The 288358-nt window shown below is 42.0% G+C and overlaps 1 protein-coding gene across 1 annotated transcript; it reads left to right on the top strand.

The window, feature by feature from the left end:
- Nucleotides 1–51911: 51911 nt before the first annotated feature.
- Nucleotides 51912–186436, top strand: Nr5a2 (nuclear receptor subfamily 5 group A member 2). Its single transcript, XM_004659534.2, has 7 exons — nucleotides 51912–52135; nucleotides 55754–55872; nucleotides 57382–57523; nucleotides 59972–60618; nucleotides 123920–124039; nucleotides 133851–133998; nucleotides 184721–186436. The coding sequence occupies exons 1-7, from the start codon at nucleotides 52054–52056 to the stop codon at nucleotides 184966–184968; spliced, it is 1506 nt and encodes a 501-aa protein (XP_004659591.2). The 5' UTR covers nucleotides 51912–52053; the 3' UTR covers nucleotides 184969–186436.
- The last annotated feature ends 101922 nt before the right edge of the window (nucleotides 186437–288358 follow it).

The following is a 288358-nucleotide window of genomic DNA, read 5'->3' as shown; positions in this document are numbered from 1 at the left end:
GGGAGGGGGGGGGAGGGGAGGGGAGGGGAAGGGGGAGGGGAGGGGAGGGGAGGGGAGGGGAGGGGAGGGGAGGGGAGGGGAGGGGAGGGGAGGGGAAGGGGGGAGAGGAGGGGAGGGGAAGGGGGGAGGGGAGGGGAGGGGAAGGGGGGAGGGGAGGGGAGGGAAGGGAGGGAGGGAGGGAGGGAGGGAGAGAGGTGGGGGAAGGAAGGAAGGAAGGAAGCAAGGAAGAAAGAAAAAGAAAGGAAAGGAAAAAGAGTAAGAAAACAGAAAGCCAAATGCATCTTAGAAGATTGGTAACAGCCTCTTCAGACATGTCATAATATAAGAAAGTATTAGGACTGAAGAGATGGCTCAACAACTAAAGGTGCTTTCTTGCAAAGCCTGATGGATCAGGTTCAATTCCCAACACCTAGGTAAAGCCAGATGCACAAAGTGGTACATACATATGGAATTCATTCACAGTAGCAAGAGGCCCTGATGCACCCATTCTCTCTCTCTCTCTCTCTCTCTCTCTCTCTCTCTCTCTCTCTCTTTCTCTCTCTCTCTCCCTGCTTGTTAATAAACAAATAAAAATGTTTTTAAGAAAATATGAAAGAACAAATAACTATACCAAAAAACCTAAAATATACTACTGTATAATAAAAAATCCAGAGTAGAGGAAAATGAGTATAGATGTCAAACAAAGAATGGTAATAGTATCTCATTAACAATAGCTCATAATAAGATTTAAAAACAAAGCTGGCATGATGGCGCATGCTTGTAATCCTAGCACTCAGAGACCAGAGGCAGGAGGCTCACTTCAAATTCAAAACCAGCCTAGTTTGCATGATGTGATGAAACACTCACTGCACTGGAAAGGGTGAGGCAAGAGCATGGTGAGTTTCAGGCCAGTCTAAACTACATAGTGTGACACATGTGTATACATAAATATACACATAGATAATGACTAGTATAATAATTAGTGGCTGCCACATTTTACCACACCCATGCAGAGAATACTAATCCTTTTAAGCCGGGCATGGTGGTGCACTCCTTTAATCTCAGCACTCAGGAGGCAGAGGTAAGAGGATCGCCATGAGTTTGAGGCCACCCTGAGACTAAATAGTGAATTCCAAGTCAGCCTGGGCTAGAGTGAGACCCTACCTTAAAAAAAAAAAAAAAAAAAAAAAAAACTAATCCTTTTGCTACACTGATTGTCTTCTCACACTTGAGCTGCTCATCCTCAAGATGTGAAAGTCATCTTCAATGTAAAACAAATATACGCTCAAAGAACTTTAGCTCCCATTTCAAAAACACCATGACAGCTATTTACCACAGTCTTAGGATCAAATCAACACTACTCCACATACCTACCTGTGTCATTTTTATCAAACTCCAGTTGCTTTGATCATTCCAGTAGAAACCTGAAATTATAGAGGGTAGCATCAAATTTAAAAACTAAAATGCTTTGGAGTTTGGTGTGGTTGTGCATACCTATGATCCCAGCATTTAGGAGGTAGAAACATGTGTAGACCTATAATCCCAACATTTCAGAGGTAGAGACAGGTTGATTAGGAGTTCAAAGCCAGTCTCAGTTATATAGCAAGTTCAAGGCCGGCCTGGCTACATGAGACCCTGTCTCAAAATACACAAGCAAGTAGAAAGAAATGCTTTGGAATAGTTAATATGTGGAGCCAATGTAAGTCTTAAGTTAATATTACTAATTCACTAATTAATCTCTGCTTCACTATCAAAAGCTACCAACCACTTATCACCATATACTTCAAACAGTACACTGGCTTATATGAGACTGGCTTAGATCTGATGAAACCTAGTGCGCTGTTAAATGACAATTGAGTCTCCACAGCATAGCTATATTTTGTTACAATTGTAGGGAGGATCTTTGCAATTGGTCCAGTATGTCAGAAACTGCCAGATGCCCCCAAACATCCTTTCTATCTTCCCACTGTAAGTGAAACCACCACCTTTAATTGCATACATCTTCATTGTAACGATAGCCATGTTTCCTATCTACTTTTGCCATCAGGTGAGCACATTTCAAATCTGACCCAGTGGGCCATGAGCAGAAGTATGTAACTCCAAGATGAAGCCATACTGGCAACCCTGACTTGTCTACTGAGTGGAATGTGATCATGCTGGTCAAAACTGACATGGTATCTTGGACCCTGGAGTCAAAGCTCTTCCTGAGAGAAACAAGAACTCTGTGGCTTTCATATCAGACCTGTATTACCCACATTGGTGTGAGAGAAACGCAGCTTTCTGTCTGCTTGAAGCCACTGTTATTCTGGGTCATCATTATTCATAGTTGAGCCAAATTTGACATAGTACACTAACATTTTACTCAGGAAAGACTGTTGTGCTTCTCGAGAGCTCTAGGACAATCTTCAATGTATAAGCCATCCTCAGAAGAACTACATTAACATTTTGGTCTAGGTCATGAAATGTGCATTAATAAAATTGAAAAGGGTTGCTTCTTACTGCCTGAAGTTCCTCAGGCAGGCAGCAGGATGGAAACCTAAAGGAGTGGGTATAAAGAAAAGAAAACCATTTCTGATTTATATCATGTCAGTTCTCTGGGGATTCCAAAACTAGCTGCACTCATTAGACTTCAGTACTGTGGACAAAATCAATGAGATAGTAAGGGCCTCAACGGCTATCTGTCTCTCAAGTTTGTACTTCCCACAAATACTCCTCTAACTTTCTCTCCTATATATCTATTCTGGTCCCTTCCTCCTTCCTGATCAGAAGAATCAATGACTCTTAGAGGTCCAGGATAGCTTTGGATCAGTGGGATAAAAGGGGAGAGTGGGGCTGGAGAGATGGCTTAGCGGTTAAGCGCTTGCCTGTGAAGCCTAAGGACCCCGGTTCGAGGCTCAGTTCCCCAGGTCCCACGTTAAGCCAGATGCACAAGGGGGCGCACGCGTCTGGAGTTCGTTTGCAGAGGCTGGAAGCCCTAGCGCACCCATTCTCTCTCTCTCCCTCTCTCTGACCTTCTCTCTGTGTCTGTCGCTCTCAAATAAATAAATAAAAATTAAAAAAAAAAAAAAGGGGGAGAGTGAATGCAACCATCATTTCAAAATGTATTGGTTCACTGTCTCCTTGGGTTCTGGGCTTCACTGGGGAAGAGACTGCGCATGGAGTCTACAGGAAGACCCTCATGCTTAACCCAGTGTTGCATCAATACTGTCACAGCGAATCTGATTGTCAACTTGATGGGATTTAAAATCACCATGGAAACAAAACATCCGGGTATATCTGTGAGGGAGTTTCTAGCTTGGATTAGTTGAAGAGGGAAGACCCATCCGAACTGTAGGCAGCACTCCATTCCATTCCCTGGGGATCCCTGACTATATGATACTGAGCTAAGTGCTATCATTCATCCCTCTCTACCTTCTGAAGGATTGATTGAATGTGACTAGCTATTTTCATGCTCACGTCACCATGCTTTTACCCTCCATAATGGACTATATCCCCTTGAACTATAAGCCAAAATAAACCCTTCCACCCTTCCACTCTCAAGTTGCTTCTTGTCAGGAATTTTGTCACAACTGTGGTGGTTTGAATTAGGTGTTCTCCACAAACTTGTGTAATTTGAATATTTGGTTCCCAGCTGATGGCATTTTAGGAGGTAGAACCTTGCTGGAAGAGTGTTGTTTAGGGAGGGCTGAGGGTTGTGATAGCCAGCTGCCCTTTACTAGAAATTGGCTCACTCTCCTGCTGCTATTTGCCTAAACTGAGAATGCCACTGAAAAGGTTCTCTGCTTAAAAAATTAATACATAAACTGCTTATGAAAGTGATTTTCTGAGAGCAACCTAGGAGACACAGAGACACCGAAGCAACTGTGATCCAAGGAATTCAGACTATACCTCAAGCTGGCAGCAGAACTTTACAGGATTGTGCATGTGATAATTAATGATTTTGTAGGCATGGAGGATGTAAGACTGAGGGGGTTGAGAAGTCTTGAACAATGGTCCCAGTGAACTAGGCAGTGTGTGGCAGGACTGGAATCCCTTCAAGGAGGCCCTAAGAAGCAACTGTAAAGTTGTGAAAGTGAGGACTAAGTTGTAATGAAGAACCAAGGATTTTGGAGATTCTAGAATCATGGGATGTCTACTGAGGAAAGTTGCAGAGATGGACTAGAGTTGGCCCAAGAAAGAGGTAATATGTGTTGCAGACAGCTTAGCTGGAGAGGTGAAGTACCCAAGCTCTTCAAAATCCAGGTGATCCCATCATTGATCCCCAGGTGCCAAACAGGGAGCTTCAAGATTTGATGTTCACCTGCTGGGTTACATCCATGATTTGGTCAGATCTTTCCTTGCTATGCCCTCGTCCCTCCCTTTTGGCATGGGAATGTTTACTCTGTCAGTGTATATTGGAAGTATGTAACTTGTTTGCTAATTTTATAGAGGCTCTCAGTTAAGCAACTACTTTGAGTCTCAGAAGAGACTTTGGACTTTGGATGTTGGGACAATGTTGGAACTATTAAAGACTATGGGGACTTTTGAAGTTTAACTGAATGCATTTTGTATTTTGAAATGGCATGAGCCTATGGTGAAAATGGGTAGACAGTTATGGCTTCAAAGTGATATGTTTACATGTCCAGTTCACAAGGGGTGGAGTTGTGATGGTTGATCTTGATTATTCACTTGATGGATTTAGAATCACCATGTATGACTATGAGGGATTTTCTAGAATAAGTTAATTGAGGTAAGAAGACCCATACTAACTATGGATGGAACATTCTTCAGGCTGGGGTGAATAAAAAAGAGAAAGCAAATTGAGCATCAGCATTCACTGCTCTCTGCCTCTTGACTGCAGATTGAATGTGACCAGCTGCTTCATGTTCCTGCCATCTCGCTTTCACTTGAACTGTAAGCAACAATGACTTTTTCCTCTCTTAAGTTGCTTCTTGTAAGGTATTTTGTCACAATAACAAAGAAACTAATACAAATACTTTTTAAAATTCTATCCATTAACTGATGAATATTAACTCATTAATGAATGAATGACTTATACTGGTGGGGTTATGTGTGCTACATTCTTTTCTCTTATGATATTGTAATAGGAATCTGGGATTCAATTTTGTAATACTATTTTTTTTTTTTTTTTTTTTTTTGGTTTTTCAAGATAGGGTCTTACTCCAGCCCAGGCTGACCTGGAATTCACTATGGAGTCTCAGGGTGGCCTCAAACTCACGGCAATCCTCCTACCTCTGCCTCCCGAGTGCTGGGATTAAAGGCGTGTGCCACCACGCCTGGCTGTAATACTATTATCACCTAATTTCCCTGAGACATAGGATCCAGAAGCCCTCACAGAGACCAAAGCCCACAGAGATTCAAGTCCTATATATAAAATGGCATACTGTCTGCATATGGCCTCTGTATCCTCTAATATACTACTGTAGATTACTTTTAATACCTAATACTACAAGTGTTGTGTAAATGACTATTATGTTGTTTTGATTATTGAGAAATGAGACAGAAAGATTGTACATATTTAGTATAAGGATATATTTTTTTAATATGTTGTATATATTTATTTGAGAAAGAGAGAGAATGGGCACTCTAGAGCTTCATGGCACTGCAAATGAGCTCCAGATGAATGTGCCACTTTGTTCATCTGGCTTTATGTGGGTACTGGGGAATTGATCCTTGGCCAGCAGGCTTCATAAGTGAGTGCTTTTAACTGCTGACCCATCTCCCCAGTCCCAATATTTGTTTTTAAATATTTTAAGTCTGAGTTTGGTTGAATCCATGGATGCAAAGTCCAAAGATCAGAAGGCTGACCATGTTTTGGTGGGATGAAGCAAACATCAATGAGTGAGTGACTACAGTTTTGTTCTCAGCATCTATCAAGTGGTTGTCATTCAGGAGTAACTAAATTGGTGGCAATGGAGAACACAGGGATAGAAAAAAAATCCTTTCCCTTTCTTTCAAAGACCTGTTATTATGTCACAGAAGATAAGACATACGGCTGGGCATGGTGGCTCATACCTGCAATCCCAATACTGGGGAGGCTGACGCAGGAGAATTACCGTGACTTTAAGGCCATCTTAGACTAAAGTGTGAGACCATGCTTCAAAGTTGGGGAAAAAAAAGACACATACACATAACTTCTACAGATCAGAAGGTGAAAAGTGCTATGAAGAAGGGGAGGAGACTTCTAGCTGGGAGATCTTGGTGTGTCTGCATTCCACTCCCTGTGACTGCTCTTGCTGCTGATTAACTGCCTGTTAGCTTACTTGAGTCCCATGCTGACTTAAAAATACCTGAGAGAGGACTGGAGAGATGGCCTTCCTTCTTTCATGTATGGTCCTAGTTAGTCTCCAAAGATGGGTCCATTCAAACCAGTTTAAATGGGAAAACTCAGGTGAGGGAGATGGCTCAGCAGTTAAAAGCACTTGCTTAAAAAATCTGACAGCCTGAGTTTGATCCCCCAGTAGGCAGATAAAGCCAGATGCACAAAGTGGTACATGTGTCTGGAAGCCCCAGTGTACCCATTCTTTAACTCTTGTTCTTTCTCTCTCATTCTTTCTGAAAATAAATAAATAAAATTGTTTTTAAAAGTAAATTGGAAAACACTGAAATGAACACAAACTCCAAACTGAGAAGAACAGGGATGTTTTTGAAAGCATATTTCAGAAAGAGGCAAGCAGCAAGAGAAAATCCAGCTGAATGGTTCATCTGGTGGCTAGCCAGCACAAAAAAAAAAAAACAAGCCCGTGGACAGGTGTAGTAGTGCACGCCTTTTTTGTTGTTGTTGTTGTTTGTTTGTTTATTTTTATTTATTAGAGAGTGGTAGAGAGAAGGAGGGAGAAAGAGAGAGAGAGAATGGGCACGCCAGGGCTTCCAGCCACTGCAAACAAACTCCAGACGCATGTGCCCCCTTGTGCATCTGGCTAACGTGGGTCCTGGGGAATTGAGCCTTGAACCAGAGTCCTTAGGCTTCACAGGCAAGTGCTTAACCACTAAGCCATCTCTCCAGCCTGGTGCACGCCTTTAATCCCAGCACTTGGGAGGCAGAGGTGGGAGGATCACCAAGAGTTCGAGGCCACCCTGAGACTACATAGTCAATCCCAGCTCAGCTTGGACCAGAGTGAGACCCTACCTCAAGGAAAAAAAAAAATAAATTCATCAATAAGCCGATTTGCTCTAATCTATGGGTAGAAATGACCTAGGACTTAACAACCAAAACTGTAAAAAAAAAAAACAAAACATCTCCATGATAACAAGATCATCAAAGTTCTCTCCCACAGGTGCCAATTTGGCTGTCTCTGGGGCGATAGCTCAGTGTGTAGACTGCTTACCTCACAAGCATGAAGACCCAAGTTTGATCACCATTACCCATGTAAAATGTCAGACATGATGGTGTGCATCTGAAATCCCAGTGTTAGGAAGACAAAAACAGGTGCTCCCTTGGAGCTCACTTGTCAGCCAGTCTAGCCTCATAAAACCCAGGCCAATGCCAAAAAAAAAAAAAAAAAAAACAGTTTCCCAAGGATTCACACTTGAGAGATTGTACTCTGGCCTCCATGTGTACCAACACACACACACACACACACACACACACACACACACACACACACACACACACACACAGATTGTTGTTTTTTAGATTTATTTAGGTTTTTTTTTTTTTTTTTTTTTTCAGGTAGGGTCTCACTGTAGCTCAGGCTGACCTGGAATTCACTATGTAGTCTCAGGGTAGCCTCAAACTCATGATGATCCTCTTACCTCTGCCTCCCAAATTCTGGGATTAAAGGCATGTGCCACCACACCCAGCTCATACATGGATTTTTAGAAGTGAGAAATTTTGCTAGGGAGATAGTTCAGTAAATAAAGTGCATGCTGCACAAGTGTGGGTACCAGAGTTCATCTCCCTAGTGCCTGTTCCCATGTCCAGAGCAATGCCAGCACCTAAGCCAAGCTGGATAACTAGACGAGACCAATCAGCAAGCTCTGAGATCAGCTGAGCCCCTGCCTCAGTAAGTAAAGTGAGGAGCATTAAAGAAAGACATCCAAGGGGCTGAAAAGATGGCTTAGAGGTTAAGTAAGCACTTACCTGTGAAGCCTAAGGACCCCGGTTCAAGGCTCAATTCCCCAGGACCCACATTAGCCAGATGCACAAAGGGGCACATGTGTCTGGAGTTCATTTACAGTGGCTGGAGGCCCTGGTGTGCCCATTCTCTCTCGCTCTCTCTCTCTCTCTCTCTCTCTCTCTCTCTCTCTCTCTCTCTCTCTTTCTCTCGGTGTCTATTGCTCTCAAATAAATAAATAAATGAACAACAAAAAGTTTTAAAAAAAGAAAGAAAGACATCCAATACTAACCTCTGGCCTCCACATGCATGTTCACATGTACATGCACACCTGCACACACATGCACCCACATCCATACACATTCAAAACAGGATAATAATTGTATATGGATACATAGACTCTTCTGGACTGAGGAGATGGTTCATTCCATAGAGCCCTTGCCATCCAGGCACAAACACCTGAGTTTGTAACCACAAGAGCTATTTAGGAGAGTAGACACTGTTAGCACTAGCATCTGGCAGCCAGCAGATCTACGACGAGAAAGGGAAATGGAGACAGGAGAGTCTCACAGACCTATTTAAGAAAGTAGACACTGTTAGCACTAGCATCTGGCAGCCAGCAGATCTACAACGAGAAAGGGAAATGGAGACAGGAGAGTCTCACAGACCTATTTAGGAGAGTAGACACTGTTAGCACTAGCATCTAGCAGCCAGCAGATCTACAACGAGAGAGGGAAATGGAGACAGGAGAGTCTCACCCACCAGCTACCTGGTGAACACAGCAATGAACAATGAAAATGAGATCTTGCTTCAAAGAAGGTGGAAGAAAAAGGCTATTGTAGTTTGAATCAGATGTCCCCCATAAACTCCTGTGTTTCCTATACTTGATCCTCAGCTGGTAGCTACTTAGGAAGTGGAGCCTTGTTGGGCGCTGGCTTTGGGGTGTTACAGGCAGCTCCTCCTTGCAAAAGCTTGCCTCACTCTCACTGCAGTTTTCCACCTATGGTTGCAAAGAGCAATGCCTAGCCTCTGCTCATGCCATGCTTTCCCCTGCCATCACGAAGTGCAAGACTGTAAGGCAAAATAAATCCTTTCCTCCCATCAGCTGCTTTTGGTTGGGGGTTTTGTCCCAACAATGAGAAAGGACAACACCTAAAATTGTCCACTGACCAGAGGTGCATAGTAGCATGCATGCTCCCATATTTATACACATAAACACATACATGAATGCATACACACACACACACACACACACACGAGAGAGAGAGAATAAAAAAAGATGAAAATAGTAATTAAATTATTTATCTTCAATGAATGTTTATTTTCAATGAATTTAAGCATCAGGAAAATAGCCAGCTTAAAGAACTAGTTATGCTCAGAAGCCATAGATTATTACAAGAAAATTTTTAGTGCCAAAGATGGGATGCCTTCCAGTGAGTTTCTGGCCAAGGAGGTCACTGATACCACCAAGACATTGCCAAGGCTCTTCCTGGTTTCCCACCAGCAATAGATGGTTAGACCCTATTGCTGAAGACTCCACATACTTGGGCTGCAAGGTCACTGAGAAATCCTGCTGGAGCTGAGATGAAAACCTCCTCCCTGTAGGCCACCTGACAGAAACCTGAAAAAAAAAGCTATGTTGTATGCAGTTCAATGGGAAAGAGAAATCACCAGTGGAGATACTCAACAGTGGATACTGTAAGCTTTCAATTTGGCCAGCCAGGCCAAGTGAGCCAACGGGCATGATAGTGGCACGTCTGTTATGGGAGAAAACAACCACACTCTAACTGGCTGGAGGCCCACTCCATAGGAGGGAACACATGCCTGATACTGAAAACCTCCAACAGGAGTAGTCATGAATTCTAGGGGTGTAACATCTGCTGGTGTCTGGCTAATATATATACTGTGCTCACCAAACTACTCAGAAAGCATTTCTCTTAATGTTCATACCCATATATTAATGCTACTCTTTCTTTTTTTGGTTAAAGAAGCTTCTCTTTTCAGATGGCAGTGACCTTGGGATGACTCAGAAGCACCATGACAATAAAGTGATTTATTGATTGATAGATAGATAGAGTGATTGATTTTTGGAGCACATTTTCACCCAGCCTCTCAAATGCTGCATAAAGCTACTTTTTTGTAGCTCTAATACTAACCTAGTAAATAGAAGGCTCTGCTTGGGTCATGTATGGATTAACACTAGCAAAGAAATATTTCAAATTCTCAAATTTATGGTTTTAAAATTATAAACAAGGGCTGGAGAGATAGCTTAGCGGTTAAGACACTTGCCTGCAAAGCCAAAGGATCCAGGCTCAATTCCCCAGGACTCACATAAGCCAGATGCACAAGGTGGCACATGCATCTGGAGTTTGTTCACAGTGGCTACAGGCCCTGTCATGCCCATATTCTCTCTCTCAAATAAATAATTAAAAATAAAAACATTTAAAGATAAAATAAAATTACAAATGAAATCAACTCAAATTTTGGTGCTACTCTGTGTCAGACCCTTTGTATTACAGAGGCTGCAAGGAATTACTGGTCATCGACTCTGTCTTGAGATATGTATAAATAACAATACAAAATAACATGGGTGAGACTCAGTAAACTTCTCAAAACATAGTCAAACCAGATTCAATGACTGAATCAAATGCATCTCATAATTTTGGGCCTCAGAGATGTGGATCTCCAAGCAATTCCCAGGAACTGCCTCATGACTGAGAGTCAAGTCAGGATTGGAACCCTGGAGTGTGGCTTTTGGTGACTTCTGTCTCCTGGATCATGCTAAATCTCAGTGTTTCAATTTCCTGACCTCAAAATTGGGGCCAACAGATAAAACCAGTCCATGGACAGATTCTGAAAAATAATTACTCTACCAGAAAGATAGAAAAAAAGCCTCTCCAAACATAAAAGAAAAAAAAAATACCAATATAACTTGAGTTCCAGTGGTTCATAGCAGCATCTGGAAATCCACAAGAAAGTATAAAATAGGAAACTGTGGAAGGTCCCAAATGGACCCACTAGCTACTTACTGGTAGGATCTCATGAGCACTCCTTGTGAGGTCACAGTAACCCCTCCAACAGGGTAGCCTTGCTGTTTTGTTTTTGTTTGAATAAACTATTCAAAAATTAGCCCCCAGACATTACCTAAATTGAACAGCTTCTCAGAAAGCCACCTTTTCCCCACAGCCCTATTTGTTGCTCAATTAAAACTAGAAGAGAGATGCTGTTGTGATTTTTAAGTATTTGATTTGAAGCAGATTGATTGCCTGGGATGGCAGGCTGCACAATGTACAAGGAAAGTGAGAGTTTTGTTTGTCTGTTTGTTTTGCTAAGATGATCTCCTTCTGTAGCCCAGACTAGTCTGAAACTCACTATGTAATCCAGGTTAGTCTCAAATATGCCGCAATCCTCCTGCTGTAGCCTTCCAAATGCTAGGATTACAGGTGTGAACTGCCAGGTCAGGTAAATAATTATCTTTGAATGTGTTGGTATTGTGTTGTATTGTACTGTTTTGTTTTCTTCTGCTTTGTTTTGCTTTGTTTTGTTTTGAGATAAGAGCTATGCTATGTAGCCCTGGAATTCGCCATACAGACCTGGCTAGCCTGGAACATGCTATGTTGATTATGCTGGCCTCAAACTGGCACCCATCTCTGCCTGGAATTACATACATGAGCCACCACATCTAGGTAAGAAAAATTGAAGTATATTATATTCAGGCTTCTCATTTTACACCAAAAATAAAACACTGACACAAGAGGAAAAAGATGAGCATTAGAAGAGTCTAGCTAGGTATGTTGATCAGTGCTATAGAATACTTGTACACAGTATACACCAGGCTCTAGATTCACTCAACACCAAAACATATATATAATAGGCACAGAGCCGAGCAGGGAGGTACACATCTGTAATTGGAGAATTACAAATATAAGGACAACCTAAGCTACAAATCAAGACACTTTCAAAACTAACTAGGGGCTGGGAAGATGACTCATTTGGCAACGTGCTTACTACCAAGCATGAGGATCTGAATTTACACCCCCAGGACTCACACAGAAACCAGGTGTGACAAAGCTAGATGGTTTCTGCACTGGTGAAGCAGAAACAGGAAGACTCCGGGCGCTTGCTGGCTAGCTAGTCTAATCCATAGAATGCTAGCTCTAGGTTCAGGGACAGACCTTGCCTCAAGAAAGAAGGTGGACAGTGATTGAAGGAGATACCTGATATTGACCTTTGGCCTCCACACCATGTGTACACATGTGCACACAGGCCCACACACGCACCTAAATAAATACAAAACCCTAAATAAGTAAATAATAAAATTAGAAAGTTCTACAAAGTAATTAATTCAAGGAGCAAGGTCTCAGTTCTCCTGCTTAGTCCTTTGTTTTCTTTGAGAAAATAATGTATCGTCTGTAGCTTGCAGCTTTCTCAAGGCCTGGAAAATAGATACCTAATGTTAAATAAAGACAGCATATGTGAAGTGTCCAGATAACCCATTGGATTTTATTCAATGAATACAAGATATTGCCACAATGTGAATCTTTTCTCAGTGACTCCCACATCAGAAAGCAAGATGGTTTTCAGGGACACTGGCATGTCAGCTAAGCAGTGCTATCTCACTGGGTCAGTTCAAGGCACTTTATCTACTGGTCTAAGGGCAGCCTAACCATCAATTCCTGGTTCCTTAGAAATCTCCTCTAACCTGAGTCTTTCTCATTTCTTCTAAGCAACCAGTGGAAGTCTATATAATTCTCATCCTATAAAAGTTTGAAAGTTAATGGTTAACTTCATTGTTTGTGGTTCCATGAATATAGGTCATACCAGTAACAAGCCTTTAGACAGAAGGTCCATAAAGAGTAGTGAAGAGTTCAGGACCTTATTACAACATGTCCATCAAACCCAAAGGGACAAACAATGAGTCTTATTGATTTTAAAAAGGAAAAAAAGACAGTGGGGCAGCCAGCTCTCATTATGTCACTAGCCTCCAAATCTCAGCTCAAACTAACACTAGATAATTAAAGTTTTCATGACTCAACTCACAACAAGATTCCCTGAAGATGAAACTGAAGATTCCAATCTTTCCTCCCACAGGTTCAGCTGTGACTCAAAAATATCTCTATGCAAACAATTGCCCCAACGATGGACAAAACAAAATAAAATAAGACCCACCCACCACCCTATCCCCAACACCATGCATTGTGGCCTCCTCTTTCTTCTCTCTTCTCCTCCTTCTTCCTCCTACTTTATCTTCTCCCCCTCCCCCACCCCAATTACTGGGGAATAACCCAGAGCCTTGCATATTCCAGACCATAGCCCATAATTTCTAACACTTAAATTCCACCAATCTCATCTTGGTATAGTGAAAGCCAAGTACCACCATAGTAAAGAGTAAATGTGTGTGCTAAGAATGACCCACAGCTACACTGGCTTAGACACAGCTAATTGAGGTCTCAGAGAACAGATACCAGTCATGCATCAAATTATGAAACAAGGGCTAAAGAGATCACCCAATGGTGAAGGTGCTTGCCTGCAAAGCCTAAGGACCTGAGTTCCATTCCCCAGTACCCACATAAAGCCAAATGCACAAGGTGGTTGCATGCATCTGTAGTTCATTTGCAGTAGCTAAAAGCCCTGGCATGCCCATTCTCTCCCTCTCTCTCTCTCTCTCTCTCTCTCTCTTTCTCTCTATCTATCTATCTCTATCTGCCTCTTTCTCTCTCTCTCATGCTCACTCGAATAGATATTTTTTTTTTAATTATGAAATAAGATTTTGTGAGGTTCTGTGGGTGAACCCAGGGTCTTCCACATGCTAGGCAAGTGATAACCCCCCAGTCCTAAGAAAATTCCCTGGTTTAGATTTAAACAGGTTAAAAGAAATACAACCAGAAACTGTGAGTTATTTTGAAAAACTATCAGGGGGCAATTCTAACAACCACAATCAGATGAATAAAGCTCATATAACAGAAATAAAATTGAATGCAAGAGATGCACAAATTTTATAAGTATTTTCAGATATATGTTGTATGAAAGAGGTCTGCAGGTATGCCTTATTTATATGAAGAATTATTTTACTATTCATCAAAAGATTTATAGACTAAAACTCTAAAAGTAAGCAAATTATATACTTGAATATATTTAGAGTTTATTTTTCACACTGATCAACTCCTGAAAAGAAATGGAAAAATAAACCAGAGTTTAGCAAAATACCAAACCAAAAGAAAAAAGCCAAAACCAGCTTCCCTTCCAGCGTGTCCAGTCTCTTGAGAATAAGGATGGTATCTTGGGCTAGAAACTAACAGTATAACTACAAAGTGCTAAATAAGGATTCTAACATGATAGTTAATAAGTCTACTATACTTAAAATGCCATACCTTACCCATCTGTGGTGACATTTGCCTGTCATCCCTAAACTAGTTAGGCTAAGGCGGGATGTCAGGGGTTTGAGGCCAGCCTGGGTTACAGAGTGAGACCCTGTCTCCCTCCCTCTCTCTCTATCTTTATCTCTCTCTCTCTCTCTCTCTCACACACACACACACACACACACACACACACACACACACACACAAAGAAAAAAGTCATATCTAGTTCTGTAAACATACTCCTCTTATCTAACTATGTATTAGCGTATTTATTTTTTTCCAGAGACAGGGTCACCTATAGCTTAGGTGGCCATGAACTCATGCTTCAGCCTCCTGAATGCTGAGATTGTCTCCTGATAAAATGATTTGGTACCTTGCAGACTATGAAGATGCCTTTAATACATCAGAGAGGTCTTCCCTCATATGCAGTAATATCATGATTGAGGTTGATACTTCAAAGCAGAAGTAAAAACTGTGTTTCCACAGAGAGAAGTTAGTCATACTGTCAGAGCAGAGAACTGAGTTCCAGTGTGGCAGCTCTGCCTAACAGTTTGTTAGAAGTTGTTTTTTCCTTGAAAAGATGTTAAGGAAGGGCCTACTTCTGCTGTTTTTCAGGTGTGAGACAAGAAAAGAGAACAACCAAGTTAATATTCAGCCAGTGAAAAATGCAGCTAAATTCATGGCAGAGCAGGAACAGACATGCCTGTAACCCTAGACTTGGGGGGTGGAGGCAGAAGGATCAGAACTTCAAGTTCATCCTCAGATATGTAGAAGTTCAAGGCCAACCTACGCTATATGACACCCTGTCTCAAAAGAAGAAAAGGAGGAAAAAAAAATTACTCTGCCAGGCTGTGAACATTCTGATTTGTAAGGGAGTATTCTCTGGAAGGCCCTAAATTTAGGGAGGCCAGCACAGGGTTAAGCTTACTATGGGGCTAACCCAATTCTGGCACTGGATTTACTAGCAACAGCCTATGGTTTTAGAGTAAAGCTTCCTCCACTGCTCAGGGGGTATTCTCAGGTATATGTTGTATGAAAGAGGTCTGCAGGTATGCCTTATTTATATGAAAAATAATTTACTATACATCAAGACTTATAAACTAAAACTCTAAAAGTAAGCAAATGATATACTTGAATATGGAGTTTCTTTTTAACATTGGTCAATTAACATGCAATTCTCTCTCTCTCTCAGAATGATATCTTTAATTAGTTAACCAAAAGGTAGGGTTCTATGGCACTATTTCATACAATCACTATTTTTGTGTAGCTCCCCTTCTTGATCCAGCCTTTCCACCCTGGTATTCTGTCCTTCCACCTCCTGTCTACTATCCCTCCTCCTTCTAAGCTTTATTCCCGCTTCCTTACCAGGATTACTCATGCTTACCATGACAAACAAATCTAACTGCTCCATGTTACAATCCACATGTGAGAAAGAACATGAAGTGTTTGTCCTCTGAGCCTAGGTTACCTCAGTATAATTTTGCCGTCCATTTTCCTGCAAATTTCACTATTTCATTTTTTTTCCTTACTGCTGAATAGATTTCCATTATGTATATGCACCACATCTTTATTATCTGTTCATTAGTTGATGGGCATCTCGGCTGATTCCATTTCCCAACTACTGTGAACAGAGCAGCAACAAACATGGCTCAGCAACTATCTCCACAGTGATGAGTACAGTCTTTAGGGTATGTGTCCAGGAAGAATCTAGATGGGTCAAATGATATATCTATCTTAAGGTGTTTTTAAATGAGAAAAACATTTTTTGTTTATTTTTATTTATTTATTTGAGACTGACAGACAGAGAGAGAAAAAGAGGCAGAGAGAGAGAAAGAATGGCCCCGCCAGGGCTTCTAGCCACTGCAAATTAACTCCAGACACATGTGCCCCCTTGGGCATCTGGCTAATGTGGGTCCTGGGGCATCGAGCCTCAAACAGGGGTCCTTAGGCTTCACTGGCAAACGCTTAACTGCTAAGCCACCTCTCGAACCCTATCTTTAGATTTTTAAGGAAGCTCCAAACTGATTTTTTTATGTAAACTTTACAAGTTTACACTCCCATCAACAGAGAATGGAGGTTCCCTTTTCCTTCACACTTGCCAGCATTCATTTCCATTTGATTTTTTGATGACATTCTGACCAGAGTAAGATAATATCTCAAAGTAGTTTTAATGTGTACTTTACTGATGACTAGAGGTGCTGAACATTTTTTAGATGGTTATTGGATGTTTGCATTTCTTCATTTGAGAACTCTCTGTTCAGTTCCCTACCCCATTTTATGACTGGTTTGATTTTTTTATTGCTCTGTTTTTTAAGTTCTCTGCATATTCTAGATATTAAACCTCTATTAGATATATAGTTGGTAAATAAGTTATCTGTTGATTCTATTGATGATTTACTTAGCTATACAATAGCTTTGGAGTTTCATGAGATTCTTGATTCAGTGCTTATCTTATTCCCGATGCTAGTGAAATCTTATTCAGAAAGTCTTTTCCTATATGCCTACATGTTGGAATGTTCTCCCTAATTTTCTTTCTAATTATTTCATAGATTCAAATCATATATTGAGGGTTTTGATCCATTTGGAGTTGATTTTTGTGCAGGGTGAGAGAAAAGGGTCTATATTTTTCCACATGTAATTAACCCTTTTCTTCAGCACCATTAGTTGAAAATGCTGTGTTTTCTCCAGTGTGCATTTTTGGACTCTTTGTCAAAAATCAGGTGGCTACAGTTACTACAACTTAGATCCAGATCTTATATTATGTTCTATTGATCTATGTGTCTGTTTTGTGATAGTACCATGCTGTTTGTATTTCTATGGCTTTGCAGTACATCTTGAAATCAGGTATTGTTGATACCACCAGCAGTATTCTGTGTGCTGACGACACCTTTGGTTCTGTGAGACCTTTTGTTCTTCTATATGAATCTTGAGATTTGTTCTTCTACATGAATTTTGAGACCATTTTTCCTATTTCTTAGAAGAATGATACTACATTGAATCTATATATTGCTTTTGGAAGATAGCCATTTTGATGATATTACCTCTTCTAATCTATGAGCAGGGGAGATATTTCCATCTTCTCATGTCTTCCTCAATTTCTTTTTAAAAATGATTTATTCATTTGACAGACAGAGGGACACAGAGATAGAGAGAGAGAGAGGGAGGGAGGGAGGGAGGGAGGGAGGGAAGGAGGGAGGGAGGGAGGGAGGGAGGGAGGGAGGGAGGGAGGGAGGGAGGGAGGGAGGGAGGGAGGGAGGGAGAGTATGGGTGTGCCAGGGCCTCCTGCCTCTGCAAACAAATTCCAGACACATGTGGTATTTTGTGCATGTGGCTTTATGTGGGTACTGAGAAATCAAACCCTGGTTGTGAGGCTTTGTACACAAGTACCTTTAGATGTTGAGCCATCTCTCCAGCCCCTAAACTTCTTTCTTAAATGTTTTAATGTTTTCATTGTAGAAGTCTTTCACTTCTGTTGTTAGGGATATTTCAAGATAATTTAACTTTTTTGTGTCTATTGTAAATGGGACTGTTTCCATAATTTTTTTCTCAGTGTGTTGGTTATTGGTATATACAAAGGCTGCTTACATTTTATGTGCTGATTTTATGTCCTGCCACCTTGCTATAAGTGGTAATAAGCTCTAGTACTATTTTGGTGGTCTTTCAAATCACTTACATATAGAATCATATCATCTGAAAACAAGCTTAGTTTTACTTCTTTCCAATTTTTATCCCTTTTATTTTTTCTCTGGTCTGGTTGCTCAAGCTAAGTCTTCAAGTGGTATGCTAAATAGCATTAGGGAAAGTAGAAATCCCTGTCTTATCCCAGACTTTAGTGGGTGTGGCAGTCAGGTTCACATTGCTGGAAGAAATCACCTGGCCAAGAGCAGCTTGTGGGAAGATTTATTTTGGTTTACAGACTCAAGGATAAGCTCCATGACAGCAGGCGAAAATGATGGCACGAGCAGAAGGTGGGCATCACCTCCTGGTCAACATCAGATGGACAATAGCAACAGGAGAGTGTGCCAAACACTAGCAAAGGGAAACTGGCTATAATATCCATAAGCCCGCTCCTAACAATACACAGCCTTCAGGAGGCATTAATTTCCAAATCTCCATCAGCTGGGAACCTAGCATTTAGAACAGCTAAGTTTATGAGGTACACCTGAATCCAACTGCCACAGTGGAAATGCTTCATGTTGCATGACATGTATTTTAGGTCTGTTGTATATTGCCTTTATTATGTTGCAATATGATCCCTCCAACCCTAATCTATCCAGTGTTTAAATTATGAAAGAAGGTTGATTTGGTTGAAAGCCTTTTCGGAACTATTTATGTGATGTATTATGTTTATTGATTGCCATATGTTGAATCATCCATGCATACCTGGAATAAAACCTATCTGGTCATGGTGCATGATACTTTTGATGTGTCTCTGGATTTGACTTGACTTTTTTTTGAGGGGGGGTAGTTGAGGTAGAGTCTCTCTCTAGCCCAAGCGGACCTAGAGTTCACTATGTAATCTCAGGCTGTCCTTGAACTCATGGCAATCCTCTTACCTCTGCCTCCCAAGTTCTGGGATTAAAGGTGTGTGCCACCATGCCTGGCTTTATTGAGAAGTTTTGTATTGAAGTTCATCATGGATATTAGTCTGTGATTTTATTTTTTTATGTCTCTGCCTAGTTTTGGTATTAGGAATCAGGAAGCATTCCTTCCTTTTTAATTTTGTAAAATAATTTGAGAATAACAATTTCAGTCCTTCTATTAAAAAAAATGGTGGAATTCAGTTGTGAATAAATCTGGTTCTAGACTTTTTCCTTAGTTGGGAAGCTTTTGATTATTCCTTTCTCTCATGAAATGTTGTTCCTCCATTCAGATACTTTATCTCTTCTGAAGTTAACTTTGGTGGATCATATGGGTCAAGAAATTTATCCATTTCTTCCTGATTTTCCAATTTTGTGTAATATAGGTTTCTAAAATATGTCTTTATAATTGATTCTTCCAATTTCATTGGTATCTGTTTTTATATCTCCTTTTTTATCTCTAGTCTTGTTGGTTGAAGTCTTTTTTTCTTTTGACCAATTTGGCCAGAGGTTTATCAATCTTGTTTTTTTTTTTTTTTTTTTTGTTAACAGAGTTTGATGGACCATTCCAGTCAGTGTTGAAAATACTTGATTGTAGTAAAACTATGGACTGTGAGGTTTAGTTCATAGGAAAAAAAGGACTTTGTCAGAACTGGTCTAGAAGCAGTTTGTGTGAGAGACTTGCTGCATTCTTCCTGTCTGTATCCTGAGACCTTATGCAAGGGTGCATTGCATAAAAATGGACTGGTGTGAGCAGATAGATATGGCACAGGGGGAAAAAAATGAAAGCCTCTGGCTAGACAACAGGTTGATCAGCTGCAATTGTTTAAGAGATTATTACTATTGATATTGAGCCACCTGTTCTGCATTGGGACAGCAGGAAGAAGTCTGATTATTGAAAGTGAGGACCTAAATGCTGAAAGAGTGTCCTGCTTTTCAAAGTTGGCTTAATTTTTCCCTGGATTAATGAGTTGGTGGCCCACCAGCACCATGGAATATAACAAATGCAGGTAAAAAAGGGTCACTGGATTTGCAACCCAGTTTTGTGTTCTGGAAATGGCCATGGACAATGTGAAGCAGGGTTTTGGAAGCCCCTACATGGAGACCCAGTGGAGGTATGAGGATGAGTCATGTATTGCAGTAGAGAGCCCAAGACTTTTTGAAATGCCAGGACTATGAGACAGCCACAAAGGAGAGCTTCCAGGTTGGGATATATTTTGTTGCCCAGACCGTAAGCAGCCCAGCTGGAGGGGCAGAACTGGAAACTGCAGAGACTCAGCTCTGATTAGAATAATCAGGATTGGAGCTATAGAGTTTGATGTTTGACCTGTTTGTTTTAAATCTTGCACTGGTTCCATCTTCCTTGTTATGCCCAATGTCATCTTTTGCAGTGTGACATTATTAATATTATTATTTTATAGCTAACCATTAAAAGACCTTGGACTATGGGGATGTTTGATCAGTACTGAGGTTGAAAGAACTATGGAGACTCTTACAATTGAACTGATGCATTACATTTTACATCATGGTTGGTCATCAGGTTACAGGAGCGAGGGTCAGAATGTGGTGGTGTGAATAGGTGTCTCCCATAAACTCATTAACTCATGTTAGTTGCAACTTGGCAATTGGAGCTTCTTGGAGGTGCGTTGTTGGGGTAGGTGTATTGGTGTTATAGTCAGCTTCCCCTTGCCAGTGGTTGGCACACTCTCCTGTTGCCATTGTCCACCTGGTGTTGGCCAGGAGATGACAGACCAGACAGCCCCAGCAATCCTGCTATTTCCATCCCCTCTCACTAAGTGCTAGGGTTGCAGGTGTCTGCAACCATACTCAGCTTTTTATGTGGGTGCTAGGGTTTAAACTCCTCATGTTTGCACTGAGATACCTCCTTAGCCCTAAAGAATTCTTATAAATTAAATTTAGAAAGAAAATCAAGATAAAAGAAATATTTGGCTACTCACACTTTGGGCTAGAGAAGCTCCTCTTTTCAGATGGTGGTGACCACTGGGGAGACTCAAAACTCAAAGTACTGAGAAGATACAATGAAACATTTAGCACCAAGTGAGACATCTCTATCACACCTTCCAAGGCTCAGGGACCACTAATGAAGCGGTGGCAGAAAGAATGTAAGAGCCAAAAGAAGAGAAAGCGTGCTTTGAAATGCTTTCTTCCAGACAAAAAGTAGCAATGGTATTGTGGAAGAGGTGGCAGAAAGAATGTAAGAGCCAAAGGAAGGGTAGGACTCCATACAATGTGCTCCTCCAGACAGAAAATGGCCTGGATATACATGACCTCACAGTGCCTGATACTACCTACACAGGACCATCATAATAGGAGGAAAAGATGATGACATCAAAATAAAAGAGAGACTGAGAGGGGGAAGGGATATGATAGAGAATGGACTTTCAAAGGGGAAAGTGGGGGGGGGGGAGGAAATTACCATGGGATATTATTTACAACTATGGAAGTTGTCAATAATTTTTTTAAAAGTAGCAATGGTATTCATGACCTCAGAGTGCTGATATTACCTACAAAATCCCCACCTTTTCCCTTGCCAACATCTTCACCTCTGCTGTATAATAGGATGGAAAATGATGAAATCAAAATAGAAGGACTATTTGGAAAAAAGAACGGATTTAAAATATTTTATTTATTTATTTATTATTTGAGACAGAGAGAAAAAGGCAAAAAGAGAAATCAAGAGTAAGTGTGGGTGCACCAGGGCCTTTTGCCATTACAAATAAGCTCCAGATGCATGCACCAATTTGTAAATCTGGTTTTATGTGGGTACTGGGGAATCAAACCTCATGGCCCAGTATTTGAGTCCCCATTACCCATGTGAAACTAGATACACAAAGTGGCACATGCATCTAGAGTCACTTGCAATAGCAGGTAGCCCTGTCACTCCCATACTCACTCTCTCTGTCTCTCTTTGTCTCTCTCTCTCTCTCTCTCTTTCTCTCTCTCTCTCTCTCTCAAATAATAAAACACACACACACACACACACACACACACACACACACACACATATATATATGTAAGGTGCTTAAAAGCTCAAACAAATAGAATCAACTAATGAAACAAATAAACTCCCTATAAAAACATTTTGTAACCAGGTATGGCGGTACATGCCTTAATCTCAACATTTGGAAGGCAAAGATAGGAGGGTTGTTGTGAGTTCAAGGCTACCCTGAGAGTACATAGTGAATTACAGGTAAGCCTGGGCTAGAGTAATACTCTACCTCAAAAAAAAAAAAAAAAAAAAAAAAGTACTTATGGTCCTTATACAAAAATGGCATAGACCAAAAGCAGCTTAACATTTTTGTTAAATGGCTCAAGTTCATCAGATAGCCAAATCAGAAGTCAAATCCAGAATTCTTCCTCATCACACAGTATGAACCTTATGTTAGGTGTTGTTATTATGAAAGTAAAACGAATATTAAGTGTCCACATCATAAGCTCCCAGCGACACCCAGAGTTATCACTGACATGGTGATAACTGACCATAGGAACTCCCTGCCAAGGCTGGATCTAGGAGAGCACATGTAAGTTTTCACTGTTAAATAATTAAGTAAAGAGAAAGGAAAATTCCTTGGGCCTCTTTTCCCAGATTTGGACATTCTCTTTGTAAGAATTTCAATTCCTATTATATCAAAACACACAAAATCAGAGCCCCAGAGACTGTGCAGTTACTTTGTCAAGGAACCATGATTTTCCTATCAGAAAAGACTATCCTTAGACCTTTCCTGAAGTGCAGACATCCTCACACAAAAAGCTAGCTTTTTGGTTTTCTCCCATTGGGGGCAGTGTGACCTGAACCCAGGACCTTTCACTTGCTATGCACCTGCTCTAGTCGTGAGCCACACCCAGCCCCTCCCATCTCTGCTTTAAAGTAGTCTGTTCTGGCTTTGAACTACAGCTGACTGGAAGCTCCTAAATTCAAGATTTTAAGAAATCTATCCTCCAGTGTGTAGCTTCTTGGTGACTGCAGGTATCAGGAAGCCCTCCCGTGTCCTGTTTAGAAACAGAGGTTTTAGTTTTACCACTTACATTACTGACACCCCCACCTCTGACCTTACCGACACCCCCACCACACCCCCACCTCTGCCCTTGCCGACACCCCACCTCTGACCTTACCGACACCCCCACCACACCCCTACCTCTACCCTTGCCAACACCCCCACCTCTGCCCTTGCCAACAGCCCTACACTCCACCTGTGACCTGACTAACACCTCTTTAGTGGAGATTGTGTTGCACATCCATCATCCACTGGAAGAAACAGCCCACCTCTCGCCCCTATATTTATTCATGGTCCTCAACTTTCTACTCACTGATGAATCAGAAGATGACAGATGTGACTGTGCAGATGGGAGGAAAGGGGACGTGATCACTGCGTACCTGCAGCTGGGTACGCAGAAACCAGGCTCTTTGTGCCATCTCTCTAAGGACACTCTGACCTTCTTACTGTGGTCTCCTACTCCAGGACTTCGTCCCTTTAGAGATCACTGGATGGCTCTAGAAGAATGTCAGTAACCATCTGCCCTACTATTAAGAAGAAAAACTACCAAGAGCCAAGTTGGCTATGCAATTTGCCACAGTGCCTGACAAGGTCACGCTTGACCTTATTTCACAAACCCTCAAGTCAGGTATGGCCCAGGCTCCAGTGAAGGACTGAAGAGCAGTCAAGAATTCCCTGTCTCTCAAATCGGACAGACCCATGAATTACAGCTCTAGCCCTAAAGAGCAAGTTCACCTTGAGCAAAATTGAACTTCACAAACCTACAGTTTTCTCACCCTTAAGGTAAGTGTGAGGGCCTAGTCTCCCTGTAAGGGAATTTGTATTATTTACCTGTATTAGAATTTAGCCTGGTACTTGCCTCATAAAATCGACTTGAAACGCAGTTGAGGAGGAAGGCATGATGGTGCTTATCTGCAGGCCCCGCATTCTCGAGGCTGAGGCATGAGAATCAAGGCTTGGTCAGCTTGGGATACACAGTGCAACCCTGTTTCCAAAATAAATGAATGAATGGATGAATTGGGGCTGGCGAGATAGCTCCATGGATAAAGCACTTGCCACTCTGGCCTTAGTTTCTGAGTTTAATATCCAGACCCCACATAAAAAGCAGGAGCAAGCTGGGCGTAGTGAAACATGCCTTTAATCCCAGCACTGAGAACACAAAAGTAGGAGGATCACTATGAGTTCAAGTCTACCCTGAGACTAGTGAATTCGAGGTCAGTGTGGGCTAGAGTGAGACCCTACTTCCAAAAACAAACAAACAAACAAACAAAAAAGCCAGGAGCTATGGTGGGCTTCTGTAAACCCAGAACACTGAGGGGGGCTCTCAGAAAATGCAACAATGAATGACAACATGAACAACAGAAAGAAAGAGAGAGACCTTGTTTCAAATGAGTTGGAAGGTGAGGAGTGATGCCCAAAATTTGCCCTCTGACCACACCTGTCTTGGCATATGCACTCCCACACAAACACAACCACACACAATTAAAAACTAAATAAATTCAGCAAATAGTATAGAGAACCAAATGAAATTTTAAAACAGCATTACTAAAGTTTGAATTTTTTATTTTCATTTCTTTTTGTGGTACTGGGAATTAATCCCCGGGTCTCCCATAAACTAAGCACGCAATCGGTCTGTAGCCACAGTCCCTGGTTATGTCTTGTTGCTTTTGTTTTCAAGCAGGGATGTGGAAGATAGCCCAAAAGAAGCCAGAGTAAAGGCCAAGAGCCATTTGGAAACAACAGAAGTGATCACAGTGAGATGTGACAAGGACCATCAATGTGCCAGCTGTTGGGCTAGTGTATTGGTTACTTTCTCACTGCTGACCAGCAGCAGCTTAAGGAAGAAAGGGTCCAATTGTAGCTTATGGTTTCAAGGGCAAGTCCATCTTGGCAGGGAAAGTATGGAAGGAGCAGGAAGAGAATCACACTGTCAGATCCCCGGGAAGTAGACAGAGCGATAAGTGCTGGTGCTCAGTTTTCTTTCTCCCTTTTATACAGTCCAGGATCCCCAGCCCATGGAATGGTGGCTCAGCAGTTAAAGGTGCTTTCTTACAAAAACTGCTCGCCTGAGTTGATTTCCCAGTGCCCACATAAAGCCAGATGCACAAAGTGGCACATGTGTCTTGATTTTGTATGCTGTAGTAGAAGGACTTGCTGTACCCATTCTCTCTCTGTCTCTTTCCCTCTTTCTGTCAAATAAATGTTTTTAAAAAAATTTTAAAAATAAGAGATGGGTCATTCCACAGCCACAGCTAGGAAATAATGTTAAGTGAAACAGAGAATCACCAAGTGTCTTAATATTACTCAATGGCATGACCTGACCAGGTCTCATATTCTCTGGCTCAGAGCCAGTGAGCTCACTGAGGGAGATGCTCCTGGGCAGGGGTTAGGTGGCAATGGGAACAGAGAGACAGGGTTGCCACTGAAAGGCACAAACCACAGAGTGGCATCAGCTTGTCAACTGAATAAACAAGCATCGACACCAGAGGGAAATATTGAGGATGACAATCAGCACTTTATTGGTATCATTAATTAAAACAATCTGGGGCTGGAGAGATGGTTTAGCGGTTAAGGCCTGTGAAACCTGAGAACGCAGGCGCAATTCACCCAGGTTTAACTCCCCAGGACCCATGTAAGCCACATGCACAAGGCAGGGCATGCATCTGGCATTCATTTGCAGTGGCTAGAGGCCCTAGTGTGCTCATTCTCTCTCTATTTGCCTCTCTCTTAAGTAAATAAATAAATAATGTGTTTGTGACATTCCAAATGAAAAATAAGGGTTCACTTTGGAAGTATGTATACTAAATGAAAATTAAGGAGTTCCATTTGGAACCAGATAAATTGGGTTTGTATATTTCTGTTCTACACACACACACACACACACACACACACACACACGGGTCTCACTCGCCCTAACCTGCTACTCACTACTGATCCTGAGCCCATGGCAGCGTCTTGAGTGCTGGAATTATAAATATATACCACCATACCCAGCTATATATTTATATCCCTTAAGGATACAATGTGTTACCAATTTCTTTCTTTACTTTGTATTTCTTCCATCCTCCCTTCTTTCTTCTCTCAATCCTCTTCCTCCTCCTCCTCTCTTTCTTTTTCTCCCTTGTGCTTGAAACTGAACCCAGAGCCTCAGCATGCAAGTCAAACACTCTGCCACTGAGCTACACTACCTGCCCTTTCATATCAATTCTGCTTAAAGTTCTTTGAGTTTACACCAGGCATAGTGACTCATGCCATAATCCCAGCACTTAGAAGTTGGAGGCAGAAGGATCCATTCAAGGTCATTCTCAGCTACAGCTAGCTACATAGCAAGACTAAGACCAGCCTATGATACCCGAGACCCTGGCTCCATAAAAAAAATCCTTCTTGACATGAACCAATTGGTGCATTGGTTACCCCACAGTGGTTACTGATATTCTCACAAGACCAGCACAGTTCTGAGCCCAACATTTTTTGTTTGTTTGTTTTTTCAAGGTGGGAACTTGCTCTAGCCCAGGCTAACCTAGAAGTCACTATGTAGTCTCAGGGTGGCCTCACAAACTCACAGTATTTCCTCCTACCTCTGCATCCTGAGTGCTGGGGTTAAAGGTGTGCATCATCACTCCCAGCTTCCATCCACATTTTAACATGGAGTAGTCAAAAGTAACAAGACAACAGAATAGAGAAAGGGCTACCTTAAAAGGGGGGAGAGATGGGGAAAAGACAAAAGGAATGAAAGGTGGTCAAATTATTGCATATTCATATATTAAAGTTCTCAATTAAAAAAACAAATTTGAGCTGAAGAGATGGCTCAGCAGTTAAAGGAGCTTGCCTGTGAAGCCTAAGGAACTGAGTTTGATTTCTCTAGTACCCACGTAAACCAGATGCACAAGGTGGAACATGTATCTGGAGTTTGGTTGCAGGGGTTTGAGTCCCTGGCACACCCATTGTCTATCTGCCTTTTTCTCCTCTCCCCTCTCTCTGAAATAAACAAATAAACTTGAAAAGAAAAAACTCTTTGAGCATCCCAGTGTAGGTCTTCTCATCCACCAATACCAGTGCTGACAACTGGTACTTACTGACGCCCATGTGTCATGCACATACGTCATTTATATTTCATTTATTTGCAAGGAGAGGGAGGGCACGTGAGACAGAGATAGTATTTGTGCACCACTGCAAATGAGCTAATACATGCACCACATCGTGCATCTGGTTTATGTGGGTGGTGAGGAATTGAACTGGGACCAACAGGCTTGGAAGCAAGCAACTTTAACTGCTGAGCCATCTCCCCAGCCATATGTCATTTAGTTCACAAGATAATTCTTCAAGGTGGAATCTTGCAAAGACTTTGAAGTGAGGCACGGATTTGAATCTATGCTATCATGTACAATCTGTGCTGTGCTGTGTCAAGCATGTAAAAGTGCTAAGCATTATTTTTTCATATGTGAAGTACAAGTAAATAAAATATTAATTTTGGGACTTAATGACGGACCATATGCAAATATACTTAGCAGAGTGCCTGTCATATAGTATGTGCTCAATAATTGTAGGAAAGATACATGAAGCTGGGCATGGTGGTGCACGCCTTTAATCCCAGCTCTTGGGAGGCAGATGTAGGAGGATTGCTGTGAGTTCAAGGCTACCCTGAGACTATGTAGTGAATTCCAGGTCAGCCTGAGCCACAGTGAGACCCTACCTTGAAAAAAAAGAAAAAAAAAACATGTGAAATTATAAATCCAACAAGAAATTGAAAAACATGCATCTCTTATCAGAGCTGATCTCACTCTAACATCTCCTACAAGTGATGTAAGCAAAGCTTTAAGATAAGTACAAAAAGGTAGTAAATTTAAGTACTTCAGTATTGACAAACCTTTTGTTGTTGTTGTTGTTTGTTTGCTGAAACAATTGGGCCCACAGCCTTCAGCGAGGTAAGCCTGTGCTCTGCCTCTCCCAGCATTCTCAGCAGCCAGAGCTGTTTCCTGACAATGGAAAATAATGCCAGAGAGTGGGTAACTGAAACCTTACAGCTATAAGCTTTTTATTTACCCATAGCTTTAATGTCCTCTTCTCTTAACTATTATATAACTATTGGAAAATATGATAGGTTGTGGCCTTTAGAGCAACGCAAAAGAACTGGCACAATCTAAGATGCTAAATATTTAGGATTTAAACATATAGAGCTTCTGGGTATAACTTGTGAGAACCACGGAAATAAAAATACCAGGTAGTGGGGTCGGGGTGTGACTCAGTGGTAAGGCACTTGCCTTATATGCACAAAGCCACAAGTTTTTAAAAAATATTTTCATTTATAGGTTCTAGAAATGGCTCCACCATTAAGGGGCTTGCCTGCAAAACCCTAACAATCTGAGTTTGATTCTCCAGTGCTCACATTAAGCCAGATGCACAAAGTGGCACATATGTCTGGAGTCTGCAGCAGGTAGAGGCCCTGGCACGCCCATCCTCTCTCCGTCTGTCTCTTTGTTTCTCTCTGCTTGCAAACAAATAAAAATATTTTTTTTAAATTTTTATTAACATTTTCCATGATTACAAAATATATCCCATGGTAATTCCCTCCCTCCCCACCCCCACACTTTCCCATTTGAAATTCCATTCTCCATCATATTACCTCCCCATTACAATCATTGTAATTACATATATACAATATCAACCTATTAAGTATCCTCCTCCCTTCCTTTCTCTTCCCTTTCTGTCTCCTTTTCAACTTACTGGCCTCTGCTACTAAGTATTTTCATTCTCACGCAGAAGCCCAATCATCTGTAGCTAGGATCCACATAAAAATATTTTTTATAAAATAAAGTTTTCTTTATTTATTTGAGAGAGAAACAAAGAGTGAATATGAGTGTGCCAGCCCCCCTGCCACTACAAACCAACTCTATACATACGCAGCACTTTGTACATCTAGCTTTATGTGAGTACTGGGGAATTGAACGGAGATTCAAACTTTGCAAGAAAGCACTTTTAGCCACTAAGACATCTCTCCAAAGCAAGCCACAGATTTGATCCCCAATACAGCAAATAAATGAGTAAAAAGTAGACCTATCACTTCTTTTTTTGGAGGGGAGGAGTGTCTGTGTGTGTGTGTGTGTGTGTGTGTGTGTGTGTGTGTGTGTAAAACATGTGCATCAGGCTGGAGAGGTGGCCCAGTGATTAAGATGCTTGCCTGCAAAGCATAATGACCTGAGTTCATTTCCTCAGTATTCACATAAAATAATGGTGCATGCATCTGGAATTCATTTGTAGTGGCTGGAGGTCCTAACACGTCCATCCTCTCTGTCTCTCTTCTCTCTATCTCTGCTTGTAAATAAATAAATAGTGTGTCACAGGGTCTTTCTATGTAGCCTAGACTGGTCTTTAACTCCAGATCCTCCAGCCTCAGCCTTATGAACACTGGGATATAGCCATGTACCACCATACCTAACTTTGAAAGCTTTTGTTTTTATAATTTCATATAGTTGAAAGCAAGCTTTCTAAGCACATTCTAGTCTTTTAAAATATTTTTTTTTCCTTCTTGCAATGCTGGGAACTGCCAGAGCCTCACACATGCTGGGCAAGGGCTCTACCACTAAATTATACCTGGAGCCCAGTATTACCCTTTTGGGGACTGAAAAAAGATGGCTCATCAGTTAAGGTGCTTGCTTACAAAGGCTAATGGCCTGGGCTCTATTCCCCAGTGTCCATGTAAAGCCAGATGCATATAGTGGCACATGCTTCTGAAGTTTGTTTGCAATAGCAATAGGTATTGGCATTCTCTCCCCCCACTCTAGGCTTACACATGAATAAAATGAAATATGTCCCCTTTGGTTTTATTCTTTCTCAAGTATATTGGAAAATATAATATATATGAATATATAGCCTTATTCTGTTAAAGTAAGCAGATTGAGTTTTGACTAATCTCAGATTTCTATATTGAGAAACTGTATAAACAACAAACATTTTAGACTACCTTATTACCTTCTATTGAGCATTATCTTATTTCACAAAGTAGTGAGAGGGTCAAAGATGTTTATTAAAATAAATGAAAGAAAGTCAAAATTGAGCAATGTGGCTTCATATAAAATGTAGTCACATGCAGTATTTCAGTCTAGAGAAACTTTTAGTACTTAACTGACTGTTTAATTCATGCCATCTGTGAGATAATGTTAAGCAATATATAACATTCAGCTTCACGAATTAAGAATATCTGAAATCTATTCTGTGACTCTGTATTTTTAGTAATAATGATGCGATTCCAACAGAAATCATTTTGATTTGACAGTTTTTTTAAAACTGTTTTTTAAACAGTTTTAAAAAATAACAGCTGGGCATGGTGGCACACCCCTTTAATGCCAGCACATGGGAGGCAAAGGTAAGAGGATCACTGTGAGTTTGAGGCCAGCCTCAAACTAAATTCCAGGTCAGCCTGGGCTAGGGTGAGACCCTATTTCAAAAAAAAAAAAAAAATCCAAAACTACTAACAAAACAGTTTAGATCCTTAGATAATTTATTAAATGCTTTAAAAGCTTTAAACAGAAACAAAATGTCACTGAGTTCATTTCATATACTCTGAAGAAAGTTATGAACGAAAAGCCATCAGACATTGATCCTGGGTGTGGTAATGGTGGGGCCCTCAGCATAAGCCTGCGGAAGAGAAAAGTCTCAAACATTTCAATTTCCAAAAGATTGACTGGGGTTCTGTTTAATGATTAGTGCTGTAAGAAGTGAGTAATATTTACCTGGCCAGAACAGTCCCAAGTAAAGCCACTATCTTTCCTGCCAGATGCCACTGTTCTCACAGCTACTACAAAGAATGGGAAGAAATCTTTGTCACTCCTTTCCAACATCCACCAATCCATTTTACATAATTTGGCAGGACAGAGAATTATTAAAGTAACCAGTGTTTTTTAAAATACCAATCCTAGCCCAGGTTCTGCATAAAATTCTTGAAGGGCACAAAAATGCACAATTAAGCAATGATTTGGCAGGAAATGACCAGTGTAGGATTTCTAAACTGTCTGTGAAATTCCCTGATACCTAGAACAAGCAATCTGTCCATTTGAATGATGAGTAACTTAGGATGCTTGCTCGTAATAAGCACAGGTAGTAAACATATTTAAAGGGATTTCCTGGCATATTCACATAAGGTGTTCATTAGAAGCTTAATTTCATAAGAATAGTCTTATAAATATGTGACACAGCCTTGGAAGCTTGTATTCAGGAAGTTTAGAGTGACTGTAACTCATTAACTGATTCTTAACATCATCATGCAATGTGGGTTCAGATGACATTGTTGAATACCTTTTGGAGTTTGGCAAAGATGCCTTGGAGTCATTAGTTATCTGTCAATCATTTATAAATCCTTCCTGAAATCAGTTAGCAAATAGTGCATTATCATTATAAACTTGTATTCTTATAAATGTGAGTCATTATAAGTATCCCACATGTGGAAACTGATGAGTTCAGTGGGGTAGGGAAGGTGTGCACAACAGAATGGTATCCCACATGTGGAAACTGATGAGTTCAGTGGGACAGGGAAGGTGTGCACAACAGGATGCTGTCACAGAAAATGCCCACACTTGCCAAAAGGAAATAGTGAGTCCATTATCTTTATTGAGAAAAAGAATTCCTAAGGGAGGAGGTTATGAATTGTTTTGTGCTCCCCCTCCCCACAGTCAGAAGGTAACTTAGTTACTTGTTGACTGCGGTTGGGGCTGAGTGCTGAGCACCTGTTATTTGAACCACGTGTGAACAATATTCCAGGCTCTCTTTCAGGAAAATACGTTCCTTTCTCACAAGGCACTCAGTTCCCATTTCTACTAAAGTAGTCTGAAAGATAAGCTTCAAAAGAGCAAAGTAACTCATTAATATGTTTCCTCGGCATGCCAGTACGTTTCATAGGTAAGGGAATCAAAGAGTGACAAATAGCAAGCAGTGTTCTGAAAGGTTCTGGCAAAAGTTCTTAGGCAACCTATCAATGCTATCGTTCTTCCACCTTTTTCCTACACCTTCATAATCATTGTGGTTAGTGACAGGAAGGCAACCTAGCGTGAAATCCAGTGCATGATTTCAGCCACACACAAGACAGAAGGGAAGCTGAGCAAATCACAGGGTGGTGCTATTCAGCTCTATGAACCTATCTGTGGTGACAGAGACTCCACATCAGACAAAACAGGAGCTGGTGTATGTCTCCAACAATTCCTTAGGAAGCTATTTCTGCCTCTCCTGTATGATCCTGTCACTCAGAGACATTTTGTTTTTTAACTATGCATGCCAGGCTGGCTTCAAACTTGCTCTGACCTCTGTCACAGACTCCAGAGTAGTGGGATTACAAGCGTGATTCACTACACACCTGGCAGAAATATTCATTTTTTGATGACTGTGCATGTGTGGTGCTGGGGATGAGTTGCACATATTAGGCAAGTATGCTGCCACTGAGCTACATCTCCATCTTGTTATGATGGCATCTAAATGTGTATTGGTCATGTTTTCTTTCTAACATAACACCATGTACATTGCACACACACACTCCTCACTACAAAAACAATTGGATCCCATCAGTTTTATCACTTTTCTTTAGGAAGAATTCTAAGTTTAAAACGGCCAAGCATTATCAAACTGCCCAGTAAGCACTTCTCTTAATGTTCATACCCTTACATTAATGCTACTCTTACTTTTGGTAGAGAATCTTCTCTTTTCAGATGGCAGTGACCTTGGGATGACTCAGAAGGCATCATGGTACTGGAAAGAAGTGACCGAAGTGTTCAGTATTGTAACATCTCTATCACACCTTCCAAGGCTCAGGGTCTAATGTAGAAGAGGTGGTGGAAAGAATGTAAGAGCCAAAGGAGGGGTAGGACTCCTTACAACATGGTCCCCCCAGACACAAAATGGCCTGGATATCCATGACCTCACAGTGCCTGACACTACCTATGCAAGACCATCATAAGAGGAGGAGAAGATCATGACATCAAAATAAAAGAGAGACTGATTGAGATGGGGAGGAGATATGATGAAGAATGGAGTTTCAAAGGAAAAAGTGGGGGGAGAGGAGGTATTGCCATGGGATATTTTTTATAATCATGGAAGTTGTTAATAAAAATTTGAAAAACAACAACAAAAGGCCAAGCATTATTTTGCCCTCCCCTGCATGGAGCAGGAAAGGGAGTTGACAGCTTTCTGAGCTCAAATCCCAGGCTGCTAACCACCATGTGGCAAACTCTCCTGTCTGGGGAGAGGGACCTCTCATATGTTCTCACATACCCACCCAAACTGCATGGCTTCTCAAGAAAGCCATTAGAACTACAACCAGAACTGTGACAGGATCTAATAAATGATGCTATCCTCTGACCAGCATTAATACATGTGTATCCAAAACTTGAGTATGTATAAACGAAGACATACACTTTCCAAAGTAGTCACGTACACACACAAATGTGTGCAGGAATACATGTCCCTTATGAATTTTCACCTCAGATAAGAGAGTAAATATCTGTTTTTGATAATAATCTTATTTTGCCGCCAGAAGTGGTGACACCCACTTGTAATCCCAGCTGGGGACAGAGAATCACTAGTGCAAGGCCTGGGCTACAAGTGAGTTCAAGGCCAGTCTGTCCTAAAATAAAAATTAAAAGCTGGGTGGTGTCTACAAGGGTGAATGAAAACTCACCAAAGTGCTAAGAAGTGACCGTGGAGTGTTCAGTACTAAGGGAGACATCTCTATCACACCCTCCAAGGCTCAGGGACCATTGTGTGGAAGTGTTCCCTTTGGAAATCTCCTCCACATGAATTAAAACTTGGACCTTAGCCTCATTGCCATTCTCACTTACACAACTGCACTTACTGGATTACAATGAGTTCATCTGCCTCTTCCTCCTAGGCCCCAGCAAGTTGCGTCTTTGCTTCAGCACTGCCCCTCAGAAACCCCGAGTCCTCCTATCGAAAGAGTTGTGAAGGCCACGAGAAAATTCTTAGCTTTTCTATCTTGACTTCCCAAAAGAAAAATAAATAAAAACTTTATGCAGAAATCAGTCTCCTGACAAGGTACCACCAAATTTAGGAAGAGTTTCAAGACAGGCTTGCTGTCTAGCCCTGACAGACCTGGCACTCATACTGTGTTGCCCCATCCAGCCTTAACCTCATGGGAATTCTCCTGCCTTGGCCTTCCAAGTGCTGAAGTTACAAGATGCACTTTTTTATTGTTTATTTTTATTTATTTGACAGAGAGAAAGAGGGAAAATGGGCATGCCAGAGCTTCTAGCCGTGCATGCACCACCTTGTGCATCTGGATTACGTGGGTTCTAAGGAATTGAACCTGGGCCCTTTGGCTTTGCACACAAGTGCCTTAACTGCTAAGCCATCTCTCCAGCCTGCATCCTGTATTTTTAAATAATAGTGATAAGAGGTACAAAGCTGTAACTGCCAAAACCATGGGTCCCACTACCCCCATTCACATACTCCTGCAGAATGCATGTGGACTTCTAAGAATGAATCAAGTTTCCAGTCAAAGAGAGCCTCAACATGCCTCCTTGAGCACTCTAGGAAGAAAAAGGCTCAAATGGTTAACAAAGAAGGTATATTCCATTTAATTCAACTCTCATTTCTTCCCTCAATTTCACAAAATACAAATACAAAAATTACTTTTAAATAGATCAAATAAAAGGTGCTACATGAGCAACTGGAGGGAAATGGCCAACATCTGTCCAAGCTATTCAGCAGCAAACAACCTGACATGATGCTCACCCACATGCAATAGTGTCACACAGCCATGGTGGGTAACCAACTGCTCTTGAATCGGCTAAGTGATCCACTCAGTGGAACGGAACCCATAGCTGGTGCTAAGAAACAAGTCAGAACCATATCCAAAAACTGAGCCTGCTCTCCATTATCAAGCTCACACCAATCATGGGCTACAAGAGGGCCTATACCTATTAAATTCTCTCTAAAATAATAATGGTTATCCCATTATCTGGTACTGAGTTCATGATCCATTGGATAATTTGCTTCTCTTTGTCAGATGGATGCAGAACCTGAGGAGAGAATCAGCCTATCACACCTCACCAGGGCCCCAGCTGAAACCATACAGTAATTGGGGAAATGAGCAAGAGGGCTGCTTTCTTGGTGAACCTGGTACCAGCACAAGGGTGAAGGAGACAGACACAGAGAACACTCAACTTCTACCAAACCAGAGATCCAGAGACACAGAGACTCCCGAGACCACATCAGTGAAGTAGACCCAAAACAAACTCAACATGGTTCAGGGAAATTCATGGAAGAGGGGGCAGAAGTATTGTTAGAGCCACAAGTTGGGACATTATGCACAGAGACATTGCCTCTTCCTTATAACTGATGGCTACCCCCACAATGCACAACCCACATTTCCCAACAAGGAGGGTCCCTGTGGAGGGAGGGACAGGGAAGAGGCTTACCATGGTACCAACATGGATGTTTTCATACTGAGTATGTACATAACTAATAAAGAAAAAATAGATCAAATTAATAGACCATTATGATTGATGAAGAATTCTAAACATTATATTTTGCCCAGAACATCAGCTAGGACATTCAATATATGATGTGGGTTACAAAACTTAATATGCTATTCTTCAAGAACACAGCTACTTCATAATCAAGACCTACCTCTAATCAAGCAGAACAGACAGAATTAAATTTTCCTCTCATTAGATTGCTTAAAGTTCTTCAAGGTTCTTTAAGTATTATTTAATGATGAGACTGAAGTATGATGCTCGACTCTAAGAAACACTGACACAGTTGTTTGAGCTGTGAGCTGACTTGGCAGCAGTTTCATGAAAATGTATTCATGCATTTTTAATTGATTACTACATGAACATATTGCAAATTGGTTATATTTCCATTGGGTTAAATTCTTATATCTCCTTCTCTGACCCCACTCCACTGAGGACCCCTCTTTACGGGGTTATCAGTAATCACTGTTGGGTCATAAATGCAACAATCTATCTTTTTTTGGGGGGGGGAGTATGCTTCAGAATACATGTTCCCACCTTGTAGCTCTTACTGCTTGCCTAAGAACCTCCTCCAGGGAGATGGTATAGACACTGAGGTGACTCAAAATTCACCAAAGCAGAAAATCAGAGGCTGCTGAGAGCTCAATAGTAAAAGTCCATTCTGTGCCTCAAGTGCATCTTCGCATGTACATGATCTTGCAATATCTCCTTAGTAACTTAGAAATAAAAGCCATTGGGTTTTGCCAATCTTCTGGATCTGTTAGCTCAATCTAAATAAATAGGAAAACAAACAAATTGTTCCATAGTGTGGGAAAAGTCATGTAATGCTGTAAGATTCAAGAGTTCATTACTTTGAAGGACACTAAAAATAGCCTAAAGGAGCCTAAAATTACCCCCACTCATTCACATAACAGTTCTCTCAGAGTAAAGAGTAGCTCAGACTTTCTTCATGGATCTAAACCAAGAATAATGACTTAAAAATCACGGAAAACACATTATACATTGATCAACACTTTGCCCACATTATTCTCATAGTGTAAATTTGACTTCATTGGGGCAAAGGAACAGATTACTCTTTTAACCAAATGACCAATACACAAACAAGCTAAAGGTAGCTCCTCATCTGATGAACAGACATCATGAAAGCAAGTCAGTTGACCAAATCATGAGTAAATAAATGGCATGAGCTACCTGAAGTGTTTCAAAAAGTGTTGATCATATCTACAGTCATCTCTTAAAGGCCTCATGCTCTCCAGTGTTACCATCTAAAATGCATCCTCGCGGGTCAAAAGAGCTATGTCTGTCCTCCCCCAGGCATGCAAATGAGTGATGACATCAAGAGAGTATGTCACCACTGCCAGTGTGGCTAGTGGATTGAAGCTCCTCTAGAGTGTGATCCTCTGACCCCTGGGGTTTACAACTTTCCACTCCGCCACAGCACCTCTCCTTTTCTGAGTTAATCATTGCTTTGCCATTATCTGCCTGGAGTTCTTATCTCTTTTGCTGTCACTTTATAACAGGGTCCTCTTATCAACCTGCAGAGAGTCATGTGATCAGTCAAAGCCTATTGAAAGTTCCCTTTCTTTTGATTAGAACCCATCATGAAACTGGATACACGGTTTACAGCGGGTCACTAATGCTGGAAAAAGTACAGAGTCCAGGGAAGACTGCCTCCAAACTTTCTGAATTCTACAATTTTTTTTCTTTTTCTTAACTTTCACTAAGAGAATAAGGATTATTGTCATCTGAGGTGTCCTTCCCAAGGTCACAAATATGACATGCTGCACTTTTTCTTAGGCTAAATGATTTCTGCTGTAGGCCAGTGGACTACCTATCATGTCACTAAGAATGTCGGCTACCTCGGATACTGGGGATTTACAAGAATTTCTAAAGCATGGCCTTGCACCGATTGGTAAGTAGGAAGTTGTTCTGTCTATCATCAAGCTAGGATTCTGTTAGTACAATACCACATGGAATTTAATTTCATTGATGGATTTTGTGTCTGAACTCACTTCTTGTTCGGTGGTGATGACTAAAAGCACATAATAAGTCCACACATACGTCACACATTTGCTTCTTGCAGCTCAAACAAGTAAACAGATATTTTGCCACATGAATATTAATTGGTTTACCCCGTGTTTGGGGATGTCATTGTGAGCCAAGACAGCCTGAACATTTTCGATCATGTTTAATCAACCATAAGTGAATATTTGAACAACGCTGGGCTACAGCAAGACCCTACCTTGAAAAATCAAAAAAAAATTAACAACTTGAAAAAAGTTACATTGTGTCACCACTGATCAAGCTACCTCCACAGCTAGCGCCCATTACTCTTGAAGTTTCAAGGAACCGTGGTGGTGTGATGTCTCATTCACTGTGATAGTAGCGACATTTATTTTACACCTGGCAAATGAAAGTTATGTAAGAAAAACAAAAGTTAGACCATCAATTAAAGGATTAGGGGTTAAGAGTTAACTGTTTTCAAAATGGTGTGTCCTGCTTTTATAGACAGCATTATAAAACTTTCCCTGGCCCCGGTCTAAGGATGGAACCCAAGGCCTGGCACGTGCTGGGCAAGCGCTCTGTGGCTGAGATATGACTCCCCCCCCTCCCCCCGCCACCACCACCTGAAGCTTTGCTTGTTTGCTTGCTTGTTGATTGTCTGGGGTTTTGTTTTGTTTTGGGTTTTTTTGTTTGTTTGGTTCGGTTTGGGTTTTAAGATAGGGTCTTCTGGATAGTCCTGGCTGGCCTGCAACTTGCAGCGATCCTCCTGTCTCTGACTCCCCAGTGTGAGGGTGGCAAGTGTGTACTACCACTCCTGGCCGGTGTTTTTAAGAGTACACACACACACACACGCAAATGGAAAGTCACAAACTTTCCCACGCAGGACCTTGCGCGGGCAGTTATTCCTAACAGACAACGGCCGGCGATTCCCGTGGGCTGTGGCAGGCTGCCGGAGGTGGCGCCCTCCTTTCTGTGCCGCCTTCGGCGCGCCGCCGGACCTCACGGGGCTCGCCAGGGCTTGGGCTTTGCAGCCTCCCCCGGGGGGAGCAAGCTGACTCCGCACAAGGTCGTGATTGCTTTTTTTTTTTTTTTTATGATCCAACTACACCCTGAAGTATATCAATTGAGGAAATGTTGACCAAAAAAACTTTCTGTACTTACGAAAAAGAAAACACCGGCAAGGCGTGCAGAGTGCGCGGTCTCTGCGGAGCGCGCGGGCCGGGAGAGGCGCGCCCAGGGAGCCCGCCCCCCGCGCGGGTCCCGGGACCGTCCTCGCCGGGCCCTCGCCCACAGGGATGGACTCCAGGCGGCAATGCTGCCTGCGGAGCGCTGTGGGCCGGCGCCAGCAGTGATGGGCTGCGTGGGGGCCGAGGCCCGCCCAGCTCACAGGGGGCGAGCCAGGACCCGCAGCCTCACGCGGCGGCGCTGCGGAGCGCTCAGCTCCACCTGGCCTGGACCCGCTCACCCCCCAAACCCCAAGCACGTCCCAGGAGCGCCACATCCTGAGATGACAAAAAAAAAAAAATCGTTCAAAACAAAACTCCGGAAAAAGAAAGGACCTGGGCGTAGTGGCGCACGCTTTTAATCCCAGCACTCAGGAGACTGAGGTAGGAGGATCGCCGTGAGCTCAAGGCCACCCTGAGACTACATAGTGAATTCCAGCTCAGCTTGGGCTAGGGTGAAACCTTACCTCAAAAAGCCAAAACATAAATAAATAAAGGAGAGAGACAGAAAGAAGATCAAGAACAAGAAGGAAGGAGAGGAAGAAAGGGAGGGAAGGAAGATGGAAGAAAGAAAAAAAAGATGAAAGCAAGCCTATCTCTGCATCTTATAGAACTGTCCTAGGCACAACCCTACCCTTTCTCCTGGTGTTGCAGCCCTCCAGGTGGGCTGGTGGAGGGGTTCTCATGGCCACAACTTAGTGACTGGGAAGTGGCTCTTGACACCCAGACTCCACCTGTTGACTGAACAGAATCCGAGGCATGTTGTGGGACACTGGCTGGAGCCTAGACTGGACACAGCTGTCTGGAGGGCTACAGAAGAGGAAGCCATATGGAATCATCAGGCTGGTAGCTGGAAGGGGCTGAGCCAAATTCTGAAAGACAGCTGCCCCTCGGACTTTCTGACTGCTAGAACAGGCCCCCTGAGCTGAACCCCCAACCCCTCTCCTGGGCAGCTTCGAGAGGGCAAGCTGATCCCAATCGATGTAGAAAGTAGTTGGGGTTTCCAATGCTACATATAATTCAGCCGTGCTGTTGGGAACTGTGCCTCTTATTTAAAAAGCCGTTCTGTGGGTCTTAACTGTGTGTCTTCCCTGAGCTGACAGTCACATGAAAGCTGTGTGAAGCTCTCTGTGCTGGTATAGAACCACAGAACTCAGGGGGAAAAAATATCGTTTCTACTGTCGATCTACAAGACAATTGTTCTGAGAGATACACAGAAACAGAGAGCACTATAGAAAGAATGAGTATGAGCATCACATGCCACTGCAAATAAACTCTAGACTCATGTGCCACTGTGTGCATCTGGCTTTTCATGGGTCCTGGGAAATTGAACAGAAGCTGTCAGGCTTTGCAAGCAAGACTTAACTGCTGAGCCATCTCTCCAGCCTCTTAATAAACCTTTAAAAAACCACTTTCATTGACAACTTCCCTAAGTATACATAATAAACCATGTTAATCCTCTTCCACCACCCTCCCAAATCTGTCCTTTACACTTAATAGACTTTTAATACTTACTTTTATCTACAAAAGAGCTAAATCTGTGTGATAGTAAGCATTTTTGACACCCTAAGTAGGCCCAATGTCATGCTTTGATTTTATTAAGCTTGTATAATTTTTTAAAATTTATTTCTTTTTAAACTATGTGCAAGAGATAGAGAGAAAGAGGCATATATAGAGAGAGAATAGGTGCACAGGGCTTAAGCCACTGCAAACGAACTTCAGATGCATGTGCCACCTTGTACAGCTGGCTTGTGTGGGTCCTGGGGATTTGAACCTGGGTCCTTTGGCTTTGCAGGCAAGCACCTTAACTGCTAAGCCATATCTCCAACCCAAAGCTTGCATAAATTTTTGAGTTAAGTACATTTATAGAATTGTGCACAATCACTATATTCTTGCACATTGTGTTTAGGAAGTTGTCTGCATAGTTGAGGGAGCATAATTCACAATGCAAACACTGCTAGTCCTTGCTATTAGCTGAAACTCTAAAATCCACTATCACTTTTTAAAAATATATTTTATTTATTTATTTATTTGAGAGAGAAAGATGCAGACAGTGAGAGAGAGAGAGAGAGAGAGAGAGAGGGAATGCCAGGGCCCCCTTTGACTTTGCAGGCAGGTGCCTTAACGGCTAAGCCATCTCTACAGCCCTTTGCTATCACTTTTTTATTCCTTTGCTATCACTTTTAAGTCTGCTTTTACTCCAGTGATAACACCTAGAAAGCTCTGTGCTGATAAGGATCTCTGAAAGTAGATGCATTCAGCCGACTCTGATAGCCCACTGTGTCACACTAACTTCTAGTCAACTTTATTTGTCATGAATTTAGACTACCAGTAACCCAGGGACATTGATTTTTTTATTTTATTTATTTTTATTTTCTGAGGTAGCGATTTACTCTAGCCTAGGTTGACCTGGAACTCACTCTGTAATCCCAGGCTGACAATGGATTTACAGCAATCTGCCCACCTCTGTCTGTTCAGTGCTAGGATTATAGGCATGTGACACAAGGCCTGGCTATTTTATTTTGTTTTATTTTATTTATTTTTGTGTGGGACAGAGAAAGGGAGAGAAGGAGGGAGAGAGTATATGGACATATTAGGGCTTCCTGCCATTGCAAATTAACTCCAGATCCATGTGTCACATTGTGCATCTGGCTTTACATGATGTTGCAGTCAGGTTTACATTGCTGGCAGAAATCACCCAACCACCTGGCATGGTAGCACACTCCTTTAATCCTAGTACTCAGAAGGCAGAGGTAGAAGAATCACCATGAGTTCGAGGCCACCCTGAGAATACATAGTGAGTTCCAGGTCAGCCTGGGCTAGAGTGAAACCCTGCCTCGAAAAAAAAGAAAGAAACCACCCAATCCAAGACCAAGAGCAGCTTTTGGGGAAAGAGTTTAGTTTAGCTAAAGGGAAAGCTCCGTCATGGCAGGGGATAATGATGGCATGAGCAGAGGGTGGACATAACCCCCTGGCCAACATAAGGTAGACAATAGTAACAGGGGAGTGTGCCAAATACTGGCACAAGGAAACTGGCTATAGCATCCATAAGCCCACCCCTAATAATACACTGCCTCCAGGAGGCTTTAACTTCCAAATCTCCATCAGCTGGGAACCTAGCATTTAGAACATCTAAGTTTATGGGGGATACCTAAATCAAACCACCATATTCTGCGCCTGGCCCCCATAAACTGATAACCGTCCATGATGTAAAATGCGATGTATTCACTCCATTTTTAAAACTCCCCATAGTTTTTGTTAATCCTAATGATGTTTGTACATTCCCATAGTTCAAGATATTTTAACTGAGCCATAATACCAAAAAATGCATAATGACACAGAAAAAATACTCCCACTGCAAAAGATGGCATTGGGCATAACAAAGAAATATTCAACCAATACAATATTTAAAACAACCAGGGCAAACATCAAACTCTGTAGCTCCAAGTCCAACAACTCTAGTCAGTAACAAATCTCTAAGTTTGATAATTCTAACCAGCAACAAGTCTCTGGTGTTCCAATTCTGCCCCTCCAACTAGGCTACTCACAGTCCTGGAAAACTTCATCTGGAGTGGCAGCTGTTCTTAGTAGCCATCTAGTGGTCCTGGCGTCTTCACTGGGTCTGCACTACGACCCACAGTTCATCCTCATCGCTCCATAGGGTCTCCACGCAGGCATCCAGCAGACCTGCTTCACACTGCCCATGGCCATTTCCAAAATACAAGGCTGTTTTGCCAATTCAATGACCCTCTTCTGAATTTCGTATACACCATAATACCAGGTAGGGTGCCAGTTTGTTAATCCATGGGGGAATAAAGTAGACTTTAAAGAACAGGACACTCCTTCAGCATTCAGGCACCTTCCAAAGAGTCTATATTCTCCCTGTTGTCCCAATGCAGGTCAGATAGCCCAAACTCAATGGTTGTAATCTCTCAATTGCAACTAAACAGGCAGCAGTTTCAGGCTAAAGATTTCTTTCTGTGCCACCTCCCTCTGCTCACACCAGTCCATTTCTATGCAAAGCAACCCTGCAAAAATTCTCAGGGCATGGGCATAATGGCAAGCCTCTCACACAAACTCTTCTAGCCCAATCCAGGCAAAGCTCTTTCTCACCCTCACAAACCAAACCTCACAATCCATAGTCTTACTGCATTCAGGTCTTTCAATTCTGACCAGAATAGTCCATCAAGCTGTACTTACAGCACTGCAAGGAGTCTCTTAGGCCAAGGTTTCAAATCCTTCCACTTTCCTCTTAAAAATTAGCTCCAAAAGGCCAAAGCCGCACAGTCAGGTGTCTAGCAGCCAATGACACAACTCCTCAGTACTAACATTACTGTTGCAGTCAGGTTCACATTGCTGGCAGAAATCACCCGACCAAAAGCAACTTTTGGGGGAAAAGGGGTTTATTTTGTCTTATAGGCTTAATGAGAAGCTCCATGATGGCAGGGGAAAACGATGGCATGAGCAGAGGGTGGACTGGCCAACACAAGGTAGACAATAGCAACAGGGGAGTGTGCCAAACACTGGCACAGGGAAATTGGCTATAACACCCATAAACCTGCCCCCAACAATACACTGCCTCCAGGAGGCTTTAATTTCCAAATATCCATCAGCTAGGAACCTAGCAGTCAGAACACCTAAGTTCATGAAGGACACCTAAATCAAACCACCACACATGAGAACTGGGGGACTGAATCCAAACTGCCAGCTTTTTGCAAGCAACTGCCTTTAACCACTGAGCCATCACCTCTCCCCGGTGCACTGATTCTTGCAGCTTGGGTTTGGATCACCAGTTGCTTCTAGAAAACCAAAACCTAGAGCTTCCCTTTCTACCCTACCTCAACCCCTCTCCTAGAGTGAGTGCTTCCCAGGTGACTGGACACAGTCTGGCCCACAGTGGTATCCAGAGTTAAAGGACTTCCTTGAGACTTAAAAATAAGTCAACAGAGACTCATGGAGGAAGAGCAGAGGGTTGGTCATGTTGTCCTCCTTTATTTGTCCCTGCTAACAGACTCAAGGTCTAGGCTTATCTTGAATTCAGTCTTGAACTTAAACTGAGCTAGAAAAAGGCTCAGGAGCAGATTTCTTGAGCAGGGCAGCATCAGATACCTCTACTCCCCAGATTCACAACCCACTCTGTCAAAGAGCTGTCTTTGAGTTCTCTTTCACTATGTTTCATCTTCTAGAACAAAAACTTACTTCTCTGAGATATTCAACTGGTTTCAAGGAAGTTCAGAAGCTGGAGAGGCCTCTGGGAAGGCAATATGACCAGCATGAACTTGAGCTTGGGCAAACCAGGTGGACTGAAACTGACCATCCAAACAGATCAAATCCATCTCTTTGGGATATGTGTGCATACTTATGTGAGACTGGTAAGCAAAAATATCTTTAAGGTTGAGATTGATAAGGAAAAACATCTTTGAGTGTTTTAAGATTCATCTTTATTCATTTATGAGAGAGAGAAAGAATTGGGAGTGCCAGGGCCTCTAGCCACTGAAAACGAACTCCAGATGCATATGCCACCATGTGCATCTGGCTTGTGTGGGACCTGGAGAACTGAACATGGGACTTTAGCCTTCACAGGCATGCACCTTAACCACTAAGCCATCTCTCCAGCCCACATCTTTAAGTTTTAAACCAGGTGTGGTAACTGACACAAGAGGATTGCTATGAATTGGAGGCTGGCCTGGAGTTACAGAGTGAGTTCCTGATCAGCCTGGGCTAGAGTGACATTTAAATAGATATTTAAAAAAGAACAAGAAATTTTAAAGCTCAAATTACCTGAAAATCATTAACCACAGGTAGCTTGGTGGGCAATTTTATCAAGGCATGATGCTATTATGCATAAGGACTGTGTCAAGTCCTACAAGATGAACAAATTAGCTGACATTTTTTACTGGAAGGACCTATTTTTAATGGTCACAGAATATCAGAGATTCTTTTCTTAGGCACCTTTCTGTAAGATAATTCCGAATGAGGCTGGGGTGGGGTTGGAGAAAGAAAGACAAAAGAGAACTGGACTTTACAACAGCAAGGCACTCAGCTTTCTGCACGGCCTCATTGAGCTGTAAACTTCTTCCAAGGCATTGGTCAATGACTCTTTATATTGTTTTTCATTCCATGGTGGAGATCAGATGAAGGGCTGGAACTCAGAAGGGAGACCATATGCAGGAAGGTGTGGGTGGAAGAAGGAAGGCAGGAAGGAACTGCTGCTCTTTTTACCAGGGGCTTCTGTATGTTGCTCTGTGGTGATTCCCAAGGCTGCCCACGTGCTGAGGAGGAGTTAAGAAAATTCAGAGCATGTACCTACACCAGTTACAGAGTCCATAGGTATGAGGAGGACAGGGCTAGCATTCAAGTTGAGTGACTGGGTTTGGATAGAACAGACTGTCGCCCCATTCATGCGGTGGGGAGGAGGGCATGGGGAAACAGACCATTCGGGCACTTTTGTTTGAATCGCTTTTGACAAATCCAGCTGAGTTTTCTGCAGTGAGAAATGCTGGTCAGGGACCGCCTTTGTTAGGTACAGGGCTCCAGGCTTAGGATCTGGACCTTCGACGTCTCAGCCCCGCCTACACCAAGCTTCTTACTTTCCACACACCGCTAAGGCGTCACCCGAACTCTGCTGGACTCAACTTCCCAGTTTCTCCACAAGAAATTCTGGACAAGAAATGACTAAATTTCTCCCTTTTCCGAAGCCTTTTTCTGGATCTCTCTCTGTCTCTCTCTCTCTCCTGTTATTTTTTTGAGATAAAGCCTCACTCTGTAGTCCATGCTGGTCTGGAACTGAGGACAATCCTCCTTCAACTTCCTAAGCGCTGGGGTTACAGTCTGAGCCACCCCTCTCCTTCTCCGCTGGCCCTTACACACACTAGGCAGACAGTTCTGCCAAGTGACCTGCATCCCCAGCTCCGTCCAATCTCTTGGTAGCAAAAGTTGTCTTCTGGTTGGAGAACTGGACAGTTTCTAAGCCGCCGAGCCTCTATAACCAGCCCAGCTCCAAAGCTGCCCCACGTTGGGTGCCCCATGCTGGGGGCGGGCGCAGTCCGGCTGTCCAGTCCACTCCCTTGTCTTTGTGGTTGAGACTCAAGCTGCTCGACGTGGGGCGCACTTTCTGCTCTCGGGTGTCCGTTTGATCTGAATTCTCCAGAGCCACCGAGTAGGGTCTTTCCGGGAGGAAGGGCGGGTCCGTTCCCCGCTGTCGGTGCGGCGGCTGTGGAAACCCACGTGCGAAGTAGCTTTCTCCCTCAGGCACCTTCCAGTGGCGTTGGATATAGGGTTAGTGACTTGTCCACGCTGAGGCGGAGATGTGCGGGGAAGAAAGAGATGGTAGGTGCACAGCTGGTGTCCCTGGGTGCTTCGTGGCCTGGGGGTGCCAGAGCTGTGTTAGCTAGTGGCCACTCGTTCACTCCTGGATGGCCCCCAGGAATGGGGTGTGTGTGTGTGGAGATGGGGGCTCAGTGAATGGAGTCTCAGCTTTGAGCTAGGGTCAGCTCGCGGTCAGTTACAGTCAGCGGGGAGCCCCTAGCCAGGAAGGTGTCCCCAGACCCACTGTGTTTTCGAAGACCGCCCAAGACAAGGGACAACACGCCGCTAAGGGTGCCAAGAGTTCCCGGTGACATCCCTGCTAATAACAGAGCCTGCGACCCCCCAGGCCCAAATCTCCAAAAGCCCCAGGTTTCCTTCGGGGTTGAAAGGGGAGGGTGTCTGAGGGTGGAGGCAGGGGGTTGAAAGGGAAGGGTGTCTGAGGGTGGAGGCAGGGTTTAAAGGGGAGGGTGTCTGAGGGTGGAGGCAGGGTTTAAAGGGGAGGGTGTCTGAGGGTGGAGGCAGGGGGTTGAAAGGGAAGGGTGTCTGAGGGTGGAGGCAGGGGGTTGAAAGGGAAGGGTGTCTGAGGGTGGAGGCAGGGTTGAAAGGGGAGGGTGTCTGAGGGTGGAGGCAGGGGGTTGAAAGGGAAGGGTGTCTGAGGGTGGAGGCAGGGGGTTGAAAGGGGAGGGTGTCTGAGGGTGGAGACAGGGGGTTGAAAGGGGAGGGTGTCTGAGGGTGGAGGCAGGGGGTTGAAAGGGGAGGGTGTCTGAGGGTGGAGGCAGGGTTTAAAGGGGAGGGTGTCTGAGGGTGGAGGCAGGGGGTTGAAAGGGGAGGGTGTCTGAGGGTGGAGGCAGGGGGTTGAAAGGGGAGGGTGTCTGAGGGTGGAGGCAGGGGGTTGAAAGGGGAGGGTGTCTGAGGGTGGAGGCAGGGGGTTGAAAGGGGAGGGTGTCTGAGGGTGGAGGCAGGGGGTTGAAAGGGAAGGGTGTCTGAGGGTGGAGGCAGGGTTTGAAAGGGGAGGGTGTCTGAGGGTGGAGGCAGGGGGTTGAAAGGGGAGGGTGTCTGAGGGTGGTGGCCGGGGAAACCGGGCTTACGCAGTGCAGCGGGGCCGCGGTGCGCCCAGACACTCCTACCAGGACTGCGAATGCGTCGGGGCGGGATGCCACACCCGCGGGGAGCCCCTCGGGGGCTCGGGACTCCTGACGCTGGAAGAAGTTAATTAAAACAGGCCACAGAAAGGGTTTTTGTTGTTGTTGTTGTTTTTAAACCTTTCACCTCTTGTCTCTTGAAAGTTTGTTTTGTTTCAAAGCTTGGGCCACTAAGACACGCCTTGATAATGCCTTGGGCTGCAGTGAAACTTGACCAATTTCTTTTGAAAAACAGAGCCTGGAGGCTCGGGCAGGTAGCCTATATGCTAAACTATCCTTTTTGCTTATCCGACTTTGCAGAAAAAGACAAAAGCGGTTCTGGTGGGCTTTTCAAGTGGGAGGGGCGGGAAAAAAAAAAAAGAAAAAGAAAAATCCGGGCAGAGCCGGAGTATCGCGAGCTGAGAAAAACTGTCTTCTCATTCCCCTGGTCCAGTCGCGACCCTGTGCAGGAGAGCACCTTTGAAAAACCATCTAGGTTTCTTCCGGGGTCTGAAAAGTAGATAAGTAGGACAAGAAAGGTAAATTTCCTGGTCTCTTTGAACGACATCGACAATAGTACTAGAGGAGGAAGTGCTTGCTACAAATTGTTTGCTGGGATAAAGGTTTGCAAGTTTCTTGAGAAGTTGGGTGGGTCGGGCGAGGTTCCACCTTCCCCCAGCGCGGGGGGGAAAGAGGGAGAGAAAGTTGTGTCTGCCGCTGTTGTGCGTGGCTCCGGGGAAGCGGGAGCGCTCGGAAGAGCTCCACTCCGCGCGCGGGCCGGACGGGCGGGCCGACCCCTCCCCGGCCAGGTCAAGGGCGGGCCGCTCTCGGCGCGCGCTCGGCTAAGCGGCGCAGAACTGCGGCGAGGAGAGCTCGCGTGCCTGGCATCCTCGAGGGCGGGGAGCCCGAGACCGCTCCAGCTCCAGCCAGCTGGGTGAACGGGGTGCGCACGGCCCCGTAACGCCGAGGCTGGATAAAATATGCCAGGACTGCGCTTCTCGGGCTCATCAAGGCTGCGGGAGCCTCCCCGAGCTATCATCCTTTGTAATTGCAACCGTCAATCAACACTTGAAGACAAAGTCAGAACCGGGAAGGGCGAGCCCAGGAGACCGTCCACGTCGGAAAGGCGGAGGCGCGGGGGAGGCCGGGGGAAGGAGAGAACTTTGTCAGAAGTTGGCAGAGGGAGTGGGAAGGGGAGAGAGCGCGCTGTAGCGAGAGTCCGAGCAGTCTTACCCAGCTCCCCCACACTTCACCCCTGTCCTTTGCTCTCGGTCACCAATTCAGTTACCCGTAAGGAGTGGAGTCGGGGTGTATTCCTAAGTCTGGTTTTACAGAGAGTAAATAAGAGTGGCATTGGGAAAAGATGTCACTGGCGGAGGATGGGGTGCGGACCTACTGGCATTAATTAGCGTTTACACCACCAAGGTCCTGCGTCACCCATACTTCCATCCTTACTGATTCCCATTCCGGAGGCCACTAGTCTCTCTGGCCTCACTCGGCGGCCTGGGGAGCCTAGAACCGTCCCCGGTAACCCGTGGTGGACACCCCGAGCTCCGGGCTGAGTCCCAGCACATCTCTCCGGTGGAGAGGACATTCTAGGAGACTCCTGGGATGGTCACAGCGCCGGCTAGTCCCAGCTTCTGCGAGGTCCCCCGCTCAAGGGCCCAAAGGGAGTGGAAGTGCAGAGGGCACTGAAAGAGTGCACCTTGGAGGGTGATAATGAGCCCGACGCAGAAGCCAGGCTGAGCAGCCCCTCCCTCCCGTCTGCCCAGGGGTCGGAGACTCTTCTGCTCCGCCAAAATTGAGGAGCGACTCTGGGGAAAAGGTGAGTGTGTCCTTAGGTTTCTGACAAAATTCAGCTTTAGAATTCTGGCCAGTGCCTGTGCACTGGTGAATGTGGGTGGTTTTACTCCTTAGGGAAGATCTAGACCTGGCCCTAGGGAATTCGTCCCACCCTGGAGGCGGAGGTCACTGTTTTCTTGGAAAAAGGAAGTTTTCTGTCTGCTTGAGACCACCACCTTCTTGTGGCCCATTTAGTTGGTTAGCAATTATGCAAAAAAGTCTGCGCCGACTAGAGCCTCAAAGCAGAGAAAGCCTTGGACTTTTAACCTTAACAGCACTTAAATGTTAAAAGTCGGATTCTTTTAAACCCGTCTTTCGTCGCTCCCTCTCGTTTTGGGAGGCTTTTTCTTTCTTGGAGAGTGTTCCTGTGGAAAAATAAATGGAGGCCATCCGACCTTTGGCCACAGTCACTGTTTGGGAGATGTTCTGGGAGGGCAGACTGGACAGGACAGAAGAGTCACTAGCATGACCTCAGCAAGTCCCTTCCAGCCCTGAAGCTGGTGCCGTGGGCATGATCACTAAGCTCGTCTCACTGGGTCATCCTTAGCCTCAAGTCATGCCGAGTTTCTTACCACCCTAAGATGACAAGGTCTTGCTAGATACTCTTTCAACTTCCTTTAACTCTGGGGAATCTCCTCTTTTCCTATCAAGCCCATGACTTCCTAGCACACACTAAGGGCTGGGAACTCCCTCTTAGCACCAGTACATTGCAGTCCTTCCTTCCCAGGCTAGAGTTTGGGAGATGCTGAACAAGGGCCCCCAGAAGCTCCTGGAATTGCAGTGGGTGGAGATTGTCCTGGAGGCTTTGAAATAAGCTGATTTTTGCAAGTGTACCTGAACTCACAAGCAAAGCAGGACAAGAAATGATTTGAGCCTCGAAGTTCACCCTCTTTCTGAACTATGTAAGAGTATATACACTTAATTCACAGTGATGTCTTAAGTAACTGGCAATACTGAAAATGCATTGACACTGCTACTTGATACTAGAGCAAAAACTTGAGCTTAATGGTCACTAATGTATACAAACTCTGCCCACTCACCCAGGCAAACGAATCGGTAGGCCTCACCAATTTTGTGTTTCCATGAAAACTAACTATGCTTAAAAGCAGAAATTGAGCTAACTTAAATTCTGAATATACATAAAGAGCAAACAGACAGATAGGATCAATCATATTTGAATTGCCAGGAGTGTGTGGGTAATGGACAACCTACTTCATATAAAAGTATGAACCATGCCTGCAATAATTAGAATAATTTTAAATTCATCAAATGCTAGGCTGGCTAGTTTGTGTGATCTCTGTCATTTAAGTAGAATAAATTCAAATCTTTTGAGATTCAAATTCAGCCCCTCGTGAGTGGACTCTGATAATTACACCATTGCACAGCAGACCCTGACTGTGGGGCTTTTTGCTGTCAGGAGGCTAGGAAGAAATGTTTTTCATCTTGTTGGGATGAGATCTGAGAACTTTGAAGAGGTGGCCGGGCTGGTGGCCGCAGAACCTGCATAACAGATGGCTCTTCAAAACTTTTTTTTTCCCCTAATGCTGAGTCTGTGGGCCTCGTGTGGATGTGACCCTCCACCAAAGAGAGCCAGAATGTAAATAAAGTCTGCAGAAAGCAGGACTGATCTTTCCATTCTGTACAGAAACACAGCTCACCAAAAACTAGGAAGTCTGTCACCAAGATAATCTCGGGTTCAAGTAGAGAGTTCTCTGTAAGCAGGGAAGGGACTGCAGAGCAAAGGGGAAAGCGGGAGTGGCTGCCCCCTCTTCTATCTCCTCTAAAATCCGGGAAATCTCTGGGATCTGGCGATCCTTTCACCTTGGCTCCTCCTGGGAGCGGGAACTCGCCCAGAGGCCCCTCCAGTGTCTGAAAGCTGGGAGGACTTGACTGCCGACCAACTCTACATTTGAAAAGAAGTCCCTTTCTCCTTTAGATATTTTAAGAGGGCATTTAACTCCTCTGCACGTTCTCTCCCCACTCGCTGGGGAGGACCACCTACACTCACACATTCCATCCCAGTGCCCGCGGTCAGCTCAGCTGGTGGAAATCGCCTCCCTGCCTTCAGCTCCTTCGCGCGGGCGCTCAGACTCAAGTCGCTTCCCACTAAGCTGTGAGACCCCACCGCATTTGCATCTCATATTCCCCCCCACACCGCCTCCACTCCCCGCCCTAGGCCAGGTTGGGGTGGGAGTGGGTTAAGGCGGGGTGAAGAGGTTGGGGCAGGCGTGAGGACTCGAGCTTCCTCATTGGTTGGAGGCTAGTGTCCGACCTGTGTCCGGAACCCGCGTCCCCATTCACTGTCTTCACCCCTCAACTCAGCCCCCCCTCACCCCCGTCCGTCCCTACTTACCTCCCTTCTCCTCCGCTTCCCTTTTCTTCCCAGCTCCAACACCCTCAGGGCTGCAAAGGGCTGTTCTCGAACACGCGAGAGGAGTAAAGGAGGAAGGACATCTTAGAAGGCTGGAACTTCATAACTGGGCACTTGGGGTAGAGAGCGCGAGGGAGCTGGAGATCGGGCCAGGGGCGGAGAGCCCAGGAGAGGAGAGGAGAAAAGAGCAGTGAGGCGAGGGAGAGAGAGAGAGGGAGAAAGAGAGAGAGAGAGACCCCTGCTGATCCTGAGCCAGGGGGCGGGTGCAGAGAGGGAAAGGAGTCGCCCGGGCCGTCCGGGAGCGGCGGCGGCGGCGGAGGCAGAAGCAGCCCGCGACCGGCTCGGCTGCCCTCCGAGAGCGCGGCTGCTCACCGATCCGTGCCCCGAGCAGCTGAGCCCTGGCCGCCGCCTTCGCGGAACCCGACCCGGGCGCCGAGACGTCGTCTTCTTCGTCTGCCTGGGTTAGCCCCGATCTCCTCCTCGCAGCCCGGAGGTGGTGGGCGGCTCCGGAGCCGCTGGACAGGACGGGTGGCTCCGAGGTCCTGCGGGGGCAGCTCCAGAGGAGGCGGCGGCACGCTCCGGCGAGTGGGTGGGTGAGCGGGCACCCTGATCGCCCCTTCCCTCTGGCCGCCGGAGTTGAATCTGTGCTGCCCGTGTTCAGGTGCTGGGCTTCTGGACCGACACCGAACTCCCATTCCTGCCCGCAGCCGCCTTGTCATGCTGCCCAAAGTGGAGACCGAAGCCCTCGGACTGGCCCGATCGCATGGGGAACAGGGACAGATGCCGGAAAACATGCAAGGTAAGGCGGCGCGGCGCGGCGCCGGGGCTCCGCGGCTGCCCTCCGGCCGGCTATCCCCGAGGGCGCCGACCTCCGCCGGCGCGCGCTGCAGCCCCCGGCGTGCGCCGCCAGCCCCAGGCTGCCGGGCGGCGCGCGCGCTTCGGCCTCCTCCCCAGGTGCGGACATAAAAGTTAATGGCTCTTGAACTGTGCAGACAAAGCTTTTCCTACCGATACCTAATTGGCCGCTTCTCATTAAGAAAAGAGTGGCTTCAAGCTCAGAGGCAACTGAGGTCCTGGCAGCTTAAGGGTAAGGGTACTTTAGAGTAAGAGTTTTTGTTTTTGTTTTCTGAGAAATGGAGTGCCCATTGGATACTCGAGTCGGTTCTGTCATTGGAAGTGCTGTGCACTTTTATGATCCCGTGGGAAGGGAGAAGGTTGACCGGGAAGAGAGTAGAGAGGAGACCACCGACAGGTTGCGTTAGCGGTGTTAATAGTGCAATTACGTGAGCACCCCCCTCCCCAAAGCCCCAAAGCGAGGATTTGGGCAACTTCAAAACTGCTGGCAGAACTTAAAGTAACCAAAGTTATCCCCACTCCATCCTCGGAGAGGGTATTGCCAATTGAGGCGAAAGTTAACTCACTCATACCCCTTCTCCTGTCCCAGAGCTGGAAATACGGACATTCCATTTGTTTTCCCAGTCATGGTTGTTAACAGAAAAAGGGGGAAAATCAAACAACAACAACAACAAAAATCACACCTCACTTGCTGCATTTTAAAATGGCAACTGCATTTAAACCAACTATCATGCTTTTCAAAAGTTTATCGCATTTGCTACGGGCCAAGGCGGGAACAATGCTAGGAAAGGTCCCGGGTGCTCTTCCATCCTCTCCCCTCGTAGCGCGCAGGATATGGGGGCCCGCGGGTCAGTAATCCGCGATCGCTTCCTGCCATCCCCTCGCGCGGACTTGAAAGGGCCGGGAAGGTGTTGAGAGCAGCGGTCGGGCTTGGCGCGCTCTGCCCAGCGGGGTAGGCGCGGTGCCCGCGGCGTGTTGGCTGAGAGACTTTGAGGTCGCCCCACGCTAGTCATCCCCGCTGTGACCCTGGGGTGTGTTGGAGTCTTAACCCCGCCGGTGCTGTGGGAGTCTTCTGGGAACCAAGTCCCCGAGACGAACTCTGTGTCCGCTGCGCATGGAGCCCCGCGGGCCCCACGAGGCTTTTCTTGCCGCACGCGTGGCGTGGGGAAGCAGCCTGGGGCGCCGCTGCCGCCAGAGCGCGTGCACCCTTTTGGCAGCCCAGGGAGGCGGATTGGGTTCTTGGGTCCCAAAGGAAAGTTGCTGCTTCCCATTGGGGCGCAGACCTTCAAGAGGGACCCGGAGGAGCGGTCCTGGGAGGCTGGGAGCTCAGCTCCAGGAAGCGAAAGTGGGTTTATCAGAGGGTAGGGGGAGAGAAGTGCCCAAGTAGCGTTTTCTTTGTAAAGTTCCAGAGGGCCCTGAACAACACCTACTGCCCCTGTGCCAGAGAATTACCCTTATGCCCGGAACCCGCCTGCCGCTCGCTCGGCCCCGGGTTCGAAGGCACCCTAGGAAACTCCTTGTCACATCTTCCTCTGGGGTTCCCAAGAGGGGACCCCATTCCCACGTGCGCTCTGGCTGCTGCCGGGACGTGTCTGCTCTCGGGCGGGCGCTGCTGGAGCCCTGGAAGAGGATCCCTAGCGGACTCCTTGAGGCAGGGTGCCCAACTTTGCAGAAGCTTAGCCACGTTCCTGGAGACCGAGCTTTCTCCTGCGCGTGACTCGGGAGAACGCGGGGACTTTCTTGGCTACGACGGATCCACTTCTCCTAACTCCCGTCTCAGATGTCCCTGCCTCCCACCGGCAGCGCCTGGCTACCCAGCCTCTATTCACATTTTGCAAAAAGGATCCCCACACCTTGGTCCTTCGTTTCGCATCTCCGAGGTGGCCGTGATGATTCTAGAGGCGGTTTGCTTATCTGTGATGTTTTGGGTGTGAAGTTGGTTGACTTTGCTGGGAGAGGGGAGACAGAAAAGAACACACACACTAGAAGGCACTTTCCCCGGGTCACCTGCAGGAAGCTGAAGTCACGAGTGTGCTGGGCATTAGATAGGAACCCCCTCAACCTTCGGCCTTTCCCACTCTCGGGTCCCCAATTCCTAGCTGGGCTCCGCAGCATCCCTTCTAAGTCACAGGTCTCGGGCGACAGCCTTTGCTGACTTGTGGCTCCCTGGGTCCCGTTTAGGCAGCAGCTCTCTGGTCCTGGGAAAAGATACTTCCACACCTCAAGTGGCAAAGGACTGTGGTGACACCCCACCACGTCCCAGGAAAATCTTCGCAGTAAAGAGTAAGCCATCGGTCTTGAGGCCACCGAGTGATAAAAGTGCCCGGAGAGTTTAGCATTGGGGGTGAGGGATAGTTCTCGGTTTCCTTTTTGGTAAACAAATCAGAGGAAACTTCTGCCAGACGGTGGGTACCCCTCCCCCGCCCCGCCCCCTGCACCGCCACTGATTAACTTAAAACAAACTCGCTTTGGAGTTGGTGCGCCATTAGGTAGCAGAAGGTTGAGCAAGGGGCGAGACCCGGTGCCTCCTAGACTTAAAGAGGGTGTGGGGGAGCTCTGGCGGTGGCCTGGCTGTGCAGACCCGCTCCCCCACCCATGCTCAACCACCCCCAGTGGTGCGGGTGCGAGTCTCCAGGGGCGGCCCGTCAGGTGCTGCTTTGGGGTCTGCTGTCCACTGCCCTTCACGTGCACAACGCACTCCTTGGCTGCCAGACCCAGACCAAGGGTTAGTGTCCCCAGCCAGGTAGCCGATAGTGAGCCAACAGCCTGATTTCTATTTAACATGGCTATATCCACGTGTTTGTACTTTGCAAAGATGATGGGAAATGTGAAGTTATGACAAAGCTGCCATATTCTGCTAATCCCTTTTCTTCTGCCTTCCCCCTATTCCTGGGACCCACTCTTTTTCCTTGTTTTTATTTTTACAGAACATTTTTAAACTTGAGGAGAGAAAAGTGTCCAGAACAGAACTACTGTCAATACGGAACTGAGTGTTTGGGTTACTCTGACAGATCTGCAGGCTGGGAGCAGCAGGCTGAGGTTAAAGTGGAGCTGCCTTTAAGAAGCAGGCTTCTTGGGCTTCAGTTGCTCTTAGTGTTTCTAAGCCAGCCTTGCTGTCCTCACAATGCAAGGTGTTTCTGCCGCCAAGTTCATCCAGGCTTGCTCTCCTTTTTAGGCAATGATGGCATTTTGGAACTTAACTTTAGAAATTGAAAAGAAATTCTAGGTAGTGACATTATACAACTCATGTTTCTAATTCTTCTGACTTGTTGCTTTGTTGTTTTGAGACCTAGGATCCCCAGTAGTCAGTTTAAAATGTTAACAAAAGAAGTTGGAATTATGTTTAAATTTAAAATATATGAAGTGCATACCCACTGGTGCCCAAAGATGTTTTACTGTCAGTGTGTAAAAGTGCTTCTCTTCAGTACGATTTGGGTAAAAATTATGTTGTAGTTTACTTGGCGATGTTTGTCCAGCCATCACCAAAACTCTTTTCCTTGCAGCATTAAAGCCTGCATAGTAAGTTAATTGGATGTTGTGTACGTGTCTCTTCTTGTTTCAGTATCTCAATTTAAAATGGTGAATTACTCCTATGATGAAGATCTTGAGGAACTATGTCCTGTGTGTGGTGATAAAGTATCTGGGTACCATTATGGTCTCCTCACCTGTGAAAGCTGCAAGGTTTGCTCATATGTTGCTACCTAAAATGTATACATAAAATGTTCAGACTCAAAAGAAACCATTGAGTTACCTTTTCAAGCTAAATTTAAACTGTTTTGTAAGACTCAAAAATAAGAAAGTGTCATAGGTAGATAATTCTTACAAATAAGTGTCTGATTTACTTTAAATGGCAAAGAAATTTATGCTATTTAGAAAATATTGCCAGTCTCATGGCCTTAAAACATGTTATTGTAGTAAAGTGATGTAGTTGTAGAAAGGTTTCCATTTCTAACAGTCCTAACTATTGATTTTGCTTGACTTATATATATTTAAAGCACTGTTGTTCCTGAAAAGGGAGCATGATGAAGTAGATCCCAAACACACTTGAACTTGAGGGTACCCTGCTACAAGTCTACACTTTATTTCCATAGGCATTGAAGTCTAAATTCCCAACCACATGATTTCATCCTGATTGATTCCAAAAATAAGTTTTAAGAGTTTTGTTTTTTAAATTCATATCAAAAATACCAAGAAACCAAATTTCTGTTTCTAATTGAGTAATTGTCATAAGTGTATCATGTGACTTATTTAAACCCAAGGAATTTGAGTGTGAGTGTACTCCTACAAATATCAGTGACACCTTCAGGGTTTATGTCAGACTTTTTAAAAGGTCTGAGTAAATTCAATTTTCTGTCTTTTTTCCAACATTTTCTTTAAAGTAGAAAATTCAGTACCACTGCTTAAACTATTACCAGGAAAATCCCTTTATTCTTTACCACAAAGTAAGATTTTTCTTCTTTGTGACTCTTCAGTGAAACAAGAATAGCATCTTAGCAAGTCCAGTATTCTATTATAAAGCTATACATTTTATTTCGATTAATGTTTTTGTGTGAAATACCAGGAAAGCACAAACTGTTGCAATTCTGCTCAGTGGCCCACGCTTTTCTTTTCTATTAGTTATGTCTTTTTTAAAAATACAATCCCTATACTTGAATGTATTCCAGTGGAATCACGAGCATTTCCTCATTTTACTCTTTAAATCTTTTGCTTTTAACTGTCAAGTGTTGACATTTGTAAAAGATCTGAGGTGTTTTGCAGTTCGTTCTTCCACTGGCATTTTGCAAAGGTTCCTGAGTAAAATTGTATCAGACTAGTTAAAAACAATGCAGATCTCCACGTCCCACCTCAATTTGGAACATGAAAGTCAATGGGAAACCAGATTGAAATAAAAATCACTGGATATAGCAAGCATTTTTTCCCTGACTATTGGGATGAAATGGTATGTAGCCAAATCTCCCCCAAGATTGGATGTAATTCTTCAGGAATATAAATCTGGGGCCAGAAAACTCTTGGCTAAGGCCTAGCAGTATTGTGGAGGGTTGATCTTGCTGAAATGTAAAATCAACCGCAGAACCACATCAAGGCTCAGTGGTACAGTACGAGGATTTACTGGCGATTTCCTTAAAGAGAAACAATGAAAGAAAATGGGTTAAGTTTATGATATGTCTTACTATTTTCTCTGTTTTCTAGGGATTTTTTAAGCGAACAGTCCAAAATAATAAAAGGTACACATGTATAGAAAACCAGAACTGTCAGATTGACAAAACACAGAGAAAACGTTGTCCTTACTGCCGATTTCAAAAATGTCTAAGTGTCGGAATGAAGCTAGAAGGTAAGATTCACCTAGAGACTACTGCCCATTGCAGATCTCCAAGGACAGGGACTTTAAGACAACATTGTATTTCTCATGTGGGAATAATACTTTTCTAGTCCTTCACAACTTCAGACAAGAACGGAATGCCTGCAGGATTAGTCTTAAGTCCCATTTAAACATGGTGACATAAACTAGAAAAATTTAAACATCCAAACAGACATCCTACTCCTTTTTAGCTTAGACAGAGATGTCTTTGATATTAACAAAACCAGCAAGACTAAAGTGATTCAACTAAGAAAAAAATAAAATTTCATTTGTAAAAATGTGAAAAATAAAAACACCCTTTAAGTTTTCAAATCAGGATTCCTTAGTAAACATTATTTAGAAAAAAGTGCTTTGCTCACAGTTTTTAATTGCCCATTTTATGGTTCTTAGGCAAAAGTTAAAGATTTTAATTGTGAAGAGGGATTTCATTTTTTTTTTTACTACTGTGGGAGTATACATTTCTTTTTGAAAAAGAGAATGGCTGGATCTATAAGATTAAATAATTGGGAAGCAGGAAAAATGAAAAGTAATCAACTACTAAGTCAGTAGCAAGGGTTTGATGAGCTCAAGAGAATGGTTCCTCAAAAGCCACCCTGAACTGTGTTGAAGGAACGCAACTTACAAGGCAGCACTCACACTTGGCAGGCAGTGAAGTTAATACGTGACCACTGTGAGTAACTTGTACTTCGTGGATTGTTAGGGTGTGCTGCTGTTTTCTAGCCTTTGACCCACTGGCCTTCCACAGATTAAATATACTGCAAATAAAGTAATATCAAGGGGTACATATCACTGATGGTGCTAAATACAACAGTGCACTTTATTTGATCAATGAAACACAAGCTGTTTTTACTTGGAGCTCTTTTGTTATACGGAACTCACGCTTGAGCAAAATACTTAAAAATTTTTATATAAATCTACCAAATTGCTAAGATTCTTTCAAGTAGAGAAGTAGCCACTTTAGTTAGCATAAGGACTGCTTTTAAGAAGAGCCTGAAAAAGAAAGCAATTGATGCTCACTAATTTTCTTATCATCAATCACTTTATTTGCCAAATAGTGGAATATTATGGTGGATGTTTACTGTGAGACCCAGAAGATAAAATGTTAAAGATTAAATGATGTGATTTCATGCATTATACATCTGATTGTTTTCAACAAAAGAAAAGGAATTACATTTTTTTTATCTTGAATATTATGTCTTATTAATTTTAAGCCACTCCACTCTATACAATGAATGAAACAATTGATAATTCAATAAATTATCTAGATGAAAACCTCTTAATCCTTGTGCACTATTCTGGATATCTATAATTGTCAATAAATTTTTAATGGGATACTAATCCTAAGATAAAAAGCTCAAAACCTTAACCTCCAGCAATTTCAGTGTGTCACAAGCTGTCAGAGGTCGCTGGTTTCTGTCTAATTGCCATTGGTCACTGTGGTCTTGGCAAGCATTGCTGATTGACTGATTAAGCATGGCCCCTGACTCCACACACACTGTGGCAGAAGAGACCCTCTGGACAGCTTCTGAAAGGGTTTTGCTTTAATTATGTCCAATTCTGGTTAAATGAGAGGCAATGACTGGAGGTTTTCTCATGCACTGATCAAGTCCAGGTGAAAATGTTTTTCCAAGAAGAGTCTGTACCTAACCCTTTTATAACAAAGTAGCCAAAATGGCTAAGAGGAAGACGTTCTAAGAAAAAACATTTAATCCAGAAATAGGTTGATTTTTTTTTTTTTTTACTTGAAAAAATAAATTACACATAGACAACTAGACACCGTTTGGGTTTCTATAAGAAATCATGACAAAACTGATGTAATAGAAATGGACACACCCAGTAAAACAATTGAAATCTCTTTTTTACCAGTATAAATGTACGCTATGTGCAGCTGTCATTATCTGCGCAGACTTGCACAATATTGAGTCTGTCAATATTCCATCACGGATGGTGGAAGCAACACCCACCCCCCCACACACACAAAAAGGGAAGGAATAAAAAGACATCAAAGTGGAAGAGAGACTAGTTGGGAAAGAAAGGGGAGGTTCATTGAAAGGGGATAGAGGAAGGGGTTAAAAGAAGGTAATGGGAGGATACTATAATCAAAATACATTATGTGCATATATGAAAATTGTCAACAAAAAGCTTTAAAATATCTGTTTTGTGTAGCAAAACTGCAACATATCTTGTCTACAAAAGGGGTCGATATGTTCTTAGGTACTCAAACTATATTTTTGATGATGAAGTATGCTTAAAGAATGCATAAGAAAGATATCATTTTATTCTTTTCTTGTTTTATGAACTATGGTAATGAAAAACACACAAAAAGTTCTCATTCTTAAGATTTTGAAATAGCTGAAGAGGATGGGGAATGCTAATAATTTCTGTCTTATACTCTTCCCATTTTTCTTTTCTCCCCAACAGCTGTAAGGGCTGACCGAATGCGTGGAGGAAGGAATAAGTTTGGGCCAATGTACAAGAGAGACAGAGCCCTGAAGCAACAGAAGAAAGCCCTCATCCGAGCCAATGGACTTAAGCTGGAAGCCATGTCTCAGGTGATCCAAGCAATGCCCTCTGATCTGACCATCTCCTCTGCCATTCAGAACATTCATTCTGCCTCCAAAGGCCTACCTCTGAACCATACTGCCTTGCCTCCTACAGACTATGACAGAAGTCCCTTTGTCACATCCCCCATTAGCATGACAATGCCACCTCATGGCAGCCTGCAAGGTTACCAAACGTATGGTCACTTTCCAAGCCGGGCCATCAAGTCTGAGTACCCAGATCCCTATACCAGCTCGCCAGAGTCCATCATGGGATACTCCTACATGGATGGTTACCAGACAAGCTCCCCAGCAAGCATCCCACACCTGATACTGGAACTTCTGAAATGCGAGCCAGATGAGCCTCAAGTTCAAGCCAAAATCATGGCCTACTTGCAGCAAGAGCAGGCAAACCGGAGCAGGCACGAGAAGTTGAGCACATTTGGACTCATGTGTAAAATGGCGGACCAGACCCTCTTCTCCATTGTCGAGTGGGCCAGGAGTAGCATCTTCTTTAGAGAGCTTAAGGTATGCCACCAGCTATCGCCACTCACTGGTCCCCTCACAGGAGACCTGACTAAGCTCCTAATTGATATGGTTTTGGTGCTGAAAATATGTTTTTCTTTTTCCTTGAATGATTTAAAGAGAGAGGTATTTGGGGACTGTAAATATAGGACTGTTGTAAATTGATTTTATAGGGCTTTCTTCTGTGTGGCTCTTAATTTGGGGGATGGCATTTAACACAAAATATAGATGATATGGTGTCTTGTTTTCTATATAGCAAAATGCATGTGTTCATTTTTAACACTATTTGCTTGAGGGTTTGTTTTTTTTTTTCTTTCCGAGGTAAGGTCTCAGTCTAGCCTCGGCTGACCTGGAACCCATTGTGTAGTCTCAGGATGGCCTTAAACTCAGTGATCCTCCTCCCTCTGCCTTCCAAGGGCTGGGATTAATGATGTGCACCACCAGACCCAGTGGATTGCTTGTTTTTTATATAATATTTAATACCAAATAGCTACTTAGCTATTTTTGTTTGTTTGTTTGTTTTGTTTTTCAAGGTAGGGTCTCACTGTAGCCCAGGCTAACCTGGAATTCACTATGGAGTCCCAGGGTGGCCTTGATCTCACAGCAATCCTCCTACCTCTATTTCCCAAGTACTGGGATTAAAGGCGTGCACTACCACACCCAGTTTATGTAGCTATTGGTGTCATCTTGAAGGTTTTTTCAAAGGAAAAATAAAAGAGCCACCATTTAATTGTGTTGAGACCTTAAAGAATGCAAGTTAGTAGTATCACTACTGCTTACATAGACATTAAGCTGGTAAATCCTTTGGTTTTGGAGCATTTTCCAGTAAGATGTTTACTGACATTGATGGGCAATGGGCTGGTACTGAGCACAAGTTTACTTGGCTCATTCATAATGCATGCCTGTGTGTGAATTTAATGGGTTGGTATGCTGTAAACACAGTGCTTGTTTGTATAAGGATCCATGTTTAACTACATAATTATTTTATTTCCTGAAACTTAAGAGTGAATTAATACGGGAAAGTTATTTAGAAGTTGGAAATCTGAGTTACTACCAAGCTGAAGTTGGTAGCCAGTGCTTTCATTGACAATTAAGTGATTTCTAATTACATTTCACTATAAAATCTACTTAATGCTTTTGCTATCCTGAGAGAAGATGTGGCTGCTGATTGACTAGTAAAACAGGATTTTAAGTTCCAGTGAAGGACATACAAAGCGGACTTTTAAAAGATTTTATTCTTATTTATTTATTTGAGAGAGAAAGAGAAAAAATGGTCATGCCAGGGCCTCCTGCCACTGTAAACGAATTCCAGACACATGCACCACCATGTGCATCTGGCTTACATAGGTCCTTAGGCAAGAGTCTTAACCACTAAGCCATCTCTCCAGCCTCGAAGCAGAATTTTTGTTGTTGGTTTTTCAAGGTAGGCTTTCAAGGTAGCCCAGGCTGACCTGGAATTTATTATGTAATCTCAGGGGAGCCTCAGACTCACAGCGATCCTTCTACCTCTGCCTTTGGGGGTGCTGGGATTAAAGGTGTGCGCCACCACACCCAGCAGACCTTTAATGTAAGGGGTTACTGTAAAAAAAAAAAAAAAGTTCTATGTAGACAGAGGGCCTAGGGAATAAATATGCTGTATGTAAATGGAAAATAATGTTTTTCATGGAAGCCGCCTTAGACCACCATTATGTGTACATTGAAACAAGGCTATATGAATGGATTCAAATAACTTAATAAAATGCCACTAGCATACAGTTAGGAGTGTAGCTGTATCAGCTCTTTATTCTTCCGTTCTTTATTGCTACCCTGAAAGATGGTTAAAGGTGGGGAGACCAGGCTGCAGAGGGCATGCAGAATGCATCAAGTTATAAGGAGCAGACCAGATGCTGAACTTGTGGTGGTGGGAACCACTCTATGCTAATGAGAGCATTCTTCATTTAAAAGCAAAACAAAGTATTCAATTTTTCTAATGTTCTTGCTTTCATAGTCATGTCCTTAAGACAATAGGAAGACATTGAAAAGTGAAAAGTGAAAATGTTTTTTTGTTTTTGTTTTTTTTTTGGTGTTTCGAGGTAGGGTCTCACTCTGGTCCAGGCTGACCTGGAATTCACTATGGAGTCTCAGGGTGGCCTTGAACTCACGGCAATCCTACCTCTGCCTCCGAGTGCTGGGATTAAAGGCGTGCGCCACCACGCCCGGCAAAAAGTGAAAATGTTTTTAGATAGAGATGTGTAAATGAGAACAGGTCCTTGCAATCAGGGATTTGGTTCAAATGATCTCTTCCAGATTCCCAGAGGGTGTGTCTTCACTGGCAGGTTGTCAGTGCTTCTGAGCTTTACTGTTCTCATCCATCACACTGTGCAAGCAGTGTGTGGGGAAGAGTGGGAGAAATAATGATATTTCGTGGAGGAGGCTTTGTAAGGAAAACATCAGAATATGTGCATAAAGCCGAGGTACTGGGAAACTGCCATATATTCCAGGCACAATAAAGTGACACTTTCTTTAAATTGTTAGAATTGTTTTATGAAAAACTCAGTCTTTACATAATGCAATCTTATACTCAAGGGAAAAACATACAAGGGTACTCTCAATAGAACAAGACTGGGAAACTATGACCAACTATTATAGGATAGTGGAATTGTATTGTAATAACCAATCATTAATACAAATTTAAGGACTAAAATTGTCAAGCAGGAAGTTAGTATGTAAGACAAGTGAAATGAGACAAAACTATTTCTTAAAGCTTGTAATAAGACAGCTTCATAAATAATTATTTAAAAAAATAAACAGACATGGTGATGTATGATTGTAATCCTAGAACTCGGGAGGCTAAGGCAGGAATCTCGCTATAACTTCAAGGCCAACCAGATTACATAGTGAATGCCAGGCTAGCCTGGGCTATAGAATGAGACTGTGTCTCAAAACAAAACAAAACAAAAGGAACAAAGAAATATTAAGTTAATTTTTTGAAGACAACTGAATAGAATATATGTCTTGGGAAAAATCAACAAGGAAATATGATTATGCTATAAAGTAAATATAGCTGTCCACAAGCTAAACCTCTAGAGGGCTTAGAAAATATTCATTCTCCAAATTTTCTGCTCTTGCAATTAAGCCCTATAGTGAGATTCTTTTATATGTCACAGGGTTAAATATTTGGCTGAAATATAAATGTTTGGGCATAGAGCATTGTCCATCTGCATTCTGATGCTCAGTGCATGCATCAGTCATTGGCAGGGCATGATGGGAAAAGAGTGGGAAAAGTACAAGGACTGGAGCGCCTACAAGGGGGGTGGACTGCGTTCCCAGGGGACAGCAAACCTGAACCAGTTCTACCACTTGCCTTGGACTTACATTGGACATGAGTGTTTCAATTGAAGTATTTATCAGAGAACCAAAAGTAGAATTCAGAGTAACTTTGGCATGGTTTAAACAGAGCTGTGAGATGAATGTATTCTCATTTGGAATAATATCTTTTCATGTATCAGTTTACTCTGTCAAAAAAAAATAAAGAAGGAAGGAAGGAACGAACAAAAATAAGCAAGTCATTTGAAGTCAGCACTAAGATATCATATCTATCTCCAGGACTATAGATTCCAATTTTTTTTTTTTTTTTTTTTTTGAGGTAGGGTCTCTCACTCTTGTCCAGACTGACCTGGAATTCACTATGTAGTCTCAGGCTGGCCTCAAACTCATGGCAATCCTCCTACCTATACTTCCTAAGTACTGGGATTAAAGGCGTGCACCACAACACCCTGCCAAAATTTTTAACTCTGACCCGCAGTAGGAATTTTGTTAATGTTTTATATTGTGTATACAGTATTGTATTGTATTGTGTATACAATATACCTCTTTTATATGTTGTGTATACAACATATCTCTTTTATACACGCATACACATGCCAGAGTTTCAAATGACAGTATGTGACCTATATTTCTTACATTATTCTATTCTTCACTGTTTTAGTCTCATTTCTTTATTTCTTTTTTTTTGGTTTGTTTTAAATTCTGGTCATGACCCACTAAATTGATTTCATGAATGACCTGCAATTCAAGAAATGTTGCTTCAGGGAAGGTTTTGTGGCCATTCACTGGACATCACTTACCTGTCACCACTAAGGGCAACTCCTCAAAAAGGCCTCTTCCTCCTGGTATGGCCTATAAGACATCCCAAGTCCTTGCCCTTTTTGGAACAGTTGTGTTTTTTTGTTTTTTGGTTTTTGTTTTTTTTTTTTTTGAGGTAGGGTCTCACTCTAGCCCAGGCTGACCTGGAATTCACTATGGAGTCTCAGGGTGGCCTCGAACTCACGGTGATCCTCCTACCTCCCGATTGCTGGGATTAAAGGCGTGAGCCACCACACCCGGCCAGTTGTGTTTTTTAAAGTCTTATTTGAGAAGATGAATGCTCACCTTATACATTTCTCTTTTTCTTGTTAACGTCACAGCAAATTGCCCATCAAGTGATATATTAGGGGACAGCTTTCTTGTACACCTCATGACAGAAAGTTACATATTTGTTCCTGGAAAATAACTGGTAATTTTGCAAATGACATTGATCACTCTCACAGGACAGTTACAAGAATGTAGATTTCATTGGTTTACTAATTAGGGGAACAGACCAGGGAACAGGCCAGTGGGTAGTTTTGTTTATACTAAATATCTGCAAGTTGTAAATGAGGCATACTGGTTACCATTCAAAGTATTGGAATGAGAACGAGGAAATTATAGCCCTAAGCCATCAGTTTGAGAAGTAGCACAGAGATAAAAAGACTAACAGATAATGTACTCAGAAGCCATGGCATGTCACAACTGGAAGACAAAATAGGGAAGACTATAAAAGAGCATATATAAGTGTTCTTTTTATTCTCATGTAAGAGGCAGTTTGGGTCTCCATCCTAAATGATGGCATGAGAATAGTGAAAATAATACCCAGCCACTTGTCACTTTCGAAAAAGCACATATGTGTCAGAAGATACACATTGCATAGAGACCAAAGGTTTTGTAAATTAACACTAGTAGGAATCATGTAACCCCACTTCCTCTTTCTCCCATGAAGAAACTAAGGCAGGAAAGGAGTGGGGTTTGACCAAGAGCATAACTGGAACTCAGATTCACAGAAGCACAGAAGTAGCCTATCTACATCTTTGCTCCAGTACATACACAGAGACCTCTCTCTCTCTCTGACCTTTGACTCCAGAACCACAAGCCTTTGTCAGTAACACTAAAGTGAATCTCTGGGTTATCAGAAGTCCATCATGACCACCATTAAATCACTAATAATTAGCAAGACAGGTTTTCCCTGAGCCCAGACGACCCCAGGGAGTGAATGAGTCACTTTAGAAAGCCTCAATAATTCTTTCAGGCCACGGGGGGATCATTTCATGTAGATTTACCAGCTAGCGGTTCTGAGCCTTGAAAGAGTTAGCTAAGCACTCAGTGCCCTGCACTCTCGCCCTCTCCTCTGTACCAGCTTCCTCTCAGGACCTGTGGGCACATGTGTGCCATGCTCAGCAGCCAGGTGCCAAAGCATGACTCTAGCCTGTGCTTTCTGCTTGGTGCCTGCAATGTTTAGCATGTCTGTGGAGCTAGACAGAAAGAGAAAGCAGGACTGTAACTCCCGGTCACATGTGAACCACAAATATGGAACAGTGAACCTTAGAAACTTTCAGGCAAACCTGTATCCACCTGAGCTATGCTCTCGACTTTCCTTGCATCGTGAGAAACTCAGACCTCCCCCTGTGCAGAAGGAGTTGTCCTTGCTTTGCCTGTTATTTGCTCTCACCTGTGACTTGAATATCTCATGAATACGAGAGTTGGTGAGAAAGTAATTCCCACTTTGTAAAACAACTAACGAATCAGGAGGATCTATTTGATCTACTAATGAGACGAGATGTCTTCCGAGAATTCTGGGAATGGATGTGTAAGAACTTCCCCTCCATGAATGATTCTGATACATGTAGGAATTAAAAAAAGTCTAAATTAACCCTGACTGAAACTCATAACTAGCATTTCTGTGGAAAATAGGTCTCAGAGACTCAGGGAATTTGTGTCAAAGGAATTCAGCCCCGCCGAAGCCAGTTTTTAAGTGTGGTTTTCTCTAAAGCAAGCTGCAAGGGGTGGGGCAAGCTCTCTCTCTGGTCCATTTCAGAACTTCTAAGCAGAGTTCCATTTATTTTTATCATTCTTGATCCCTTTTCCCCAAGCTATTGTTCACCTTTTCAGATGTATTGGGTCTGCCCCAATTTTAAACTATATTCTTTATTCAAGATAGTCTTTCTTTTCTGCAGAGAGAAAAAGAGGGAGGGACAGGTAAAATGAGAGAGGAAGAATGACTAAATATGAGCTCGCAGCGTTCATATGTATTTTCCCTCATTTCATTTGCCACTTGGCTCTACGACAGTTGGGGGGGGTCAGAAATCACAAGTCCATTCTAAGCATTACTGCTCACTCCTGTGGCTTCCAGAATGACAGGCAGCCACTTGACTTACTCTCTTCACCTCTCTGGGTACAATATGGCTCATCTGGGAATATTAGTAAGTTGATTACAAAGGAATTCTGTTTTTCAGTATTTATTTATTTATTTGTGTGTGTGTGTGTCCTTTATGTATGAGTGTGCCAGGGCCTCTTGCCACTATAAATGAACACCAGATGCTTACATCACTTTTTGCATCTGGCTTACATGGACTGCTTGGGAATTGAACCCAAGCAGGCTGGCAGCCATTTTCCAGCCTTAACAACAATAAAAATCTTAATTTTATTTTCCTATAAAAATTTCTCAAGGCAGATTAATCCTTCATTGCCAGTTCTCCTACTAATCAGAAAGATGCCACAATAAAATATCTGTATCTTAGACAGATTTACAAGAAAATAAGACTTTTTTTTTGTCCATGAGAGATGAACATGGGGGTTTTCTTGATTCTTTGGTGGGCAGCTGAATGTGAACAATCTGACAGTGGGGAGGCATCCCTTGTGTTCTTCAGGGATGTCTTACAAGTGTACCAAGTAGCCAGGCATGATGGTTCAGACCTGTAATAATCAGCACTTGGAAGGCTGAGACAGCTTGGCCTACATAGCAAACAAAATACAAGGCATCATGAAACTTCCATGTGCTAACTTTTTGTTAAAATATAATTTGTCAATGATTGAGATGGGTAGGTAATATGATGGAGAATGGAATTTCAAAGGGGAAAGTGTGGGGGGGGGAGGGAGGGTATTACCATGGGATTTTTTTTTCTTTTCACAATTTTTATTAACATTTTCCATGATTATAAAATTATTCCATGGTTATTTTAGCTGGGCATGGTGGTGCATGCCTTTAATCTCAGCACTCAGGAGGCAGAGGTAGGATCACCAGGAGTTCAAGGCCACCCTGAGAATACATAGTGAATTCCAGGTCAGCCTGGACCCCTACCTTGAAAAACCAAATAATAATAATAGTTACACACACACACACACACACACACACACACACACACGCCTAGAGAGATGGCTTAGTGGTTAAGGTGTTTGCTGGCAAAGACTAAAGGATCCAAGTTAGATTTCCCCAGTACCTATGTACACATGTGCACAATGTCACAATGTGGCACATACATCTGGAGTTTGTTTGCAGTGCCTGGAGCGCTGTGGTCTCTACCTATCTGTCTACCTATCTATGCCTCTTTTTATCTCTCAAATAAATAAAAGCTTTAAAAATTGTTAAAAAAAATATAATATAATTTGTATTCCCTTTCCTAGAATTTATTATTTTTAGGGTAAAGCGCAAGATAATTTCATTACCTCACAAAACTCTCCCACCCCAACCCCTGCCAGTCCTGATCTTTTCTTTTTATGTTTCTTACCTTTAGAAAGAATCATACTGCTTTATTCAGTAAGTAGACTTGCAAACTACAGGCAGGCACCGTTTAACTTCTTTAACTCCCTGAAGTTGGTTTATACTTGGGATGTACCAGGATGATGGTGAGAACATCACAATGGCCCTCACTGGCAGTCGGGGGCCTGCCATGGACAATGGGAATAGGAGGCAGGTCCGAATGTCCCTGGTCTGCTCAAGGCCAGGTGAGGAAGAGCAAAGGTGACATTCCTGGGTGACGACAAAGGGCCTGCTGCAGTGCCGCAGCTTTCAGGTGGCTTCCTGCTTTGATTCTTTAGCACAGGTGTGGGAGATGAGTACAGCATGTGGTCTCCTTGTTAAAGGGAGCGAGGGTGGAAGACTTGGACTACAGGTCTTGCAGGTGCTTTGCTGCCTGTCCTCATGCTTCTTAGGGTTGTGCTGAGTTAACAGGTTAGTTTGCAAGGCAGGTTGTGATGGCACATGCCAGTAATCCCAGTTCTTGGGAGGCTAGGGCAGACCAGTTCAGGACTATCCTCAGCTGCATAGCAACTGGGAGATCAGCCTGGCTACCTGAGGCCATGTCTCAACTTCACCTTCCAATTGCTAACTCAGTTTTAAAAACTTATTATTTATTTTATTATTTTATTTACTGATTTACGAGAGAGAGAGAGAGCACTCTGAACACTGCAAATGAACTCCAGACACATGCACCACCATGTGTGTTTGGCTTATGTGGGTCCTGGGGAATTGAACCTGGGTCCTTAGACTTTGTAGCCATATCTCCAGCCCCCAACACTTATTATTTACTTATTTAAGAGTGTGTGTGTGTGTGTGTGTGTATGTGTGTGTGTGTGTATTAGTGTGTAAGTGCAGGTACTTGTGTGCCACAGTGTGCTTGTGGAGGTCAGAGAAAAAGTTTGGGGTTGCTCCTTACCTTCAACTTTATTGGAGGCAGGGTCTCTCATTCACTGCTGTGTTTGCCAGGCCAGCTAGTCCATGAGCATCCAGAAGTTCTCCTATCTTCAACTCCCTTCTTTATTTTTTTTTAATTTTTAAATTTTTATTTATTTATTCGAGAGCAACAGACACAGAGAGAAAGAGGCAGAGAGAGAGAGAGAGAATGAGCGTACCAGGGCATCCAGCCACTGCAAACGAACTCCAGACGCGTGCACCCCCTTGTGCATCTGGCTAACGTGAGTGCTGGGGAATAGAGCCTTGAACTGGGGTCCTTATTATGCTTCACAGGCAAGCGCTTATCCACTAAGCCATCTCTCCAGCCCTCAACTCCCTTCTTTAAAAAAATATTTACTTGTGGATATAGGCATGCCAGGGCCTCTTGCAACAAAAAATGTATCTCCAAGTGCATGTACTACTTTGTGCAGCTATCTTTCTGTGGGCATGGGAAACCAAACTTGAGACAACAGGCTTTGCAAGCAAGGACCTTTAGCCACTGAGCCATCTCCCCAGTATTCTCCACCTCTGTGGTGGTTTGGTTCAGGTGTCCCCCATAAACTTAGGTGTTCTGAATGCTAGGTTCCCAGCTGATGGAGATTTGGGAATTAATGCCTCTTGGAGGGAGTGTATTGTTGGGGGTGGGCTTCTGGGTATTATAGCCAGTGTCCCCTTGCCAGTGTTTGGCACACTTTCCTGTTGCTACTGTCCACCTGATGTTGGCCAGGGGCTGATGTCCGCCCTCAGCTCATGCCATCATTTTCCCTGCCATCATGGAGTTTCCCCCTTGAGCCTGCAAGCCAAAATAAACCTCTCCCCCCCCACCCCCACCCCCCCACCCCCCGTCAAGCTGCTCTTGGTCAGGTGATTTCTACCAGCAATGCGAACCTGACTACAATAACCTCCCGTTTTGGTGTAGGCACACTGGAATTATAGAAACTTGCTACAACTGTTATATGGGATCTGAGATCTGAATCCAGGTACTTAGAGTTAGGGAGCAAACTTTATCCAGTAAGTCATCTCTGCAAACCTCTAGCTCATTCAGTAATTATTTTATGCAAATAATTGGTTTAGCTTTCATAAAAATCAACATAATGCAATTGAATCAGTTTGGGCATGGAATAGGATGACTGCGATGGGGCAGGGAAAGATGAATGGGGAAAAAAGATGAATAGGAGGCCTTCTAGCTCCTAGGCTTAGAGTAAAACTCACAGGTGAGGTTTAGGGGAGATTCAAGGCCAGCAGAAAAATACTTGCCTTTCTCCTAAAGAGTGTGAATAATAGATATTATTATAGCTAGCAAGTGTTACATTTTTCTGTGTGTTCTCCCATAAATTCTTGGCCCCTATGCACTAGGCATTATTTTTTCCATTGTGCAAATGATGAGCTAAAGACGTTTACTGACTTGACCTGTGTCACATAGCTACAACACCCTAATGCCATCATTAAAACAAACAAACAAAACATGCCTTTGAAAGACCTCCATCAGCTATGAAGTGCTTCATAATCGTCCTCCCTGTCTCTGTGCTCACACCTGTATCCACAGGTCTACACAGCCTGTTATTTTTCATTACACAGTACAGTTTTTCCTAAGTTGACTCAAAGATGTTTAAATTCATTATTGATTTAAAAAAAATTAGAGGAACACATCAGAGGTAACCAAGCAGAAAATGATTCACTAAATCCATCAGAACTGTACAGGTGTTTGCCTGGGTAGCAGGGGCCCCTCTGGAGCCTCCAGCCCTGGTTGTAAACTGGCCCACACCTGGTGGCTCAGAGCAGGGCACCAGGTGTGCAGCAGTCGTGAGGTGGTCCTCCTGGGCTTGTGAATACCTGGGTGGCCTCTCCCCATGCCCTCCAGACTCCTGGTGCCCAGCACCACTTCCTTACAAAATAATCAGCAGAAGCAGTTTTGTCAGCCTGTCTGCTTAGAAGTAGTTTCATGCCTGTTTGTTGAGAATAATTAGTGTCCTAGCTTATTCTAATGCTTGTGCCTGCCCAGCGGGGCACGCAAATTGCTTGCAGATCTGCCGAAAGCCTGCCAGTGTTGGTTCCTCAGTGCTGGGGAGCTGACGCTCCTTATATCTGAAACCCAGGTCCCTCTGTGCACGCAGCAGCTTCTGCCAGAGCAAGGCAGACAGCGGGCTAGCAAAATGAGAGAACATGACTCATGTGTGACACCCCTTCGCACTGTTGAAGGACTTTGCCCTCTAACCTATGAAAGAAAATAGACCTTTTTATTTTCCAGGATGGGTAAAGAATGACTTTACTCTGACTTATTCCTCAGCAGCTTAGGAAGTAGGTCGTACAAATCTTTGCAAACTCAACATCCATTTGCAGAATGGCTGCATGGAAATTGGGCATTTAAACTATTCTTCACATTAAAGACATTAATCTCTAACCCGAGGGTACCACCCACAGTCAGAAACAAGGACAGCCAGTCCATCACCAACTCCAGCATTCCGCTATTTGTTCGTGGTCTGAGGCAGAGGCCTCATTCTCCTCTGCTGGCCATAGCAGGTTGAGATGAACTCCACAGCCAGTGGGTTGGGAGCCCTGCTGACTGCTTTGGGGATACTCTAACCTTGTGTATCTTTGGCTTTATTATCTCTGCTCTCACCCTCTTCTTTTCTGTCTAGACTCTCTTTCTCTTTACTTGCTCAGCTTCCCTTTTCTTTCTCTTTTTTATGCCTTAGGATCCCAGTAGGCACTTCCTTACCCAGCAGCATATTCCCAAGGATCCAGTGTTTCTAACACCTGTCCTTGGCTGTGTGGACACTTGCCTTTCAGATGGAGTGTGGTGCTAGGGCAGCCCTGGGCTCTGCAGGGATGACAATGAGTAGAGAGGGTAAGAGACACAGACCTAGGGAGGGGCCACACCTAGTAACAGTAGAGGGAACTTCCATCCAACTCTTCGGCTATGCCTGTCGACCCCTCACTCTGGTCCATTTCTCATTGACATGACAGTAGATCCATTGCTTGGATCCATTTCCATCCATAGGCAAGGGCCAGAGAGAAAACTGATAGCCAGGCATAGTTTATAGATAGGTCCTGTGTCATTCTTATATGAAGGCAACTCTAAAATTTTCCTCTTTTGGATGGTGGATGATGAATAACAACAATCTATGACTATGTACAAAAATACCATTATGAAACCCACAACATAGATTGATCGATTGATCTATTCACCTACCTACCTACTTCCCTTAGAAAGTAGGTGAGCTAGAGAGATGACTTTAGTGGTTAAAGCACTTTGCCTGTAAAGCCTAGCAACCTGAGTTTGATTCCCCAGTGCCCACATAAAGCCAGATAGTGGTGCATGCAACTGGAGTTCATTTGCAATGGCTAGAAGCCCTGGTACACCCATTCTCTCTGTCTCTCTACTTGCAAATAAATAATTTTTTTTTTTTTAAGAAAGCACATAAAGTAAAATTCTCCTCTGTTTTCAAGTGGTTTCAGGGTTTCTGTTCATGGCAAGGTGTTTTTATGTTGGTCTTTTGTCCACTTCTCTACCCAGTCCAACAGACTCTCCATATCTTCCTCTCTTTTAACTTCCTCTATGGAAATCATTTTCAAATGCCATTTTTATTTTTGTTTTTTTATTTTTGTTTTTCGAGGTAGGGTCTCACTCTGGTCCAGGCTGACCTGGAATTAACTCTGTAGTCTCAGGGTGGCCTTGAACTCACGGCGATCCTCCTACCTCTGCCTCCTGAGTGCTGGGATTAAAGGTGTGTGCCACCACGCCCGGCTCAAATGCCATATTTTTGACCCACCAAGACCAACTTGATGAATTCTTCACATATGGTGTGCTGTAAATCAGGAGCCAAAAATTAGAAGTCTAAAGTGCACAGGGCCAGTGAATAGAATTGCTGCTCATTGTTTTCATTATCTTGGATATTTAGAAGCACCCCTCAGATTGCACAACATTGAAGATTAACTTTACAGCCAAAATTGATCCAACTTCTCATTCTATAAGAATGCTTTTTGTCTACATGATGGAATAATTGGCCAACAGGTCAAAAATTTGTCTTTGATTGTGCTAAAAGAGCATTGCAAGGGTGATGTGCAAGTCATACAGACACTTAGAATCCCAGTAGTAGGCCTTAATGCTGAGATCCTGGAAGTAACTGGCCTTGCATCAGTGGCTCAGTGGTGCTGCTTTTTAAAGTCTATAGCGAGACCCCCTCCCAGGAATTGGTGATCACATTTCTCAATGCCCTATTTACAGAAAGTTTTACCCAAGGGAGCAGTATTTCATTTAAACTCAAGATACCTTATGGAAATGAAGTACCTTAGACACTGGGTACCTGTCGACTACATGCACTGAAGACATAAGAGCAAAGTCAGGCATGATGGTTCACATCTTAATCCCAAAACGAGGGAGGCAGAAGCAGGAGGGTCATTATGAGTTCAAGGCCAGCCTGGTTTATACAGTAATGTCAAGTAAGAATTAAAGGAGGATTTCTCTCTCTTTCATGCTAGGTATCAAACTCAAGGCTACACAAATACTGCTCAAGTGCCCTATCATGTGGTTATACTCACTGTCTTTATACTATTAAGCAACATTAAATAAATATCCTCAGTAATCTAGACATTCTCAGTGTATTTTAAATAACCTTTTTAGCTAGTGTTGCTGTTTTGTTTTTTTTTAAATACAGTTACTCTCATCTTTATTTGCTAGTGAATAATGACATACCCACATAGGTTTAGAATCTCAAATAATTGTCCTGATAGATCCGATACCTATATCACCAAGTTTTGAGCATGTATCCTGTTTTCCGGATTGTTCTCTGAAGTGCTGTCCCAATCTAAGGCCTCTTGTCTTATTTTGACCACTGTATCCTGTTGACTCTGAAATCACTACATTTGCTTCTTTAACACACACATCTTGTAACAGTCATGTTTTTCTGATCTACACTTGTAATGAGTAAGAGGCTTACTTATTGCCTAATTAAAAAAACTTACTAAATATTACATTTCCCTTGTAAAATAATGATATAGATTAGTGTTTGTGCCGAAGTGTTGGCAACAGAATTCTTCAAAAGTTTTCCTCTGGGTGATGAAAAGCTGTTACGTTATTTTTACTAGCTAATCAAATGTAATTGGGTAGCTTGAAGTGCCTTGGATTTTCCTTGTACAGTTATCAAAGCAGGAAATGTAACTTGTGGAGCTGATGAAAGCATCTCTCACGGTGTTCTTTCAATTATAGATCTTACAGAGCAAATGAAAGAACTGCTCCACAGCTAAAAACGCCAAGGCTTGCAATGCCCCTTCATGTTAACTGCTGTATTAGGTAGTTAACACATTATTATATACTTTAATTGATTTTTGCTCCAGCTTTAGAGAAAAAAAAAGTCTGGATCTGTTTGGCATGGATATTAAGAATGGGAAAATGCTTGGGCACAATGATATTGCAGTTTATAGTCGGTTCTGATCACATATGATATATGCAGTGAAAACAATAGTCCTGGTTCACTTTTATGAGAAATAGCATTCTTTTACAAGCATTAATAGTTAGCTGTATCTGAGGGCTTACTAGAAATGGAAAACTCCACGTCTTTGCTCCAGCTCACCCATAGCATGATAGCCAAGTCTGGCATGAGTGACTGTATAAAAATTGATGCCGTTAAAAAATTAGTTAAACACTGACACACATGTCTGACAAATTCTTGTTTTTCTTAAAATAAGGAAAATACTGATTTGTTCTAAGATTTAAGTGTCCATAATAGATAGTCGTATGCATTGCATACAGCTTCCCCCCAAACATGCTTATACATTAGAATTTTTGGTTTGGAAAGAGTCTTATTTCACTTTTGAAAATTATGTTTATGTTGTAACAATGAAACATTGCAATTCTACAAGTATAACTTCACTCCAGCTATCTGAAAGAAGTCAGCTGAGATTTTAGTTTTTGCAAAAGATAGACACATCATGCCTACATCTCACCAGGAGAGAGCATTTTGCTTTAGAGTTGAGTCCTGTTTGCAAAGCTGTCCCTGAAATGCTTGTACTGATGAGCAGTTGTGGCCTAGGCTTCACCCATGTATAAATTCATTATTCACTCACTCATCATACATGATTGAACTGCTTTGTGTTGATCCTTATGCTTAGCTTTTGGAGACAGAGATAAGAATGTTCTTTACTGGACACCTACTAAGTCCTCTGGAGCCCATTTGTCAATGAAGCCCTTCCCATGTTAATGTGGCATTTAAGTACAGTGACACAAACTGACTAAGGCCTTGTCCATATTCTCACTTATGATGGCAGGCAAATGTGACCTGGCACTCACAGCAGATTCCAGATTACATGTGGACTGAAAAGTGCAATGTACTTCTCAAAGTCAGCAACTAACTCCAGAGCAACCTGCCTTGGTTCAATAATGATTAAAACATAGAGATTAAAGTTTGTTTAGAGTTAACTTCATGCTCTTTGAAGAGCATCTGACCCAGCACAGAGATGGAGAAAAGGAGGTTGGATCTGGGAAGGAGAAGGGTTGAGAAGATGCAAAGGGAGTGGTGCAGAGGCATCAATAGCAGAAGTAATTGGTGCAAAAAATACAATGACCTTGGCATTGGGCTTGGTGGGAGCTTGGTTTCACTCTGTGCTGGAGGGGATCCTATGGGGAAAGGCCAAGGGATAAAGCTGAGTGGATGATCTGGCCACTTACAAAGAACTATATGCAAACCTTGTCCATGGTGAAGGGAAGCCATCAGAGGCATTTAAGCAGGGGACTCTTAGGACTGAAAAATGTACCAAGCAACTACTGGACATGCAACCTTGCTACAATTTCATTTTGGCTTATTAAGGGTATTTTTAGTTTTATCTTTCTTCATTTTGTTTCTAGACAGAGTTTCACTATATTGCTAAGCAGTCCAAACTGGTCTCAAACTCACTCTCTTGCTGCCTCAGCCTCTAAAGTTCTGGAATGAGCTACAGGTATGTGCCACCACTTCTGGCTACTTTTGATTTCCCTGGCTTGCCAGCATTTAATTGAAAGTGCGTATGATGCTTGCACTTACTTTCTTTCTTTCTTTCTTTCTCTCTCTCTCTCTCTCTCTCTCTCTCTCTCTTTCTCTTTCCTTCCTTTTTTCTTCTTTGTTTTTCAAGGTAATATCTCCCTCTAGCCCAGGCTGACCTGGAATTCACTATATAGTCTCAGGGTGACCTTGAACTCACAGTGATCCTCCCACCTGTACCTCCAGAGTGCTGGGATTAAAAGACGTGTGCCACCACACCCTGTTCCATTTATTTCCCTTCCCTCTCTTCCTTCCTCCATCCCTTCCTTTCTTCCTTCTTTCCTTCCTTTCTTCCTTCCAGTCTTTGCTACTACCTATGCACCAGTTTAGTTGGGTGGTGCTTTCAGATTTTTCTGGGTCCTCCTCCCATTGCCATGGGCTCACTGGGATCACATACATGCACCACTTTGAGTGGCTTTATATAGATGGCCTAGGAATTGAAATTGAGCCAGCAGGCTTGTAAGTAAGTGCCTTTAATCACTGAACCATCTCCTCAGCTCCCTGCATTTCCTGAAGTGCTTAAACCTTGGTGTTGTACAGAAGGAATATTGTTGCCATGTTTTGTTATTTAGTTATTGTTTTTTTCCAATGGGCCTTTTCCTTCCAGGCAGTTTGGTTATTGGTGGCATGTATATATTTGAAGTTTTAGTCATTGTTTCAAACTTAAACAAATGCAATGTGTTAACATTTCTTTAATATGACCTTATTTTTTGACCACAAAGATTTAAGCCTCATCTGATTAATTGCTGTTTATTTTACAGTCAATTATTTAATAGCACCAAGTTGGTCTTCTACTATGCATGCATATACCAAAGGGGCTGTCTATCCTAGCAGATGTAAAGTGACCACATCAGCTTTTCTTTTTTTAAAATTTTTATTTATTTACTTGAGAGCAACAGAGAGAAAGAGGCATAGAAAGAGAGAGAGAGAATGGGCATGCCAGGGCCTCTAGCCATTGCCAGTGAATTCCAGATGCATACACCCCCTTGTGCATCTGGCTAATGTGGGAATTGAGTCTCAATCTGGGGTCCTTGAGCTTCACAGGCAAGTGCTTAACTGCTAAGCCACCTCTCCAGCCCCACATCAGCTTTTTAAATTGCTCATGATTATGTCCCACCCAGGCCTGATGAATTACTCATTCATTCAACATATGATGATGAAATGCCCTTGAGATGTCCATGTCCTGTTCTAGACCAGGAGACCCTATAGTGAACAAGATCAACAAGGGGAAGCAGAGACAGATTGCCTACAAAGGTAATGTCTGACAAAGCAAGCAAGTGAGCAGAGCATGAGATGGAGGGCAGGGAGCAGGCAGAGGACTTCCTAGACAGCCACTGGGAAAAGCTAACCCTTGAGCCAAGGTCTGAACAGCAAGGACAAAGTAGGCAGGATGTGCAGAGAGTCTGAGGTGTTTTCAAGAGACTTTAGGAAGGTCAGTTCCTCCAGGATCCACTGAGAGGGGGAGGTTAAAGTGGCTCTTGATAAGGTCAAAGACTTTTTGAAAAGATCCGGCTCATGGAGGGCCTGGATTTTACTCTGTTTGGAACAGGAAATCATGAAGTTTAAGCAATAGAATGGCATTAGCAGGTTATCACTGGAAAAAAATATATATACTGCTTAGGCCACAGGTGAAAAGTAGGTTGAAAGGTTGCAAGAGAGGATGTAGGAAGTGACTATTGTATAGGAGGGATATTATGGTGGCTCAGGCTAACCCCTTCTTATTCACAAAAATTCATCTGAATCAACCTGCCCCCAACACTTCTGAATTCAAGCTCTTCTCTAAGACTTCTTAAGAGCCGGATCTTCTGCAAGCTTCATGGAATTTGTTTCCGAAGTTACAACTTTAAATACTACCTTTGGTGGCATTTAAGATCCCTCAGCACCTGTCAGACTGTGATCCATCGTTTGATCATAGCTTTTTGTGTGACTGCTGGTTGAATTGCAGCTACTTGAGAAGCTAAAAGTGAGGGATTCAAACGTATCTCAGTAATTAAGACACAGAGTCCAGTTAACACTGGGCTCCTATGCAAGACACAAACTAGTCAGGCTGCAAATTGAATCAGAATAGTAAAAAATAAAAGTAAATGGCTGAGAATTGTAAATGCTTGTCCCATGTGATTTTTCTGATTTTCAGACTGGCTCTGGGCTCCAGAAAGCAGGGAACACTGGGTCTCTTGTACGATGGAATGTTATATCTTAAGGTTGTTTTTTAATCTGGTGCTGGGGCTGGAACCCAAGCTTCATATATACTAGCAGGTATACATACCAAGCCACATCACCAGCCTACAAGTATTTTTCTTATTTTCATATGGGTCCTATAAAAATAATCTGGCTCATCATTTGATCAGTGTCACAACATAGACTAGGTTTTAGCCCTCCATACTTCTTTCTGTGAGGATAGACTGCTTAGCTCTACCTTCAATCCTTTAATCATCTGTGTGGCTCTTTGGAAAGTTCTTTCAAATTTCTTTTTTCATTATGTAAAATTTTTATTTACTTGCAATGTGTATCAGCATGTCAAGGCCTCTTGCCACTGCAAACAAATGCCAGATGCATATGCCACTTTTCAAAAATATTTTTATTTATTTATTTATTTTCCAGCAGAGAGAGAGAGAGAGAATGGGGGCAACAGGCCCTCCAGCCTCTGCAAACAAACTCTAGACACTTGCACCACTTTGCACATCTGTCATATGCCGCTTTTTATGCCTGGCTTTAAATGGTACTAGAGAATTGAACCTAGGCCTGCAAGCTTTGCCAGCAAGCACCTTTAACCTCTGAGCCATTTCCTCAGCTCATCATCTTTTTTTCCTATATTAACATGATACCCAAAGCTGTAGTCTTTCCAAAGATTCTCCCCCCCCCGCAAGGTGCTGTTTAGATTATAAAACAAATCCAGAGATTTATCTAGAAAATATAAATAAGCAATGTCATGCACATCAGAATCAATAACCCAGCTCATAGCAATGAGTGTTTTCTCCACTATAATTCTTATGTCTCCCAGTATTCCAATGGGACTTCACTTACTCTTGCTAAGCATTTGGGAGAAAGAAAAGGTCTGGTACATTGTCTGGTGTCTTTGCAGTAGAAGAAGCTTCTTTGCAGTTCACTCTGTGGCACCTGAAGCTTACATAAGTTAGTGAGCTGTCATGGGAAGGAACTCAAGGAATATTTTCCTCCTGCACATTTTATAAGATCATTAGAACATTTGTATACACATTGGTCAGGTCCCTCAAATAGCCTGATAAATGCCTGTGTAAGTGAAGGTTCCTGAAGTTTGGATACATTAATTGTACAAAAAGCTGCTTCCGATTTGCAGGTCCACTAAGGTGTTCCTTGTATGGGAATGAAGATAGAAATCCATACACATGATCACCTTATAATGGGTAATTTAACAGGATTTAATCTAGACTACCCAAACTGACTGATGTAGATATTAAACTCATATGCCTTTAGTGGATTTTTCTTCTTGGTAATAATTTCTTCAGGCCGGGGAGATGGCTCAGTGGGTAAGAGTATTTGCTGCATGAGTTCAATCCCTAGCACCCACATAAAAAGCCAGATATTGCTGTGCATGCCTGTAACCCCAGTGCTGAGGGAGAGAGAAGAGGCTCCCTGGTCAGCCAGTCTAAGTAGGAAAAAAAAGCCATCAAGCTCCAAGTTTAGTGAGAGACTGTCTCAGGGAAGTAAGGAAGAAGAGCATTAGAGAAGGACACCAGAATCCTCCTCTGGCCTCTGCACACTTAGGACGTGGACAGCTGCACACACATGTATACACTCCATGCACAAATACATCAGTAATAATAATAACTTCTTACTGGATATGGTAACAGAAACCTGTAATTGTAGCATTCAGGGGGCTGAAACAGGAGGATTATAAATTCCAGGCCAGCCTGGGCTATCCAGTAAAATCCAGTTTCAAACAAAGCATAGTAAAACAAAACAAAATCCCATTGGCAGCATCATTAAACTCTTCCTGGTTCTTTAGCTTTAATCATCTCATATTCATACTCTCTTTACTTCACCTAAACTGGCTAATGCAGGGCACAGGTCCATTAGTTCTACTTCACTCTTCACACCCAAGGGAATTTCTAATGTATACATAAACAAATTAAAACCTATTTTACTACTAATGAAAGATTCATAAGGACTTTTTACTCTCTGGTAACATAGATGTTTCATAGTGATCTCCTCTATGTTAAAAAATTTTGAAGCAGAGAAGATGGTTTGGCCCTTGTCCTGAAAATGTAAGGGCCTGGGTTCAGATCTTCAGCACCCCAAAGATTTGCTGGGTAAGATGATTCTGGGCTGTAACCCCAATACTAGAGAGGTGGAAATAGGCAGATCCCCAGGGCAAGCTGGCTAGTTAGACTAGATGAATCAGTGAGCTCTGGGCTCAGTGAGAGACTGTCTCATTAAATGAGGTGGAGAGCAATCAAGGAAGACACTCCATCTCAACCTCTGGCCTCCACATGCATATGCACATACCTGAGTATACACACACACACACACACACACACACATACACATACACACACACATACGTACTGCCCAAAAAGGAAGATTATGAAACAGGTTATAAATATTAAAAATATAAGTTGTCAGTATATGCTATGCTTAAGAATCACATGACAAGACAATTGTTTGAGATTCCCTTATCCATAATGCTTTGGAATAGAAGATTTTCAGATTTGAGGTGGTTTTTTTTTCTGATTTTTTAATATCTTTAATATACACTAATGAGGTTTCTCAGGTCTAAACATGAAACTCACTTTGGAGCATTTTAGATTTCAGAGATAAAGATGCTTGGTCTGCATTAAGTAACCTCACACTGCTTGCTTTTATTCACATGGCCTTGCTTTTCACATCTAAGATTAGAATTCTTTTTGGTTTTTTGAAGAAGGGTCTCACTCTAGCTCAGCTGACCTAGAATTCACTCTGGAGTCTCAGGGTGGCCTCGAACTCACGGCAATCCTCCTACCTCTGCCTCCTGAGTGCTTGGATTAAAGGCATGCACCATCACATCCAGCTGGAATTCTTTTTTGTTCATTTTTATTTATTTATTTGAGAGTGACAGAGAGAGAAAGAGGCAGAGAGAGAGAGAGAGAGAGAATGGGCACAACAGGGCTTCCAGCCACTGAAAACCAACTCCAGACGCATGCGCCCCCTTGTGCATCTGGCTAACGTGGGTCCTGGAGAATCAAGCCTCGATCTGGGGTCCTTCAGCTTCACAGGCAAGCGCTTAACCGCTTAGCCATCTCTCCAGCCCTAGAATTCTTTTAAATTAATTAATTAGTGTATATATGATTGTACATGCCACAGCATGGGTGTGAAGGTTCAAGGACAACTTCAAGTTATCTATGCTCCAACTTCTTTGGGACAGGATCTCTTGCCACTCCAAACAGATTGCCAGGCTGCAAGTGAATGTCACCTGAGGTTTGGATTCTCACAGGCAAGGTGGGATCACAGATGCATGTACTGCGTTGCACCAAGCTTTACATGGCTGTGAAATTGAACCCTGGCCTGCAGGTTTTGCAAACAAGGGCTTTTAACCATTGAGCAATCTCCTCAGCTCAAGATTAGAATTTTTTTTTTTTTTTTGAGGTAGAAGTCTCATCACACTGTAGCTCAGGCTGACCTGAAATTTACTATGTAGTCTCAGGCTGGCCTTGAACTCATGGGGATCCTCCTACCTCTGCCTTCCAAGTGCTGGGATTAAAGGCATGTGCCACCATGCCCGGTTTAAGATTAGAATTCTTAAGTAACTAATTGAGAAGAGCATTGGAGAACATCTGTAATGATGTGTATGCACCCGTGAGAAGTTATCCCTGATAAGGATTGTAGGGGACATTAAAATGGGATGTTAGAGAGTATTGTGATCAAGCACTTACTCTTTGGAACTCAAAATTCAACATAAATTAAAAAGACTTTGAGAAAGTTGAAAAAAATGAAGTATCCTAACTGGTAGAGTGTTTGCACCCATGAGATCCTTTGTTCAATCTTCAGCACTACGTAAGCTGGATGTGGTGATACATGCCTGTAATGCCAAGGATCAGGTGTTCATGGCCAGCCTGGGATACATGAGACCCTGTTTCAAAGCAGGAAAAGAAAAAGAAAATCTTTACTCATTTCTAATACTGCTAGAAAAATAAAGTGAGTTTTTCTAATATTTCTCACTTTCTCACTTCTCGTTTGACTATTATAAATTGTAGAGGTGACCAAAGAAATGGTTTTATACACATTTGAAGTAAGTTTTCCTATTCATAGTAAGTTGCCAGTCAATGCTAGTTGAATGGATGCCAGAGCTTTTTATCTTTGTGGTGTTTGTTTGTTTGTTTGAGGAGTTAATTAAGAAGGCAGCATACAAAAATTCTATGAACCAATCATATTTGCAGGCATGTGTCTTTAACTGCTGAGCCATCTCCCTAGCTTGAGCCAGTCATACTTGAAGGGTCAACTGATTTCTATTGCAATTGTTTTGTGTTTGTGTTTGAGGTAGTGTCACACACCAACTCAGGCAGTCCTCGAGCTCACTCTGTAGTTCAGACTGGCCTTGAACTCACAGTGATCTTCCTACCTCTGCCTCCCAAGTGCTGGGATTAAAGACTTGTGCCACCATACCAGGCTTCTGATTTCTATTTCTAAAAAGCTTACAAGTCAAGAATATGTTCTTTATGTTCTTTTTTAAAAGGGAGTCCAGATGATCATCACCTTTAATATTGATGAAAGTCAGGGTGGATATCATAGGTCAAAGCCCCAGAAGTTAGGAAGAATTATCCCTTAGTTTTATATAGCAATTAATCAGGACAGTTTTCTCTACAAGGGGTCAAGTGTCAAACATTTTTATATATTTATTTGTAAAGAGAAAGAGAAGGAGAGATACAGAAAATGGGCAAATGAACATATCAGGGCCTCTTGCCCCTACAAATGAACTCCAGATGCATGCACCACTTTATGCATCTGGTTTTACATGGGTACTGAGGAATCCAACCCAGGCCTTCGGGCTTTGTAAGCAAGCACCTTTAACTGCTGAACCATGTCTCCAGCCCAAGACTATGTTCTTTAAATAGTGATCCTTCAGAAGATTCAACCAGCAATTCCTGCACTATTGCAATGAATCAAAAATCTAGCCAGAAAGAAAGAAAGAAAGAAAGAAAGAAGGAAGGAAGGAAGGAAGGAAGGAAGGAAGGAAGGAAGGAAGGAAGGAAGGAAGGAAGGAAGGAAGGAAAGAAAGAAAGAAAGAAAGAAAGAAAGAAAGAAAGAAAGAAAGAAAGAAAGAAAGAAAGAAAGAAAGAAAAACAAGAATCTAGACAGGCTTAGTGGAGCGTGCCTTTAATCTCTAGCACTTGGAAGGCAGAGGTAGGAGGATTGTTATGGATTTGAGACCAGACTAGGATTACAGAGTGCGTGCCAGTTCAGCCTGGGCAAGCGTGAGAAGAGCCTACTTCAGAAAAAGAATTATAAAGCCAAATAGCTGGGCACGGTGGCGCAAGCCTTTAATCCCAGAACTTGGGAGGCAGAGGTAGAAGGATCACTGTGAGTTCGAGGCCAGCCGGAGACTAGATAGTGAATTCCAGGTCAGCCTAGCCTGCAAGATCTTGCCTCAAAAAACAAAACAACAACAACAACAAAAAACCTACTCAAACACATGGTGAACTACCTTTTACTCTCCGAGAGTATCCACACCTCACTCTAGATGAGCTTTTCCCATGTGTAGAAAGAGTATCAGGTTGTATCATTTGTACATTTGAGCAGGCTCTCAAGTAAAAGGGTCGAATTCTGGAAGAATCTAAACAAGAATAAAAATGTGTTGGCATACTTTGTGAGAGAGTGTCAACAGTTTGTCTTTGAAATAAAAACAAAACTACCACTGGGCATGCCAGCCAAGTCCTACTCCCAGGAAAACAAACAAACTACTTTTCAGACATGCCTGTCTTTCCTCATACATGTCTTTATGTGAAATGATCTTTCCTCTAAGCAATTGACTGCTTTGGTTAGGAATTATTTATCCAGATGGCTGCCTAGTGAGGATTCTCGATTAGTCAGTTTGTTTTTAAACTATTTTGTTTAATGCTCTTTGCTTTGTAAATCAAATATGCCAGATAAAGCCCTTTCAGAGAGAAGAATTATATCCATAAAATATTGTCTCATGCACTTTTGCTGCAGATCTCTCCACAGCTTTGAGACCTAGCCCACTCCTTGATAGGAAACACAGAGAAAGCAATGATCAGTAGTTACCTTCGTGGTGAAAGCCCTTGCTGCCCAGATATGGTGTTTTACAGAAGCTTCAGAGTGGAGAAGCGTTTATTTCACTTTAGCTTTATCAAAATGAAACACTGGGTTAAAACATTGAAATGGCACTGAAACAACAATGCTGAAAATCTTTTGTTCCATTATATGTGAGTGGAGGGCAAATCCAGTGGTGAAATTGGTAATAAGTGCTGACAAAATTGCTCCCACGTTGGCTCGATCTCTCAGTTTGATCAGTTTTAGAGCAGAGAACTAGAAAATATTTTTATTGAAAGAGTGCTTCTGAGGTCGAATGCTCTAATTAACTGCTGATTATTTCTCTAAAGAGAGCGTTTTAGATAAAAGCCTTCAATGTCTGCATTCTAGTGGATTTTGAGGTGATGAAAAGCAGAGCTGAGTTTCAGTTGGGACCCTGGGCAGCAGCACCACCCATGGAATTCAGTTTGCCTGCTCAGCACCAGAGCCCATCCCAGCGGTTAGCAGCAGTTGTTTCCTGAAGTCTTAAAAGTTCACGTTGAAGATAAGTGCATAGAAACTACCCCTGAGTGGCGCATTGTGACAAAGCCGACCCCACTGTGCAGTGGAGGGCTCGATGGCTGCGGAGTGCTGGGTAGGCTGACCGAATATGCATTTTTGTAGGTTTAGATGTGCTGAAGAGACCGGTCTTTGTTTGCTGTGATTGCCCCCTCAAGGAAATGCTTGCAAAGGCAGAGAGTGCTGCTCATGTCCCAATGAAGCAATGGCTTGCAATATTTCCTCCTGCTTTTGGGTGTTTATTACACGAGAAAATCACTTCAGTTTCAGAGTAGTCTGAGGTGGGACTATTTTGAGAAACCTTGTATTTCTGTATTTTAATTTAAAATTTTATTTATTTATTTAAAGATTTTATTTATTTATTTGAGAGAGAGAGAGAATGGGCATGCCAGGGCCTCTAGCCACTGCAAACGCACTTCAGATGCATGTGCCCCCTTGTGCATCTGGCTAACGTGGGACCTAGAGAATCAAACTGGGGTCCTTAGGCTTCGCAGGCATGTGCCTTAAATGCTAAGCCATCTCTCCAGCCCTAAAAAAGAGAGAGCAAGTGAGGGAGAGAGAGAGAGAAAGAGAGAGAGAGAGAGAGAGAGAGAGAGAGAGAGAGAGGAATGGGCACACGAGGGCCTCTAGCCACTGCAATAGAACTCCAGACCTGTGCACCAACTTGTACGCATGTGTGACCTTGTGCATCTGACTAACATAGTTACTGGGGAATTAAACCTGGGTCCTTAGGCTTTGCAGGCAAGCCATCTCTCCAGCCCTATTTTTTTCTTTTTGTGAGCAAAGAAGACATTTAATATTATGCTTTTTAACCATATTATATGACAATCAGACATCTTAAAGTCATAGTCTATTGATTATAAATACAGTTGGTTGTCCATAATGGTAATTTTACTCTAGCGTATAAGACAAAATCTTGGTGATTTGAGAATGTATGATTTATCACCTCAAGTGGGACTCCAAATCAAAATACCAAGTGGTCAAATCATTACACTACATATGAAATTTGGAAAGAGAGAATCAGTAAGCCCCCCACTTCACAAATGAAATCTGTTTTTAGTTAATACAGAAATGGGAGTAAAATATTTTATTGAATCTAATTATAGACTTTCAAATATTAAAAGAAAAGCTATTTACAACCGATTTGTTACTAAATAAAATCTTGGATGAACACTTTTAATTACTAAAAAGGTAAGGGAACAATAAACACAGGAAATATAAATGAATAAAGTGTTCAGAGTCCTGCTGCTTTCAGGGCTATAAATAGTGGCTCCAGCTCTGGCACTATTCTTAGCAAGAATGAACAAAAGAAGGTGTCCCGAAATAGAAAGGGCAAGAGCATCTCCATGAGCCTTGTATTCCATGGCATAGGAAATGCTTCGAACAAGCTCATGAACTCAGGGGGTTAATTGATTTTTAAAAAGGACATTTCCACGCTGTCACTTTGCCAAGGAAATTCTTTTACTGGCATGTTTGTAAAATTGGCGGGCTGATGTTTCCTCTGGGTGACACGAGGTGTGATGAAGAATTTTATCTGTACTTCCTTACTAAAATCAGCCCTGGTGGCTTGCCTTTTTGTTAACTTATTTGGTTATTATCAGGTGACATGTCTAGGGGATTAGTCCATGCAGTTGATGGTGGAAGGAGTGGCGCTGGACAGCCCTGGACAGAGAGCCAAGTCTTACTCATGAACTCTGGAACTTTGGTTAAAATGTGTATTTGTGTGTGTGCGTATGTATGTATGTACATATGCACCAATATGTACACATTTTCCCTCTGAGCTACAATTTCCTAATTAACTAATGTATCAAACAGTTATATCATGATGTATGGTTGCTAGATGATATGCCAGGCACAAAGCTAAGCAGGAAGGATACAAGACACCAAGTCTTCGCTCACAAGTCGCATGGGCCAGGGAAACAGACTGGTGAAGATGTAAATAGGGTATACATAGGATGTACCATAGACATGATTCCTGCTGTAAGTGCAGGGCCGAGCTGCTCTGTCCAGAGAGGGGCACTGAGGGAAACTTTGCAGAGTTGCTGCAATTAGAATTAACTTCATCTTGACTGCTGCATGTAGAAAGGGATGTAAATAGCTATGCTTAACTCACAAGGGCCTTTGAGGAGCAAATGGCATGTTGGAAAACATAGTGACAATCTAAACACAGGTTATTGTTGTCCCATATGACACAGACACCAAATATTAGTTTCATTTTTTATATCAGATTCACAAGCAAGAATATGACAGATCTAATTCTAACTTCTGACTACTTATGTATTATTTTGAATCTAATTATGACCATAATTATTTGAGAGCCAATTATAAGACTGTAATTAAAAGGGAAACACAAATTTCAAATACTTTTATTTTTTTATAAAATCAGTTTGCACCAGAAAAAAAGTTCTCCAGATAAAAATATTTTTCCAAAACAAAATTTTTTCCCCCAAGCTGGGGAAATGGCTCAGCAGTTAAGCGCTAGACTGCAATGCCTAAGTATCTGGGTTTGATTTCCCTGTACCCACATAAAGCCAGATGCACAAAGTGGCACATGCATCTAGAGTTTGTTTGCAATGGCTGGAGGCCTGGCATGCCCATTTTATCTTTCTCTCTCTCTCTCTCTCTCTCTCTCTCCTTACAAATAAATAAATATTTTAAAAATTAAAATGGTGGTGGTTTTTAGCAAGTAAAATTATAAAGTCATGGGATTAAAAATTTTTTTGTTTTTTTTACTTACTTATTCATTTGAAAGTGACAGAGAAAGAGGCAGAGAGAGAGAGAGAGACAGAGAGACAGAGAGACAGAGAATGGGCACGCCAGGGCCTCTCCAGCCCCTGCAAACGAACTCCAGATGCGTGCGCCCCCTTGTGCATCTGGCTAACATGGGTCCTGGGGAATTGAGCCTCGAACCAGAGTCCTTAGGCTTCACAGGCAAGTGCTTCACCGCTAAGCCATCTCTCCAGCCCAAGTCATGGGATTTTTAATAGTTAGATTATTTCCTGGAATCACTACTGCTTATTCACAAACTATGTGTATTGTGACAAGGATAGTTTCTGGGTAAAATAAATAGTAGAATTATTTATCAGCAGTAGAAAATTATTACTGTCCATATGTTTGCAGTCTTACAACCAGGCTATTATCTCATTAGAGATCTATTCAACAAATTTTTGAGTGCTTGCTAGATGTAATACAGAGATAACTAATATTTTATGGAATATATTCTAATATTTCTTTGTAAAATGAAGCATTTAAAAATACATACATAGAATATTTGTTGATCCAGATGTTGATTGTATATCTCATTTAATATTTCCATTAATATGTGATCTGGCTCTTGCAGCAGCAATTTACAAATTCCTTTGGAGTAGGCAAATAGCTTGAGTATATGTTCATTTAGAATTTCTACTGTGAATAACTTGCATTTCCACAGTTGGTTTTGTTAATACTAATGCCACACAGAGAAAAGGTGTAGAACGGTAGAGACCTTTTCTCTGTACGTAAATAAACTATTGCCCTTAGAGCACTGCTTCAGAAGGCAAAAGCCCAAATCTGTGCCTTATCACCACCTGCCTGCTTATGCCATTCATGCCGGCATGACCCCTAGCAGCTCTTGGCCGTGCTCCTGTGAACACTGCGACTGAGGTGAGAATGCTCTAAGCAGGAGCCTTCTCTTGCCAAAGTCTCAGAAAATGTTAGCATGGTAGTATGACTTTGGAAAAAAATAAAAGAGCATTTGAAAGCTCTTGTTGCATTTGACTTTTTTGTTGTTGTTATTAAGAAACAATAGTGTTTATTTATCATCTTGGCTTAGAATTTCTTTGTTATTCCATTCTCTTAATTTTAACCAGAAACTAAATGCAATAACCTTTTTAAACAGCAAAACAATTTTCAGTTGAGGGTGGGTGAGGAAGTTATATGAAGATTGAATGGGAACTGCAACCCAAGAACATAATAGACAAGAAACGTTTTTTTCCCCTCCCTCTTCAGAAGTAGTCTTCCGCATGGTTTAATGTGCTAACATAACCCTAGTTCCAATATTTCAAAAGATCCAGAACTTCCCAGCATGATGATAAAGTTTTCCTGTGTTCCAATAATAAAACTTCAGCGGCCCAGTGATTTCCAGTTCCTCTGTGGCTCAGCGATTTGTGAAGACCATCTAACTCCTAAGTACCCGGCCTGCAGTATCAGTGTGGGAGTCGGAAACAGATGTTCATGGGACAATGCCATTTGTTGTCACTGTCGATACTATGTGGCAACTTTCCCAAATGAAATTGTTTGTGGATGGAAAAGAATGTAAGCGGTGATTCATGTCCAGGACTCTTTCTCTCTCTTTCACTCTCTGTCTCTCTTTAGCTATAGTCTAAGCATGTTTGTTTTAAGTCATAGAACATGGGTGGATTATATATTTTAGGATAATTCACTACTATGATATCTTTCTACTTTTTTTTTGTCCTGTTCTTGCTAAAAGAAGTGACCATTTTAGGTGGTTTACTGAAAATACAAAATATCTTAATATTACTTGAAAATTCTAAAGCCGCCAATATTTCTTCAGATTTAGTGTTTTAGACTTTGACATTAGTATTTTATTTAGTAGGTACAGAATTTCCACACAAAAAGCATAGCATGCCTTGTTCAGCAGTCCTGTTAATAATTTGAAAGTAGCAAGAAATCAAACTAATCAAACATGAAATCAAAACATTTCTTGGTAATAGACCCATTGCATGATCCTAGGTTTGAGATTTCCATCAACATCACAGAGAAGCACCACAAACTCATGGTTCCTTTAATAGACCATGAGTGGGTGTATCTCTGAAAATTACATATTTGTTTACAGAGACACTTAAAATGTGCTTGCCATGAAGTAGATACAGCAAATAGACTTGAAAATTGGTGCAGTGTGCCACGTGACATGTACAGAGACAATTGTTTCCAGGAAAAAACCTTAATAAGAGTTCAAGGCATAATGCTTATCATTCTAATACTGTTTATTATTTTTTTTTGAAAAACAAATTTTAATCTACAAACGAGGTTTTTAACATTTATTCATACCAGATGTCTAGGGGCATAATTATAAAAATGCCTTATGTCTTTTTTTCTCTTAAAGACACATGTATTTCTCATAATTAGGTTTCTACATCACAGAAAAATTATTTTAAAGGACATAAAGCAAAATGTGACATTTAAACAACAGCCAAACCAGATTGGTATCACATGTCACAGAGGAGATTTGGAGGCAGGAACCTGGAGACAGCCAGTTTCCACTCACTATTGTTTTAGTAAGTTGTTGGGGCACCTTTATTTTTATTCATTTATTTGTTTATTGAGTTTTTGGTTTTTCAAGGTAGGGTTTCACTCTAGCCCAAGCTGACTTGGAATTCTCTCTGTAGTCTCAGGGTGGCCCTGAACTCCTGGCGATCCTCGTACCTCTGCCTCCTGAGTGCTGCTGGGTTTAAAGGCATGCATCACCATGCCCAGCTGGGACATCTTTATCAGCCTGTTTTTCTCATCTGTAAGATGCCAGGACAAGCTGACTGGCCTCTAGCATTCTTCCTGGCTCTCACAGTTTTTGATTCTATCTACTTATTATCTATCTATCCATCTACTCACACATCCATCCATCCAACTGTCTATCTATTGGTTTTTCAAAGTAGAGTCTTGCTAGTCCAGCTCAGGCAGACCTGGAATTCATGATGTAATCTCGGGCTGGCCTCCAATTTAGCTATCCTCCTACCTCAGCTTCCCAAGTTCTGGAGTGCACTACCACACCCGGGAGGGGGGGGTGGGGGGAAGGGTACTTTTAAAGAATTCAAATTTTGTTCCATAGCAATCACCATCACAAATATCTTTAAGTATCTGATGGAAGCTATTCTTCATATTCCCAGGAAAGTCCATAAATAGAAATTTTCGTGTGTTACATTAGCACTTCATGATCCCAGGAAACCCAGTGATGGTCCCAGGTAAAAAATTCCATGGCTGGAAAAAGTCGCTTGATATTGTGTTTTTGTAAAGGTTTAAGCTAGCATTTGAGATTTCTCTAAACTTTGACATAAAAATTTTCTTTCCCTCTTAGGGGACAGTGCAGGGGTCCAAACTCAGGGTCTTACACAAGCTTTACAAGTGATCTGCCACTGGGCTACACACTCACCTCAGAACTTCCTAATTATCATTACATGGTAATTGTACATAATTATGGAATGCAGGGAGATAATTCCATGCATGTGTACAGGGTATGATGATCACATCAAGGAGAGTACTCTAATTACTAGAAAACAACATAAACCTGGGCATGAGCACTCAGGTGGCTGAGACAGGTTCACTGAATGTTTGAGGCCAGCCTGGACTACAGATAAGATCCTATCTCAAAAAAAAAAAAAAAAAGAAAGAAATTCAGATAAACCTCCCCCAACATTTTTATTTGCTAATATTTCTCCTCTAGAGATTTTCTTTTGGTATTAGCATGCTTGAAAAGGGAAAAAGCATACTAGAGTGGCTGGGCCACTAAGGACCAGAATAGCTTATGCACAGAGATACTGTTGAGTGTACACTGTGGAGTGGAACAAGGATCCTAGTTATGCCCCAGCTAGAGTATCTCCTTGTGAGTGAGCAAGGGGTGTGTTTGCATTGCCCAATCAGTGAGTCAAGACTGACTGTTGTAATTATTTTTTAATTTAGGAGGAACTGAAAACAATGCTGCCACTAAAAGCACAGCAGGCCTGAGGGCCATTCCAAAGACTTTTTTATTTTCTGGTCCTAACAGAGAATGCTTGAGTACCTAGAAAAAGTCAAGAAAGTCACAGTTTAAGTAATAAATATAAGCCAGAAATTAATATTAACTTAGGTTTAAGATATTTAAAGTAATAATTTCTTCTTAGCACATAGCTGTTAAAAAAAAAAAAACAACTATTCACGGTAATTCTATATTTTCCTAAGTTTTACTGTCATTCTTGGGAACTTAGGAAACTGAGGTAGGAGGATAGCTAAATTGGAGGCCAGCCCATGAATTCCAGGTCTGCCTGGGCTGGACTAGCAAGACTTTACTTTGAAAAACCAATAGATAGATGGATGGATGGATGTGTGGGTGGGTGGATAGTTAGATAATAAGAAGATAGAATCAAAAACTGTGAGAGCCAGGAAGAATGAGAATGCTTTGAAATTTCAGAAGTAACTTCATGCACATTTCATTACTAGCTGTAGATACTATCACTTCTAATAATAGCAAGCATGAGCGATTCTTTCTCCTTTCCCTTTGTTTCAAGACAGTCTTGTTATATAGCCCCGGGTACCTGGAAGTCATGATCCCCCTGCCTCAGCCTCCTGAGTGCTGGCATTACAGGCATGTGCCATCACACCTCACTGCATGATTCATTTTAATGAATAGTATAAAATATTATTAAGCCAGTTCTATAGATATCTACTGTAGATAAGATGTGGAAAGCCTTTCTTTTTATCTTTCTAACTATGGATTTAAGAACTCAAGCTAACAAATTCATTATGGATTCCCTTGTGCGTTTTTCAGATTTTCTTTTTTTGTGTGAGTTTTGAAATATTTTTGTTCATCTATTTGAGATTGAGAGACAGATAGTGTATGGCCCTGACAGGACCTTGTGCCACTGTAAACAAATTCCAGACACATTATGCCACATTATGCATCTGGCTTTATGTGGGTAATGGGGAATTGAACCCAGGCCAACAGGCTTTGCAAGCAAATAGCTTTAACCACTCAGACATCTCCTCAGCTCCATTTTTCAGATCTTCTTAATCTCTGTATTAAGGTGGAGTGGATGATTTGTGGTGTCTATGGCCAGCAACCATAGCAACATGAGGCATGATCAGGAAGGTAGAAAGTCTAATCCTGATGCTGCAGGAAAGGCTCCAGTTCTACTTGACAGAATGATTTCACTTAGGGAATCCCTGGCCTACTGCTCCTCATACACTACAGTAAATGCTGTGGCATAAGTGGAGATCTTAGATACCAAATAACATGCTTGCTCACCATGGGGAGCAGAGTTCCTTAGAGTGCTCCGAATCCCATCTTTGATCCTCAGCGATATTTTTCTCTGTTATGTCACAGAGGTCACCTGGCTCATGTGTGACAAACTGCCTGCATAAGTCACAGTGCCAGTGGCAGAGATTTGTAACCATGCCCCTGGTCCATTGCCTTTGAGTTATTTCACAGGCCCGCTGCTTTACATTTACACTCTGTCGGAAGATGAACAGGGGACGGGAGTAAAATCAAGGGCAGGGGCTCATCCTGAAGGACAAGGGGAAACAGGTGGAAGGTTAATGGCCCTGGAGCGATTCCATGAGCCTCTCAGGCTTGATATATGGGCCTTGGGCCTAAAACGGGCATTGGCTTTCAAAGATATATTATTTCATTTGAGGAGAGACACTCTGGAGTTCCTGCATTTGTCTGCTGATAGATGATCCTCTATCCACAATTGGTTATGGCGTGTGAGTTTTCCTTGGGCCTGCTCCCGTACATAAAAATTTTGCTGAGCCCTCCAACCCTTCACATGCCTTTAAGAATGGGACGTGTACCAGCCCCTTGACAGGCGGCTGGATTTTTGTTGCTGCTATTTTAGTAGTTCCTTTTGAACTGTGAGGCAAGTAGGGGATGAAAGACACTCCTTCTGTTCATTCATACATAACTTGATAAGGGTGGCCTTTCAGAGAGTCAGAGGTGGAGGGAGGGAGAGAAAGAGAGAGGCCAAACATGGGTTAGTCTGGTGAAATGACCTAGGTCCAAATGCAGTGCTTTTTGAGTTTCAAAAAGTTGCTTTCTTAAAAGATACATACTATTTAAAAGGCTTTTGAGGGCTGGAAAGATGGCTTAGCGGTTAAGGCACTTGCCTGCAAAGTCTAAGAATCCAGATTCGATTCTCTAGGTCCCCACATAAGCCAGATGCACAAGGTGGCGCATACATCTGGAGTTGGTTTGCAGTGGCTAGAGAGAGGCCCTGGCATACCCATTCCCCCACCCCACCCCTGCATCTCTAATAAATAAATAAATAAAAATAAATATTTTTAAAAGGCTTTTGACTATGTAACTAGTTTTATATCACCCCTAAACCTTGAACATGTACTTTACTCAGTTTTGTTTTCCTTTATTATTTTCAAAAAGTTCAAGGTGCTTTGGAGGAAGGAGGACAGTTAGGAAAAGATGATAAATTTGCCTAACAAGAACCACCAAGCAGTGTTCCCCCAAAATAGAGCTAATGGCTGAAATGTCACACATGAATTGAGCTGGTCAGTAGCTTAATGGAAACAGCCACGTGAATTAATCTTGTGTGGCCACTCAAAAGTTATACAATAGCATGTGAGGCTACAAAATGTCATAGCCTGGGCTTCCTACTATTTGTAGATTTGATATTCATGAAAATATTTGGAAGTCTAATATGCTTCAATTTATAGTGTTTTGAAATTAACTATTAGCCTTGGTTTCGGGTGTGCATACATGAGGTCTTTGACTTTATAATTCCTGATAACTGTTATACTAGCCTTCTTTGAGAGATAATGCTTATTTTTATAGTGAGCATTAAGGAAAAATGAACTCTATAAACTCACTATCTAAACAAAAGTGATTTTTTCCCCCAGTTCTCTTGTGTTCCTTGTATGAGGTGTCATAATTCTGTTCAGAGACATTTTTATTCTGAACAACTTTGGCAGAAACAAATGCTTTACAGAGAGACTCCATTATCAATATAGACACATTGGTGCTTCTCTATTGGAAGTTACAATTGGACAACAAATCTGATAATGTTTATCACCAGAAATTTAATTCTTGAATGAGCAGAACTACTGTGCAAAATATATATATATGTGTATATATATATATATATATATATATATATATATATATATATGTATATATATACATAAGCACATGTGCAAGAGACCTTTATCTTAGTTCTTACTCATATAAAATGAAGAGCAGGGACAGGGACAGCACAGGGCTAGGCTGCTTGCCACTGGGCATATGCTGTGTCCTGAGTCCATCCCTGGGGAAGAACAATAATCAGGTCTTTTCCTCGATAGAACGATGCAGTATCTGGCCATTCTGATAATAAGGAGGTTATAACGATGCTCTTTTCTTTCTCTCTGGAATATTGCCAACGAGAGGCTAGAGGAGATGCAGGAAGAGTGGACAAATGCCCTTAGTATCTTCAGAAGAAAATGTAATAACTTGTGAAAGGAAAGATTCCAAACCCCTAATTGCAGAGTTGAACGGGGAGAATCTACTCTCCCACTTGTTGCTTGGATAAATGTATAAAATGCTGCTAAGGATTTCAAGGCACCAGCTGAGTGTGATAGGTAACATGCAGCAGAAAACAATGTTCTAAACCCACACATTTTCCAATTACAAAATATCATGTGGTTATTATTTTAATTTTTTTGTTTGTGACCCAAATGCCTCATTTCCATATTTGAAAATTTTACCAGTTTTATTTCTGTCATATTTAATGCCCTATGTGGCATGTTCCGGTCTGCAAACCCTAGTCCTGTGAGATTAGGTCAATGCCTGAGGAAAAGGATAAACCCCCCCCCACACACACACACACACACACACACACACACACACACACACACACAGCTGGTTAAAATTGAAAGCTCACTCAGCATTAGTAAATAATGTCTTCTACATCTGTCAGGGTACCGTAGCTCAGATGGACTCCTATAAGCTGATTCATTGGAAGCAAATAGTTGCAAATAGTCTCTTCATTGCAGTGGAACAAAATGCTGCATAAAGAAGGGCTTCAAAGCCAATGGAATCTGCATTGAAAACAGGATCTTCACGCACATAGCTGCTTATTGTTGCAAAATAACAAATGTTCCCAGCATGAAGCCAACATAAACTTGCCCAAGTCTTATTCAACCTGAGCCCCAGTCCACATTTTGTTTCTAACAGCAACCAAGGAGGCATATTTAGGGCTCTGTTTGTTATTCTATACTGTTCGTTTTAATGATATATTTAGGTCTCCATCACACTTTGTGTTTTTACGTGTAATTACCCATATTAAAAAAACACTCATTAGTGTTCTATTTCACTGACTTAATTATGCCCCCTAATTAAATCCTGACTAACTGGGGGGTCACTGCCATGTCAGTGGATTTATCACTGTTTGCCAGCAGGTGTCTGGTTGGGTCTATTTGAGAGCTTGCTTTTTTCTACATGCCAGAGATACCTCATTGGAGGGAAGGAATAGCATATACTGGGTATGCTCCTGCAAACATTTGTTTGCAAGAGGAAATTTTGGTCTTCATTTGTCTAGAAAAATCCCTGGGTTAGGTGAAAAAGGCTGCCTACTGACTTCGATACAACAGACACACTTTCTAAAAGATGAAGGTGTACATTTGGAAATTATCAAAGGTTATATATGTGTGTATAATTCTAAGACTCTCTTGAAGAACAGAAAAAAATTCTTTTGTGGATGGTATTTTGTACCGGTATACACAGTTGTTATGTTAAATGAATAAAACAGATCTAGGAGTGTAGCTTACTGGGAAAATGCTTGTCTAGCATACATGAGGCCCTAGGTTAAATCCAGTCCCCAACACACCACGAATAAAAGAAAATTAAATCATACAGATTACAAAAGGAGAAATCAAACTAAACCAAAAGATGAACACACAAGTCAATTCATTCTTTGGAATGAATCTTAAATGTAGGACTGCTACATCTTCCTGATTTACATGAGTGTTTTAGACTCATGATTTTAGTGCTTTCCCTAAGGGAGACATAATTCCCATGTTTCTGTGTATAATAGGCACCTAATGTTGATCTGAATAATTGATTAGTCCAGTCAGGCTTTTATAATTAGATGTCAGCTTCTCCACATAAGCCCTCAAAACACTGAATGTACACCTACAAAGCCTTTTCCATTTATTAATTAGTTCTTAATCTAAAAATGTATGTAAGCTACCTGAAAGCATTTATTTATTTATTTATTATTGTGAAATTGGGATGACTCTTCTAACATATGCCCTAAAAGATTACTCAAACCATTCACCTCTGAGATTTTTTTCCATAGAAGATTTTGGCCTCAGATTCTGTTCTTTGAAATAATAACATTTATCTTCACTTAAAGTCAAGAAATCACATTTTTTCCTACCACTTAGTAGGTTTTTACTAGTTACAACTCAGATTTCTAATAGTAGTATAAGTGAGTCAATAGTTTACAGTCAATCAACCAACAACATAAAACAATAGTGTGGCCTTAATGACATGTTATAAGCAATTGCATTTCTGTTGATTTACCTACAAATATAGTAGGGGCAGAGTACGAAAACAGTAAGTTCAACTTACTATATTTCTTTTTTAAAAAAATATCTATTGACAACTTCCATACATATATACAATGTACCTTGATCATCATCCCTTTCCCCCACCCTCCTTTGTCTCTATTGTTCCCCTCCACTGAACCCCTTTTGTCTTTCCAATTAGTCCCTCTTCTATTTTGATGTCATTTTCCCAAATCCAGGTATGGTGTAGATGGCATCAGCCACTGTGATATCATGAATGCTGTTTTGTGTCTGGAAGATAGCATTCCAAAGAACACCTTCCATCCTTTAGCTCAACTTACTCTATTTCTGATATTCAGATCAATTGATTTTTTCCTAAAGAATTGCTTCCAACCATTTCTTAAGTGACAAATGTTCTCATTTTCAATCCAAGTAATTCTCAATACAATGCTTATTTGAGAATTTCTTTGAAGTCTTAACTACTTTTAAATAATCTGCAATTAAATATGGAAATGAACATGGATTTTTAACTAACTCAAATGATGAAACAAGAATTTTAATGCATTCCAAAGATTCCTCTAATTGTCACTGAGTCAGAAAAGATTAGGTTGTGTATTGTATATCACAAGGACCTACAATGCAGTAGCAAGTCCAGATTTCCCTACAATTTTATAGTTTAATCACTCTAGAGACTATATATGTTTGTTTGTTTTGGTTTTTCAAGGCAGGGTCTCACCCTAGCTCAGGTATGTAGTCTCAGGGTGGCCTCGAACTCATGGCAATTCTCCTACCTCTGCCTCCTGAGGGCTAGGATTAAAGGCATGTACCACCATGCCCAGCTCAATATGTAATTTTTTTGTGGGGGAGACAGGGTTTCATGTAGCACATGCTAGTCTCAAAATCACTACACAATTCAGGCTGGTCTTGAACTCCTGAGCTTTTTGCCTTCGTCTCCTAAGTGCTAATATTACATCATGCCTAACCTGGCCAGATATTCAGGTCCCATCTGTCACTCAGTAAATATCAAGTGTCAGTTGTGTGCCAAGTAGTGTTTTTTTGTGTTTAGAAATTCTGCACAGTGGGTGTAGACACTACCCCTCATTTTCAGGAGTATATTTTATCCTATTAGCAGTTACAAGTCTTTATGTTTTAGCTGCTGGGAAGGACTTGGGAGATAGCTTAGCATTAATGTGTCTTCCATGCAAACATGAGGGCCTGAAAGGACCTGAGTTGGTCTGAGTTCAGTTGTCCACTGCCCACCCAAGCTGAGTGTGGCCATGCATGACTATAAGCCTAGTCCTGTGGGGAGCAGAAACCACAGAACCACTGGACCCATGAAAACCATCGCTCAGGGTTCAGAGAGAGACTCCTTATCAAGGAAATATACAGATACCACAGAACCACTGGACCCATGAAAACCATAGCTCAGGGTTCAGAGAGAGATTCCTTATCAAGGAAATATACAGATGAGCAGTAGACAAGTACATCTGATATTCTCCTCTAGCCTCCACATGCATGGGCACAGGATATATGCATCTAGACACACACACCACCACCACATACATTACAGATGCATAGAAAAAAAAAAAGACTTTGCAAATTAACAACAAACTTAATAGAGAATTTTAAGATAATGGGGTATCTTTGCTACCCTCTAAATGACCCTTAGGAGACCTTTGCCATATTCCTACACAATACACATGTTGAGTTTATATATATTTCCTGAATATGCCAGTTATCTTAAGAGTATGTGTTTTGTTCTGTTTGTTTGGTTTTTTTGTTTTGTTTTCTATTCTTTTTCTTTCTTTTTGAATTTTATTTTTATTTATTTACTTTTTTGAGAGAGAGAGAGGGAGGCAGATAGAGAGAATGGATATGCCAGAGCCTCCAGCCACTATGAGTAGAGTTCAGATGCATGTGTCACCTTGTGCATCTGGCTTACGTGGGCACCAGAGAATCAAACCCAGTTCCATAGGCTTCTGAGGCAAGTGCCTTAACTGCCAAGCCATCTCTCCAGCCCAGTTTGCTTTTTTTCTTCTTTCTTCTTTTTATCTTTTTCTTTCTTCCTTTTTTTTGAAATTATGTCTCTCCATATAGACCAGCTAACCTTGACTTGTGATCTCCTGCCTCAACCCTACCAGTGCTAGAAGGAATTACATGTACTACCATTCTTGGCATTACTATTATTTTAAAAAATATTTTTACTTATTTGCAAGAAGAGAGAGACAGAGAGACAATGGATGGGCCTGTGTCTCTTGCCACTGCAAATGAACTCCAGATGCATACTATTTCTCTGTACATCTGGCTTTACCTGGGTACTAGTGAAGTAAACACAAGCCATCAGGCTTTGCAAGCAAGTGTCTTTAACTACTGAGCTATTTCCCTGGGCTCTGATTTTTTTGGTTTTGTTTGAGGTAGGGTCTGACTCTATCGTAGGCTGACCTGTCATTCACTCTGTAGTCTCAGGCTGGTCTTGAACTTACAGTTATCCTCCTACTTTTGCCTCCCAAATGCTGGGATTAAAGGCATGCACCACCACACTCAGCTCAGGCACTCACTTTTAATGATAAATTTATATTTTGTAACTTTATGTAAGTGGACTGATCACAGTAGGTTAAAAACCATAAGGATAAGCAATGGAGGTTTGTTTGTTTATTTGTTTGTTTGTTTGTTTTAAGTCAAGACCTCACTCTAGTCCAGGCTGGCCTGGAACTCATTCTATAGCCCAGGCTGGCCTAAAACTCACAGAGATCCTTCCACCTCAGCCTCCTCAGTGCTCTTCCATGCCTAGCTAACAATGGATTTTAAAGGTTGATAGAAGCTAAGACATTTTCTGTGTTACAGCATCCATTATCTATAAGGCTTTCACATTCACAATGTTCTTTTCAGTGTAAAGCTAATAGACCTGCCATTATTCTTAGTGAATAACAAATTATATCATGCAATTTCATTAACAATACATTAATCCCTTTGTAGTCACCTCTCTCTAACTCACTGATTTGATAATACAAGAGCATTAAACACTTGTGGCCCACAAAAGCACAGTGTCAGAGTGCACTCTATCTGTAACTCTGGGGTGCAAGAGAAAAGTTCTTTTGCCTAGGAAGATCAGGTATTCTAGTCGCAAAATAATGTCATAATTGAACATTACTAAAAACTAATATGATAACAGCTCTGTCCTAGGACTGCACTCTGAGCTATTTGTTCTGTTGAAACTTCAAGATGAGAGGCAGGGAGAGTGTTCAGGCTTAGCCCCCAGGAGGATCCTAGACAGACCATTATGATCCATCATAAAAGCCAGAGAGATGCGCCTGCCTATAAGGGCAGGAGGACTGTCAAACACAGCACGCACCCTCTCCTAAGTCGCAGGTTGTACCTTAGCTCCCTGAAAGCTCAGTCTCTTCAGCTATAAAACATGGTGTTAACCTCTTTCAGGGATCTTATTGGGGATTGCATTACTTACCACAAATCAAGGTCCTGGTAGATAGTATATATTCAAGAACTGTCAATTTTCTCCTTCCTTTATTGATGTTTCCAAGTCCCTGGTGCTGTGTTTGATTCATCCAACAAATGCTTGACGGCTCAAGGCACTGAACATACAGTTAGTTATTTCTCTTTCAACTCAGAAGAGGCCTCCTCATGTGGAAAGGAAATTAGATGGATTTAAAATCAAGATCCCACTTGTGGCCTCAAAACTCAGTTCTGCTTGCTGGTCATACACTTAGGAAAATAACAACTTTCAACTTCAGTGTCCTTGTCTATAATGTAAGAATAATATACAATTGACCTGGTATTTAAAGTTTGGTGTTTATTATGTGCAGGTGTGTATACATGAATGTACATGCATATATGTAGAGGCCAGAGAACAGCTTCAGGTGTTGTTCCTTGGGAACACCATACATATTTTGTTTTGAGACAGGGTCTCCTATTAATGCAGAACTCACCAGTTAGGCTAGACTGTTGGCCAGTGAGCCTTCAAGAATCCTCCTGTCTCCAGTTCCCTGGCTCTGGGATTACAAGTGCAGATCACTACACCTGGCATTTTTATAGGCCAAGCACACTTCCTCAGCACCACTCTGCTTTCCCACCAGGTATTTTTACATGGGTTCTGAGAATTGAACTTGGGTCCTTATGCTAAGGAGGCAAGCACTTTACCCACTCTGCTAGGTCCCCAGTCCTATTACCTGATATTTTTAAATTAGATAATACTTATAGGATGCACTGTATTTAAATCTGCATACAAACTGATGAATTAGAAATGGTCTGTATCTTCAAAGAGAAAGGCATGAGTGTATAAATTGGGAGAACCAATGCCCCTTTTGTGAGGGAATATGCTGGGATGCTGTTTCTGAAATTGTTTCTCAACATTAATAAAGCAAGAAGCATTTCAGGAAGTCCATATAAAGAAACATCTGCTGAAGACCAACACAGTTTATTGCTCAACTTACAAATATATCTGTTCACATGCATTATTACCTCTGCCAAACTTAGAATTATATCAGACCATTTTAAGTCTATAACTCTCCCATTTCTCAACAGGTTGTTTTGTTGGTGGTGGTGGCAGTGTGTGTGTGTGTGTGTGTGTGTGTGTGTGTCACAGTGCATGTGTGGCAGTCAGAGCACCATTTCAAGTGCCCGTTTTTGCCTTCTACCTTTGAAGAAACAGGGTCTCCTGATAGTTCACTGTGTGTATATCAGACTAGTTGGCCCGTGAGCTTCTGTGGATCTTCCTGCTTCCACCTCCCTCCCATGTAGCCATAGGAATGCTGGTATTACAGACACTTGTTACAGTTTTTACATAGGTTCTGGGAATCTTAACTCAGCTCCTCACTCTTGTATAAGAAGTGCCCACTACGTAATCTCCCCAGCCTTAACTATCTCATTTCCCTAGCATTTGATGTAAGGTAAACCTGCTTAGACCCCAGTCACTTCTGAATACCAGCAGTGGGCAGGGAGGATAGAGCTTTTTACTCAGGAGCGGTTTGTGGATCTGTTAGGCTACCCATCTACCTTTTCAGAAGATCCTGAAGTGCTGGTTGGAGCTGGGGGTTGAAAATGAAGAGCACTAGAACACGCTATGATTCATTTATTGTTCAGTGCCTTTTGGGCTTTCTTTTATTAGTATGCCAAACAAGTCTTATTTATGCCAAATAATTAAGTCTATTATTAATGGAAAGGTATGAGGGTGGGGAGAGAATGAGTTCCGGAAACTTTTTTAGAACTAAAATGTTCACCTAATTACATTACAATATGCTAAGTGCAATAATAGCCGTCCCGTAAAGACAGTTGTACCAGCAAGCTGAGTCCTTTTTCTCCGTAACCCTGACCTGCGTAAACTGGGAACACAAAAACAAAGAGGTAGCTATGGGGGCTTTATTTGGGTGATTTCTGCCTTTTGGCTCTGTTGGTAGCATTTTGAATTGTTGGCCGAAACTGTAAACATTCCATACCTCTAAGAAACCTCCATTAGTCCTCCAACATGTTTTGTTTTGTTTTGTTTTGCTTTGCTTTGCTTTGTTTTGTGTTTTTCCATACAACACATTCTTCCTAGTACCTATCCTGGGTTTTGTGGTTTGATCGTATTGGTCACAACATTCTATTATAGATTTAGAAAAAGTTAATACCCAACCAAGTAACCTATCATCACTATCTTCCATTCCCTCCATCCCTCAAGCTTAAAACCATTGATGTGACAGATTGAAATGGAGTCATCATCACTCCCTTTCTCCCAGCCACATACATGTCTATGTCTCCAGCAGAGTCGTCACTTGTCACAGTTTCAGCCCACAACCCAAGCATAGAGTTTTGAATAGTTTTTATGCTCCAAAATTAATTTATGATAACAGGGAAATGATTGGTATTGATTTTAAGCAGTGATTCTCAAAATCTTTTGGTCTCAGGACATTTTGGACTCTTCAAATGATGGAGGACTTCAAAGTTCTAGTTTATGGGAGGATCTAAAAAACATTTATGGGACTGGAGAGATGGATTGGCAGTTAAGGTGCTTGGCTGTGAAGCCTAGGGACCCATGTTCAGTTCCTCAGTATCCACATAAGCCAGATGCATGCGGTGGCACATGAGTATGGGGTTCATTTATAGTGTCTAGAAGCTCTGGCATGGCCATTCTCAATCAATCAATCTCTCTCTCTCCCTCCCTCTCTCATAAACAAATAAATAACCTATTTGTTAAAATACCATTCTGATGGTTCTACCAACGGAACCCAAGCCTTCTACTTGCTGAGTTTTCAGTGTCCCACCAAGCTATACTCCTAGTCCCATGTGTATCCTAATCATCAAAATTAATGTATTAGGAGTTAAAGCAGAGAAATAGTTAAAACACAAGAATTCGCAGCATGCATTCCATTTGCTACCAGAATGATAATGACATTACACCCACAGCCTTTGTGTACCCCCAAGAGGTGGAGGGTCATGAGGGCAGATGACATCTTGGTGTAATTGAGAAAATAGTTTTAACCTCTTGAGCTCCCCAACCATACATATAAAACCACTCATTGAAAGACTACCTCTCTTTGGATATTCTGCACTCTTCCATAGAGATTAAATTTTGCCAACTGAATACAGTTCCCAAAATGGAATAATCCATTTTAAATTTAATTAAACATACTCATTTGTTTGTTTATTTGACCATGTTTGGTACTGGTTATGGAGCCTAAGGGCCTCATGCATGTTCCACTCTTGAGTGATGTCCCCATTTTTCACTTTTTATTTTGAAACAAGGTTTTGCTAAGTTAACCAAAGTGGCCTTGTCTTGTCTTGCTTCACCTACACCAGTAGGTCTGGCTTTAAAATAGATTTTTACTTTAAAACAATTTTTATTTATTTATTTGAGAGAGGGAGGGAGGGAGGGAGAAAATGAGCACATCGGGGCCTCTAGTCACTATAAACAATCTCTAAGATATATGTGCCACCTTGTGCATCTGGCTTTATATGGGTACTGGGGAAGTGAATCCTGATCCTTTGGTTTTGCAGGCAAGCACCTTAACCACTAAGCCATCTCTCCAGCCCAGATTTCTTTCTTTCTTTTTATTTATTTATTTATTTTTGTTCTTATTCTTTTGGTTTTTTGAGGTAGGGTCTCACTCTGGTCCAGGCTGACCTGGAATTCATATGTTTGTGAGATGAGTGCTCACACATGCATGTGAGTAAAGGAGTGTGTGTTTGCTGCAGTTCAAAGTGTGGTGTAGCAACCTTCAGCATTGTTGCTCTGGTCACCCTGTTAGACATCCAGAGTCACAGTCTAGGTCCCACTGTGTGTATTTTTTAACTCTTTAATTTTTTATTTATTAGAGACAGGAGGGAGAAAGAGGCAGATAGAGTGGAAGGGTGTGCCAGGGCTTCTAGCTACTGCAAACGAACTCCAGATGCATGTGCCACCTTGTGAAGCTGGCTTACATGGGTACTGGGGATTCAAACCTAGGTTCTTAGGGTTCATAGGCAAGCACCTTAAGCACTAAGCCATTTCTCCAGCCCTACTGTGTATATTTCTTTATTTTATTTATTTATTATTATTATTATTATTATTATTATTATTATTATTATTTTTTGGTTTTTCGAGGTAGGGTCTCACTCTAGCCCAGGCTCACCTGGAATTCACTAGAAGTCTCAGGGTGGCCTCGAACTCACAGTGATCCTCCTACCTCTGCCTCCCAAGTGCTGGGATTAAAGGCATGCACCACCATGCCTGGCTGTTACTGTATATATTTCAATAAGACCCCAGGATGAGTTAATTGTAGGTGAGCTAGAGTTGGAGAGCATAGAACTTGAGCACAGTTGTAACTCCTGGAACTTTTATGAGGGAAATAAGTAAAGCAGGACTTACTACTTAGAAATATCTAGCACCTTTAGTAACAAAATAACAATAAAATGTACTCTTTAAAATAATATGTTGCATTTTAAAAGCTTGCATTTATGCTATCTTATCATAATTTCAGACATAGTCATTCTCTCTCCACATCTGTAGACAAGGGTGTATTTCCTGGTAGTCATCTTTGAGGTCTGCCTGCAGTGTGCTTTATTAAAAGCAAGCAAACGTTGAGGGTCCCCATACAGGAATGTGGTTTGTGGTGGAGTCTAATTTGTACGAGCGGGCAAAGGTCACATAGCGAGCTCGTTACTGCACTCACTCTGGGATGAGATCAATCTCCATACTTCTCCATATTGATCCAAGTGCTCATTGACGCTCCCCTCCTTGAACAGGTCATCTGGTGTGTCTATGGAGATGGATAGCTTCCAGAGCCTGAGGATTCTGTCAGGGCAGATGCTCACATCCTCATTTAGGCAGCTCTGTGGTTTCTCTTGGTAGGCTTACGTTCTTGTTTATGAAGCGCTTAGAAAAAAGGTTTTAAAAGAAATGGTTTACCTTTCTACTATGAAAAGTGATGATTTTCTAAAAAACATGTCCACAAAACATTGCTTTGAATCAAACATGAAAAATAACCTCTTTAGATGATGGAGTCAGATTCTTTGGAGAAAAAGATGTGTAGTGTTAGAGAACCCTTATTGATAGAAAATGACATAAAGAAGCATATTAAATACAACATGAAGCCGAAGGATACCTTTGTAAGATTCCAAATTTTAGTGTGTTCTCTTTCCACTCCCACCTTAGTGAGGACAAATGGTCACAGTCAAGATGAAGATGTCGTTTGCCCTCAGCCAGCACGTGCTGGTGTTCCTTTTGAGCCGCCTAAGTAGTATTGAGCTGTCCAAGGTCCTCATCCTAGCAGCCGTTTGGTCCACTACTGACAGATGCGCAAACTGGTCAGATGTGACTGAACGAGACTTCACAGAACTTTTGAAAGTGAGAAGAACAAAGGGGTGCGGGTGCAGCTCCTCGGGTGCTTGGCGAGGGCCACACGCTTTCTTCTGAGGTGGCTATGATATTACTGGCCAATCTCTAGGAAAGTTCCTGAGTCATCATAAAGAAAAACCGTAAAGTATATTTTGGCTGAGAAAAGTCCTGATTGGTAACCAAGAGATAACAGCCAAGTTCTGCATGTTAGACATGGAGAATCTGTGCTTTCTGATTTATATGTGCTAGCCAGTGTCATTGAGACATGAACATCCACCAGAAATGTTTTAAGAACTTATATTCATATTGTTGCATGCACGATATTCCAATTATTAAACTTTACCCACATCATAATGCTGCTTAATGCTCAAAAGCAGTAGAGCTGTGTAAAAACTTTGGAGGTCCACTAAAATTCAAACAGTGCTTTGCCCATGCCAGTCAAGTACCCTATCTTTGAGCTATACCTCAGCTCTAACTATATAATAATAGAATTGTGTAATGAATTTCTGTGGACACATATCCATCAATATATAATTCATTGGCTTATTCATTTAAAAAGTAATTAATGGGCTGGAGAGATAGTTCAGTTGTCAAAGGTGCTTGCTTGAAAAGCCTGATGGCCCAGGTTCAGTTATTCAGTATCCATATTAAAGCCAGTTGAACAAAATGGTGCATGCATCTGGAGTTCTTTGGCAGTGGCAAGAGGATTGGCTCCTCTATCTATCTATCTATCTATCTATCTATCTATCTATCTATCTATATTCCAAATAAGTAAATCAATTTTTTTAAAAAAATTCAGAGGGGTAGAGATTGCTTAGTGGTTAAGGCACTTGCCTGTGAAGCCTAAGGACCCAGGTTTGATTTTCCAGGACCCACATAAGCCAGATGCACAAGGTGGCACATGTACCTGGAGTTTGTTTGCAGCAGCTGGAGGCTCTGGCATGTTCATTCATTCTCTCTTTCTCTTTTTAGTTCTCTATCTCAAATAAATACAATAAAGGTAAAAATATTTTTAAAAAATTATTCAGAGATCCAGGTATACCAGTACATGTTTTTAATCCCAGCACTTTGGAGGCTGATATAGGAGGAGCCATGAGTTCAGGCCAACCTAGGGCTACTGAGTGAGTTGCACGTCATCTTGGACTACAGCGAGACCCTACCTCAGGAAAATAAAAAAAAATTTTTAAAAGTTATTCCAAGAGCAGAGAAATAGTTTATGGGTAAAGTACTGACTGTGCTATCATGAGAATCTGAGTTTGGATTCATAGCATCTGCACAAAATCAACCAGCCTCCTCCAACAAAACAGAGTGTGGAACTCAGTATCTTGCTTTCTACCTTCCAGGCACAATGGTTACAACTTTCAGGTTGAATATTGGGATATCTGTGTTACACATAAATGTTTACTGATTTGGGGGGAGCTATTTTTTGTTCTTGGATTCAGATACCAACCTGGTAGTTGTAGTGTTTACTAAGAGTAACTAAAGAAAAGACTACTTTGAAGTATAGAAGATGAAAGATATTGGCTTGCGTCTGAGCTTTGTGGTCCCTGTCTCAATGGAGCAGTGCTGCTGTCCCGTGGGGGCACAGGTTGCACAGTGAATGGTTGGTGGGGAAGGGAACAGTCAGCACGTAGCCTGCAGGTTCTTTTTCAAGCTGGAACTGAGACAGGGTAGAAGTAGAGGTAGTGGGAAATATATATATGGCACACAGGTGTAATGGAGCTAGGAATAGAGTTGCTAAACATCTAGCACATGCAATTTGACTCAGATGTGCAGTGTCCTTCCTTTCTTTAGCTGACGAAGGGACGTAAAAAACAGGTCAAGGCTTCCATTTGATGGCTAGTGTTTCCATATAACAGTGACCTTCGTCACTAGGTCTGGGCCCTGTAGCAGAGGGCAGGGGTTCTGTGCTTCATTCTACCAAGTGACTAGCAGTGGTAAGTAGGGACACTGGCAGCCACGAGTTTGTCTCTGGGGCATCATGGAGCAAGAATGCATGGCAGCCAGGTGGGGAGGCACATGCCTCTAATCCCAGCACTCAGGAGGCAGGATCACCATGAGTTCGAGGCCACCCTGATAGTACATTGTGAATTCCAGATCCGCCTAGGCTACAGCCAGAGCCTACTTTGAAAAAAATAAAACAAACAAAAAATACATGGCAGAAAGCTTGAAGACAGAATGCAAACACTCCAGGGAGGGCATCTGGGAATAGGTGACTTGGACAGACTCCAACAGAATGCTGCTCAGCCTGTGTGACAAAAAGTCCATTCATTTCCCCGTCCCGATAGTGCTCTATGTCAGCTACTGGGGAAAGTGATCCCAGGATCAAATTAAATCATTATTTGCCTAAGCATATTAAAAAAGTCATCATTTCATAATATATAATTAAATTTTGGATTTCAAAACTATAAAGATAATGTCACCTACTGTTTCTCCATCTTGACTCTTTTGTGCCAAGAAGAACCTCATCCCTCTGCCATCCCAGTTGGGACACAAAACCAACCCCTGTGGGATTAAGTGAATTCTACAACTACATTCCCAGCCACACTCATTCACAGTCTCCCAGGATTAAAAAGAGCATTCAAGGGTCAATTATTTGCTATCTAGATTTAAATTCTGTAAAACCTTCCAAAACATTTTATTTTCCATCACAATTTTTTTTTTCTTTTTGGTTTTTGAGGTAGGGTCTCACTCTAGCCCAGGCCGACCTGGAATTCACTATGTAGTCTCAGGGTGGCCTCGAACTCACGGCAATCCTCCTACCTCTGCCTCTTGAGTGCTGGGATTAAAGGCGTGCGCCACCATGCCCGGCTATCACAAATTTCTTTACAGTTGAACTAGAGAGCTTACTGCTAGCTTATTTGCTTGCAGGAAAAAAGTGGTGACGTTTTTGTTACTCAGCTTTATGTCCCTGTGATGAAATATCTGATTTCCTCAACTTAAAGGAAGGGAAAGCTTTATTTGGCTTATGGCTCCAGAGATTTTAGTCCATGGTTGATACATTCACTTTTGGATCCGTGGTGAGGTGGTGGTACCTTATGGCTGTGTAAGCTTGTGGTGCAGGAGGCTGCTCACCTTGTGATGGACAAAAGAAAGAGAGGGGATAGAGAGGGAGGGTAAGAGAGAGAGAGAGAGAGAGAGAGAGAGAGAGAGAGAGAGAGAGAGAGAGAGAGAAAGGGAGCTTGCCCTCAATTACTTCCTTCAGGTCTGTTTTCAAAGGTTTCATTATTACCAAATAGCACCATCATCTAGGGACCATGCCTTTAATGCCAGAGTCTGAGGAAGACATATGACCCCAAACTATAACCATTTTTATTCATTTGCAAGGGGAAAGAGAGAGAGAGAGAATGGGCTCATCAGGGCCCTTACCACTCTGTGCATCTGGTCCCACATGGATACTGGGGAATTGAACCCAGGTGAGCAGGTCTTGCAAGGAAGCCCTTCAACCACTGGACCATCTTCCCAGCCCCCAAAACCTACACATTTTAAAGAGAAAAAAAAACTGTTGCTCTTTATCTCTGTATGCAAAGGTTCAGGAAAAGAACACCAGGGCAGGATTCAGAACACCTGGATTTCCATCCTGGTTCTGGCATCTGAGTCAACTTATATAAATCATTGCCTGCCCACCCTGAATTTCCTCTTCTATAAAATAAAATCATTGGACTACATTTTAACACTGGACCCTTTCAGCCTTAATTAAGCAGATACTAGTTAAGCACCAACTGTGCACTCACTCTGGGTATAAGAGAGGTGCCATTCACAGTGCCAGACACAGGAAGTTTGCTAGAACTCCTTGGTATTAACATGCCATGTTTAGAACATAAATATTTCCCAATATAAACTATTGCAAAACTTCTCACAAAGCAAAATTTGTTTGGATAACCTAAAAATAACCTTTCTGCATTTTGTAGTCAAACTTTTGGTTTTTATAGCTCTTGACCCAATCACTACCCCTCCTCCCTTTCTTTAAATCAACTTCTGGGCATCTCTGAATGCATAGACCAAGCCCCACACTTAGCACTGTGATCTAAAAGGACCTTTAAATTGTGTGAAGGGACAGGTCCTGTTGTGGATCCCTGGGGGAATGTGTAGAATTCTCTAGGAGCCTTTGTACCCAGAGAATTCCCATCACTGAATGTTCCTGAGGGACCTCTGTACTTCTGCCCTAATTTTAGTTGTGTTGTTGGTGAGAGATGTTTAGGCCACTGGGGTTTTTTTTCTCCTTTCTTTGGCCAACTGCCTGATTGAAGCAGCCAGCCAAAAAGGTCCCAAGGACAATTTAGCCTCTGAACATTTTTTTTTTAAATAAAGACTTTGAAATGCACTCTAAACGGAAGAAGTTGTATTACATGACCTTATAGGGTACAGAGCATGCCCTGTAGATTATTTTCCTTTTCTCCTCCACCCGGTGATCCCCAGGACCTCAATTGTATCTCCGCCTCACAAAGTGTTAAGCAGCCAGAGCCTTCCTTGGTCTGAAATATACAAGCCTGCTGCACACCTGGGATTCTCCACTGGCGGGCTGCATCTTAACCATGAAAGCAGTGTCTAGAAGGGAGAATTATAAGCAATTTCACTACCCTATTATGAAAATGGTCACCATATTCACAGATCCTTCCTTGACATTGCAAGAATTGTAAGCAAACAGGAAAAACATCACATCTTAAAAGGAATTTTTCCCTATTGCTTGAATCTTCTGGGTTAGACATGCGGGAACATTGCTTTAATTGCACATAGGAGACTTCTGAACTGGAGAATGGGAAATAGGTAATGGTCATGAATGAAACAATACCCAGCAAGAAAAACCACTGGAAAATATTTCACATTAAACTACTTTAAAATATTTTCTAGCTTGTCACCTGAAAATTTACCCTTTATATTTCATGTAACACCTCTCATAGTTTTCTTTCATTTATTTTTTATATTTAATTTATTTATTTATTTATTTATTTATTTATAATAAATAAACACAGAGAGAAAGACAGATAGAGGGAGAGAGAGAGAATGGGCACGCCAGGGCTTCCAGCCTCTGCAAACGAACTCCAGACACGTGCGCCCCCTTGTGCATCTGGCTAACGTGGGACCTGGGGAACCGAGCCTCGAACCAGGGTCCTTAGGCTTCACAGGCAAGTGCTTAACCGCTAAGCCATCTCTCCAGCCCATTCTTTCATTTATTTTTATGAATGTATACCTGCCCTGAATAAGGTATCTGCTATGAGCTAACCACTGGGCTAGCCAATGACCATTCTTTTTTCAGCATTTTTATTTTTATTTACTTGAGAGAGAAAGACAGAAAGAGTGGGGAGGGAGCAAATGGGTGTACCAGGGCCTCTAGCCACTGCAAATGAGCTCCAGGAGCCTGTGACACCACATGCATCTGGCTTACATAAAAACTGGGGAATCAAACTGCACTGCTAAGCCATCTCTTTATCTCCCATTCCCATTATATTTTTTAAAACTATTTATTTATTTGAGAGAGAGAGGAAGAGAATGGGTGTGCAAGAGCCTGTAGTGACTGCAAACTCCAGATGCATGTGCCACCTTGTGCATCTGGCTTTATGTTGCTACTGGGAAATCAAACCTAGGTCCTTTGGCTTTGCCAGCAAGTACCTTAGCCACTAAGCCATCTCTCCAGCCTACCCAGTGCCCATTCTTTTTTTTTTTTTTTTTTTTGGTTTTTCAAGGTAGGGTCTCACTCTGGCTCAGGCTGACCTGGAATTCACTATGTAGTCTCAGGGTGGCCTCGAACTCACGGCGATCCTCCTACCTCTGCCTCCCGAGTGCTGGGATTAAAGGCGTGCGCCACCACGCCCAGGCTTGCCCATTCTTATTTGATGAAAACAATGGTCATGAGAACAGCTAGAGTTAGCACCATTTTTTCCCAGACTCACCCAGCAAGTGACAATGTCAAGACTGTGAACTCCCCAGCCATGGATTTCCTTAGTGTTTAGCAGTTTCGGATGTTCTCTCTATTTCTTTTTGAAATGAAACAGACCATCAGAAAGTTTTGTTCTAGGACCCACTGAGGTTGGCTTCTCTTGCCACTGGCTTACACAATAGCATAAAAAAGAACACTCTGTGAAAATAAAAATACTGTCTCTACCCTGACAGTACTCGAGTATCTACTACCTGCTTCTGGGAGCCTAGGGTACTATGTCCCAAGACTGTCCTTGGAAAGCCAACAAGGGGTGTCTTGAGAGTCCAGTTCTAGGTGAAACTATTTTGCAATCAACTTATAAATTTGCCTTGTATATTCTATAAGTCGTGTCTCATTTTCCCTTTATTTCTGTTTTTCATGGGTTTTCTTATTCATCTTTCATTATGTGTACATGTAAGTGGTTGTGAATTGCTTTCAAGTATATATATGTGTGTGTGTGTGTGTGTGTGTGTGTATTTATATATACACGCACACACACACATATGCATATGTGCAGAGGGGGACAGAGTAGAGAGAAATATAGAGAGAATGGGTACACCAGAGCCTGTAGCTGCTACATGTGAGCTCCAGATCCATGTGCCATATTGTGCATTCAGCTTTACACGGGTACTATGGAATCAAACTAGGGTCATCTTTGCAGGCAAGTGCCTTAACCATGGAGCCATCTCTTCAACCCTCAAGTGTATTTTCAAGGAAGAATGTAGTCATTTTTTTTTTTCTTTTCTTCTTATGGTGCTTGGGATCCTACCTAGGAGCTCATGAATAAAAGTAAGAGCTCAACCATCATCCCTTATTTTCTAGTTATTGGTTCCATAGAGTTTAACAGTTCAGCCGGGCACAGTGGCACACACCTTTAATCCAAGAAATTGAGAGGCAGTCAGGAGGATCACCATGATTTTGAGGCTGGCCTTGGAGTACATAGTAAATTCAAGCTTAGCCTGGGCTAGAGTAACAGTCTACCTTGAAAAAAAAGCAGTCCAAAAATAATTTAAGAGTTCATATGCTGCTTGGTACACTAATTAGTTTGCAAGGTATGTCTTGTTTGTTCACTTTTAAGTTTCTTGAGGGTAAGTACTACAGCATATATTCATTCAAGTCTTCAAAGCACCCCAGAATTAATATGTATTTTTTGACTTATTGTTGATTAGAGCAGATTTATAATCTGACAAGATAACTGGTCCTAGGTTAACCTATCCAAAACAAATTCATCAGTTAAAATATATATTTGAGAGAAAGACAGAGAATGAGAATGGTCCAGGGCCTCTTGTCATTGCAAAGGAATTCCAGACACATGTGCCACCTTGTACATCTGGTTTTCCTTGGATATTAATTAGGCAATTGAACCTGGGCTGTCAGGCTTTTGGTGAGCAAGCCCTTTTAGCCACTAAGCAGCCATCACACCAGCCCCAAATTCCTCAGGTTTAATGCTAACAATACCTCAGGATCTGGGGTTGAGTTGACAAAATACTAATTCTTATATTCCTTTTTAAACTTTTTATTGATAGGTTCCATGAGTATAGACAATAAAACCATAACAATTTCCTTCCTCCACTCCCATCCCCCTTCCCAAATCTACTCTACATCAAATCCCCTCTCCTTTCCAATTAGTCTCTCTTTTATTTTGATGTCATCACCTTTTCCTCCTATTATTAAGATCTTATGTAAGTAATTTCAGGCACTGTGAGTTCATGAATATCAAAGACATTTTGTGTCTTGGAAGGTTGCATTATAAGCAGTCCTACCGTTCCTTTGGCTCTCACATTTTTTCCGCCACCTCTTCTGCAATGGACCCTGAGCCTTGGAAGGTGTGATAGAGATATTGCAGTGCTGAGCACTCCTGTCACTTCTTCTCAGCACTGGCAAGTTTTGAGCCACCCCAGTGGTTGCCACTATCTGAAAAAGAGAAGCTTCTTTAGTCACAAGTGAAGGTAGTACATGGGTGTAAACATTAAAAAACAATTTTAAGTGCTTACAGGGCAGTTTGGTGAGCATAATATATACATTTAGCCAGACAATAATAGGTGTTATTTCCCTATGGCTCATGACCTCTCCAGCCATAGATTTCTGACTAGGTTTTCAGTACCAGGCGTGCATTCCCTCCTGTGGAGCGGGCCTCCAGTCTTAGAGAGCAGCTGGTTTCCCCCATAACAGACATGTCACTATTGTACCAGTTGGCACATTTGGCCTGACTGGGCAGTCTAAGGGCCTGCAGGGCCCACTGCTGTTTCACATCATTTATGACTTGTCTCTCCCAAAGGGCTGCATTCAGGATAGCTCTTTCCAGCTAATTGACTGAAATGTTTTCTAGTGGCAGTCTATGGTTTCTGAGTGCACCATTATCCAAAGGTATCCATATGGTTTTCTAGCTTCCTGACCTCTATTACTGACTTTTACTCTGACTCACATATAAGTCTAAACATTTGTAACTAGGATCCACATATGAGAGAGAACATGTGGCATCTGACTTTCTGGGTCTGGATTACCTCACTTACTATAATCCTTTCCAGATTCATCTACTCCCCTGCAAATTTCATAACTTCATTTTTCCTTACTGATGAATAGACTCCATTGTATAAATGTGTCACATCTTCATTATCCACTCATCAGTGGGACATCTAGGCTGGTTCCATTTCCTACTATTGTGAATAGAGTGGCAGTAGACATGGATGTGCAGGTATCGCTAATGTAGTGAGACGTGTCCTTAGGATATATGCCAAGGCAAAATAATGAAGCCTCATGAAAGAATCACTTTATCATGCTGAGCCATCATCTTAGTGACACCTCTTAGGGGCAGGATGGATGTAACCAGTATTCAATGAACAGAGAGACCTCTTTCCTTCTGCATTCCTGTGTATGTTCACACTTGGACTCTGAAGCAATGATGTGATTGACTCCCTAAGCCTCTCCCAAGCAAAAATAGTTTCATTAGCTTTTAGTGCCCACTCAGTCTGTTGTATGAGGCTGTGTGTGGTTACTAAAAAACAGAAAATTCTAGCAGGACAGCCAGCTGAGTGAAAGTTCCTAGTTGACATCTCTCAACATGAAGAATTGATTATTAGCTTAGAACTGATATTTCAGTGAGAATCTTTTTGAAATCTGGTTAAAAGGAGGGGTAAAAGCTGCTCAAAATTTGACCTTAAATTTGGCAACTTCAGAGAATGTAGCAACAGTTCTATTTGAAAGTAATTAGCTGAATTATGTGCCCTGGTGACTATGTAGATAAGTATGTTTTTTTGAGACAAGTGACAGGGTCTCACTATGTAGCCCTACCTGGCCTGGAATTCACCATGTAGCCCAGGCTGCTCTTAAACTTGAGGCAATCCTCCTGCCTTTGCTTTCTGAGTACAGGAATTACAGACATGTGACAACCACGTCTAACTTAATGATATATTTATTTTTTATTTTTTGTTGAGGATGGGTCTCACTTTAGCCCAGGCAGATGTGAAACTCACTTTATAGTCCAGTTTGGCCTTGAACTCACAGCAATTCTCCTGCTTCAGACTCCTGAGTATTGATGATATATTTCTTAATAGTAGTATTTAATGTTTATGTACACTGTACAGTTTAAGCCCGAACCCTCAAAAATATCTCTCACTTTTATATGAATTAGAAAATTTGATCTTGATCTATGGCATTGGCACATCTTTATATAAAGCAATGTTGTAGTCACACCCATGGGAAATGAGGCATACCTTGTTTGTGGGTGCTGTGAAAGAAGGAAACTTCTTTGTGGAAGCATTAGACTGAAAGAAATGTAGAGATGACTTCCTGAAGAAGACATCTTTTAAACAGCTTCTCAGGGGATTCATGAGTATTCTAGGAAGGAATGATGCTGAATGCCTGGTGGCCTGATCATGAACTTTTCAAATCATGGTTCTGTTACTTAGAGAGCAATATTAGAAAAATCATGGAACATTTGTAATCCAGGTTCCTCATGAGTAAAACAAATCATAAGAAGTCCAACTTTGGGCTGGGGAGATTGCTTAGTGGTTAAACACTTGCCTGTGAAACCTAAGGACCCCAGTTCGAGGCTCGATTACCCAGGACCCACGTTAGCCAGATGCACAAGGGGGCGCACACATCTGGAGTTCGTTTGCAGGGGCTAGAGGCCCTGGAGCCCCCATTCTCTTTCTCTGTCTCTCTGTCTCTCTCTCCCTCTTTCTCTCTCTGTCTGTCACTCTCAAATAAATTAAAAAAAAAATGAACAAAAAGAAAAAGAAATCCAACTTCATCAGTCATGAAGATTAAACACTGTGAAGCCTTAGCCCTAAAACTCAAAGATCATATGTGAAGCTCTTCCTTATTTCTTTATTTGTTATTTTTTAAAATGTATTAACATAGCTGGGCCTGGGGATCGAGGCCTACCATCCCAGCCTGTTGGGAGGCTAAGGAGGAGAACACAAATTTAGGGCAACACTGAGCTACACAATGAGTTCAAGGCCAGCCTGGGCAACTTAGTGAGACCCTGTCTCAAAATGAAAAATAAAAAGAGGGCTAGGGATATAGCTCAGTTGTGGAGAGCTTACGTAGCATGTATGAGTCCGCAGGTTCAATACCCAGTACTGTTTTGAAAAATATATTAAGAAAATTTATATAAGCCATTACTTCCTCTTTTAATCTTAAGAGCCACCAGAAGGAAAGCTTACAGAACCATGCCTGAGTCATCTGTGGTTTCTCATAGTATCAGTAGCCCCAGCATGTCATGTGAAAAATACCAGCAACAAATAGGAGATTTTACTGGGACATTAGGATGTAATGGGAAAGAAGTTTCAGTAGAAATCTGTCTTCTCATCATGACCTGGCCCACATAGAAGGTAGCAATATTTGTGTGGTACACCAGTATATCAAGGTAGCTGTCCTTATCTGCTAGCTGTCCCCCTGACCTGAGGAGCTGAAACACTGATGACCTCTTCCAAGCATGACCTGGTTAGCTAGCTCTGGTATGCTGGAGATCTCTGAAGGAAAGTCTGAGAAATTTGAAAGAAGCTCAAGTCCAGCGGAGCAGAATGAACAAAACAGATAATTCTAGAAACTATGTATATGGTAGATGAGGCAAAAAGGAGACACAGGCTCACTGTTCCAGTCCTTGGTTCTGGGGCAATATTGATTTTGATCTCGATAGGACATGGGTGAAAGAGGCAGAGTGGTCAGAGGAAATGGAAAGAAGAGAAGGCAGATAACTCTGCTTCCTGCTTGCCTCCTCTGAGAGTTCACTTCCAGGAAGGGGAGGTGGGGATCCTCCAGGGCCAGAATCACTCAGTTCCTGGCAGTATTGCTGGGTAGGTCCTTGCATGCTGAGCAGAAAGGCAGCTAGAAGGCACACTGGGTCCCTCCCCTGCCCCCAATTATCTGGGAGCAGAGAAGAATCCTGGCTGTAAATCTACCAGGCGTTCAACAATTGACTAGGGAGTTTTACTGGCTGTTCGCTCTCGTGTACAGCATTGTTTTTAGTGCTTGTTTAATCATTGTTAATGTGAAATCATTTTTTCTTGGACTTTGTAGCAGTTTATTACAGAGGTTTTAGATAATCATCAGTGTTCTTTATAAAAACAATAAAGCATTGAGGTAGTGGTGTGTCTGCTTTGTCCAAAGCAAATTTTCATTGAGATATTGTTGACTTTGGATGTTTTTTAGTTTTGATATCTCTCTCTTTTCTTCTTCTTGATGTACTTCTATAAATTTCATCATTGTTATAAAAAGAAATGGTGACTCAACTTTGGAGCTTTTCAAGCTTACTTGCATTTTTATTTTATTTTATTTTATTTATTTTTAAAGCAGGCTTTCTTTTTTTAAATTTTATTTATTTATTTATTTATTTATTTTTATTTGGGAGCGACAAATACAGAGAGAAAGACAGATAGAGGGAGAGAGAGAGAATGGGCACGCCAGGGCTTCCAGCCTCTGCAAACAAACTCCAGATGCGTGCGCCCCCTCGTGCATCTGGCTAACGTGGGACCTGGGGAACCGAGCCTTGAACCGGGGTTCTTAGGCTTCACAGGCAAGCGCTTAACCGCTAAGCCATCTCTCCAGCCCTTTATTTTATTTTTTTGGTGGTTGTTTTTGTGGTTTTGTTTTTTCTTTTTGTCATAAAATATAGTAGCTGGACATCATTGATAGTGATTCTGAAAAAATGTTTGTTTGTTTGTTTGTTTGTTTTATCTTTAAACTATACTTGGATTCAGGATCTATTATAACAGGAGTTGCAGAGTGAAAAAGAAGTAAAACCAAAAAGAGATGTTTTGTGACTCTACAAGGTGAAGTCCTGCTTCAAGTCCTCTTCTCTAGCCCCTGGATGTGTCCCCAAGGAATGAAGCAGGGTAAAACACCACTGAGAATATCTTGGTCCTCTCACTGGACCAAAGCACAGGCCATGTCTTAGTCACCTGCCCCTCACCCCACCCACCTTCATTTTTAATGCAAGCCCTGGTATGCCAAGTTGAATAATCAGAAATAAAAAATGAGCTTATGTCCACTTTTTAAACTACCTTCCCATCCCAGTGCAATGTTTTTCTAAAAATTTTTGAAAGCTTGACTACAGTCAATAAAAAGGCATTGTAAGAGGGAAAGTGAGATAACAGCTCAAAGAGAAAGGGAAGGGAGCAACATGAAGGTTTTTTGAAGTTCAGTGTGCAGTTGATAAAAATCTACACTTTTCTTCTGATTGTTTGCCACATCCATTCTTGTACAAGAAAACATGTACTTCTAATGATTAACATCCTGGGCTGTGGGAAATTGGGCTTCATAACAATATGTGACTTGTATTCCTTTAACCCCTCATCTGTAATGCCAATAGACATAGTTTCTCTGATGAGTAACTAGGTTTCTGAGATAAGTGTTCACTTTTATTACAACCGATAACCCAGGATTATATGAGGTGGTATTGGTAAGCACTAGTAAGAGATTTTGATCCATAATGGGGCTCACTGCCAATTAGTCCCCCCTCCTGAGCTTCCCAAATGTCACCCTCAATTGTTCATTAACAGTATCTTAAGAGATTTTTTTTTTCCTTGTTATGTCCAGTGGTCATCCCTTAAAACTCTTTCTTCCAAAGAAATATCTTAAAAATTGCTAGTGCTTATCTAGAGATAAGAGAAGCGGCCAACCATCGCATGTTCCTGCCCTTTCATTCCTAGTGCTCTAAACTGTGTCATCTGAAGCACCGTGAGGCTACATGCTCACCAATTTCAAGATCACATAAAGCATCCCATATTCAATTATGGCAAATAATGAAATGGAATATTGGTGTGGAAAGCCACCTCAGAGAGTATGCAAATCAGGGATCAATTGCTCATAAAGACTGTTAAAATTAGCATTAGTCCAGAATCTTTTCCAAGGGTCAGCTGTGGGTACAGACCTACAAGACACCTGTCAGAAGGGTCATATGCAAGTTGCTTGTAGGTTCACTATGTGCAAAGATAACCAGTCATTTCACTGAAAGAGGTGCTTACTTATAATAACTGATAATTGCAAGAAACTGATAATTGCAGAGAGGGAAATAATTCACTCATCTGTTCCTTCATTTAACAAATGTTACATGTCTCTTTGACCATGAGGCACTATAGAAGGCATTTCTTGAACTGCAGACAAGGCAAACAATTGTGATCTTTGTGAACAAGCAAATTAGAGGAGATCCTCTGTTGGACACAAAGAAGGAATAATGACATGAACATCACAGCAGATCAAACAAAAACAAATGACGCATTAATTGTAGGAAGTAGATATGCCCAATTTCATCTATTCTAGCAATTTCCAAGGAAGCAAAGGAACCGGGCACTTCTTTGGAAGTATGTCCTCAACAATCTAAAAATCTAGGGGAGGTTAAATCCTTAGTACTTTAATATGCTTTCAATGTGGTAAACTCTGACCATAACCATTTCTCTAATATTATATGCAAAAGGTAAGTAAGTGACCAGGTAAGTGGGTAACCGTGTGGTGGAAAGACAGAGAAGGCCCTAGTTCAGAGAGAGCTCCAGAAACTACTCTAATCTTCACTCACCTTTCTCCATTTCTTCATGGCTTCATGGCAGCAGACAGCCCCTAGCTCTTTTCTGCCCTACCTGAAAACTGGGAATTATTAATACGTAGAAATCCCCATCGTGCATCCATAAGTAGACTTTGGAGAGTCTGTTCTGCCCCTCCCTCCTGGAGTTACTGGGCCACATTTTCATATGTGAGCCATTGTTAGATAATCAGGGAGATAATCTTGAAGCGTAGTGTTTTGGGCTTTTCTGAAAAGAGTGCTAAATAAATAACTAAAGCTCATATCATACTTACAAAAATGAATGGAACAAGATTTGACTGATAGTGTATGAAAAAATGATAAACCCAGAGGGCAAAGGACACGTGTTTCTGAATCGCCCTTGGCATCAAAGAGAGGTGATTGTAGGAAGCTGCTTTGGGTGCAATGACATTTGTATTGCCAGGGCATCAGTCCACAGCACCTTGGGCAAGCTGCTTACAAATATGCATCATGCCTGACTTGTCTCTAGAGGGACACGAGCTCCCACTGTCAACTACGGCTCTCAGTGGTGTTTGGGTGAGTGTTCTCTCCCATGGGAATAAGTCACACAAGGGCAAGTGTTGTATTTACCTTGCTTGTCATTTTATCCCAGGTCCTGGCACTTTCACCCACCAAATAATTGGCTCAGAAAATAGCTACTTAGGTTGGGGATGGAGCTTAGTGGTAGAGCACTTGCCTAGGTGTGAGGTCCCGAATTCAATCTCTGGCACTGCCATAAATAAATAAACAAATGCTGTTATGCTATTTCATGACTGAAATTCCTTTGGTCAGAACAGACTTTAAATTACTTATCTACAATTTTTTCCCCAAGGTAAGTTCTCACTCTAGCCATGGCTCACCTGAAATTCACTATGGAGTCTCAGGCTGGCCTTGAACTCACAGCAATCCTCCTACCTCAACCTCCCAAGTGCTGGGATTAAAGGCATGCACCACCACACCCTGCTTATTTACAATTTTACACATATAAATAATGTATTTTGATTAAATTCACCACCATTATCCACTCTTCTCCCCTTCCCACTCCTGCTGGACCCCTTCTTCTTCCCAACTAGCTCCTCTCCTTCTGTCATGTCTTATTTTTTTTATTTATTTTTTCTTTTTTTGGTAACACACTGAATTTAGTTAGGGTAGCTTACTGACCAGTGGCACTGAAGCAAATGACTAGCCCTCCCCAAGCAACCGTTAACTAGTAGTACTTCTTCATGGTGGGGTGGAAGCTTGTGAGTCCCTCTCCCACCCCTGATGGAATACTGAAAGACTTAACCCGGGATGTGGTAAGGGTGGTGGGAGGAGAAGGTGGGGATGGACCAACCAAAACTGAAGATATTTCTGATAAAGAGTTACTGGGCTAACTTTTGCTCATCACAGAGTTTGACGGGAGCATCAATCTGCACACTTGGGATTTGGAAGTAGGGGGACAGGAGAGTCTAGAAATAGAACCCAGAGCCTTGTGTATGCCAGGCAGGTAGATGCTCTCACAGAGCTGAGTCCCAACTCACCTTTCTATGCTTCCAAACAGAACTGGGACAGCCTTCCAGATGGGAGTCTCTGATTCTTCATTTGACTCTCCTACAAATAGTATCAAACGGTGTGACTCAGGCTACTTCAGACCTGCTGTCTAGCCTAGGTTGGCCTCAAAGTTATAATTCTCCTGCCTCAGCCTTATGGGTATGAACCACTGTTTACAAAGAGCTTTCTCACTCGCTGTCTCATCATATCTTCTGAACAAAATCTGCTTCACACACGTTTAACTGAGTGTGTATAGCTCAAGAAGTAAACAGCTTGCCAGGCGTGGTGGCACACACCTCTAAGCCCTGCACTCGGGAGGCCGAGGTAACAGGATCGCCATGAATTCAAGGCCAGCCTGAGACTACATAGTGAATTCCAGGTCAGCCTGGGCCAGAGTGAGACCCTGCCTTGAAACCCCAACCCTCCTCTCCCCCCAAAAAAGAAGTAAATGGCTTGGGTAAGCTCTCACCTTTTTTTGCATCAGGCTTTATGTGGATGGCTAGAGAATTGAGCCCCAGGCCATCAGGGTTTGCAGCAAGCACCTTTAACCACTGAGCTATTGCCTCAGTCCCATCTAAGCTCTCAAAGCTGGAAAGTACACAAACTGTGCTTTAAATCCTTGTTTCCATGCCAAGTACAGTGTTTTGACTGTTTTCACTGTACCCTGGCTTTATGGAAATCAAGTTGGCTGCTAGTGCTTACTTCTGTGTGTCAACTCTCCTGAGTCCCCATTGAATGACCTATTAAAAATGGCTTTGTCGCCAGGTGGGGTGGTGCACACCTTTAATCCCAGCACTTGGGAGGCAGAGGTAGGATCATCACTGTGAGTTTGAGGCCACCCTGAGACTACATAGCAAATTCCAGGTCAGCCTGGCTTAGAGTGAGACCGTACCTCGAATCCCCACCCCCCACAATGGCTTTGTTAAAGTTAGTTAAATTAATTTGTTTTAAAAAATATTCCAGTACCTCTTTGTAATTTGGAAACAGCCTAGATTTTGGAAAGGACAAAGAATCCTTCAGGTATGCTCCTAAGACTTTCTCAGTCTTCCACTCAAATGAGCACAAGTGGCACCAGTTCTGCTAACTTCAAAGGTGTGTTCTCTGAGTCAAAGCCACTGCGGTACTCAAAACTCCCTTCACTTATTGCTCAACACGTGCCAGGTACCATTTCTATAAATGTAGAGCACACAGGCCTTGCATTTGGCGTACACCTAGGCTTGTGGCTGGTACCAATTACAAAAGGAAGAATGACTGTTAATAAACAGTCCTGAAGGGGGATGAGCTGTCCACACTTACACCATGGGGGGTGGAAACTGAGAGGGAGATAGTGGGTCTTTTTGTCACAGAAAAATACAGTTCTCTGGAGGGTAAGGTGCATGAACGTGTGTAAAATGCCCCTAGGAACCTTTGTTTTCATCCTCACAGTTATCCCATACAAGAGAGACTGTGCTTGTTCTGTCTTTCAGAAAAGGAAACTAATGATTAGGAAGTTTGCAGAAATAGTTTCCAAGTCATAAAAGCAAAAGCAGGGGCTTGTTAGATTGGTTTCCATTTCTTGTTGTTGGCAGGGTCTCCTGTAGCCCAAGCTGGCCTCAGATTAGTTGAGGTTGGCCTTAAACTCCGGATTCTACTGCCTTCACCTCCCAAGTGCTGGAAGCACAGGTGTATACCATGACACCTGGCAAAAGTGCAGGCTGACACTGAGAACGTGCTTGTTCGTAGCCTTGAGCAGATCAGACTTTCATTTAATATTCGTGACCCGCAGTAGCCTGTGCTTTGAGCTACCATGCTAGTTTTTCTTTCTTACGGGTTCCTCTCAGTTTGGCAGTTACATACAATTTCAGTTTCAGCTCCATGTATTAACCTTACCACACGCTAGCAGGGATCCGTTGGGGAAAGACCAGGAGCCCATAGCTCCTACCAACTCTAATAGCTCTATTAATGCCAGATAGACCAATCTCATGGAGTGCTTTTTCCTAGAAGCTTGTTGATAATAAATCCTTAGTGTAAGCATTTATTTATGTTTTCTGTAAAATATTTGTCTAAATGTAAAATAATGGCTTTTAGGAGCAGCGATATAAATTCTGAGCATTTGTATTGTGGTTATTGATGGATACCTTCTTGTTTATTGGTCCTCTTGTGTAGAAAATTATGCAAAAATAAAAAGGTAGTGAATAACTCCTATATACTTTTTCTTTTTTGATTATAGGTTGATGACCAAATGAAGCTGCTTCAGAACTGCTGGAGTGAGCTCTTAATCCTCGACCACATTTACCGACAAGTGGTGCACGGGAAGGAAGGATCCATCTTTCTGGTTACTGGGCAACAAGTGAGTCTAGAGACAAGAAAAAAAAAATGATTAAGTATGTTCAGAGTAGCAGGAACTTAACTAGATCAGAAGCACTCTTGTGCTCTGAAATGGAGAGATTGGCCACAAATAATTTAGAAATGATGACTTGGTGCACTCAGTTCCTGCCCTGATAATTACAGATGAAGTTGGAGACTCAAGCCTAATCATGGCATTCTGCCGCTTCCATCTGCTTCCAAGGGTCGGAACAATTGCCAAATCAAACAGTGCTCAGCCCGGGCTTCCGAATTAACACACCACACTCATTTGTTGCTAGCTTTTTACACTGATAAATTGTAGAATCTAGTGTTTTGATGATGATGATAATAATGGTTATCATTCTTGTGCTAGAGATCAAATCCAGTGCCTCATACATAGTAGGGAAGTACTCTCTGCCACTGAGCTGTGTCCCCAGCACCAGAATCCTTGCTATTTTGGGATGATATTGGTGGAAGAGCTCAATTCAAATGTCACATGCAGTCAAAATATGGGTACAAAGGCAAGTACATGAGAAGGGAAAGTTGTCCCAATTTTCAAGAGTTGGTCTTTCAGAAAAGTAGCAAGACAAAATTATTGTTGAGTGTGACACATGTCTAGTTAGGTATTATTTCAATCAATTTACTGCACACCTACTGTCCACCAGTATTGTGAGGCATTGGTATGTTTAGTGAAAAAAAAACAGAACAACAATTCTTACCCTATTTATGGCTCTTAATGTAGTAAGAAGGAGTTGATAATCAATGATAACCTTTATCCACAAATCTGTGATATGTTAGAGATCAAAGTACTATCCAACAAAAGATAAATAAAAATAAATGAATAGGATTCAGGAGGCAGCATGGACATGCGATGAGTGGGCTGTATGGATCACAGTGTTTAATAGGATGGTTGGTTTGACACTACTGAGAAAGTAATATTTTAGGTAAACATAGAGAAGGAGGGACTGGGGAAAGAGAACTATGTAATGGACTAAATGTCAACATTGTAGAATTTGGGTCATTCTTCTGGTTTCTTACCCTCCACTCTACAATTGATGGATTAGTAAAATAAACGTGCGGAACTCTGTTAGTCCTTTAGTCCATTCCATCATAGCTATTCAAGACACCACTGCATCGTTCAGCAGTGGCGACTCCAGCACTCTGGTTCTGTGATCTTTTACGTCTAGCTATAAACGTTTATGTGCTGTGAAACCACAGCAGTGCATATTTGAAAATGAAAGGCTGTCTCTACACCATTTGCTGTGTTATTAATAAATCACATTTTCCCAATCAAATTAAAAGCAAGCACCATTTCAGAGTTCTTGCAGACTGGATCAATTCAACCATCTCCATCACTATCTGGTTCCTGCTCTGTGCAGCTCTTGGGAGAAAGAGCTTTTAGTTAATAAAGTGGGTTTGACTTCTTATGCTTTCAAATTTTTGCTTGTTTTCATCCTGTGGCCCATCTTTGGTAAAAAAAAAAAAAAAATGTACCCATTTTTGAGTCTGATCACAGGGTATACATCCCACCTCTCCCACCCTCACCTAACTGGGGGCTGCATTAGAAGTATAACACTCAGTTTATAAATTAATTTGATTTTATTCCCTTCAGGATTTTAAAGAAATGAAATAGATTTGTGCCATTTCATTCCTGCTCTTTAGAAATTTTCTTATTTCACGTTTCATTTTGCCTTAAGTGCTGTCCTTGAATATAGGTAATTACTGTTTAAAAAGCAGGGCCTGGCTAGTCATGGTGGATCATGCCTTTAATCCCAGCTCTCAGAGGCAGAGGTAGGAAGATTGCTATAAGTTCGAGGCCAGCCAGGGACTACAGAATGAATTCTAGGTCAGCCTGGACAGAGTGAGACCCTACTTTGAAATGGCAACAACAAAAAAGCAGGGTCTATATATTTCTTGTCTCTGATTTTCAAAACCAAGAACAGTCACAGACTGGAAAGTAGTATCATCTTTACCATCAATAACTGACATTTAGTAGTATGTTACATGAGAACAGGAGAGGCTCCCTCATACAAAAATCATCTTTGTCTCATACCTTCCTTGTAGCCCAGATTTTCCCAGCTTCTCATGCACCCAACTTTAAAATGGTTCAGGGTTCTGTCAAGCTTCCTCCCCCAGTGTTCTTTTTCCATCCAATCCAAATGAATAGCCTCATAATGATTCATTGTAACCAGGCATTTTCATTTATGGTAGCTATGGAAGAAATCTTTTATATTCTGTCATTGGAGTAGGCTGGACAAGACATTTTGAGCATATCCTCAGGCTTCCTAAAATTGGAGAGAATGAAAAAAAAAAGTGCTCCAAAGGAAGATTTCCAGAGCATATGAACTTTGTGACAGGATGAGAAGAACTTATTTTTGGAGTGGGGGGGAGAGGAGGGTGTGTGAGAACCAAAACCAGAGTCTCATACATGCTAAGCAAATGTTCAAGTATTGGATTCCAGCCCCAGCTCTGTGAAAGATACCTAAATGCAAGGTGATATGCTACTAATTCTAGCACCTCCTATGAGGTTAAAAGTGATGCATATTAACTGATGTACCTAAATGAGAACTACTGTATCTATAGCCTACATAGTTGTTGTTGCTGTTGTTGTGTGTGTTTCCCAAGTGTTTGAGGGAAGAAAGTTAGCTAAGCCTTGGTCATATTCCTAGTTTCACTGAGGACCTCTCCACCTTCCAACTGGCTCATGTATCTAGGTAGCAATAATGGCTCTCTATTAACAAATCACTTTCCACTCAGGTGAAGCAGGGACACCGGTGGAAATCCCAAGTATATATATTTGTTTTATTTTGTCTTGTTTTGTGAGGTCTTGCTTTAGCTCAGGCTGACCTAGGATTCACTATGTAGTCTCAGGCTGGCCTTGAACTCATGGCAATCCTCCTGCCTCAGCCTCCCAAGTGCTGGCCAAGTATATTTTTCTTAGAATGGTAAATAGTTTCCTTATGACAAAAATAAGAGAACCAGACTTTTAGTAAAACATCAGATTACTATTTGGTCAATGCCAATATTATGAAGATAATTAAAATGATGATGAAAAGGAGAGGCATGTATTTAAGTAGAAGAGCCAAACAGGAAAAAGAAGAAATTATTATGAAAAAAAAATGGAAGTACCTGAAACCAAAACAAGACAAAAAGACCAAGCTGCTTCCTCTTTATTATGTTGAGAGTCCAAAAATGGTTGAATTATAGGAGAAATGATTTTTTTCTGTGGATAGGTTTTTCAAAACATGGCCTCACTGTGTAGCCCAGGTTAACTCTGAACTCATGATTCTCTTGCCTCTGCTCCTGAGGGGTGATTATAAGCATGTGTCATTATACTTAGCTAGAGCCCATTTTTATTGTTAGCACAAATTGCTTGCTTTTGGTTTGAAAATGGTGCATGTTAAGTATGTGTGTGCATGAATATATGTATGTAACTGTACACACACACAGTTTAACTTAGAGTCAAGATAACCTGTGTCCCCTTTCTAAAAATTTATTATGCCATCAAGAGTAAATCTCCTTACCTTTCAAGCTTCCATGTCCTTGCTTCACAGTGGGGACAATATTGATATCCGTATGAGAATATTACAATAGAACTTAAAGGAAATAGCTCTAATGTACTAGAAAAAAAAAAAAAAACTTAGATGTCCTTGAAACCAGGCTGAAATGGCAACATATTGACTTGCTCTCATGGAGTGTCAACTTTCACACAGTGATAGAAGTCTGTTTCCATTATGTGTAATATCAAAGTCATGACGTTGGTATCACGGGAGGCGGGGGGACGGGGAGGGATTTAGACCACATTATGTCAACAAAGTATATGATTCTTAGGCTTCTTCATTGGCGTTCATCTGTAGGTGAGGAAGAGTTGCTTGTTCATTTAAGTAAAACATTGTTTCTGATAGCTTGATAAATGAAGGGAAGTGAAGACATAAGAGGAAAATGGTGAGGAACAGTGATAAGAGAGGCAATTCCTCCATCGGATGAATGATGGCAACCTTTGCGTGTGTTTTGTACTGTGTGCTTTCCAGGTAAGCCCCATGGCATGGCATCAGATGTGGTGCCAGGGAAGTTCAGAGGAGGAGGTTGAAGGCAGTAGATCAGTCATTCAAAACTGGCCAGGTGATCCTACGTCTAGAGGGCAGTGCCTTACCCTCTTGTGGAAACTGAGACCAAAATCTGGGCTTCAAAACCTTCTAGAAAAGGAATGACAAGGAATTGTTGCATACATAGTGTTTTATCTTCCACAACCATTTTTAGCCTCCCCAGAAAGGAAAAAAAAAATCACTGTAATCACAAAGAAATTATTCTAAATTTTCAAGTTTGTTCATACAATTTTCCAGCTGTCCATGACTATTTACTTATGGAACAGATGAAAAACTTTACTCCACGTAGTTTAAGCTTAGCAGATAGTAAATGTTAGATGTGTCCCCAGTCCATAAGACCAGGGCCAAAGTTCTGACACATGGGGAAAGCAGACGGCAACTACCACACCTTGAAGTGGGTGTGCAGTATCCATACATGGCTTTTTGGTGGCCCAGTGTACAAACCAATGGGCACAAGGATCCAGCTGCTCTAGGACCCAGTCTTCTGTGGCTTACTGTAACTAACTGGAGAATGTATCATTGCCAAGGAAGAAAAGGCTAGAACAAATTTTAAAAATGAGGGAAGGTCTGGTGACATGTTTGCTTAATATATACGTGAGGACTTGATCTTGAGTCCCACTCAGCACCAGAAGAAAAGAAAGTGAAAGGAAATGAAGACAGAAGGGAAAATAAGAAACAAAAGAAGAGAAGTGAAGAGCAAAGAAGTAAAGAAGTACCCAGGGAACTAGGACTTGAAGCTTGAAGAAAGAGAAGACAGTTAGAGAAGAGCATGACTTCTCCCTTATGAACAGCCAGGGCTTTGAGTACTGTTGGCAAAATTGAGGCCTCTCATGCTTTGCCTTAGAACCACAGTGATGGAAACAGCACTGCAGAGAGCTCCTAGAACTGCAGGCCAGCACTGGCGTACGGGTCCTGTATTTTGCCCCAAGGCTTACTCAACTCTGTAGCTCGCCATTGTATTTTAATCATGTCTCTTAATAAGGCATCTATATAAGTGTACATTAAATAACTCTGAGGCTATACAGAAACAATGCTTATCATTAATATTCAGCACTATCAGATCAATTCTAGAAAGTTGGCATCTCGTATTTATGACAATTCTTTTCTATTCATGTTTTTTTTCTTTAAAAAACCACATGTGTGTATACCTGAGTATATATCAAGTAACAGAATACTTTGACATGGGTGCCATAATTTTAGTATTTGCATATTGTGGTTAATTAACAGCCACTATAGCATCATCCTAAGGGAAAGGTCTACTGGCAACTTATCTTCTATTATTGAGCACTATAGTAAAATGGCAGGCATCTTATAATACACAAATCATCAAAAATTTGGAAATTAGAACTTAAAGCAATTATACAAAGGGGTTATCAGTTTAGAGTATTTCTTCAATATCCTTCTTGAATTTAATGGCATAAAGATTACATGTAAAAGAGCATCTATTAATTTTACTAAGTACATAAAAGATAAGGCTAGCTGCTCCTGAAATGAGCACAAATTCTACATTCAACAATGAAAATATAATTATGATTGTAATAAAAGGTAAGGAAGTTGTGGATCTGTGTGTTGTTTCAGAAATAAATCACCCATCCTCTTTCAGAGCTGTGCAATTTGATAAATTATCCTTGAAAGAAATGTTATCTGAGCCCCCATTTAATAAGCATATTTGAGCTTTCAAATTGGCATGTAAATAAATATATGGCTATAAAGTTGTTGGTGTGCCAATGATTTCCTGAGGGCCTTCTCACTAAATAATCCTGGGAAACCATTTAGATTCCTTTCAGTTATAGTGTACTGTTTTTGAGTATTAGATTCTAGTATTACTCAAACTTAATTTAATAGAATTATTGAAAGCACACACACATCAAATTTACCTAACACCATCCTTGTGATGAAAACATAATTAATACATATCTGTACATTATTTTGGTATAGACATCTGGATTAGGGCTTAACTAGTGAGTTTTTGTTTTTTTGTTTTTTACCACAATGTACTTGTATGTATTAAGCTAGCTCCAAGATTAAATAGGTAGTATTGCTCCAGCTATGACTATTCCTAAGTGATCAGAGAAGTGAGAGGTACCTTTATCTAACTTAACTCGCTAATTTAAAGATGATAACAGCAAGGGAAAGAGGTATTGTCAGACATTGGCCCAGACCTTCCATCTTTTTTTAAATTATTTATTTATTTATTTGAGAGCGACAGACACAGAGAGAAAGACAGATAGAGGGAGAGAGAGAGAATGGGCGTGCCAGGGCTTCCAGCCTCTGCAAACGAACTCCAGACACATGTGCCCCTTGTGCATGTGGCCAACGTGGGACCTGGGGAACCGAGCCTCAAACCGGGGTCCTTAGGCTTCACGGGCAAGCGATTAACCACTAAGCCATCTCTCCAGCCCCAGACCTTCCATCTTGCCCAGCCCCTTCCACCACCAATTTGACACCTCAAATTGGTCTTCCTGCTATCATTCATTCATTCACTGAGCCCATTATTCTCTGAAAGTGTTTGATTTCAGGTTAAGTATCCTGTGTCTGAAATGCTTGGGACCAGAAATGCTTCAGATTTTAGGTTTCTTCTATTTTGGAAAGTTTACATATATAGAAGACATCTTCAGGATGGGACCCAAGTGTAAACATGCAAATCACTGACATGTTTTTGTTCTAGTTTTAGTTTTAGATATTTTTATATATTTGTGAGCAGAGAGAGAGAATGGGTATACCAGAGTCACTTGCCACTGCAAAGAATCTCCAGACACATGTGCCACTTTCTGCATCTGGCTTTACATGGGTACTGGGGAATGGCTTTGCAAGTAAGGACCTTAATTGCTGAGCCATCTCCCAGGGCCTCATTTACTTTGTATATGCACCTCTCTACATAGCCTGAAGGTGATATTTTTTTGATACTTTTCAGTGACCCGTGGTTAGGCTGCAAATGGTCATTTGTGGTGTCATTTTGGCAGATCTTAAATTAGGCCTTTCATATTTGGGTTTTTGGGTTAGGGATGCTCAACTTGAAGTAGCAAAATTACATAGGCAGAGTTTAAATAACAGGGAACCTGTGCTTTTTTTCTTTTACTTTATCTTAATTAATTAGGTTTCTTGAGACAAGGTCTTGCTATGTCCCCCTAGCTGTCCTGAACTTCACTGTGTAGTCCAGCCTGGTCCTGAACTTCCTGTTTCTGCTTCCCAAGTGCTGAGGTTAAAGGTATATGCTACCATACTCAGCCTTCATGTACTGCTTTTAAGAAAGAGTGTTCTTGAATTAGAAAGTTCCCCTCTCAGCGCTGATGAACTCTTCCTTCTGTGCCCTGCAGAGCACCTTTTCTTCATCTTCCTCCTGTGTTCTTCCTCCTCTGTCACCTGTGTCCTGACCCTTTCTTTCACACATCCTGAACAGCAACCAAAGTTGCTCCTAGAATGCTTGATGTTTAAATTCAGTGGGCGGATGCCAGGGGCAGATACTGAGCATGAGATGGTACAGTTGATTCAGGAGCTTTCCTAGAACGCACATCAGCTCTGGCTTTTTCATGCACAGTTGATTCTCTATAAGCTGACTGACACCTTTGGGGAGTTGTCGTTCCACTGGCTCATAATTTTCCCACTCTTGAAAAAGGTTTCTGTACACCCAGTATTCTCTAGTTAAAGCTGAAAATTCAACTCATCATATTTACACAATAAAAAAAAATCCATTCTGCCTTGTTTTTAATTGCAAATTCTACTCAGGGGACTGGTTCTCCTGCTTAGGAGGCAGCCCCATGCCTTCTCCTAGCGAAGCAAGTGCAGTCAATTATGGTAATGAAATGTCAATAAATATAAAAATTTAATACAGTCTGCTCTGGGTGAGTGGCAGATGAGGACTTGCCTCCCAGACAAATTTGCTGCTCATGCAAATATTAAATGCACCTAAAAGAGTATATGGTTGCTTGAGAGCACTCCAGTAAAACAAGGATGGGGGTGCCAGGTACCAGCTGGGCTTTCCCCATGCTGGAAACACAGCAGCTAAACAGGTCCTACCACCGACATCCACCCCAACGTCTTAATTTATTGGTGAAAATTGGACTTCCTATGTCCCCATGAATAACCTAAGATGGGTGTTTTCCAGGACTGTTTTTAAATAAAAAGATAAATAAGACTGTTTTTTATTTCTAGACCAAGAAATTACTCTGCATACAATTAAGTCCATTACTGCCTTCAGATAGAAAACAAGAGGAGGGGTTATTTATTTGATGGAATCTAATATAATCACCTCAAATTAGCAGTTTTAGTCATAACATTTAAGAAAGGGCAACACTAAAGATACTTTAGCATTAGGCATGGTGGCACTAGTGAGGCTGAGGCAGGAGGATCATGAGTTGGAAGCCAGCTTGGACTACATAGTGAAACAATTTAAAAAAAATGCTTCGGGGAGGGGGGGGGGACCAGAGAGATGGCTTAGCCATTAAGCTGTTTGCAAGCAAAGCCAAAGGATCCCGGCTCAACTCTCCAGGACCCACATAAGCCAGATGCACAAGGGGCGCATGCATCTGGAGTTCGTTTGCAGTGGCTGGAGGGTTTGACGTGCCCATTCTGTCCCTCTCTCTTTCTCTGCCTCTTTCTCTCTCTCCAATAAATAATATATTTTAAAAATACTTTAGGGCATGGGGAAATGTATCAGTGCATGAATGCTCACCATTCAAGCATCAGAACTGTAGTTCAGATCTACAGTACCCATGTAAAACTACTAGGTATGGCAGCGAGTTTCTAAAATCTTAGTGCTGGAGAACTAGAGGCAGAAGGATCTCTAGGGCTTGCTTGCTAGCTAACTAGTCTAGCCAATGTGGTAAGTATAAGTTCAATGAGAGAATATGTCTCAAAAAATAAGGTGAAGAAGGACTGTGGGAGACAGCTCTGTCCTCCACATGCATGAGCACACACATGCCAAAAAAGAATACTTTAGGGTTGGAGAGATGGCTTAGTGATTAAGGCACTTGCCTGCAAAGCCAAAGGAGCCAGGTTTGACTCCTCAGGACCCACATAAGCAAGATGCACAAGGAGGCATGTGCATCTGGAGTTTATTTGCAGTGGCAGGAGGCCCTGGCGAGCCCATTCTCTCTCTCTCTCTCTCTCTCTCTCTCTCTCTCTCTCTCTCTCTCTCTCTCTCTTTACCTGGCTATTTCTGTCTCTGTCTCTGTCTCTGTCTCTGTCTCTCTCTCCCTCAAATAAATAAACAAAAGAAAATGTTTTTTTTTAGAAAGAATATTTTAAATGTAATTCTTTCCTCACAAGCACTCTTGAGTATGTTAAAAATAGAGATGTCACTTGGGGATTATTTTGCTCATATGCTGGCTGATGTCACTGTGTGCATATAAAATGCTGTGTGGGTTCAATTTTTATGGACGGTATATTTTTCTTTTAACTTATTCTTGAGAGTTAAAAATATTTATCTTGCATGGCCATGTAATTTTATAGCAGAAAAGAAGGTATGTGTACTTGTAAAAGTTAGGCAATCAAAGCCTGTTCCCTACAAAGCTCATCAACATGATTAGATTTATGAGAATAATTGTGGTACGTTTCATAGCAGAGTGTGTCTCAAATCACTTTCAAGCGAAAAGTCCTCATGTCGCAAATCTGTATCACAACCTGATTTCATTCCCAATTCTTAGTAATCTCAAGTGAATGTGCATCCCTGATTCTGACCGCTGTCACATCTGTGCTTCTGTGTTGCAGCTGGACTACTCCATCATAGCCTCCCAAGCCGGGGCCACGCTCAACAACCTCATGAGCCATGCGCAGGAGCTCGTGGTGAGACTTCGCTCCCTACAGTTCGATCAACGAGAGTTTGTGTGTTTGAAATTCTTGGTGCTCTTTAGTTTAGGTAAGTTAAGTGGTTTTTGTTTTTGTTTTTGTTTTCTTTCCCCTCATACAAAGTTCAACCAAGTATTATTTAAAGCTGCCAAACATTTAACGTCTTGATGTTAATACCTATTTTCTATGAAGGTAATATCTTTCCTGTCATGAATTCTTTAGATATTAACATCCTTCTGTATGTATTTCTACACGTTCTTAGTCCCTTATCAGATAGGTTGGGTTGTGGAAAGGAGCTATTCAATTGGAGTCCTGAACTTTTCTTAATGGAACGAGGAGCAGCACTCCAATAGCAATGATAGAAAGGCTTACAGGTGATAGTCTAGAAAGGGGAACAGCACGGGATCATGGCCATCTTTGTGCCCCTGGTCATTGGCATGTCCCTCTTGTTTCAGCATGCTGCCTACAGCTGCTTTTATCCTTCTAAAATGTGGACAGTAATTAGAATCCTGTTTTGCTTTTTAATCTCTATCAGGATCAGCTCAGGGGTGTTTATACGCAGACACAACCCACACAATATAAAGGATGACATTTGTCAAGGGGAAAGATGCTTCTTTAGCAAAGCTTTGGAGAAGAAAGATAACTAAGCAAGACAGATGAGCTAAATCAAGGTTCTCAGTGAGCCAGTTGAGAAAAATCACCTCTGCTTGGAATAAAAAAAGGATTAAAGAGATGGATTTTTATTGACTTCAAAGGAGTAGTACTTTCTGTCTGTCTCTTACTTGATTTCTGTATTTTGTTGGCTTAACAAAGCCAACTTAAATAAACTTTTTGCCAAGTGCATTTGTTCCTCCTTGTCAGGCAGCTGAGGGAGGCAACTTCCCTTGAATTAAAAAAATGGCAGAAATCAGATTTACTAACATATGTTTTTCCTTTAGTCTTCAGTTATAAGATAGTTGTGAATTCATATCCTAAGAAATAAAACAATAGAACAAACTGCAAAGTGAAACAGATGTGTCTGCTCTCCAAATTGGGCACTCTAGTTTTCAAATTCTTCTTGACAGTCACGCACAACTGTTGCTAATAAAGGAATAGCTTGAAGTCATAGAACCAAAGTTAATTTTTCTCATGTAGTCAACATTTAAAGTAAAAAGAGCATTTTCATATTTTGAAAAGTGTGATAAATATAGAAAAAAAAAAGAAATATCACCGTAAATATAAAAAGACAACAGAATCTTATAGATGTCATGTTCAAAGGTTTGCAATGCTAGGACTGGGTCCTGTGTGGTTTTTGTGTTAACCACAACAACTAGGAATGTTCCATCCAACTCAGTCTGTGTCTGTTATACAAGAACAGATTCCAGAGAGCCCAAGAATAAGATAACACAGGCCTGCTTGCCTCAGCTGCACAAATTATTCTGGTTTATGGCAAGATCTTAGTCTGTGCAACTAGCCCATCTGGTTAGTAATTCAGTGGTAACTCTGGTGATGGACCTGCAAGATATCTTATAGCATCTTACTGACAATATAGTCATAAAGAGTCATGTCACCTCAATGATAGTTTAATTATTAGAAGAACCATATTACATTTAAAGATGTACATATTAGCTATGAACTGTTTTTAATTTTCAACACTTTTACCTTTCTCACTTTCCAAATTTTTTTTATTTCCTAGAAATTGTAAGTGGAGTGATATTAGATGTTAAACACCTTCAATGTTTGAACCTTGTAAATTCTCTTCCTGAACAACCATATTTACCTAAGCCTTAGCCACACACACTCTCACTTAACGAGAACAGTGACTGTTTCTCAAGTGCAGGGCACCAGTGAGTGGCCAGCCTAAGGGGCGCTTGTTACTAAAGGAAGAAAGAGAACATGGCTTCCTTATCCCAGGCAAATAGACTGTGGATCAAAAGTTTATTTTTTTGTTTTGTTTTGTTTCTATTTATTTATTTGAGAGCAACAGAGAGAGAGAGAGAATGGGCATACCAGAGCCTCTGCAAACCAACTCCAGATGCATGTGCCACCTTGTGTATCTGGCTTACATGGGTACTGGGGATTCAAGCTTCAAATTGGGGTCCTTAGGTTTCACAGGCAAATGCTTAACCATTACGCCATCTATCCAGCCCCAAGATATTATTTTTTAAAAAGCAGTAAAAATGTATTTGGCAGTAAATTCAGGTGGTTTCCAATCTATGGATGGAAAACTTTCCCCATAGTTTCCCCCATAGAAGCAATTAATAATCAATGCCTTTTTTTAATTAATTAATTTATTTATTTGAGAGCAACAGACACAGAGAGAAAGACAGAGGGAGAGAGAATGGGCGTGCCAGGGCTTCCAGCCACTGCAAACAAACTCCAGACGCATGTGCCCCCTTGTGCATCTGGCTAACATGGGACCTGGGGAACTGAGCCTCGAACCAGGGTCCATAGGCTTCACAGGCGAGCACTTAACTGCTAAGCCATCTCTCCAGCCCGATCAATGTCTTAAATTTCAGCCTCATTGAGTTATACAAATAATTACCTTTAGATTCTCAGATTTTCTCTCAAATACCTGTTTTATCTGTGGTTGAGAATGAAATTGTTGGGGGCCACATTTTAAAACCCAGTCCTACCCTAAGCCAAGTACTTGTCCCACAGCATCATGCACCTTGAGCTCCCTGTGTCTGAACTGTTTCGATCTCCGCCTATTCTTGAATTTCTTTCATCCTAGGGGAAACTGAGGATGTATTAGAGTGAGTGAGAGGCCTGGGGCTGTTTTGAGAGAGTGTTACAACAGTGTTCTCCATGAGAGATGTAACAGCCTTTGTTGATAAGTTTGATAAGAGAAGGTAGAGTGTGATCCCAAGCAGGTACAACATACTGATCCAAAAGAATAGACAATGCAAAAATTCAAAGGCAAGAGAGAGCAAGACATGTCGGGGGAACTTGGAGTTGTGATTATGGCCCATGAGAAATAGCAGATGTGGCTGGAGTGGTAGGCAAGAGTCTGACCATGGAAGGGCAGGCCTTGGATACATCATCAAATCTTTACTAAACACTTAACTGTGTTATTGGGGACACAGTAGAGGAAAAGGAGGCACCATTACTTATTCTGAAGTCACCTGGGATGCACAACAAGGGTCACAGCATGTTGGTGAGCTGGGTCGCTTCTGTTGATTTGCCTTCCTGATAGCAATGTGGAAAGACATGGTTTTAACACTGCTTGTGATGTGCATGAGATGCCAGACATGAGCCAGTGAGGGGTTGCAAACCACAGGATGTAACACACTGAAAAGGAGAGACCCAACCTGGTGTCAAGTTTCTGGCTAGAATAGACAAATTTGTAGGAAGAGTAGTTGATTAATTTAGTTAAAGCAACTTCTAGGAGGAGCGATGCCTCTCCTACTCACTTACTAACACTAACTTCCGATTCCACAAAGAGCTAAATGACAGCACTGAAACGAGATGTTCATTTGGCTACAAGTCTTCAGGGCTGCTAGCTGAACCCATGAGCAGACATCAGTTAGTTAAACTAGTCAAGAAAGGAAGTCAGAGTTTAAAATGTCATCTCTCTCTCCATCTCTGTGTATATGATATGCTAGATCCCAAGGCTCAACCCCTGCTAGTTAGGATGCATTCTTTAAATCCTGCTAAATTACCATTTTTGTTGTCTAGCTAGAAGGGTTTTATAATTTTTACCCATTGGTAATTTGACAGAAAAAAGAAATATCCTAAATTGGCCAGTTAAAAATTGATGATCCCAGACTAGGGAGATGGCTTTAGCAGTTAAGGCACTTGTCTGCAAAGCCACAGGACCCAGGTTTGACTCTCCAGGTCCCATGCAAGCCAGATGCACATGGTGGCACATGCATCTGGAGTTCATTTGCAGTGGCTCGAGGCCCTGACATGTCCATTCTCTCTCTATCTATCTACCTACCTCCCTCTCTCTCAAATAAGTTAGTACAAATGCAACATTTTTTTTTAAATTTGGTGATCCAAGAGAGACCAAAATAAAAACCTTAATGTTTCCATATTACATTGTGTTCCCACCTTCTTCCAACAAGTAATCATAGTGACTAATGGGAAGTGCTGCCGCCATCAGTGTAGAGCAGAAATCAAGCCGAGATGGAAGTGCATGTGAGCATGATGCCCTAGATCCTTAAAGATGCAACCTAGGTATGTGTAAGAGTTCCATGAAGTACTATCTCCTGAAAGCAAGGGCAGAACTAGCTAATGTCATTTATGTTTAAGTTCATCAGAAATATTAATGTGGCTTAAATGCTCAAAGTGACAAGTAATCAAAATGGTCCAGCTAAGATGCTACATTGGCTTGGAGAATTCCTTAGCCTGGAGACTTCGTAGCTGAATGCTGTTGGACTTTCTTTATGTCCCAGATGGCAGAAGAAAGAACTAATGAGTGTCCTTGATTTGGTTATGTGATGATAGTATATCTGAAAGCACTCTCATATTGAGCTCACTTATAGAGTGTTTTCCTTGAGAAGATTTCCCAGGTCTAAAACGTGGCTAATAGGTGCTTTGAGTCTCTTAAAATGTAGATAGTCCACAAAAGGGACCATTCTGTCTCGCAGTTACTACTGTGCAGTGAAACTCAGTGTTCTAGGTGGAGTCTCCATTGACATTAAAAATGCTGCTTTCTGTTTTCTCTGTGAGCAGGCTTCAAACACATCTCTCGCAACACAGTATGGGGCTAGAAAATGATTGCAGATAAAATGCATGGATGAATGGAATTAGTTTTAAACTTGAAGCAAGGCCTTTGCCAAAGTAAAATGAGGCTAGTTTAGCCAAAAAGTTGTATTTCAAACAAATATCTGTCCAAATTTTTAGACTATTTCTTCTGTCAATGTGCATTATCCCAGTTTATGAGAGAAGTTTATTTATAAGCTCTTTAGCATAGCTAACTTGCTAAAAGATTAGAAGGAATATTAATGATTAAAGCTAAATGACCTATGGTCTTCTGTTACAAGCAAATGCAAAACTAGACTTTCCACCTGTGTTAAGAAATAGTAGTTGAGGAATGTCATACAATTCCTTTTTGGCACTGATAGAATCTTATATCTAGTAAAATGGCTGGAGACTATCCTATCCTTTATAACTGTTTGCATTACTTCATCATGCTAAATTTCCAAGGCTTTGTTGTGGAATTTGATTGAACCATCACAGAAACCAAGAAATATTCATCCATATGGAGATTAGCACCCCAGACAAGATGGGATTATAGCTTTCTGAGGAAATAACTCCAGAGGTCCATACACAAGCTGCTGCTTATGAAATGTGCTCACCTGTCTGTCCTTGGGGGCTCTCTGTGGAGCATTGCCATAGATTCCAGGGAAACAATGCAAGAACCATGCCTACCATAGAGCTGGTTTCAGCTCCAGGTACTGTTCTGTGGCTTCAGACAACAGCCCCTGTGTCCTGGGGAAGCACTCAGTCTTCCACATCAACAGATGCCAGCAATTATTGTGAGACCCTGGAATAAACTGCATTGGTATGACTTGATCAACAAGTTAGACAGGATTTCAAAATAAACCTTAAGATGCTGAAAGACCTTTAACATCCTAATGTAGAGGGAAAAAATGAAGCATTGTAAAGCTGAGCAGAACATTTTTCAACTTGTCTGTTATGGCTCCTTTAAACTGCCCAAGTCTAGCATGGGACAAAGGGGGCTGTATGGCAAAGCACAAGCCTTTTATCTACCAAGTTAATGAACTGTAAGGTCTGGGAACACAGTACATGTTTTGCTCCTTGTATGCTACCTGACAGATAATGGGTTTTTAATAAATATTTATTGCATTCATGAATGAAAGTATGCTTTTCCTCCCTAATCACTATATTTAAGAAATATATAGTGGGAAATGGAAAAATAGAAAAAAAAAAAAAAGTAGATGTAGATCCTATGGATAAATGTTAGATGATTTGGCATATTTTGTTTTAGAAAATAAAAATACAAGTCTTTGCATTGTAAAGAAGGTTTTTATGAGGAAAATGTGGACTAAAGAGAGTCCTTTTCCCTTACAAAGAAAATCATATGTGGAATTGATGTACACTGAAATTCTACTTGAACTAGCATCACTAGGAGAGTCAGACACCAAGATGAGTCATGGAAAGAAGGACTGCTGACACTTGGCCTTCAGTAGGGTAGGTAATAGAGTCTTTGTGTGAATAGATCCCTGTGTTCTCCTTCCTGTAGAACCCCTGACAGGAAGGGACCACAGCAAACATCTCCCTCCAATTTTACAGTAGAAACAAAGCTAAATGATTTACTCTGCATTTTAGTGTGGGCTTCAGTTTGGAAGTGACAACTTCAAAGCAAGGACTGTTCCTCCAATAAGTGCTCCCCTACCAGTGAGTGCTCCGCTGCTAATAAGTCCTCCTGTTCCCCAGGCTCTATTCACTTCAGAGACGTTTGAAGGCATCAGTCAGTAGTTTTAGAACACAGCCTAGTTAGAAATACACTGTTTGCATGAGCAAAAGCATATGGATCATTATCAGAACAATCACAAAAAATATGAGCAGAAAGAAAACCAACTTCTGCTGTGAAAAAGCAGGGAACCATTGCTATAGGTTCATCATCTTTTTAAAAGTTTAATATTTTATTTTTATTTATTTATTTACTTGAGAGAGAGAGATTGCAAATGGTCACATCAGGGCCTCTAGCCACTGCAGATAAATTCCAGATGCGTGTGCCACCATGTGCATCTGGCTTACATGGTTTCTGGGGAATCAGACCTGGGTCTTTAGACTTCTCCAGCAAGTGCCTTAACCACTAAGCCATCTGTCCACCCCTACATTCACCATCTTTTTCAAATATCCTACATAGAATCATATTGCACAGAATCACAGGTTGAGATTGGTATTCCTACTCAGATACCAAAATCTAAAGATGCTCAAATCCCAATATGAAATAACATAGTAGTCTTACATCATCTTTTTGCCTTAAATCATCTTGAGGTTACTTATCAGATCTATTGCAATAAAAGTTATGTAACTAACTATACAGTATATTTAGGGAATAGTAAAAACAATCTAGACATGTTCAATACAGATGCAATTATTTTCTGGGGGTGTAGAGTCCATGGACATGGGGGCTTACATATCTTTGAATTCCTTTGGTTTCTCAATATTTCTTGAGTTTTTGTTACTATGTGAATTCTGGGTTTCAGAGATTCAGAAAGCATTTGTACTTCCCTCCTACCTCTGCCTCCTGAGTGCTGGGATTGAAGGCATGTGCCACCATGTCCAGCTAAGATTTCCTTCTTCTGGCCTTTAGCTTGGACACTTCCTCTGGATCATTTGGTAGACGTTTGGAAGACCAAATGGTCATAAGCTCTAATGACTTATGTACCTATTTATAACTGAGAAAAGCCCAACTTCAGTCTTTAGGCTTTGTAGGCAAGCATCTCAACCACTAAGCCATCTCTCCAGTCCTTATTTGGCCTTTAGAGAAAGGAAATTTTTCGGTATTGGTTGAGTTTTCCTATCGCCTTTGTTTTTTGATGCCGTAGGTGGTTTCTTTCCTCTTGCATGAATTTCACCTAGTAACTCTTCTATATTGATTTTTCAACACAATCTGGGGCTGAGCTTACTTTCTCCTAGCATCCGGGTACCATGTGTCCTCTGTTCCAATAGTAGAACCCACTGATCATCCATCCACTGTCAAAGCTTTTCACAGATCAGTTAGCGCCTATGAAAACCAGCAAGGCTGGCTTCACATAACCAAGCCAGCCAAGGCCCCAGGCAGAACCCAAGAATCAGGCACAACCCTCATAACGTTTGTCATGGTTGGGAATGTATATTTCATTTGGAAAGTGAAGGCTTTATAAATGCGCATAGTAAATGCAAAGCAACTATTGCTCTTCCATCTTACTCAACCAGATAGTTACAGGGGACTATAGAAAGAAAACGTTCCAACATTAAGTGTGGCAGAGGAAATGTTCCCATGGTATCACAGGTCAGGAATTCCATGGTTGTGATACTTCAGTCCAAGCTCTTCAAGACTCCTCCCTGTGTTCCATTGGAAAAAAAGCATTATGAAATTATCACCCAGGCTGACAGCTATGCTCAAGCAAACAAAGAAAGCAGACTTTGCCACCCAGTCATCCAGTCTGTTCAGCAGCTGACTGACACCAGCCACCATAAAAGACACCCTATGTTTGCAGCACTGGGTTTATAATCCAAGTCCAGATGTTAGTGAGGCATTATCTGAGTATACATGACAAAGATTTTCTTCTGTGAAGAGGAGAAAGCCTGACAGACTGCGTGATGATTGGCTAGTGAAGGAGTTTTCTGATTGAGAAAGGCTATTCAGAAGGTGGTGCCATGGGCTTACAAAAAGAAAGATTTGTTGTGTGTGTGTGTGTGTGTGTGTGTGTGTAGAGTACGTTTGGTGTAGCGTGTGTGATGTATGGTGCATGCACATGTATACAGATGTGCACTCCCCATGTACTTGCCTGCGAGGCCAGAGGAGAAGGCTGGGTGTCCTCTTTCAGTCATCTGCCTATTTCCTTAGGATGGGGTTGCTCCCTCAGTCCTAAGCTGCTGTCCATCAGCCAGTCTTGGTGATTCTCCGGCCCTTCCACCCCTCCCCACCATTTGGTGTTACAAATGTGCATAGCCACAACCATATTTTTACAAAGGTTCTAAGGAGTAAAAGTTGGCGGTCTCTAGCTCAAGATGCCTTCTTACTTAAGGAGCAGGTGCTGCTAATGCTGAGCCATCTCCCCAGCTCCAGGTCCTGTAATTGGAGTTTGTGTGTATCAAGAGTTGGGGAGGGACTTGTCTGTTGCCATCAAGCTAGGTGTCTCTATGCTGGCTAAGGAAAGCAACAGGAAAGAATGAATTTTCCCTCTGCTAGTGTGTAGCCCTAAATTCAGTTAGTGAAAGAGGCTTCCAAATCCAGCAGGGAACAGTGCTGGTAAAGCTCTGTATTTGCAGTGCCTAAAGCAAAAGGAACTGTTCTTCACTTTACAAATCCAGACACAATGACACTGAGTGCATCATTTGCTAGAAGGCAAATCCCAAAAGGGTAAGAGGAATTCTGTCCTCACTCCTCAGTTGACTGGTTTGCTTAGGAAGTGTGGTTAAAAGATTCATTCACAAGGCTTCAACACTAGTAAGAATTCTGTTTATAAGTTTATTGTTTGTTAAGGTTGGTCTACATGCCTAAAACCCTTCCTCTTTGGAACTTGATAACAGCAACTGCCAGTCTTCCCATTAGTAATTGCCCTTGCTGAGGCTGAGTGTAAAGTCAGTTTATCACAGTTCCTCTAAATAGGGTCACACAGTCAATCACACTGACCAGCCCACAGAGCCTGGCTGCGCTGCACGTTCAGATCACATCTTTCCCCAAGAGTGTTGGTTAAATTGTTACTCATGAAGTCAGATAAGCAAAAGAAATGTCCCAGGTTCACCTTGCAATTAGCATGCAGTCTTGGTTTTTCACCTTTTCATATGCGATATTCTAATTTAGAAAAACACTCACCAGACACGTGTCTAAAAGCCGCACATACCAACGCCTCACTGGTGTCTGCAGTGGAAGGTAATGCTGGCAAATAAGCATTTCCTAAAATTTATGTAATCATTTGAAATTCAGAAAGGATTGATTAGCATTCAAGAGAAGCCACCGTTCAATATTTACACCATAGAGATTTGGCAGAAGCAAATAATGGCACATAAAGTTGATGCTTGTCTTAATTAAAAGCAATATAATAGGTGTTGTGTTTTTTTTTTCTTCCAGTGAGCAAAGCAGTTTAGCAATAACCAGATATAATTCATTTTGGAGTTCTAAGTTTGAACTTAATCAATATGTATTTACAGCCATGGGAGAAGTGATTATCATTTGTTATCTGCTGGCACTAGAATGTAATTGCCTAAGTAGCATTTATTTAAACATATTTCTGAGCAGATTATGCCTGAAAATATTTATCATATTTTAGTTAATTCTAATATTATTGTTTTGTTAATGACTACTGTTTAGTGAGATGATTTTTCAGAGACATATTGTCTTGGCAAGTTGAGACTAACCAGCAAGGAAAATAAAGTGAAAATGCCATTTGCTCCAGTGGACATTTCTTCCTGCGTCATCTTGCCAACTGTCTGTTCTGCCCTCGGATGAAATGTCTTTCTTAGCTCTGTGCAGAGGTCGCTGACAGCACAGTTAGCCGGCTTCCTACACACAAGTGGACTGTGGGTGTCCACTACTTTGGGTCTCTTCTAGAACAGAGCAACACAGTGGCTCACCTTTGAGCCATTTGTTAAACCTTCCTCCGAGTTTACTGATAGAATCTGATGAGTCCAAACCTGGGTTCTGGCTATATTTGATTAAGAGGGTTAAATTCCACACAGACACATCCAACCCAGGCAACAAGAACAAGTAAATGTGAAAGTAAGAGACCTTTCATCATTTAAAAACATTAAACTCCACAAAGCGTTGAGCAGCTCTTATGCGCAATCATAGCACTAAGCAGTGGACCATGAGGCAGCTTATGGCCCATCCAGAAAGAAGCTAGCTTCTTGATAGGATAGACATGCGCTTTGGACCCTGTTCCACAGGAAGCACAGTATACCAAACAGGTCAGTGCCCGCATTGGTCAGCAATGCAGCCGTCATCTCTTGTCTTCCTCTCTGTTCCCTTCCCACGGAACTAAACAAAGCATGCTCCCCACACAGCGTCTTACTCATACTTTGTTAATGGGGAGGCCTCTGTCAACCCTTCAACCCTCATCTTGTGTGAACAGGGTTGTGTGAATCGGGCAGCTATCTGAGACATGGAAAAGAGTTGGGGAAGCTACCTCCAGGAGTCTCATTAGGGGTCCTTGTCTCTAACACTCACCCTGAACAGAATCTTTTGCATCAGCCCTGGAAAGGCTGGATTGTAGCACACACAGTAGCTTAGCAAACTTGTCACATAACACACCTATGATCGGGCGAGCCCAAGCTCCTCCTATATCCAAAGAAGAAGTGGAAGCCAACATAAGTTTGGTGACCTGTACACAACCATGTACAGCCTTGGATGGAGCTAATTTTTTTTGAATTCCATGTGTAAGATGTATGTATTGCCTTGAGCATGTATGTTGTTTCTGAGCATGTGTTGTTTCAGAGATCCACAGCAAAATGAAAACAAATATTATTAGTCATTCTGGTTTTACTGTCCCAAGATCAGAAAGGTCAAACAATTACACAAATATCACCCAAGAAGGACAACAATCTACACATTTCAAACGCCAAAGCCACTCTGCACTACTCCAACGACTTTCAAGTTAATTGTTATTTCTGTGAACCACAAGCCACTCTAGGAATGTTTGTCAATTATGATGATGCCTACTCATTCTAAGTAGACCAGTCTGTGTTCGGAAGAAATAGAATCCCTTTAAAGCTTTCTTGAAGGCAAAAGCCTAGTATTAATTCCTTTCTCCTTGGATGGCTAGCACTTTTCCCTGCCAGCATCCTGCCCCTGACTGGCAACTTCAGCTAGAGCAGCTCCCTATCCTATAAGAATGGGATTGTGAGTGTCATCACGGCAAAACAAGTGGAAACAATAGGGCGTTTGTTCCTCAAGCTGGCAGATTTGTGGCTGGTTTTTTGTTGTTCGTTCATTTGTTTGTTTGTTTTTAAGTGAAGTAGAACAAAAATTTATCCAAAACTTAAGCAAAGAAACGAAAGCAAAGCTCTAAAAGTCCTTCAGAAATTCACCCACTTCTAGCTGAGATAGACTGTTCATTCCCCAGGGAGGAGAGGGTCTCATTTGAAGCTTAAGAGAAGGAAAGAAGGCAGGGTTCCTGTAAGAGAACATGGCCACCCTCCTCTAAAGCAGGAGGCACCCAGGCAGCTAATCCCACAGATTTCTCTTTTTAAAAATTTTTATTTGCACATGTGTGTGTGTTCAGGGACTCTTGCCACTGAAAATGAACACAGACCCTTATGCCACTCTTTGTGTGCAGCTTACCTGGGTGGCTTGGGAAGTGACCCCAGCAGGTTTTGCAGGCAAGCACCTCTGACGGCTGAGCCATCTTCTTGCCCCCAGACTTGCCTTTCAATGTGAACAAACATCTGGTATCCAAATTCCTATCTGCTCCCAATTCTTTACTCTGAGCAGAACCTCATCACTGGTCAGAGGTTGTAAGCCTAGATTCTTAGAAGACCTTGCCTTTCCGAATAGTACCAAATAGTGTCAGACTCAAAGAACTAACTACACCCGTTGCAATGGGAGAAAGGAACGGGGATTAAAACGGGACATGATGGATGTTTTCAAAACTTTATGAACATAAAAATAAAAGCTTCACCATAAAGTTGTTAGTATGTTCCTGATACTAATTATCAAGATAGAGTTTTAGTGGTGATTTCTTCTAAAATTAAGGATAAAACAGTTGTTGGCCACAAGAAATAATGAGATAAATAGAAAAACCGCATGTGCTGGCATGTGTCCAGCCCAGCCCATATCAAAAGGGCCCGGGGCCTGTGAATACTGTAACAGTACTTCTTCTAATTATAACTTCAAGGAAATTCCTCTCTCCAAGAGGTAGCTGCAGAAACTTATTCTTGTCTTACAAAAGAATGAGCTTTTAGGATTTAAAAACATCTTAATTTGCTTCATGTTATGTTTTCCAAATTTCCGTTTGGATTTATATACCAAAAACAGGGCCATCATTTTCATACGCCTATATGATTTCATTATAAAATGCAGGCCATAATTTATTGATTCAGTCTCTAGTTGATGGGTATTTATTGCAAAAAATGATTTAAACACATTTTGTTCCATGTCTTATTCTAATATGTAGTTGGGCAATCATACTCACCTCTAGAAATTTCCAACTTGCTCCCAAAATGGCTGTACAAAATTACATCTTAATGCTCCTATTTTCTATATCATAACCAACACTATAACTTAGTTGCTATTGTTACATAATTTTAATTTCTGATTACCATTGAGGTTGAACAACTACCTGTTTCCTCAAAGCATCTGTCCATACCCTTATAGATTTGAAGGGTCTTTTTCTGTAGAAAGATGGGTGGATGGTTGAATGGATTATTTCCTTTACCAGTAGTAACCATATTCATCAAGATTTTCTTCTGTGATTTTGCTTTTAGAAAACCCTTCCTAATCTTTAAAGTCATAGTATACATTCACCATAACACGTCTTCCTCTTTCACATCTTCCAAATATATTAAGACCTTGTTTTTGATATTTAGATCTTTAATATGCCCAGACTTCTTTTCCTTATAGGTACTCAACTGTCCCAACACAGTTACTGAATTGCTTGGGTTCTTTTGTTTTGTTTTGTTTTGTTGCTTTTTAAGAATATTTTATGTATTTATTTATTGAGAGAGAGAAAATAGCAGAGAGAGGGCAGACAGGTGTACTAGGGCCTCTTCCCGCAGCAGACAGCTCCAGTACTGGACAATCAAACCTGGGTCCTTTGGCTTTGTAGGCAAGCACCTTAACCACTAAGTCATCCATCCAGCCATGAATTGATTATCTTCCTATGTTTTGGTTTTTTAAAATTTTATTTATTTATTTAAGAGGGAGGGGGCAAATAAAGACAGAGAATGGGAACATCAGGGCCTCTAGCAACTGTAAACAAACTCCAGATGCATGTGCCACTTTGTGCATATGGCTTACGTGGGTACTAGGGAATCAATTCTGGGCCCTCAGTCTTCATGTGCAAGCCCTTTAACCACTAAGCCATCTTTGCAGCCCACTGTTTCCCTGTTATTTTTAATATCACCATTTTTATATATTCAGAGTGGTTGTATGTGTGGATTTCTTTTTGGGCTTTTAAAATCTATGTCATTGGCCTATTTGGTTATTTCAGGGCACATCTCATATGTTTAAATCATTCTTAAATCTTGATATCTTGTTGAGCAGTCTGTCTGCCATTTATTTCAAAGTAGGCTTCATTATTCATAGACTTCTGAGTTCCCATATAAGTTTTAGGTTTGGGTTGTTTTCATTCTACAAACAACCAAGTTGGGATTTTGAGTGGAATTGCCTTAAATTTAGAGATTAATTTGGGGAGTTATTTTCTTCACAGGATTGAACATAGCCTATCTTTTCTATGGTCAGGAATTCACTACCCTTTAGAGAAGCCAGGTTATCTTTCTCACATAGCTACTATATATCTCTGTCATTCATTCTTTTCTAGCCGCTATGTAGTTAGCTATAATAGCAAACTTTCTCCATGACATTTTCTAATTGTCAATATCCATATGACAATATCCTTGAGAGAACTTGAGTTTCATAAAGTGCCTGATTCCCTTATTATTAAAACAACTTTTCTGTAGTGTGCTATGGACCTGTGTCAACAGCACGGTTCAGAAACAATGCATAGCTCTCTGCCTGGTTGATGTCCTTTTTCCTGGCTCACTTCTTTGACTAGATGATGTAAATTTGGGGCCGTGATAACAACTCCTGCCTTCTAAAGTCTCGCAAATTTGTATGAAAACTCTTAAAAGGAAGGGAGGGAGGGAAGGAATGAGGGAAGAAGGAAGGAAGGAAGAAGGGAGGGAGGGAAGGAGGGAAGGAAGGAAGGAAAGAAGAGGGAGGGAAGGAGAGAGGAAATGCTGTAGATTTTGTAGAGATACAGACCTGGTTTATTCTTTGTCTTTTATTTCAATAAATTCACCTCTTCATTAGTTTCTTCTCATTCTAGCTTCTTGAATTAAACATTCTGTTGTTTCTAGCAGTACATTTATATTTTTCCATGAAAGAAATTGGGGCTGGGCATGGTGGCTCACGCCTTTAATTCCAGCACTCAGGAGGCAGAGGTAGGAGGATTACCATGAGTACGAAGCCACCCTGAGATTCCATAGTGAATTCCAGGTCAGCCTGGGCTAGAGTGAGACCCTACCTCGAAAAAAAAAAAGGGGGGGGGTTAGAAGTTGCGTCTTCTTACATAGCTTTAGTTATTTCTGGGTTTTATACAGGCAATGTCAGGGCTGCTACATGGTCATGCAAGTCACTTCCAGACCTCTAGGGGGAGGCACTCACATGGGTCTCTATGCCAGGGCATCCCTTAGCATTGTACAGTACACAACCTAAGTGGCCCTCATTGGTGGCCCTTTTAATGAGCGCCAAAAACTGTGTGATCTCTGTTGTGCTCTATTGTGCTCTTAAATGATTTCTTTAACAGGTTTTAAATTTTCCAAACAAATGCATGGGGCTTTGACTATGGCTCATTTTATCATCTCTTATAGTTGTAAATTGAATTATGAGTGTATATATATATATATATATATATGTGTGTGTGTGTGTGTGTGTGTGTGTGTGTGTGTGTGTGTGTGTGTATACTTCCTTTCTTTTTTTTTTTTAAATATTTTATTTATTTATTTGAGAGCGACAGAGACAGAGAGAAAGCTAGATAGAGGGGGAGAGAGAGAGAATGGGCGCGCCAGGGCTTCCAGCCTCTGCAAACGAACTCCAGATGCATGCGCCCCCTTGTGCATCTGGCTAACGTGGGACCTGGGGAACCGAGCCTCGAACCGGGGTCCTTAGGCTTCACAGGCGAGCGCTTAACCGCTAAGCCATCTCTCCAGCCCTATACTTCCTTTCTAAAGTGTGTGTGTGTGTGTGTGTGTGTGTGTGTGTGTGTGTGTGTGTATACTTCCTTTCTAAAGTGCTACTTAGCTAATCTCTGTAAGTATGCAAGTGCTATGTGCCAGGTTTATTTACACTTTTCAATCTTATAATTTTAGTATTTTCATAGTTCTCTTTTAATGGTCTTGAAACAATATTGGTGTTTTCCATATACAATTAATTTTTTGTGTGTCATCAGCTTTAAGTTATGTATGTATATGTGTTTCTCACAGAAACAAGTTTAATCTGCTGTTTGGTAGACCATCCTAGTCTTTGTATGTGTGAAAATATTTAGCCTCATCTCAGATGATAATAGAGTTGGTTATAATTTTATTTATTTGTTTATTTGATTTTTCAAGGCTGGGTCTCTTTCGGTAGCTCGGGCTGACCTGGAATTCACTATGTATTCTCTGGCTAGCCTCAAACTCACAGTGATCCTCCTACCTTGGCCTCCTGAACGCTGGGATTAAAGGCATGTGCCACCACACCTGGCTATAGTTGGTTATAAAATTGAAGGCTGGAAACACATTCTCCGAGCCTTGGGAGGACTGCTGGAAGTCCACCTGCTCATTGCTCTTCAGGTCTTCTTGCTGCTTCTATCTACACTTTTACTATATTCTACATCTATGTTTAGACCAAAGAGGCACATCAATTAGGGGCTACTTAAAATTCTGTTAGTCTGGTACTGGAGAGATGGCTTAGTGGTTAAAGGTGCTTGCCTGCAAAGTCTAAGAATCCAGGTTCAATTCCCCAGTACCTGTGTAAGCCAGACACACAAGGTGGTCCACTCCTCTGGAGTTCATTTACAATGGCTAGAGGCCTGATGTGTGCTCGCGCTCTCCCTCCCTCCCTCCCTCCCTCCCTCTCTCTCTCCCTCTCCCTCTCTCTCTCTCTCTCTCTCTCTCTCTCTCATAAACAAATAAATTATTTTTAGTTTTGTTATTCTGTTTATTATTTTCTGAAATCCCTATATTAATTCTCATTAGGCTCATATTAAAATCCTTCAGTCTGTCTTCTATATTACCCCCCTTCATTTTTTCCTCTGTCTTACTTTAATAATAATTTGTTTGTGATACTGGGCATGGAACCCAGGGTCTGGGACCTAGGACAGCACCCTACAACTTCCCTAGCCCTATATTAATATCTTCTGTCTTTTATCTGTTCTAACATGTATTCCATCAACTACTTTTTTTTTCTTTGAATAACTATTTTCTGTTTTGAAGATTTCTGAAGGTCCTTTTTCATATGCATATTTAATTTTTTGCCTCATAACTTTTTTTTGCTTCACAGCTTTATCTTTTTAAAATAACTTCTGACACTCTGTTTAATCACGACCTAGATGAGTCAGTGTCTGCTTCTTCCATTGAAATGGTTTCCTGGTGCCCCACAGCCGATTCTTCTTCCTCAGCAATGCCTGTCTGTGTGCTGTGCCGTGGTGCACTCATTAGCTTCTTTGGAGCAGAGATTTTGTTGGTTGCCATTCTCCATCTCTTTCTCTTTTCTTGCTCCCCTTGGTGTTAACCCCTCACTTGGTACCTCTCTTTCTAGCTCCAGGAGATCCCGAGTCTGAAGGTAGACAAGTTTTTTTTTAACGGCACTTAGGCTTCCGCCTTGGTAATGTTGGGAATAAAGACTCAGATCCCATCACAGGGCACAGTAAACAGCGTGTGACCTGCCTTGGGTATTTAGTTTTCTTGCGTGTGTCTTCTTTCCCCAGAGGAGGGGTGTGTGGAGTCCCTGCCTGAGGCCCAGCAGGCTCTGATTTTAGCAAGACTGACTTGGTTTCAAGATGCACGATGCTTGGGCACCATCAGCTTTTAGAGGCTGAACTTTAACCACTGTTCACCATTTGAGCTCTGGCCACTGCTCTGCATTTCTGTTCTGTTCCTGACAGAGATGTGGATATTGTATGAGTGTGCCTAGGGCACTATGTCTCCCTTTACATTTTTTCTGTGATTGTTATTTTTTTTACATGTTTTATTTATTTGAGAGAGAAAGAGGCAGAAAGAGAGAGAGAGTTACAGAGAGGGTGAGTGTGCCAGGGCCTCTAGCTGTTGCAAACAAACTCCAGATGCATGAGCCACCTTGTGCACCTGGCTTATGTGGGTCCTAGACAATCGATCCTGGGTCCTTAGGCTTCACAAGCAAGCACCTTAGCCACCTAGCTATCTCTACAGCTCAACTGATATGTTTTTAACAGAAAGTGCACCACCATGTTAATTCACTCCAACATTTTCATGGGAAATTCAGCCAGACCACTCTCTTCAAAGATTTTGAGATTTTTCAGTTCCCTCACTACCGATACGCACACTGCTACAGCCTCACATTATTAAAGTCCTATGTAGTGGGATTCCCGTCTGTCTTTCCAAATTTATATGTCACTGTCCTCTGTCTTCCCAGCCCACTCTCCCCAGTATGTGTTAACCCATCTCAGATTTAAAAGTCTTATATTAAAAATCATAAGGAAGGGCTGGAAAGATGCCTTAGTGGTTAAGCACTTGCCTGTGAAGCCTAAGGACTCTTGTTCGAGCCTCAATTCCTGTTTCAAACATGGTGGAAAGCTAGAGCCAATACTCGAGGTTGCCCTATGGTATCTGTGCACTCACCCAGGTACACACCCACAGAAAGAAACACACACACTGAATTTTTAAAAAAGAAATAAGGTGGAGAGCAATTGAGGGAGATACTCAACATCGATCTCTGGCCTCCACATACACACACACACACAAATACATACGTACATGTACACATGTGCACATATGCAAAAGAAAAGAAGACAAAGTTCAAAACTCCACATTGTAACCTTCTCAGATACTCTCAAACCTTGTTGTTCCTCAGAAATTATTTGATGGTGGAGAACTGAATTAAGCAAATTAGAATTTCTATAGTAATGTCCATATTTTCAGTAGCTTCTCAGGAGAGGAGTAGGAGTAGCCTGACTTATAAAAATTTATTGGAGGGTTGTAGAAATGACTTAGCAGTTAAGGCGCTTGCCTGCAAAGCCTAAGGACCCAGGTTCAATTCTCAGTACCCACATAAACCAGATGCACATGGTGGTGCATGCATCTGGAGCTTGTTTGCAGTGGCTATAGGCCCTGGGGCACCCATTCTCTTTATCTCTGTCTCTCTCTCAAATAAATTAATTAATTAATTTAAAAAATTATTGGAGACACCTTATGCATGCCCTTTCACACCATATTTAGCAAAAAAGCTAAAATGATTATTACTAAATGTTAAACACTACTAAAGACATGTTAACAGATTACTAAATATTAACACGAGCCGCGCATGGTGGCTCACGCCTTTAATCCCAGCACTTGGGAGGCAGAGATAGGAGGATTGCTGTGAGTTTGAGGTCACCCTGAGACTCCATAGTGAATTCCAGGTAAGCCTGGGCTAGAGTGAGACCCTACTTTCGAAAAACCCCCCCACAACATTTATTTATATATATATATATATATATGTGTGTGTGTGTGTGTGTGTGTGTGTGTGTGTGTGTATATATATATAAATATAAATATATATAAATTTTTATTTATAAACATGCTTGATAAATATTAACCATGAGATTATTTTTAATTTTATTCATTGAAAATGTTTACGAATATATATATAATGCATTATTTATTAATCAATTTAATTGTGTGAGAGAGAATGGGTGCACCAGGGCCTTTACCCACTTCAAATGAACTCCAGATACATGCACCACCTTGTGCATCTGGTTTTATGTGAGTACTGGGGAATCAAACCTAGGTCCTTTGGCTTTGCAGGCAAGTGCCTTAACTGCTAAGCCATCTCTAGCCCTATAAAATGCATTTTTAACATAACCATCTCCCATTACCTTTTTTCTACTCCCTCTCCACTGAACCCCTTCTTCTTTCCACCTAGTCCCTCTTGGATGTCATGTGTGCCACGTGCGTGCGTGCCTGTGTATCCTACTGAATTGAATTAGAGTTCAAGAACATTTATTACATATTATTAACAAGAGAACATGCAACTCACTAGTGACTACAGGACTTGGGATCCTTGAATTCATCATCATCATCACCCCGCCCCTCCCCCCCCACCCAACAATCTAACCTAGGTCCTTGTGCACACTAAGCAAGTACTCTGCCACACTGTTGCCCTGCAGTAGAAGGAGTAGTAGAAGAACAATGGTTTCCGTTCTTCAGCCCTCCTCGGTGGATCCTGTAGCTCAGCAGTGACCACTGTGGGAAATCTGCTTAGTAGGACGTGCGTCTGCTTTTACCACGATGCAGCTGGGATTTTGCCAGCATATGTAAAATGCCCTAAGTAGAAGCACCCAAACCACCAGTGGCAATGATAAGGCATTTCTTAAACACCTTGTGACATTAAAGATCTCTTTTTCAGTTAATGAGAAAGAGTCTTTGTGGTCATTAAACACTGAATAAAATGAAGTCAAAAGTAATTAAATGGCTACCATGCACAATCATAGGGGAAGGTGTAATATTCTTTTTTTGGTTTTTCGAGGTAGGGTCTCACTCTAGCCCAGGCTGACCTGAAATTCTCTATGTAGCGAGTTCAGGCTGGCCTCGAACTCATGGCAAACCTACCTCTGCCTCCAGAATGCTGGGAAGAAAGGCGAGTGCCACCACACCTGGTTCAATTATGATTCATTCTTGAGGTCACTGGGCATCATGGGTCTCTTTGTGCCTGAACTATCAGCCAAATGGGAGATGGAACTCAAAATCAACAAGTCTTCTGAAATATTCTAAACACTTGGAAAATTTATTTGCCTACAATAAGGCTAATTTCTTTAGGATGTTTTTTTTGTCAATTTTTATACATGCAAATAACTTGTTTTGATCATAGTCACATGCCCCCATTGTCTCCTCTTGTTGTCTTCCCCCTCCTGCAGAACCCCTTCTTCTTCCAACCATCCCCACTTCTACAATGGACAGCTTATCGGTGGTTCTACCACTGAACTGAAGACAATGCCTCTTCCTCTCTCAGCAACCATTAACTGTCAATAACTCCTCCAGAAGGAACAGGGCTTCATGCCTTCTTCCACCATCTATGGCAGAATGTTGCTGGGCCCAGTATTACAATGCAGGGCTTGTATAGGTAATGACACTCACTGAGAGGTTATGACTTGAAGAATCATGTTATGTCCAGAAGACAGCATTACACAGCATGTTTCCCCATCCTCTGGTTCTTACCTGCTTTCGTCTCCTCTTCAGCAATCTTCCCTAAGCCTTAGAGGGTGTGATAGAAATGTCTCATTTAGCACTGAGCACTCAGCATTCATTTATTCTCAACACACTGACGGATTTTGAGTCTTCCCCAGAAGTTACCACTAACTGCAAAAAATGAAGGTTCTCTGCCCAAAGCTGAGAGACAGCACTCTGAGGGCAATTTGATAGGTGTTTCTTTAGTCCTATTTAACTGTAGCAAGTCAGTATAAAAAAGCTACTTCATACTGCATAGGTGTTTGTGTTACAGCTAAATAAGCTTTGGCTTGGTTACAAAAAATAATTTGAGTAATTACTAATAATCATGTTAGCAATAAAATTCAAAAGTGGAGAGAAATGCTACTGTAGAGTAAAAAATGAGGATAGTAGTGATATACGCAGAAAACTGTCTGAATCAAAAATAAAAATAGGGCCTGAAAATTTGAAGAAGTTATTTTTATAAACAAATAGTTTTTTAATTTTATTGATAAGTTTCAAACATATATAATGTTTTTGGATCATAATCATCTATTATCTTTATGCTCCCTCCCTCCAAGTTAGCCCCTTTCCAACTATGTGAGTGTGTGTGTGTGTGTGTGTGTGTGTGTATAAAACTTGGATGGTGGTACTAAAATCTCAGCACTTTAGGAGGCTAAGACAGGAAGATTGCAAGTTCATTAGGTCACCCTGGGCTACATGAAAAAAAATGACCTCAAAACTAAATAAATAGGAAGAACTAAATAAACTCCTTGATTAGCGGAGTTTATTAAAATTATTGCCATGTGAATGGCTTTGTCTTTTTGTATATTTTATTTGTTCAGTAAATAATCATTAAAAAACTAATTGCTCTGCAGGTTTAGGGAAAAGTAAAGGGGATCCTCTGAGTCCTATCCTTTGCTCCCTCATCTTTTCTGCCCCCAGGGGCTATCATGGGCTACCCTGAGGCCATGTGAGCCAGGGAGCAGCCCAAACTCAGAAAATCTCATGCCGGCAGTGTGTGCACCACATGTACGGACGCTTCAAGCTGCTCATCTGCGGGAAGCCTGCCCTGCGTACCTTTTGCATCCCAGCTGTACTAACATGGGTGTAAGGACATCACTCTCCATGCCTGTAATGCCTCAACCTATATTTTCACACCATAGGCTCCTAGTCATCACATAGGGTCTGTTCATTGGCACTTTGTCATCTGCTTGACTTCCTTAAGGCAGATCTTGTAATTACTAAAGTCCATAATCCCAAAGCTTTGCATGTAGTAGGCATTCACATAGCGTGGATGGATACTGACCATTGATTGAGGAGAAGCCAGATGAGACAGTTCAAAGTTTTAATGCTTCCTACACTCATTCTCCTCTTCCTTTTCTTCCAATTTACTCAAAATGAGACTCATAAAAGGCTACCAAAACCAAGTTGAGCACTAAGAGCTCAAGCCCTTTTCGCCATCTTTGGTGGACACTTAGTGTAGGAAATATGAAATTGAACTATCCATATAAGGAGTAAACAAGTAAGCCATCCCTATCTTATTTTTATAGCATCAACCTGGTGTGGAAACAAATACAATCTTAGACGCTAGTAAGTATCATCTATATTTAATGCCTCCATGCTATCACAGTAAAACAACCCGGGATGATTATCAGCACCACTTAAAAATATGACTCCTTGTTAAATAATTAATTCCTGTGATGGGGGAGAGCTTCAAACTATGCTCAGAGCTCCAATAATTAATGGACTGATTACAAGAGGCTCATAAACTGGCTTAAACACTTAAAGTACCACATAGGTGTAATTGTTTTAGAGTTAGCCTTGTATGCATAAATGCCAGAAATGCTCAGTAGAGATGGGTGGAAATAAGAGACAAGATCACAAGCCATCACACCAGGGTGAGGGGTCTCAACTATTCAAACACTCTGTAAGGAGAGAAAGTAGTCCCTCTTAGAGCCCCACACATCCTACCACAGAGCATCTCATCACCTACAAGAATCATCCATAAGCCACAACCTGGTACCTTCTTAGAAGCCAGAATTAAAGTATGCAAAACCCTTCAGCACTACTCTAAAAACATCCAAATTCTGTAAGAATCCTGTTTCGTTCATACCCCTGAGAGTTAAGAATTAATGGTAGCTCTGTTTATTTTCTTGTTTAGTTGTTCTCTCTATCATTTGCTATTCTTAGAAATGTCCTAATCTGTAAGCTTTCATAGAGAAATTAGAGTCCACGGCATCACAGTTCTAAGAAAAGTGGGAGGAAAATGGTCCCCCTAATTCAAGCCAGCCACCCGAAATGTCCAAGGCTTCTGTAGAAGGTGATCCATTGTCTTGTGTCCTTCCACACCATTCTGGGCAGTCAGTCTGTTAGGATGCATCCCTCAGTAATAGGACTGTCTTTTCAGAGAAAGGCCTGGGTTTCAAGTTAGTTGTAACCATCTATCAATTCTCCAGATTATGCCATGATTTACTGTCAGAGCACCATGTATTCTGTGATTTTCTGCCTCCTGTGAAACATTGTGCTTTCCTTTTCTATTGATGTATCAACTATAATAGTTACAAGCAGCTACAGAAAAATCAATAGCAAGCTTTCATTACTGTGTACATCAAGTCAAGAGCCCATGCTGCCAGCAGGTACCTTGTTAGATGCTCACTAACAGACAAGTGTGATGCACAATTATGTCTCCCACCACCCCAGATTGAGTTAGAAAAATCAACTTCGAGAATTTTCAACACAGGGAATTTAAAATATATATGTATATACTGTAGCCTTTTACATGGAAGCCTAGACCCCTGGAAAAAATCAAAGGGTATGCATGGGAAGAGGTACAGTCACTTTTCAAAAGGGAAGCAACAATTCAAAGATAAACGTTAAAGGTACAGCTGCTGTATGTCCTGTTTTGTAATTGTATCCTGAAGTCACCTGAACAAAGGAGTAAGTACGAGATTAATATTTACAAGATCAGGTGACCGTAAGTCGAAAGTTACCTGCGATGAGGCAAATGTTATCATAGTGTTGGGCTCACAGTGAGGATCCTAAGAACTATGGGAATACAAAGTACTCTTGTCACAGTGTCAATCAAATGCAGGAGCCCTAGACATGCACATGTGTGAAATTTCATTCTCTCTCAAAGCACATGTTGGGGGAAGAAAAAGACTTGGGGTTTTAAAGCAACAAATACCTTTCTGGCCTTTGGGATCACATTAGCTACCAATTAGTGAATGTAAATCAAAAATACAGAAAAACAAAATGCATGCACTGATTAAGTCTAGGGGGCTGGCTGTCAAAGCCTACAAAGATCTCTGGCATTCCAGCCTTGATTTGGGGAACATACAGATGTGGCTAGCAAAGAACACCCCAACAAGTGCATGTCCTGTGAAATTATGAGTTGCGGAGAATCCCCAGCCCCAAAGCGTATACGTGACAGTACACACACCTGCAGGCTTGGGCAGTTAGTTCATTGCTTTCTGATATTCGTACTCTACATAGGAAATTTTCATCTTTCATTATAATGATTTCAAACCCAGGTCTAGTATGCAGAGAGGAGGCAGAAACTTTTATGCCTTGATTATTTTTTTGGGGGGGTGGGGGGTTGAGGTAGGATCTCACTCTAGCTCAGGCTGACCTGGCACTCACTCTTTAATTCCAGGCTGGCCTCGAATCCACAGTGATCCTCCTACCTCTGCCTCCCCAGTGCTGGGATTAAAGGTGTGCACCACCATGCCCAACTTAATTTTTGTGTTTATGTAAAGATATTAAGAAACTATAAAAAAAAGTTTGAAAATCTCTCAACGACATTAAAAAAAAACCTCCAACAAGCAAAACCCCCAGAATTAGGACAATCTCCCCCAAAACCCAAATTGAAATATTGATGAATTTGAAAATATGGTCTGGTTTCTTTAGGTTTGTTTAGTCTTGAGGAGATGGGAAGAAAGTGCTGAACTTTTCAAATATCCCATGTTCTTTCATAGTTCCTTCAGCTTATGGGATTTTTTTCCCCTTTATTTTATGCAACCAAAAAATTACAAGAATGTCTTTTACATGCCCCTTTGATAATAGAATGAATTCCGGTTCAGCTGTAGGCACTACACAGTGGTTTTGATGTTCCATTAGGTTTGTCTGCGAGGAGTGTGCAAAGGTTAATTAGCCTGTGCTGGTTACCCCAAAGGCTATTGGGAAACTCACAGCAGGCTGGACCCTCTTCCCTTCTGCACCTTTCCTGGGAAGGGGATCCTCTTTGCTCAGTTAGCCAGGAAGTGGTGACATCCACAAGGTTAAGTTTTGGTTTTTTTTGTTTGCTGGAAGTGAAATCTGCAACCACCCACATCCCCATTGCCCCCTCCCCTTTTTGTACTTTGCCATGTACCCCAAGCTCATCTTCCACTTGTGATCCTCCTGCCTCAGCCTCCCAAGTATAGCATTACAAAGGTATGCCGCTGCCCCACCCCATAGCCAGGAATGGTTTTATTTACCAATGGCCCTAACAATTAAAACTATGAAATAATTATATAATGTTAATGTAATTATATTGTTAGTTTGGTGGTGCTGAAAAAGGGGCTGAGGGCCTTTTAGTTTGCTAGGCACTCTCTGCCACTGAGCTCCACTCCCTCCTGCCCCCCCTTTTTTGTAAGGAACTTAATTTAAAAAAATGGTTGCTCTAACTATTAAGGAATTACTGAAACAAGTATGATTTGCATGATTGCGGAATCTCTGAAATCAGCTGATACTCCCTCAAGGTAGCACCACACTCTTGTTTTAAAAGGGCATTCTTTCTACGTATTTGCAAAGTTGCAAAGAAATTCTGAGACTGGGGATAGAGCTTACTCTGAGGCTTTGGGTTCAATTCCAAATGATTGTGGGATGAGAGGGGGAAGGGAGGGGGATCCTTCCATAGAGTCCTGAACTTAATGCCAAATAATGCATGCGTCTCAGTAGCCCCCAGGAGAACGTTTGCACCGTCTTCACACTGCTCGGTACCCGAGGTCAGAGGGCACAGATTCTGGCAGGCAAAGAGCAGGATATTGTAGACAGCAGGGGCTTTCCAAGCCAGCTGTTCCAAGCCCTGTAGGGTCACACTGGAGAGGAAATCCAGAGTGACAGCAAATTTGCCACCCACTCACATGGCTGCCCGCCAGAGACGTTGCTAGTCAGACATACACATGTAATAGGTGTTTAGTAGGCTTTAACAATAGGTATAGTGGAAGAATGTGTTTGAAGTGGAAATTGAGAGCACATTAATAATAAGGCAATAGTGAATGAGCAAATTCATAAAGAAAGAATAAAGTTTAAAAAAAAAAAGGAAGGACAGGTTAATAGGTAATCAAACATCCACTAAAGCAAAGGCAGCTGTGAGTATAATTATTTCTTTCCCTAGTTATATAATATTTGATTTTCTCCCTAATTAGGAGGCTTATGTGTAAAAAAATAAAATATATTCTGAATTGCATTCATATAAATGTTATTCTGTGATCTAGTTGAATTTTTAAATTGGTTCAGTATTTATACAAGTTATTTAAGAAACAACTTCAGGGCTAGAGGAATGGCTTAGCAGTTAAGGTGCTTGCCTGCAAAGCCAAAGGATCCAGGTTCAATTCCCCAGAACCCATGTAAAGCCAGATGCAGGTGGCATCTGGAGTCATTTGCATTGGCTGGAGGCCCTGGTGCACTCTCACCCACTCTCTCATTCTCTTTCTCTCTCTCTCTCTCTCTCTCTCTCACTGAAATAATTTTTTTTTTTTTTGGAAAAAGAAAACTTCAGATCTTTTCATATGTCTCACAAACATACTTTTCACTTTTGCTACTTTATTTCCACAAGTATCTTCCATCCAAGGGCTCTCCCACCTGTCCCCACTTCATACGGGTTCTCTATGTAAGGCCCCTTTTGATTCAGTACTGACACTGTGCGTGTGTGCACCCAATTAAGCGTGCTTGTGTGGGCGTGTCTGTGACCAGCCCCACAGCTGGTGTTATTTCCTGTGCTGAACTTCCCACTCGCTGGTGGCTGTGCACACAATAGACATATTTGGAAAAGGGACGGGTCAGAGCCACATACCTTCTCCTGACTCTCTGGCTCAGCAACAGGCAAGGCTTAGCAGCTTGAGAAGGCACCTGTGAGTGGCACTGGTTCTGCTGGTAGCCATATCAACAACCCTCATGCAGTGCCACCCTCATCCCTGGAGACCCCCACTGCCCAATACTTGAAGGTAGATAAGGCAATTATTAAAGGCATTCCAGGGCCTGCAGTAATGGCTTAGCAGTTAAGGCACTTGCCAGTGAAGCCTAAGAGCCTAGGTTTAATTCTCCAGGTGCCATGTACACCAGATGTACAAAGTGGCAAGGTGGTGCATGCGTCTGGAGTAAAGGCCCTGGTACGCCCATTCTGTCACCCACCTGTCTCTCTCTCCCCCTCTGTCTTTAATAAATATATTTTTAAAAACACAAAGGCATTCTGAGAGCTTCAGCTAAGCATTTGGACAATCCTCCTCCATGATGATGGTGGACCAATGACTCAGAAGAAACCGTGCTTACACCATGATGCTCAGTGTGTGCTCACTGTCACGGCTTCTCTGCCTTCTGCCTTCTGGCATCGGCTTCTCTGCCTGGCAGCTCTTTCAAAACTGATGCTTCCCTTTGCTGACTCACTAATACTTCTGCTGCTTCTGCACAACCCCCCTCCCAGGTTTGGAGGGCTCTTTGTGGGCTAGGCTTTAGGAGCATGTATATGTTCCTAACCCTGGGGCCAAGGTCTAGCAGAACTTCAGGAGTGTAGAAAGATGTGCATCTTGTGACTTCGCTCCCTCATCTTGATCCTCATCAAAAACTTCATGTCAGAATAGCAGAGCACCAGACATAAAGACATAGAGGGCAGAGGTTTAGAATCTAGGGGACTTGGTCTCTAATCCCAGTGTTATCACCAACCAGGGTAGACATGGGAACAATAATTTTGTCAATGTCACTGAGTTGTCTTAGGCATTAAGTGAGATAGCACTAATACAGATAGACATTTAAGTACTTATTGCTAATATCAGTGTCAGTTAATAAGCCATGAGTCATCAACATAAAGCTTTATGCCACTTACAAGCTAAAATGCCTACACAGCTGTTGCTAGGTAATGTGTATATCCATACATCATAGTTAACTTTCTTTCTGCCAATGCTTTGCAGTTAAATTTTGCTTTTCATAAGATATGGCTTGGATGATTAGGAATGTGTGTTGAAATAGTGTTGAGAAAAATAAACAGCTACTCTCTTTATCTTGTCCAATCTAAGACTTCTGCACTTTTCTTAAATGTTTCTAGAGGGAACATTTTGCACAGATTTAAAAATGGTACAGATTGGGCTGGAGAGATGGCTTAGTGGTTAAGCGCTTGCCTGTGAAGCCTAAGGACCCCAGTTTGAGGCTCGATTCCCCAGGACCCACGTTAGCCAGATGCACAAGGGGGCGCACACATCAGGAATTCATCTGCAGCGGCTGGAAGCCCTGGTGCACCCATTCTCTCTTTCTCTCTGCCTCTTTCTCTGTCTGTCGCTCTCAAATAAATAAATAAAAATAAACCAAAAAAAATGGTAAAGATCTAGTTTTCACTTATTTATGTGATAGACATTTAGAAAATCACCCATACACTTCAAGACCCATTTTCCAAAACCTTGAAGAAGGAAAGGGAAATTTGGGAAATGGAAGCCTCTTTGTTTCTTCACAGCCAAAGAGCAGCCATAGGCCACTTTGCCATTGGAAGCGCCTTGCAGAGAAGTGAGATGAGAAGGTGGCACTGACTGTCCACAGCCAGGACAGCCTATGGCTTGTTATTTGTCACACATTGTACTGTCTTGAAACTTATAAATCTACCTCCATATCCTCTGAATATTATTCTTGATTCCATAGATAATACAAAAACCAAAAACTTAAGTTATTAAGTCACCCCCACTAAGAAGGGCCCTCAGTAGAATGGGGGTGGAGGAGAAAGAACATACGGGTATAACCTGGGGCTGGAAAAATGGCTTAGCAGTTAAGGCACTGGCCTATGAAGCTTAAGGACTAGGTTCATCTCCCCAGTATCCACGTAAAGCCAGATGCACAAGGTGACACATACGTCTGGAGTTCATTTGTAGCAGTTGGAGGCCCTAGTGCACCCATTTTCTCTCTGTCTCTCTCTCTCTCTCTCTCTCTCTCTCTCTCTCTCTCTCTTCCTCTCTGTCTCTCAAATAAGTATTTTAGAGTATAATCTGATGGGACTATTAATTAATAATAAAATAAGTATATCCATACAATAAACTTGTGACTAAAAACAGGATGAAGTTATTAACTCCTCTATGTCAAAGAACAGAGCTTTGTAACTAGGAAAACTGAATGAGTCAAGGCAGCCCTTGATTTTGTTGTGGGTATATTTGCTGTGCCACTATGGGACACATGGGAAGGATAGTTGGTTTATCATATCTTGAATACTTAAGCTTGAAATCTCATGAGTCAGTCATGGTTGCATAGTGGCAGCCTGAACTAAAGGATCATGTGTGGCACTGCGCCCTTCCTAGGGATGCTCAGCAGAAAAGCCGGAGGAGCTCTGAGAACTGACACTGTTCCTGGGCTGCTATCTTCGGAGCTGGCTGATTCCAGGCTCCTGAGATGTCCTGTCTCAGCTTTCCTTTAGGTTGGGCATGGTGAACTTGTACAAGGAGACATTCTTGTTCAATAGCATCACTGCAGGAAAATGAGATAACTATCACTATTTTGTGAGCCAAGTGCAGTCCCACCTTGTAGTCATTAACTGTTAACAGACACCTCAAAGATGAAGAGAATGAGACTTAGAGACAGTCTCCCAATTCCAGGGTCTGTGACCAATGGCTATGCCTTACTGATCTAAAGTCATATCTGTTCAATTTTCATACTGGTTTTCAGTAATTCCCCTAAACACTCACACTTGTCAGCAGTGTCAGGGTGTGAAAGCATGGTGACCACATATTCTTATATTAAAGCTTGGAATTGAGCACAACATTTCCACAACCAATATAATCAGGTACAAGACAGCTTGCTATCACTTTGCAAAATCTACAGTTACACTGTTAAAACAGAAAAGCACCAACTGGGACAGCTTCCTTTGCAAAACAGGCTCCCGAAGTTCTCAGACTAATTGTTCCTGTTATTTTCTCTGCTACATGATTACACAAATATGAAACAAATTGGTAATATGGATTTTCCCATCTTTGACATAGAAATACAAATCCATGAGAAAAATGAATGAATTATTAATTTATGTCCAAAATTGGATAACGATCTTGTTAGGTTGCCAGTTTCCTTTCTCTTTTTAGTTCCCCACCCCAAATACACCCTCATTTCTTTTCTCAAGTCAAATAATTCAGGCTAAGTATTGGTTTTCTGAATAATGTTCATTTCAACCTGTGTTCTTACTGAGCAGAATCTTAAGAAGCTAAGGGAAATGTTGTAATAACAAGTAACAAGTCTATCCAGTTCTTAAAGAGTAGCTTTACTTTAACCTTACAAACTCGTAAAGCCCTGGCTATTTAGAATCAATGTATATCATAACAGTTCTCATGGGTATACGCTTGCAAGACTTGTGCTGATTGTCATTTATTATTGCTCAGAACAAAGCACAGCACAACACAGCAAGTCCAACAGACCTCCCTAGTTCACATTTCAACTTAGCAATAAGAGAGCTAATGTGCTCTGACCACTTGGGAACTTTCAGCCGTGGGTGAGTTTTGGCCCAGCTGAGTTGAGCGCAGGGGAGGCCATAGTATACTTAGAGGGTTTTGAGAGCATCAAGCACAACATTAAAACACCCAGTTCTTCTTCCTGTACAATGGTCATCTACTCATTGCATGTTTTCTCTCAGAAATGACACCAGGTTTGCCAGAATCATTCAAAAAAGCAACATACAATACCTGAAAGGATTTTGATAAAAATTCAGACACCAGAAATTGTAATTTACAATAAGCCTATATTTTATAAAATTGCCCTTACAAGGGCCTTTGACATTTTTTATTTTGTTTATTTGAGAGAGGGAGGGAGAGAGAGAGAGAGAGAGAGAGAGAGAGAGAGAGAGAAAGAGAATGGATGTGTGCCAAGACTTCCAGCCACTGCAAATGAACTCCAGATACATGCACCACCTTGTGCATTTGGCTTACATGGCTCCTGGGAACTTGAGCCTCGGTCCTTTGGCTTTGAAGGCAAGTACCTTAACCTCTAAGCCATCTCTCCAGCTCCATAACACACACACACACATAAATACCTCTCTTTCTCTCCGAAATAAATAAACAATAAGAACTTCAAAATAAATACTTGTTTTTAAATTTTTTGTTCATTTTTATTTATTTGAGAGCGGCAGACAGAGAGAGAAAGAGACAGATAGAGAGAGAGAGAGAGAGAGAGAGAGAGAGAGAGAGAGGGAGAGAGAGAGAGAGAGAGAGAATGGGCGCACCAGGACCTCCAACCAATGCAAACAAACTCCAGATGTGTGTACCCTCCTGTGCTTCTGGCTAACGTGGGTCCTGGGGAAATCGAGCCTCGAACCGGGGTCCTTAGGCTTCACAGGCTAAGCGCTTAGCCACTAAACTATCTCTCCAGCCCAAGAATAAATAAGTTTTAAGTGATTCAATGATGATTAATTCCCTAAATTTTCTGATTCTCGTCCTTGTTTTATGTTGAATTTATTTCCCATAAGTTGTATGCTCAGAACTTGAAGCAGAAAGGCATTCTCTGAACTTCCTGACAACACATGAAGTCCCAGTGTAATGTCCAGAGGAGCATGCATTAAACTGCTGGGTGTTAGGGAACGGTGGAGGCGCACAAGGAATGCCGCGCGCTGCTGCGCATGCTCTGCGTTTCCCGGCACTCAGAAGACGATGGTTCAGTGTTTATTCTTTCAGATAGCAAATGTATTATATTCATATCTTGGTTTTCAAGTTCTGTTGAAACCAGGATCCTGGGAGCTGTGGTTCTCAAACCCCTCCACAGTGAGGTTGAAGACAAACCTTTGCAAAGATGTCCCGCAGGGCCACGTCACCCAGGGAATTTGGACCGAGTATGAGTGCAGAAGATAGTGGACACCGCGTCTGCCATTCTGGCGCCACGTAAGCCTGTATGCAGGAAGTTTCCCTATGGACTTTGCTGCTTGGTCAACTCCTGGCACGGAGGCAAGAGGCCTGTGGGTAGTGTGAAACCCACTGATGGCCACGTAGAGGCTTTCGTACGCCTTTATGCAGCATTGCCGTTTGGAAGAGCTCTTCGAAAATGCGCTTTGGTCTCCTGGAAGCATCTTTTCCCTGTAGCTCAAGCCTCCCTTCTCATCCATGCCCATTTGCAGCTGAGCTGGTCTCCCTCACTACCTTCTGGACCAAAGGGTATAAAATAACGGGCTCTCAGCAACCTTCTGTGGGGAGGAAAGCCCAGAAACAGGAAGCAGCTCCTGGGGAACCGAACTGCAGGGCGGCCTGTAGACTAACCTGACTTTCAAAGGAACAGATTTCTATAAAACACTAAATTATGAAGGAGTATTGATTGTGTAGGTAGAAACATCTAGAAGATTAGACCTTTTGTCTTGTAGACTTGCTATAATGTGGAGACTTGCTATAATGTGGAGAAATATTTCAAATCAACTATTCTCCTCTGTGTAGTGCCTTGTCTATTAAATGTAGGTGATATTCTCAAATGTTACCTTTCTTCTCTTAGAAATCATCTCTCAGTCAATAGTGCTTACAGAGCAGTACTAAAGCTAAGAAAGTTGAGCTAGTAGCTACACATACACAAAATAATATTTTAATTGGCTGAGCTAATATTTGATCCAAGTTCATAAAAGTTTGAAATCAGATAATTAAATGCAAATACGGTCTTCATCCCAACCACGATAAGAATGCCTTTAAGCTAATATTTTTAACAAGAGCTATTCGACAGCACTCTCTTGTAAATTTTATCATACCTGAGGCAGTTTTCCTCATTCGATTAGCTGGAAAGCTGAATTTATCCTGAGGCAAACCAGACATCTAGTACAGGCTAAATTCAACAACTGGAGCTTAAATTTGGCTTAATATATCCCCACTTGGATCTGCCTGTTTAATTCTCTTTCATATGATAACGTTGGTTTTTCCTGGTCCTGACTTGCCACCTGAACAAACTGAACCTCATATCTTATTCTTAGAAAATAAGAAAACTTTGCAAAGACCACAAAAGTTCCTGAATGGAAATCAAATGCAAATGTATGGCTCAAAAACTGTTTCCCCATGTGAAGATGTGACTATAAGAATGGAGAAAAGGGTTTGGGGGGAGGGTTTAGAAATGTGGCTGTTTCCTACTCTGGGGACAGATGGTCTTCATGAAAAGATAAGAACTGTGACATCCCCCCACCCCAAGACCAGCCAAGGCGGCTGCGATTCTAAAACTTGTGAAGTGCTGGAGGCCCCTAGTTTATCAAACACTTGGCCTTATTACCAAGTCTAGTTTCACACACAGCTACAGCCAGGAAAATGTTAAATCCTGTGTCCTTTAAATTCTGTTTCATGCCTGAAATCAATTCCCAGTCATCACTATCACCAGAGCCATAGAAGTTGATTCCTCACATGATCTGTTTATGTCCTCAGACCCCCTTAGTACACATGGCCTTTCTTCTAATACATAGACACTCAAACAGAGACACTATGTTAGCAGCATTGTGACAACTATAGTCCCAGTACTCAGAGGCTGAGGCAGGAGGAGCCAAGGCAGCCTGGGCTACATGGTGCACCCCTATCTCAAATTTTAAAACAAGAGGAGAAAAGGAAGCAAGAAATACTTTATGTCACCTCATGCAGTCATCCCTCACCTGACACACAGACCCAAAATTGTTTTCTGGAAAATATTCACAATACCAATTTACACATCATAGAGATAAAATACTTTTCTTATTGCTAATGGAACTCAATTCTCACAATTTTGAATAGTTGTGCTTTTCTGGAAATAAATTATAGGAAATGTGTTCTTCTATGCTTGAAACTAGTTTTTAATTCAGCAAAGTGGTAAACTTAAAAACTGCTTACGTGTCTAAGAGTTAGGACTATTGGCACACAGAAAAAAACTAAAACAGCACTTGTGTTAAATTAGTTCATATGCTTCATATTCATGGAAGCTTAACATAAATCAGCGTGTTCAGTGATACAGCCTTGGGAGTGCTGTGTGCAGAAGGGTCAGATGCTGTACTTGTGCTGTGCGTGAACTATGAAACACAAGGCAGGCAGTCTACTTCCTGAGAGATGTGGTCTAGCTATAGAGGCAAGGATAAGCCAAGAACTAGGGGATTGTAAAAAGTACTTGCTTTGCATGTATGAAGACCTGAGTTTGAATCCTAGAACCTATGTGAAAGCTGGATATAGTAGCAAGCATCTATATAATCCCAGTGTGAGATGGGAGCTACAGACAAGAGACTCCCGGAAGCTCACAGGTCAACTAGCCGCGCATACACAGTGGTGAACCAGAAACCCTGTCTCAGATAAGTTGGAAGGTGAGGACCAACAGCCAAAGTTGTCCTTCGACCTCCAAATGAGCATCATGGCATACACGAGCCCCCTACACACACACACACATATCCCCATACACAGATTCCAGAATAAAACTTAAGGAGGTTGCTGTGACCAGAATTTAGAAGGTCTTCTAGACACAAGCAAAGGGTGTGAAATAAATGCAGAGAAACTTTCTTTAACGTAACGAAAGTGCAGTGGGAGCCAGTTTGCCCTGGTAATGAAGAGACGAGTGCCTGTGTCATGCCAGCGACCTGATGGGTAAATGGAGCACAGCACCGAGTCACTGGGCGCAGTGTCTGCACGGCAGCCTGGGGGATTAGGACGAGTTAGCCGAGTGAAGGTGAGGGGAAGGAACTCTCAGATAGAGGCACCAGCACAGCGCCAGCATACCCAAGGGTCTGAAAAAAGTTGGTAAAAAGGGTGAAGCTGCGCACCTGTAATTCCAGCACTCAGGACGCAGAGGTAGGAGGATCACTGTGAGTTCCAGGCCACCCTGAGACTACATAGTGAATTCCAGGTTAGCCTGGGCTAGAGCGAGACTCAGCCTCAAAAAAGAAAACCTAACAGATGGCTGCAGACATGGCTTAGCAGTTAAGCGCTTGCCTGTGAAGCCTAAGAACCCCGGTTCAAGGCTAGATTCCCCAGGACCCACATTAGCCAGATGTACAGTGGGGCACATGAGTCCAGAGTTCGTTTGCAGTGGCTGGAGGCCCTGGCGCATCCATATTCTCTCCCTCCTTCTTTCTCTCCCTCCTCCCCTCCCTTCATCTTTCTCTGTCTGTCTCTCAAATAAATAAATAGATTTTTTAAGAAAAATACTAAAAGAAAAGGGGTGAAATTAGGCTGAATAACTTTAATCTTTGGCCCAAGGGCAATAGAAAGCTGTTGGCGTTTCGAGCACTCAATCAGATTGCCGTTTACAGACACGTACGTGTCTGGAAGCAATGAGGAAGATGGGCTAGAGGTAAGCAATACTGGAGAAAATGAGAACAGTTAGACTGCTGAAGTAATGGAGGCCATTTATGGTGGTGGTGAAGGACAATAGACAGATCTCGGACATAATTAGAAAGCAGATTCTGCAGGACTTGGTAGTGACTGGGCTGGAAGGATTTGAGAGGAGTGGTGAATGCTTATCGAATAGGTATTAGACTTGTGCTCCACCTAGACATTGGGTAATTGGAACAGTGGAGAGAGCAAGCTAAGTTATAAGTATTGTGAGCTTAAGATGCCACCCAGCCATCACGACAGAGATGTACTGTAAGCAACCCTTTATCTAAAACCTAGTGAAGTCATATCTGGCCACCTACCAGAAGGAGCTAATGGAAAGAGTTGGTTAAGGTATTGACTGATGGAGGGAAATGTTCTACATGCAGAAAGGTCCAAGGTTCAAGAAACACAGACATGTCTGATACTACAATGAAAGCACCCATCCAAAATTCCTGCTTGAATCTGTTATCTCAAAAAGTACAAGGTACACTCAAGTTTGGGTTGGTGTGTGCGTTGTTTTTTTTTTAAGTTTGTTTTGTTTTGCTTGCTGTTATAAAAACAATTCTTTGCAAAAAACAACAATAAAGTCTACATGTCAGAGGTAGATAAAAGAGAAAGAAGAGATGCTGATTTAGAATATGGGAGAAATTGTTGACATTTGTTGAGGTCTTCTGAGCTGAGCACTGACAGAGGCCTGAGGATCCTGCTGCAAGGACCAAGTCTGTCTTTAGAGCTTCCATTGAAAGGCCACGTGAGGCAGGCAACTGTGAAACCAGACCAGCATCCTTCACTTCATGTACTAAGTTTAAAAGCTAATTTTAAAATGATAGTGTTATCTAAATTAACAAAAGAACTAGACTAGCGTGCATATATTTTTTTTTTCCTTTTTTGCTGTGCTAGAGATTGAGCTCAGGGTCTTACACATGTCAGGCAAGCTCTGCAGCACAGCCACAGCCCTAACAAAATTTTAATTATGCAAAATGCAAACAGAATTCATCATCTTAATCATTCTGTGTTTAAACTTATGTGACAGTCTTATTTTCTTTATCTTTACTAATGGTTAGGTTGTATTTTTTGCCTTGTTTTAAAGAGTGGATTTAGGTTCAAAGCAAAATTGAGCAGAAAGTATAGACTTCTTACATTCCTTATCTTCTCATAGTCAGAGCCTCCCTCATCACCAAAGTTCCATCCCGGGGTCGTACATTGCTTAGTTGAAGGAGATTCCTGACAAGCTACTGTCACCCGTGCTGTGTGCTCACATTGGGGTTCACATCTGGTGGTGTACATTCTATGTCTTTGGACCAGTGTCTAATAACATGGATCCCTCCTTGCAGGGTCCTGCAGCATCCTTCCACCGCCCTAGAACTCTGCTCTCCTGCTCGTTCGTTCCATCTCTCCCTCAGCCTGGCAACCACTGACTTTGCAGTCTCTCTCACAGCTTGTCATACTCTTGGAGTCATGGAGTATGCTGCAATTTGTAATTCACAGTGAAGGTCCCTCCCTGGCTTTTGGGGCTTAATAACTCCTTCCTTCCTTTTGTTTTTGTTGTTCAAGGGAAGGTCTTACTCTAACCCAGGCTGAACTGGAATTCACTATGTAGTCTCAGGCTAGGTTTGAACTCACCACGATCCTCCTACCTTTGCCTCCTCAGTGCTGGCATTAAAGATGTGTGCTACTATGCCCAGTGATAGCTCATTTCTTTTTGGCAGTGAGTGTTTCATTGTCTGAGCATACCAAAGTTTGTTTATCCAGTCACGTCTTAATGGCTGTCTTGATTGCTTCCATGTTTAGGCAATAATAATATTTTGTATTAACATAAATTTTCAGTTTAGCCACTCTTTTTGTTTTGATTAAAACAAGTATTATTTTGTAGCCTAAGCTGGCCTCAAACTCAAGATCTTCCTGCCTTAACATCTCTTGTGCTGGGATTACAGGCACCACTGTGCTGGAGCCCATGATTTACCTACTTATTTATTTTGAGTGAAAGAAAAAGAATGGGTGAGCCAAGGCCTCCTACTGTTACAAACAAACTCCAGAAACATGTGTTACTTTATGCATCTGGCTTTACATGGATACTGGGGACTCAAACTCAGACCATTAGACTTTGCAAATAAACACCTTCAACCAATGAACCACCTTTCCTGCCCATGTATATATTTCAAACTGTATGTGTGTGTGTGTAGTGCTATTAGGAAGAAGGATGTGTGTGATGTATGAATATGTATGTGCAGATGCACTTACTGGTGTTTGGAACCAGAGGAGAATGTACAGTGCAGGATGTCCTTCCCCTCTTACATATTTCCTTGAGACAGAATCTCTCTGAACTTGGATCTCCAGGATCTTGTTGTTCCCCGCCCCCCATAAGCCCCAGCTGTTCCCAGGACTGGCTGTGTGGCCATAGCCCACTATTTACACGGGCCTGGGGTCCTGGACTCAGTCCCTCATGCCTGTGGCAAGTACTCTTACCTGCTGAAACATCGCCCCAGGCCTTTTTTAAAGAAAGATAGATCCATCGATAGTACCCAGGTAAATGTTGGCCATTGTGGTTTGTGCCTGTAACCCCAGTTCTGAAGATGGGGGTCTCACAGGTGGACCCCTAGAGCCTACTGGCTAGCCAATCTAACTTAACTGATGAGCTCTAAGACAGCGAGAGACCCCATCTCAAAAAGAGGCAGATAGCATGCCTGAGGATGTCCTCAGGTTGTCCGGGTTGTCCTCTGGCCTCCACATGCACACATATGCACATGCATACATGCACGTGTACCACACACACATATGCAAGCCACAAAAAGGCAGATAGAGGGAGCAGAGTAATTTGAGAGCAACACAGAGCTTCAGAAAGTATGGTCAGCAAAATCTTTGAGGAGGTGACTGTGAGGAACTGAATTGCACATGTCAGGGGCTAGGGGAACCATCCAGAATTACAGAACAGCAGTGGGAAAGTCCTGAGGCAGGAACAAGGGTATACTAATGAAGCCGAAGGAAAGACCAGAGTTCAGATGGAGTGAGCTAGTCCTTTGCTCTCAGGGGAGACTGTGATAGAGAATGAACTATTGCTCTGTTCAGTGTTCCAGGGATGCCATGTTGGTAAGATGCCTGATGTGGCACAGCACATGGGAGCTAGGTCAGTAACTCTTTCGCAGGTTCTGGGTTTATCATCAAAGAAGCTGCATAGCATCCTGGAAGAGAAGAAGCTACTTTAATGTGAATGAGTTCAGTTACCAAATCACAGCTAAATACTGAATAATATTAGAACTAATTTATTACTAATTTATAATTTAAAGGTCAAAAACCTTTGTGTAGAGTTGGAAGCAACATCCAGACAGGTAAGCACAAAAACAGATGATGCTTATGGCCTGACATAGAGCAGTGTTTAGAGCTTGTTTCCTAACAAGCATCAGATCCAGTGTCTTCTTTTCAAAACTTGTACTCATAATCTCACAGAATGTTAGGGCTGTGGACAACAATAGAGATCTTCAAGTCCAGCTCCTACTGCCCACAGACACGAAAACTTGCGTCCTCCTAGTGGCCTGTCATCTCAGTGAGAGACAGCACAGAAGAGATGTCAAGACAAGCAATCAAGGAGTAGTGCTCCTTCCTACTGGGAACTCCGCTGCCACTCTCTCTAAGATGGACGGTAGAGCATACACTATTAAAGATGCCATTTTCTGGCCATCCATGTTCCCTGAGCCCTCGTATCTGGGTTCTGTGCCAGACCCCAGATCTAGAACTTTTTTAAATTTTTAAAAAAATATTTATTGGGCCTGGAGAGATAGCTTGGTGGCTAAGGTGCTGGCCTGCAAAGCCTAAAGACCCAGGTTTGATTCACCAGTACCCATGGAAGCCAGATGGATGAGGTGGCCCATATGTCTGGAGTTTGTTTTCAGTGGCTGGAGGCCCTGGCACACCAATTCTTATTCCCGGTATTTGTCACTCTTCTCTCTATCTCTGCTTACAAACAAATAAATAAATTTTAGAGCTGGGTGTGGTGGTACACACCTTTAATTCCAGCACTTGGGAGGTAGAGGTAGGAGTATATCTGAAAGTTTGAGGCCACCCTGAGACTACATAGTGAATTCCAGATCAGCCTGAGCTAGAGTGAGATCCTACCTTGAAAAACCAAAAATAATAATAAGTTTTTAAAAATAATTTATTTGCAAGGAGGGTGAGAGAGAGAGAGAGGGAGAGAGAATGGGCATGTCAGGGCTCTAGCCACTGCAAATGAACTCCAGATCCATGTGTCATTTTGTGCATCTGGCTTTACAAGGGTACTGCAAAAATCAAGCCCAGGTCATTAGGCTTTACAGTGAAGCACCTTAACTGCTAAGCCATCTCTCCAACCCAGATCTATAGCATTTTATGCAGACTGCTATATATACATTGTGGACATCAGAGCTCAGAATTTAATTTAAAAAGAATGCAAAGTGCTTACCTGAAACTTGAGGCTTGGTCATGATGCATTTCTGGCATATTTGTTGATTGAGAATGGGATAAATTTATAAGTATTCACTCTGCCTTCCATCAATTTTGGAAAATATACCATGAGAGATTCTGTTTTGTTTATGGAAAGCCATAATGGGAACCTCTCAGTGCCTGATACTACCTACACAAGACCATCATAATAGGAGGAAAAGATGATGACATCAATTTATTTATTTATTTACTTATGTATTTATCAGAGAAAGAGAGAGAGAAGGGGCATGCCAGGGCCTCCAGCCACTGTAAACGAACTCCAGATGCATGTGTCCCCTTGTGCATCCGGCTAACGTGGGTCCTGGGGAATTGAACCTGGATCCTTTGGCTTTGCAGGCAAATGCCTTAACCACTAAGCCATCCTTCCAGCCCTGTGACTCATATTTGTAATGCTGTGTTATATTTAAAATGGTAAAGTTAGCCGGGTGTGGTGGCACATACCTTTAATCCCAGCACTCGGGAGGCAGAGGTAGGAGAATCGCTGTGAGTTCAAGGCCACCCTGAGACTCCATAGTGAGTTCCAGGTAAGTCTGGGCTAGAGTGAGACCCTACCTCGAAAAACAAAAAAATAAATAAAATAATAATAATAATAAATTTAAAAATAAATAAATACAATGGTAAAGTTCCTTCAGCCTCACCAGGAGCTAGTTCTGTAACACACCTGTGTAGTACACAGTGTTTGATGATCGTTCATGAACATTCAATGAGATACTTTCAAAAGTGAACCATTTGATAGACCAGGACGTCACATTCTGCGCCTCCAGCAGGTGACAAAAACTTGGGAATTTTGACAGTAGGGGAAAAGCTATGAGTTGAACATCATGAACCCGGCAGGCCCCATGCTGTAAGGGAAGTCCTGTGGTGGGGGGGGGGGGTTGATGGCATTAGGGTGAGGCTTTTCTACTTTTGACTTGTGTTGAACCCCCAAGCCCCAGATTTTGTGTCTTTTTTTCCTGCTGGAAAGTAGAAATATAAATGTCTCACAAGATTCTCAAGAGGATTAAATGAGAAATCATATATATATATATATATATATGTGTGTGTGTGTGTGTGTGTGTGTGTGTGTGTGTGTGTGTGTGTTTGTTTATTTATTTATTTATTTATTTATTTATATCCCACTGATTAGGGTTAGTCTCTTCTTCATTTCCCTGGATCTAACTGGGATCTTGGAAAACTCATGTAAGCTGAGTGTTAATTTCATACTGCCTGTAATACCTTCTCAAGACAGAATCCCTTATGAGAGATCCTTCTGTGGAGCCCCATCCAGGTTCTCTTCCAGGCATTCTCACCTTCCTTCTGATGAGTTCCAAATCTGGGCCATCAGGCAATGCCTCTCTGCCAAAATCTGCCTCTTATTTATTTCTGACCATTTCCTAGAATGTTCTCATAATGTCACAAGTGCTCCTTAAACTCACCTTGGCTCGACCTAAACTTAATCCTAATCCCTCTCTTTGTACCTTAATGTTGGCTATCACCTTGCTTCCTTAATATAGTCCTGGAAGCCACTGGGACTAGCTCTGTCTCTGTTAACCCTTTCAGGTCCATCTCTACTCCCATGATGACTGTATCTCCTGGGTTCCCCAGTGGCCTTCTGCCTGGTCTACTTTGTGAACCTGTCCCCTCCTGTCTTTCCTTTACATACCAATCCCTTCTCCATACTTTTAGCAATGTGTCCTTCCAAAATCAGAAAGCAGATTATTTTCTCCTTTCCTATAGCCTTCCTGCACTTCTGCATGGCTTTCAAGCTGCCTGACACATGATGCCTGGCTATGCACATTATACCCACCTCTGTCTGGATCACCTGCTCTACCCCACACAAGTTACCCTGCTTAACAGTATTCTGTGGATCTCTTCCTGCAGACCAGCTCGGGAACTATGTATATGGGACACTGTCTTCAAGACATGTGATTTGGAGGGATTTTATTTGGTTTTTTCCCATGTTCTGATTAGCTCTCTTCTACAGATATTTCTGAACTTGTCAAGCCTCACCTCCACCAGGATCCTTTGATTCCATCCAATGTGGCCCCAAGGCATCCACTGCTTCTCTAGATCACCTGACACTAAGACTGATTTTTCTCTCTGTGTCTTCAACATCTACTCAGGGTTATTTGAATGAATGAATGAGTGAGTGAATGAATTCATGCATTGTGTATCCATGAAGGTACGAAGGCAAGCTAGAATGCTTTGTAGACTACAGCCCCACCCCAATCAGTTATAAGTTATTTTCACAAACATGAAGAGTGCATATGTTTTCATGTAGACATTTTTGTTCACAGCAACTCCTAAGGGTTGCATTTCTTGTTACTAATTTGCCATGAAGGCACTCAATTGTGTGTTCTAGTTGGTAAAAATTGCTCTTCAGCTAATAAGCATATAAACACATGGCTGTATTATGGAAAGCGGTTTCTAGGGATGAATTTAAAAATCTCAAGTTTCAGGACTTACTAGAAACTGAGGATGGAATCTGATTTTAGGCATCTACATCAAAAATAATTCTCTCCTCCCGTCCCCAACTCTTAAGCAGCCCAGAGTTCATTTATATTTCCTTAATACCTTATTCAAGAGAGGCAGAGAAAAAGCGGGAGAAAGGGTGTGTGTGTATGGGTGCACTATGGCCTCTAGTCATGCAAATGAGCTCCAGATGCATGCTCCACTTTGTGCCTCTGGCTTATGTGGGTACTGAGGAATTGAACCAGGGCCATTAGGCTTTGCAAGCAAGTACATTAACCACCAAGCCATCTCTCCAGCCCTTGTTTGTTTGTGTTTTAAGTGAGTTTTGTTCATATGAGAACTAGCTTGTTCCTCTCCAGCTTCCAAAAGTTCTTACAAAATTATTTATATGAATTACTCAAATTTATCCCCTTAAAATCCTTTCAAAAATTAATTACAGAACATTTTCTACCATTCTGTATCAAAGGCAAAGCCTTTTGCAGACAGATTGTGTGCCAATTTGTAGACTTTCGTCCCTCCCAAAGCCTCAAGAAAAAGAAACATTGCCTAGGTGCAAAATAGTCTGTCTTTCCCTGACCTTTATGCCTTTTGAAAGATTATATAGTATTTTCTTCCAGCATCTTAGCAAAAAGGCCCCCACCTGTTCCCTTGATCAGCAAAGGACTCATTGTGGAAAACTATGTGGGATGGGAAGGTTTCTGGCTGCTTTCTTGTGCCAGTGACCAGGGAGACCCAGATAAGAATCTCCATCTTCAGACACAGCTGAACACCACAGAAGACAGAGAAGTCAGCGCTGTAATATATTCAAGAAGACCTAAGGGTTTACTTTCCAATGAGGATGGAAAACATCTGAGCACCCCACTGTGAGCTTATCGTAATGCTGCTTCATAGAAAAAGTTGGTAATTAGTCCCTGAGTGAATAAAGTAGAATAGATGATAAGAGACGGGATACTTAGAGGGGAAGCACAAAATGCTCTTGCCAGTCATCAAATTTTAAAGGCTATAGAGAAAGGGTTGGGGATGCCTCTGTTTACGTACAATTTCCAATGCAGCATCATTAACCAGTGTTCTTAAATTGTATGAAAATGAAGGTTATATAAATTTCAAAGGAGGATACAGAGTGCCAAATGCAAGAAACATTGAGGTCAGGCATAAAATGCTGCAAAGCTGGTGGGAATTTTGGCTTCACATCACTCTCTCTTCCTCTAGCTGGGGGGCTGTTGCTAAAATCCAGATGTAGCATAATGCTGGTTAGTGTGGCACCCAAATGAAAGATTTTAAAAGTGTGTATTTCTGAGTACTTCGTAACCTGTAATCATGTGTCCAGATCTTGTTTCCTTATGTCATTTAATATCAAGTCATCTATGATTATCTGCTGTTGCAGAGTCTAGTTAAGACTTCCAAGTGTGTCAACTACCGTTATCTAGGGGTATGGCTTGTCTAGGGAAAGTGACATCCAAGAGAAAAATATTTGTGATTTTAAATTTCTATTTAAATTTACTGCATCTTGAAATTTTCATGAAAGAGCGTAAATTTACATAAAAACTAATTCAATGAATATTGTCAGAACACAAGTTTCTGGACTCTTCACATAAAGAAAATAAACATGAACTAGCTAAAAGAACATTCTGGATCACCTGGGAAGAGGTGTTTTCATGTATATTTTGGCACTTACCTTCTCAGTTGCTTTTAGGTACTTGTGAGCTCTTCTCTGTGAAGTATTTAAAGTGATAGGAAAATCAAGGTTTACCTATCAGGCCCTGAGACTCAAGAGGGACAGGACTCCAGGGGAATATGACATCCCCAATAGGAATGCAGGCAATCTTCCCAGAGCAACGCTGAATAGGCATAATCCCCATTTGAAAAACATGTACAGTAAATCTCATTATTTGCACCACAAAAGTGAACAAAGCCAAGCATGGTGGTGCCCACCTTTTAATCCCAGCACCTGGGAGGCTGAGGTAGTAGTATCACCAGTTCAAGGCCAGCCAGCCTGGGTCTACAGAGTGAGTTCCAGTTCAGCCTGTGTTAGAGTGATACCCTACCTCAAAAAACACACATATACACAAAAAGTTAACATTAGTCTAGAATACACTGTTACTTTCAAAATAGTATTTATTTTTTTTAATTTTTATTAACATTTTCCATGATTATAAAAAAATATCCCATGGTAATACCCTCCCTTCCCCACCCACACTTTCCCCTTTGAAATTCTATTCTCCATCATATTACCTCCCCATCTCAATCATTCTACTTACATATATACAATACCAACCTATTAAGTACCTTCCTCCCTTCCTTTCTCTTCCCATTATTCAAAATATTTTATTTCATGGAAAGACATACATAACAAATTTTTCAAAATTAGGAAGAAAGATGATTGGCTTACATGATCATGTAACAGGTCACTTCACAATTATAGATATACCAATCTTGAGGAAAAAATATACATACCACCAATATAAAGTAATAGCAATTAGTACATTTTCTGATGTTGTCTTGAGCATGTATAGCCCTTGCCTCACAAGTCTGCAGTCTTTGTGGGAAAAGGACAGTTAAACAGATGAAACCAGCTTACAAGTGGGCTAATGAGCAATGGTCCAGCAACCACTATCCAGTAAGTGAAGTCAGTCAAAGCAAAAATTATTTTTTTTTTTTGAAACAGGGTCTCACTGTATCCCAGGATGGTCTGGATTTCACAATCCTCTTGCTTCAGCTTCCTAAGCCCTGGGATTACAAGTATATGCCACCATGCCTGGCTTTCCTTTGCCTTTTTTTTTTTTTTTAATCCAAGGAGTGAGAGAGAAAGAATGGGCACACCAGGGCCTCTAGCCATTGCAAACAAAATCCAGGCATGAGCCACTTTGTGCATCTGGCTTTACATGGGTACTGAGGAACCAAACCTGGGTCCTTTGGCTTTGCAGGCAAGTGCCTTAATGACTGACCCATCTCTTCAGCCCTCCTTTGCTTTTTTGACCTCATAGCTTAAGTATCAGAATCATGGCCACCTACATAGACATATCACAGCCAGGTTCACATTGCTGGGAAATCACCCGACCAAGAGTAGCTTGTGGAGAGAAAAGGTTCATTTTGGCTTACAGACTCAAAGAGGAAGCTCCATGATGGCATAAGCAGAGGGTGGGCATCACCCGCTGGCCAACATAAGGTAGACAATAGCAACAGGAGAATATGCCAAACACTGACAAGGGGAAACTAGCTATAAAACCCATTAACCTGCCCTACCAATACACTGCTTCCAAGAGACATCAATTCCCAAATCTCCATTAGCTGGGAACCTAGCATTCAGAACTCCTAAGTTTATGGGGGACACCTGAATCAAACCACCACATTCTGCCCCTGGCCCCCATAAACTGATAACCATACATGATCATCCAATTTTAAAAGTCCCTATAGTTTTCATCAATGATGTTCAAACATCCCTATAATCCAAGGTCTTTTAACTGAGCCATAATTCAAAAAAAAAAAAAAAAAAAACCCAAAACCCACAAACATTCAGACTACAAAATATGGCATTGGGCATAGCAAAGAAATATTCAAACAATACAAAATTTAAAACAACCAGGGCAAACATCAAACTCTAGTTCCAAGTCCAACAACTCTAGCCAATATCCAATAATCCCAACTAGAAACAAATTTTTGGAGTTCTGATTTCACCCCTCCAGCTAGGCTACTCACAGTCCTGGAAAACTTTATCCAGGGCCAACACCTGGCCTTGGCAGTCATCTCGTCGTCCTGGCATCTCCACTGTGTCTCCACTGCAATCCCAAAGTTCATCCTCGTGGCTCCATCAGGTCTCCATGCAGGCAACCAGCAAACCTGATTCACACTGCCCATGGCCATTTCGAAAACACAAGACCTTGTTGCAAACTCAATGACCGTCTCTTTCCTGAATTTCTTGTACTCCACAATACCAGATAGGGTGCCAATTTGTTAATCCAGGGGGGAATAAAGCAGACTTTGAGGAACAGGACACTCCTTGAGCACTCAAGCCCCTTCAAAAGAGCCTACATTTTTCCTGTTTCCCCCATGCACGTCAGCTGGCCCAATCTCAAAGATCGTAATCTCTCAATTGCAGCTGAATGGGCAGCAGTTCAGGCCCAAAGATGTCATTTTGTTCTCTGCCATATCCCACTGCTCACACTAGTCCCTTTCTCACAAAGCAGCCCTGCACAAGTTCTCAAGACACAGGCATGACAGCAAGCCTCTGACACAAACTGATTCAAGCCCAGTCCAGGCAAAGCTCTTTCTCACCCTCATAAGCCAAACCTTACAGTCCATAATTCTTACTGCATTCAGGTCTCTCAGCTCTGACCAGAACAGTCCATCAAGCTGTAACTTACAGCACTTCAAGGTGTCTCTGAGGCCAAGGTTTCAAATCCTTCCACATTCCTCTTGAAAAGGTACACAGTCATGTGGCAGAAAATGACCCCACTCCTCAGCATCAACATTAAAGTTATAGTCAGGTTCACATTTCTGGCAGAAATCACCCAACCAAGAGCAGCTTGTGGTGGGGGGTGACAGGTATATTTTGGCTTACAGACTTGAGGGGAAAACTCCACAATGGCAGAGGAAAATGATGGCACAAGCAGAGTGTGGACATCACCCCTTGGCCAACATAAAGTGGACAACAGCAACAGGAGGGTGTGCCAAACACTGGCAAGGGGAAACTGGCTATAAAACCCACAAGCCCACCCCCAACAATACACTGCCTCTAGGAGACATTAATTCCCAAATCTCCATCAGCTGGGAACCTAGCATTCAGAACAAATAAATTTATGGGGGACACCTGAATCAAAGCACCACAACAAAGAAACAGAGTAAGCACTAAGCAAGTTCTTTGGAACACTTAGCAGCATATGTTTTATTTTTTAATGCTACATTCTTTGAAATAGCTTAATGGGTAGGGGATGGGGATATGGCTGAGAAGGAAAAATATTGGCCAAATGAACATGAGGACCCAAGTTTTGATCCCTAGCATCCACATGAAATGGCAGGCACATCTGCATGTTCCTATGATCCTTACGCTGGGGAGGTAGAGGCAGAGTTATCCCTGCACTTGGCTTGCTGACTAACGAGATTCAGTGAAGTACTCTATCTCAAAAAATGAGCTGGAGGGCTGGAGAGATGGCTTAGCAGTTAAGTGCTTGCCTGTGAAGCCTAAGGACCCTAGTTCGAGGCTCGTTTCCCAGGACCCACGTTAGCCAGGTGCACAAGGGGGCACAATTTTTTAAAAAACGAACTGGAGGGCTGGAGAGATGGCTTAGTGGTTAAGCACTTGCCTGTGAAGCCTAAGGAACCCGGTTCAAGGCTCAATTCTCCAGGACCCACGTTAGCCAGATGCACAAGGGTGTGCATGCGTATGGAGTTCATTTGCAGAGGCTAGAGGCCCTGGCGCACCCATTCTCTCTCTCTCTATCTGCCTCTTTCTGTCTCTGTCTGTCACTGTCAAATTAATTAATTAATTAATTTAAAAAAAAAAACGAGCTGGAGAGCAACTGAGAAAAACGCCCAACATTGACCAGTGGTGCCTATGCATGCATCCCTCCACATATATGTGGCCACATACATACAAACATGCATACACATCACACACCCATACACGGACAAAAATACCTTAATGGGATAATTAATTTAGTTATGTGATTTTTAACTCTGGTGTTTATTTTTTATTAGCATACAATTAGGCTTCATTATGGCATTTTTCTTTTTTTTTCTTTTCTTTTTATTATTATGGCATTTTTCAAACAAAATTTTTCTTGTTTTCTCTCCCCCCACTTCCCATCCCTCTTGCCTTCCCTGTATCCTCCACCCACCATAGCTTCCTTTGTATGTTCATGTGACATGCATCCTTTTGCACCCCTCTCCACCCCCACCACCACCGCTTCCCAACACTTCTCGTTCCCCTCTCATCATGGCCAGTCTTGTTTCATAGCCTAGACTACTCTCACATGCCCGTATTTACATGCATACACACATTAGCAATTAGAAAGCCTGTTATCATAGTACTTGGGAGGCTGAAGGAGGAGGACTACAATGAGTTTGAAGCCAGTCTGGAGTTACAGAGTCAGTTCTGAGTCAGCCTGGGCTAGAATGAAACCATTTTCCAATTCTATCCATTTTCTTACAAATTTCATAATTCCATTTTTTCATAGTTGGATAAAATTCTATTGTGTATATATACCAGACTTTCATTACATAGTTATTTAGCTATTATGAATAACTCTTTTCCTTTGGAGAACAAGTGGGATATTTGTCCAGTGTATATGAAATCTATATATTTTCTTCACATAAAGAAAATGGTATGCACATTTAAACTTTAGATAGAAAGGTTCCAGTTTGGACCAGTACTTACAGAAGTTATCCACAATGCTAATCTGGGAACTTTAAGTCACCATTCTATAATAATAATATACAAAAAAAAAACATTACCATCTATTTTCTTTTATGTTTGTTTCAAAAACAACTTTCACAAAGGCTGTTCAGTCACTTTACATTTTTAAAACTATTTTATTTGAGAGAGAAAGAAGCAGATAGAGAGGGTTTCCAGCCATTTGCAAATGAACTCCAGACGCATGTGCCACCTTGTGGATCTGGTTTATGTGGGTACTGGGGAATCAAACCTGAGCCCTTAAGCTTCACAAGCAAGTGCCTTAACCAGTACACCCTCTGTCTGGCCCTACCTTACATGTCATACTGTTCAAACTCCCGTATCCCTGTCCATCTCTGTAACTATTGTTAGCTTTCTGGCTTGTGAGAATCTTTTGCTGTCACATAAAGTAAGACTCCATTTCAAAAATTTTATAGTTATCTTTAAATCACTGTAACATAATACTCATGTAGTGCCACTTGCTCCCACTGATATACAGCATATTGAAGGTATTGCTGGTTGTTTACATTTTATAATTTTGAGCCAGGCTTAACTGTAGATCCATAGCTATATTTACAAATATTTTTAAGTAATTCAAACTCACTTTAAAAATAGTTCATGTAAGATAGATGGAAGGTACTTTGTTAATTGCAAAGTACCATACATATCAAATGCCAGGTGGATACCAACCTCACTGTCCAACTGTTGAAATGACAATACAATGTACAAAGCTAGTCATGGAGAATGTGTTGGTGCCATCATGAATAAGTAATCAAATATCTCTCTGTCTCACTTTGAACTAGGGTATGTTCTCCAACTTGCACATTCTCTATTTATTTCAGTGATAATTCCCCACTGTTTGGAATTTGCGCTAGAGACTTTGTGATAGAGAGATGGGTGTCTTATGTTACCTTATGGCCCAAATGTAAACACTAAAATCATCCTGGACACATTTCAACAGCAAATGAGGGGCAATCTCATTGCAAATTCATTTTAAAGATAACAAAAGGAACATGGACATACACAGAAACCAGTTTAGCCATCTCTAGTGCCTAAAATATTGGACATGAGTTACTTTGGTGACCATTAATTTTCACTTAGCTCATTTAGCTTTTTGCACATTTTATGCATAGTATGTAGTTTACTTCAGATTCTTTCTTATTTATTTTTATCCCATTAGAAAATAAGGGGAGGGGCTGCATCTGTTTACTTTCTGTGTAGGGACGTGTGTAAATACACACATCTGTGTATTTTTTTCCAAGTGGCTTAATATATACACTTTGTATAAAAGTTGTATGGCTAACATAAATAAACTCCAGAAGAGAAATTCCAACATTTGTGTGTGTGTTTGTGTGTGTGTGTGTGTGTGTGTGTGTGTGTGTATCTTTTATGATACTGTCTCTCTCTTATTCAATATTTACAAGGACCTCTAGGGCAGATGTCTTAAAGCAGCTGGATGAGCCCTGGGAGCTGGGTAGGATGAATTGCCCATGCCCAGCTTCGTCTACATGTGGCTCAGAACCAGAAGGAAGAACAGAATCAGACTTACAAAACAACATTCAGGTTAAAGGGCACCAGCCATCCTGGCTTATATCCTGCCTAAAGGACAAGGCTTTCATTTGATAAAGATCATTAGTCACTGAGATATATATTTGAGAGAGTTCCCAGTAGCGAATCTTCAGTTGGCAGTCACTGGAGTGTACCAGATGGTTCATTAGCATAGGCTAGACAAGTCAAAGGCTTTCAGAATCATTTAGAAAATGTCAAACAGAAACAAGAACCCTGTCACTTTTTATTAGAATTAACTACATCACACCCTGGACACAGATTTCACCTTGGGTCAGAAAAATTAATATAGAATGATAGGAATTGTGTAATATACTGGGTTCAGATAGGTCTCCCTCTAGGGACTCATTTGCTGGCAGTCTATTATGATCCCTCTACTTCAGGAATCCTCAAACCTTTCCTTTTGTATGATATGAAAAGAGTTGACCTTGCTCAAAATCCATTGGTGTCTAATTGATTTGAGGTATATGCAGATTTTCAACAAGACATTCTTCTAAAGCTCTTTTGTGGCCATTTTCCCAGGAAGCTTGGTGAGGGGGTCTTATTGACTATTCAGCAGCATATAGAGTATGCTTTATATCAAGAGGAAAACACATGCCTGAGTTGAGCATACTGCTTTAGTAAGCAGGAATTAAAAATCCCATTGAAATCTTGTTTCTTTGTTTGTTTGTTAAATGCAGACGTCAAAAACCTTGAGAACTTCCAGCTGGTGGAAGGCGTCCAGGAGCAGGTCAACGCCGCGCTGCTGGACTACACGATGTGCAACTACCCACAGCAGACGGAGAAATTCGGGCAGCTGCTTCTTCGACTACCAGAAATCCGTGCAATCAGCATGCAGGCCGAAGAATACCTCTACTATAAGCACCTGAACGGGGATGTGCCCTATAATAACCTGCTCATTGAAATGTTGCATGCAAAAAGAGCGTAAGTTACAGCCCCTAGGAGCTTGTTCTTGGGACAAAAATAAGACTGGAGGGAGGGGGAAGAAGAATTAAAAAATACTCTGAACTGCTCCAAGCAACACTCATGAAAAACTTGGTGAAAGATACTGAATTTAAAAAGGTATAAAAATCAAATACTTACTAGCAAATAAGTGATGTATCAGGGTATTTGTTTTGCAAACTGTGAATCAAAGGCTTCACATCCCCAAAGGATTCCTATGAGAGACACTGTCGTGGGACGGACTGAACTCACAGACGGATTCCAACACTGTCAGTACGAACATGGACAGAATGATTCTGTACATTCAGCCTGATCTCTGCTATGAAGAAATTTAGGAAATAACCTGTGTTGTTAATTGGACTTGTCCCATGGGGAATTTGAGCTTACAGAATTCCTCCAGGGTGCAGCTGAACTACAATTCCCACAATGCCTGGGCTGCACCTGTGGCAGCCCCTCCCTCTTCCTCAGAAGGCCTGGCACCTGCCCTGTGATCATGGACTCTGTGCCATGCATCTGTGTTCAGCCACACCCAGTAGTAGCTTCACTAAATCATGAATTCTGAATGTCTGTGTCCTAGACCTGCAAACAGCTAATAAGAACAGTGTATAAATATGTCAGCTTGCCATTTTAAATATGTTCTGATTTGTTTTGTCGTGTGTTCATAATTTAAAAAAAAGAGCAGGCACTATCCCTCTTCTATCTTATATAAGCATTAACTAATATTAAGGGAGATGGCTACCAATTTTTTAAGCAAATGCTCCATCACAAGCAAGCTAAATCTTGTTTCTGCCACTGTTGCTAAAATGTGGCTTTAGCATGGTTGGATTTTATAAGAATTCCTGGCCAAAAGGCTTGCTAGTATACATCCGTCATTTTAGTCATCCAGGGTTGTAGTTCACTTACAAATAAAACACTAAGCATCTTTTTGCTGAGATGTCAAATAGTTACAGTCTAAGTCGTTGCAAAGTCACAGCATTTTAAGCAGAATGGAAAGGAAGGGCGAGCTGAGAAATCAATTGACTCATGGTTCATTGTAGTTACATCAAGCAACTCCTATACTTGGCACAGAAATATCAAGTTTTACATAGGGTCTGGAAAGATAGAAAAGTGATTCAAATCTTCCACAAAGGAGAAAGGAAGAGAGCAATACTGACCTTTCTAAGTCACAGTTCAAAGTCCGCTAGAGAACAAATATTGGAGGACAAAGATTGCAAACGAGCTCTCCAAACAATGCTGTCAGTATTATTAACATGCAATGGCACAGGTATGGAAGTCTGGCCTTACTTCACAATACCAAAATGTAGCTGGGCAGATGTGGATCAACATTTGTTTAAAATAAAGTATTAATACTTTAAAGTCAAATAAAACATAGTGTTTACATTCCTTAGGTCCTGGGGGTGGGGGGAGCTGTGATATTACAAAATAGCAAAAGCAGTAACTTCTTTAATGTTATTTTTCTGGTTAGTAATTATTTTTAACAATACTTAATTATTCTATGTCGTGAGACACTAAAATCAAAAGTGGGAATCTCATTGACTTTAATTTTTTGAGATTACGACAGCACAATCACTTGTAGAAACTGTAAAAAAGGAAAAGTATCTCCTAGTCCCTTAATTTTTTTTCATAAATGTTTCTGGCTTTTGAATAGTTTATTTATATTGTATATCATAGTTACAACTGTAGACAATTATAATGCTAATTTATTGTTCCTTGGTTTCCCCTTTGTATAAGATATAACCAAGACTGAAGAAACCAAATCTATGTGTTTACTGTAGCATGTCTTCAAGTTAGTGGGTATAGTAGGGTCTTAATGAATTAAAATCATCCACTTGATTAAATGTCTATAAATCTCCATGACTCTTCTGTAGTTTATTTAATATCCATTGTAAATTATGTGACTTGTAGCCTTTTCTGTTTTTAAGTAAATTTAACAAGGTGGAATCTTACCTGGTTTTTCTTTAAAACATTGTAAGTTGTATACCAAAGATATTAGTTATGACTTCAGTGTGTACAAAGAGGATTATTCTATTACTTTTATTAATCACCTCCAATGTTTGTTCACATGAAGAATACACATTAGCTGTGCTGGGCATTAACACATGCTCAGTCTTGATCATCTGTGTTATCTTCATGGCACAAAGGACAGTGGGGGAAAAAAAAATCACTAATCAGAGCTCAGATCCAAAGCATTAAAAAGAATGACGGCATCGTTGCTTCCCCCAGTTAAAAACCATGTTGGTTAAAGACATATGGAGAGGAATGGTGTTGTCTATGGTTAATGAAAGCTCTGTCCTGTTTGTCAACATGGATGGAGGCTTTTCTGAGACAAGAAGTTTATTTTATTTGGAGAGTCTTTAACATTGCCAAATATCCATGCTTTCTTATTTTAGCTGTATAGTACTCCCCACTGAATATTAAACCTAAAAAAAAATGTCAAATACTGATATGTTGTTAACCTAGTAGATTTTACCCTGAAAACAGTTAGAGTGACAGGCAACACAAAGTCACATCCGTGCTGCTGGACACCAAGGGCAGAATCTGAAGCATACACCATAGACAGCATCTGTGGCTCATCCAAGGCTGGCCAGTGACATTTTCTGATGTTACTCATTAACCAGTTTGAAACCAGACATTTACTTAGCCAACTGCCTTATCAATTATGGGGTTTATTAGCAAGAGCAGACTTAATAGAAAGGTTACTGGCATACCTTGGTTTATTATAGTTGGTCTATGTTTGTAAACAGACAATCTGTAATGTCTGGACATTTATATTACAGATCATCTGCAGCTGCCTTGGACTTGAATCCATGCAATGTTTAGAGTGTGAAGTTGGTTACTTGTTGACGTTTTCTTACTGTATCAGTGAAATACACATTGTTGTGTCAGTTCTTGCCAGGAATTTCTCAATAAAATGGAATTTTTTTCAGTATTTCAATAAATATTGATATGCCCAGCCTGATATTTTTTAAATCATTTCTGTTGTACTTATTGCATACTAAAACTTCTAGCAATTAAATACTTGGCTAGAAATGGAATGATAAGAAATTCACATGAAGAGACACTTTCCCTCCTAGACATTTTCTCATGCTGTTATCCTTATTGGAGACCCAAAGTCATACACATGCTCCGTGTGTCATCATTCCAAGCATGAATGGAGTATTTTCTGTCCCTTACTGTTATAACTGGTTAGCACAAAGATCTCAATATACCTAACTTTTTGTGTCTGCTAAACAATGCCCTGATAATATCCCCAAGTGCTTTATTAATTCACTTGTACCTCAAAACAGCATCTTCTTAATGGCCCTCGCAAGCCCCCCCCAAAAAAAGCACTGGTCAGAGGAGAAAGGATGAAGCAGGAATTTGAGTTTTGTTGTCCGTGCTGATATTGGAACTTATGGCCTCATGCATGCCGGACAAGGATCTACACTGAGCTCCGCCCCGCCTGGTAGCAGAGATTTGAACTTAAATAGTTTGACTCCAGGATCACTGAGCACTCCGACTCATCATGTCATTCTGTCTCTAAGCCAAGATGACACTTGGTCATCCAAAGGCAAAGGTGAGAAAGAAAATTAGGTATCAGGTCACCATGAACTATACAAATATTTATCAAGAACTCAGAACCATAAAAACCTTTATACTCTCTGGAGTTTAACCCCAAAGGTTAACTAAAGGTAAGATTCATCCTGAGTGTTCTAGAAATTAGCTTCTTTTAGTTCTACTGAGCTTTTGGAGGTGTTGGAAGAATCCATTTGAAAATGAAACTTGTATTCTACAGTATTACCTGAATCACAAAACTTCAAAGTCCAGCCTCTCCCGTTCTCATCTTCCCCTCCTTAGGCTAAGGATACCTCCATCCTTCACCAAGCAGAGCTGACTTTTCCTAGGATCCCACAGAAGATACCAGAGCCAGACCCAACCAGATGCTACACAGAGTCTTCACAGAGCTGAGATTTCTTTATAGCAACTAAACAGTACCTTACAAAACCCATCTCCCTTGTCAACCTCCAAAATAACTTTTTAAATGGTTCTTGCTGACATTCCATGAAAGCTGAAAACATATTTGTATTTAATTGAACTGTGACTTACACCTTTTTTTTTTACATAAGTAGGCACCCAAGTTATCATCACCCAGGTCAGACAAGATGAAGAGCAAAGATTTTTAATGTTATTTTAAGTAGTTGTATTCTTTTTTTTTTTTTTTTTTTTTTTTTGTAATTGTGGAGTTTTCCCAGAGCCCAACCTGACAGCTGGCAGAGGCCATTCTGATGAGAGCCAAGGGAGCCAGACTTCCATCCCTAGAATAACACACACAAAGTTGCTAAATCCATCAACATGAGGCAGCCCCAAAGAAAAAAAAAAATGACTCATGCTGATGTGCATTTGATTGTTATATTGAATATTCAAAATAACTTTGAGGAGGTTTGTACCTTTAACCAAGTTTGACATTCAGTTTGAAGCCATCTCTGATGTATATTTTTATGAGAACCATGTGGAGACTTGGTTCAACATAACACAGGTCAAAATGCTACAATACTTAGTGATCTTGACATTTCCCTGGAATAATACAGACCAATTTTCCTTAATGCTGAACAGGAAGTGTATAGTTTAGTCACTCAAAATAAATATTCTTGCAGTACTTTAACTGTTTCATACAGGCATTTGTTTTATGTTAAGTTGTGAATTAATAATTCAGTGACTGATGTCAGGCTACGATTGTGGTTTTATTTCTAGAAAAGCCTTGCATGTTTGTTGCTAAGAAATAGGGAAAGGGGCAAAAGAGGGTGTAATTGGCCTGATTGCTGAGTGAGTTTGAAGCTGGACTATCAAAAGCCAGTAGGCTGCAGAGAACTGGGCCCTCCACCCCCCACTCCCAGAGCTGCATCCACCCGGGGAGCTTTTGTGGTTCGCAGAGGAGGCTTCCTAGACACTAGGTCAGATCTGTGAGTCTCCTTTAGGACCCTACCAGGTGAACATGTAGTATCAGAACAGAGCTAGACACCCGGTCAGTGCCCTGGGTCTTCATCTTCACAGAGCTGGCCACATGACCCAGTATCATTGCCCATACTTGGTGGTCTAGGGTACCTCTCTGAGGATGAAGCCCAGTCCTTGCATGGGCCATATGCGTGGGCCAGGGCTCTCAGCACTTTTGCAATAGGATTTGAAGCCCCTGTACACTTCCAGCTCCATGGCCTAAAGGTCTTTTTCCTGCACCTCTTCTCACAAGACCTCAGAATCCAAACCCACTTGTGCCTGTCCTGCTTCTCACATCAATCCACATCCATCCACCCTGCAGCTTTAAATCTGACCCTTAGTATTTCTTGCCTGACATCACATGCAAGAGACTCCAGGCTGCACTTCTGCCCTCAATCTGGCCGCTCAACCTCACTCCATGCTGCAGCCAGCCCTACTTTCAGGGCAATAATATCAGGTCATTCCTGCACTGATAGCCCTCAGTGGACTTGTGTCTTTGGGGAAAAGTCTCCTACCCTGTACTGCATCAAGATCTTTCCTGACTTGGCCTCTGCCTGCCTTCCCAGTCCTGTCCTTCCCACACTGACCCACTGCTGACCAGCTTCTGGATAGACTGCCCTTCCTGCTTCTGCTCCCTCACACTGCTCTTCCTAAGGGACTGGTGAACTCCACCCAGGCTCAGAGACTTTCCTGACAGCCACACTCCCATCCAGTGCAACCCATCTGCTGAGACCCAGATCTCCAGTGTGCAGTGGGCTCTGGTCTCTATCTTTGTTTTGCACAGCTGTCTTCCAAACCAGGAGCATAGCTGCAAGGGAAGCAAATCTGTCACTTCTAAGCCATAGGCTCAGTGCCTTGCACCAGTCAGACCCAGCTCATAATTTCCCCAAGAGAATTAATTGCAGGCCACACTGACCCCTGTGCTAGTTTTCTACCATCTAATACAACACCTGAGATAACTTATTTGAAAAAGGTGGGCTTTGGGTAGTATTGTTTATTTTTTTTGTTTTGCTGGCTTTGAGCTCAAACATAGAGAGGCTTCAGTCTATGATCAACTGACCCATGGTTTTCCCCCTGGGGTGAGGTGACACGTCATGGCAAAAGCACGTGATGTTCTTCGTGTGTTTGTCTTGTGGTCAAGTAAAACAAATGGGACAAAGCCAGGGCTCCACAATCCTCCTTAAGGGATCCCCCCAATGCCTTAAGGAATGGCCTCATCACCTCACCTACTAAAATCACTCTGGAAACCAAGCCTTTAGCCCAGAAGTCTTCGGAGAACATTCAAGATCTACAGAAGCCCTAGTTAGTGTCTTGACTATGGACATCTTAGTGGGGCCCATACATGGATACTCTGGTACCAATCCAATGTGCTCCTCCACGCCAAACCCAGTCGACAAACATATTTCATGTTCCTCCAGGCATGGTTCACATACATGGATGCAGATCAACTCCTGCATTGACCATGGTATTAACTGTTGAATGACTTTTCCTGGGAAGAAATGAATGAACATTGGTTTACCCTAGATAAGGTTCCAAACAACAGCAGACCAAAGAAAGCACTCACCCAAGTCTAGTTCTAGGAAGCAGTAAGTTTATTGGGGTTACTTACAGAGCATGGGTGAGGGATTACTTCCAGGTGAATGGGTGACTCAAAGACAGTTGCATCACCAGAAAGTCTGCCCAAGAAAGCGGCATCCTTGGTGCTCCCCACGCAACTGGCAGGTGGCTCCGCCCAGCAACTCCAGAGAGTCTTGTGATGTTCTGAGCCTCATCAGCTTCCCTCCCCACTCTAGGAGGGAATGTTTCAAGCAGGAGAAAATAGGTATAGAAACTTAGCCCGAAGAATTAGGTAGTGAACATGAAATTTTTGTTGTTGTTTTGATGGGTTTTGTTGTTGTTGTTGTTGTTTGCTTTCCAGTTAGGTAGGGTCTCGCTCTAGCCCATCTGACCTGGAATTCACTATGTAGTCTCAGGGTGGCCTTGAACTCATGGTGATCCTCCTACCTCTGCCTCCCAAGTGCTGGGATTAAAGGTGTACGCCACCACGTCCAGCAAAAATGACATTATTCTATTGACACAAAATGTTCAGCATCACAGTACATCATCTGAAGAAAGTGCTGCATCATGTGACCTCAGAAAACAGAAAGCAATCTGAGTACGGGAGGCAGATGTTGTAGTAGAAGACGCTTCAACACGATGTGAGGGGGAAAGAATGTGCCTAGCAAGTAAAGCCGTCTAAAACCTGAGTGAACTGTACCAGAGGCTGCAGATCCCTTCTTTCTGGACTGGACAACAGAGCTGGGGATGGGACTCTGAATGGCTGGGTAACCCCTGATCCTCCAGAGTGGACAGTGCCCATGCCAATGTGAGGTGAGCAGGCTGGTTCAAAAATTCGAAAAGGACCTCTTCCTTTTCTCACCCCTGCAGGAGCAATTGGCATGTGCCTTTGAAGTTTGCTAGAGGGTGAAAGGCTGAGAGTCAAGAGTCAGCTAATGAATTTACAAAATTCATTTCAGTATTTATTTATGATACAGAAGAGAAATCACAGCCTGCCAGACATGTGAGGCCAAGTCATTCTCACAGGCAATAGTTCTTATAGAGAAAATGTGTCCACTTTCCAAAAAGCTGGGTTTGGGCAGCCAAAGCTGCTTCTCCGTGGAGTTAAAAATGTAACTCTGGGACAGAACTCTGGTTTAGCATGCATGAGGGCCTGGGTTTGATCCCTAGAACTGCAAAACAAATACACAAAAAAGAAAACTAAAAAAAAAAAAAAAGCAAAAGAAAGAAAAGAAAAGAAAACCTGCTTCTGCTGTGCAATAGGACCCAGCCTAGGCTTCTGGTCCCATACCCACACCTGCTCTGGAAGATTCAAAAATGCCCCAAGGGTAATGATGTCATTCATGCAGGACAGATGTTGGTAACTTGGTCTCCCAACTCCTTCCATCTATCCCTATCACCAACAAAAGAGAGCACATGAAACCTGCATGAAGACATAAAAAATATCCTTAATGAAGGAAAATTCCTTTGTTCATTTGTCCAATATCCCTCACATGAAAACTAATAATTATGGATCTTGTTCCAGGCAATGACACAGTTGAGGAAATAACCCCCATGCATACTAGAGATGGGTCATGGACGTAGCAGTATGTACATGTAAACAGGAGGCTAAGCAGTGCGCTGCATGCTATTGGGGATTATTAGTTGTCTATTGAAACTTCAGCCTCTTTTTCTTCCTTGGACTCATGTCCCCAATTAAAGACTCCACTTCTCACTGTTCTCTGCCCCTAGGTGTCCACATGAGTAAGATGGGGTTTATGAGATGGAGTGGGAGTAAAACAAGCCACTTTCCCTGGTCATGGCTCCTCTCCAGATGGCCCCAGGTGTAGACAGTGATTCCAAAAAGCAGACATTAAGAAGCAACTAAACGGAAGTCACCCCGAGTGGCCAGGTAGTGTGGGTGGACCAGCTTCAGGAAGGAGAGCTACGACAGTTTATTTAAATATTATTTTTGATGGTCTCTTTCAAAAGATTCGAATTTACCTTGAGGCAAATTATTATCACAAACATGACTTCATTCAATCCTCATAATAAGATCCTCCCCTTTTTTTGTCTGTGTGTGTTATGTGTGTGCGATGTTTGTCACCTGGCCAGGGTCCCTCGGCTGCAGTGGCTGGAGTGGAACATTAGTTGTTCTGCTCCATCACTCTTTCGCTCTTCCACCTGGTTCGTTTTACTAACCCTCAGTCTCCTTTTACTAATTCTCTGTTCTCTGTTCCCATGCTGGGCTGGGGTCACAGGCACTCGGGGCTATGCCCAGCCGTTTCATGTGTGATCTGGACATATCAACTCACAGTCTCCAGCTCCCTCGGGCCCTCATGCTTGCACAGGAAACACACTTAACCATGGAGCCATCTTCCCAGGCACCCCCACTTTTTTTGAGACAGAGACTCAACCCAGATTGTAACCCAGGTAGACCTTTAACTAATTTATACGTACCTTCTAACTCACAGCAATCCTCCTGCCTCTCAAGTTCTGGAAGTATAGGCATGCAGCAGCACACTTGGCTCAATCTTTTCTTAGGACTAAGGAAACTAATGTTCACAGGGGTTGAATAACTTGCTGAAGCACACAGGAGCTAGTGAGTGTCAGAGTAAGGGTTAGAGGTCTGCCTGAGTGCAGGGTCCTGCTCTTACCACCCAGCACAGGGCCTCCTGCAAGTGCACACCATGGCATCCTACAGAGCCACCATTCACCCCCTCGAGAGAGCATTTCTTTAGGACTACAAAAAAGTAATGATGGCAGAAATGTCTCTAAAATCTGTGGCATAAAAAGCAAATACAGGACTGGAGAGATGGCTTAGCAGTTAAGCACTTGCCTGTGAAGGCTAAGGACCCCCCAGTTCGAGGCTCAATTCCCCAGGACCCACATTAGCCAGATGCACAAGGGGTGCACACGTCTGGAGTTCGTTTACAGTGGCTGGAAGCCCTGGCGTGCCCATTCTCTCCCCCCCACCTCCCTCCCTCCCTCCTTCTCTCTGTCACTCTCAAATAAATAAACAAAAATAAACAAAAAAGAATTTTAAGTAAACACAGTGCCAGCCATGGTGGTGCACACCTTTAATCCCAGCACTTGGAAAGCTGAGGTAGGAGGATTGCTGTCGAGTTTGAGGCTAGCCTGGAGCTACAGAGTGAGTTCCAGGTTAGCCTGGGATAGAGTGAGACACTATCTTGAACAAAACAATAAGTAAATAATAAAGGATGTTATCTTTTCCTCAACAGGGGCCTGGATGAGTTTAGTTATCACCACTGATGTCTAAAGTCAAGTATCATTGTGCTGGGGATTCGTCCCAGTGCTAGAATGCTTGCCTTGTGTGTGCTGGGTTTGGTTCCCAGCTCAGAGAAATAACATAAATGAAATAAAATAACAAAATTAAAATAATGAGGTCTGGAGAGAGGGCTTAGCAGTTAAGGCACTTGCCTGCAAAGCCAAAGAAGCCAGGTTTGATTCTCCAGGACCCACATAAACCAGATGCACTAGATGGTGCATGTATCTGGAGTTCATTTGCAGAGGCTGGAGGCCCTGGCACACCTGTATTCTCTCTCTTTCTCTCTCTCTTTCTCTCTCTCTCTCTCAAATACAGAAATGAAAATACATATTTTTAAAAACTAAGATGAAAATTAAGTCTAACTTAAAATGTGCCCTTCTCAATGCATTAGTGACATCAACGGCACAGCCGTCCTTTGTGTCTCACACACACAAGAGTACAGTCAGAAACCTTGATCATCTCAACAGGAAAACAGCCACCACCTTTTCTCAAATATGAGCCCTGGCTTCACTGTTACTGTTCACTGTTACTAATTTTCTCAGATCTCAACTTGATTTGTCTCCCTATTTATTTTATCACAAAAATCATGTGAGAAACATCCCATGTGCATTAAACACTAGGGAATATGCCAACCTGAGTGTCACTTCCCAAGAGAAAGCACTGTGTACCTGTCATTTCTGCTTATGCTCCACTGAGCTTAGCAGTCTCTAGAACACTGCCTATTTTAAAGACTCTGTTCCAAAGATGTTTCCCAGAAATAAGCGAGGCCTATGAGAGATGTGTGCCACAGAGGCGAAGTGAGCTTCTATAAATAAGTATGGAAACACGTGTTGCATCCCGGGAGTGTTGCCCTGCAGATTTTATTTCCCCTCGTTCCTGCACCATGGCCTTGTGTTATTTGAGTGTCAAATATCCCTGTGACCATTGTGTGGCCTGGATTCCAGCCAGGCTCATGGTGCTATGCCTAATCAGTGCTCACTCCTCCTTTCCCTTCTCTCAAAGAAGTCTTCATTGGAATAGCCAGCTGGAGGCATGATATGAGGCCTCCTACCTGACATGGGCAGCCAAGCACAGAGTATGGCAACTGTCCACCCATCCACTCACCCTATTGCCACTCATGAACACAAAGTTAACAATGGCCAAACCCTATTTCATTCAATTATCTCCTTCAGCTCACACTTAGGCCCACAAGACAGGCATAATTACAGTCACAGTGTAGATGTGGAAATAGTGGCTTCAATAATGAATGCTTCCTAAAGTCACAATGGCCAGGCTGGGAGGCAAAAACGAGTTCATCAGAACACATAGCCTAGACCCATAACTGCTGAGCCATAGCCTCTGTGTTATAACAAACCCAGGAAACAGAATGAAGCAGCTGTGGATGGCTACTCTTGATGTCTATTTCTACATTTCATCACTTGGTTGTGTGGGAAGACTCTTCTCTGTCTCGAGTCCCACTGAAACATGTCCAAGGCAGAGGCATCCAACACATCATTCTCACAGACTTTGTCAACGGGTCATCTTCCTTGGGCACTGATCACCCTCTGTTCGTGTTTGCTTTGTTTGTTGTAATATACCTGGAACTCAGATGAGGACGGGTTGGTTCAAAGACTACAACACAGGACTTTGTCTAACCAAGTTTGTACCTAAGTGTCATTCACCAAAGAGGATTTTATGGAAGGGACAGTGTTTAAGTATTAATGTTGCTTTCAAAACCATAAAAGTCTGAATAATAAAAACCACTGAGAGGGGCTGGAGAGATGGCTTAGCAGTTAAGGCGTTTGCCTGCAAAGCCAAAGGACCCAGGCTCGATTTTCCAGGACCCACATAAGCCAGAGGCACAAGGTGGCACATGCATCTAGAGTTTGTTTGCAATGGCTGGAGATCCTAGTGCACCCATTCTCTCTCTCTCTCTCTCTCTCTCTCTCTCTCTCTCTCTCTCTCTCTCTTCCCCCCCCCTCTCCCTCTCCCTCTCCCTCTCCCTCTAAAAAAAAAAATGAATAAAAATGCTTTTAAATAAAATTTTAAAAGCCTGCTGTGAGATGAGAAGTGGGAAGCAGAAACCAAAGGAGATCCACAGACAAGGAAAGTAAGATGATAAGAGATGCATGCCCAAAATGGACAGGGATGGGAGATCAAGGCATGGGGGAGTTTAAAATTAAAACATAAACAATAATGGAGGTGTTATGAGGTTGTCAGCTAGGATCAACAAGATGACACTAAGAATGATTACAACTTTTTCTCTACTGTTAACACTGTCGCCGCGGCCAAATAAGGAATCATTGTGTTTGGAGCTGCTATCAGATTATTGAAGTTAAGTGCCACATAACCATGCTTCAGCTAATAACAAACCATATATAATGGTGGCATAAGATTATATCTATATGCCTGCCTATATCATACCTCAGAGCCACCTTAGTCTGTAAAAGCATTCTGTTCTTTCAGTGAAATTACCCAACTTCACACTCCCCATTTGTACATGAATATATATGCATGTATGTAGTTATTCTGTACATGTGTGCATATATATACATATATAGTTATATATGAATATATATTTATATATGTGCATATATATAACTATATATACATATATAATAGCATCTGGGTCTATCTGGAAATCTCTCCTGGGCTTACTCTCAACCAGGTGCAATGTCAATTCACATGGTACTGGAAGAGTCCCAAGAAGGGGTTTTCCACCTACACTTGGATTCACAGTCCACAAAAATGGCAATTTCCTGTTTTCCAAGCACTGCGGAAAACTTTCCCAAATATAGTCCAATATGCAACAACGCCTCATCACAGACACAAAGATATAAGAGAAAATCCAAAACACAAGAACTGGCATCTGAAGGAAGAGACAGACTTCAAGGAAACTTGTAGCTGAAAAAATACATATATAATGGGGAACCCCAAAGCCTGCTTATTTTGATTAAAAATAATCCATACTTGTATCTGGGCTCTCAAAACAAATAAATGCATGTCCTCTCTCTTTTGTTGCTCCACGGGATGTTCCTCATGAGGCTGGAAAAAAAGAAAAATAACTTCTGTCACCCCATCAGTGCCTGGATGGTAGTGGCCTTGTGACATTAGTAGCACAGTTAACGGCACAGTGGCAAGGCTTCCCTCAAGTTCAGAGTGTGTGTTGGGGGGAGGGGTGGCAGTGATTTTGCAAACACAAAGGGATATCTATCATTGTGTAACCCAGAGAGACTTATAGGCTCCTGAGAATAGAGGGAGTGAGGAGGCAGTGTCTGCATGCCCCCCTTCCATGCCCAAGCTCCAAGTGTGATGTCAACAATCCTTAAATCAGGTGACTCTCCCCACACCATTTGGTTCCTTGCTCATTCCCAAGTTGCTAAGCTGGTTTTAGACATGTACTCTTCCTGATCACAGCAAACTAAAGAGGACATTAACCCATCTGAGTTCAGAAACTGAGACAGCACCAGTTCAGGTCCTGCCTGGCCCAGGTGCCCACCCTTCCTTTCCTGCACCAGCCCATTTCCTTTCTAACCAATCAGAAGAAAGCTGGCAAATACCCTGGCATAACAAAACACATCCCAGCAAGGCAGTGCACTGTTCCCTAGGCCTACGAAACTAAGTCTACTGAAATCCTCTGTTTCCCTCACCAAACCAGACACCCTCCCTCCAGGGATGCAAAGCCTGCTCCCAGCCTTAGCTTCCTTTAACGTAATACCTAGTTATAGTAGACAGTAAATATCTCTTTGGTTGAATCAAATATTTACCTGCTTTTCTCCTGCTTCAACTATATTTGAAAATAAGTGAATTGTAAAACAGAATTAATGGTCTGTCATTCATCTTGAAAGAGAAACATGCACCTTGAGTTATATGAAAATCTGTTTTTCTAATTTTAACAAAAAGAAAACTTTAATATTATATTTTCACTGATAACTTTTGGGTCAATAAATTCCTGATTATCTATGATAAAGAAGAAAGAACTTTAAAAATTCTTTTTTTCTTTTTTTCTCAATTTTTATTAACATTTTCCATGATTATAAAAAATATCCCATGGTAATAGTCTCCCTCTCCCCCCCCCAACTTTTCCCTTTGAAATTCCCTTCTCCAACATATCTCCTCCCCATCTCAATCAGTCTTTCTTTTATTTTGATGTCATGATATTTTCCACCTTTTATGATGGTCTTGTGTAGGTAGGGTCAGGCACTGTGAGGTCATGGATATGAAAGCCATTTTGTGTCTGGAGGAACATGTTGTAAGGAGTCCTACGCTTCCTTTGTCTCTTACATTCTTTCCGCCACCTCTTCCGCATTAGACCCTGAGCCTTGGAAGGTGTGATCGAGATGTTACTCAGTACTCCAGTCACTTCTTTCCAGCACTATGATACCTTCTGAGTCATCCCAAGGTCACTGCCATCTGAAAAGAGAATATTCTGTACCCAAAGTGAGAGTAGCGTTAATATAAGGGTATAAATATTAAGAGAAGTGCTTACTGGGCAGTTTGATAAGCATAGTATATACATTTTTCCAGACATCAGCAGATGTTACACCCCTAGGGCTCATGACTACCCCAGTTTTAAGTTTTCAGTATCAGGGATGTATTCCCCCCCCCCCCATGGAGTGGGCCTCCAGTCCAATTGGAGGGCAGTTGGTTTCCACCATGACAGACATGCCACTGTTGCACCTGTTGGCTCATTTGGCCTGGCTGGTCAATGATAAGTCTTGCAATGTCCATTGTTGAGTATCTTCACTGTATCTCTTTCTCCCACTGAACTACATGTAGAATGGCTTCTTCCAGCTTTCTGTCAGCTGTTCTACATGGAGGAGGTTATCAGCTCAGTTCCTGCAGGATTTCTCAGTGGCCTTGCAGTCCAAGTATGTGGAGCCTTCAGCAATAGGGTCTTACCATTGATTCCTGGTGGGAACCCAAGGGCCTTGGCAATGGCCTATAATGTTTTGGGGGCATTAGGGACCTCCGTGGCCAAAAACTCACTGGAGGTATCCCATCCCTGGCACTGAAAATTTTCTAACAACGATCTATGGCTCCTGAGTGTTCCATTGTCTGAAACCAGAGGATTCCATATGATTTATTTGAATCCTCTTAGATTTTGATTAACCCTTCCTCCACCTTTCCTTTACTCAATCTCTTCCCCTGACCTCACTTTGGGCCTTTTCACCCCCGTTAATCTATTCTTCTATTTACATACCAACCTATTAAGTAAATTCTTAATACTGTGATGGCCCAAAACATAAAGACCTATTCAACTTCACGCTAGCAATTCACTGTTAACATCCAAATAATTTGACAGCTTTAGGAGGCAATACCCTTGCCCCTTCAGATCTACTCATGCAATGGTCATTTCATAAACAATATAGTTCTTACTTGGTAGTTATGACTATTCTCTTAACCCAGGATATCACTATTTAGTCCCAGCTAGCCTAGAACTCACCATCCACTCACCTCAAGTGTATGTCACCATGCCCACTCTGTTAGGTCATTTTTTAATCTGAAAATCCAATTAAATACCCCATTTCTTCAAATCTAGTATTCTAGCCATTGTGGGACAAACCATTGTTATTTTATGTACCAGTGAAACTGAAGTCATGTTTCTGATAGTAAAACACGATTGACTTGAGGGAACTTAAAAGATAAGAATGCACGTCCCAAATATGAGAAGGTAAGAATGCAGGTCCCAAGAGTGAGAAAGTAAGAATGCAGGTCCTAAGAGTGAGAAGGTAAGAATGTATGTCCTAAGAATGAGAAGTGCCACCTCTTTGGCTAAGGCTCTTTACAACCCTCAACCCTGAGGCCACAGCAGGCTCCTCACTCCAGACATTCCACCTATGATTAACAGAATCCTAAAATAAATCATCAGATGGATTTGTCTTAGAGTATATGTGTTATTTCATATTCAACGATAAGCCTTTGTACTCAACATGTGTGTTAGATGCCGTTCCTGTCCTCAAGGGCTCACCGTCTAAAATGAGCCAACTTTGATTGAAGCCAGGCATCAGCACATTATGGCCTACATGCCAAATACAACATATCTGCTTGGTAGTTTGAATGCATGTCCCCCCATTGAATCAGGTGTTAAAATTAAACTTGTAACTCATATCTCCAGCATTCTGGTTGGAGGAGTTGTTACTGGGGGTGGGTCTTGGAGTCCATCCCTACAGTATCATGGAGGATAGCATTCCAGCTTCAAGGAGTAACAGAAGTTTGAGCTCTGGGGGTCCCTGCTTGCTGAAGGTTTGTGCTTGCTGCTTTCTGGTTGTTTGCTGGCTGCCAGTAGTTTTTCTCTCTGCTTGGAAGAAGCTGGAAAGGGAGCCAGTTTCTTCCACCATTGATGGAACTTCCCTGGATCTGTACGCTTGAAATAAATCACTTCCTCCCCAAAAGTGTGCCTGGTTCAGACATTTATTCCAGCAATGTGGAGCTGACTACAACCCCCGCTGTAAAGCTTTGTTGAAGTTTACAAGTTCTCCCCGCGTGTTGGAGCATCATCCCCTAAGTGGTCAGGGCAGAAGCAGTCACAGGAGCACACAATCCTATAATGACAAATATTTTCTACCTAGCTTTTATAGAAACAGTTTTCTGACCTTTGGTTTTGGCTAAAAGCTTGAAATTTTAGCTGGGTTGTTTAAAATGCCATCCATTTGAAACACATATTCCCTCAGCTTAAAGTAGCATAGACTCTACAGAAGGGAAAGATGGGAAGGAAAGAGAATAAACAAAGAGGGTGAGGCAAAATAGAGGAAGATAACATGGACTAGCTACAGACTTCACTTGCATTTTCTGCTTTTCACATGTCTTCTAAGCATTGCGCCAACATTAGCAAGGAAAGAATAACATTATAGCTTATTAGAAACTCTGAGATCCAACTTCACAAAGAACCAGAAGTTGGGAATACAGCCGAGTAGTAGATCATTTGCCTAACCTGTGCCTCAGGTTCAACCCCAGCATTGCAAAGAACAACTAAACACATATAGGTAACATCGGAGGAAACAATGGACTCAAATGACTTCTCACTAATCTAATGTCACTAACCAGTGCATGTCAGCAATACTTAGCAAGTATTCAAGCAATACTTAGTAAGCAACTAGTGTTTGGTGGCTTGCTCAAGACCCTGGGGATAAAGCAGTGATCATACATATCCACCGCTTTTTAAGAATTTGAGGGGCTGGAGAGATGGCTTAGTGGTTAAGGTGCTTGCCTGCAAAGCCTAAGAACCCAGGTTCAATTTTCCAGGTCCCACAAATGCACATGGTGGCACATGTATCTGGAGTTCGTTTGCAGTGGCTAGAGGCTCTGTCATGCTCATTCTCTCTCTCTCTCTCTCTCCTTTTCTCTGTCTCTAATAAATAAATAAATCATATTAAAAAAAAATTTTAAGGGGCTGGAGAGATGACTTAGCAGTTAAGCGCCTGCCTGTGAAGCCTACGGATCCCCGTTTGAGGCTCAGTTCCCCAGGTCCCACGTTAGCCGGATGCACAAGGCGGCGCACGCGTCTGGAGTCCATATGCAGTGGCTGGAGACCGCGGCGCACCCATTCTCTCTCTCTCCCTCTTTCTCTCTCTATCACTCTCAAATAAATAAATAAAAATAGAAATACTTTTTAAAAAATTTTAAAAGAATTTGAGTTTTTTGGTGTGAAGAGACAAAGATAGGTAGAATACTAAATATGTGCCATGATGAAACAGAAAATGGGTCATGGAGACTAAAGGGCACAGTGGGGTAGAAGGTGTGGAACTGGGTTGTGGTCAAGTTGCCATTTGCAAGAAACCTGGAGAAAAAAGGAGCAAGCCCCTGCCTGCATGGTAGATTTCCAGAGAGGAAGGGATAGAACTTCCGTGTCCTCCAGAGTGAGGCGGGGCCTTGAGGCCGAGCGGGACGTGATCTGGCTCTAGAGGGAAGGGGCTATTAGGCAGTGGGGTGGAAGGAAGGGCAAAGCAGATGCACGGGGCTGGCACTGTAAGTGCAGCGAAAATACTACTGAGAAGTAGTCAGGTTCTGGAACGCTCCATGGTGATGCCCAAAGAGTTTACCAATGGGTTGGATGTGGGGCTTACAACAAAAGAGGTGAAGAATTTAACTCATTTCTAATTTCGGAGTTGGACATTTCCTTAGACCTAAATAAACTCTGGGTGAATGCATCTTCAGGAAACTGTGCCTTAACCTGGGAACATACTGTAAGTGAGAGTGCACTTGCCATAGAGATGTGCCCTCAAGATGTCCCCTCCACTTCCATGAGAAAATTCTAGAGCCCTCTACTGTGAGGCATATTTCACTCATCCTCGTGGTCCTACACTTCTTTTATATGCAGAAATCTTCTATACCTGTAGCAATACCAAATGTGAATTTGATGAGTATGAGTAAATTTATATCACAAATCCAGATATAAATTTATATCTTATTAAAATCATTCCTAAAATGAGCATACTAGCATTCTCTAATACTCTCAGCACTTGAGAGGCGAGGACTATGTTTGAGGCCAAGCTGGGCTACATAGTGAGATTTTGTATATAAAAAAAAAAATAGGGCTGGAGAGATGGCTTAGCAGTTAAGGCACTTGCCTGCAAAGCCCAAGGAGTCATGTTCCACTCTCCAGGTTCTATGTAAGTCTGATGCACAAAGTGATGCAAGCTTGCACATGTGCACAAGAGGGCGCACGTATCTGGAGTTTGATTGCAGTGGCTGGAAGCCCTGGCGCACTAATTCTCTCTTTTTTTTCTATTGACAACTTCCATAATCGTAAACAATATCCCATGGTAATTCCTTCCCTCCTCCTGCTTTCCCCTCTCCAATATATCCCCTCCCCCTCTCAATCAATCTCTCTTTCCTTTTGATGTCATGATTTTTTCCTCCTATTATGATGATCTTGTGTAGGTAAGTGTCAGGCACTGTGGAGTCATGGATATCCGTAAAAAATGCATTAAAAAAGGCAAGCCTATGGGATGGAGCGATGACTTCGCAGTTAAGTGCTTGCCTGTGTAGCCTAAGGACCCCAGTTCGAGGCTCTATTCCCCAGAACCCAAGTTAGCCAGGTGCACAAAGGGATGCATGCATCTGCAGTTCATTTGCAATAGCTGGAGGCCCTGGCACGCCCATTCTCTCCCTCTCTCTCCCTCTCTCTCTCTCTCTCTCTCTCTCTCCTCTCCCCCCACCCTTTCTCTGTCTGTCACTCTCAAATATTTTTTTTTAACAAAAGGCTTGCCTCAAAAAAAATGGCTTTCAGGCTGGAGAAATTGCTTAGCTATTAAAAGCACTTGCTTGCAAAGCCTTCTGGCCCTGGTTCAATTTCCTAGTACCTAGTACACACATAAAGCCAGATGCACAAAGTGATGCATCCATCTGGAGTTCAGTTGCAGCAACAAGAAGTTGTAGTATGCCCATTCTCTCTCTCTCTCTCTCTTTCTCTCTCCTTGCAAATAAATAAATAAAATATTTTAAAATCAGCTTTGAATAATAGGACAGAATTTTTCAGAACAGAAGTTCAGATCTGAATTGCAATAATGTCCCAGTCCCAAGGTAGACATTGTCACCTGTAGGTCCTACCCAGATGGAGGTTCTAACTAGCAGGTCCAGGGCAGGGCCCACATTTTCCATTTCCCTCAGGATACTGGGTGGGCCAGGCCCATTTAAGCAACAAAGACCTACAAGGTGAGACTAATAAAATTGACACCAATTGTCCTTTTTACAGAAAAATTAGTAAATAGATAAACCATTTACCTAGAAATTTTTCCTGCTCATTGCATGCTTGTCAATGGTCACAAGAACATTAGATATTACACCTCCAAGATGGAAGCCAGTAGGCAGAAGAGGATCTTCAGATGAAGAGGAACCAATTCCATCAATAAAGAAGCAGGGCAGCAGGTACCCCGGTGGGCATCTAGGGACTAAGAAGAGCAAGACAGAATGTGGCAAGTAGCTGGAAAGACAGCCTTGGCAACATAACAGGTGAGTTGCACCTTGAAATGTACATGAGGAAGAGGATAGGGAGGGAAACGGTGCCTGGTGTGGGAACACAGGGCACCCACCCAGCTTAATAGCTTATAGATCCTACAGAAATTACAAATGGTTCTGTAAGCCGTGCTTGTGAGGGAGGGAGGAAGAAAGAGACTAAGGTGGGCAGCCAGAACCAGGGGCTGGGGCAGCTGAATGGTCACAGGACTCTGAGGGATAATTGAGGAAAAAAAATCAGCTTTTCAACTTAGAGAGAGAAGCTGAGTCCCAAGGATAGGGAAAGGACAAGAACAGGTGTTCTAATACACCCTGAAACTTATGCGGCCTCTTCCTAATCCTGAGGATGAAAGACACATTTTAAGTAAACAAGTAGTTTTTATGAACTTGACAGTGTGAATGAGTAAATAATGTGAAATAAAATTAACATATCCATAGTGGTAGCGGCCTGCAATTCCAACACTCACTGGGCACTTGGATGAGGCAGGAGGTTCTCAAATTCAAGGCAAATCTGGACTACAAAGTAAGACCCCGTCTCAAAAAGTATCAAAGAGCAGTTAATTACCCCTATGACAGTCATGCCAATGTTTCACTATTGGGCATATCTAGCCCAGCTGATTGGTTGTATACTTCTTAGGGTCCATCACTGGCTAACACTTTTGATAACTTTTTTCTCTGAATAGCCTGCATAGCACTTTCTAGCACTGTGATAGCCAGCCATCAGTGAGGAGGCTTCCAGCTCAGGTCTAGCTTGATTTCTCACGGTTTTACAACCTAAGAATGTTATGTACTCAGCAATAGGAATCTAAAATGGTAAGTTTTTGCTTGTTTTTATTTCTTTTTAATAGTTTATTATTTATTTATTTAAGAGAGAGAGAGAGAGAGAGAGAATAGACAGGGAGAAAGAGAAAGAGAGAGAATGGGCACACCAGGGCCTCCAGCCTCAACTTCAGCCACGACCTGGGTCCTTGGGTTTTTCAGGCAAGTGCCTTAACCGCTAAGCCATTTCTCCAGCCCTTGCTTGGTTTTTATACCACAGGTGCAGTCAAAGAAGTTGCCATTGACCTCATGCCGTTTGCTAAGATCACAGAACATGTGTGACATCAGGTGGCCTGTAAGCAGCTCATGTATCTGAGAGCCCATGAAACGTAATGTGTTGTGATTTGAATACATGTGAATTTTCAGTGTAATATGTCTAAGATCAAAGTCTGCTTCTGAACTTGGAACTGATAGAGACACATTTTGCCTCATAAACAGGAAAAAAACTAAAATGAACCAGCAGGCAATGATCAATACCCCATGTCACAAGGCAATACAATGTATCTGCAGAAGTTAGGAGAAGCCCAAGGCCAGGGAAGTTCAGTCAGAAACCAGTGTGGCCTCAGGTTAAAAACTGAAAAAGCCAGGCTACCCTGGGCTTCAGTCCAAAACAGTGAGAAAAAGACTGCCCTGAGAAAGTCTAAATAAACAATTAAGAAATCAGATATTTAAGGCTGAGGAAACAGTTCGGCAGTTAAAGGTGCTTGCTTGCAAAGCCTGCTGGACCAGGTTTGATTCCCCAGCATCTGCATAAAACCAGATGCAAAGTGGGGCATCATGACCATGGGATGTGGAGCCCAGAGAATCCCAAGCGCCTCAGCCAGCTAGGCAAACATTTATTTGTAGTCTGGCAGTTTGTTTGCAGCTACACAAGATCCTTTCTCAAAGAAGGGGAAGCATAGAGACCTGGAAGCTGTCCTCTGACCTCTGCATGTGTGACGTGGTGTATATGCGTGCAGTAAGCATGTGTGTACACACACACTGAATAAATAAGTCAATAAATAAAATCAGACCTTTGGCTCCATGATAAATAACTCTGTGTTTAGAAAGATCCAGAGCCTGGAGAGATGGTTTAGGGGTTAAGGCACTTGCCTTCTAAGCCAAAGGACTCAGGTTTGATTCCCCAGGACCCACGTAAGCCAGATGCACAAGGTGGCACATGTGTCTGGAGTTTATTTATAACAGCTGAAGGCCCTGGTGTGCCCATTTTCTCTCTCTCTCTCAAATAAAAAGAAATTTAAAAAATCCAGAACCACCCCAAGTGTACTGTCTTCTCTTGTATTGAGGCCACACTAGAATTGCAAATTGCACTTTTAGATTCTGTGTAAGACACAATAAAAGTACAATACATTTAATAACAACAGCTCCCATTTTCCTAGTATATTAATCTCCTCTAATGAATTAGTTTTATCATTCAGTGTGGTCTGTTTCTCATAATAATCAAGACTAATCCAGAAGCGTGATTGTCCACCCACTTCACAGAAATGAAAACTGAGCTCCAAAGACAAGGAGCTGGCACCAAATCACACACAAGCAGTAGGCATTTTTTACTCCCTCCTCGTGGTTCTGTGAGTTCTTGAGAAATGGCAAGGTATCTGTTCACTCCTTCTAAGCAAATTTGTGCTTTCAGGATATAAACACATTCATGCCACCATAAATATTGGCGATCTTACCTGTGTTTTCTCACAGGTGGCAGTTCCTACTTAGATTAATTGGCTTCCACACTCCCGAGAGCCATTTCCTTTCTGAATCACACCACACAGTTGGCAGTAGATAATAAACTACTTAGAACACTATAAAAACACAGCCATCTGGCTGAGAAGTAAGCCATGCAGAATTAGAAGAGCGAGCACAGGACAATGGAAATGACCAGGACAGGAGATGGTGGGGTGGCCTGGTTCTGGACTCTGTCTAGAACAGATGCCCCTGAAGATAGAGCTCAGAAAAGGGTGTGGAGTGGGGATAGGCACCTTCTTCTCCATAGCCACGGGAGGTTCTCAACCCCCAGTTTCACTGGACTCATAAATCCTTCCACTGAGCCTTCTGGAAGCGTTCCTCTACAGCCAGCATCCCTGAGCCCCCAGGTCCCTGGATCGCCTCATCATCCCATTCCCACAGTGCTCGTGTTGGTCTGTTTCCTGTCAATGCAGCTGGGTCACTGGACCCACTACTGAAACACCAAGCTGAGTGTCTCTGGACGGGTGTATCTGTAGATGTGGTAAACAGCCACAATCCTTGACTTTATAGAAAGAGAACACTCTGAGTAGTGAGACTGAGCCTCACCCAGTGACTTGAAAAGCAAGAACAGGACGTTGAAGAGGGAAAGTCCTTCCACTCTGCCGTGTGAACCATGCCCAGAGGCTTCCTGGGTCAGTGACAAAAGTGCAGGTGAATTTTTGAGTCTTGGAAAAGGGCAAGTAAAGGTCTAGAAGTGGCAATGAGGCGAAAACACACACATGCGATTTCTTTTCATGCAGGGCTCATGTGATGGTGGGGGCTGGTGCAATAGAAATCTGTGGCAGGCTGGTAACTTGGTCCTCTGTCTACTCACAGTCACATGCCAGCCTTCCTAAAGAGGATTTGGCTCCCAAGGCCACAAACTCTGCATCCACAGCCACAGGTTCAGTTAGTGGCAGGTGCACACATTTTTCTCATCCTGATCTAACATTGGGTGTCTACATGATTCTTCTTGAACATCCACTTGTATCTCACAAGTAGTCCTTCCAAGGCCAACAGGCGTTCTTTCCTGTGTTCTCCATTCAAATCAAGATTCCAAAGTTAAGGCTGGAGAGATGACTTAACAGTTAAGGCACTTGCCTGCAAAACCAAAGGACCACGGTTCAAATCCCCATGTCCTAGGTAAGCCAGATGCACAAGGAAGCGCATGCATCTGGAGTTCATTTGCAGTGGCTAAAGGCCCTGGTGCACCCATTCTCTCTCTCCCCCTCTCTCTCTCTGTCTCACTCTTTCTCTCTCAAATAAATAAATATTTTTAAAATATTTTCTAAAAAGATTCCCAAGTTCATTATCACATCCACCCACCATTATGCAAGCCAAAACTTGCAAGTCTATAAACTTCCTCTCTTGTTCCCTCTCTCGGATTCATCACCAAGCCCTGTGGGGTTTATTTTAGAAATATCTCTCAAATATGTCTGTGTGCCTGCCTTCACCTCCTCTTACCACCTCCCAAATTCAGACCACCAACTCGCATTTGTACCACCGCACTGGCCTCTTAAATGGAAACCTTGCTTGTTACAGTAAATGAGGGCTTCTCTTTCCCCACATCTTCACCTACATTTGTTGTAGTCTGATGTTTTCTAATGATTGCCATCCTCACCGGAGTAAGGTGGAATCTCATAGCTGTTTTCATTTGTGTTTCCATGATGGTTAAGGATGTTGAACATTTTCTGAAGTGGGTATTAGCCATTCGTACTTCTTTCTCTGAGAACTCCCCATTCAGTTCTCTACCATATTTTTGGAGTGGGTTGTTGTGGTTTTTTTCTCCAGTCTAAGTTGCCAGCACCTTTGTCAAAGTTCAAGAAGCTATAGTTACTTTGACCTAAGGGCCAAGTTTTCAGTTCTGTTCCATTGGTGTATATCTGTCTTTATTCCAGTACCATGCTGTTTTGTTACTATGGCTTTGTAGGATAGCTTTAAATCAAGTATGGTGATACCTCCAAAGGTTTTTGTTTTTCTTTTGTTTTGTTTTTTTTGCTGAGGATATGTTTCAATATCTGAGGTCTGCTGCCATTCCATATGAATTTGGAGATCATGTTTTCTATATCAGTGTAGAATGATTCTGGAATTTTTATTGGTATTGGATTAAATCTGTATATTGCTATTGGTAGAATTGCCATTTTCACAATATTAATTCTGCCTATCCAGAAGCATAGGAGTTTTTTCTATCTTCTCAAATCCTCCTCACTTTTTTCTTTTTTTTAAAAAATTTTTTATTTATTTATTTGAGAGTGACAGACACAGAGAGAAAGACAGATAGAGGGAGAGAGAGAGAATGGGCGTGCCAGGGCTTCCAGCCTCTGCAAACGAACTCCAGACGCGTGCGCCCCCTGTGCATCTGGCTAACGTGGGCCCTGGGGAACCGAGCCTCGAACCAGGGTCCTTAGGCATCACAGGGAAGCACTTAACCGCTACGCCATCTCTCCAGCCCCTCACTTTTTTTCTTAAATGTCTTTATGTTTTCATTGTATAGATCTTTCACCTTAGTTAGTTAGTGTTACTCTAAGGTATTTGATTTTTGTGTGTGTGGCTATTGAAAATGGGACAGCCTTGCTGATTTCTTTTTCTGTATATTTGTCCTTTGCATATATAAAAGCTACTGATTTGTGTGTGTTAGTTTTGTATCCTGCCACATTGCTGAAAAAAGAAACTTTTTGTTTTTGTTTATTTTCTTATTTGAGAGAGAGAGAGAATGGGCACACCAGGGCCTTCCGCCAATGCAAACAAACTCCAGACACACGTGCCACCTTGTGCATCTGTCTTATGTGGGTGCTGGGGAATCAAACCTGCATCCCTAGGCTTCACAGGTGAGCACATTAACCACTATGCCATTTCCCCAGTCCTAGAGAAACTTTTTACAAACTTTCATAAGCATTTTCTTAGGTAAAAATATTCTTTGCCACTATTTCCAGGTCAACATTTCAGTGTGTGCTCCTTTCTCCTGGTCAGAAGGGCAGCCCACTGGGCACCACAGCCCTAGCTTCCTCAGACATCAATCTGTATGTAAAATACCCCACACTTGCCATTAGCTCCATCACAAGCTAACTAATGAAAGCAAGAACATTTTTATTAGTACTTAATAAGCCAGGTCCAGATTGCATTTAACCAAACTCAAAGGTACAATTTGTTTGATTCTAACACAATATTTTATGAATGTACTTTGGAGATAGGGACAGTCACTGAGAGCTGGGAGAACTTCCCTGTATCCATTATGTTTTCTTCAGCCTACATGGAAGTAGAGGACTTTCACATATTAGAACAGAATGTCCAGCATTCTAATAATTCACTGTACATAACTGGAAATGAAAAAAAGAAAATCATGAAAGAACTCTCTCCTACAAAACAGAAAATAACACACCCTGGTCCCTGAGCATAGTCCCAGACTGAATTTCCACAAGCTGCATATATTTATAAGACTTTCTAAAATAAATTTTATTTACTTATTTGCAAGCAGAGAGAGATAGAGAAGAGAGACAGATAGAGAGAGAATGGACATGCCAGGGTCTCCAGCCACTGCAAATGAACTCCAGATGCATGTGCCCCTTGTGCATCTGGCTTATGTGGGTCCTAAGGAATCAAACCTGGGTCCTTTGGTTTCACAGGCAAATGCCTTAACCACTAAGCAATCTCTCCAGCCCTAGCTTCATATATTTCAGTGAAAAGGGAAAGAATTTGAGGGTATGTACCAGAATGCTTTCTATTAATAACAGCATTTAGATGATATTTTGCCCTGTTTTCCTATTATGTGAGTGACACTATTTTTAATTTTTTTATTTTTTCTTCTATTGCCCAATATGTAGCTTTACTATGTGATTACATTATTTTTTTATTTCTTCCTATTATTTCTTCAAAATTATGTCTTTTCCATCAACTGAATTTTTATCTTATTTTATTAGAGAGAGAGAAAGGGAGGGAGAGAAAGAGGCAGATAGAGAAAGAATGAGTATGTCAGGGCCTCCAGCTGTTGCAAACAAACTCCAGATGCATGTGCACCTTGTACATCTGGCTTACGTGGGTCCTGAGGAGTTGAACCTGGTCCTTTGGCTTTGCAGTCAAGCACCTTAACAGCTAAATCATTTCTCTAACCTTTTTTTTTTTTTTTTTTTTTTTTTTTTTTTGAGGTAGGGTCTCACTCTAGCTCAGGCCGACCTGGATTTCACTATGTATCTTCTTGATTTTTTTTTTTTTTTTGGATAGGAACTTTCCGTGTAGTGCAGCCTTATTTGGAACTAAAAATCCTATGATGCACGATCCACAATCCCAATGGGGATAACTGGCATCCTTAATGAGGACAGTCCCTTTGGGGGAAAGGACAGGGATGAGGGTACGGATGGTACCAACATGTGTTGTTTACACACTGAGTATGTCCATCACTAATAAAAATACTACTGTAGGGTTGGAGAGCTGGCTTAGCAGTTAAGCATTTGCCTGGAAGCCTAAGGATCCAGGTTCGATTCTCCAGGTCACACATAAGCCAGATACACATGGTGGCACATGTGTCTGGAGTTCATTTGCAGTGGCTAGAAGCCCTGGTGTGCCCATTCTCTCCCTCCCTCCCTCCCTCCCTCTCTCTCTCTCTCTCTCTCTCTCTCTCTCTCCCTCTCTCTCTCTCTCTCTCTCTCATAAATAAAAAATTTTTAAATCTTTTAAAAATACTACTACAAATTGTAAATAGCCAATACTTAAATATTGAATGCAGATTTGTGACTGTTGGCAATGTCATCTCAGAGGAGCAGATAAATAAAGTTTTGTAGTAAGAAAAAAAAATCCTCCTGCCTCAGCCTCAAGTGCTAGAATTCCAATTGTGTGCCTGCATACAAGCACAACTAGAAAATTCTATCAAATAGCTTTCTGGCTGGTGAGTTATTTATAGGAAAAGAAAATCAAGATGGCTCCAAATTATAAGGATGATAAAGTCTTATTCCTTTACCAAGAGGAGAAATTTAGCACTCAACAGCAAAAAATGATGAAGCTTATGTAGTACTTAAAATTCCCTGAGTTAATCAGTGGCAGACCATTCTTATCTTCCCTGATGATTAAAACGAATTGAAGTAATTATTTAAGAACTCCTTAAAGAGGCTAAAGAAGACGAAATTCTAATTCTGAGATTGGATGAAAAGGCTGTAATTTCATGGGGAATGTGAAATAGCTCAGAGAAGTATAAGAATATAATGTAGAGTTTTATAACTGCCTTTCCTCTGACTGTTTCATTCTGTTAAACAATCCATGAAACTAAGTAACGGCAGGTAGGAGACTACCGATTTATCCTTCTTGCTTTGTCCTGAGTTGACGTCAGTGAACTCCATCCTCCCATTCTCCTCAGAGCCAGGAAAGGGCTGGCCACAGCAGCTGCCTTTTGCCAATTCACTGTGGAGCACGACTTGTCATGAAGTGTGCCCTTCAGTGACGCGCTGGCTGGAGAAGCTGCTTGTCCTGGGAAGCTCCTTGGGATGGCAGTAGATTAAAATGAGTGGTTTACATGTCCCAAACACTTCTCATTTAGTGAGCAGTGGGTGAGAGGCTGGAGCAGTACTTCAGGCAGCTTGAGCTCTGGTTTGACCCCAGTCACGGGATGACCTTGATCAATTAAATCTGCTTTCCTGGGAAGTCTCTCAGCGGAATGGGGGCAAGAACAGAAATGATGGTACCAGCACATGTACATGATGTATCCACACAAAGTATATGCTTAATAAAAAATAAACTTTAGAAAAAAAAATCTGCTTTCCTGGACCTCAGTTTCTTCATCTGGAAAATGGCAATATATCATGGGATAACACAAGTTTTCCCAGTTCTCAAATGCTGAGGTTGGATGAATAATTAATCTGTAAATAGATTGCCCAATTAGGATTAATGAACTCTAAGGGAGTTCAGAATGTCGTGATACAACTGCCCATATTTTAGTCTGGGGAACTAGAACAGACTTTAAATTGACAAAATTGAGGCAGGAACAACTTAAACATATTAAAAGTTTCCCGACTTCATTTTTTATTTTTGGTTTTTTTTGTTTGTTTGTTTTTTGCTATTATTGCTTTTGGTTTAAGACAGGATCTCTGTAACAGTGCAGGTTGGTCTTTAAATCATAATGATCCTCCTGCCTCAGTGCTAAAATTATAGATGTGCACTACCACAACTGCCTTGTACTTTTTTTGAGTGGGGAGGACAGTGCTGGCGATCAAGCTCAGGGCTTATTCATGCTAAGTACATGCTCTGCCGTGAGCTGTATCCCTAGCTCTGTCATTCATAATTTAAAAAAAATATTTTTAATTCATTTATTAGCAAAGAGAGAGACAGTGAGTATGGGAACACCAGGGCCTTTTGCCTCTCCAAATCAACTGCAAATGCATGCACCCCTTTGTGCATCTGGATCTGTATGGATGGGAGTATTGAACTTGGGCAGTCAGGGTTTGCAAACAAGCATCTATAACAGCTGAGCCACCTGCCGTGAGTATAAATGCAAATCTCATCCATGAGTATAAATGCAAATCAAAACAATAGGAAACCATTTCTATCTTTATATTATCCACAGTGAAAAGTTTCAAGATACCCAGTGGTGGTTAGATGTGAGAAAACTAACATTTTCAATGCTGTTGGCATCAATGGAAATTGGCAGTCTTCTAGAAGGCCAATTTATTACTATGTATCCAAAGTTAGAATCCATTTATCATTGAACAATTCACCTATAGGAATTGAACTTACATTATACTTGCAAAAGTACACCAAACTATGTGTACAGGAATGCTCATGACAGAATTACTTGAAATGTAACGGTGAACAGGAACGTGATTTAATATAGTGAGATAACAGCTTTAGAAAACACACTTTGCTGATGTGGAAATATGTCAAGACTAGTATGAAGATGGGCTGGAGAGATGGCTTAGTGCTTAAGGCACTTGCCTGTGAAACCCAAGGACCCAGGTTCGACTCCCCAGTACCCACATAAGCCAGATGCACAAGATAGCATATGCATCTGGAATTCATTTGCAGTCACTAGAGGCCCTGATGTGTCTGTTCTTTGTCTGCTCGCTCTCTCCCTCCCTCTCTTTCTCTCTCAAATAAATAAATAAAACATTTTTTAAAAGAACAGTATGATAAGCCGGGCGTGGTGGCGCACACCTTTAATCCCAGCACTCGGGAGGCAGAGGTAGGAGGATTGCCTTGAGTTCGAGGCCACCCTGAGACTCCATAGTGAATTCCAGGTCAGCCTGGGCTACAGTGAAACCGTACCTCGAAAAACCAAAAACAAAAAAAAGAACAGTACGAAGGGCTAGAGAAATGGTTTAGCAGTTAAGCACTTGCCTGTGAAACCTAAGGACCCATGTTCGAGGCTCAATTGCCCAGGACCCATGATAGCCAGATGCACAAGGGGCGCACACATCTGGAGTTCGTTTGCAGTGGCTGGAGGCCCTGGCATGTCCATTCTCTCTCTCTCTCTCTCTCTCTCTCTCTCTCTTACTCTCGCTCTTGCTCTCTCTCTCCCTTTTTCTCTCTGTCAGTCTCAAATAAATAAATTAAATTAAATTAAAGAACAGTATGAAGAAAACACCATGTTGGAGAGTAATAAGCATAATAAGATACAATTTGGAAAGAAAGGAAGGAAGGAGGAAAGGGAGAGAAAAAAAGAAGGAAGGGAGGGAGGAAAGAAAGACAACATTAGCTGATAAAAATTTGGGAAAATTTTCCAAAACTCTATACTATCTTGGTCAAGTTATAGTTCTATCTAAAGTTCCTTATCATGATAGTTATCATTTCAGAAAAAAATAATTAAAATAAGAAATAGCTTTGAGAAGTGGTGGGAAGGCTATGTTGCAGTGTGACCACAGATACCTGGGCACTTGGGAGATGCTGTGCCCTGAGGCCAGTGTGGCCCTTAGCTGCAGGTGTGGAGAACATGACACCAAAGGGCTCTGTGGAGACATGCCCTCTGGGCATGTCTGGTATTTGTGCCCACCCAGTAAAATGCCATTTTCCTTTCAGGAACCACTTTCCCTCCACCCCTTAATCCATGTTTCAGGTTGGGGGCTAGACCTTGACCTTCAGTTCCAGGTGTGGGCATCATCCCTGGCAGGGCTGTCAGGACCCTTCCAGGAGAGACACTGGCCCAAACGTAGTTGCTAAGTGAATCCCGCAGGCCTCCTGCTGGAGCTGAGCACAGGGCTCTCCTCCCTCCCCCTAACGGCAGGGCTGCTGGAGCAAACGTCTGGAACTGTTGGCTGCTTTTGTCACCAACACCTGGGTAGAGATTTGTCTGAAAATGGAGCAAAACACAGGAAAGCGGGCCTTGCACGATGAGAGACAGATTCCTGTGGACATACAGCACCTGCGTCCAGCCATACAGGAATCTTTTTAGCATTATGTGAGCTTATAAATTCTCAGTGTTCCCTGAACTGGTTTGAATTAGGTGCCCCTCAGTCTCATCTCAGAGTCTCAACAAACACAAGCATCTTAGGAATTTATTTTACAGCTGGCAGTGGCCATGGCACCTTCCCAAGCCTTTCCCGGCAGTGTGGACCCTCGAGCAGCAGTTATCATAATGTGTCCTGTCCTTAAGTTACTGATGTCCTTACTTTGGCACCCAGCCTCAGGAGAGAGCCCAGCTGAGAGCAGTGATTTTCAATATTCACAATTATTCTAAGTGGTCAGCCCTATCTTTTCTCTTACTTCTCTTGTTCTCCATTTCTTTCTAGTTTGTTACTGAATTAGTAAGAGGTTGCTCAGTGGTTAAAGGCACTTGTTTGCAAAGCCCGATGACCCGGATTTAACTCCCCAGCACCCACGTAAAGATGGATGCAAAATGGCACGTGCTTCTGTGAGCCCAACAGGTTCCTGCCTACAAGGTGGGATCCAAAGCTCGAAAGCCAACTAGTCTAACCATTCTTAACAGTCTGATAGTTCAATTGCAGCAGCAAGAGACCCTGTCTCAAGAAAGGTGGAGCTGCAGGGCGTGGTGACACACGCCTTTAATCCCAGCACTGGGGAGGCAGAGGTAGGAGGATTGCTGTGAGTTCGAGGCCACCCTGAGACTCCATAGTGAATTCCAGGTCAGCCTGGGCTAGAGTGAGACCCTACCTTGAAAAAAAAAAAAAAAAGACAAGAAAAGAAAGGTGGAGCACAGACACCTTGAAGTTGTCCTCTGACCCCAAACGCACGTCTATGGCACACAGGCACATACAGATAGGTGTACAAATAATTTTAAATTGGAAACAAGCCATGTCCTTTCAAAGTTTCTATTTATTTGTTATTTTTAATTTTGTTTATTTTTTGGTGGTAGGGATGGAACCCACATGCATACTAGGCAAGTGCCCCATTGCTAAGCTATAACCCAACCCCATTTGGTCCTAGTTGTAGGAGCTATTCAACACCCCGCAGAGCAAGACGTAAACTGCAGTGCTGTCCCGGTGGGTAGGTACGGTGACCAGTCTCCAAGAACCTGCTGCACAGCGCAGAGAGGGCACAGTGCACACAACTCTGCTGCATTCACGGTAGCATGTCACTGCTATTGGTGCAAAAGTGAATCTCTAACCTACTCACAGACGCTACCGTCTCGGAAAGAAATGGCTGAGGGTGGGGATCTGACAGGCCATTGGAAGATGGTCACATTTCTCTCCTTACTGATATGACTTGCACATGGACCCCTTAGAGCCAGGACCTCACCATGTGAGGTCAGCAAGTTGCAAGCAAGCAAGGAGGTCATGTTGGCTGGGGAACTTGCGTATACTCTCTTTCTTTCTCTGCCTCTTCCTTTCTTCTTCCCTGCCCCCCCCCAATCACCTGCCACTCATTGTTAGCTGACCCCTAGCCATCTGTGAATATTAGGATTTGGTGCTCTGCCCTGCCCTGAGGAGACACCTCACTACCTTGCCACACCCTCGGCAGACTCAAACCTGCTCAACAAGGCCTAATACAGAAAGGAACAGTTACACAGACACCTTCCAAGCTGGTACATAGAGATCAAGGGAGCAGCTAGGCACCTTCCATTAGTGGTGACCATGCCCCCCCCCCCCGTCACTTCTCTGTGGTGTAACAGGCTGGCAGTGACCCGTGGCAGCTGTAGCATGTAGCAGTGCCCTGACTGTGTCCGGCTGTCAAGACTCACGGGCTCTGGGGACCACAAAGGCATTTCAGTGCTAGGCTTCTTGGTCGCAGTGATCACAAAGGCAGACACAAATTGAAAGCATGGCAAAACCCAAGAGGTAAGTGCCACCCGGGTGCCCTACTCAGCTGGCCCCTCAGCTCCATGTCTGGGGCGACTCAGGATGCTTCACAAAGTGCTACAGCCTGGGCCAGAATCAGGCAGACCTGGATTCAGTCTTGGTAGTTTTCAAAAGGTAATACATGTCAGTATGGCAGGCAGTCTGCGGGGCTAGATGTCTGAAGTCAAAAACCTCTTCTGAATATCAACTGCCGCTTATCCACACAGAGGCGATGAGGCCTATAGTCTCTCCCTCCTGTCCCCTCTGCCTCCCTCCCTTTCTCCCACCCTCCCTCTCTGTCTTCTTCCTCTTCTTCTCTTGCTGCAATGCAGGCATGAAACCCACAGCCTGGCCTTGAACTTGCAAGGTAAGTTCTGTACCACTGACACACATTACCCGCCATGCACATGTCTTTTACAAGGTCCCCATCATGTAAAGCTCCCGCCCTCATGATGTGAATTACTTCCAAAATTACTTTCCATCTCCTAAGAGTCTGGGCAAGACACAGTCAAACCACAACACCCCATGACACTGACATAAGGCTTACTCTGGTTTTAGTGATACCCCAGTGGATTTTTCAGTTGTGTCTAATGCAATGGATGAAGAAAATGTAGCAGCCCAGGGGTAAGACAAAAAGGCAGCTACATGGCCTGCAAGGAGGAGCCACCAGCAATTGAGCCCGCCCTCAGGACCACAGTTATAACAATTATTTTGTAAGTGTTGTGCTCGTCCAGCGTGTGTTATGTGCCATCCACGTGTGTGCGCATGGATCCGCGGCTCAGTGCCTCACTAGCAGTGTGTCATGTGCCGTCCATGTGTGTGCGCATGGATCCGCGGCTCAGTGCCTCACTAGCAGTGTGTCATGTGCCGTCCACGTGTGTGCGCATGGATCCGCGGCTCAGTGCCTCTCTAGCAGTGTGTCATGTGCCGTCCACGTGTGTGCGCATGGATCCGCAGCTCAGTGCCTCTCTAGCAGTGTGGCACCTGCTCTTCCGACGGTCCTCACTGAACACCACCCTCCGTACCACCACTTCTGCCTAGACACGCGGTCATCTCAATACGTGGGATTTGGAGTCAATCTTGACATCTTCTTCACATTATTTAACTGATTGCTCTGTATTATAGTTACCTTCTCATTGTTGAGACAAGACACCCAACCAAAAGCAGGTGATGGGAGGAAAGGATTTATTTTGGCTTACAGTCTCAAGAGGAAGCTCCATGAAGACAGGGGGAAGATGGGACAGAGGCTGGACGTCACTTCTGCCACAGCAGGTGAAAAACAGCAGGAGAGTGAGCCAACCTCTGGCAAGGGGAAGCTGACTATCATACCTCTAAGCCCATCCCCCACAACACCTCCTCCAACAAGGCTCCACCTTCCAAACCACCACCAGCTGAGAACCAAGCATGCAGAACACATGAGTTTAAGGGGACATGTGATTCAAACACCACATTCTGGGTCTGCAGAAAAATATGTCCAGACACCTTCTATAGTTTAAATGCTAACCACAATGTCCTCCACAGGACACTGTGCATCTGAACGTTTGGTCCCCAGTTTATAGGACTATTTTAGGAGTTTGTGTTTTGGACATAGGGTCTAGCTAGAAAATACAGGGCCTTAGGGGGCAGAGCAAGAGGGTTATAGTCCCCTGGTTCAGAGCTATTTGCTTCCTGGTCCTCCAAGATGTGAGCAAGCTGGGTCACAAATTTCCCACTGCCACAGATAGAAATTGATCCTGCTGACTTATCCTTTTTCCAAGCAAATTGGCCCAGTTACTACTTTCTTATCCTGCAGAGGTTTGTCTGGAAAACTCTCCTTTTATTTATGACATGACTATATTGAAAGTATGCTGAAGGAAGAATTAATTTTACATTTACTTAGTTTAATACTTGATAAATAAGTGATTAATGAATTCTCAAATTGATTATTTTTATTTTAAGACACGGCTCATCTCCCATGACTTCCTTAGGGGTTCAGACCCTTCACTCACACAGGGCCTTTGAGCCTCCCTCCTTTGAACTCACTCTAGCACCTATGGGACATGCCATGTATTCAGCAACAATCTGCCTGAGATCATTCATTTACTCAGTGCTTATGCTTCTATTTCTACTTTTCATGAGTTAATACATTCTTCAGGAGCCATAAAATGTTCTTCCTCCCCAAAATAGCCAAAAATCTTAAGTAGGTCTTCTAATAGGCACAAACACTTATACATTTGATTTGCCATATTTAACTCAAATTGTGTATGTTACTTAATTGTAGGAAGTTAGCATTCATTATTAATTAAAGGCAACTAAGATTTTTAAGCATAGTAGAATTTAGTGATCTCACATAGCTTACTACAGAAAGTCAGGTTCACAATTTTGAATGACAATAAAGCATAACCATTGAGTACTAAATTTGGAAAATGAAGTATAATGTAAAACATAATTGTGGGCTGGAGTGATGGCCTAGAGGTTAAAGGTGCTTGTTTACAAAGCCTGCTGGTCCAAGTTCAATTCCCCAGCAACCATATAAACCCAGACACAACTTGACACATGCTTATGACGTTTGTTTGCAGCAGCAAGGGACCTGGCACATCCAACACACACATACAAACAGATAAAATTTTTAAAAAATAGGCATACAAGTCAAACATTTACTGACAGTAAGTAATAAAGGAACTTGTTTTTAGAAAACATAATTGTTAATGGAAAATATGTAGGGTAAGTTGTCTAATTTCTCTTTCCTGATATGCAAACATGGATATGTCTGTATGTTCTTTTGTCTCTCACATTTAGGAAAGCTACTCTCTGCCATAGCCCTTGGGCACTCTTGCCTCCTGGTATTCTTGTTCCAGGAAGTCTCTAATCTCCTACCACATTGAATAGGCTGATCTGTATTGCCACTAGGATATGGAAAAAATGATGTGATAAAACCCTAAGGATAGTTCAAGAATGATACTGCAGGGCTGGAGAAATGGCAAGCACCTAAGGGTTCATGTTTTGGCTCTCCAGGTCCCAGGTAAGCCATATGCAGTGACACAAGCACGCAAGGTCGCACATGAGCACAAGGGGGCGCACTTGCAATTGCTGGAGGCCCTGGCATGCTTCAATAAATCTCTTCCTCCCATAACTGTGCCTGGTCTAGAAGTTCATCCCGGTGACATGAGGCTGTCTGCTACATACCCCTAAGCTTGTCTTGCCTCCTCCCTGAGCCTTTGCATGTGCTGGTCCCTCTGTGTGGTCCTCTCCTCAAGTATCACCCTCTTCCCACATCCTTCCCTCAAGCTCTTATCCTCCAAATCTCAGTGCCAAAGTAAATCTCCAAGGAGCCCTTTACTGACGTCCTTCTATAGGCAAGGTACTTGGCCATATGCTGGTAAGGACCCTCTGCTTTTCTCTCAGTGGAGTAATTACTTAATTCATCTGACGAACAGTCACTCATGCTATGTTTATGCCCTTCACAAAGGATAACTAGGCCAGTGGCAAAGGAAATTCTGCCTGGGCCCTGTCTTCCAAACTGTGCCTGTCTACACCACACACCTTTTGGTGGTGGTTATTTATATCAGCTGCTCCATAGTGCCTTCTGATCTGGATCACCTTGGATTTTCAACAGATGGCTTGTGGAAGATGATGAGCCACTCCTAGTTTCATTAGTTCATCCATTAGCCAGCTCAGCTATGGACTTTCCTTAATCTAGGGACTGTCTAAACGTGTTTTCTCAGTGTCTTCTCTCATATTGTTTAAGTTTCTCATATTCAATGTCTTCTTGAGTATTCCTCTACTATAAATATCTATGGGAAGGGTAACACACCAAATTAATACATTCTTGAGCTGGAGAGATGGTGCTGCAGCCAGGCTCGCATTGCTGGTAGAAATCACCCCACCAAGAGCAGTCTCTGGGGAAAAGAGGTTTATTTTGGCTTACAGGCAAGAGGGGAAGCTCCACAATGGCAGGGGGAAAAGATGGCATGAGAAGAGGGTGGATATCATCCCCTGGCCAACATAAGGTAGACAATAGCAACAGGAGAGTGTGCCAAACACTGGCAAAAGGAAACTGACTGTAACACCCATAAGCCCGCTCCCAACAATACACTCCCTCCAGGAGGTGTTAATTCCCAAATCTCCATCAACTGGAAACCTAGCATTCAGAACACCTAACTTTATGGGAGACACCTGAATCAAACCACCACATTCCACCCCTAGCCCCACTGATATCCATACATAATATAAAATACAATGCATTCAGCCCAACTTTAAAAGTCCCCATAGTTTTTATCAATTCCAATGATGTTCATACATCCCCCTAGTCCAAGATCTTTTAACTGAGCCATAATACCAAAAAATAACCTCAAAAAAAAAAAAAACCATAATGGCACAGAATAAGCATTCACACTGCAAAAGATGGCTTTGGGCATAGCAAAGAAATATTCAAACAATACAAGATTTAAAACAACCAGGGCAAACATCAAACTCTGTAGATTCAAGTCCAACAACTCTAGTTAGCAATAAATCTCTAAGTCCGATAATTCTAACCAGCAACAAGTCTTTGGCATTCCAATTCCGCCCCTCCATCTAGTCTACTCACAGTCCTGGAAAACTTCATCCAGGCGGCAGCTTTTCTTAGCAGCCATCTTGTGGTCCCGGCATCTCCACTGGGTCTCCACTGCAATCCAGGGTTCATCCTCATGACTGCATGGGGTCTCCATGCAGGCATCCAGCAAACCTGCTTCACACTGCCCATGGCCATTTCCAAAACACAAGACCATGGTGCAAACTCAATAACCCTCTCTTTCCTGAACTTCTTATACTCCACAATACAGGTAGGGTGCTAATTTGTTAATCCATGGTGGGGAGGGGAGAAAAAAGTAGACTTTGAAGAACAGGACACTCCTTGAGCACTCAGGCCCCTTCAAAAGAGTCTACATTCTTCCTGTTGCCTCAATGCAGGTCAGCTGGCCCAATCTATCTCAAAGCTTGTGGGTCTTATTCTAAATGCAGTGTGAAGCCTTTGAGAAGTCAGCAGCATGGTGGTGTGTAGGACCCACATTTTTAAAATGACACCCTGGCCACTGTGTAGAGGACAGATTTGCAGTGTGGAAGCCAGGGAAGACACTACATGCAGGACAGCGATGTTTGGCAAAGCTAAGCCTTTGGTTGCCAGCAGAGCACCCTCCCAAGAGCCACACTCCTCCTTTAGGCCCAGAATTCCTCTGGCAGAATTCTAGGAAAACAAGACAGCTGCTAATGTCTGTCTAGAATTGCCTACGTTGTTCCAGATCTGCTTCTACAAACACCTTTCTAGGGTGCTGGATAGATGGGAACTAGGGATGAGGACAGGGGAAATGGGAATGTTAGAAGCCAGTTCATTCTTAATTTTCTCTGTATAGGAGAAATGACTTCCCTAAACTGTCCACAAAGTCAAAAGGATCCACCCAACCAGGTCAAAAGTCAGCGCATGGCCTCAGATCCTGGCTGCACCACTTGCTTCTCAGACCCTCTGTCTCCTGATCTCTTAAGTATTGCACTTCAGTGGGGATTAAAGGAAATCATGCTAGTAACACACATAGTTTGTTGCTAGGCACCACATAGGCATGTTCCTCTTTCCTGTGTGTAAAGCTGGCCTGAAGCACAGATTCCCAGTACAGCCAGAGCAGATGTCTTTGCTGCCCTTCACTGCAATCCAACCCTACCACGCCTGGGCGAACCTTCAAAGCCCATTCAATCTTACAGAAATGCTTTTGTGGGCAAGACATCTCTGAGAAGTTCAATTGTGTTTTGGTCTAAAATCATTTGCCATTCTTCTGTTCCTAACACACAAGTCCCTGTGTGTTGATCTAACCAATTGGTAGTGTTTTGAGTAATACATCATAAGGCCAATGGCGCCTTAACGATGCATTACATTAATATATCATCAAAGCCATGGCATTGTTATGATATATTACTTTAATACATCATTGAAGTGCCATAGCTTTAATGATGTATTACTCAAAACCATAGCAATAGCTAGAAAGATCAAGATAAATTTTGTATTTTTTAAACTTATTCTTAGTAAATATGATTTTTTCAAAATTTTTCACAATAAAATATGTGTTCAAAAGGAATACAAGGATGATGCAAGTTCTGGTGATAAGCAAGCATCAGGAAGCTTCTTTGGTCAACCTTCTCCACTGTTTACTCACCCACCATTTGTATCTTCTCCAAAGTTTATTGTAAAATACCTTATCCAGTTGGGCCTGTTGGCTCATACCTGTAACCCTGAATTCTTGAGAGGCAGGAAAATTGCCTCAAGTTTGAGTCCAGTTTGGACTATATAAAGACTCTGTCTCAAAAAAAATAATACCAAAACTAAAATGCATTATCCATTCTCATAAAGAGTGTATCACTACTGAATGCAGGCTTCTGTAAGGTCCCAGCAACCTCCTGCATAGGCGACAACTGTCGATCAATGAAGCACCTGTTCTTTGAGAGAGTTCAGGCTCTTCTACTCACCTTTCAGAGGATCTGTACCAGACCAGGTAAGAATGCCCTTCAGTGAATTGTTGGGGATTTTGCTTTTTCTCTGTATAGCATGATTTCTTGAGCAGAGTATGTTGGCTTACAACTGTAATTCCAACATTTAAGGAGGCTGAGGAAGAAGGATTGCCACATGAGATCCAGGTTAGCCTAACAATAAGATCCTGTTTCAAAAAAAGTAAAAAATAAAAGAAATAAATACTAATAAAGGACACTCATATATATATACATGTATATGTTACGATTGTGTGTCCTCTGAAAGATTGCTAAGATGTTATAGGGATTTTTAGATGGATCTAAATCTCTAATTTTCTAGTTCGCAGCCCTGAGCCTTCACTTTTTTTGACCTAATTAAAATTAGCCAAGAAACAAAACGAGTGGAACTGAATGAATTGCAACAGAATCAGTAACAATAGTGACAGGAAAAATTTTAGACGGTATCCTCATGGTGAATCTCAACTGTCTAACAAAAGTGAGGTTCCACTCAGAAATGGCTTGAAGAGTAAGCATGCTAAGCATTGAAATGAATGCACACCCACTTGCACACGCACACTCAAGCACTCACACGTAATAGGAGGACCAAACACTGGGGACAAGTAGCTGACCCCAAAGCCAGCTTTTGTAAAGGAGTCCTTGAGATTATAATGACCATATCTCCTTGAATTTTACTATTAAAATTGGATTCTTAAGAAAATTCAGAGCTGAGAACAATGTTGTGCACCAATAATCCTAACATAGGGATTTAGAGGCAAGAGCATCAGGAATTCAAGGTCACCCTTGGCTGTATAGTAAGTCTGAGGCCAGTACAGGCTACAAGAAATCCGTATCACAGAGACAAAGGAAGCTGGGCATGGTGGCGCACGTCTTTAATCTCAGGACTCAGGGAGGCAGATGTTGGAGGATTGCCATGAGTTCAAAGCCACCCTGAGACTACATAGTGAATTCCAGGTCAGCCTGGACTAGAACAAGACCCTACCTTGAAGAAAAAAATAAAAAGACAAAGGAGACAGCTCAATGGATGAAGTGCTTTGTATGCAAGGACAGAACCTGAGTTAGGGTCCCCAGCATCCACAGAAAAGCCAGGCCCGACAATAAGTCCCTGCAATCCTAACACTGGGGAGATGGGGGTCCAGGGTCTTTCTCTCTAGCTAGTCTAGCCAAGTCAGTGGGTTCCAGATCCAAAGAGATACTGTCTCAGAAACTAAATGGAAGCTAGAAGTGGTGGCTCCCACATATAATCCCAGCACTACTAGGGCTGAGATAGGAGGATCACCATGAGTTCAAGAGCAGCCTGGACTAGAGAGACCCTGCCTGAAAGAAAAAAAATTTGTGTGTGTGTGTGTGTGTGTGTGTGTGTGTGTGTGTGTGTGTGTGTAAAACTAAGGAGAGAAGATCACTTGAGGAAAACACTTGGCATTGATGCCTGGCCACCACACATGCATGTACATCTATGCCACATACATGCAAACATACATACTCACAGGCATGCATCCCACACACATGTACATGTGCAAAAAAAAAAAAGTAGGAGAAAGAGAAAAAGGAAGAGATTGGAAGAAAGAAGAATAAAGAAAATTAAGAATACTGGCATACTTAGGAGAAAAAGGCAGAAGGACCATGAGGCATTAACATTCAATTAAAAATAAAACCAAACAGGGCTGGGCTGGAGAAGTGGCTTAGTGGTTAAAGCACTTGCCTGTAAAGCCAAAGGACCCAGGTTCAATTCAATTCCCCAGTACCCATGTAAGCCAGATGCACAAGGGGCACATGTATCTGGAGTTTGTGTGCTAGAGGCCCTGGCATGCCCATTGTCTCTGTGTCTCCCTCTCTCTTTATTTCTCTCTCTCTGCTTTTAAATAAATAAGTTTTTTTTAAAAAAAAAAAAAAACACAACAGAGCCTGGTGATTGTTCCTGTAATACCCACACCCCTCAGGCTTGAAGTAGGAGAACCACAACTCCAAGAGCAGCCAGAGCTACATAGGGAAACTTAGAGCTGCTGAGGGCTAGAGATGTAACTCCATGATGCAATGAGTGCTTGCAGGGTATGCGCAAGACCCACAGTGCAGAGCTGTGGCCTGGGTGGTGGCCTGTTGTGAAGTTTAGCAGCACCCAGTCAAATACTGCACACCACCCTGATTTCAAAGACATCTGATGTGCCTCCCTGCATCTGCTCAAATCCGTCATGCCACACCCTTCTGAACACCACAGGACAGGGAAGGCTTTTCTCATTTTGATGCCTGACTTGGGAATTGAATTCTCTCTCCTCTCTCTCTTCATCTAGGCTGAAGGACTGCATCCAGGCAGGCAGCTGCTCAAGAATAGATTAGGCGAGAAATGATGACTCAGCACCCACACTTCCAGCCCAGTGCTGGACGACCACTTTCAGCAGAGAGAGAGAGAGAGCAAGGGAAGGGACAAGCAGACTCACACTGGAAAAAGAATGACGAAGATCCTCAAGGCAGGGATATGAGATTTGTGATAAGGTTGGCCTAAAAAAAAAAAAAAAAGTATGTCAAACTTTTTTTTCTTTTTGTTTTTCGAGGTAGGGTCTCACTCTATCCCAGGCTGACCTGGAATTCACTATGGAGTCTCAGAGTGGCCTCAAACTTACAGTGATCCTCCTACCTCGGCCTCCCGAGTGCTGGGATTAAAGGCGTGTGCCACCACGCCCGGCAATGTCAAACATTTTTGTCTGATGCTTACAAACCACAGTCAACCACAGAACTCCCTGGGGCCTCAGGGATAGGAACCAATCCCAGGCTCTACAAGTCAGGTCCACAAAGTGCTGAGTGGCCCCTGCAAGTCCCATAGCATTTTCAAAGATGTTCATGATGGCACTTGGTACCAAATAGGACTGAAATTTCTTCTCTCCAAGAATGGTACCACCTCATTTTTTTATTTTTTACACTTGGTCCAAAGTATGCTTTCTAAAAAGCCCAACCTACATCCCACCTCCTCCAGGAAGTCTTCCTAATTTCCCCAGCCTGTGACTGACCTCCCCCATTCTGATCCCCGGCAGCTAATTAATCCTCAGTGTATGTCATTTGCCACTTCGTATTAGCACTTTCCCTTTCTACAAAATTGCTCAGTAACTTTAAGAACACTAGAAATGGCCCTCTGGGTGGGAAGAGCCGCCTGTAGCATACTATGTACTTGTCTTGTAAAACACCTTTCACAGTGGCTAGATAATTGGAGGTGTCCATAAACCATGGAAGCAGATTTTATTATATGATTCTTTTATTTTATTTTATTTCTATTATACAATTCTTGGTAAAGACCAAAGATATTCTTAATACCAAAATAGCCCATGGGCGAGTTGAATCTGCTGGGTAGTCTGACACTAGTTGTTGCAGTCGGTTCGCATTGCTGACAGAAATCACCTCACCAAGAGCAGCTTGTGGGAAAAGAGGTTTATTTTGGCATGCAGGCTCAAGGGGAAGCTTCACGATGGCAGGGGAAAACGATGGCATGAGCAGAGGGTGGACATCACCCCCTGGCCAATATAAGGTGGAACACAGCAACAGGAGGGTGTGCCAAACACTGGCTGGGGAAACTGGCTTTAACACCCATAAGCCCACCTCCAACAATACACTCCCTCTAGGAGGCATTAATTCCCAAATATCCATCAGCTGGGAACCTAGCATCCAGAACACCTAAGTTTATGGGGGACACCTGAATCAAACCACCACACTAGTCCTTTAAATGACTGTGCAAAGTAAAGCACCTTGACTCAAAAGTTCTGGCTCTCCACCCCTCAACAGTCATTTCTTTCTAAAGTTTTGTTTTGTTTTTGGTATGAGGACTAAGGCATGGATAGAGATTGACATGGTCTTTTTTTAACTTTTTTTAAATTAATTACTTTACAGTATGAACAAATTCTGTGTTGGTCCCATACCCTTCATATTATCCTCTGATTTCCCCTTTTACCCACCTCCATTGAACTGAGGGCCCTCCTTGGTGGATTACTGGTGTTCTTGATGGGGTTATGAATGCATCAGTCAGTCTCTGTGAGGGAGGAGACAATGCCTCAGGATACTCCTTCCCAGCCTGTGGCTCTTACAGCCTTTCCACCCCCATCTTTTACAATGTTCCCTGGGCTTTGGAGAGTGTGCTGTAAGTCTACTTTAGAGTTGAGCTCACTGCAACCTATGGATTACTGCTTTGATGAGTTTTGAGTGTCTTCAGTGTCTATCACTGTGGTGGTTTGATTCAAGGGGCCCCATAAACTTATCTGAATGTAGGTTCCCAGCTGATGGAGATTTGGGAATTAATGCGTCCTGAAGGGAGTGTGTTGTTGGAGCAGGCTTATGGGTTTTATAGCCTATTTCCCTATGCCAGTGTTTGGCACACACCCCTGTTGCTGTTGTCTACTTTATGTTGGCCAGAAGATGATGTCCACCCTCTGATCATGCCATCGTTTTCCCTGCCATTATGGAGCTTCCCCCTCAAGCCTGTAGGACAAAATAAAGGTCTTTTTTCCCCCGCACAAGTTGCTCTTGGTCGGGTGATTTCTGCCAGCAATGCGAACATAGTATGGACATAGTATGTAAACAGCACATGTTGATACCATCCTTATCCTCATTCCTGTCCCCCCCCAAAGGGACCCTCCTCATTGGGGATGCTGGTTATCCCTATGGGGATTGTGAATCATACATTGTGGGGAAAGCCATCAGTTATGAGGAAGAGGCAATGTCTCTGTGCATAATGTCCCAACTTGTGGCTCTAACAGTCTTTCCGCCCCACCCTCCCCTTCCTGAGCCATGTTGGGTTCATTTTAGGTCTAGTTCACTGATGGGCTCTTAAGAGCCTCTGGATCTCTGGATCTCTGGTTTGGTAGGAGTTGAATGTCCTCTGTGCCTGTCTCTTTCACCCTTGTGCTGATATCAGATTCACTGAGAAAACAGCTCTCTAGCTCATTTCCCCAATTTTTCTGTGGTTTCAACTGGAGCCCTGGTGAAATGCAATGGGCTATTTCTCTCCTCAGGTCCTGCTTCCTTCTGAAAAAGAGAAGCAGACTCTCCAGTGGAGAGTAAAGTCAGAACAGGTTAAATGGGATAACCATTGTTAGTTTAGAAATAATTTAATGGGTGTAGGCCCTCTTGTAGCCCAAAATTAGTGGGAGCATGATATTGGAGAAAGAAACTTGTTATCTGGATAAGATTCTGACTTGTTTCTCAGTTCCAGATATGGGGTCCTTTCCACTGAGCAGATCTGTTAGCCAATCCAAAAGCAGTTGGTTTCCCACTGTGGCTGTGTGCCACTATTACACTTGTGTGAGCATCACATCAGGTTGTTTGCTGCTGAGGGGCTTAGACCTCGAGTTGCTCAGACAGATGTTGGCCACGTTCCCCTAATAGTTTCATATAGCACCTTCTGGCACTAGACAGGCTAACTGGGGACTGGCTCTCTGCCAGATTCCCGCAAGGTCTCTCCATGTTTCTTACCAATAACATATGGCATCTTGGGCAGTACAGTCTTAATATTAACCTCCAGTGTGTAATCAAGTGCACATGCATCTGGAGTTCATTTGCAGTGGCTGGAGGCCCTGGTACACCCATTCTCTCTCTCTCTTTCTCCCCCTCTTTTTAAATAAATAAATATAAATATTTAAATAAATAAAATATTTTTTTTTAAAAAAAAGAAAGCATTATACAGCTTGATCAAGTAGGCTTTATCTCAGGAATGCGGAGTTGGTTCAACAAATGGAAATCTAGCAATGTAATACACCACATAAATAAGTTTAATCACAAAAAAACACATGATCATTTCAATAGATGCAGAAAAGGCCGTCTACAAAATACAAAATCACTTCATGATTAAAACTTTGAAGAGAACAGGTATGGACGGTTTATATCACAACATAATAAGGCTATATATAAAGCACCTAAAGCCAAAATAATACTTAACAGGGAAAGACTCAAGGAGTTCCCATTAAGATCAGGAACAAGAGAGTGGTGCCTGCTCTCACCTCTGCTCTTCAACAGAGTACGAGAAGTCATTGCCTGAGTTCTTAACAGGAAACTAGGAATAAAAATAAAGTTGAGGGCTGGAGAGATGGCTTAGCGGTTAAGCACTTGCCTGTGAAGCCTAAGGACCCCGGTTCGAGGCTCAGTTCCCCAGGTCCCACGTTAGTCAGATGCACAAGCGGGCGCACGCGTCTGGAGTTCGTTTGCAGAGGCTGGAAGCCCTGGCGCGCCCATTCTCTCTCTCTCCCTCTATCTGTCTTTCTCTCTGTGCCTGTCACTCTCAAATAAATAAATAAATAATTAAAATAAAAAATAAAAAAAATAAAGTTGAGTATAATGGCTCACACCTTTGATCCCAGCACTAGGGAGGGCTAAGGCAGGAGGACCACAAGTTCGAGCCCAGCTAGCCTGCCCAGAGTGGTTTCACTCAGCACTGAATTTGAATATACCTTCCTCCCTGGGTGTATTCAAATGCCTCGAATACTTGACAGGAACAACATGAAAGCTTAGCTTCCTGTCAGGGTCAGGATGTAGCATTTTTACTTCACATGAGATGAACAAATTCCTTTCCTTTTTCACTTTCCAATAATGGTGTGTTTATCCAATAGAAACAATAAAACTCTGTACTTCTGAACTTTCAGCATTGGTGTACTGGTTAAGTAGATCAAACTTATGCCCATGTGACACCTTTCAGAAGCAAAATTCTTATCCCCAGGAAGAAAAACAAAAAAGCTGTGGCCAAGCATTATACACTTCCCTAGTAGCTCTAGTCTCTTCTTGCCCTTCCTTCCTGCCAGTGCCATAGCCTTTGTTTCAGAAATGACTTGTTTACAAAAGTGCTCGGATCAGTCACTGAAAACAAGGGCTTTACCTGGGCTGTGTGACAAAAGCAAACACAAGAGTCAAGCAAGAACAGAGAGGAAGTTCTCCTGATGAAAGTGGAGTTCTAGTACTGAGGGAACTTGAATTTACAGAATTGTTCCCTGAACAGGAGAATCCCACCAGAGCTCAAGTTTTGCTGTGCAAACTACAGCTATTTTAACTTCCTTTTCTTTGGTGTTTTGTCCATACGATTATAATTTGTGAAAATTAACAAAACACATACCTGTCTTACTTTATTAAGTACAATGGGCACATCTGGAGAAAGCCCTCACCACTAGCCATTTGCTCTGGCCCTAGCACGTTGTGCTCTCCCCAGTGCTGACCCTAGCAGAGGTGGCTCCCTTCTGAACATTCTCCTTCCACTTTGGCCTGGCCAGGGTAGTCAAGTCTCAGATTAAGCTTTGCTTCCTCCAGGAAGACTTCCCTGATGACCAACCACTCCACTAGGGTCCAAGCTTTCCCTCTGTGTCCTCAAAGCCCACTGCATTTCCCGTTGTCAGAACAGTTAGCACCTTTCATTGTAAAGGACTGCTGGCTTTTCTAGCTTCCTCCCAAGGCCGAGGTTTGTTGGGGACCGAAACTGGCCATTTGATCATTCAGTGCTCAGCACCTACCGGTGTTTGGCACACAGAAGACAGACCCGCATCTTTATGCAGTAAGTGAACATGACCTCTGAGTGCGTGCACTCTGAGAACGCAGAGATCAAGTTCAGACTGCCCACAGGCTGACTGACCTGCTTCCTCTTGGCCACGTGGCCCAGGCTGCCACATTTTTGCCACTCCTTGAATAGGCTCAGCTCTTTCCTGCCTAAAGCGTCAGCCTCAGCATCTTTTATGAGACTAACGCTGCCTGTCATTTATATCTCAGCTTCAGGGTCACCTGCCGAAAGAGGCCTCCCCTAGCTGAAGTGCCAGTTAGTCTAAATGAACTTGATGTCATTGGATGGCTCTTTTGTTAGTCACCCACTGTCATCAGAAGCTCAGCAAAGGGGAGACCACGCTTACCTTACTGATGACTGTGTCCCCAGAACTGGAGACCTCAGTAGTACATGGTAGGTAGTAAATGAGTGAATAATTGAGCGGGTAAAAAAAAAATGTAAGACAAAAATTATCACAGAAGTATTTAAGACATACCCCATGGTCAGCTAGGGAAACCACTAGGGTGATATTACAATACTTGTTGGCAACACAAGTATTTCATATTCTTTGCAGTCCCCAGTCACCCTGAGTATAGCAGGACTGTGGTATTCTGGAAAGAGGAAGTAAACCTACAGACCTTGTACACGTGATGGTTGAGGAGCCGACCTGTTGAAGGGGGAAGCCACCACTCACTAGAGAAAGGAGGATCAACCTATGCCTGAGCACATGCAGACCCCAGCCTCTGAGGAAGATCAGTGTCCAGTGGACAAGTTCTTGGAGAGAACAGCTATGGAGGAGTCAAGATTTGTCAGAATACTTCAAATCAACCAAGAATCTCAGAAATTTGCACCCCTAGGTGTTTCTTGGATCTTCTGAAACATAAACCAAACATATGGATAAACGTGCCTCCCACTATGAGATGTCAGTGACCCCCAGAATGTGTGCTGGCTTTATAAGACCAGAGCAGCACCCAGGAGACTCACTACATGAAAGCCCTGCTCAGTGCTGGTACTGTTTTAGTCAAGCATCCAAAGCACCATTAAGGGGTCACCTGCTGCTATGTTCCAAAAACACCCAGTACTCCTGAGAGCTACAAGCACAAAGAAACCACTCCACACTAAGACTAGAACAGGCAATGGCACAGATAACCTTCCCGGACTACGCAGCTGAGCTGAGTTTGAACCTAGGTTTCTCCACTTATATGTGATTTGGGGCAAACTACCTTAATGTCTCAGCATTATTCTTTTCTCCTTTCTTTCTTTCTTTCTTTCTTTCTTTCTTTCTTTCCTCCTTTCCTTCTTTCTCTCTTTCTTTCTTGCTTTTTTTGAGACATAGTCTAACTCACTAACCTGGGACTCACTCTGTAGCCCTATGCTAGACTCGAACTCCTGGTGGTTCTCCCACCTCAGTTTCCCAAGTGCTAGGACTAAAGACATGCACCACCATGCCAGGCTGAGCTACTACTTTTCTATTATCAAGGAATGGGAGGATGTCATCCCAGATAATTTCTAGGACTAAACACAGTAAATTAGCTAGATTTCCTAAGGTGTATGAAGCCCTTAGCAAAGAGAAATGTTTAGTAAACAATGACATTGTTAATAAGTAAAAGTGGTTCTTCCAGAATGCCCAAGCTTACAGAATAGAGAATTATCATTCTGAATGTTTAGTTATGATTCCATTTCCCAGAGAGCTACCAAAGATTGTTCAAAGTCCAAAGTTCAAATCAGTGTACACTGATTCTTCATCGTGGCTCCTTTAAAAAAGTTTTTTGGAGTTTCAGGTATACAAGCTTATGTGGCATGTTATTAACAGCATGCTGTTGCTTCTCTAAAAGGAATTATATTGTATAACCACAGGATAAGACTCACCACTATGGGGTTATAATTAGTTCATGTCCATTAAATAGCACTTGCACAATTTCCTTGTAATTTGCCTGTATCCCAAATTATAAGGCTGCTTTATAAAAATTAGTTGGCTGCATTATATTTTTTTTCTGAGTCTCATTGGAGACTGAGTCTCTTGAACCAGAATGGGAACTCACTACTTTTTATATACTATAGAACAGATTCTGAAATCATCCCCCTAACTATATCCTAAATTTCACCAAGAGAGAAAGTTCACATGGCAAATGAGGCTGCAATAAGGCATGCAAGCTCACACAGAATTAACTCTAACCTATGGCCTTTGCCTTCCCTGCTTGGAAACACACTGTAAGAAGCATTACTTTGTATATGATATTCCATGACATTCAACTGGTTATTATAAAGAAATTGGTTAGGTACGGAGTACACTATTGTCAAGAAAATTTCAGTCATTGGAAAATGCAATCTACCAATCTTTAAAAAGACCAGTGTCTTACTTCTAGTTGCCTTGTGTGTATGTGTGTGGTGGTAGAGATGGTCCCTGGGCCATGTACATACTAGGCAAATGCTCAACATTGAGCCTTATCTCCAGTCCACATTGGCATCACTCTCAGTGCAGATGCAAGACAATAGAGGTTTTAGGGGCTGGGAGCAGACTTCAGCGGTAGAACTACTTTCCTACCATGTGTAAAGCCCTGGACTCAATCTTCAGCACCAAAACCAAGTAGAAAGGAGAGAGGGAGAATAGGCTTTTGGGAGGGGAAGCAAAAGAGGGTGGTTAAAGAGAATTATGACCAGAGTACATTGTGAATGTGTATGGAGGTTGTCAATAAAAAAGTTCAAAAATACTTTTAAAAACCTAAAATTTCAGGGTTGGAGAGATAGCTCAGTGACTAAAGATGCTTAATTACAGCACTTGCTGGTCCAGGTTTGATTCCCCAGTACCCATATAAAGCCAGAGGCACAAAGTGGCTCTTGTACCTAGAGTTCATTTGCAATGGCCAGAAGTCCAGTATACCTATTCTTTTCTCTTCTTTCTCTTTCTCTCTCTCTCTCTCAAATAAATAAAAATTTTCCAAACAAATAAAGAATAAAAATAAAACCTTAAACTTACATATTTTATGAAAGTGAAGAAGCTGTAATATTTTTTAAAAAGAATTAGTATTTTATATAAAAATGTATGTGTATTCATGTAGGAAACTTAAAGTCAATCAATACAAAATAAATTGTAGGTACTAGAAATTGAGCAGCAGCTGGTTACAAACACATGTCACTTATACTGCACATTAATATGGTACTAATGTGGTCAAAACACAACTAGAAAATGGAGTCAGATGCAAGGCATACTGTTTGTCCTGTTCATTCTGTAGTCTTAAAATAGACCTGATGAGACTGCCAACAGGTCTGCCATGGCTCAAGGAACATTGTGGAAGGGGGAGGATGGGAAGAGTGTAAGATCCACAGAGTGGGTAGGACTACCCTGAGGCACAGTACCCCCTGATGCCCCAGAGGAACTGACCGAGGTCTTCAGGATCCCACAGTGAATGCCATATAACCCTACTGAGGAGGGCCCCAGGGAAATGGGAACAGGGGCATATAATATATAAAATATAATAATTTTTTTAAAAATTAATAAATATTTTAGAAAATGTACCTGGGGTTGAACCCAGGTTTGATTCTCCAGTACTCATGTAAGTCAGATGCACAAATGTCTGGAGTTCATTTGCAGTGGCTATAGGCCCTGATGCACCCATTCTCCTTCTCTCTCTCTCTCTCTCTCTCTCTCTCTCTCAAATAAATAAATAATAAAAAACATTTTTTTAAAAAATGTACCTGATGAATGTGATGACATTGCCAACAGTGAAAGAGAGCATGAGACATGAACTAGTCAGTGGTCAAGAACTGCCTGGAGCCCAAGGCCGCTTGTACTTGAGGATTAGCCACCCGCTTAGGAAAGGTCCACCATGATGGTGACGCGGGTCCTCCTTCTCTTCACTCTACCCCCAGCTCCACTGCTCTTCTAAGGGTTTCATTTACATCTTCTTGTCCAATTACATCTCGCTCAGCTCCTCACTACAATTTATAGCAAACTTTGCAGAGCTCTGACCTGTATCATCTTATTAAACTTTTATGAAAAAATCAATGGACTTCTATCATCCTGTGGGGCTGTTCCTCACACAGTTGTCAGCAAGTGGAGTTCTCTATTTATCCCCAAATCTAGAGGAGAGAGATTTGAATTGCAAGAAAATTTTTATTTTCCAGGCTAGGGTCCAATACACAGAAAATTCTTTTATTTTGCTAAAATGTATCATTTTCAGGCTGAAAAGATGGCTTAGTGGTTAAGCGCTTGCCTGCGAAGCCTATGGACCCTGTTTCTAGGCTCAATTCCCCAGGACCCATGTAAGCCAGATGCACAAGGTGGCACATGCATCTGGAGTTTGTTTACAGTGGCTAGAGGCCCTGGCATGCCTATGCTGGGCCAGGAAAATGACACATTTTTATTTTTATTTTATTTATTTATTCATTTGAGAGCAATAGACAGAGAGAGAAAGAGGCCCAGAAGGAAGACACATGCCTGTAAGCCCAGCATTAGGAATTAGAGACAGATGGATCAGGAGTTCAGGCCAGCCTAAACTACATAGAAAGTTCAAGACCAGCCTGGGCTACGTGAGACCCTATCTCAAATAAACAAATAAATAAATAAGTCATTTCAAAAATTGAAACCTTATGAAAATGAACCTGAGAGGAAAACAAAAGATTAAGGTTTTCATCACTTGCCTTTTTTGGGGAGCTCTCATTGACTATGCCCAGGGCAGTGCCTCCATCTCTGCACCATGGAGAGCCCTAGAAGCTGATGTGCCAAATCAGCTGAGATGCTCAAGAAAGGGACATGTCTGAGGGACTGTGCCAGGGAAAAGAAGTCATCCTCATGCCCACAGGACACTCCACACCTAAGACTGAGAGGCTCACATTTCTGACCTCCATCCTCCCCTTCCTGTGCGGGGCTTGGCTAGTGGCTGGTGTTCTTAAAGAACTGACATACATTATGACTTTGCCATCCAACAAAGGGCACCAGATTTAGGCTCAGATTTAGGCTCAAGAAGTTTTTAAAGGAAAATTTCATGTCATGCAAGAAGGGCTGGGGATGTAGTTCCGTGGTAGAACACTTGTCTAGCATGGCCCAGGCCTAGGATTTTGATCCCAAACACTGTCAAAAAAGGGAGGGCTGGAGAGATGGGTTAAGGCACTTGCTTGTGAAGGCAAAGGACCCAGGTTCAATTCCCAGGACTCATGTAAGCCAGATACACAAAGTACACGTGCATCTGGAGTTCGTTTGGGATAGCTGGAGGCCCTGGTGCACCCATTCTCTCTCTCTCTTTCTCTCTCTCGTAAATAAAAAATAAAATATTAGCTGGCCTTGGTGGCACACACCTTTAATTCCAGCACTCAAAAAAAAGGGGGGGTGGCCCAGTATCAGATCCAGCTTGGAGTCAACGTGCCCAGTTCTTTGTTTCACTCTGTCCTCTGAGTCTTAGATATGGACACTTTAATTCTATAAGACACCTCCACTTGGCTTATGGGACCCTCAAATGAGATTTGTGCAAACCTGACCCTGTGGTCACCTTCCCATCCTCTTGCTCTGCAGCATCTCGCTGATGGGCCCTCCATTGTTCTGGCAACTTTGGGCAGAAATCTGAGAGCCAAGCTAGGGTCCTCTAACTCTTTAATCATCCTCTGAATCGTTACTTTCAAACCCCTGCTCCATCTTTACAACCAACAGACTAGCCTTTAAAATCTCTCCTGGACTATCACAAGTCATTTGTCAACTGTCCTTGCTGCCACCCAGATGCCCACAGGCATTTATGACAAATGCTGACACCAAAATGATTCACCCAAAAGGCATTCTGATTCCTCTAACATCCTTCTGCAACTCCATCAGTACCAGGCACCTTCAGATGAAGGCCTAGCCCCTCAGTGATGTGCTTCGAATGCAGACTCCAATGTTTATGTATTGGAAACATGATCCTCAAGTTAGTAAATAAGGGCACTCATAAGTGGCTCTGGGAGAGGGCAGTACAGTTAGATGAAGTCATGAGAGTAGGCACTCCACAGAGGCATTCACGAATTTCTTTTAAGGAGAGGAGGCACAAGCTTACACATTGGTCTCTCTCACCACACATTCCCCACCATGCTCTAATAAAGCAAGAAGGTCCTCACCAGATGTCAACTTCATGCTCTCACACTTCCAAGCCTCTGGAACCATTAACTACATATACTTTTAGTCTTCATAAATTACCTGGTCGTAGGTATTGAGTTAACCAACAGAAAATGGGCTAAGACATGCAACTAACCTTTCTTCTCAGTTTTGGATCAATCGCTGCCATTATTATTATTAAATCTCACCTAAAAAAATATCTTTGGGGTGTGTGTGTGTGTATGGGTGTGTGTGTGTAACATGTATGTATGTGTAGATGTTTTTAATGTGTGTACATGTGTGCATGTGCACGTGCAAGGCAGAAGTCACTGTCAGGTATTTTCCTCAATCACTCTCGGCCTTATTTTTTGAGATAAGTCTCCAAATGAACTTGGAGCTCACCAATTCAGCTAGATAGGCTGATCAGCAAGCCCCAGAGATCTTCCCCATCTCAGCTACATAGGTCCTATGAGACTGTAAATAGTGAACCTCCTAAAAGTAAAAAAATTATAACTGCTGCTGAGAAGTCTAAATGAAAAAATAACACAGAACACAGCGTAGAGTAAGAGTTCAATAATGCCACTTACAGGACTGGACATGTAGCTCAATGCCAAAAGGCTTGATTTCCTAGCATCCAGGAAGTACTGGGTTTGGTCCCCAAGTCTCGCAATGGTAAATAAAGTCATTCCTATTACTAATAATACTAGTCATCACATAATAAGATTATCTAAGACTCTCTGGGCTCATTATACCCCTGTTTCTCTATGACTTACTTTTGTGTTTTCTCAACTCGCTCAGAGGCATGCAACAATTCTAATCAATAATCCTGTATTCTTTCTCCAAGCAGCCCTGAAGCCCAACAAATCTCCAGGAGTCAGTCCTGGGCCGTCCTTTCTTCTCAGGGCCTTGTGCAGCACTGGGAGTCTGCCGGTTGCTTACAGTGCTCCTTTTCCTAGCAGAATGCCCGTCCTCTCAGCTATCCAACTGTCCTCCTCTGCTTCTCAAGCAATAGACACTCCTGAGCTCCAGAGATCACCCAATGTCAAGCTAATTGATGGCTACAACTGACTGGCTCAGAAACTGACTCAGAAATGGACATGTAATCCAACTGTGGTCAGTGTTCTGGGAGAAGCTTCTGTCTCTCATATTTTATAATATGCTCTTTTCTTCTTTGGGGCCTTGTTAAGTGTGCCAGGAACCTGGAGCTAAAGGCACCATCAGCCAGAGGAGAAAGTACTACAGAGACAAGCTGAAGTCTAGGGCTCATCAGAGCAACAAGGCTGGTGACCAAGCTGGAAAAGTCCAGCCTAATCATTATCCCACCTTGGGATCTTTTGTTGTTGTTGTTGTTTTGAGATCATTCATCTCTTTTTGGACTCATTTTAAGATGTCCAAAGTTACTTGCAGTCCAAAGTATTTGTGAGCTTGACATGACTTCAACTCCTACCCAGGAGCATGCGTTCATATTTCCATCTCCCTTAAGAACCTTCCTCATGTGAGCTCCAGACTCGTCAGTCAGATACTGGTTTCTGGTTGTTAACTCATCATCTTGCCATCCAACAGCTAGTTAATACCACTGCCTACCTCAACACCCTGGCAGGAACCCTGAAACCCTTCCTCAATTCCTCGTTTCCTCCTCCCACTCACATCCAGTGGGTTGTCAGATTCTGTCATAGAACAGTCACAGTCTCCATGACTCACACTTTCAGTATCCCGTTCCCACTGCCTTGGTCCATACCCTCACGAAATCTCCCCTGGACTAATATACAAAAGGGGAGTCCCTTTCCTTGATACAGATTCCCATCATCCAAGATGGAGTTATAACAGAAAGAGAGCATTTGTTCAGTGTATGTACTGGGTTCCATAAAAGGACTTTCCAGGTATTAACTCATCTAACTGTCACAATGACTCAACCCATTCAGAAAAAAGTTAGGGCTTTTCCCAGTGTGCAAACAGGAAAATAGAAGCATTTAGCTGAGAGGAAGATATAGAATCTGGACCATCATGACAGCCCTCAACTATCAAATCTCTCCTCTCTAATACTTGACTTAAAATTCTTCGATTCCTGCATTTTGCACTGCCTTGCTGACTGTCTTTTTCTTTAAAATATTTTATTTATTTATTTGACAGACAGAAAGAGACAAAGAGATAGAAAGAGTATGGGCATGCCAGGATCTCCTGCCCCTGCAAATGAACTCCAGAAGCATGTGCCACTTTGTGCATCTGGCTTTCTGTAGGTGGTATGGAACTGAATCCATGATGTCAGGCTTTCTAAGCAAGTGCCTTTAACTGCTGAGCCATCTCTCCAGACCCTTATTGTCCCTTTCTTCCCTTTTCTCCCCTAAGGACTGTGTATAGCTAGTTTCTCAAACTGCTCTTTTCCCTTCATGCAAAAGCTATTCCCTTCATCAAAAATTTTTATTCTAAAAAAGGGGATGGCTGTAGGGATGGCTTAGTGGTTAAGGCATTTCCTGCAAAGCCTAAGGACCCAGGTTTCAATTCCCCAGTTACCCATGTAAGCCAGATACGCAAGGTGGCACATGCATCTGGAGTTCATTTGCAGTGGCTGAAGGCCTGGTGTACCCATTTTCTCTCCCTCTCTCTCTCTTTCTTCCTTCCTCCCTCCCTCCCTCCCTCTCTCATACACACACACACACACACACACACACACACACACACACACACACGCCTCTTTCTCAAATAAATAAATAAAATATTTTTAAACTTTTATTCTATGGTGTACACATTTATGTGACTAACTTCTGTTCATGCTATAAGACTCAGCCAAGTTTCACTCTCCCCAACTCTTCCAGGCACTGAGAGCTGGTCTTCACTTGTTTGTCTTTCATGTTATGTGAACATTACTGCCTCCCTATTAAATATAAGCTCCCTAAGCTGTGAGTGGCTCCACTGCATCTCTAGTGTGACACACACAGTATGACTAAATTGATGCTTGTGAATTGGCCAAATATAGTTCACTTATGGTGTACAAAGGCCAAGTGCTTAGTATTAGAGGCAAGAGTAGAAGAATTGCTCCCAAGAATTGACCTGGAAATGTTGGAAGTTATTTATACCTTCATTGTGCTGAGAGATGACTCATTGGTTAAAAGCACTTACTTGTAAAGCCTGACAGCCCAGGTTTAATTCTGCAGTGCCCATGTAAGTTCAGATGCACAAAGTGGCGCAAGCATCTGGAGTTTATTGTAGCGGCAAGAGGCCCTGGTGTACCCTTTCTCATTCTCTCTCTCTCTTTCTCTTATAAAGATATTTTTTAAGCAGTTATTTATAGCTTCTAACTTTTAAAAGACAAATTAAGCAATTTTTAAAATACTGCAAATTTACTGAAATTATGACAACTGAGCCAAATAAAGTTTATAATAATCTTTATGGCAAACAATTGAAAAAATGCAAAAGTATACTAGTAAAATAAATAGCATAATGCCTGTATGCAAAAGACATTAGAAAGCAAGATTTTCTCAAGGAAAGAGTCAACAAATGTCTTGGCAGTGAGTTGGCAGAGTCAAATTTAGTTAAAACAATATTGCTTACAAAGAAACTGGTTCAGTAGGCTGGAAGTCTGAAACCACTCAGCTCATCTTGATGTGCCCTCTGAAGGAAATATAGTTTTCCTCTGATTTTAACCTTGATTGCCATGTGGAAAAGCCTTAAAGGGGAGGCTTTTCTGGTGATAAATAAAACACATGTACTGACGCACCATGTAGCATAAGCATGATTCTCCAAGGAGTTCAGTGTTTAGTCATTCTAGACCCAACAGAGTACCAGTCTGTTTCCATGAAGCTGTTTATAAACACGGTTGATTGTGGAGTACTTGCTGAGATACTGAGTTTTTACTGCCTTAATCATTAGTCACATAACACAGGACCATGACAATTCATAAAGAATTTTCTTAAGAGAGACCATATGCAACATTTTGTCCACTGTTCTAGATGTAAATAGTTCTAAGCTATTAATAATGGGGAAACCTTGATATAATGAGGACGATACGAAAAAGACTGTATATGCATCCAAAGATGAAGAGGAAATAAACTGGAAGAGTAACCAAGCCATACAATGTTAGAACTAAAAGACCCCTTATAGATGATACAGTTTTGATGACTAAATACATTCCTTCCCAAGGCCCAAAAAAGCAATGATAAGGACTGATACCTTAGCTAAGGACGTGCTTCAGCCCCAGATAACTATTACATTGTTAATTCTTTGCAGACCCACTAACTCTTTGGTTCTTTTTTTCCTTTCCAGTTATATTGGATTATACTGTACTCCCTTGATTTTTTATTACGTGTTTACTGTGATCACCTCATATATCAGGTATGTTACAGGGAGACCTAGTGTCAGATTAATGCAATCTTCCCAACTTTAATCTTGTGCTCTTTTATAAATCAGAGTGCAATGTGTTGAAAGATTTCTCGATTACTCACTGCAAAGCAAAATTGTTTCTCTTCCTGTAATAATTAAAACTGAAGAGGCCAATAAATGTTTAGAATAATAAAATTTCAAACATAGGATCAAAATTACCAAGAAGCAACCATTTTCAATTAGAATGTTCACTTTTCTGCCTTTTAATAACAGCATAAGCATTTATTTTGGACACTTTATTTTTTTCATCCTCCAAATATTTGAGTGGCATGAGCTGCTTATGCATCCACAGCCAGCTGATGGAGGTCAGTGAACAGAAGAAAGTGAGAAGCTGGGACGGCATTTCAGATTCTTTTTTAAAGGTAGGTGCTATTTTAAAAGTCAATAGGGAGCTGGAGAGATGGTTCAGTGGTTAATGTGTTTGCCTACTAAGCCTAAGGGCCCAGGTTCAATTCCCCAGTTCCCACTTAAGCCATATGTACAAAGAAGCACATGTGTTGGACTTAGTGGTGGCTGGAGGCCCTGGTTTGCCCATTCTCTCTCTCTATCTGCCTCTTTCTCTCTCTCAAATAAATAAATAACAACAAAACATTGTTTTGATTTATAAAAGTCAATAGGATTTAAAAGAAAATGTAAGTCACAAAAGTAACCTTATGTAATTAAAAACTGTTGAAAGGGTTTTTTTATTTTTTATATTTTTCATTTATTTATATGTGTATGTGTGTGTATGGGTATGTCAGAGTCTCTTGCCACTGCAAACAAACACCAGAAACATGCACCACTTTTGTGTCTGGCTTTATGAGGATGCTGGGGAACTGAACCCAGACTGGTAGGCTTTGCAAGCAAGCACCTTACCCAATGAGTCATCTCTCTAGCCCCAGGATCAGTATATTTTCAGGCAAAACAAGAACTGGAGGGCTAGAGAGGTGGCTTAGTGGTTAAGGCACTTGCCTGCAAAGCCTAAAGACCCAGATTCAACTCTTTGAGAGATTATGCCAGAACCCATAAATAAACCAGATGCACATGGTGGTACATGCATCTGGAATTCATTTGCATTGACTAGAGGTCCTGGCATGCTCGCTCTCTTTCTTTCTCAAATAGGTAAATAAAATATTTAAGAAAGGAAGAAGAAATGGAAAACAAGACACCTTTCTGCTGAGCTACATTGGAAACCATAAGGGCACAGATTCTCAGTACATAGGCAAAGCTTGGACTATATCTATATTTGAGGTTTTGATCTAGTATGAGACATCATCTCGTGAGTGCAGGAATAGTACCATATGGATGTGCCTTGAAGGAACACCTCTTACCTGATATGACTGTAGGAGTACTAGGAAGCTTCTGCTTGCTCCCACAAACCTCTTATATCCAAAACCAAAACTTACAATTTCAAAATTTTATTTTTATAACATGGACTTTTGTTTTTGAAGCAGGTTCTCACTCCAGTCCAAGCTGACCTGAAATTCACTCTTTAGCTCCAAACTAGTCTTGAACTTATGGTGAGCCTCCTACCTCAGCCTCCAAAGTGCTGGAATTAAAGGCATGCACCACTATGCTCAGCCTAGGTTAGATTTTGTTGTTGTTGTTGTTTTCTGAGGTAGGGTTTCACTCTAGCCCAGGGTCTGAAATTCACTATGTAGTCTCAGGCTGGGCTCGAATTCACAGCAATCCTCCTACCTTGGCCCCTGATTGCTGGAATTAGAAGAGAGTGCTTCCATACCTAGCTATAATATATAAATAACTCTAGGAAAGAATGAATATTGGGCTAAAGAGATGGCTTAATGGTTAAGGCACTTGCCTGCAAATCCAAAGGACCCAGGTTCAATTCCCCAGGACCCACGTAAGCCAGATGCACACAGTAGCACATGCATCTGGGGTTCATTTGCAGTGACTGAAGGCCCTGGCATGCTCTTTCTCTCCCTCCCTCTGTCTCTCTCTCTCTCTCAATCTCTTTCTCTCTTAAATAAATATACAAAAATAAAAATATTTTTAAAAGATTGACTATTAAACAAACTTAAACATGACCATGAACTAGTTTATCATAATTTCTCAAAGTGTTGATAAGGGACCCGCGAGGAAGCATCCAAATAACAAGGCTCGGAAAATTGCTCAGTGGTTAGAGACACTTGTTTGTGCAGCCTGCCAACCCAGATCAAGTCTCAAGCCACCCACATAAGCAAGGCATGAAAAGTGGCGCCAGTGTCTGGTGTTTGTTTGCATCAGCAAGAGGCCCTGCTGCACCCATGTACACATACACACATATACACAAACACACACACACACACACACACGTGTGAGTATGTGCGTGAATAAGTAAATAAATTTTTAAAGACCCCAGAAAAAAATAGTGCTTAAAAATGCTAGAATTGATGATACCTAAATTTCTATATGCCAACTAAAAGAAGTTAATGAAAAATGCAAATACCTATAAGGTAAACTGATGCAAAATAAATAAAGGGGATGGCAGACAACCTTTGCTAATTCTGAGCAATGAAGGAAAGATAAAATGCTAGAATTTCTTCGCATAACTAGCCAGGTCAGAAGTGCTGTTAACCTGAGTTTATGTAGCCCGAGGCCTGGAAGACAATAAACTTGGCATTTGTCTCTAATTGACTGGGTTCACTTTGCGGAGCACACTTAGTAGCACTGTGGATAGAAGATATAAGTTAACATTACCTTCTCCTACATAATGATAGCATTTTGCATGTGCTAAGTAAAACAGGAATTAACAAAATTCCAATGGCTTACTTAGATGATAAATAATGAGCCAGTTCAAGGAAGAGAGCTCCCGGGGTGTGCGGAAAACCCTGCCGCTGAAGGCGCACTCGCAGGATGTGGAGCTCTGCTCAGGCATAAACAGGAAGCTGAGCTGCTTGTGTGGGGCTGACAGGCGGCTTGGAAGGGCTCTTCAGAAGTGGCCATAGTGCTTGACCCTTGGCAAAAATCAGGAGTTCTTGTTTGTTACGTTTTATTTTCACAACTGTGCAGGCCCTACTTTTAATATCCTATCCAACTGCTCTGAGATGTATGTGAAATATACTAGATAGCCGGGCATGGTGGTGCATGTCTTTGATCCCAGCACTTGGGAGGCAGAGGTAGAAGGATTGCCGTGAGTTCGAAGCCACTCTGCCTAAGACTACACAGTGAATTCCAGGTCAGCCTGAGCTAAACTAAGACCCTACCTTGAAAAAAAAATACTATATAGATAGATATATCTACAAATTTAGCTCCTTACTGCAAATGACAGAGGTACAAATACTACTTTCCTTCCTTCCATGCTGCTTTCTGGACACAACTTTTAACTCTCACCAGTGCAAAGTTTCACTCTTATTAAACATGAGTTTGTTCCCAGGGAGAGCTGTCACATTCCTTGTATGTAAGCATCACTGTGAACATGAAGCACACAGTACCAGGCTGTCTTTTTAGGACAGTGCATTGTTCTTTAAACTTAAACATAGGAACTAAAACTTTGAATCTCCTGTGCTGTCAGATCTCCTATAGGAAATCAGAACCTGTTCCTCATCAAATTTGTTGAAGTGGCCCAATTTAGCAAGACGACTGTGAGGATGAAAGTGTCTCCCTGAGATAGAGGAGTTCAGTCTCACTGAACTAATACTCCATCAACACCAATCTTTAGTCAAGGACACTATATCTCATCTGAACAATCCAGTTTGTGCCATGCCATATGACCTTGTCCCATGCCCATCTAAATTTTAACTTCAACCAAAGACTAGTTTTGGAGAAAGTAAGGCTAACAAATCATATTTTCTTAAACATTTGAACTTAATCATTTTAGGAGCACCTTGGGAAAATAAGCTTTATGGACTGAGGAGTAGCTCGGCAGTTAAAAGGCACTTGCTTATAAAGCCTGCCAGACCAGGTTCAATTCCCCAGTACCCACATAAAGCCAGATGCACAAAGTGGAGAGTGTTCATGGAGTTCATTTGCACTGGCTAGTAGCCCTGGCATGCCCATTCCCTTTCTCGCTCGTATTTTCTCTATCTCTTCTTACAAATAAATAAATTTTAAATTTTTCCAAAGCTTGGGCAGAGGCCTAGCACCCACTTGAACACCCGGTAGCTGTGATAGCTCAGCTGTAATCCCAGCACTAGGGAAGCAGAGAGGGGATCCTGAGGCAGGCTGACTAGCTAGGCTAACCCAATTGACAATCTCTATGTTCAAGTGAGGGACCCTGCCTAAGTAGATAAAGTGGACGCCAAGAAGGAAGATACCCAATGCCAACCTCTGTGCATGTGCACACATGGGAACCTACATACATACATGGGCACCAAACACGCATAAACATGCAAAAAAAGAGAGAGAAAACTTATAGCATGGTAATTTTAAAGTGACACAAATTGTACACAACTTTTTAAAGTATAAAATCTAACCTAAATCTAATATAAAATTGTATCTCAATTATAAGTTTATATAGAAATAATTGTTTAAATGAATTATTGAGTTTGTACCTATGAAGATATTTTCTGCTTTTATTATATTTTGAATTTTGGGGCAATTTAACAAATTGTATGCTATTAGTACCTATTTGTTTCAGTTTATCGTCATAGAAGTTGTAGTGATTAGCAAAGTGAACACACAGGCTATTTGCTAGATTCTTCTTTAGAAGTCAGTATGTTAGGGAGACCCTTCAAAGTAGTGTTGTTACTAATGGCAACAACCAGCCTTTAACAACACAGGCTGTGATCTGGAATTTATAAGAGATGCTATAATGAGTTCAAAAACAGAAGACAAAAAAACATAGGTTTGTCACTTACATAAATTAATGCCAAGTAAGACAGGACCTGATATCACGGTGCCTCAGAGGAAGAAAACAAAACCATTACCACGTAAACATCCCCAGTGAGGAGCCAAGGAGACTCGCATTGTCTCTGTCTGCAGAGGGAGATAGCAGTGACTGGTCCATCCATCCATACCACACCCCCATCACAGAAGAGGTTGTACTTGGTGTTACTGACTCTGGAGCTGAGACTGTAATAGATGTTCCGTAAAGCAGAGTGGGTCGAGGGGCAAGTTACTCCATCTGAAATTGCATGGCCAGTTGACACTCTTCAACTTCCTAACTTCATCTTCACCTTCATTCATTTTCCACTGGGTGCTGAGTACACAAACACATGTGCAAGTTTATAAAGTTTATAAAGGGCTGGTCTCAGCAGTGGACAGAGCTGGGCACCTCAGCAGTGACACAATATAAACTTCACTCCATGAAATCCTGGAAGTTGATGTAAACAGCTTTTAATAGCAGTGAACATTTGTTCCCTTTGTTTAGACCATCTGGATGTTCCATTGTGTTCAGCTCAACACTGAGTGCCACCGGGTGACAGTTGATATATGTTAAGTACAAGCAAAGTGCCTCAGCCCACTCTGGGGACCTTAAAGAGAACTTTTCAGTTCGGTGGAATATTCTGTCAGATCGTAGCCGAGTCGCCTGCATCCTTAATGGCTGTGTGCCAGAGACCTCCAGCTTTTTTATCAAAGGAGAATTTTGCTTTGACTATTTGAAAGGTTAGAGACACTATGCCAAAGTTCTCCCAGGCAGCCCGGAGAGCTCAGGCTGACAGGAATGGCTTTCAGTATGGAGAAGAGAATAAAGAATTCTTCAGATCCTAGGAGAATCCGACCTTCGCTTAAGATGCAACATGTCTGACAAGCCATTAAAACACCACCAAAGAAAGCCTCCCCATAAACATAAGGAGGCTGTTTTTTCTGAAAAGGAGAGATTATTCCTGAACTGCTCATTCTCCTCTGCCAGCCCGGCCCGATGTGGTGATGTGCAGACGTGTGCTCACTTTCTGATGCAAAGTGGCCCCGGCTGCTCATCCTACGTGGCACGCCACAGAAACGCCACTACAAAAGGGAGACCCAAATAAAGGAACACTACTACGGATAAAGACAATCCAGGCTCAGTCAGTACCCTGCAGAGCAAACGTGCCCACACACTCTTAGCAGCCAGCTTGCTTTCATGGGCACATCTGCGGCCATGTAGCCGTGCACCGCGGCAGCTCTTCCCACCCACTTGTGTCAGCACTGCCTGGGCAAGGCTGGAGTGACGTGAGGCGGCCAAGGAGCTGGGGGCACTTGAGATGAAAGCGCAGCTTTGTTTTTGGTTTGGTTTTGCATATTACCATATCCATTTAAAAACAGTGTAATGAATGGGATTTCACTTTCTTGCAGAAGATCAAGAACTAAACGTTGTGCATAGAATGATTTGATTTCAGATTCGTGTTCATGTTGGAGGCATAGTGATCCCGCTGGTGCTTGGAGTCCTGCGGAATCTCAATGGACAGGAGACATGAAGGGCAGAAGTTTTATGCATAAGTGAAACCTGTATAACCCTGGACACATGAATTAGAAAATATGTGGTTGTAATACATGCTTCCATTGCATGGAATGGGTGAGGAAAGCCTGCAGGAGGAGACAAAGGACCAGATAGACTCATCTGTAAGGTGGAGCTATTAGTACACCACAGTACACTTCTAAAAATGTGCAAAGGACTAGTCCAATGGAGTAATATTGCAACCAATGTTAGTTGACACTTCTCATTACATAATCCTAAGTAAATCTCAATTACATGAAGCTGTTTATATCAACAACAAAAATTCATAAAAGTACAGTTAATAAAACACCACCACTTCCCTCTTTTTATTATTATTTATTGATTTGGAAACAGTGAGAGACAGAGACAGAATGGGCATACCAGGGTCTCTAGCCACTGCAAACAAACTTGGGGTATGTGCCACCTTGTGCATCTGGATTTATGTGGTTATTGGGGAATTAAACTCAGACTACTAGGTTTTACAGGTAAGTGCCTTAACCACTGAGCCATCTCTCCAGCCCAGTATAGTTTTTTAAAGTTTTGCTCATTTATTTGCATGTGTGTGTGTGTGTGTGTGTGTGTGTGTGTGTGTGTGTGCCCCAGAGCCTCTTGCCACTGCAAACAAATTCCAGATGCTTGTGCCACTTTTTACATCTAGCTTACATGGGTGGCTTGGGAATTGAACTCCAGGCTACAAGGCTTCGTAAGCAAGTGCCTTTAATTACTGAACCATCTTCCCAGCCCCATTTTTAATAGGATGGTATTGTATATATGTAAGTAGAAGAATAGATTAATGGGGGTGAAAAGGCCCAAGTGAGGTCAGGGGAAGAGATTAAGTAAAGGAAAGGTGGAGAGAGGGGTTATCAAAATCTAAGAGGATTTAAATAAATTATATGGAAACCTAATTTTTTGGACAATGGAACACTCAGGAGCTGTAGATTGTTGCTAGAAAATTTTCAGTGCCAGGGATGGGATACCTTCCAGTGAGTTGTTGGCCAGGGAGGTCCCTGATGCCCCAAAATATTACAGGCCATTGCTGAAGCCCTTGGTTTCCCACCAGGAATAGATAGTAAGACTCCATTGCTGAAGACTCCACATCCTTAGGCTGGAAGGCCACTGAGAAATCCTGCTGGAACTGAGCTCCATGTAGACCTCCTCCATGTAGACCAGCTGACAGAAAGCTGGAAGAAGCCATTCTGCATGCATTTCAATGTGTGAGAGAGAAATCACCAGTGAAAATACCCAACAGTGGACACTGCAAGCCTTATATTTGGCCAGCCAGGCCAAATAAGCCAACAGGTGCAATAGTGACACATCTGTCATGGTGGAAACCAACTGCCCTCTAATTGGACTGGAGGCCTGCTCCATGGGGGGGAATACATCCCTGATACTGAAAACTTAAAACAGGGGTAGTCATGAGCCCTGGGGGTGTAACATCTGCTGCTGTCTGGCTAAATGTATATACTATGCTCACCAAACTGCCCAGTAAGCATTTCTCTTAATGTTCATACCCTTATATTAATGTTACTGTCACTTTTGGTAGAGAATCTTCTCTTTTCAAATGGCGGTGACCTTGGAATGACTCAGAAGACATCATGGTGCTGGAAAGAAGTGACAGGAGTGCTCAGCACTGCAATATCTCTATCACACCTTCCAAGGCTCAGGGTCTATTGCGGAAGAGGTGGCGGAAAGAATGTAAAAGCCAAAGGAAGGGTAGGACTGCTTACAACATGCTCCCCACAGACACAAAATGGCCTGGATATCCATGGCCTCACAGTGCCTGATACTACCTGCATAAGACCATCATAAGAGGAGGAAAAGATCATGACATCAAAATAAAAAAGAGACTGATTGAGAGGAGGAGGGGATATGGTAGAGAATGGAGTTTCAAAGGGGAAAGTGAGGGGAGGGTGGGCATTACCATGGGATATTGCTTACAATCATGGAAGTTGTTAATAAAAGTAAACAAAAAAATAAATAAAATGTAAAAAAAATGCAATATTGTTTCGAGTATAGGTCAGTGGTAGAACACTTAGCCAGCATACCTGAGCCTTTACAAACAATACCTACTACTGCAAAATAATAATGATAATATTAAGTAACTAAATAAATAGCTTTGGGAGAAAGATCCATATGCTCTATTGAATCAATTATAGCAAAGATTCTAAGTGCACTTTGTGCTTCATTAGCATAAATTAGCAAGATAAACTGTCTAGTAGCTTCTAAAATTTACCTTTGTCTCATAGATTTTTTTATGATTACAACATGAAAGAAACCCTATCCAATCATTCAAGAGAAAAGAGCACTGGAAATGTATTTTTGTTACATCTGATAAAGCTTATATATGTATAATCATGTCATTGAAGGAGCCACTCTAAGGATAGTTTTTAAATTGCCGATAACAGTACTTGCTAAGTTACAGAATTAGAATAGCTAGTCACTGAACTAATGAACAAATTCTTAAGTGATCTCAGATAAGGAATTCTATGTTGCAATCATTTCAAGTTTTAGTAAACATAAAACGCAATTGCCATAGCAAACTATGCCATGGATTTCTAATGCAGCAATAAACAAGAAAGCAGCAAACAGTTAAAATGTTATGTAAGCTGGCTTCTTTCCACCAGAGCTTAGTGAAATGAATGTGGACTAAACAATCGCTATATTATTTTAAATCCATATTCTTTTTTTAATTAAATTTTTGTATTATTTATTTATTTATTAGAGACAGAGGGATGGAGGGAGGGAGAGAATGGGAACACCAGGGCCTCTAGCCACTGCAAACAAACTCCAGATGCACATGCCATGTTGTGCATCTGGCTAACGTGGAACCTGGAGAATCAAACCTGGGTCCTTAGGCTTCGCAGGCAAGCACCTTAACCATGAAACCATCTCTCCATCCCTAAATCCATATTCTTTATATCTCATTGTATCTTACAAGATAGATGATTTTATCTATGCCTTTATGTTTATCTCATTAAAAACAACCTCTATTTATATAATCTTTCTGAAATAAAACAACTTCAAGCATACTGTTTTAATGAATAGATGTAGTTAAATTATTGGGATCATGATTTCCTCCCCCACATGTACTTTTGCCCTGATCAAATTAAGCCATGTCCAAAGTAATATGTGATTGAGCCAATCATTTGTGGTGTGTTGTTTCCAAAGATGAGCACAGCAACTCCATCTTCAAATTTTCTGCTGCTCTAGCCTTGCTGCATCCCACTTCAAGGGACAGGTCTATGTTCTCTTCCCTTGAACGTGAGACTTTTATGACTGCTTCACCCAACAGCACAGTGGAAATGGTCATGGGATTTCTGAAGCTAGGCTGCTTAATACCATGCACTTCTGCCTCACCCACAGAATGTTATCTGTTGGAGCTGGGACCTCAGGCCCGGGCTAACCCTGGCTGCCAAGAAGGTACAATGGATAGCTCTTGTCCCACAGCTCTGGGTGAGTCCCCAGATGACATTCTGCACTAACTCACCAGCCACCTGATTGAATAATCCACTTTGAAAGCAGGCCCTCCAGTCCCAGCCCCCTGCTCCAGCTCATGCCAAGTGGGAAAGAGAAGATCTGCTCACACTGAATAGTCACAAACAAAAATTTCCTTACTTCAGACCACTGTTTTGCAGAATAGATAGGAGATACAGTTTCTCAGATTAGGATTCTAGCACTGTGCAAAGCAAGAGATGTGTTTATAATGTGTAATGTTTTGTTTAAGTGATTGGTAGAGCACAATTACTGTTTGTATGCTTAGAAACAGTAAACTAATTTCAGCACTAAAACATTACATTGCAGCTCTATCTGAATTTTCTATTTCACCTACAAAATAAAGATAACAACTTAGGTTTACTTATATCTTCTAGAAACTAGATATGACAGATGCTATGAAACACTAATATGGCTTCAAATCAGAGACATGTAAATATTGCCCTGACAGTTGGGTAAGCTCAGCCAGGAGTTCACTAAAAAAAAATAAGATATTTTCCTAGAACATAATGCTCAGCTATTGATCAAATAAAGAATACAAGTGGAAAATACTTTATGAATCGTGCATAAATGATCCTAAGTTCAGAGTTTAAAACACATACACACACAAACACTTACCATTGCCAAGTCTAGCAGAGAGTCTCAGTTAGATGTACACGATCAGAACATTGTAAATAATACATTTACAAATTCATTAATCCTCTTTAAAATTCCAGACTAATGAAAAATAGTGCATTTTTAAACAGCTACTTTGGCAGCAGGGGATTGGATTAGATGACCTCTTACAGTTCTTTCCATGCCTACGAATCCAAGAAGTGCGAGCTGCTCTATCTGTAGACATCAGATCACAGAGGATTTTAAATCTAATTTCAATTATTTAAATTCTGTGCTTTATACAAAAATGAAAGAAGTCCACTTCAATGCCTGTATTAATGAAATAATAATTAAATCATATTTCATAATAAGTAGCACCAATGGAAAGATCATTACTTTCTCAAAAACTTCAATATTATTTGCCTCTGATTTTATAAGTTATTATCCAGTACTTCTAATTTTTCAAGTGCAATAATCTTCTAAGATCCACAAAAAAATGCAATTATATATCAAGAGAAGGCACGCTCCAAGAAAGCATATTACTAAGTCATCATTTCGATGCAGGTTATAAAAACAACTAGTAAAATATATTTTTTAAAATCGCATTGAGGATATCTTACTAAGGGGGATTTTTTAAGTTAAATGAAATCATATTAATATTCATGACTTCATCTGCATAACATTGAGAACAGCCTTATTTGATTCCTCAATTTTCTGTATAGATATATACATTTATATATAGTTTTTTTTTCTTTTTGAAATTTCCTCGTTCAAAAACAAAACTAGCAACTTACTACACTCTCAAGAAACGAAAGCAAAACAGAAAGGAAAATGTGGTCAAATGGAACTGCAGCAGCCAGCCAATGATGCTAAGGCATCTGTACCCTAACATGTCATGTCGCCTAGTTTTTTAAAAAGTGAAGATGCTAATTCTGCTGATAAAGATATTGTTTTTCCCCTCTTGTGTCCTATTCATTATGCAAGGCTGCAGAACACGAAGTGAGAATGTGTGATCCGGACGATCTAATGATCTCCCACACCTGCTCATCTGGTACAATTTTAATTAACACTCCAAGGAGGTTTGTCAAGAGTAATCAAAAACATTGTCGCTTATAAAGCTGTGGCAAGAAATCAATAGTTTTCATCAGAAAAGGTAAGGTCTAGCATAACTGAACCATTTAATTGCTTCATTCCAATAAACAAAAACTGCACATTTTAATGACTTGATTCGGGAGATCAATATCTAACCACATATTGCATTAAACAGCAACATGTGGTGGGATATTCGTCGTCATTTCCATTCTGCTAGCAGCATTCCTCTTTTTTATTTCATCCCGAGTGGCAATAGGTTGCTGAGCGTACGCGGTGCTATGATTTATATCAAATGAGTGACCTCTAGGGCCGTAAGACTAGAACGGGTGACTAGTTCTCAATGGTAAGCTACTGGCACTTGACAAAGAGCCTGAGGCAGAATGAATTTACTTCTCTTTTCCTCAATCATCAACAGGCTCTGCCCTGACCCCCGTTCTGACTCCTATAACAAGCTCTCCTGTCGCTGCCTGAAAAATTTACTGCTGCGTCTACTTCTCATTGAGCTCAAGTGAGTACTTTTGTCACCTTCAGTGAACTGAGTCTGGAGGAGATTTAACTAAAATCCAGTCCTACTTTAAAACCTACATAAGTATGTTTCCTGTAAAGAAGGCAATGTTCAAAGGCATCTGCTTTCACATGACATGATCTTCTAAAAAGTTAAATCTTTGTGCTACATTTAATTCAAAGCAACATTGGAGCCCCAAAACTCATTTATTGATGTGGTGCCATGAGAAACATGAAGCTCTCATTAATATTGCAGGCTGTAAGACCTACGTGTGTATTACTGGTGGTCATTAGAAGACTGGAGAAGATGGGGTACTTAAGTCATTGTGAAGGTTACTTGAGAAGAGAAATTCCAAACCACTGAAAAATATTCTCTGTAATTCAAATAGACAGGGTCCCTCCACATGCAGCCAAAAGAAATTCACAAGCATGCAGGAGGAAATAAAGACATCAGATTAAACAATTTAAGCATCCGGTACATCTTTCTTCAGAGAGATACTTTATAATGTATAATTATAAAGATTTTTCAACAATAATTTGAAAAAATCCAGATACATTAAGTAAAATATGCACACAAAACACAAACTCACATTTATGTAATGTGTATGACCTTCAACAATCAACTTAAAATAATTAGGCAATCAAAACTAACATTTGAAAACTCTCATGTCAACAAGAAGACAGTTAAAAGACTGTTTGATGGTTTATTCCATCTCCCTACCACCATACGCAAAATTTCCACTCCCTCTTTAATTTTCAATTCTTCTACCCTCCCTGCTTCACAGCTCCTGGCTATTGGCTTTTACAATCTGTCCCTAGGGAGTGAGGAGTTATTACCCCTGTCCATGGAAGAGAAAGGGATGTTATTCCCTTGTCACCCTCATCGGCTCCAGCAGATTCCAGACGCTGATGGATAGCCTTCACTGGAGAAAGGCGGCTGCAGTGCTGTTAGTCCTGAGCCTGTCAGATCCATCTACCTGTGCCACTGGCATTGCTTACTGGAGTCAGAGTGACACTCGATGTCTCCAGAGTCAAAAGAAAACCCTAAAAGCAAACACTGCAGGGCATTCTGGCACCATGGGGAAAATGTGACATCAGTGCCCAAGGAGCATTGCCGAGGGGACTAGAACTCCATACCTTTAAGCCTTAGCCACAAAGGCAAATTAAAATGTCTATTTGCAATACCCTTCAGAATTGGACCCAGTTTGTCTTTAAAACACTGAGTATATAGGATAAATATTGTGACAATTTGTTAAAAAAAAAAAAAGAAAGAAAAGAAAAGATCTGAAGAAAACCAAAACTCTTGACAGTGCTATACCACTTGTTCATGTGATTTTTAGACCATTTCATCCCTCTTGCTATAGCAGTTTTATCATTACATCATGGTAGTTAAGACAATGGAGATCTCTACCTAACCCTTAGTTTCCAAGTATACATTTTAATGTTCTCTCCCATCCAAAATATGAGTAAGTGCTTCCATAGTCAAAACAATCATAATATTTTACATTATCAATTTCCAGAATACACCATGAGTTCCCATCCTAAGAACTGTCTGGTCAGACTCCAGACTGTGAGGACTTTTTGGATAAAGGCACAGTAACCCTTTTACTTTTTAAAAAATTGTTATGTATTTATTTGCCAGCAGAAAGAGATAGAGAGAAGAGAGACAGAGAGGAAGAATTGGTGTACCAGGGCCTCCAGCCACTGCAAACAAACTCCAGATGCATGCACTACTTTGTGCATCTGGCTTTATGTGGGAACTAGGGAATCAAAGTCTGGTTGTTAGGCTTTGCAGGCAAGTGCCTTAACTGCTAAGCCATCTCTCCAGGCCCCCTTTTACTCTTTTTGACTTTGGTTTGCACCTCACATCTGCTCTCTTACCTAAATCACCTGGCACAGAAATTGATGGACACTCTTCAAAAGTCATTGTACATGGTGCCCTTGCATGGCCTGCCTGCCTAGTGAAGAATCCTTAGTGAAGACCCTGGATTGCAGTCAGTGCCAAGAATCTGTCACATGACCCAATCAGTGAAAAAAGCTTTGGAGCTTGCATCCTCGCTATAGGCAATTGTATTTACATGTCAGTCATCTACAAGTTCAGTTCTCAAAGACTTGTCCAAATGTTCAGAGCCAGCAAGATAACAGTGTGCATATCCTATATGGGGTAGAATACTCCTAGTAGGAAGAACGATAAAACATCACGTAATGAAAAATATTAAGATACCAACAAAGAAATGTGAGACTATTCAAATTACCTGCATTAAACACTTTAAGTAAAGCCCACCAATATCTCCTCATCCATTTAGTTGACTAAGGCTGAGTTGTCAAATGAATTATCAAACAACTGACTTTTAGAGCTTTGCAGAAACCAGAATCGTGAATAAAATGAGGCTTTATTGCTAAGTTATTCATCATGTAAAGTATGTGCTTTAAAAATAGGCAGTGGGATAAAAATGAAAAAGAAATTCTAACATTTTCCTTTTGTACGCACACTGCACACACTAGATTTGGGGATTACTACAGGTTAGGTGTAAAGCTAAGACGACGCTGGGCATAGTGACACACATCTTTAATTGTATCGTTCAGGAGGCTGAGGGAGACAGATCACATGAGTTTGAGGCCAGCCTGGGCTAGAGTAAAACTCTGTCTCAAACTCCACCTCCCCCCCCCCAAAAAAAAAGCTACAAAAGGCAATAGGTTCCCAGTTCCCATAGAGTTGAGAGAGAGAGAGAGAGAGAGAGAAGGCCTTTGCCAACTTGGTTGTTTATTGACTGGGATAGAATCCACTCATGCAGTTTCAGTTCTATGCCTCCCACGAGCTCTTCCAAGTGTCTAGGATTAACACTAGTGTCGTTCCTCTAAAACTGACCTCATCCTCACCATTTCTGGTGGCAACACTCTAGTGTAATCTGATAATCTATAATAATTCCCAGAGTTACTTCTGGTATCCCAAGATATCAGGCTGAAGTGCATGGAGAAGGGGTTAGTTTTTCACAGTAAATCCTCTTGGAGGTAAATTTCAAAACTGTAGGTAAAGCACTTTGCACAAAGAGCTACCATTCATCATAAGTGGCTTCTCCCTCAACCCTGATGGGCAATTCCTGCCTCACTTTTACATTTTTCTTATGAAAGGAATCCTAAGGAGGCCAAATGAGTGATTGGTGATGTCAGTGAACATACAGAATATTTCTTTTCTCTAAATTTTTTCTTTAGACTCATATTTAACTTGCCTCCGCTCAGGCAATACTGGCACTGCTTTTCCTATCATTGTCTGCCAGCCAGCTATAGAACTGGGATTACCCAAGCAGAGAGTAGGCCATACTGCCCTCCCTCCCTCAACCCTACCACCCCCCGGCCCCGCCCACCAACCACCCACAGGGGGCACAGTTCCAGGGCCTTTGCAAAGAATCAGGCTAATTGCAGCCACATTTTCAAGAGGGAATTCCATCTGTACAGATGACAGAAAGAAATACAAACAAGTTCTCTCCTCCAGAACAGTGCCTTGAATTCCATAGTCACATTGCCCAACAGAAGTACAGTGCCAGTCACATCTCTAATTTAAATTTTCTCTTTAAAAGATGAAATTTTACTAATATGTTGTATTTATTTCTAAAATATTTATATATAACAATCATTATATGCTTTATACTTTAAAATGTAGTCCACTTGCTCACAGCCCATCTCAATTTGGGTTTATCAAACTCTCTTAGATTTATAAGCAGGCATGGTGGCACAAGTCTGTAATTTTGATACTTGAAAGCTGAGGCAGGAGGAACAAGATGACAAAGTCAGACCAGACTACCTCACAAGATGCTGTCTCAAAAACACAAAAAGGATAAGAAAAGAGACAAGATGGAAGCTACATCTTAGGGTTTCATCAGCCTCACAACCAATCCAATGGTCTTGTAGAGACTCTAACGTATTAGAATCACAAAGGCAAGAGCTTCCATCACACCATCCAGTGGCCCTCTTTCTATAAGGTTTGTCTCAGGCAGGATTGGATTGGGGAGCAGAGCTCTGGGGAGCACCATGGACTAAGGGAATTTCAGAACTTTGATATTACATGTTTAAGAAAAGGGGGGGGCTACAAGGTGAGAGTTGTCTCCCTAAGTTGTCCCCCAGAAGCATAGAGATGGTGGCGAATAGGCTTCATGGAGCCTGCAGAAAGTCAAGCACACCTAGGGGCTTGAGTCAAGCTCAAGGAAGCCAAGCGTTGCCATTGCACCTGGGCAGGGAGCACGGCACCCAGGTGTGGTGCCGCTCTTGTCTTAGGGACAGTGAAAAGGCAGAAAAACCAGCAGACACCGGGGAGCACAAACACCAACCAAGGCATGCTGGCTTCTCTGTCTGCCATCTAGCAACGAAGTCTTGATTCACTTGCCAGCCTGATTTCTTCCTCCAGCTCTGCCCACAGTCATCTAGGGAAGGCACTTCTAGAGGCCACACAGTTCCACTTAGCCAACTCAGTACAATAAAGCCACCATTAAAAAGCCTTTTCAGGGGCTGGAGAGATGGCTTAGCAGTTAAGCGCTTGCCTGTGAAGCCTAAGGACCCTGGGTCTAGGCTCAATTCCCCAGAACCCACATAAGCCAGATGTACAAGGGGGAACATGCATCTGGAGTTCGTTTGCAGTGGCTGGAGGTCCCGGCATGCCCACTCATGCCCCCCCTTTCTTTCTTTCTCTTCTTTCTGTCTCTCAAATAAATAAAGAAAGAACAAAGTTCTTTTCCCTTCCTCATCTTCCCCCAACTGAAGAAGCCCTATAAAGCCCACTATCTGGAATCTCAGGTTGGCTGTGCTCCACTCTTGAGAGTCCAGGCAGCTTGTGTTTTTCCCGAATGAAAGCTTTCATCATTGCCTCAGAGTGGTTTGTATGGTCTTGGTCACCCCTGAACCTTACACTTGCCAGCTTTCTTGGTTTTCTTCATAGGAAAGAACAAGTCCAAACACCCCCAAGTCTCTGGCCTGTGGTCTGACATGATCTCTTTCTTCTACATGCACTCCCACTACCGTGCCAGCCACCACAGATCCTCACCACAGCACCAGGCCCTTGAACCTCTTTTCTTCAGTAAGTAACCTAAGCTTGGACAGTTGACAATAATAACAGAAAACAAATACACTAGCATATTCAACATGTGCTCAGTGCTAAAGGACACGTCTGTATCATCCCTTCTAATGTTCAGGGAACATTGCAGAAAAGGGAGTGGAAAGAATATCAGATCAAGAGGATGGGGAGAAGTGCTGTGGAATGCATCTTCTAGACATGGTCATTGTAGTCATAAACTCATAGTAGCTATGGTTACCTACACACGATTGAGCCCCTCAACACTCCCTCACAGATGGAAGGGGCTCACCAGGCCCCCAGCTCTCCTAAGGAGTGATTGGTAATTAATGGTTGCCAGTAGAGGCATTTCCTCCAGTGGTGTAGCCACTGGTTATCTGCCCATGATCTGGTCAATAACCCCTCATCCATGTCCATGTGAGCAACCTGAATTAAACTCACCAATAAAAAGGTGAGGCTAGTCAGGAAGAAGAAGGGTTCAGCCGAGTTATCCTTAACTGGGATTCTTGAGTAGGTCAGCATGACCAGGGTCAAGCTAGTGGGGTTCTGTGGTAATGCTCTTGCTTCTACTGCAGAGGGAAACACTCAGGGATGCTCAACACTGAGCAGGTTTGACCTTCAGCCAACATTCAGTCTGGTGCCAATCCATTGGAACTCAAGCAAGTCTCGGTAACCACTGAGCAATCCCTCCAGCCCCTCCACTCGAACCCAAATTCACACAATCTGGGTTTTATTCCTGAAGGTTAATCCTAATAGTAAACCTTCACTTTGCTCCATTGAATTGCCTCTAAATTTCCTGTCTGAAACAGCTATATTTCTTGATTAAAACAGTGTTAATTTAAAAAAAATATGTTCAGTGAAAGGAGCACGGGAAGGGGGCACAAAAGAAGGTAATGAGTGCCTGGAGAGATGGCTCATGGGTTAAGGGGCTTGCCTGCAAAGACTAAGGACCTGGGTGCCTTATATGGCCCCAAGGACCCACATAAAGCCAAATGCACAAGGTGGCGCATGTGTCTGGACTTCATTTGCAGCAGCTAGAGGCCCTGGCATGCCTATACTCACTCTCTCTCTCTCTCTCTCTCTCTCTCTCTCTCTCTCTCTCTCTCTACCTGCCACTCTCTCTCTCTTAAATAAATAAATTAATTAAGGGTTGGGAGGTGATTATATTATATAATACATTTGTTAAATTATATTCATATATAAAGTTTTTCAATAAAAAAGCTAAAAATATATGTTGCTAGTAGAAGTATTCTGGTTCCTTTTGAATGCTTTAGGACTGTTCAATTTACAAGTAAGCTCCTCAACACCTCACCAAAGTCACTAGAATGTTATACCATGTGCTTCATACTCCAGTCAGATTCTATTTTTTATTATTGTCTACTTACTTCTCTCTCTGTCACTTCAAAAGGATTTAAGCTCCATGAGGGCAGCAACCTCCCTCTTGTCTACTGCTGAATTTTCAGAGCTAGGACAGTGCCTGGCACTAACTTGATTCTCAGTGCATGTGGGATGTAAGAGCTAATGAATGAATGAGTAACTGATCAATGAACTGATAATCACTTTTTGTTTTAATATAATTTACAATTTGAACTTCTATATGAAATTTGGTTATTTATGCAGCCTTGGAATGTATGTATAAAATAGGTACACAAATCAAACATTCACTGATAATAAATCATAAAGAATTTTATTTTAAAATAATTCTTAGTACACAAATAATTTTATCACTTATTTTAAATATGAAGGCAAATTTGCCTACTCAGATGGATGTGCTTTTTTATTTTTACATAAAGAACTAAATCTTAGCTGAATTTTTAAAATATTTTTAATTTATTTGTGAGCAGAGAGAGAAAGAGGATGGACATGCTAGGGCCTCATGTTCCCGCAATTGATCTCCAAATGTATGTGCCACTTTGTGAATCTTGCTTTCCATGGGTAACAGAAAACTTTGCAAGCAAGCACCTTCAACTCCTGAGCCATCTCCCCAGCACCCCATGGTTGAATATTTGATATTTCAGCATCTTCAACATTTTTCCAAGTCAATCAGTATTTCAACTTTATAATTATTCGTGATAAGAATGCTGTGTCACCAGAGCACAAAGACACCTGGCTGGAATTCAGAAGAAAGCCAGTCCCCAGACAGCCTGTCTAGTGCTGGAAAGCACTATGTGAGCTACTCGGGGAAAATGGCCAACAATGGACTAAGCAAACAGAGGTCTAAGCTACTCTGTAACACAATGTAAATGCCGGTACAATACTGGCACACAGCCTCAGCGGGTAACCAATAGCTTTCTGATTGGCTAAGAGATCTGCTCAATGTAAAGGAACCCATATCTGGAATTGGGAACCAGATCAGAATCCCATGGAGACAAACGTGTTCTCCAGTGTCAAGCTCTCACTAGTCTTTGGCTAAAAGAGTGGCTACACATGCATCAAATTCTTCCTAAATTAATAATGCTTAACCCATTTCAACTATGCTGACTTCACTCTCCATCAGAGAATCTGTTCTTCTTTTTCAGAAGGTAGCAAGGCCGGAGGAGAAAAACTACTCCTTGCACTTCAGCCAAGCCACAGAGGAATGGGGAAATGACCAAGAGTGCTGCTTCCATGCTGTTCCTGATAATCAGCCCCAGGGTGAAGCAGACAGACCCTGAGGACACTCAATACCTACCAAAGCAGAGATCCAGAGGCTCCTAAGAGCACATCACCAAAGTTTACTTAAAACTCACCCACCACAGCTCAGGGAATTTTGCGGAAGAGACGGAAAGACTGTAAGAGCCACAAGTTGAGACATCATGCCCAGAGGCACTACCTCCCCCCAGAAAGAAATAACTGTCTGCTGCTCGCAAAACACATAACCCATAACCCCATGGGGAATACCTGCAACCCCACTGAGGAGCGTCCCCAAGGGAATGACAGCAGGAATGAAGGAATAGAGGGTACCAACGCACGATGTATCCATATGAAATATTTTGTTAATAATAATAATGATAAACATTTTTAAAAAATAATCCTGTGTCGCACAAACATGTACTACAAAATGGCAGGAGTATGGTCAGGGCCATTTTAAAAAACCCCTGTCCCTAATACCAGGACAAAATTCATGTAATGATCTTTTTATGAAACTCAGGTCAGCATCTCAAACAAATTTTAAAGCCCATCGTTCTACAGCAACACAGCCCCCAGGCATACCAATTTGGTACTTACTGAGTGAGGAATGACAGGAACATATGAAGTCTCTTCTCCAGATTTAACATCCTATCAGAACAGAAAGCGTTGTAAGTAACATGAAGCACTGCTAAGTCATAGCCTACAGCAGTCTCGAGTTAGGGAGCAGGTGTACTGCTACGCCATGCACATGACAAGTGCTCATGCTGTACGTTTAGAACCAGGCTGTAGTGAAGTCGCACAATACAACATAAGCAAGTGCTGCAAAAAAAAAAAAAAAAAAAAAAAATCTTGGATTCCTTTTTGGTCTTTTTGCACTCAGAAACCTGTTACTGTTGCCTTTTTTTTTTTTTTTCTTTTTGGTTTTTCAAGGTAAGGTTTCACTCGACTCCAGGCTGACCCTGACCTGGAATTCACTATGTATGCTCAGGGTGGCCTCAAACTCATGGCGATCCTGCTACCTCTGCCTCCCGAGTGCTGGGATTAAAGGCATGCACCACCACGCGCACTGTACCCAATTTTTGTTTGTTTGTTTGGTTTGGTTTGGTTTTGGTTTTGGTTTTCGAGGTAGGGTCCAGCTCTAGCCCAGGCTGACCTGGAAGTCACTATGTAGTCTCAAGGTGGCCTCGAACTCACAGCGATGCGTCTACCTCTGCCTCCTGAGTACTTGGGTTAAGGGCGTGCACCACCACACCTGGCTTGTTGCCAACATTTTTACAAGCCCTGCTTTCAGTTGCAGGACCTCATCTAGGGCTTCATCTCCTCAGTTTAAGAAGCTGGGGTTTCCGAGATCAAGAAGCCTTGCTATCTGCAGTGGGAAGGGAAAGGAGGGAATGTTTGCTGACCAGAGATTTCAGCTATCACAGCCGGTCACGCTCCAGAGATATTGCATCAAAGGTAAAATGAGAGGCCAGAGCCTCTGGCAGCTCAGGGAAAAATGCTACAATTATGAAGTCACTTCGAGTAGAGAAAACAAACAATGGTATCAAATGTAAGCCACAAATAAGAGCCACCGCTGGAAATTGATTTATAATTGAGACTCTTCTCACTTCGACAGCTCGGTAGTGGGCTCCAGGGCTAGTAACAGCTGGGATTTATTTAGCCACAGGGAGGCATGCCAAGGCAGCCTGTGCCACAGCTGGGACAGTGTAAGGACTGAACGTGCATGCAAGACCCCCGAAAAAAGGCAGAAGGAAGAGGGATTTAAGTACACTTAAAGCAAGAGAAATACGGGCAATTTTTATCATAATAGTTTGAAATTTTCTTCATTGTAGTTTTATGGTCTCTCAAGTCACAGAGAAAAGGTTGTTTAAACTTTCACATGACTGCACAGTAAATATCCAATCAATTCTCCTGCCTGCAGCCATGGTGATATTTGAAAATGTAAATTGGATCATATTGTATCCTACAGACACACCTCTTCAAAGATTTCCTGGTGCCCTCCGTGGAAACCCTTCATTCGAGTGGTTTCTAGAACTCTCCCAACCTGCCCCCAGCCTACCTTTTCTGGCCCCTCTCTTGGTGATTCCCCTTCATGCCCTCTGAGCATTAGTCATTATAGACTTTGGTGTTTGATATCACCTCATGGTCTCATTTCTCAGATTTTGCCCATGCCCTTTCCTCCTCCCATCTTTGGCTACTATCTGCTCATCACTTAGATTGACATAGCTCGTCCTCAGGAAGGCTTCTGGGACCTATACCTCTTCTGCCCTGAGCCCCATTGCTTTTTAAGCTGTCCTCTTTAACTTTCCAAACATGCATGAAAACAGCACCTTATATCTTCCCCATTTCCCATGATGTCTCCTCTGCCTCCCAAGTGCTGGGACTGAAGCATGTGCCACCACACTTAGCAATCAGAAGTTTTTTATTTTATGTATTTATTTATAGAGACAGCAAGAGAGAGAGTGAGCATGCCAGAGCCTCTTACCATTGCAAATGAACTCCAGATACATGTGCCATGTTGTGCATCTGGTATTGCAGAATTGAACCTCGGGGTGAAAGGCTTTGCAAGCAAGCACCTTTAGCCACTGAGTCATCTCCTCAGCCCTGGAATCAGAAGATTTTTAAGGTAAACATAATAATAAAAAGCCCATGTTGCAAGTACTTACCTGACATTGTCTCATTTAGTCTCCTATGCAGCAATCATCCCCTTCCTATTAGGTGCTATCATTCCCATTTTGCTTACAAGGAAGCTGAGGTAAAAACACATTGAGCAACATGCTTCAGGTCACACATGATAAAAACTACAGTCTAGCTGGGCAGCCCAAGCTCTAATGCTGTTACTACCACCGTGCATCTACTCACACAGCCAGGACCTCCTGCTCTCAATTTCAAAAATAAATTCGCCTGGTATTGAGTAGATATACACATTGCTTTTAAAAAAAATACCATCTAGGAAACTCAATCTAGGAAGTAGACTGAACTGTATCCCCCTAAAATTTATGACTAAGGCCTAGCTCTCAGTATAAATATACTTGGAGATGGAGCATTTGAGGTCATTAAGTTTAAATGAGGTTATGAGACCTATGGCGCTTGGAATGTAAAATATTCCCCATAGACTCATGTACTTGATACTTAACCTTCAGTTGGTGGAACTGTTTGGGAAGTTTGTGGAACCCTTAGGAGGTGAGGCTTTGCGGAAGAAGTGGGTTAGTGGGGCCAGCCTTGAGATATCATGGCCCAGCCTCTCTTGTGCTCTGCTTCTTTCCTGCTCTTGTGGCAGCTATTTTCTCTTGCCATGCTTTCCCCACCATGATAGACTTTCCCTCAAAACTATAAATTGAAATAAACCCTGTCCTTCCCTAAACTGCTTCTAGTTGGGTAGGTATGTTGTCCCAGCAATGAAAAAGTTACTGATACAAGACCCTGCTCTTATTGTATGGTTATCTTTTTAAGAAAAGAGGGAAACCGGGCATGTCCCAGCACTCAGGAGGCAGAGTTGGGAGGATGACAGTGAATTTGAGACCACCCTGAAACTACATAGTGAGTTCCAGGTCAGCCTGGGCTGGAACAAGACCCTTCCTTGAAAAAGATGGAAGGAAGGAAGGTATTCACAGAATGTATGTGAGGACACAGTGAACAACCAGAGAAGCCTCATGGAACCCCACCCTCATAGAACCTTGATCTGGACTTCCATCCTCCAGAACTTGACCAATAATTTATTATTTATCTGTCCCTCACACTCCTTGCTTGCAAATAAATAAATTTTAAAAAGACCTTCTGCCAAGCCTCGGGTTCCATTGAGGAAGAGGTGGCAGAAAGAATGTAAGAGTCAAAGGAAAGGTAGGACTACTTACAATGCAATCCTCCAGACACAAAATGGCCTGGATATGCATGACCTCACAGTGCCTGACACCAACTACACAAGACCATCATAATAGGAGGAAAAGATGATGACATCAAAATAAAAGAGAGACTGAGAGGGTGAAGGGGTATGATAGAGAGTGGAGTTGCAAAGTGGAAAGTGGGGGGAGGGAATTACCATGGTTTATTGTCTATAATTACAGAAGTTGTCAATAGAAAAAAATTAATTTTAAATATACAGTAAAAAATGTATCAGAAACCATTTTGGTCAAATATTACAATCTACCAGGTAATTTGAATTTGTTATACAAGAAATGCTTGGACATGGTGTTGTATACCTTCAATCCCAGCACTTGGGAGGCCAAGGTAGAAAGATTGTTGTGAATTTAAGGCCAGACTGAGACAATAGAGTGAAACCTAGGTCAGCCTGGGCTAGAGTGAGACCCTACCTTGGAAAACTAGAAACAGAAATACTTGCCAAATCTCTGGTCTAACTCAGTGTATCGACCAATACATGAGTGTGTAATATGCACGAGACCGCAAGCAACATAAGTTTGAGGAGTGGTACAAATGTAGAGAGGAGGAGTCTGCATTTCAGAGGTGGATTTGTTTGAGTACTTAGAACTGGATGTGGTCCATAAAGGTAGAACAAGTTGCAGACATGCGAAGTTAGAGACTCAACAGAGCAGAGCAGCCTGCAAAGCCCCGGCAGTCCAAACCACCACACAGGCACCAAGGCCAGCTAAGAGGCTACAGTCCTCAGAAGGGAGAGGAGTGGAAGAATGAAAAGTGTGTGGGAAGATTGTTCTGGAAGCTGAGGGTAGCATGAACCAGTGAGAGAAGAATCTGGAAGCAGATGACGAACTGGGAGGCTGAATCTTGTACAACCTTGCAAGCTGAGGCTGAATCATCTGGTTGCAATGACGGTGACCAGGAGCCAATATAAGTAGCACTGAAAAGGGAAATGGGACACTGAAATAAATTTTTATTTTTGCAAGGAACCCTAGAATTTGGCTACACCTGCCTCCCCACCTCCTCTGACTGCCAGCAAGAGACCTCTAGGTCACTTACTTGTCAAAGAGCTTTTGGCTTATTCTATTTATCTAGGAACTTAAGCGCTACCATTCCCTATGGCTCATGGGATGCTGGGACCAATTTGTGCCAGCTCCCAAGAGCCAGCTGATTGGTTCTTGGGAAATGATTATTTAATGCAGTCATTATTAAAAATTAAATTGAAGCCAGGTATGGTGGCACACGCCTTTAATCCTAGCACTCAGAAGGCAGAGGTCGGAAGATTGCCACAAGTTCGAGGCCACCCTGAGACTTCATAGTGAATTCCAGGTCAGCCTGGACTACAGTGAGACCCTATCTTTAAAAACCAAAAAATAAATAAATTGATATGGAAACCTACTTTTTTGGACAATGGAATACTCAGGAGCAATAGATTATTACTAGAAAACTTTCAGTGCCAGGGATGGTATACCTTTCAATGAGTTGATGGCCATGGAGGTCCCTGATGCCCCCAAAACATTACAGGCCATTGCCGAAGCCCTTGGCTTCCCACCAGGAATAGATGGTAAGACCCTATTGCTGAAGACTCCACATACTTGGGCTTCAAGGTCACTGAGACATCCTGCTGGAGCTGAGCTGAAAGCTTCCTCCATGTAGACTAACTGACAAAAAGCTGGAAAAAGCAATGCTGCATCCAGTTCAATGGGAGAGAGAGACAGAAATCAACAGTGAAGATACTCAACAGTGGACACTGCAAGCCTTATATTTGGCCAGCCAGGCCAAATGAGCCAACGGGTGTAAATCTGCCTTCTTTTGGGAAACACTGTAGGATTCTCTGATCAACAGCCCACTGTGAATGTTAACTACATCCTGGTACTGGTAATTATCTGTTATGGGAGAAATCAACCACCCTCTAATTTGACTGGAGGCCCGCTCCATGGGAGGAAATATATCCCTGATACTGAAAACCTACAAGAGTAGTCATGAACACTAGGGTGTGTAATGTCTGCTGCTGTCTGGCTAAATATATATACTGTGCTCACCAAGCTGCCCAGTAAGCACTTCTCCTAATGTTCATACCCATATATTAATGCTACTCTCACTTTTGGTTAGAGAACCTTCTCTTTTCATGAGGCAGTGACCTTGGGTGACTCAGAAGGCCCCATGGTGCTGAGAAGAAGTGACACAGGAGTGCTCAGCACTGAAATATCTCTATCACACCTTCCAAAGCTCGGGGTCCATTGCAGAAGAGGAAGTTGAAAGAATGTAAGAGCCAAAGGAAGGATAGGACTCCTTACAACGTGCTCCTCCAGACACAAAATGGCCTGGCTACCCATGACCTTATAGTTCCTGACACTACCTACACAAGACCATCATAATAGAAGGATAAGATCATGACATCAAAATAAAAGACAGACTGATTGAGAGGGGGAGGGGCTATGATGGAGAGTGGAGTTTCAAGGGGGAAAGTGGGGGGGAGGAATTACCATGGGATATTGTTTACAATTATGGAAGTTGTCAATATAAATAAATAAATAAATAAAATTGATACACTTACAATCAAGTCATTTACTTATTTATTTATTTGGATGCCTTTCTTTTTCATCGCATTTTTTTTCTTTATTAGTTATATACATAGTGTGTAATCAGCCATGTTGGTGCCATCATTAGCCTCCTCCCTGTCCTCCCCCCTCTGAAGGGATCCTAGTCATTGGGGATTGTGGGTCATGCATTGTGTGGGTGGCCATCAGTTATGGGAAGAGCCCATGTCTCTGTGCATAATGTCTCAATTTGTAGCTCTAACAATCTTTCTGCCCCCTCTCCCACAAATTTCCCTGAGCCATGTTGGGTTCATTTTAGGTCTACTTCAGTGATGAGGTCTTGGGAACCTCTGTGTCTCTGTATATCTGATTTGGTAGGAGTTGAGTGTTCTCTGTGTCTGTCTCCTTCACCCTTGTGCTGGTACCAGGTTCACCAAGAAAGCAGCCCTCTTGTTCATTTCCCCCATTACTCTCTGGTTTCAGCTGGGGCCCTGGTGAGATGTGATGGCCTGAATTTCTCCTCAAGTTCTGCATTCATCTGAAGAAGTGAAGCAGATTCTTCAACAGAGAGTGAAGTCAGCACTGGATAAATGGGATAACCATTATTATTTTAGAGGGAATTTAATAGGTGTAGGTCCTCTTGTAGCCCAAGATTAGTGGGAGCTTGATATTGGAGAGCAGACTCATTTTTTGGATATGGTGCTGACTTGTTTCCCAGTTCCTGCTATGGGTTCCATTCCACTGAGCAGATCCATTAGCCAGTTCAAGAGCAGTTGGTTACACACCATGGCTGTGTGCCACTATTGCACTTGGGTGAGCATCACATCAGGTTGTTTGCTGCTAAGTAGCTTAGACCATGAGTTGCTTGGACAGACATTGGTCATTTTCCCCCAGTTGCTCATGTAGCGCCTTCTGGCACTAGACATGTTAACTGTCTGGGGACTGACTCTCTTCCACATTCCAGCCAGTTCTCTCCATGTTCTGTGCCAACAGCACATGGTGTCTTTGGCAGTAGGGTCTTACCATTAACCTGTGGTGGGTAATCAAGTGCTCTCACAGAAATCTGCCTTCTTTTGGGAAACACTGTAGGATTCTCTGATCAACAGCCCACTGTGAATGTTAACTACATCCTGGTACTGGTAATTACAGGCCAGTGCCAAGGGAAAAGAAGGAATAAAAAGATAGGTAATATAAAAGAGAAATAAAGAAGAGAGAAACAGTAGAAGATTAAGGGTAGTCTTCATCATACCCTCTCCAGGGCCCTTTGATTCAGGTGTTCCTTCTAGGGAACTGATGAAGATTCAACCTTTTAGTCTGTCTTTCAGGACATAGGATTTTATGGTACCATTTCCATTTGGATCCAGTTTTGTGTCCCCTCCCTTACCCTCCCCTCCCACCCCACCCCGCCCTCCCTATTGTCCAGTCCTTGAGATGCCTATTAGGCATCTGGGGCAGATTCAGGTTAGGAGCCACAGATGAGTGAGACCATGCAATGATTGACCATTTTTCTTCAAATTTCATTGTGTCATTTTTCCTTACTGCTGTGTAGAATTCCATTGTGTAGATACACCACATCTTGGCTATCCATTTGTCTAATGATGGACATCTGGGTTGATTCCAGTTCTTAGCTATTATGAATTGAGTAGGTATAAACATGGTTGAGCAAATCTCTCTGAACTGAGGCATGGGGCTTTTAGGGTAAATGCCCAGTAAGGGAATAACTGGGTCTGTTGGTAACTCTATAGACAACCTTTTTAGGAGTCTCCATATTGCTTTCCATAGTGGTTTTACCATCATACATTCCCACCAACAGTGAATGAGCGTTCCTATTTCTCTGCATCTTCACCAGCATTGTTTTCATCTGATTTTTTTTAGATTTTATTTTTGTTTATTTATTTGAGATAGAGAGAGGGGGAGAGAGAGAGAGAGAAAGAGAGAGAGAGAGAGTGAGAATGGGCACACCAGGACCTCTAGCCTCTGCGAACAAACTCCAGACACATGCACCACCATGTGCATCTAGCTTACATGGGACCTGGACAATAGAACATGAGTCCTTAGGCTTCACAGGCATACACCTTAACTGCTAAGACATCTCTCCATCCCTTCATTTGATTTTTTTTTTTTTAATGTTTGCTGTCCATACTAGGGTAAGGTGGAATCTCATAGTTGTGTTCCTTTGCATTTCCCTGATGATTAGAGATGATGAACATTTTCTTAAGTGTGCATTTATCATTTGTATTTCTTCCTCTGAGAATTCCCTGTGCAGTTCTTTGCCCCATTTAGTAAGTGAGTTGTTTCACTTTCTATTGTTTAGGTTTTTGAGTTCTTTGTAGATTCTAAGAATTAGGCCTCTGTCAGTTGTATAGCCAGGAAAAATTTTCTCCCATTCTATGGAAAAACCATTGGTTCTGCTTATTGTATATTTGTCTGTGAAAAATTTTTCAGCTTCATGAGACCCCAATGGTTGAGTGATTGTTTAATTTCCTGAGCTACTGGGGTTTTGTTCAGGAAGTCTTTTCCCACTCCTATATTGTGAAAAGTTCCTCCTACTTTTTTCTTCCTGTAGTAGCAGAGTTTCAAATCTTATATTGAGGTCTTTCTTCCATTTAGACTTGATTTTTGTGCATGGCAAGATGTATGGATCTAGTTTCATTTTCCTGCATATGATTATCCAGTTTGTCCAGCATCACTTGTTGAATATGTTGTCTGTTTTCCAGTTTACATTACTAGGGCCTTCATCAAATCTCAAGTAGCTGTAGTTACTTAACCCAAAGTCTAGGTCCTCGATTTTTTTTTCAGGTCCTCGATTTTGTCCCATGGGTCTATAATCCTGTTTTTATGCCAGTACCATGTTGTTTTTGTTACTATGGCATTGTAATACAGCTTTAGATCAGGTATGGTGATGCCTCCAGAGGTGTTTCTTTTGCTGAGGATGTGCTTGGATATCTGTGGCCTTCCACCATTCCATACAAATTTTGAAATCATTTTTGCTAACTCTGTGAAGAAAAATGTTGGGATTTTTATTGGTATTGCATTAAATCTGTATATTGCTTTTGGTAAGATTGTCATGTTCACAATGTTGATTCTGCCTATCCAAGAGCATGGGAGGACTTTCCATTTTCTAAAGTCCTCCTCAATTTCTTTCTTGAATCTTTTTATGTTTTCATTGTATAGGTCTTTCACATCCTTGGGTATTGTTATTCCAAGGTATTTTGTTGTTGTTTTTGCTATTGAATGGGACAATGTTGCTAATTTCTTTCTCTGTATCTTTGTCTTTTGCATATAGAAAGGCAACTGACTTTTGTGTGTTGATTTTGTATCCTGCTACTGTAATGAAGGAATTAGTCACCTTTAAGAGTTTTGAGATGGAAGTTCTCTGATCACTTATGTATAGAATCATGTCATCTGAGAAAAGGGCTAACTTACTTCTTCATTTCCAATTTGTATCCCTTTTATTGCTTTCTCCTGTCTTACTGTTTGAGCTAAGACTTACAGTACTATGTTAAAGAGCAAAGGTGAGAGTGGACACCCCTGTCTTGTTCCTGATCTCAATGGGAATTCCTTCAGTCTCTCCCCATTAAGTATTATGTGGGCTTGAGGAGCTTTATAGAGCCTTTATTATGTTGAGATATAAATCCTCCATGCCTATTCTCTCCAATGTTTTGATCATGAAGTGATTTTGTATTTTGTCAAAGGTCTTTTCTGCATCTATTGAAATAATCATGTGATTTTTGTGATTAAGCTTATTTCATTAATTTCTGCTCTGATCTTAATTCTTTCTTTCTGCTGGAGCTTTTTGGGTTGGATTCTTCTTGTTTTTCTGATGCCTTTAGGTGGATGGTTAGGTTATTGTATTGGGATCTCTGTCTTTGTTATGAAGGCATTTAGTGCTATGAATTTCCCCCTAAGAACTGTCTTCATTGTGTCCCATAAGTTTTGGTATGATGTGTTATCATTGTCATTCAATTCTTAGTTTCATTTTTTATTTCATCCACTACCCATTTATTGTTTAAAACTGTCTTGTTCAGTTTCCAGGAGCTGGTAGGAGTCTTGATGCATCTTTTATTGTTAACTTCTAGCAATATAGCATTATAATCTGATATCATGCAGGAAATTATGTAGATCTTCCTAAATATATGGAGGCAAGCTTTATGGCCCAGTATCTGATCTATTTTAGAGACGACTCCATGGGCTGGTGAGAAGAATGTGTAATCTGTGGATTTCAGTTAGAATGTTCTGTAGATGTCCAGTGGTTCTAATTAGTCTATGGTATTGTTGGGTTTTCTTACTTCCCTGTTAATTTTCTGTTTGATTGATCTATCTATTGTTGATGGTGGAGTATTGACGTCCCCGACTATGATGGTGTTGGTAGTTATTTCTGTTTTGTTTTCAAGCAGGTTTTGTTTTAAAATTGTGGTGCCCCTGTGTTTGGTTCATAAAGATTGATGATTGTGATATCCTCTTGTTAGATCATTCCCTTGATAAGTAACAAGTGGAACTTCTTTGTCTTTTTTGGTTGCTTTTGGTTTGAAGTCTATTTTATTTGATATTAGTATAGCTACACCTGCTTGTTTCTTATTTCCATTTGCTTGGAATATCATTTTCCACCCTTTCACCCTGAGAGGCTGTCTGTCTTTAGTGGTGAGGTGGGTTTCTTGAAGACAGCAGATTGAGGGGTCTAGTTTTCTGATTCACCCTGTTAGCTTGTGTCTGTTTTTCAGTAAATTAAGGCCACTAATGTTTAGGGTAATAACTTTGAGGTTTGATTTAATCCCTGCCATGTTGTGGTGGTTTATGTGGTTTTGTGTTTTTTGTTTGTTTTGTTTTGTTTACTTTGTAGTTTTGTGCATTTTCTGAGTTTGGTTATTGTGATCTGCTTCTTGTAGGCTCTTAAGGTTGATTATTTGATTTTTCTGTGTGGAGAGTTCCCTGAAGTACTCTCTGTAAGTTTGGCTTTGTGTTCATATAATTGTAAAGCTGAGTTTTATTGTGGAAAGTTTTTCTTTTACCATCTATTATGAGGGATACTTTCACTGGGTAGAGTAGCTTGGGTTGGAAGCCATAGGTTCTTAGACTTTGCAGTGTTCCATTCCAAGCCCTTCTGACTTTCAGAGTTTCCACTGAGAAGTCTGAAGTAATTCTGATGGGGTTACTTTTATACATGCCATTTTGTTTCTCCCTAGCTGCTTTTAGGACTTTCTCTTTCTTATCAATGTTTACAGTCTTAATGATAATATATCTTGGGGAATTTCTCCTTTGGTCCAGTCTGTTTGGAGTTCTGTTAGCTTCTTATAACTTGGTGAGACTTTCTTTTGAGAGAGTAGGAAAGTATATTTGCTTTTTGCTTTTTTTTTTGTTTTTTTTTGTTTTTGGTAATTTTGTTGAATTAATTCTCCATGCCTTTGGTCTGAATTTCTTCCCCTTCTGAAATCCCCATGATCTAAATGTTGGGATGTTTAAGTGTATCCCACAGTTCTCTCATGTTCTGTTCACAATTTTTTTTAATTTATTGAAACTTTTGGACTCACAAACTGTTTCTTCTGTTTTGTCTTCCAGTTCTGAGTTTCTATCTTCCACATGACTGACTCTATTCTTGAGAGGTTCTATAGAGTTTTGCGCTTGTTCAATATAGTTTGTACTTTCTACTTTTTAATGCTTTTTTATGTATAGATTCCATCCTTCTGTTGAGTTCCCTTTTCACATCATTTTCTGATTTTCTTAATGCTTCTTGGAATTCATCCTTGTATTTATGTATATCTTCATTGAGCTTAGCCAGTTGGTTATTGAGGTCCTCTGTCTTTGTTTTGTTTTGCTTTTCTCTCCTTCAGATCATTTAACTGTCTTTGGAACCCTTCCTCTTTCTTTTCTATTAGGACTAATCTGGCAAGGACAGCATTCATACATTTATTGGACCTTTGTTCATATTCTGCAAGTTCTGCTATTTGCTTGGTCAGGGCTGCATAGCTTGCATCATCATTTTAGGGTTCTGATCCTAATGTCTCCTCTATGTTTTGATTAGAGACATCCATTGTGGGACTGGGCAATCTTGTTGGATTTACTTGCCCTGGGTTTTTCAGGTTATTCCTTTTGTGCTGTGGACTGCCCCTCACAGTGTAGGAATCTAATTTCGTTGGGAGCTGTAGTTTACCCTCAAAGTGTTTTCAGTGATTATTCCCTTTTATGTTCTCTTCAATTAGGCTTCTGATGGCAATGGGGCCTGTCTGCTCAGAGGGAAGGAGCTCACCACGCTCTGGTGGGGGCCCAAGGACCAGATGAAGGAAATTTATGGTCGGTGGTTTGGGGCATGGGACTGTATGGTCTGGTGGCCCAAAAGGACCAGGGGTAGGGGAAATGGGACAAAGTAGACTGGTGATAGAGTTGGGCTGCAGAAGGGGAGAGGGTGGCACAGCGGGACGGTGGGACTGTATAACAGGGGTGGACGGGACTGCAGGGTCCTGTGACATGGTAGGGTGGGGATATGGGAGTGCTGTGAGTCAGGTGTCTCTTGGGGGTGGGAGGCAGTCCCGCAGGGTGGTGGGAAGGGGGAACAACTGCCCGATGGCTTGGGTCCGAGTAGCCTGTAGGCAGTGCAGGCGGGGCAGCCGTTGTGCCGGAAAACCAAAGAAGGGAGGGAGGAGGACGGCTCCTTGCTGGTCCGGGTCGCTGGTGGGGCACTGGGTAGGTCTGTGTGGGAAAACCAAAGAAGAGAGGGAAGGAGAACATTAGCTGCTGGTCTGTGTCCACTTAGGAGGGGGGGCGGCTAGGATGGGGCTGCTTGAGCGGGCTGGGGTCTTGTGGGCTACCTAAGAAGGAGGGAATCAGCGGATTCCTTACTTTGCTCCTCCATTCCCTCCCACTGGAGGTCTACTAGGTTCTGCGAATTCCTAACACCTCCCAAAGAGCCTCAAACATCCTGCTTTTCTTCCCCGCCAGGTGAGGCAAGGGGAGGCAGATGCCGTCTAGACCGGAAGCCCTTGGGTGCCTTTCTGAGCCAAGGTGTCCCTAAGTAGCAAATGCACTCACAGTAATCCCCTGCAGCAGTTGTTCCTATGACAGATCACGGCACACGCCACGCTTCCCGGCTACTACTAGGTGCATTTAGTACTAGATCTTACACTACTCTCTCCTCCTGTGGTATTGAGGCTATTCTGGTCTCTTGCAACCATCTATGGGGGCAGCACTGCACAACGGTGCACTCTGGGGGTTCAGTGACATGTTGTTAGCTTAACGTCAAGAAAATGTTTATACCATGAAAAGTAGAAAACAGGGCTTAATTTTCTTGTCTTTTTTTTTTTTTTAGGTAACCAACAGAAACAAGTATCATTCATTCTGGCACTTTTCAAAAGCAGTTTGTTTTATTTGATTCTCATCTCATCTCCTGTCCCCAATCTCCCTGTCCCTCCATTTTTCCTTCTCCACCCCAATAACCATCCCTTCTGTTGACAGGTCACATGTGTCCTTTCATCCTTCACTCACCCCTCTTCATACTCATCTCTTTATACTTCTTGGTTACCATTCTGTCTTTTTAGGTTTCACCCACATTCCTCCCCTTCCCCATGTCTACATACTTATTGCTATTACAAGCTAGGACTCACACATCAGAGAGAACGTGCGGTTTCGGTCTGGCTGAGCTTAATAGAATTCTTTTCAGGTCCATCCTGTTTCTTATAAATTTCGTTTTTCCCTTGTGCTGAATAGGATTCCACTGTGTATATGTACCACATTTTCATTATTTATTCATGTCAATGGGCATTTATACTGATTCCAGTTCTTAGCTATTGTAAATAGAGGAGCAATAAATGTTTGGGTTTTGTTTGTAATTTTTGAGACAGGGTCTAACTGAGTAATCCAAGCTAGCCTTGAACTTGGGTTTCTCTGGCCTCAGCCTCTCACAGGCTGGATTACAGATGGAGCTATCGCGCTAGCTCATCTAGCTCCAGGGCTTGATTTATTGCTATGTCTACATTTTTGGTTTTTTGTTTTTTGAGGTTTTTTGTTTGTTTTGTTTTTGTTTTGTTTTGTTTTGTTTTGTTTTGTTTTGTTTTGTTTTGTTTTGTTTTGTTTTGTTTTGTTTTTCAAGGTAAGGTCTCACTCTAGACCAGGCTTAACTGGAATTTACTCTGTATTCTCAGGGTGGCCTTGAACTCACAGCAATCCTCCTACCTCTGCATCCCATGTGCTGGGATTAAAGGTGTGCGCCACCACGCCCAGCTGCTATGTCTGCTTTGAACTATGTGAGGGGATGGGAATATAGCTCAATTACTAGAGTGTTTGCCTAGCATGCATGAGACCCTGGGCACAATCCCCAGATCCACATAAAACCAGGCGTGGTGGCACACACTTGCAATCTCAGCACTTGAGAGGTAGATGCAGTAGGGTCAGTAGTTTAAGGCCGTCCTTGGCTATGTATCAAGTTCCAGGCCAATTTGAGCTACAGAAGACCTTGTCTCAAAAATAAATAAAAAAGGAAAGTGAAAGGGGCCATGTAAATAAAGCAATACTAAAACAAAAATACAGGGTTTTCTTTAATTAGTACCACTCTTACAAGAATGAGAAATAGTTGGACAATAGCTCATATATGAGATGTAATGACAATAAATTTATTAGGAAAAACAGTAGATGTCAACTATGAGCAGGCTATAGATACAGGAGTTGGCAAAATATCAATGAAAACATTCAGTATTAATAAATTGGCTACATAAAATTTGCAACTAAGGTATTAATATTTTTATTTATGATCTATAAATTGTGTGATATCAGCCAACTTTATAATATATGTTTATATATTTTTACCAGGTCCAACCTCTCCACCTCCCAAAAAATCTGTTGTTAAATATTTATCATCCACATGGACACTCTAACTTAATACTTACTAAATGTGCTCTTTTGTTGTTTGTTTTGCATGTGTACGTTTGTGTGGTATGTGTGTGTGTGTGTGTGTGTGTGTGTGTGTGTGTTCATATGTGTGTTGCATGTGCACGTGGAGCCAGAGGACAACCTCAGGTGTCATCTCAGGCATGTAGTCCACCTCTTTTTGAGACAGGTTCTCTCGATAGCCTGGCTAGTCAGAAAGCTCTGGGGATCCACCTATCACTGCCTTACCAGCACTAGGATTAGAGGCATGAACCATCATGCCTGGCTCTTATGTGAGCATACTCAGGTCCTCATGATTGTTAAGCAAGTACTTTACCAACTAACTTGTCTCCACATCATTCTTAAGGATGATTTTAGTGTGTAAAAAATAGCATTCAGCCAGGCATGGTGACACATGCCTTTAATCCCAGCACTCAGGAGGCAGAGGTAGGAGGATCACTGAGAGTTCAAGGCCACCCTGAGACTACAGAGTGAATTCCAGGTCAGCCTGAGCTAGAGTGAGACCCTACCTCAAAAAACCAAAAATAAATAAATAAAAATAAAATAACATTAAATGGCTATAATTAAGGAAACAAATGACAATAAATGCTGTCAAGGATGTTGAAAAGGAGCCGGGCGTGGTGGCACACACCTTTAATTCCAGCACTTGGGAGGCAGTGGTAAGAGGATTGCCGTGAGTTCAAGGCCATCTTGAGACTCCATAGTGAATTCCAGGTCAGCATGGGCTAGAGTGAAACCCTACCTCAAAAAACAAAAAATAAAATAAAATAAAATCCTATGTAATGCTGGTGAACTGAGACAGCCACTATGGAAGATAGTATGTAAGATTCTCAAAAAAAAAAAAGTAAAAACAAGCCAGGTGTAGGGGTATACACCTTTAGTCCTAGCACTCAGGAAGCTGAGGTAGGAAGATCATTGTCAGTTTGAAACCAGTCTGGGGCAACAGAGTGAGTTTCAAGTCAGTCTTGGATAGAGTGAGACCCTGCCTCAAAAAAAAAAAAAAAAAAACCAACCTTAAAATAGAGCTCGCATATGACCCAGCTGTATCTTGGCTATATACCTGAGGGAAATCTAAGTCAACATACCACAGCCAGTTATTCACAATGGCCAGGAAATGGAATCAGTGTAGATGTCGATCAACAATAAGTGGAAAAGAAAATGTGGTACATATATTGTCAGATTTTATTTACCTGTAAAGAAAGCCAGGTGTGGTGGCACACACCTTTAATCCCAGCACTTAGAGGCAGAGGTAAGAGGATTGCCATGAGTTCAAGGCCACCCTGAGACAACATAGTGAATTCCAGGTCAGCCTGTGCTACAGGGAGACACTACCTAGAAAAATTTAAAAAAAAAAAAGAAGGTGTCAGGAAAATTGATGGAGCTGGAGAACATGACTTAACTGAAATAAACCCAACTCACAAATACCACATTTACTCTCATATGTGCATATGGATAGAGAAAGAGGCCCATGAGAGGGGAGAGAAGTCTAAATACCATGTTTTCTCTCACATGTGTATATGACTATAGAAAGCAGCCCATGAGAGTGGAGAAAGAAGCCCAAAGGGGTGTGCGGGAGAGGGAAACAAGAAGGTAATGGAATATGTGTGTCATGAAAGCAGAAGGGAGGAACTATTTGTGGGGAGGGAGCAAACCAACAAGAGGAGGAGATAGGGGATGAGCAGAGTAGTAAGATGGGAGAAAACAAGAATAACATAGAACAGCGTATATGTTATCAAGATGTCATGGTGAAATTCATTTCTTTGTATGATAACCATCAATTAGGTAAAAATGAAAATATTCAACTCAGAGTACTATGCTTTTTTTTCTAATCAATACCTAATTCTAACCAAGACTGCAAATTCCAAAGCTTACTTTCTCCTTAGATTTTAAGAAATAATATCATTTTAGTTATATAAGACTGCAAATACTAAAAATCACCTTTAAAATGCAGATCAAGGGGCTGGAGAGATGGCTCAGCAGTTAAGGCATTAGCCTATGAAAACTAATGATTCACCAGTACCCACATAAAGTCAAATGCACAAAGTAAGGCATGTATCTGGAGTCTTTGCAATGCCTGGAGGACCTGGTACATCCATTCTCTCTCTATTTCTTTCTCCATCTCTCTCTTCTCTATGTCTCTCTCTGCTTGCAAATAAATAAAATATTTTAAAATGTGGACCAAGATCTGGGGAGGTGGCTCAGCAGTTAAATGCAATTGCTTTCAAAGCCTGTAGGCCTGGGTTCAATTCCCCAGCATCCATGTAAAGTCAAAATGTTGCTTACACCACACTTGCAATGGCAAGAAACACTGGTGTGCCTACACACACACCCACACACATGCATAAATAAATAAATAATGTGGTCAACCTTTAGTTCCTTCACATAGATTTCTTTGAAAGATTTAAGTTGTACATATAATTTTTAGATAATTCATTTGCATTAGATATCTCAATTGACCTTAAACTCATGATTCTCCTGCCTCTGCCTCCCAAGTGCTAGGATTACAAACACTTTACCACATCCTTCTGGAATGTTTTATTGTTTTGTTTGAGATAAGATCTCACATCATAGCCCAGACTGGCCTCAAACTCTCCATTCTGCTGCCTCAGCCTCTCAACTGCTGGGATTACAAACACTTGTATACTACCATCCATGTCTACCCCCTCTGGAATTTTTTAATTGTAGTCCTTCTTCTGGTTTGTCATTAAGATACATTTCTTTTCTTTCTTTCTTTCTTTCTTTTTTTTTTTTTTTGGTTTTTTGAGGTAGGGTTTCACTCTAGCTTAGGCTGACCTGGAATTTACCATGTATTCTCAGGTTGGCCTTGAATTCATGGCAATCCTCCTACCTCTGCCTCCCGAGTGCTGGGCTTAAAGGCATGCACCACCATGCCCGGCTTAAGATACATTTTTTAATGGGGGAAACCAACCGCTCTCTAATTGGACTGGAGGCCCACTCCACAGGAGGGAATACATGTCTGATACTGAAAAACCTATGGTGGGAGAAGTCATAAGCCCTAGGGTTGTAACACCTGCTGGTGTCTGGCTAAATGCATATACTGTACTCATCAAACTGCCCAGTAAGCACTTCTCTTAATGTTCCTACCCATATATTAATGCTACTCTCACTTTTTGTTAGAGAAGCTTCTCTTTTCAGATGGGGATGACCTCTGAGATGATTCAAAAGGTACCATAGTGCTGAGAAGTGACAGGGGAGTGCTCAGCACTGAAATATCTTTATCACACCTTCCAAGGCTCAGGATCCATTGTGGAAGAGGTGGTGGAAAGAATGTAAGAAGCAAAGGAAGGGTAGGACTCCTTACAGTGCACTCTTCCAGACACAAAATGGCCTGGATACCCATGACCTTGCAGTGCCTGGCACTACCTACACAAGACTATCATTATAAGAGGAAAAAATGATGACATCAAAATAAAAGAGAGACTGATGGAGAGTGGGAGGGGATATGATGGAGAGTGGAGTTTCAAAGGGGAAAATGGAAGGAGGAGGGAACTATCATGGTCTAATATCTATAATTATGGAAGCTGTCAATAATAAAAAATTGTAAAAAATGAAGTACTTTTTTTTTTTTAATTTAGAGCTGGAGAGATATCTTGGTGGTTAAGGTGTTTGCTTGCAAATCCAAAAAAACCCTAGTTCAATTCTCCAGGACCCACATAAGCCAGATGCACAAAGGGGCACATACACCTGGAGTTTGTTTGCAGTGACTAGATGCCCTGGCATGCCCATTCTCTTTCCCTCCCTCTCTCTCTTTCTGTCTCTAATAAATAAATAAAATATATTTTTAATTTATTGACAACTTTCATACATGTTATATATGTTGTTATACATATTCATACATGTTATATATGTATATATATTATATTATATATTTTAATATATTTTGATCACAAATCCCTTCAAGATGTGTTTTTATTTATTTATTTGATTGATTGATTGTTTATTTATTTATTTGAGAGAGAGAATGGGCATAGTAGGGCCTCCAGCCGCTGCAAACAAACTCCATACACATGTGCCACATTGTGCATCTGACTTACATGGGCCCTAGGGAATCAAACCTGAGTCCTTTGGCTTTGCAAGCAAGTGCCTTAACTGCTAAGCCATCCTTCCAGCTCAAGATGTGTTTTAAGTAAACAATTTTCATGTTAATTAAGAAAAAGTAAAGATTATTTAAATATGTAAAGATATACAGTATGGACTAACAAGGTTTGACATTTTCCCATTAGGGATTGATATGCTTAATTTACTTTAATTATATCAAAAATTACATGATTTGAAGACAAATAGATTATAAAATGTCTATCATTATATGTTTAGGTGGCAAAACAAAACACAGAATAGATTCAGTTTATGCATCTAATACAGACCAAAACTACCCTCAAGGCAAGGTTTGTTTAAATCCCTTTGCACCAAAATATTATTTTCACAAACTGTTTTCCCTCTAAATGACAAAAACAAGAAAGGGTTCGTGTTCCGATAAGCAAACACTTTCACGTTGCCCGAGTGCATCATTCTCATTCCCAGCAAATGAAGAGATAAATTGGACGTGATCACCACTCTATTTCCCCTTTTGACCACTGGCTTTGAGAAGGAAGAGGCATGCCAATGCGGACATTAATATTCAGAGCAGATTAGCACAACTTAAGACGGGTGATGACGAGTGTCTGGAGGTGAAATGCAGAGCCGCCGGCTCTTATTTCTCCCTCAAACAGTGCTCCTTCACTTCCCTTCTTCACTGCACAAATAAGGCCGCATGTGGCCACAGGCACCCTGAGCCCGCCTCTGGGGGACATGGTCAGCAGCAGGATTCCCCAGGCACCCTGAGCGCTGCACTGACCCTCAGAAGCTGCTGCTCTCGCTGTTGCCTTCCAAAGGGTGAAATTTTTAAAGAATTACTTTCACTTTTGACATTATTTAAAGCAGATGTGTTTCCCACCTTGAATATTGCCAAAGAACAGTTGTGAGCATTCCAGAATATGCTGCATTGCTCATATCAGATGCGCATGGTGATCTCCTACCGAGCCCTCCCAGCAGGGAGCGTCCAAGATCCTGTGTGGAAACACAGGCAGGTAAGTTCATAGCCTTCACAGTCCAAGTCCACATCCCAATGTGGACTGCATTTTGCACACAATTTTCTTCTTTTTAGTAAGGACCTGGATGTCGTCAAAGGTTGTATTTCCTCAAACTATGAAAAGTCATAAAGGTGACCTTACAGATAAGACAACCTGACAGAAATACTAATCCCTTCAGTACAGGGTCTGCAGGCAGCCTTGCAATAACTCTGTCACATTTTCCCAAAGGTCTGGAAGGCAACAGGTTCGAGATGACTTAACTAAAAAGTGAGTGGGCAGCAGATACTTCAGTGATATTCCTACAGACTGTTTCATCTGCAGTGCTTCTGAGAGGTAATGACGGCAGGGAGCTTCACTTTGTATTTTCCAGATAAGAACCAGAAAGGAATGCAAACAGGCTTTAACCAGGTAAAAAGACTTTAAGACCCAACTGTGAAGAAAAAGACATGCCTTTCCCTGTTTTCTTAACCATTACAAATTTTCTTTCTTTAGTTTTGGCAATCAGCCAAAATAAACATTCATGCAACCAGCCCTGACATGCTACTGACATGGAGACTTGCAAACTAAATGTGCATGCAGAGATTCAGAACATGGACTCCTGGACATGGACAGCAAATGGAATCTCACAAGATTTCACCCATGAGGTTAAGGTCAAGCATTTTAATAGCAAGGACAATACTTCACCATGTTATTTATATGGGCCCTTAATGGCTAGAGTTTGTCTTGTTTTGTTTTTAACTGTATTTTTAGTACTCAAAAGAATCATTTTCCAAAGATGGCCACTGCATAAACAGTGTTTCAATTAACTACCAATCATGGTAACTCACTCTTATAATCCCAGCTCGTGGGGGTTGAGGCAGGAGGAATGCCAGTTTGGGGCCAGCCTGGGCTACACAGTGATATCCTGTTTCAAAAAAAAGGGGCAGAGATCATTTTACCATGACTTATACTTTAAAAGCCCTGATTTGACTTGTCTTTTTAAAAGATTTCTACTTAATATTTCTTTCTTTACTTTTTTCTCCTTAATTTGTAATGTCTCTGAAGAAATGAAATATCAAGGTAAATTCACATTAAACAACCACACCACCATCTGTGAGCTGCATCATCAACTGTGTGATTCAACAGAGGAGAGCTCTGTGTCCACAGCAGCTGCACAGTGCAAATCTGAATGCAGCTAGTCTTCACATAACTGTGGTGGGGCAGCATTGATTTTTTCTCCCTTCTGATCTTATGAAAAATTATATAAAGTGATGATAAATAATATGTTGTTATTATTTGAGAGTAGTCTGTAATAAGTTAAAGATGCACAATGTAATGTCTAGAACAGCCAATACATGTATACACACAGAGGCACACCCAGAACACAGCTAAAACTTAAATAGAGCAGGCTAAGTAGAATATTAAAAAATATTACTCAAAGGAGGCCTGCAGAGATTGCTTAATGGTTAAGACTCTTGCCTGCAAAGCCAAAGGACCCAGGTTCAATTCCCCAGGACCCACACAAGCCAGATGCACAAAGCTGCTGCCTTCATTGGAGTGCTAAGGACATAGAATGATATGAACTGGATATAAATTGGGTGCAGACAAAGGCTTTGGTATCTTTTCTTTCTTTTTTCTTTTTGAAATGGGGTCTTCTGGCCTTGGACTCACAGTCACGGTCACGCTGCTGGAGCTTCCCGAGGGCTGGGTTACTGACACGCACCAGCATGCCTATTCTTTCTGAAGAATACTCTTTTTGATTCTGACCACGAATTGCTGTCGTAATTCTGAAACATCCACATGGTGCTTCAGGTAATTTTTTTTACAAAGAGAGGTTGGGACATTACTTACAAATACTGAAGTCAATAAATTTGACATTAGCAAGAAAGTTGATATGATGTCTACACACCCATAACTGGAGATCTTCATAAAGAGTTTCTAGATCTCATGAACAAAATAATACGTCAACATCTTTATAGCAAAGCAGGCCAGATTCTTATGATAAATCATTCCCAGACCCACACAAGAAGGAGTCTCTAAGAGCTTCAGCATGAATAACAGGAGTTTAATTACAAAGCGGGTGAGTTATGATCACCCCTCTCAGCCTCCCATCCAGCAGCCCACAACCGTGGGCTCTGCAGCTCTCGCACGATTTACTATGCTCTGCGCCCCTTGTTTGATGGCACGGCAGTGGTGAGTCTGCGTCTTGGTCCTACAAGTAGCAAACTTTCCCCCAAGACCAAGAGGATTCCGTTCACAAGCAGTCCACCCGCCAGGTGCCGGGTGTCCTTTATTAATCAACCAGCAATACTGAAGTAGGTATTTCTTCTTTCACAATGGAAACAGACCAATTGTGACATTTGGTCATAAATGAGCCACTCGGTCTTCAACTAGCATCAAAACTGTGGGAAGGAACAGGACTTTGGGGTCGCAGTTGCTACCCTAGAGACCCACTTCACTTCTCTCACTTCCGATCCAAGCCATCATCGCCTCTCAGTTGCACTTTTGCCGCAAAGTCCTGACAGACTGCTCTTCCCACCCCAAGTCTCCACGCCAAAGCCTCGGTACCACCGTGTGTCAGGGAAAGCCAGGCCACTCCCATGCACTCCACCCTGTCTGTCCATGGCTTGTAAGCCCCGGGACCTGCTTTGGCCCCACGCTCTCCTGCTCAGCCCTCACTCACCCCGCTGCAGCCACACCCGCCTCCTGGCTGGTCTGTGGTCACACTGGACATGTGCTCACTTCCGGGTCTTTGCAGATCCTCTTCCCCGCTATTCCTGGGGCTCCTACAACATCACTTCCGGTTTTATTCCAATGTCTCCCATTTAGTAGACCAGTGGTACTGGAGATTAAACCCAGGGCCTCACGCATGCTCAGCAAGCACTCTGCCACTGAGCTATGGCCCTTGCCCAGTTCTTTCTATATTAGAATGCTTCTTCCCACACACTAAGCAATTTAAGATTCAGTTTTAAAGAAGCCAAGTGTGGTGGCACTCGAGAGGCAGAGGTAGGAGGATAGATAGGGGTTCGAGGCCACCCTGACACTACATAGTGAATTTCAAATCAGCCAGAGCTAGAGCGAGACCCTACCTCAAAAAAAAAAAAAAAAAAAACAGTTTTAAATTTTAAAGCTTATTTGTTTCTTGCACTGTGTCTTGTTTTGAGACAATCACACGATGAAGCCCAGGCTGGCTTCAAACTCTCAGTCCTCCTGATTCAGCCCTATCCTGAGATTACAGGTATGTGGAACCCATTCCTGGCTTCAGGCCTCTTAATTGGGTTGAGGAGTCTCTTGGTGTTTCTTCCAGGCTCTTAGAAGCTTGCCTCCCTTGGAACCTCTTCCCAGGGTTAGAACAGTTCTTTTTTTTTTTAACTTTTTATTTGAGAGAGAGAATGGGCACTCCAGAGCCTCCAACCACTGCAAACGAAGTCCAGATGCATGTGCCCCTTGTGCATCTGGCTTACGTGGGTCCTGGGGAATTGAGCCTGGGTCCTTTGCCTTTGCAGGCAAGTGCCTTAACCACTAAGCTATCTCTCCAGCCCTAGACCAGTTCTTTTACAGAAAGACTTCGTGATGATTTGAGTGTGAGATGTCTCCCACAGGCTCCTGCATTTAAATATTTGGCTGTAAGGTGGTGGTGCTATTCTGATCGGTTGTGGCACCGTTAGGATAGAAGGCATGATGGGGAGGTGAGGTAGTACGGCCGTCTTTAAGGAGTACAGCAAGGGGCTGCTTCAGCTCAAACTCTCTGTCTCCTGCCTGCCACCCTATGACCAGCTGCAAGCTCCCACCACCACAGCCTGAGCTGTGGCAGGCACCATGTCCCCCCTGAACTATAAAACCGAAGGAGACCTCTCCTTCCTTGAGTTGCTTCTGTTAGGTATTTTGTTAGGGTGATGATAAAAGTAATACAGGCTTGGATGGAGAGACGGAAGGCAATCTAACCCACCAATCCTTCCAAAACCTGCATCTGGCAGTTCTAGGCTACTTTTCTACTCCAGCAGGTGTTTCCCTAATGATCAGCAGGAGGTATAAAAAGTGAACTAATTGGCAGTGGACGGCAGGGGGGGGGGGTCTTCATGGCTGTAATCCCAGTGCTCAGGAAGTGGAGGCAGGACAATCAGGCAGGAGTTCATCATTATCCCCAACTACGTAACAACTGAGTGGCCAGCCTGAACCACTGTACAAAAAAGAGAGAGAGAGAGAGACAACACAAGAAAAGAGAAAGAATTAGTAGTCTGGTCCTAACACCACCTCCGTCCTCTATTTTCCACAGGTCGTGGAAACTCATATGCAGGTAACTTACTTCTACACACTTCAGAGCGGTCTGGTGCCCAGGAGTCCCTCACCTTAACACTGTCACTGCTGAGCCTCTATTGAACTACGCACTGTGGAGCTCTGAGCCTACCACAGAGCTTCTTCGAAAGCTCTTCCCCAAATCCTTCTTTCTGTCACTGTCTTGTGCAGGCTCAATTCCTCACCTCCCTGGCTGTCTCCTGAAACCATTTCTTCAATCAGAACGGGATTCCTCATATTTCCTAAGGCACAAGGCTCTCCTGACTCTTCATGCGAAATATTTAAAATTTTTAAATTAATTTTCTTAAAAAGAAACATGTCTAACTCTCTCCAGTGCTCATAGCTCAACACAAAAACTCTCACTTTTGGTGTTTTCACACACACCAACCAACTCTGCAGTGAACACTAAGTGGGAGCTCTGCAGTCTGCCTCTCTGGTACTAGCGATGTGGGGTTAGAACGGGGTCTCGTGAGCAAAGCGCTCAGCCCACAAGACTGCCCCTTCTGTAAATTCTGTTGTGACTTAGATCTTAAATGTCCCATAAAGGCCTTTGTTGAAGCCTGGCCACCAGGTGATGGTGTCTGGGAGGTCGTCTTTTAGGAGGTGGAGCCTCGTGGATGGAACTGAGGAACTGAGGGAGTGCTCCTGAAATAATAGGTGTGGTGGCGCACGCCTTTAATCCCAGAGTTTGGGAGGCATAGGTAGGAGGCTCGCAATGAGTTCAAGGCCACCCTGAGGCAACGCAGTGAATTCCAGGTCAGCCTGAGCTAGAGTGAGACCCTACCTCAAAAACAAAAAAACAAACAACAACAACAAAAAAAAAACACTTGGTCTTTCACTTCCCAGTAGAGATGACATGGTGTCTAAGGAGCAGCTTCGCTCCATCCCATGAGTTCAGCTTGGCCTCAGATACAAAACCATCAACCAAGCAAGAATCACAGAATGCAGTTTCCAGAACCATGAGCCAAAATAAGTCTTTCATCTTCTCTCTCTCTCACTCTCTCTCCTTGCAAATAAATAAATAGTACTTTTGGGCTGGAGAGATGGCTTAGCGGTTAAGCGCTTGCCTGTGAAGCCTAAGGACCCCGGTTCGAGGCTCGGTTCCCCAGGTCCCACGTTAGCCAGATGCACAAGGGGGCGCACGTGTCTGGAGTTCGTTTGCAGAGACTGGAAGCCCTGGCGCGCCCATTCTCTCTCTCTCCCTCTACCTGTCTTTCTCTCTGTGTCTGTCGCTCTCAAATAAAAAAATAAAAAAAAAAATTAAAAATAAATAAATAAATAAATAAATAAATAGTACTTTTAAACACTAGAGAGATGGCTTAGCAGGTTAAGGCACTTGCTTGAAAAGCCAAAGGACGCAGGTTGGATTCCCCAGGACCCATGTAAGCCAGATGCACAAGGTGGTGCATGCATCTGGAGTTTGTTTGCAGCAGCTGGAGGCTCTGGTGCATCCACTCATCTCTCTCTTTCTCTCTCTCTCTCTCTCCCTCATAAGTAAATAAAACTAAAAAATATTTTAAAATACCTAAGGCTGTAGTAAACACACATTCAAACTGCTACAGGAGGGTTCTCATGGTCCTTGCTAGGGCAGATAGCATACCGCACGAGAAGACTTCATTTACACTGACCCATTTATCAAGACAGATGTTACAGAGGGGGCAGATGAATGGGCAGATGAAGTGATCCGCTGAGCTGGGAATGTGGGAAGGGTGCCCTCTCTGTGGGTGCCACCCTCTGGGCACCTGTGCCTGCTGTTCGACAGTCCAGAAATGACTCCAATGTTGCCCTTTCATGGTTTTATGTAGGCTTCATCACCTAGGCATGACTGATTGTATCACTGGCCACTAGTGACAAACAGCTTGTAGCCCCTTTGTCCTCCTAACAGACCAGGATAGGGGTGAGTGTAGACTGGGGACACTAAAAAGTTTCCAACCAGAGAGTCATGTGGTTAGTTCCCTGTGGCATCCAGAGGCTACCCAGGTCAGACGCTCTGATATCAATCAGAGTTCTTCTTCCTTTGCCCAGTCTTGGCCCCGTCATCTCTGAACATATACCAAACTAAGCTATTACTAACTGTGATTGTAGGAAAGGGAAAAAAAAAAAAAAAAGATAGGAAATTATTTCTAGACCCTGCACATGTTT

Source organism: Jaculus jaculus, chromosome 1 (assembly GCF_020740685.1).
Source record: "Jaculus jaculus isolate mJacJac1 chromosome 1, mJacJac1.mat.Y.cur, whole genome shotgun sequence".
Taxonomy (NCBI): Eukaryota; Metazoa; Chordata; class Mammalia; order Rodentia; family Dipodidae; genus Jaculus; species Jaculus jaculus.
This window is presented reverse-complemented; position numbering and strand designations above follow the sequence as displayed.

Coding starts and splice junctions, on each gene's coding strand:
- Nr5a2 (XM_004659534.2), top strand. CDS start 52,054: ATGCTGCCCAAAGTGGAGACCGAAGCCCTCGGACTGGCCCGATCGCAT. Junction 52,136..55,753: donor GATGCCGGAAAACATGCAAG/GTAAGGCGGCGC, acceptor TTCTTGTTTCAG/TATCTCAATTTAAAATGGTG. Junction 55,873..57,381: donor TCACCTGTGAAAGCTGCAAG/GTTTGCTCATAT, acceptor TCTGTTTTCTAG/GGATTTTTTAAGCGAACAGT.